Source organism: Myxine glutinosa, chromosome 3 (genome assembly GCF_964187855.1).
Source record: "Myxine glutinosa chromosome 3, kmMyxGlut1.1, whole genome shotgun sequence".
Classification (NCBI taxonomy): Eukaryota; Metazoa; Chordata; class Myxini; order Myxiniformes; family Myxinidae; genus Myxine; species Myxine glutinosa.
Genome location: NC_136263.1, coordinates 29,772,999 through 30,028,494, shown reverse-complemented (window position 1 = coordinate 30,028,494; position 255,496 = coordinate 29,772,999). Strand labels below are relative to the sequence as shown.

The following is a 255,496-nucleotide window of genomic DNA, read 5'->3' as shown; positions in this document are numbered from 1 at the left end:
GGCACATCGGAGCGCGTGAGTGGGTATGTGCTGGAATGCACACCTGTGGTGAGTGGTACGGAGTACGTACCGGGAGAGTGTGCGCAAGAAGGTGCGTGAGAGGAGTGGTGTGTAACAGGGTGTGCGAATGGTGGAATGGATGCGCAAGAATGTGCGCGAGAGTGTGTGGTGAGCGTTATGAGTAGACTGGAGTATGGAGCGAAAGAGAACGCACGAGCGAGTACAGTGGTAGAATGCGTGGGATGTACGAGAGGCGCTGAGACACCTGGATCTGTGAGTGTAAAAGGGGTCGCGTATGCATGTGAGCATGCGAGTAAAGCATCCACGTTGACAGGGTTAGCGTCTAGCCCAACGTTTAGCCGACGCGAGCTCCCGGTCCATGCCGGGCGGTGTGGGCTACGGGAGCCGGCGGGGATCGGTGTCGCGTCGCTCCTGTTCGGAGCGTCGTGCACGATTCGGGCCGGGCCCTGCCCCGCACGGTCGAGTCCGCGCTTTGCCGGGCAAGGCGACCGGCCCGGTTCGAGGGAAGGTAGGAGGGGTCGGAACGGCGCCCCCTTGTGGTGGCGGCGTTCCACCCGGGCAAGGTTGGCCCACCGCACATGGGAGCGAAAGGCCCCGCGCCGGGATGGTGCTTTAAACTTGGCCCAACCAAACCTCCTCCCCTGAACCGAATGCCGGACGGACCCAACCTGCAGGCGACCAAACCACCCGTATGCATTGCGCGACTTTGCGAAGCAGAGTTTGCGAAGCTCCCAGAGCCCACCTGCGGCCTCACCTGGCCGACATCCTCACAGTGGCGGAGTGTCCAATCAACCACACATACTAACAGGCTACACGCCCAGCCATTTCCACAACACTAATGCACCCATTCAACCATCATTCTTCCACCACGCACCACAGATGCCAATATCCAACCACAATTTACCTATACCCTCTACCTAACACGTACACTACCCTCCCCGGGTATTCGTGATGGGGTCCATCCTCCTTTCCCCCATCCACACCTTCGCACCATCCACTCGACTCCACTGTTTCCACCATACTCACTCCACGACCATCCATTCCATACTCCATGTATTCCACACAACCATTCTCCATACCTCCTGTAGTTGCACACCTGTGCAATCTCACCTGGTGCCACCTGCACCCTCCTTCCTCCCTGGACCATTTGGTCAACACAACACACATCACCATCACTCACTCATACACTGCTCCATACACCTGCAGTTGCACACCTGTGCAATCACCTGGTGCCACCTGCACCCCCCTTCCTGGACCATTTGGTCAACACCACACACATCACCATCTCTCACTCATACACTGCTCCATACACCTGTTCAGTTGCACACCTGTGCAATCTCACTTGTTCTTTACTCACTGCTCCATACACTTCCATGCTCAATACAATTCACAATCACCTTCTCACAATACACTCCTGAGTACACCTCCAACACTCACACGGCATCATCTGAACTACCTGGTGCCCTGCTAACTTAGTGCTCCCTGTCTTCCCTTTAAACTAAGCACATACCACGTCATTATCATCCAAACTAATCTACCTGCGTCCCCACTACAGGTATAATGTTGCTACCTAACCTTAACGTTACCTATGGTCATCTCTAGGTCCCGACACACTATATCCTAACCCTCCCGGGCTAGTTTTCACTGCCAACCCCATAACTAGTGCTCCTTTGCCCCCTTATGTGAGGGATGGCAGAGTTGCCACTCCTCTACATCGGGCATCTCCCACTACCAATTTGGCACATCAAATTTCAGCCAATTAAAAATTTGCCAATCACTACCAATCATCTGCCAATCACTCTGCCAATCCTTGCCAATCACTCTGCCAATCCTTGCCAATCATCAAATTTTGTTTTTCAATTTCGAGTCCAAAACACTATCCTCATCACACGTCTACTCACTTGAGCCTCTCGGTGTGCCAATTCATTTCCAAAGCTCGGCTTCGCAAAGCCGAGCAATGAATGCGGGTGGTTTGGTGCCGGCGGTTGGATGCGTCCGGCACTCGGTGCAGGGAAGGATGCTTACCCGGGCCGAGATCCCACGCACCATCTCGGCACGGAGCCGTCCAATGGCCCGATCTCGCCCTGCCGGAACGCCTCAACAAAAAGGGGTCACCATGACGACCCTTCTTACCGGGCCGCCCGTTCCGCCTGGCGGAGCACGGACGCGGCCGTTCAGAGCGCGGCCCGGCGTGGATCGCGTACGGCGGTTCTTTTGAAACCGCCGCGGTCACGATCCCCGCGGGTCCCCGGGGCACACGAAGCTGCCCGGCACGAACCGAGGGCCCGCTTCGGCTATAAGTCGATCTAACCGCTAACCCGGTTAGCGTCGATGCTCCACTTGCATGCTCACACCCCGCGTTCCGTCCCTTGCTCATACATCCAGCCGCTCCCATGCTCCTCGTCATTGCACCTTCTCTTACACACCCAGGTACACTCATTCCGCTCACAGACTTTGTCACACACCTGACCACAGCACACCTTGGCACACACTCGTCGTTCGCACACCTCACCAACACACCTCTTCGCGCCCCCTCCTCGGTCACCTCCTCTGTGACAACCACAGGTGTGCTCTCCTCCCTCCGTACACCCAACCACGTGCCTCACTACCAACACGAGTGTGCAATCCCATACGCGCTCTACCATTCCAGGTGTGCATCCTTCCATTTCAGGTGTACATCCTCTCTCACCTGCCACAACCAACTCACGCTCCGTGTCACTCTTACTACTTTTACCACCACACTCGGTCGCGCATTCACCCTTACTCTCGACCACGCACTCTGTCCGCATGCACTCCGCTGTTACACACCTTTCTCGCGCACACTCTCCCGTTACACCCTCCGTAACACTCAGCAGAGGTGTGCATGCTTCCGTCACATCCCCTGTAACACTCCCCATCCCGCGCTTCCATGTGCCCCCTCGCACATGCGCTACGACCAACTCACTCTCGACAGCACACTCACTCCTCGGCGCGCACTTTTTCCTCACACACCCCAGAGTCGGACATTCTCGCACCCCTCCTCCTTCACACTCTGCACCTGTCGGACACTTTACCAGCGGCCTCTCACGAACACCCGGGTCCAAACCAACCCCCAAGCCGACTGAAGCTCCCCTCACACCATATACATTTCCGCGTATATCGCCACTCACCTCGGCACCTCGTCTCCGCACCTCCTTCGCCACCTGCAAACTCTTTATTTGGTTAGCAAGCACACCATCACGATTTGAGCACCGACCTTGCGCATATTCCATCACCTCCTCCTTTATCTCCCTCTTAGTTTCCCTCCATCTCTTCTTAATTTCACTCACCCCCTCTTCCACTTCCTCTAATTTCTGCTTCACCTCTTTTATTTCCCGGTGCGTCTCCTCAATTTCGTCCTCTAAGGCTACCTTGACCGTTTCTATATGCGTCCTCACCTCCCGGTCCTTTGTCTCCATTGCCTCTGTCACCTCGTCCAACCTCGTTGTCAGTCCCTCTCGTACCATCTGACATTCCCTCTTCGTCGCTATTAAGTCATTTTTTATTTATTTTTGTGTCGCTTTCAACCCTCCTAGTACCGCAGTGTTCTTTTCCACTTGGTCCACTAATTCCCTTTGTCCCACCGTCAGCTGTTCCACCTCCTGCGTCAGATCTTCTATGCCCCCCTGTAACCTAGCCGTACTATTTCTCACCTCTTTCTCCATATGCTTTCTCACCTCGCTTTACCTCCTCGCGTACCCCCGAGACCTCCTCGCGTACCCCCGAGACCTCCTCCACTTACACCTCGTCTTATTTCCTCCCCCATCTCCTCCATTTCTTTAGTAGATGCCGCCCTCATCTGTCCCAATTCATCCCTCTGAGCATCCAGTTTACCTTCCAACCCGATTTTCACCTCCTCTATCTGGTTCCCCATCCGTTTGATTTCCCGGGCGGATTGCTCCCCTATCTCCCGCAATTTGCCTTCCATCTTATCTTCTAGCCCCGTTAACCCATTCTTTACCTCTTTTATCCCGTTGTCTAACCCCTCAAATTTATTGTCCAACCCCTCAAATTTACCCTCAAATTTCCTGTCTAACCCCTCAAATTTATTTCCCATATTGTTTAACCCGTCTCTTAATTGCTCACTAGCACCCCTCGCTTCGTCCCTCATTGCTCCCAATTGCTCACTAGTACCCCTCGCTTCGTCCCTCATTGCTCCCAATTGCTCACTATCAGCCCTCATTCTGTTTTCCATTCGTTCCATACTGTCGTTCTTTTTCTGCATTTCCACCATGAATTGGGCCATGAAGACTTGCATTTGGACCACGCCCATTGGTGCCGTGGGCGTGGCCCCCGCAACCACGTGCGAGCCGCCATTTTGTGTCCCTTCAACCACGTGCGCGAGGGCGTCATTTTGTGCACCTGACACCTCCTCAACCACCTCCTCATTGCTCTCTTCCATTTCTTACCTATGGTCCTGGGTTACCCCTAACCCCTCTTCTAGTTCCCCCACCAGCATCCCGTCGCCTTGACCATCCATGGCACGATTTTAAATTTCAGATGTTATAAAATACAAGTTTTTTTTTTTTTTTTTTTTTTTGGGGCCACTCGTAATTTGAGCGCGCTAAGCGCTTCAGGTCCGTATCCCACTCCTGGCACCAATTGTTACGGAACCAGACGTCGGCCTATGGTTCCCCTTCGAGGGGGGATTAGTCCCCTCTTCTATAACTGACCGACGTGGTCCCTGGCGCTGTACCGCGACCCCCGGAAAGGCCGGTGCACAGCCCCGTTCGTGCCGCGGACAGATGTTAATGGATTGCCGAGCGGTGTTTAGCAACCGCAGCACGAACCGTTAACAAAGACTAACCCGATTCTGAACGTTTGGCAAATCGTGCCACAGGTATTCAATTTGGAAAAGACAAAGACGACGGATGTGAAGAAGAAGAAGACAAGAGGTAGGAAATACGAATATGATTTATTACTATTTACAACCAAAAGAAACCAAGGAGAAGGAAGGATAATAAACTAAAGGCAGAAAGAGGGACGGACCAGAAGGACACAGTGAAACTCTAGCTTACCTATTCAGTCTTAATTAATACCCCAGGACAAGACACACAAAACAGACTACGAGCAAACTCACACGAATGGGGAAATTGCAGGCAGGAATGGAAGGACTGGAAGGAGAGGAACGCTCCGCTCGAACCGGAGCACGGTCGGCCCGGGAGTCAGCAGCCGCCGCCCTTCCTTGATCGGCACGTTCAGCAGTCGCCGTCAACGCCCTAGCTGCGGTCATGCGGGCTGCCGCGATACGAGCACCCTGGCAGAGTCAAAGCTGCGTGGCTCCAAGCTGGTGGTGGTGGATTTCAAAGCTGCGGTGGTTCAAAGCTGCTTCTCTGGCTCACCTCAGGACGTGTCTCCCGTCTCTCTCTGAAGGCTCGTCTCTTACCATCGGGCGTTTACCAAGCTCGTCTGGACTCATCTCTCGTGGGGAGCGTCCCGCTGCGGGTTATATAGGCCCCGCCCTTCAACCTTGTTGAACCTCCCCGATCGTTCTTTCTCCGCCGCTCAAGCCAAACCCCTTTAGCTGGGTTGGTTGAGCGGGGCCGACTCACTCCTCCCCTCTATTACGAGGTGGAGACACGCCTTTCTTCTCCGAGCCGGAGCACATGGCAATGGCGGCGAATGCAGTTGGCAATCGAGGCTTTGGGAATGGGGCTTTGGGAATGAAAGGGGATCTATTCTATTTGAATTCGGTGCAATGGAGAATGTCAACTAGTGAGAACAGAGCCTTAACCTACATAGAATAAGGAAATAAACTACCAACAAGCAGGAAATCTATGATTGGCTAACGCGATTGTATATGACCTAACTAAGGGATGCCCTTTTGACCTTTATACACAACTGGAGGAAGGAGGGTGATATTTTACCATTTACTACACAATAAAAAAACACAATTCTCATATCCACAACACTATATATATATATATATATATATATATATATATATATATATATATATATATATATATATTGTTACAGACGCGGTTTAGATGTTACTTTGGGCCGAGCGGATGGTCCACCGCGACCGTTACAGGATCCCCAATTGGCCCGACTCCCCCAACGTTGACCAGATCACACCACAGATATTCAATCGGGAAACCTCTAAAGCGACCGAAAGAGAAGGAAGAGAGAAGAAGACAGAGTACGGAGGAATAACAGGATTTATTATGTATTTTCACAAGCCAGAGCAACGAGAGCAATCGGTTATATTCAGCGAATGGAAGGAGCAGATACACAGTGCATCGTTAGCTTATACTAGTCTATTTACTTAACCCCAGGACAACGATTAGGACAGACGACGTTCACACTTACACGGGGGATATTGCAGGCAGGTATGGCTTGAGGATGGATGGTTGTTTTTGGGAGGCAATGGAGGGTCCAGCGTCGATTGCTGCCTGGCGCGTCCTTTCCGTGGCCTGCGGCCCCTTAGCTGCAGCGCAGCTGGTCGCACGATGGCTCGCACACACCTGCTCGTTCAGGCGTCTTCCTTCTCCCCAGCAACAACGAGGGACAGCAAGCAAGAGGACGGGGTCAAAGCAAGAGCTTGGAGGACGCAAGAGCAAGAGGAGCAAGAGAGAGGAGTGCGTCCCGCGGCGACTTATATTGGTTTCCTCACCGAACCTTCGCACACTTTCTCGGGGGTTCCCACTCCGCCCTCTCTTAGCCAAACCCCTTGTTCTGGGTTGGATGAGCGGGGCCGCCTTACTCCTCCCCCCTATGACGAGGGGGGCGACCCGTCTTCTCTAGCCACTCCCCTTGTTCGTAATGGCCGCAAATGGCGAAAACCGGTCAGCAGCTGCAGGTAAGGCGCCGTCACTTTGCTCATCAGTTCAGTACTGCAATAAACGTTTGCTGTGAAAGCTCAAGTGGGGGAATCCCTGGCACTTGAGCTGCCATGGATCATCGGAGGGGCCTACGCTTTATTTCGTTTGATGCAATGCAGAGTCAATCTAGTGGGAAACACATATTTAGCCTACATAGAATAAGGAAATAAACTATTTAAAAAGATATATCGTGGCCTGTGTGTAAGTTTCATGGAATTAACTAGGAGGACGGCTGCGACCATTATTTACATTACGAGGGTGTTACACACAACAAAACCATACTTTTCACATTCGTTACACTTTCTCCAAAATTGTTACACTTCTCAAAAACCGTTACACTTCTCAAATTCGTTACAATATATATATATATATATATATATATATATATATATATATATATATATATATATATATATATATATATATATATATATATACAAATACAAATATGTACAAGTATATTTCATTGCGAATATATATATATACAAACACACACAAGTATTGGAAGAGCTGTTTGTGAAGGTGTCAGTTGGTCGTTCGTGATCTCTGCTGTTGACACGGTCAATGCTCGTTCTGGTTCGTTGGTTGCTTGATCATGATTACAAGGCCCGGCCGTACAATGGCCGATTTCCAAACCCAAGGGTGAAAACAACCTCAATGGATAGCACATGTCGAGGCAAAGGTATGTGGGCACATTATTCAGTGTCATGAATCAGAGGGAGCTTATTTCTCTTTTTACGTCGTTGCTAACGTCAAGAAGAAAAAGGGGAAATATGTCAGAGCGGAAAACCATCCTGCCTGCAATGAAAACTTTGCAGCCTCCATAATGTGGCAAGTTTGTAAGTATTTTGCACGACATTCTGCTGCAATGGTGCCTGACGAGAAGCCTGGATCCAGGACATGAAGATAATGACAAATAGTCTGTCATGGTCTCAGAGCATCACATACACGACAAGAAATAGATTTTCAGAGGAGCAATGTTCCTCCAGTCCGTGTTTGTTGCCTCGAATATTGAAATGGTCGGACCAGCATTTGGAGAACGTTTGTAAAAGGTCTGATTAAAGTTGGGAGTGTGCACACACATACATACATATTCATACATACATACACACACACACATACATATACATACATACATACACATACATACATATATATACATACACACAACACACACACACACACACACACACCATGTGTGTGTGTGTTTATGTGTATGTGTATGTGTATGTGTATGTGTGTACATATATATATATATATATATATATATATATATATATATATATATATATATATATATATATATTGTTACGGTCCGCGGATTAGGATGTTATTTTTACCGAGCGGAGGTATAACCGCGGCCGAACAGTTGTTCCCCGACTAAACCCGATTCACCCGATTCACCCAAAACGTTGGCCGTATCGCGCCACCGCTATTCAATCGGGAAAAGACTAAGACGACACGGATGTGAAGAAAAAGAAGACGAAGGCAAAGAAAGGTTTGAAATACGATTACTATTTATTACTATTTACAGGCTCAAAGTAACCAAGGAGAAGGAAAGATAATAAAATAATATACAGAAGCTTTTAGAGACACAGGGAAAATACTAGCTTACCTAACAGGCTTAATTACTACCCAGGACAGAACAAACGAAGACACAGACTCACGCGGGGAATTGCTGAGTGGATTGGCTGGAAGGAGGTGTGTGGCTGGAGGGGGAGGACGGCACGGAGCTGGCTGGAGCTTGATCCCGCATGGGACGTCGGGCTGGACCTCGACGGCCGCTGATGCCACCGAGCCTGTCGTGTGCGCGGGATCACGGGTTGGAGCTGCTTGGTGGAGCCGACGCGATGGTGGGGGGTCTGGCGTGACGGGTTCTCTCCTCTCTCTTCCTTCGTCCAACCACTCTTTCTCCACCGACAACTCAACGCAACCACTGACCACCCCTGACGACCAACTCAGCTCTTGTCATGGACCTCTCTACGCGCTCAGCTCAGCCTTTCAGCTCATCTCTTCGACTCATCTCTCCTCTTGTCTCATCTGTAAAAGCTTATCTCTCGTGGGGGTGTCTCTCATGGGTTATATATAGCCCCACCCTTGAACCTTTGCGAACCTCCCCGATCGCTCTTCCTCCGCCCTCTCAAACCAAACCCCTCGTGCTTGGTTGGTTGTTCGGGGCCGGGCCACTCCTCCCCTCTCTGACGAGGTGGGGACCCACCTTTCTTCCCCAACCCTGCCTCGTGGCCAATGGTGGTTGAAGAAAACCACCCAAAATGCAGTTGGCCATTGAAATGAAATGAAAGGGGATCTACTCTTATTTCACTTGGTGCAATGGAGTATTTAAATTAATGGGAGACACAGCCTTACCCTAAGACACATAATAATTAATAAGATATAAGCTACTGAACAAGGGTTTTATCGGGTCCTGCAATGTGGTGTTTATGGAATAACTACCGAGACGCCCTTTGACCTTTACACTACGGAGGTATTTACAAGGATCATGACATTTACAAAGGGTGATCTTTACAACAATTTACACTACAACAACAACAAAAAAAAAAACATTCTCATATCCACAACAATATATATATATATATATATATATATATATATATATATATATTGTTACGGAACCCGACGTCGGCCTATGGTTCCCCTTTGAGGGGGGATGAGTCCCCTCGTTTGTTGCTGACTGACGTGGTCCCTGAAGCTGCACCGCGACCTCCGGAAAGGCTGGTGAGCAGCTTCGTTCGTGACCGCGGATAAGATGTTGATTTGCCGAGCGGATGGCAGCCGCGGCCCGAACCGTTAACAAGTACTAACCCGATCCTGAAACGTTGGCCGAATCAGGCCACGTACACTCAATATTGAAACCACTAAAGCGACCGAACGAGAATGAAGAAGAAGAAGAAGTACGGAGGAATAACAGGATTTATTAATTATTTCCACAAGCCAAAGCAAAAAGAGCAGTCAAGGTTATATACAGGGAAATGGAAGGAGCAGGAGACACAGTGAAATCATTAGCTTACCTATACAAGCTTAATTAATAAACCCCAGGACAACGTGGAAGACGGACGAACATTCACACTTACATGGGGAAATGCAGCCAGGAATGAATGGCTTGGAGATGGATGGCTTTGAGAGGCAAGGAAGGTTCAGCGGGGACTGGGCACGGTCGGGCCAGAAGGCACCGCCGTCAAGAAACCAAGCCGCGGTCGTGCGAACTCCCGCGGTCCCAAACTGCGCGGGCGAAGTTCCTTTCTCCGCACTGCTGCCTCGCGCACTCCTTGCGTTGCCTCGGTCCGTTTTTCCTGCAGCGCAGCACGTATCACGGCGGCTTGGTCACACCTGCTCATCTCCAGCGCATCTCTTGGACTCAGAACTCATCTGCATGGGGAGCGTCCCGCTGCGGGTTATATAGGCCCTGCCCTTCAACCTTTGCGAACCTCCCCGATCGTTCTCTCTCCACCCTCTCAAGCCAAACCCCTCGTTCTGGGTTGGATGAGCGGGGCCGACTCACTCCTCCCCTCTATGACGAGGTGGAGACACGCCTTTCTTCTTCGTGGTTACCTCGTGCGTAATGGAGTCAATTGCAGCAAAGTGGACGGGAGATGCAGCAAAGTGGCTAAAGGAGTCAATTGCAGCAAACCTGGCAAACCTGGCAAACCTGGCAAACCTGGCACTTGGAAGATGCCATGGGGCGTCGGAGGGACCTACTCTTATTTAATTCGGTGCAATGAAGAGTCAAACTATTGGGAAACACATCCTTAAACTACATAGAATAAGGGACTCACTATTTTAAAGGATATATGGTGCCCTGTGTGTAGGTTTATGGAATTAACTAAGAGGACGAGCTTCGACCTTTCTTTACATTACGGAGGGTGACAGTTACACACAACAAAACCATAATTCTCACATTCTTTACACTTTCTCAAATTCGTTACAATATATATATTGTTGCAGATTTGAGAATCATGTTTGTAAATATCACCCTGAGTAGTGTAATGAGTCCTTGTAAATATCTCTGTTTTGTGTGTAAAGGTCAAAGGTCATCCTCTTAGTTAGTCCATATACATGCACGTAGGCCACCATATACCCTTCGATAGTTATTTCCTTATTATGTGTATTAGTTTAAGGCTGTGTCTCCCATTAATTGACTCTGCATTGCACCAAATTGAGATAAGATAGATTCCCCTTTCATTCCCATTGCCAACCGCATTTGCCAACTGCATTCGCCGCCATTGCCATGTGCTCTAACTCGGAGAAGAAAGGCGTGTCTCCACCTCATCATCAGAGGGTGGAGCCAGGAAAGCCCTTGCCGACCAACCAAGGATGAGTGGGTATGGCTCAAGAGGGTGGGGTTATAAAACCCATTGCATCAGCCCCCACCAGGAGATGCCTCAGAGGAGAGAAGGGATGAGTTCACCCAAAGGAGTCCACCGCAGCTTTTAACCACCGCAGCTTTGAGCGTCGACAGCGGTGACAGCAGTTGCGGCCACGAAGCAACGTCGCCGTGCGGAGACGATTGGGGAGAGTCGGCGGCTGCTCAACTTGAGCCGGGATCACACCAACCACCCGCATCCTTCCCGCCTTGTGATCCCACCTCCTCGTCCGTCCAGCCATCCACCTCCAGCTGAACCTTCCTCCCCTTCCAGCCACTCGTTCCTGCCTTCATTCCCCATTTGTGTAAGTCTGATTGTCATCTGTTTTGTGTGTCTTGTCCTGGGGTATAAGTAAGTTTGCATAGGTAAGCTAGTGTTGCACTGTGTCTTCTGGTCCTTCCATCTTTCTGTCATTATTTTCGTATCATTCCTTCTCCTCGGTTCTTTTGATTGTGTAAATAGTAGTAATAAATTCCTGTTCCTCCTTACTCTGCTTTCTTTTCTTCACATCCGTTCGTTTTAGAGGTTTCCATCATTGAACACCTGTAGCACGATTTGGCCAACGTTAAGAATCGGGTCAGTTACTTGCTAATGGTTCGTGCCGCGGCTGCTAATCCGCTCGGCAATTAACATCTTGTCCGTGGTCTCGAACGGGGTTGCTCACCTGCCTCTCCAGAGGGAGCTGGGCAACTTCAGGACTCACGTCGGTCAGTCATAAACAAGGGGATTAATCCCCCCTTCTTAGAGGGGAAAAAGGCCGACGGAGAGATCCGTAACAATATATATATATATATATATATATATATATATATATATATATATATATATATATATATTGTTGTGGTTTTGAGAATAAAGGCAACCCCCCTTATAGTTAGTTGCACCACAACATGTAGCCTCGCTTTAGCCAGTTATTTCTTATTAAATGTGAAGTAGTCTCCTTCCCAGTGTTAGTATGCGTTGAGACAGGTAAGTAAGGGTAGACCTCATTGGGCCTGGAATGCCATGTGCTGGGCCTAGGGCAAGTCAAGGAGGCCCGAGGGAGGAGCCGGAGTGAGTGGCTGGTAAGCAGCAACAGCCAATGGGAGCCAAAGGGGAGTGGCCAACAACGGCAGCCAATGGGAGCTAATGGGGAGTGGCCAGCAACGGCGGCCAGGGGAGGCCCATGAAACATTCTGGTGGGACTCGGGGGGGGGGGGGGCTATAAAACCCGGCCCGGATCCCTGGACTGGCTCTCTCTAGCCCAGGACTCTGAACGAGAAACGCTCTCTGCTGCCCTGTTCTCCCTGGCTTTCTCTCTCATTTGCTCTCGCTCTCTTGGGAAACGCTCTCGCAGGACGATCTCTCTCGTTAGCCCTGTGCTCTAACGATCCCTGCCTGGATGCCTTGCATGTGCGCTTTTGCCTCGCCGACTTCGGGACACGCTGGGCGGACTCCCATACGCGCACGACTGGAGGCCGACGTCCTTGCCGCGAACATCCTCGAGGAACACGCCCAACGGGCCGTCTGGGGCGAACTGCACTGAGCGGACGCGCTTTTAGCGTGTCCTCTTCTTCCTCCCTTCTCCCCGCGTGAGTCAGAGGGCCCTTGTCTGGGTATTAAGTAAGAACGGTTAAGCTTCTCTCCTGTGTCTCTTCTCTCTGGCCATTGTAAAATTGTGACTAAACCTGTGTTTTGCTTCTAACTTGGCCGTTTACGTCGTTTCACCATTGGCCTCGCATTGCACGAGATAAAACCGCTCGATCGGGTTCATAGTGATTAACGGCATGAGTCACGTGACACGCAAACCGCTCGGGCATATGAGACCAGCGTGACTCGTGTGAGGTTCAGCCCCCATCCTCGCAGGGCCGTGTGTATCGAAGGTACTCGGGTATTTGACCGGAAACCCTTCCGCGCGCTTGCTGCGGGTTTGGCGGCTGGAATTGCTCAGCAATCCGCCCCCACGAGTGTAAAGTGGGTAGCGGCCTCGTGGACTCGAAGCTCGAGGGGGAGAAGAGCTTAATCCCCCCTCAGTACGCCGACGGGCTCAAGATCCGCAACAAATCATATATGGCTATTTCCACAATAAATGGTCATTTTGACGGACCCTACTTTGAAGTGTATTCTTGACTGGATATGTTGGTCGAAGAATGTGAGCTAAATTCTGTTTGAGAGCACATGTAATAAAGTTATAATGGAAATAAAATCGTCGCCGAGTAGTGCCTCGTTTCATTTGTGTGGGAGTGTAAATACTAATGAATAAAATGTTACTAATTCGTAAGTGTGTTGTCCGTCAAATTGTTACATAGGTAATATCATGTCATTCCCAAATCGGTAAGCATGGTGAGCACCGCTGCACAATCAATTGAAACACGGTTTCTTAGCAGACCTCGCTTACCCACTACCAGCATCACAAAACAATCGCTAGTTCCATGGGAATCTCAGCACTATGATCTGTCCAATGTGTTACATGGGTAAGCAATTACGTGAGTAATGTTACTGAGTTTTATTGATGGCCTAAATTAAAATGGGAAGTGGTAAAAACAGCCAAAAACATTGCTCGCGTTTCATACCAGTCCTCTTCAACCACGATAAATATGCTGCATTCCCAAATTCACTACATCTCATTTAAAAAATCCCTACCCATACTACGAAAAGAGATGGTTTCCATCCTCACCGCATCGGTAATCTCGCCACGTAACGGACGACGGAACAGGCGATTTACAAAGTAGGCCTTATTTGACATTTGTGAACGGAAGGTATAAGCACCCCTGCATATTTTGTTGCAAGCATAAAATGTTCTGACTATTTCTGACTTTTTTACAATCTTCTGACTTCTGATCTTCTGATGACAATGAATCTTCTGACTATTTTACAACTATGCTGTCTTACTCATGCAATATTTTGACGGACATGCGTTACGTGGGTAATGAAGATTTGCGGTCTCTCCAAAAAAAACTATGAAACAGAAATAGATTGAATTCTAACTGAATTGAAAGAACTGACCGTAGTGTTCAACAATAACTAAAATAATTATCACCCAGATTTCAAACAGGGCCAACCTGAGAGACATGAACATGATGTACAATACAACAGTACACAAAAAGTGCTTTCTGTATTACACTCTTTCATACAATACACTCCCACACAAATGAAACGAGGCACTACTCGGCGATGATTTTATTTCCATTATAACTTTATTACATGTGCTCTCAAACAGAATTTAGCTCACATTCTTCGACCAACATATCCAGTCAAGAATACACTTCAAAGTAGGGTCCGTCAAAACGACCATTTATTGTGGAAATAGCCATATAAAGGAAGATATATATATAAAGATATATATACAAAGGAAGATGGAAGAGATATATGGAAATACTGTTGAATGCAGAGAATGAATGGGATGGCAACCTAGAGAGTAACCCGGTTTTAGGACCGGCAGAGAAGATAACCGAGGAGGAAGTTGAGGAAGCGATAAAAGCAATGAAGAGTAGAAAAGCGGGAGGGCCGACGGGAGTTGTGGGAGATATGTTGAAGGCAGCGGGAAATTGGGGTGTGAAGAGAATGACAGAGATCTGCAATCTGGTGGTGAAAGAAGGCCGCATTCCAGTGGGTTGGGAACTGAGTACCCTCGTCCCTCTATACAAGGGGAAAGGTGACCCTCTGGACTGTGGCTCGTATCGAGCGATAAAGTTATTGGAGCATGGAATGAAGGTATTGGAAAGGGTGTTGGAGAGGAGGATAAGGAAGAAGGTGAAGATTGACGAAATGCAGTTTGGATTTATGCCAGGAAGAGGAACGACAGACGCGCTTTTTATTGTGAGGCAGTTGCAGGAGAAGTATATGGAGAAGAGGAAGAAGTTGTTTCTTGGGTTTGTTGATCTGGAGAAAGCATTCGACAGGGTTCCACATGAAGTAGTGACATGGGCATTGAGGAAGTTAGGAGTGGAGGAATGGTTGATCAGAGTCGTGATGGCAATGTACAAAAGAGCGTGCACAGCTGTAAGGATGAAGGACAGGAACAGTGGTGAGTTTGAGGTGAAGGTGGGAGTGCATCAAGGGTCGGTACTAAGTCCACAACTATTTGTCGCTGTGATGGAGGTGCTGGCTCAGAATGTAAAGGAGGGTTTACCGTGGGAGTTGTTGTATGCAGATGATCTGGTGTTGATTGCAGAAAGTATGGATGGACTGAAGGAGAAGATGAACAAGTGGAAGGAATGTGTGGAGACAAAAGGTCTGAAGGTGAATATCGGAAAAACGAAGGTGATGGCAAGTGGTAAAGCATGTGGTGAGGTGGAAAGAACTGGGAATTGGCCGTGTACTGTGTGCAGGAAGGGTGTCGGAGTGAACTCCATTCAATGTACAATGTGCGCTGAGTGGGTTCATCAAAAATGTAGTGGTTTGAGAGGGTCATTAACCAGTGTGGCAGCTACATTCATGTGTAAGGTGTGCACAGAGGGAGCTGCAGATGGAGGAAATGTTGAGTTGGATCTTGGAGATGGCGTGAAGCTGGAAGGTGTGAAAACATTTTGTTACCTTGGAGACATGCTGAATGGAGAAGGTGGATGAGACTCGGCAACGGTTGCTCGAGTGAGATGTGCATGGAAGAAGTTTCGGGAACTGAGTGGCGTGCTGACGAGGAGGGGAGTGTCATTGAAGCTGAAGGGAAAGGTGTACGCTGCATGTGTGAGAAGTGTTATGATTTATGGGAGCGAGACATGGGTAATGAATGTCGAGCAGCAACGAACGCTGGAAAGGGTGGAAATGCGAATGGTTCGGTGGATGTGCGGAGTATCGTTGAGAGAGAGGAAGACAAATGATGAATTGCGAAAGATGATGGGAATAGAGCCTGTGATTGATGCTGTGAAGAGAAACAGGTTGAGATGGTTTGGTCATGTGTTGAGGAAGGATGAAAGTGACTGGTTGAGAAGAGTGATGGAAATGAATGTAGAAGGAAGTAGAGGAAGGGGAAGACCGAGAAAGACTTGGCCAAAGATGGTCGAAGAAGAAATGCGGGCAAGGGGGTTAGCAAGGAGAGATGCAGAAAATAGGGCAAAATGGAGAAGATTGTCATGGGGACCGCAAGGCTAACCCCCGCTCCAGCAGGGAAAATGGCCTTAAAATGCATGTTGTTGTGTTGTTATATATATATATATATATATATATATATGTGTGAAGAAGCAGCTCTTCGTTTGCAAAAGAAGTCCACAAATAGCCTGAAATGACGCAGCTTTATTAAAAACCAACTTATACAGATCCGGAAGAAGTCAGACATCTACAGCAAGAACCACCATCATGCCACGTCTAGTCTTCCTGGAAACGCATTGATTCTCATTCACTTATATATGAATACGATTATCAGAAAATCTCCGAGAGAACAAAGCGACTGGCGAGAGTCCCTCCCACCGTTATCCCTGTCATTCGGGGGAGTCAGCCCTTCCTTATCATTCGGACCAAATGTTTCTCTGGGCTCCGAGAAAACAGAAATGTAACTCACAGAGAGAAGAGTGCATGCTTGGCCAAACAAACCCATAAAATATATGGGTTTGTTTACATGAGTAATTCAAAGCATGTTTATACAGAGTCATGCGTCGCTGTGATTAATACAAAATATATATGTTTATGTCTGCAATCTAAACATTCTACTAGCGTTACACAAAATCACGCGCGTGAGCGTGATTTTACGACCGGCCTTATCTAGCCTCGAAAAAAGCACACGTATACAATTTGTCCAGCACGACCGAAGCGAGCCTTTCCTCATCCAAAACTAAAACGAAGCAAAAACCCTTTATTAACTTTATGAAAATAGCATTTTTAAACAACATTTAAATCATAACACATTAGCAACCAACGTCTATAACTGAACTTTAGGCAATAACAAATCTACAACTTGACATTCCTTCCTCTTGTCTCGTCGAGACAAAGTATCTTAAGAGACAACGTGCCACATCGGGCTTTATTGAAAAATAATTGTGTAATGCGGGTATTGAAAAAATAATTGTGTAATGCGGGTATCTCCCAAGGGCATATCGTGCGCCCAAAGCGCCTCGCCCGTGCATTTGGCGAACGTGTCGTGTGGTGCGTGCTTGGAGCCTGAGGGCTCAGAACATGAAAGTCCATTAACGTTTCGGATCCACAACGAAGGTGTCTGGTCCAGATGAGGTTCTGCTCCGCCAGAGGGCCCATCACCTCCCCTGCGGAACTTGCTCCCCCCACCCTTTGCAGACTCAGTCCTTGCAGATCTTCGAAGTTAATCAACGATCATGCCCATGAGGTCCCTCACGTGCTGCTGTTCTGGGGAATACATAATATTGTCAGTATCTTGTGTCTCAATTTCCTGGTCAGGGTACAGAGCGTAAAAATCCGATTCACTTGAAGCATTTGAACTTAATACATATGAAGCAAAGAGAGGGACTTCCTTTATGTCAAAGTCTCCCATGGGCGCCTGGTTGGCTTGCGGGTCTAGGACATCCGCGTCGGGTCCCTCGACCGCCAGACCCAGTGTCGCAATCAGATCCATAGTTGGGTCGGAAGGGGGCGTGCAGCTGTCAGCTTGTAATACATAAGCAGCGTTAGCCAGTACACGCAAGGGGTTTATAGCACAAGTATCACAGTCATCACATACACCGTTACAGGCAGCAGCCAGTTCCCACATGGGATCCGCACAAGTATCACAGTCATTACAAAATTCAATGCAATTTTCTGGAGCGCCGGTCGCAACTGCCTTGTTGAAGGACCCGTTCAGGTCGACGGCCTCTGTGGTCAGAGCCATAGTCGTTGTCGGCGGCTTCTTCACTTTCCATCCTGTAAAATACTTTCTCATACAGAGGAGGACTAGAGATTTCATTAGTGCCCCCCAAATTACTACCCCGATTATCACGGCCAGTGCGGTCAATAACCACTTCACTATGGTGCCCGTCCATCCCTGGAACCAGTCAGTGAGCCAGCTAAATGTATAAGAATTTTCGCGCGCGATCCGATCGATCGTCAGGGCGTGGCTAGTTTCCCTTAGTCTCACTTCTGCATCACCATTGTACGCATGTGAATTACCGTGTCCAATAGTATGTCATGAGCCGTAGCGGTGTCGTTTGCCACCTTTTCTAGGGCCAAAGCCAATTTATCTATCCGGAAACTATCCATGACTGTGCCCGCTCCTGGGAAGAAGAAACCAAACACCTTTTCCCATAGACTCCCGTGTAGTTTAGTGGTTCCATCTTCGTTCATGACTGACCTCTTATAACGCCTGTCCAAGGACTTTGGGTCTAGCTCATCCAGTATCTCAACGTCAGGAAGGACTGAACCCAGATAACATGTGCCCCCCCAATTATTTGGTAAATAGGGGTAAGCCTTGTCGCCGCATATAAACATTGTCCCATGGGGTGGGACCAGGTGGGTGGATAAGCACTGGAGTCCCTTTACCACCCCATTAATCCTACTAACCCCCCTAGAGAATGTTATAGCCGTTATGTTGTGGTTGTGTTTATCTTGCAGTACTATTCGTAATGTAATCCCCGAGCTCCCTTGTCCCAGCTTCCCGGGGAGAGTGTAGGCGCATTCTGATTCTCCCATACGCAAGTGGCCGGAACCCTGGAGGCAGACCCTCCCTTTCTGTGGTTGCTGTGGTGTAGTGTCTGGTGCTTGTATGGCCAACTTACAGTGCGTGGCGTGGATCCACGAAGTCTTGCCCTCGCAAAAGACTGCCGTTGGTGTAGTCAGCAACACCTGGACTGGTCCCTTCCACCTTGGTTCCAAGGCGTTCTTGCGGGTGAAGTGTTTTACGAGCACCTGGTCTTTTTCCTCTGGTGGAACACCTGGTCCACAAGTCTCCTGGGAACGCCTGGTCTACAGGTCTCCAATTCATAGATTCAATTCATTCAATTCATAGTTTCATAGAACACCTTTTCTCCAATTTCCTAATCCACTTTTTTCAAGTGGATCCAATTTTATCCAATATTCAATTTTTAAATTTAATCCCATTTAATCCAGTCCAATTCAAATTAAATTCAATCCTTCTCTCAGCATCCCATTACCTGTTTCCAACATCAATAAAAATAAAATTATAAAATTAATAAAAATCAATCATCTCAAGTCTCAAATCAAATCAAAAAATCAATAAAATAATAAAAATAAACGAAAATTACTTCAGCTAGAGTTTCAACTAGAATTAACACAAAAAAACCACCATTAACCTCCATTAACACAAACAAACCACCATTAACCTCCATTAACACAAACAAACCACCATTAACCTCCATTAACCTCCCCCTATTATTTATTTATTTTCACGAATAAACAAATAATAGAAATAACCTGGTCTACTTCCAATTTCAATTCTGGTCAGTTCTGGTGTCTGGTCACACACAATGTTTTCCTCACCCACTGTGATTCGCTCAAAATAGATTCTCACTGTTATGTCTGAAATTCGTCTCATGAAAACCCATTCAAGAGTCCGGTGTGACAGACAGCCAAACACATAGACACGCCGAAGACCCCAGGGTACCCATCAAACTAGCTTGTCCCCAGATCCACAACACAGCGAAACATGTAACTTTACTAAAACTAGAACGGGCACTCGGTAGAGCGCATACCTTCGCCGCAGCTACTTTTGTTGCCAAAATAAAAGACTACAAGATCTGTGTAGCAAAGCCACACCTACGTTGTTATGCGGGAAGATTTGTTTCAAATTAAACCATTCTATCCCGCCAAAAGTTTGATATTGTAATCACATCCATGACCTTTTCATGACCTTGACCTTTGACCCGATCGATTCCAAAATCTAATCAAATGGTTCCCGGATAATAACCTATCATCCCACCAAATTTCATGCGAATCGGTTGAATACTTTTTGAGTTATGCGAATAACATACACATACACACACACACACACACAGACATACAAATAAATACACAGCGATCAAACATAACCTTCCGCTTACTCATAACTAATACTCATAATAACTCATAATTACTTATGTAATTACTCATGCCAATACTTACTTAAAATAATGTAATATCCCAATCTTCACCCCCTATGCAAATCGAAGCACCCCGGACAATCCACAACCAATATCAACCACTGTAGCCGCCTTCCCGATTCCAGGCAGCCACACGCAGCCACATACATCTCCCTCCACGTCACACAAGACAACAGCCAACGAGTGTGTCCACCACACAGAAACCTTTGGCAATGCAACAACCGAACTCCCAGACAACCAACAACAAAACCCAATCCATCTCCATGGCTCATCAAGCAGTTCCAACTTAATCCAGCTTCACATACCGATTTCCCCAAAAACTCGTGAAACTTCACCCCCATTCTGGAAAAACCCTGGACTAAACCCTGACACCCTAAATAACTTCAGACCCATCTCCAACCTACCCTTTCTGTCAAAAGTTTTGGAACGTGCTGTGGCCACTCAACTCAAACATCACCACTCTGCCAATAACCTGTATGAAACATCCCAATCCGGATTCTGCTCCAGCCACAGTACTGAAACTGCTCTCCTCAAAATCACCAGCGACCTTTTCTCTCCTCTGGCGCCGGCAACCTCAACATTTTCATCCTCCTCACCTCAACGCCTCCTTTGACATCATCAATCACACCATCCTCCTCACCCTGTTTAGACCAGCTTGTGCCTATTAAACCCAAATTAGTTCACCCCCAAGCCTACAAGGACCACCTACTACTCTCAAATTATCCACTCTGGCTCCGGAATCCCAAAAGCACTCTTCTCTACAATAAACAAACTAAATAAACAAATAAATAAACAAACTTTACAACGTGAACAAAACTCCTCAGCGCCCTGGATACCACCACCTGTCATTCAGAGTAGACAACAGCATCTCCTTTCTGGCTTTCAGCATCTCCTTTCTCCTTTCTGGCATCCAAATAAAATTCTGGCTTCAAATCAACTTCCTCGAACTTAACTATGATAAATCTAAATTAATCTTCGTTTGCCCCAAAACCACTCACCAAATCCACCCATAACTTTGCCCCCAACATCGATGGTCATTTGAACACAAATTGAACAAAATTAATCGAACAAAACACTTCCATTAACTCGACATTCTTTTCACAGCACAAAGTTCACTTGAACATCCTTTTCCTGGATACTCCCTCTTTATTTTTATACCATACCATGCTTCTCCACTTGCAACCCAAATATTTTCCATGAAATAAATAAAATGAATTTTATGAATCTTCTCATTATTTGAAAGTTTACAAAATGTCCCAAATCTGTATATTATTTTCTACTGTGGTTATATTAAACCATTATTTTACAAAATCCAACTTTCAATAAACTGGAAAATGCTTCGCCATGGAATAGTCCACCACTCATATAAATAATCATAAGAGTTCTGCGAAACATCTCCATCTTTAAAACTTAGCCAACCAATTTTAAACCACATGTTTTCCCCCCAAAAAACAAGTCACATTCTTTGTATATTGCCAACATTGTTCATCGTTTAAGTATCATCCAGAACTAAATTTTTATAAACCATCAACTTGTAGATGCATTTATTTATATCCCATTAACCCAAGAACTCTCAATTGCTTGGTTATATTTTAGTAATGTCATATATCCATATTTCTTTTCCAAAATGTTCCTGATATACACATTAATCCCATCTGTCTTTGTTTCCAGATCAACTCGAATCAGGAAATCAACACAAATCCTTATTACCTCCAATCAATCACACTGCACATCATTCCCCGTCCTTGATGGATAATTTTACATCCAGATGGGCACAGCATCCCATTTTTGGTGACCCAGCCCTGAAACAAGCCCCTGGACTCCTTGCAGGCTGGACCAAAACCCCTGGACGAGGTTGCATCCCAGTACTGACTCTGCTGCCTTCTTGCAAACCACTTCAACTCCATGAATTTTACATGTTTCGTGAACAGAACAAAGCCCTCTGTAATCGTCAGATTGAACCTGCCCCAAACCCGTCCATATAAACTCCATTGTTGTCCTGTCCATCTCTCTGTTTGTGGATCCGGTGCAAAGTTACACAAAGTTCCCGTTTACATTTTGTGACTCACAGCTCCTGCCTCCATGGAACAATGACGCCTAAGCACTCAATTAGCCCTCCCAGTACCAAAGACTTACAATCAGACCGACAGACAGACAAATAACAGAGGCATGTCGCCAGCCCCAGCACAGGACATCACCTTTCCGGGCAGGCACAATATAATCCACAGCATCGAAATGCCAATTTCTATCCGGAGCCTCGCAAAGCCAAATCGGGCATGTTCACTGCATTTCACTGCATTTCACTGACCATGACTATCCCCATTGCTCGATCACGCACGTCACTGTGCTCGGCCCGGTTAAATTAAACTCAAGCGTACTGTACCTGACGCTTCCGGTCGGCACCGGAAGTCTGTTTATTTCTTGAGACCCCTGAATCGGGACCTCAACGACAATTACAACGACAAACAGAACTCGATATTCTCTGTTCATTAATTACGTACATGATTTCAGTTTTACCCATAATATAATGTCCCGATATTCTCCCCAGATTTAAGTTCTATATCCTGTCGTTAAAGCAACACCCTGTAGACTGACTCCGCCTGTCGTTCTTCCAAGGTTAGTGAATTGCCTCTGACCTCTTACCCTTACATATCTCGAACAAAGGTCAAATAAACTTCGAAAGGTCAAACTTCAAATTGGGGTAACCAGCGCTTTATTATCCCACAAGTAATGCAAGTCCGGCGACAATGGACAAATGACCATTAATGTGGCTCTACATAGCATAATGCTAACTTCTACGAATCCAACAACCGTCACAATCCGCCCAGGAACTTCCAGGCGTGCTCTACAATGCAGCACCTCTCTACCTGGTGCACACCTTTCGCACATCCCTCCTCGTTCGCACAACGCTTCATCAACACACCTCCTCGCGCCCACACAACTGCAACCCCCGTGTCCACCCAGAGTGCCCAATCTGCGACCCACAATCTTCTCGGGGCACACACTTCCTCCTTGAAATCCATGCCTCAGAAATATAACTCCACAGAACAGACAGCAATGAAACCACAACCTCCGACAACCATTCGACGTACCTTATTCGTACATCTAGGTGTCTCCTTGCCCCCCGTCATTGCAAGAGCATCTTGTCTTGTACCTGGAACAATATCCTCCCAAGTACACTCATTCCGCTCCCATCCCACTCCTGACACTGGACAAATGGCTTCGTTACACACCTGACCACCGCACACCTTGGCACCAGCCACACCACATACCGACAGTTGAAACCTCGATATTCCTCTTTCCTCGGATAAGCGTTCTGTTGAAAACGTGACATTTCTGCTCAAATTATTGAATTTTAATAACTTAACCTTACCAGCATCGCTCGCCAGCAAACCCTTTGTCCGGCGCATCGATCAACACACATGCATCGATGCATCTTCCAGCCGCCACTCCGCACTGTACCTCACTTACTGTTACTGTATGAACAAGACTTCCTGTTGGAACTTGTCACCGGAAATTAATTACTCTGTCTTGAAATCGTTTATTTTAGCGTTTAGAAAATCATTCTAGAAATCGAATTTAGTTTAGAAATCGTTTCTTCCCCTTATATAAATCCATTTTAAATAACGTATTCCTTTTGTGACATTGCATGGCATGTATGTCGCAGGTGCCCACTATTCTGACATGGCTCATGACTCATGTCTAATTCTGACATGAAGATGAAGGACAAGAAGATGAAGGATGAAGGACATGACATGAAGAAGAAGATTCTGACAAGATACTGACATGAACGTCCGACATCCAGCAAAGTCGAAATGACCCACAATGCATTTGGGCACACATCCTCCTCTGAGAGTGGGCGAGTTATCGCCGGCACTCTGAGCAAATCTCATACAGCACACCCGTGACTCGCGGCTCGCTCGGCTCCTGCCCGAACGCACAATATCCCTCTACCCAAACTTCCACGGAGCCGCACGGCGGAAACACAGGTTTGTACCACACTTTAATTAAACGAACATCGCCAGGATTCTCGGATAGACGTTTATTTCACAACACACATGACAAAAATCCGATTTAAATTCAGAGATCGCCGATCGACCTGGCACAACCATCTCAACGCGACGACGCCACGCCGCCCCCCGTCCTGGCGCGCACCCTCGTGCCTCCACACGAATCCCAACACTCCCTGCACGCCGCTCTATTCGCGTTCACGGCGGGGTTTACCTCACGTTGGGACATGCAGTCGGCTGTCATAACATAGAGCTGTCATAACAAATCTACGACCTGACATGTAGTGAGCTGTCAGAACATTGAGCTGTCAGAACTCATCCCTAGCTCGTAAACATCGCAAAAAAACAGGATCTCCGACGCTTGACCTCTCTGACCCAAAATGCACTATATGACACCAATTCCAAAGGTGAGCTGCCTCAGCGATACATCCCACACATACAATCCACAATATCTGCCATTGAATGAACTCTTCAATTCAAGTAAAACACACATATTGATTCGAATTCTGAATTTAGTTCAACAAATTCCAAATCTCCGTCCGACTGCCGCTCGAAAGACAAAGCAGCCCATCCTGCAACCATCTCCAAGAAACCGCTTCATATCAACAGTAGGTCGACAAGGGCACTCCGAGTGCTTTCCTGACCCGATTTATATCAATTCGCTTCCCAAACAACTCCCAAACAGATGAAAATCCGGACTCAGTTCAGGACCTCGCCTGTTCTCTCGGATAGACGCTAAAATGGACATTCCCGGCCTGAATTTTCCCCATGTCGAGCAGACCACTTACAAAGCTTCACACCGAAACCCTCTGCTTTGCATATGTCATACAGACAGATACATTGGCCAGATACACACGTCAATTAACATCCCAATATACATTCATTCCTCATTCATATACTCATATAAGTCTCCCAGACTTTGCGCGAAACTCAGATCGACTCAAATCATGCCTTTCTCCAGCCACTCTCATGTACAATCTTTGCTCATTCATGTTACGTCTCTCATTCAAGGAAAAGGATTTTTTTTTTTGGGACGGGTTGGACGGGGGTGGGTTGAGGTGAAAAAGGGAAGGCAGGGCGGGGGGTGTTGGGGTGTTGCCTAGAGCCCCGGGACTGAGCTCAGGTCTTGGGGGGGTGGGGGCATGGTGGCTACCTCCCCTTTCGCGGGGTCTTGGTCTGGATCCTGGACCAGCGGCATCAACCGCTGATTTACTTGCTTAATTGCCTCCCTGATTGTTTTATCCTGAACTTTGCTTCCTGAACTTGCTTCCTTTGGCTCTGAAGCTTCAAATTCCTACAATGCAGCTCCTGCTTCAATTTTCAATATTTCAAAACCTACTTCCGTTCTTTCTACCTGGATTTCTGCTGCTTATTTCCTCTGTCCCTAAAGTTTTAGCTCCTTTCCTGCCCTCCTGTCTAGAACTTGGTCTAGAGCTTCCTGGCTTGACCTCGTAGTTGTCACTACCTTCTTGTCAAACCTACCTGGTACCTGCACATTTCACCCTTCCTGGCCATGTCCTTATGGCCCTCTTAAGTTAACCACAGCCCCCTTTCCCTGGCATGCAATGGCATACCCCATCTTGTCTCTGGGCTGTTCCTTCCTGGAAAGTTCTCGGCCTGGCTCAACCTATATGGCTGTCCGACCTCACTTTCCCCTCCCTTGTTAACTTATAACGTTACCCTTATCGAACGTTATCTTTACCGATATCCTGCGCAAATCCTTTTACTGGCCATGTTTTTTTTTTTTGGCCCTCCTAAGTTAGCCACAGCCCTTCGTTCCCTGGCATGCAATGGCATACCCCATCTTGTCTCTGGGCTGTTCCTTCCTGGAAAAATCTTGGCCACCTGGCTCCAGCCTATATGGCTGTCCGACCTCATTTTCCCCTCCTGGTGCTAACTGTAACTTTAAGCTTACTGTTAAGTCCTTACTGGTATCCTTACTTGTTTATCCTGGCTTTAACAAAGCCACGTCATTCTGAGGCCTAAAATGAGCCTTTACTTACAATTTCTGTTCGAGTGCAGGCAGCGCGGAAGACAAGGAGACTGAACCGCTCGAGGGAGGAAGGTACGAATTTGGAATAATAGCCCTCTGATATAAAACAACTCCCACCTTTAATCAAATCCGCGTGCCGGCGCCGGCCTCAGGCAGCCTTCCTCCTGTCCCTCGGGCTCCGTTTCCCGTCGTCCGGTGCTGACCCCACTCCTGGTACCATCTGTGAAGAAGCAGCTCTTCGTTTGCAAAAGAAGTCCACAAATAGCCTGAAATGACGCAGCTTTATTAAAAACCAACTTATACAGATCCGGAAGAAGTCAGACATCTACAGCAAGAACCACCATCATGCCACGTCTAGTCTTCCTGGAAACGCATTGATTCTCATTCACTTATATATGAATACGATTATCAGAAAATCTCCGAGAGAACAAAGCGACTGGCGAGAGTCCCTCCCACCGTTATCCCTGTCATTCGGGGGAGTCAGCCCTTCCTTATCATTCGGACCAAATGTTTCTCTGGGCTCCGAGAAAACAGAAATGTAACTCACAGAGAGAAGAGTGCATGCTTGGCCAAACAAACCCATAAAATATATGGGTTTGTTTACATGAGTAATTCAAAGCATGTTTATACAGAGTCATGCGTCGCTGTGATTAATACAAAATATATATGTTTATGTCTGCAATCTAAACATTCTACTAGCGTTACACAAAATCACGCGCGTGAGCGTGATTTTACGACCGGCCTTATCTAGCCTCGAAAAAAGCACACGTATACAATTTGTCCAGCACGACCGAAGCGAGCCTTTCCTCATCCAAAACTAAAACGAAGCAAAAACCCTTTATTAACTTTATGAAAATAGCATTTTTAAACAACATTTAAATCATAACACATTAGCAACCAACGTCTATAACTGAACTTTAGGCAATAACAAATCTACAACTTGACATATATACTAGCTTGGCTCGGCTCGCTGCGTTCGCATCACCACGCGTCGTTACTGAGGAACGGACTTATTTTAGCTGAGAATAATGACTGTACCTGAGTTGTTGTGTTGTGTGTTAAATACTTTACCTCACCACCAAGTAATTCAAAACACCTCACAGCACTAAATTAAAAACACCTCACAGCCACGAAACACGTGATTAAAAACACCTCACAGCCACGAAACACGTGATTATAAACACCTCACAGCCACGAAACACGTGATTAAAAACACCTCACAGCCACGAAACACGTGATTAAAAACACCTCACAGCCACGAAACACGTGATTATAAACACCTCACAGCCACGAAACACGTGATTATAAACACCTCACAGCCACGAAACACGTGATTAAAAACACCTCACAGCCACGAAACACGTGATTAAAAACACCTCACAGCCACGAAACACGTGATTATAAACACCTCACAGCCACGAAACACGTGATTATAAACACCTCGCAGCCATGAAACACGTGATTATAAACACCTCGCAGCCATGAAACACGTGATTATAAACACCTCGCAGCCATGAAACACGTGATTATAAACACCTCACAGCCACGAAATTAAAAACATCTCACAGCCACGAAATTAAAAACACCTCACCACCACGAAATTAATAACACCTCACAGCCATGAAACACTAAATAAAAACACCTCACAGCCACGAAATTAAAAACACCTCACCACCACGAAATTAATAACACCTCACAGCCATGAAACACTAAATAAAAACACCTCACAGCCACGAAATTAAAAACACCTCACAGCCACGAAATTAAAAACACCTCACAGCCACGAAATTAAAAACACCTCACAGCCACGAAATTAAAAACACCTCACAGCCACGAAATTAAAAACACCTCACAGCCACGAAATTAAAAACACCTCACCACCACGAAATTAATAACACCTCACAGCCACGAAATTAAAAACACCTCACAGCCACAAAATTAAAAACACCTCACAGCCACGAAATTAAAAACACCTCACAGCCACGAAATTAAAAACACCTCACAGCCACGAAATTAAAAACACCTCACCACCACGAAATTAAAAACACCTCACAGCCACGAAATTAAAAACACCTCACAGCCACGAAATTAAAAACACCTCACAGCCACAAAATTAAAAACACCTCACAGCCACAAAATTAAAAACACCTCACAGCCACAAAATTAAAAACACCTCACAGCCACGAAAATAAAAACACCTCACAGCCACAAAATTAAAAACACCTCACAGCCACAAAATTAAAAACACCTCACAGCGACGAAAATAAAAACACCTCACAGCCACAAAATTAAAAACACCTCACAGCCACAAAATTAAAAACACCTCACAGCCACGAAATTAAAAACACCTCACAGCCACGAAATTAAAAACACCTCACAGCCACGAAAATAAAAACACCTCACAGCCACAAAATTAAAAACACCTCACAGCCACAAAATTAAAAACACCTCACAGCCACAAAATTAAAAACACCTCACAGCCACAAAATTATAAACACCTCAGAGCCACAAAATTAAAAACACCTCACAGCCACGAAATTAAAAACACCTCACAGCCACGAAATTAAAAACACCTCGCAGCCACAAAATTAAAAACACCTCACAGCCATGAAATTAAAAACACCCCACAGCCACAAAATTAAAAACACCTCACAGCCACAAAATTAAAAACACCTCACAGCCACAAAATTAAAAACACGTCACAGCCACGAAATTAAAAACACCTCACAGCCACAAAATTAAAAACACCTCACAGCCACGAAATTAAAAACACCTCACAGTCACGAAATTAAAAACACCTCACAGCCACGAAATTAAAAACACCTCACAGCCACGAAATTAAAAACACCTCACAGCCATAAAATTAAAAACACCTCACAGCCACAAAATTAAAAACACCTCACAGCCACGAAATTAAAAACACCTCACAGCCACAAAATTAAAAACACCTCACAGCCATGAAATTAAAAACACCTCACAGCCACAAAATTAGAAACACCTCACAGCCACGAAATTAAAAACACCTCACAGCCACAAAATTAAAAACACCTCACAGCCACAAAATTAAAAACACCTCACAGCCATGAAATTAAAAACACCTCACAGCCAAAAAATTAAAAACACCTCACAGCCATGAAATTAAAAACACCTCACAGCGACGAAAATAAAAACACCTCATGGCCACGAAATTAAAAACACCTCACAGCCACAAAATTAAAAACACCTCACAGCCACGAAATTAATAACACCTCACAGCCATGAAACACTAAATAAAAACACCTCACAGCCACGAAATTAAAACACCTCACAGCCACGAAATTAAAAACACCTCACGGCCACGAAATTAAAAACACCTCACAGCCACAAAATTAAAAACACCTCACAGCCACGAAATTAAAAATACCTCACAGCCAAAAAATTAAAAACACCTCACAGCCATGAAATTAAAAACACCTCACAGCGACGAAAATAAAAACACCTCACAGCCACAAAATTAAAAACACCTCACCACCACGAAATTAATAACACCTCACAGCCATGAAACACTAAATAAAAACACCTCACAGCCACGAAATTAAAACACCTCACAGCCACAAAATTAAAAACATCTCACAGCCACGAAATTAAAAACACCTCACAGCGATGAAAATAAAAAAACTTCACAGCCACAAAATTAGAAACACCTCACAGCCACGAAATTAAAAACACCTCACAGCGACGAAAATAAAAACACCTCACAGCCACAAAATTAAAAACCCCTCACAGCCACGAAATTAAAACACCTCACAGCCACAAAATTAAAAACACCTCACAGCCACGAAATTAAAAACACCTCACAGCGACGAAAATAAAAACACCTCACAGCCACGAAATTAAAAACACCTCACAGCCACAAAATTAAAAACACCCCACAGCCACGAAATTAAAAACACCTCACAGCCACAAAATTAGAAACACCTCACAGCCACAAAATGAGAAACACCTCACAGCCACGAAATTAAGAACACCTCACAGCCACAAAATTAAAAACACCTCACCACCACAAAATTAATAACACTGCACAGCCATGAAACACTAAATAAAAACACCTCACAGCCACGAAATTAAAACACCTCACAGCCACGAAATTAAAAACACCTCACAGCCACAAAATTAGAAACACCTCACAGCCACGAAATTAAAAACACCTCACAGTCACGAAATTAAAAACGCCTCACAGCGACGAAAATAAAAACACCTCACAGCCACAAAATTAAAAACACCTCACAGCCACAAAATTAAAAACACCTCACAACCACAAAATTAAAAACACCTCACCACCACAAAATTAATAACACCTCACAGCCATGAAACACTAAATAAAAACACCTCACAGCCACGAAATTAAAAACACCTCACAGCCACGAAATTAAAAACACCTCACAGCCATGAAACACGTAATGAAAACACCTCACAGCCACGAAATTAAAAACACCTCACAGCCACAAAATTAAAAAGACCTCACAGCCACGAAATTAAAAACACCTCACAGCCACGAAATTAAAAACACCTCACAGCCACAAAATTAGAAACACCTCACAGCCACGAAATTAAAAACACGTCACAGCCACAAAATTAAAAACACCTCACAGCCACGAAATTAAAAAGACCTCACAGCCACGAAATTAAAAACACCTCACAGCCATGAAACACGTAATAAAAACACCTCACAGCCATGAAACACGTAAAAAAAACACATCACAGCCACGAAATTAAAAACACCTCACAGCCACGAAATTAAAAACACCTCACAGCCACGAAAATAAAAACACCTCACAGCCACGAAATTAAAAAGACCTCACAGCCACGAAATTAAAAACACCTCACAGCCATGAAACACGTTATAAAAACACCTCACAGCCATGAAACATGTAATAAAAACACCTCACAGCCACGAAATTAAAACACCTCACAGCCACGAAATTAAAAAGACCTCACAGCCACGAAATTAAAAACACCTCACAGCCATGAAACACGTAATAAAAAACCTCACAGCCATGAAACACGTAATAAAAACACCTCACAGCCACGAAATTAAAAACACCTCACAGCCACAAAATTAAAAACACCTCACAGCCACGAAATTAATAACACCTCACAGCCACAAAATTAGAAACACCTCACAGCCACGAAATTAAAAACACCTCACAGCCACAAAATTAAAAACACCTCACCACCACAAAATTAATAACACCTCACAGCCATGAAACACTAAATAAAAACACCTCACAGCCACGAAATTAAAACACCTCACAGCCACGAAATTAAAAACACCTCACAGCCACGAAATTAAAAACACCTCACAGCCATGAAACACGTAATAAAAACACCTCACAGCCACGATATTAAAAACACCTCACAGCCACAAAATTAAAAAGACCTCACAGCCACGAAATTAAAAACACCTCACAGCCACGAAATTAAAAACACCTCACAGCCACAAAATTAGAAACACCTCACAGCCACGAAATTAAAAACACGTCACAGCCACAAAATTAAAAACACCTCACAGCCACAAAATTAGAAACACCTCACAGCCACGAAATTAAAAACACGTCACAGCCACAAATTTAAAAACACCTCACAGCCACGAAATTAAAAACACGTCACAGCCACAAAATCAAAAACACCTCACAGCCACGAAATTAAAAAGACCTCACAGCCACGAAATTAAAAACACCTCACAGCCATGAAACATGTAATAAAAACACCGCACAGCCATGAAACACTAAATAAAAACACCTCACAGCCACGAAATTAAAACACCTCACAGCCACGAAATTAAAAACACCTCACAGCCACAAAATTAGAAACACCTCACAGCCACGAAATTAAAAACACCTCACAGTCACGAAATTAAAAACGCCTCACAGCGACGAAAATAAAAACACCTCACAGCCACAAAATTAAAAACACCTCACAGCCACAAAATGAAAAACACCTCACAACCACAAAATTAAAAAAAACCTCACAGCCATGAAATTAAAAACACCTCACAGCCACGAAACACGTGATTAAAAACACCTCACAGCCACGAAACACGTGATTATAAACACCTCACAGCCACGAAACACGTGATTAAAAACACCTCACAGCCACGAAACACGTGATTAAAAACACCTCACAGCCACGAAACACGTGATTATAAACACCTCACAGCCACGAAACACGTGATTATAAACACCTCACAGCCACGAAACACGTGATTAAAAACACCTCACAGCCACGAAACACGTGATTAAAAACACCTCACAGCCACGAAACACGTGATTATAAACACCTCACAGCCACGAAACACGTGATTATAAACACCTCGCAGCCATGAAACACGTGATTATAAACACCTCGCAGCCATGAAACACGTGATTATAAACACCTCGCAGCCATGAAACACGTGATTATAAACACCTCACAGCCACGAAATTAAAAACATCTCACAGCCACGAAATTAAAAACACCTCACCACCACGAAATTAATAACACCTCACAGCCATGAAACACTAAATAAAAACACCTCACAGCCACGAAATTAAAAACACCTCACCACCACGAAATTAATAACACCTCACAGCCATGAAACACTAAATAAAAACACCTCACAGCCACGAAATTAAAAACACCTCACAGCCACGAAATTAAAAACACCTCACAGCCACGAAATTAAAAACACCTCACAGCCACGAAATTAAAAACACCTCACAGCCACGAAATTAAAAACACCTCACAGCCACGAAATTAAAAACACCTCACCACCACGAAATTAATAACACCTCACAGCCACGAAATTAAAAACACCTCACAGCCACAAAATTAAAAACACCTCACAGCCACGAAATTAAAAACACCTCACAGCCACGAAATTAAAAACACCTCACAGCCACGAAATTAAAAACACCTCACCACCACGAAATTAAAAACACCTCACAGCCACGAAATTAAAAACACCTCACAGCCACGAAATTAAAAACACCTCACAGCCACAAAATTAAAAACACCTCACAGCCACAAAATTAAAAACACCTCACAGCCACAAAATTAAAAACACCTCACAGCCACGAAAATAAAAACACCTCACAGCCACAAAATTAAAAACACCTCACAGCCACAAAATTAAAAACACCTCACAGCGACGAAAATAAAAACACCTCACAGCCACAAAATTAAAAACACCTCACAGCCACAAAATTAAAAACACCTCACAGCCACGAAATTAAAAACACCTCACAGCCACGAAATTAAAAACACCTCACAGCCACGAAAATAAAAACACCTCACAGCCACAAAATTAAAAACACCTCACAGCCACAAAATTAAAAACACCTCACAGCCACAAAATTAAAAACACCTCACAGCCACAAAATTATAAACACCTCAGAGCCACAAAATTAAAAACACCTCACAGCCACGAAATTAAAAACACCTCACAGCCACGAAATTAAAAACACCTCGCAGCCACAAAATTAAAAACACCTCACAGCCATGAAATTAAAAACACCCCACAGCCACAAAATTAAAAACACCTCACAGCCACAAAATTAAAAACACCTCACAGCCACAAAATTAAAAACACGTCACAGCCACGAAATTAAAAACACCTCACAGCCACAAAATTAAAAACACCTCACAGCCACGAAATTAAAAACACCTCACAGTCACGAAATTAAAAACACCTCACAGCCACGAAATTAAAAACACCTCACAGCCACGAAATTAAAAACACCTCACAGCCATAAAATTAAAAACACCTCACAGCCACAAAATTAAAAACACCTCACAGCCACGAAATTAAAAACACCTCACAGCCACAAAATTAAAAACACCTCACAGCCATGAAATTAAAAACACCTCACAGCCACAAAATTAGAAACACCTCACAGCCACGAAATTAAAAACACCTCACAGCCACAAAATTAAAAACACCTCACAGCCACAAAATTAAAAACACCTCACAGCCATGAAATTAAAAACACCTCACAGCCAAAAAATTAAAAACACCTCACAGCCATGAAATTAAAAACACCTCACAGCGACGAAAATAAAAACACCTCATGGCCACGAAATTAAAAACACCTCACAGCCACAAAATTAAAAACACCTCACAGCCACGAAATTAATAACACCTCACAGCCATGAAACACTAAATAAAAACACCTCACAGCCACGAAATTAAAACACCTCACAGCCACGAAATTAAAAACACCTCACGGCCACGAAATTAAAAACACCTCACAGCCACAAAATTAAAAACACCTCACAGCCACGAAATTAAAAATACCTCACAGCCAAAAAATTAAAAACACCTCACAGCCATGAAATTAAAAACACCTCACAGCGACGAAAATAAAAACACCTCACAGCCACAAAATTAAAAACACCTCACCACCACGAAATTAATAACACCTCACAGCCATGAAACACTAAATAAAAACACCTCACAGCCACGAAATTAAAACACCTCACAGCCACAAAATTAAAAACATCTCACAGCCACGAAATTAAAAACACCTCACAGCGATGAAAATAAAAAAACTTCACAGCCACAAAATTAGAAACACCTCACAGCCACGAAATTAAAAACACCTCACAGCGACGAAAATAAAAACACCTCACAGCCACAAAATTAAAAACCCCTCACAGCCACGAAATTAAAACACCTCACAGCCACAAAATTAAAAACACCTCACAGCCACGAAATTAAAAACACCTCACAGCGACGAAAATAAAAACACCTCACAGCCACGAAATTAAAAACACCTCACAGCCACAAAATTAAAAACACCCCACAGCCACGAAATTAAAAACACCTCACAGCCACAAAATTAGAAACACCTCACAGCCACAAAATGAGAAACACCTCACAGCCACGAAATTAAGAACACCTCACAGCCACAAAATTAAAAACACCTCACCACCACAAAATTAATAACACTGCACAGCCATGAAACACTAAATAAAAACACCTCACAGCCACGAAATTAAAACACCTCACAGCCACGAAATTAAAAACACCTCACAGCCACAAAATTAGAAACACCTCACAGCCACGAAATTAAAAACACCTCACAGTCACGAAATTAAAAACGCCTCACAGCGACGAAAATAAAAACACCTCACAGCCACAAAATTAAAAACACCTCACAGCCACAAAATTAAAAACACCTCACAACCACAAAATTAAAAACACCTCACCACCACAAAATTAATAACACCTCACAGCCATGAAACACTAAATAAAAACACCTCACAGCCACGAAATTAAAAACACCTCACAGCCACGAAATTAAAAACACCTCACAGCCATGAAACACGTAATGAAAACACCTCACAGCCACGAAATTAAAAACACCTCACAGCCACAAAATTAAAAAGACCTCACAGCCACGAAATTAAAAACACCTCACAGCCACGAAATTAAAAACACCTCACAGCCACAAAATTAGAAACACCTCACAGCCACGAAATTAAAAACACGTCACAGCCACAAAATTAAAAACACCTCACAGCCACGAAATTAAAAAGACCTCACAGCCACGAAATTAAAAACACCTCACAGCCATGAAACACGTAATAAAAACACCTCACAGCCATGAAACACGTAAAAAAAACACATCACAGCCACGAAATTAAAAACACCTCACAGCCACGAAATTAAAAACACCTCACAGCCACGAAAATAAAAACACCTCACAGCCACGAAATTAAAAAGACCTCACAGCCACGAAATTAAAAACACCTCACAGCCATGAAACACGTTATAAAAACACCTCACAGCCATGAAACATGTAATAAAAACACCTCACAGCCACGAAATTAAAACACCTCACAGCCACGAAATTAAAAAGACCTCACAGCCACGAAATTAAAAACACCTCACAGCCATGAAACACGTAATAAAAAACCTCACAGCCATGAAACACGTAATAAAAACACCTCACAGCCACGAAATTAAAAACACCTCACAGCCACAAAATTAAAAACACCTCACAGCCACGAAATTAATAACACCTCACAGCCACAAAATTAGAAACACCTCACAGCCACGAAATTAAAAACACCTCACAGCCACAAAATTAAAAACACCTCACCACCACAAAATTAATAACACCTCACAGCCATGAAACACTAAATAAAAACACCTCACAGCCACGAAATTAAAACACCTCACAGCCACGAAATTAAAAACACCTCACAGCCACGAAATTAAAAACACCTCACAGCCATGAAACACGTAATAAAAACACCTCACAGCCACGATATTAAAAACACCTCACAGCCACAAAATTAAAAAGACCTCACAGCCACGAAATTAAAAACACCTCACAGCCACGAAATTAAAAACACCTCACAGCCACAAAATTAGAAACACCTCACAGCCACGAAATTAAAAACACGTCACAGCCACAAAATTAAAAACACCTCACAGCCACAAAATTAGAAACACCTCACAGCCACGAAATTAAAAACACGTCACAGCCACAAATTTAAAAACACCTCACAGCCACGAAATTAAAAACACGTCACAGCCACAAAATCAAAAACACCTCACAGCCACGAAATTAAAAAGACCTCACAGCCACGAAATTAAAAACACCTCACAGCCATGAAACATGTAATAAAAACACCGCACAGCCATGAAACACTAAATAAAAACACCTCACAGCCACGAAATTAAAACACCTCACAGCCACGAAATTAAAAACACCTCACAGCCACAAAATTAGAAACACCTCACAGCCACGAAATTAAAAACACCTCACAGTCACGAAATTAAAAACGCCTCACAGCGACGAAAATAAAAACACCTCACAGCCACAAAATTAAAAACACCTCACAGCCACAAAATGAAAAACACCTCACAACCACAAAATTAAAAAAAACCTCACAGCCATGAAATTAAAAACACCTCACAGCGACGAACATAAAAACACCTCACAGCCACGAAATTAAAAACACCTCACAGCCATGAAATTAAAAACACCTCACAGCCACGAAATTAAAAACACCTCACAGCCACGAAATTAAAAACACCTCACAGCCACGAAAATAAAAACACCTCACAGCCACGAAATTAAAAAGACCTCACAGCCACGAAATTAAAAACACCTCACAGCCATGAAACACGTAATAAAAACACCTCACAGCCATTAAACACGTAATAAAAACACCTCACAGCCACGAAATTAAAACACCTCACAGCCACGAAATTAAAAACACCTCACAGCCATGAAACACGTAATAAAAACACCTCACAGCCATGAAACACGTCATAAAAACAACTCACAGCCACGAAACACGTCATAAAAACACCTCACAGCCATGAAACACGTCATAAAAACAACTCACAGCCACGAAATTAAAACACCTCACAACCACAAAATTAAAAACACCTCACAGCCATGAAACACGTCATAAAAACACCTCACCGCCACGAAATTAAAGACACCTCACAGCCACAAAATTAAAAACACCCCACAGCCACGAAATTAAAAACACCTCACAGCCACAAAATTAGAAACACCTCACAGCCACGAAATTAAAAACACCTCACAGCCACGAAATTAAAAACACCTCACAGCCACGAAATTAAAAACACCTCACAGCCACAAAATTAAAAACACCTCACAGCCACAAAATTAAAAACACCTCACAGCCTCGAAATTAAAAACACCTCACAGCGATGAAAATAAAAACACCTCACAGCCACAAAATTAAAAACACCTCACAGCCACGAAATTAAAAACACCTCACAGCCATGAAACACTAAATAAAAACACCTCACAGCCACGAAATTAAAACACCTCACAGCCACGAAATTAAAAACACCTCACGGCCACGAAATTAAAAACACCTCACAGCCACGAAATTAAAAAGACCTCACAGCCACGAAATTAAAAACACCTCACAGCCACGAAATTAAAAACACCTCACGGCCACGAAATTAAAAACACCTCACAGCCACGAAATTAAAAATACCTCACAGCCACGAAATTAAAAACACCTCACAGCCACAAAATTAGAAACACCTCACAGCCACGAAATTAAAAACACCTCACAGCCATGAAACACTAAATAAAAACACCTCACAGCCACGAAATTAAAAACACCTCACAGCCACAAAATTAAAAACACCTCACAGCCACGAAATTAAAAACACCTCACAGCCACAAAATTAAAAACACCTCACAGCCACGAAATTAAAAACACCTCACAGCCACGAAATTAAAAACACCTCACAGCCACGAAATTAAAAACACCTCACAGCCACGAAATTAAAAACACCTCACCACCACGAAATTAATAACACCTCACAGCCACGAAATTAAAAACACCTCACAGCCACAAAATTAAAAACACCTCACGGCCACGAAATTAAAAACACCTCACAGCCACGAAATTAAAAACACCTCACAGCCACGAAATTAAAAACACCTCACCACCACGAAATTAAAAACACCTCACAGCCACGAAATTAAAAACACCTCACAGCCACGAAATTAAAAACACCTCACAGCCACAAAATTAAAAACACCTCACAGCCACAAAATTAAAAACACCTCACAGCCACAAAATTAAAAACACCTCACAGCCACGAAAATAAAAACACCTCACAGCCACAAAATTAAAAACACCTCACAGCCACAAAATTAAAAACACCTCACAGCGACGAAAATAAAAACACCTCACAGCCACAAAATTAAAAACACCTCACAGCCACGAAATTAAAAACACCTCACAGCCATGAAATTAAAAACACCTCACAGCCACGAAATTAAAAACACCTCACAGCCACGAAAATAAAAACACCTCACAGCCACAAAATTAAAAACACCTCACAGCCACAAAATTAAAAACACCTCACAGCCACAAAATTAAAAACACCTCACAGCCACAAAATTAAAAACACCTCAGAGCCACAAAATTAAAAACACCTCACAGCCACGAAATTAAAAACACCTCACAGCCACGAAATTAAAAACACCTCACAGCCACAAAATTAAAAACACCTCACAGCCATGAAATTAAAAACACCCCACAGCCACAAAATTAAAAACACCTCACAGCCACAAAATTAAAAACACCTCACAGCCACAAAATTAAAAACACGTCACAGCCACGAAATTAAAAACACCTCACAGCCAAAAAATTAAAAACACCTCACAGCCACGAAATTAAAAACACCTCACAGTCACGAAATTAAAAACACCTCACAGCCACGAAATTAAAAACACCTCACAGCCACGAAATTAAAAACACCTCACAGCCATAAAATTAAAAACACCTCACAGCCACAAAATTAAAAACACCTCACAGCCACGAAATTAAAAACACCTCACAGCCACAAAATTAAAAACACCTCACAGCCATGAAATTAAAAACACCTCACAGCCACAAAATTAGAAACACCTCACAGCCACGAAATTAAAAACACCTCACAGCCACAAAATTAAAAACACCTCACAGCCACAAAATTAAAAACACCTCACAGCCATGAAATTAAAAACACCTCACAGCCAAAAAATTAAAAACACCTCACAGCCATGAAATTAAAAACACCTCACAGCGACGAAAATAAAAACACCTCATGGCCACGAAATTAAAAACACCTCACAGCCACAAAATTAAAAACACCTCACAGCCACGAAATTAATAACACCTCACAGCCATGAAACACTAAATAAAAACACCTCACAGCCACGAAATTAAAACACCTCACAGCCACGAAATTAAAAACACCTCACGGCCACGAAATTAAAAACACCTCACAGCCACAAAATTAAAAACACCTCACAGCCACGAAATTAAAAATACCTCACAGCCAAAAAATTAAAAACACCTCACAGCCATGAAATTAAAAACACCTCACAGCGACAAAAATAAAAACACCTCACAGCCACAAAATTAAAAACACCTCACCACCACGAAATTAATAACACCTCACAGCCATGAAACACTAAATAAAAACACCTCACAGCCACGAAATTAAAACACCTCACAGCCACAAAATTAAAAACATCTCACAGCCACGAAATTAAAAACACCTCACAGCGATGAAAATAAAAAAACTTCACAGCCACAAAATTAGAAACACCTCACAGCCACGAAATTAAAAACACCTCACAGCGACGAAAATAAAAACACCTCACAGCCACAAAATTAAAAACCCTTCACAGCCACGAAATTAAAACGCCTCACAGCCACAAAATTAAAAACACCTCACAGCCACGAAATTAAAAACACCTCACAGCGACGAAAATAAAAACACCTCACAGCCACGAAATTAAAAACACCTCACAGCCACAAAATTAAAAACACCCCACAGCCACGAAATTAAAAACACCTCACAGCCACAAAATTAGAAACACCTCACAGCCACAAAATGAGAAACACCTCACAGCCACGAAATTAAAAACACCTCACAGCCACAAAATTAAAAACACCTCACCACCACAAAATTAATAACACTGCACAGCCATGAAACACTAAATAAAAACACCTCACAGCCACGAAATTAAAACACCTCACAGCCACGAAATTAAAAACACCTCACAGCCACAAAATTAGAAACACCTCACAGCCACGAAATTAAAAACACCTCACAGTCACGAAATTAAAAACGCCCCACAGCGACGAAAATAAAAACACCTCACAGCCACAAAATTAAAAACACCTCACAGCCACAAAATTAAAAACAGCTCACAACCACAAAATTAAAAACACCTCACCACCACAAAATTAATAACACCTCACAGCCATGAAACACTAAATAAAAACACCTCACAGCCACGAAATTAAAAACACCTCACAGCCACGAAATTAAAAACACCTCACAGCCATGAAACACGTAATGAAAACACCTCACAGCCACGAAATTAAAAACACCTCACAGCCACAAAATTAAAAAGACCTCACAGCCACGAAATTAAAAACACCTCACAGCCACGAAATTAAAAACACCTCACAGCCACAAAATTAGAAACACCTCACAGCCACGAAATTAAAAACACGTCACAGCCACAAAATTAAAAACACCTCACAGCCACGAAATTAAAAAGACCTCACAGCCACGAAATTAAAAACACCTCACAGCCATGAAACACGTAATAAAAACACCTCACAGCCATGAAACACGTAAAAAAAAACACCTCACAGCCACGAAATTAAAAACACCTCACAGCCACGAAATTAAAAACACCTCACAGCCACGAAAATAAAAACACCTCACAGCCACGAAATTAAAAAGACCTCACAGCCACGAAATTAAAAACACCTCACAGCCATGAAACACGTTATAAAAACACCTCACAGCCATGAAACATGTAATAAAAACACCTCACAGCCACGAAATTAAAACACCTCACAGCCACGAAATTAAAAAGACCTCACAGCCACGAAATTAAAAACACCTCACAGCCATGAAACACGTAATAAAAACACCTCACAGCCATGAAACACGTAATAAAAACACCTCACAGCCACGAAATTAAAAACACCTCACAGCCACGAAATTAAAAACACCTCACAGCCACAAAATTAAAAACACCTCACCACCACAAAATTAATAACACCTCACAGCCATGAAACACTAAATAAAAACACCTCACAGCCACGAAATTAAAACACCTCACAGCCACGAAATTAAAAACACCTCACAGCCACGAAATTAAAAACACCTCACAGCCATGAAACACGCAATAAAAACACCTCACAGCCACGAAATTAAAAACACCTCACAGCCACAAAATTAAAAAGACCTCACAGCCACGAAATTAAAAACACCTCACAGCCACGAAATTAAAAACACCTCACAGCCACAAAATTAGAAACACCTCACAGCCACGAAATTAAAAACACGTCACAGCCACAAAATTAAAAACACCTCACAGCCACAAAATTAGAAACACCTCACAGCCACGAAATTAAAAACACGTCACAGCCACAAAATTAAAAACACCTCACAGCCACGAAATTAAAAACACGTCACAGCCACAAAATCAAAAACACCTCACAGCCACGAAATTAAAAAGACCTCACAGCCACGAAATTAAAAACACCTCACAGCCATGAAACATGTAATAAAAACACCGCACAGCCATGAAACACTAAATAAAAACACCTCACAGCCACGAAATTAAAACACCTCACAGCCACGAAATTAAAAACACCTCACAGTCACGAAATTAAAAACGCCTCACAGCGACGAAAATAAAAACACCTCACAGCCACAAAATTAAAAACACCTCACAGCCACAAAATGAAAAACACCTCACAACCACATAATAAAAAAAAACCTCACAGCCACGAAATTAAAAACACCTCACAGCGACGAACATAAAAACACCTCACAGCCACGAAATTAAAAACACCTCACAGCCATGAAATTAAAAACACCTCACAGCCACGAAATTAAAAACACCTCACAGCCACGAAATTAAAAACACCTCACAGCCACGAAAATAAAAACACCTCACAGCCACGAAATTAAAAAGACCTCACAGCCACGAAATTAAAAACACCTCACAGCCATGAAACACGTAATAAAAACACCTCACAGCCATTAAACACGTAATAAAAACACCTCACAGCCACGAAATTAAAACACCTCACAGCCACGAAATTAAAAACACCCCACAGCCATGAAACACGTAATAAAAACACCTCACAGCCATGAAACACGTCATAAAAACAACTTACAGCCACGAAATTAAAACACCTCACAGCCACAAAATTAAAAACACCTCACAGCCATGAAACACGTCATAAAAACACCTCACAGCCACGAAATTAAAGACACCTCACAGCCACAAAATTAAAAACACCCCACAGCCACGAAATTAAAAACACCTCACAGCCACAAAATTAGAAACACCTCACAGCCACGAAATTAAAAACACCTCACAGCCACGAAATTAAAAACACCTCACAGCCACGAAATTAAAAACACCTCACAGCCACAAAATTAAAAACACCTCACAGCCACAAAATTAAAAACACCTCACAGCCTCGAAATTAAAAACACCTCACAGCGATGAAAATAAAAACACCTCACAGCCACAAAATTAAAAACACCTCACAGCCACAAAATTAAAAACACCTCACAGCCACGAAATTAAAAACACCTCACAGCCATGAAACACTAAATAAAAACACCTCACAGCCACGAAATTAAAACACCTCACAGCCACGAAATTAAAAACACCTCACGGCCACGAAATTAAAAACACCTCACAGCCACGAAATTAAAAAGACCTCACAGCCACGAAATTAAAAACACCTCACAGCCATGAAACACGTAATAAAAACACCTCACAGCCATGAAACACGTAAAAAAAACACCTCACAGCCACGAAATTAAAAACACCTCACAGCCACGAAATTAAAAACACCTCACAGCCACGAAAATAAAAACACCTCACAGCCACGAAATTAAAAAGACCTCACAGCCACGAAATTAAAAACACCTCACAGCCATGAAACACGTTATAAAAACACCTCACAGCCATGAAACATGTAATAAAAACACCTCACAGCCACGAAATTAAAACACCTCACAGCCACGAAATTAAAAAGACCTCACAGCCACGAAATTAAAAACACCTCACAGCCATGAAACACGTAATAAAAACACCTCACAGCCATGAAACACGTAATAAAAACACCTCACAGCCACGAAATTAAAAACACCTCACAGCCACAAAATTAAAAACACCTCACAGCCACGAAATTAATAACACCTCACAGCCACAAAATTAGAAACACCTCACAGCCACGAAATTAAAAACACCTCACAGCCACAAAATTAAAAACACCTCACCACCACAAAATTAATAACACCTCACAGCCATGAAACACTAAATAAAAACACCTCACAGCCACGAAATTAAAACACCTCACAGCCACGAAATTAAAAACACCTCACAGCCACGAAATTAAAAACACCTCACAGCCATGAAACACGTAATAAAAACACCTCACAGCCACGAAATTAAAAACACCTCACAGCCACAAAATTAAAAAGACCTCACAGCCACGAAATTAAAAACACCTCACAGCCACGAAATTAAAAACACCTCACAGCCACAAAATTAGAAACACCTCACAGCCACGAAATTAAAAACACGTCACAGCCACAAAATTAAAAACACCTCACAGCCACAAAATTAGAAACACCTCACAGCCACGAAATTAAAAACACGTCACAGCCACAAAATTAAAAACACCTCACAGCCACGAAATTAAAAACACGTCACAGCCACAAAATCAAAAACACCTCACAGCCACGAAATTAAAAAGACCTCACAGCCACGAAATTAAAAACACCTCACAGCCATGAAACATGTAATAAAAACACCGCACAGCCATGAAACACTAAATAAAAACACCTCACAGCCACGAAATTAAAACACCTCACAGCCACGAAATTAAAAACACCTCACAGCCACAAAATTAGAAACACCTCACAGCCACGAAATTAAAAACACCTCACAGTCACGAAATTAAAAACGCCTCACAGCCACGAAATTAAAAACACCTCACAGCCATGAAATTAAAAACACCTCACAGCCACGAAATTAAAAACACCTCACAGCCACGAAATTAAAAACACCTCACAGCCACGAAAATAAAAACACCTCACAGCCACGAAATTAAAAAGACCTCACAGCCACGAAATTAAAAACACCTCACAGCCATGAAACACGTAATAAAAACACCTCACAGCCATTAAACACGTAATAAAAACACCTCACAGCCACGAAATTAAAACACCTCACAGCCACGAAATTAAAAACACCTCACAGCCATGAAACACGTATAGTGCAGCGGCATAGCAAACCAATTGTGCATTTTGTGATGGAAGCACCAAATTTGGCAGAATGATAGAATATTATATGGAGAACGTTTTCAGATATGGAACCACTTTGGAATTCACCCCAATGTGGCCGCCATATTGGATTTCAAAATGGCGGCTTAAAAATCTTTAATTACAAATATTTCTGGTTCTATACCAGCTACAGCCTTGATTTTAGTGTCTGGATGTACAAACTTGAGGTCAAGGAATTGAATGGTTCTACTTAGAAGTTGATTTACTGACGCCATATTGGATTCCAAGATGGCGGCTTCCGAAAATCTGCTGACCGATATCTCTGGTTCTATGCCAGCTAGATACTTGATTCTGGTGTCTAGATGTACATTTCTGAGGTCAATGAATTGAATGGTTGTATTGAAATATGTTTTAATGCACATAAGCAACTGATAATCCCATATTACGTACATTGTATACACACGTTCAGCAAGAGAACTAGCGAGCGTATTGCATCGTCATGCCAAGTGTCACAGTTCCAACTCAATGTGAGCAGTCACCATCACAGGCACACAGTGCTGTGCATTTCAGAGCCGCTTTCTTGCACTTGCATCTCCCACTGCAACCGTTTTCGCACCCACAACAGATGAGTTCATAGCAGGATTTGGCAGCTTCTGGTAGTGTTGTCCACAGAGGATCGAACTGTCCGTCATTGTCCACCCACCCCCAGTCGCATGGTGATGGGAGATAGCAGTGTGGGACAAGAGACTGTCCCCAACAATGTCCACCCTGGTAAGTTGCTCTCTTCACGTGTTGTACTAGGGCGGCCTGTGTTGGAGGTATTGCTTCAATGGATCGAGATTTCTTTGCAAAGAGTTTCTTTCTTGCCAGATTCACCTCAGAACATGTGCATGTGCGGTCGTACAGAAGCACTACGTATCTCTCCAGGGTTGCCAGTGTATCCTCAGAGATCTCACTTGGTGCAGATGCCAGGTCCAGGAATGCATTGGTCACTTCTGGAAAAGTTTCCCATACTGCCCATGCTGTTTTCTTGCCACGACCTGCAAAGCTCGAGACGGTATCACACCCTGTGATTGCATGGAAGATTGGCAGTGCCTTGGCTTTGTCTGGTCCCAGGGTAGCAGACAGCTCATGTGCTGCTATGTAGCGGAAGTTCTTTCCGGTTCCAAGCGCTAACCAGAGTTCGTCCACTACCTCATTAAGCTCCTGGGCCATCCACACAGCGAGAACCACCACATCTGTGTCCACGGTGCGGATGAGTACTCTGCGGTGTCCAGATTTCATAGCAGCTGCTGCGTGGAGCATCATGCGCGTGTCTGCTTCCTCGTGATTGCACGGGGCCAAAGCGGCTGTGTCTGCACATGGTGGTACAGCAATGACCTGTTGGTGTAAGCATGAACAATACCGTGATGTAAATTAAATGTGAATTCCTTTGGTGTAGGTGGTCACGAATAAAACCTGACATGAATCTGCATAACATTTATTAATTTATTTCAGTACATTATTTCAAGTACATAAATACAGGGCAATTATTATTATTATTATTATTATTATTGTTATTTACTTGGCATCAAACACATGAAATCATACAATATGACATTGCACATATAACAGTAGCCTGTTCGTGTACACTCCCCCAAGATGCCAGGAAAGAAAAAAGCAATTCAAGAACACTATGGCCAATAGGCCTTTCTTAACAATTTGAGGGAGTGTACCGTGGACAGCTAAAGATTATATATACAATACAAAATATTATTCCGAATAGATAATACAAATCGGGATTATATAATCAAAATTAAATTATATGAAAAGAATACACATATGTGGGTAAGAATTTACTCTACAACAGCATAAATCAATAATACATTGTATAATATGTACTGAAACCACAGAAGATTGTACACACACTCTCAAACACACAAGCAGGCACGCACCCACTCTCACCACCCAGACACATACACACACTTTCACTAACACACACTAACATACATCATGCACATTACCTGTTCACCGTCAGTAGCAATCAGCTGTTTGTCTGGCACATCGATGGACTCCGTGACCTGCTTAGACAGAAAGCTGAAGAGTTCCTCCTTGTTCTCGTCGACACGGAGGAAACTGTGCCAGTTGCCTGGTAGGAGGGCAGAGCCAGTGACACGTCTGCGTATTCCCTTGCCTCTGTTGGTCCTTGCAGTTGCCTTCAGGCTGCCTGACTTTGCATAGCGGTCCCACACTAGATCGAGACGAGATCGATGTTGAAGCTGTGACATAATGTATGGAACGAATACTTTTGTGGCATAGTCAAGAAATGTTTTGGTCTGGCCTGGGCTCAGCATTTGAACTATTACAGCTCCATCGAGGATCACAGAAGATACTTGTGGTGGGTCCGACTTTGTTTCGACAAGCTGTTCTAAGGGCTGCAACAAGTCAGCTTTGGAACCAAAGCGGAGCTGTCCATTTTGCGAGAGTGCTGGCGGATGTGCGCTGTTCTCATGTTTGAAGAACTGCTCGAGACCCCCATCTCTGGTTTGGCATGCGATGTATAGTCTGGAGAAGAGCTCTGAATCACTCTTTGCAGAGGCTACTTGTTGTTTGCTCTTCTGGGCAGCTTTGACCTTGATGGATGAAAACAACAGGAGTTTGTTGCGTTTGATGACATCATTGAGTGGCTTGGATCTGTCTGCCAGACGTTCCTTCTCAAATGAATGGAACTGATCTCTCCCAATCTGTACAGCTGTACGCACAGTATCTACAACAGCTGGGCCCAAGATCTCCAGTGTGCCCAGGACCAGCAAATCTGTGCTTTCTTCTTCAAAGGGGCTGCCCATCTCTTCGATGACTGTTGTCAGTGCACGGACATCTTGGACGAACTTCTTCTGCACACTGTCGGTTTGCTCATGGTGGTGGGTGTGCTCTCCCCTTTGGCGCAGTTGCTGTGAGGTCTCAAATTCTGTGATGACCCGAGCAACTTCGGGGCCAGCCACCATCCACCGTCGAAGGGCACTTGGATTTTCAGTTAGGCCCACTGCCCCGCCATCGCCTTTGACCGTGGCATTGTTTTGTTCATGAGCCTGGTCTAGGGAGATGGTGGAGAAAGCATGCCTAGTCTTCTTGGATGTGAAGTGCCCCGCATGGAACTTGGCAGCAACATCTGGGTGTTTCTCTGCAATGCCAACCATGTCCCTGATGTGGACTGGTAACCAGCGAGCATAGTGGATATGGTCCAATGCAGCGAACCATGCAGCTAGCTCTGGTAGGGTGTCCATGTACAGCGTGAAGTTGGACTCTCTCAGTGAACGTATGTAGAGGAGTATACAGAGCTCCAGGTTAAGTACAGTGGCCCAGTACTGAAACTGTGGACATGCCGCTGCTCTCTGGTCACACCATGCCTCGAACTCCAATGGTTCCTCATCTCTTGCAGTTGCTCTTTCGTTGTATATGTCATATGCACGATGCTGCAGTATGTGTAGGGCAGCAACAGTTACTTGGTGGGCGCGTCTTGTACGGCTGACGTGAGCTGCACGCAAGAAGGAGTCTGCTGTGCCAGCTGTTGCTATCTCTGCCTGAACCAATGCCTGTGTCCAACCGCTGTCTTGCAGCCAGTCTCCTGCTGTCTTCAAAGCTGCCATCTCTGTGTGTAGACCACCCAGTATGACCACAAAGAGATCTTCACCATGTGTGTCTGGCCAGTTCCATTGCACCTGCTTGGCGATCGCATAAAGTGGTTGGTCCAGTGTGACGACAGGTATCTGTCCAGGGTTTAGCTCATTGATCGCTGCTTTCACGACATCCATGGCATGGCGGATCATTGGCACTGAGTGGGCTTGGTCATGGAAGAGGGGAAGCAAGGCAGTGGGTGTGACTGTGATACTAGTATCCTTGGCCGATTGGTTCTCTGCGTGATGTGCAGCCCAAGAAATGTTTCCTGGATTCTGTGTGTCACCACTGTCACATGCATCCTTCACAGTCTGGAGCCACCTCTTCTCTTTATCCAGTTCAGCTTGTGCAGGATTCCTCTGCAGCGACGCCTGGGTTCCAGCTGGTACAGGGTGGCTTTTGGCAAGTGAACTAACTGGTTGTACATCTGTGTAATACCGTGGAAGGTCCTCCACAGTCTTGACATTTGAGACACCCCCGATGATGACAATACCTCGGTCTGTGCCTTGATTGTCATAGTCTGGATGTTGTATCAATGAAATACCAGTTCCGTGGAAGGAGTCGTGTGCTGTCGTGGAACTGGGATTGTGGTCTATATTATCCACAGCTGATGTGGTGAACACTCCACCGCGGAGCTTTGGGGGACAGACCACCTTCTCCGCCCGAAAGCGCTGACAGACCCCGTTCCCCAGCTCTGCAGAGATCCGTAGCACTCTATCATAGGCAATGCTGATCCCTAGTCCAGATAATGTGTCAACCAGTTCCCTCTTTCTCGTATGGGCTTGAAGCATCAAGCCAAGATATATTGGCAAAGGAGTCTCTTGACTAATGCTGTGTCGTACGTCTGTGCCTGCACCTCTCCTCTCATGCTTCACACTGTTGTATTTGAGAAGTTGAGCTATTGTCACAGACGCCGATGCCGATGACTGACATGCCTGATCTTTGATGCCTGCGCCCTCTAAAATCATGGAGACCATTGTCAGCAGCAGTTGTGGCACAGACTCTTCTTGACATTTGTTTGAGAAGGACCCATTGAAAGGCTGAGATGACTGGAACATATCCTTCCTTATAATCCCTGCAGCTCGTGCCAGGTGCACAACATCACTGTCAATATCATGTTGACATGCCTTGGCTAATGCACTGCCAATGTCTTCCTGAAACACCAGCAGGACATCTCTTCCCTGCCTGTGCTCCTGCAGATCAGGGAAGTGTGCCAGGATACGCTCCTTGAGTCTGGTTGTATGGACTCGTGTTTCCAGCACAACTCCGAACTGTTCCATTCTCATTGTGTAGAGCTTGGTGAGGTCTGCCATCTTGAATACAGGAGCAGTGTCTTCTTCTTTAGCAGTTTCCTCTATGTACGTTACCAGTTCAGCAAGGACTATTGCTGAAATGACATCTACCGTGCTCTGGCTTTGCTCAGCAAGCTTTTTTGCTGCCCTCATGCGGTTGTATAGGGATGTCAAACATTTCTTATGGTACTTGGCCTCTCTTGCGACCATGTCCCCAGCACTCAGTTGGGCTAACAAAGTGGTATCCTGAAGAAACTCTGCAGCCTTGCGAACGTGTTTATCTAGTTCCAATGCCGCTGCTTGATGAAACTCCAAACCAAGCTCTTGCTGGCAGAAGAAGCACAAATTGTCGCATATGCTATCAACACAAGCTGCCTGAGACCTAGTAAGCTTGTACTTATCTGTGATTGTACTGGGGATAGGGCTTCCCTCTGGATGACTTCTCTTCTGTACCCGCTGTAGCTTGGTAGTGTTATATTTCACCCTGCATGACTTGTGCCACTTGGCTTGGTGGGCAGCTAGAGTGGCAGCTATCCCTTGGCCTTCATCCAGTCGTTGCAAGTCCACGTCTTGTGGCAGCTTGCCTAGTTTATTGAATGCTGATAGATTGTCTTCAAGTGTCTTGTATCCAGCACCTGCATCAGTTCTTTTCGTGACAGCAGGACACTGTAGGGACTCTCCTATATCAACTTGACACAGAACACAGAGTTCCCAGTCCAGTGGCGTCTTTGGCGTTGAAGTTACATGCTTGGTAACATGAACTAACTTGAACTGCTTCGACATGATTGAAACCTGGATGGAGCAAACAAACAAAAAAGTCGTTTAATTAGGGGTTAATCAACGGACCAGCATGTTTTATCTACAGGACAATACACGACTCCCCCTGAAATTTGACACCAAATGACCTCTTTTAGGGGTATTTTTGGCCGAAATTTTCAAATTTTTCACTCCCCAGACCCTTAGATGTTCCCTTGAGCTCAGAATCGCCGCTGTAATGTGTCTACTGATGTTAGAAAAGATATAGGGCGAATGGGGCAATAATTGTGCCTGTAGGATTTGTTTCCGCCACCCCCCCTAAGGGTTACAGATTTTTTAAGCCGCCATTTTGAAATCCAATATGGCGGCGACCTTGGGTGAATTTCAAAGTGGTTCCATATCTGAAAATGTTCTAAATATAACATTCTATCATTGTGCCAAATTTGGTGCTTCCATCACAAAATGCACAATTCTTCTTAAATTTTTGCTATGCCGCTGCACTAGTAATAAAAACACCTCACAGCCATGAAACACGTCATAAAAACAACTCACAGCCACGAAATTAAAACACCTCACAACCACAAAATTAAAAACACCTCACAGCCATGAAACACGTCATAAAAACACCTCACCGCCACGAAATTAAAGACACCTCACAGCCACAAAATTAAAAACACCCCACAGCCACGAAATTAAAAACACCTCACAGCCACAAAATTAGAAACACCTCACAGCCACGAAATTAAAAACACCTCACAGCCACGAAATTAAAAACACCTCACAGCCACGAAATTAAAAACACCTCACAGCCACAAAATTAAAAACACCTCACAGCCACAAAATTAAAAACACCTCACAGCCTCGAAATTAAAAACACCTCACAGCGATGAAAATAAAAACACCTCACAGCCACAAAATTAAAAACACCTCACAGCCACGAAATTAAAAACACCTCACAGCCATGAAACACTAAATAAAAACACCTCACAGCCACGAAATTAAAACACCTCACAGCCACGAAATTAAAAACACCTCACGGCCACGAAATTAAAAACACCTCACAGCCACGAAATTAAAAAGACCTCACAGCCACGAAATTAAAAACACCTCACAGCCACGAAATTAAAAACACCTCACGGCCACGAAATTAAAAACACCTCACAGCCACGAAATTAAAAAGACCTCACAGCCACGAAATTAAAAACACCTCACAGCCACAAAATTAGAAACACCTCACAGCCACGAAATTAAAAACACCTCACAGCCATGAAACACTAAATAAAAACACCTCACAGCCACGAAATTAAAAACACCTCACAGCCACGAAATTAAAAACACCTCACAGCCACGAAATTAAAAACACCTCACAGCCACAAAATTAAAAACACCTCACAGCCACGAAATTAAAAACACCTCACAGCCACGAAATTAAAAACACCTCACAGCCACGAAATTAAAAACACCTCACAGCCACGAAATTAAAAACACCTCACCACCACGAAATTAATAACACCTCACAGCCACGAAATTAAAAACACCTCACAGCCACAAAATTAAAAACACCTCACAGCCACGAAATTAAAAACACCTCACAGCCACGAAATTAAAAACACCTCACAGCCACGAAATTAAAAACACCTCACAACCACGAAATTAAAAACACCTCACAGCCACGAAATTAAAAACACCTCACAGCCACGAAATTAAAAACACCTCACAGCCACAATATTAAAAACACCTCACAGCCACAAAATTAAAAACACCTCACAGCCACAAAATTAAAAACACCTCACAGCCACGAAAATAAAAACACCTCACAGCCACAAAATTAAAAACACCTCACAGCCACAAAATTAAAAACACCTCACAGCGACGAAAATAAAAACACCTCACAGCCACAAAATTAAAAACACCTCACAGCCACGAAATTAAAAACACCTCACAGCCATGAAATTAAAAACACCTCACAGCCACGAAATTAAAAACACCTCACAGCCACGAAAATAAAAACACCTCACAGCCACAAAATTAAAAACACCTCACAGCCACAAAATTAAAAACACCTCACAGCCACAAAATTAAAAACACCTCACAGCCACAAAATTAAAAACACCTCAGAGCCACAAAATTAAAAACACCTCACAGCCACGAAATTAAAAACACCTCACAGCCACGAAATTAAAAACACCTCACAGCCACAAAATTAAAAACACCTCACAGCCATGAAATTAAAAACACCCCACAGCCACAAAATTAAAAACACCTCACAGCCACAAAATTAAAAACACGTCACAGCCACAAAATTAAAAACACCTCACAGCCACAAAATTAAAAACACCTCACAGCCACGAAATTAAAAACACCTCACAGTCACGAAATTAAAAACACCTCACAGCCACGAAATTAAAAACACCTCACAGCCACGAAATTAAAAACACCTCACAGCCATAAAATTAAAAACACCTCACAGCCACAAAATTAAAAACACCTCACAGCCACGAAATTAAAAACACCTCACAGCCACAAAATTAAAAACACCTCTCAGCCATGAAATTAAAAACACCTCACAGCCACAAAATTAGAAACACCTCACAGCCACGAAATTAAAAACACCTCACAGCCACAAAATTAAAAACACCTCACAGCCACAAAATTAAAAACACCTCACAGCCATGAAATTAAAAACACCTCACAGCCAAAAAATTAAAAACACCTCACAGCCATGAAATTAAAAACACCTCACAGCGACGAAAATAAAAACACCTCATGGCCACGAAATTAAAAACACCTCACAGCCACAAAATTAAAAACACCTCACAGCCACGAAATTAATAACACCTCACAGCCATGAAACACTAAATAAAAACACCTCACAGCCACGAAATTAAAACACCTCACAGCCACGAAATTAAAAACACCTCACGGCCACGAAATTAAAAACACCTCACAGCCACAAAATTAAAAACACCTCACAGCCACGAAATTAAAAATACCTCACAGCCAAAAAATTAAAAACACCTCACAGCCATGAAATTAAAAACACCTCACAGCGACGAAAATAAAAACACCTCACAGCCACAAAATTAAAAACACCTCACCACCACGAAATTAATAACACCTCACAGCCATGAAACACTAAATAAAAACACCTCACAGCCACGAAATTAAAACACCTCACAGCCACAAAATTAAAAACATCTCACAGCCACGAAATTAAAAACACCTCACAGCGATGAAAATAAAAAAACTTCACAGCCACAAAATTAGAAACACCTCACAGCCACGAAATTAAAAACACCTCACAGCGACGAAAATAAAAACACCTCACAGCCACAAAATTAAAAACCCCTCACAGCCACGAAATTAAAACACCTCACAGCCACAAAATTAAAAACACCTCACAGCCACGAAATTAAAAACACCTCACAGCGACGAAAATAAAAACACCTCACAGCCACGAAATTAAAAACACCTCACAGCCACAAAATTAAAAACACCCCACAGCCACGAAATTAAAAACACCTCACAGCCACAAAATTAGAAACACCTCACAGCCACAAAATGAGAAACACCTCACAGCCACGAAATTAAAAACACCTCACAGCCACAAAATTAAAAACACCTCACCACCACAAAATTAATAACACTGCACAGCCATGAAACACTAAATAAAAACACCTCACAGCCACGAAATTAAAACACCTCACAGCCACGAAATTAAAAACACCTCACAGCCACAAAATTAGAAACACCTCACAGCCACGAAATTAAAAACACCTCACAGTCACGAAATTAAAAACGCCCCACAGCGACGAAAATAAAAACACCTCACAGCCACAAAATTAAAAACACCTCACAGCCACAAAATTAAAAACAGCTCACAACCACAAAATTAAAAACACCTCACCACCACAAAATTAATAACACCTCACAGCCATGAAACACTAAATAAAAACACCTCACAGCCACGAAATTAAAAACACCTCACAGCCACGAAATTAAAAACACCTCACAGCCATGAAACACGTAATGAAAACACCTCACAGCCACGAAATTAAAAACACCTCACAGCCACAAAATTAAAAAGACCTCACAGCCACGAAATTAAAAACACCTCACAGCCACGAAATTAAAAACACCTCACAGCCACAAAATTAGAAACACCTCACAGCCACGAAATTAAAAACACGTCACAGCCACAAAATTAAAAACACCTCACAGCCACGAAATTAAAAAGACCTCACAGCCACGAAATTAAAAACACCTCACAGCCATGAAACACGTAATAAAAACACCTCACAGCCATGAAACACGTAAAAAAAAACACCTCACAGCCACGAAATTAAAAACACCTCACAGCCACGAAATTAAAAACACCTCACAGCCACGAAAATAAAAACACCTCACAGCCACTAAATTAAAAAGACCTCACAGCCACGAAATTAAAAACACCTCACAGCCATGAAACACGTTATAAAAACACCTCACAGCCATGAAACATGTAATAAAAACACCTCACAGCCACGAAATTAAAACACCTCACAGCCACGAAATTAAAAAGACCTCACAGCCACGAAATTAAAAACACCTCACAGCCATGAAACACGTAATAAAAACACCTCACAGCCATGAAACACGTAATAAAAACACCTCACAGCCACGAAATTAAAAACACCTCACAGCCACAAAATTAAAAACACCTCACAGCCACGAAATTAATAACACCTCACAGCCACAAAATTAGAAACACCTCACAGCCACGAAATTAAAAACACCTCACAGCCACAAAATTAAAAACACCTCACCACCACAAAATTAATAACACCTCACAGCCATGAAACACTAAATAAAAACACCTCACAGCCACGAAATTAAAACACCTCACAGCCACGAAATTAAAAACACCTCACAGCCACGAAATTAAAAACACCTCACAGCCATGAAACACGCAATAAAAACACCTCACAGCCACGAAATTAAAAACACCTCACAGCCACAAAATTAAAAAGACCTCACAGCCACGAAATTAAAAACACCTCACAGCCACGAAATTAAAAACACCTCACAGCCACAAAATTAGAAACACCTCACAGCCACGAAATTAAAAACACGTCACAGCCACAAAATTAAAAACACCTCACAGCCACAAAATTAGAAACACCTCACAGCCACGAAATTAAAAACACGTCACAGCCACAAAATTAAAAACACCTCACAGCCACGAAATTAAAAACACGTCACAGCCACAAAATCAAAAACACCTCACAGCCACGAAATTAAAAAGACCTCACAGCCACGAAATTAAAAACACCTCACAGCCATGAAACATGTAATAAAAACACCGCACAGCCATGAAACACTAAATAAAAACACCTCACAGCCACGAAATTAAAACACCTCACAGCCACGAAATTAAAAACACCTCACAGCCACAAAATTAGAAACACCTCACAGCCACGAAATTAAAAACACCTCACAGTCACGAAATTAAAAACGCCTCACAGCGACGAAAATAAAAACACCTCACAGCCACAAAATTAAAAACACCTCACAGCCACAAAATGAAAAACACCTCACAACCACATAATAAAAAAAAACCTCACAGCCACGAAATTAAAAACACCTCACAGCGACGAACATAAAAACACCTCACAGCCACGAAATTAAAAACACCTCACAGCCATGAAATTAAAAACACCTCACAGCCACGAAATTAAAAACACCTCACAGCCACGAAATTAAAAACACCTCACAGCCACGAAAATAAAAACACCTCACAGCCACGAAATTAAAAAGACCTCACAGCCACGAAATTAAAAACACCTCACAGCCATGAAACACGTAATAAAAACACCTCACAGCCATTAAACACGTAATAAAAACACCTCACAGCCACGAAATTAAAACACCTCACAGCCACGAAATTAAAAACACCCCACAGCCATGAAACACGTAATAAAAACACCTCACAGCCATGAAACACGTCATAAAAACAACTCACAGCCACGAAATTAAAACACCTCACAGCCACAAAATTAAAAACACCTCACAGCCATGAAACACGTCATAAAAACACCTCACAGCCACGAAATTAAAGACACCTCACAGCCACAAAATTAAAAACACCCCACAGCCACGAAATTAAAAACACCTCACAGCCACAAAATTAGAAACACCTCACAGCCACGAAATTAAAAACACCTCACAGCCACGAAATTAAAAACACCTCACAGCCACGAAATTAAAAACACCTCACAGCCACAAAATTAAAAACACCTCACAGCCACAAAATTAAAAACACCTCACAGCCTCGAAATTAAAAACACCTCACAGCGATGAAAATAAAAACACCTCACAGCCACAAAATTAAAAACACCTCACAGCCACAAAATTAAAAACACCTCACAGCCACGAAATTAAAAACACCTCACAGCCATGAAACACTAAATAAAAACACCTCACAGCCACGAAATTAAAACACCTCACAGCCACGAAATTAAAAACACCTCACGGCCACGAAATTAAAAACACCTCACAGCCACGAAATTAAAAAGACCTCACAGCCACGAAATTAAAAACACCTCACAGCCGTGAAACACGTAATAAAAACACCTCACAGCCATGAAACACGTAAAAAAAACACCTCACAGCCACGAAATTAAAAACACCTCACAGCCACGAAATTAAAAACACCTCACAGCCACGAAAATAAAAACACCTCACAGCCACGAAATTAAAAAGACCTCACAGCCACGAAATTAAAAACACCTCACAGCCATGAAACACGTTATAAAAACACCTCACAGCCATGAAACATGTAATAAAAACACCTCACAGCCACGAAATTAAAACACCTCACAGCCACGAAATTAAAAAGACCTCACAGCCACGAAATTAAAAACACCTCACAGCCATGAAACACGTAATAAAAACACCTCACAGCCATGAAACACGTAATAAAAACACCTCACAGCCACGAAATTAAAAACACCTCACAGCCACAAAATTAAAAACACCTCACAGCCACGAAATTAATAACACCTCACAGCCACAAAATTAGAAACACCTCACAGCCACGAAATTAAAAACACCTCACAGCCACAAAATTAAAAACACCTCACCACCACAAAATTAATAACACCTCACAGCCATGAAACACTAAATAAAAACACCTCACAGCCACGAAATTAAAACACCTCACAGCCACGAAATTAAAAACACCTCACAGCCACGAAATTAAAAACACCTCACAGCCATGAAACACGTAATAAAAACACCTCACAGCCACGAAATTAAAAACACCTCACAGCCACAAAATTAAAAAGACCTCACAGCCACGAAATTAAAAACACCTCACAGCCACGAAATTAAAAACACCTCACAGCCACAAAATTAGAAACACCTCACAGCCACGAAATTAAAAACACGTCACAGCCACAAAATTAAAAACACCTCACAGCCACAAAATTAGAAACACCTCACAGCCACGAAATTAAAAACACGTCACAGCCACAAAATTAAAAACACCTCACAGCCACGAAATTAAAAACACGTCACAGCCACAAAATCAAAAACACCTCACAGCCACGAAATTAAAAAGACCTCACAGCCACGAAATTAAAAACACCTCACAGCCATGAAACATGTAATAAAAACACCGCACAGCCATGAAACACTAAATAAAAACACCTCACAGCCACGAAATTAAAACACCTCACAGCCACGAAATTAAAAACACCTCACAGCCACAAAATTAGAAACACCTCACAGCCACGAAATTAAAAACACCTCACAGTCACGAAATTAAAAACGCCTCACAGCGACGAAAATAAAAACACCTCACAGCCACAAAATTAAAAACACCTCACAGCCACAAAATGAAAAACACCTCACAACCACAAAATTAAAAAAAACCTCACAGCCACGAAATTAAAAACACCTCACAGCGACGAACATAAAAACACCTCACAGCCACGAAATTAAAAACACCTCACAGCCATGAAATTAAAAACACCTCACAGCCACGAAATTAAAAACACCTCACAGCCACGAAATTAAAAACACCTCACAGCCACGAAAATAAAAACACCTCACAGCCACGAAATTAAAAAGACCTCACAGCCACGAAATTAAAAACACCTCACAGCCATGAAACACGTAATAAAAACACCTCACAGCCATTAAACACGTAATAAAAACACCTCACAGCCACGAAATTAAAACACCTCACAGCCACGAAATTAAAAACACCTCACAGCCATGAAACACGTAATAAAAACACCTCACAGCCATGAAACACGTCATAAAAACAACTCACAGCCACGAAATTAAAACACCTCACAGCCACAAAATTAAAAACACCTCACAGCCATGAAACACGTCATAAAAACACCTCACAGCCACGAAATTAAAGACACCTCACAGCCACAAAATTAAAAACACCCCACAGCCACGAAATTAAAAACACCTCACAGCCACAAAATTAGAAACACCTCACAGCCACGAAATTAAAAACACCTCACAGCCACGAAATTAAAAACACCTCACAGCCACAAAATTAAAAACACCTCACAGCCACAAAATTAAAAACACCTCACAGCCTCGAAATTAAAAACACCTCACAGCGATGAAAATAAAAACACCTCACAGCCACAAAATTAAAAACACCTCACAGCCACAAAATTAAAAACACCTCACAGCCACGAAATTAAAAACACCTCACAGCCATGAAACACTAAATAAAAACACCTCACAGCCACGAAATTAAAACACCTCACAGCCACGAAATTAAAAACACCTCACGGCCACGAAATTAAAAACACCTCACAGCCACGAAATTAAAAAGACCTCACAGCCACGAAATTAAAAACACCTCACAGCCACAAAATTAGAAACACCTCACAGCCACGAAATTAAAAACACCTCACAGCCATGAAACACGTAATAAAAACACATCACAGCCACGAAATTAAAAACACCTCACAGCCACGAAATTAAAAAGACCTCACAGCCACAAAATTAAAAACACCTCACAGCCACAAAATTAAAAACACATCACAGCCACGAAATTAAAAACACCTCACAGCCATGAAACACGTAATAAAAACACCTCACAGCCATGAAATACGTAATAAAAACACCTCACAGCCACGAAATTAAAACACCTCACAGCCACGAAATTAAAAAGACCTCACAGCCATGAAATTAAAACACCTCACAGCCATGAAACACGTAATAAAAACACCTCACAGCCACCAAATTAAAAAGACCTCACAGCCATGAAATTAAAACACCTCACAGCCATGAAACACGTAATAAAAACACCTCACAGCCACCAAATTAAAAACACCTCACAGCCATGAAACACGTAATAAAAACACCTCACAGCGACGAAAAGAAAAACACCTCACCACCACGAAATTAATAACACCTCACAGCCATGAAACACTAAATAAAAACACCTCACAGCCACGAAATTAAAACACCTCACAGCCACGAAATTAAAACACCTCACAGCCATGAAACACGTAATAAAAACACCTCACAGCCACCAAATTAAAAACACCTCACAGCCATGAAACACGTAATAAAAACACCTCACAGCGACGAAAATAAAAACACCTCACCACCACGAAATTAATAACACCTCACAGCCATGAAACACTAAATAAAAACACCTCACAGCCACGAAATTAAAACACCTCACAGCCACAAAATTTGAAACACCTCACAGCCACGAAAATAAAAACACCTCACAGCCACGAAATTAAAAAGACCTCACAGCCACGAAATTAAAAACACCTCACAGCCATGAAACACGTAATAAAAACACCTCACAGCCATGAAACACGTAATAAAAACACCTCACAGCCACGAAATTAAAAACACCTCACCACCACGAAATTAATAACACCTCACAGCCATGAAACACTAAATAAAAACACCTCACAGCCACGAAATTAAAAACACCTCACAGCCACGAAATTAAAAACACCTCACAGCCACGAAATTAAAAACACCTCACAGCCACAAAATTAAAAACACCTCACAGCCACGAAATTAAAAACACCTCACAGCCACGAAATTAAAAACACCTCACAGCCACGAAATTAAAAACACCTCACAGCCACGAAATTAAAAACACCTCACCACCACGAAATTAATAACACCTCACAGCCACGAAATTAAAAACACCTCACAGCCACAAAATTAAAAACACCTCACGGCCACGAAATTAAAAACACCTCACAGCCACGAAATTAAAAACACCTCACAGCCACGAAATTAAAAACACCTCACCACCACGAAATTAAAAACACCTCACAGCCACGAAATTAAAAACACCTCACAGCCACGAAATTAAAAACACCTCACAGCCACAAAATTAAAAACACCTCACAGCCACAAAATTAAAAACACCTCACAGCCACAAAATTAAAAACACCTCACAGCCACGAAAATAAAAACACCTCACAGCCACAAAATTAAAAACACCTCACAGCCACAAAATTAAAAACACCTCACAGCGACGAAAATAAAAACACCTCACAGCCACAAAATTAAAAACACCTCACAGCCACGAAATTAAAAACACCTCACAGCCATGAGATTAAAAACACCTCACAGCCACGAAATTAAAAACACCTCACAGCCACGAAAATAAAAACACCTCACAGCCACAAAATTAAAAACACCTCACAGCCACAAAATTAAAAACACCTCACAGCCACAAAATTAAAAACACCTCACAGCCACAAAATTAAAAACACCTCAGAGCCACAAAATTAAAAACACCTCACAGCCACGAAATTAAAAACACCTCACAGCCACGAAATTAAAAACACCTCACAGCCACAAAATTAAAAACACCTCACAGCCATGAAATTAAAAACACCCCACAGCCACAAAATTAAAAACACCTCACAGCCACAAAATTAAAAACACCTCACAGCCACAAAATTAAAAACACGTCACAGCCACGAAATTAAAAACACCTCACAGCCACAAAATTAAAAACACCTCACAGCCACGAAATTAAAAACACCTCACAGTCACGAAATTAAAAACACCTCACAGCCACGAAATTAAAAACACCTCACAGCCACGAAATTAAAAACACCTCACAGCCATAAAATTAAAAACACCTCACAGCCACAAAATTAAAAACACCTCACAGCCACGAAATTAAAAACACCTCACAGCCACAAAATTAAAAACACCTCACAGCCATGAAATTAAAAACACCTCACAGCCACAAAATTAGAAACACCTCACAGCCACGAAATTAAAAACACCTCACAGCCACAAAATTAAAAACACCTCACAGCCACAAAATTAAAAACACCTCACAGCCATGAAATTAAAAACACCTCACAGCCAAAAAATTAAAAACACCTCACAGCCATGAAATTAAAAACACCTCACAGCGACGAAAATAAAAACACCTCATGGCCACGAAATTAAAAACACCTCACAGCCACAAAATTAAAAACACCTCACAGCCACGAAATTAATAACACCTCACAGCCATGAAACACTAAATAAAAACACCTCACAGCCACGAAATTAAAACACCTCACAGCCACGAAATTAAAAACACCTCACGGCCACGAAATTAAAAACACCTCACAGCCACAAAATTAAAAACACCTCACAGCCACGAAATTAAAAATACCTCACAGCCAAAAAATTAAAAACACCTCACAGCCATGAAATTAAAAACACCTCACAGCGACGAAAATAAAAACACCTCACAGCCACAAAATTAAAAACACCTCACCACCACGAAATTAATAACACCTCACAGCCATGAAACACTAAATAAAAACACCTCACAGCCACGAAATTAAAACACCTCACAGCCACAAAATTAAAAACATCTCACAGCCACGAAATTAAAAACACCTCACAGCGATGAAAATAAAAAAACTTCACAGCCACAAAATTAGAAACACCTCACAGCCACGAAATTAAAAACACCTCACAGCGACGAAAATAAAAACACCTCACAGCCACAAAATTAAAAACCCCTCACAGCCAGGAAATTAAAACACCTCACAGCCACAAAATTAAAAACACCTCACAGCCACGAAATTAAAAACACCTCACAGCGACGAAAATAAAAACACCTCACAGCCACGAAATTAAAAACACCTCACAGCCACAAAATTAAAAACACCCCACAGCCACGAAATTAAAAACACCTCACAGCCACAAAATTAGAAACACCTCACAGCCACAAAATGAGAAACACCTCACAGCCACGAAATTAAAAACACCTCACAGCCACAAAATTAAAAACACCTCACCACCACAAAATTAATAACACTGCACAGCCATGAAACACTAAATAAAAACACCTCACAGCCACGAAATTAAAACACCTCACAGCCACGAAATTAAAAACACCTCACAGCCACAAAATTAGAAACACCTCACAGCCACGAAATTAAAAACACCTCACAGTCACGAAATTAAAAACGCCCCACAGCGACGAAAATAAAAACACCTCACAGCCACAAAATTAAAAACACCTCACAGCCACAAAATTAAAAACAGCTCACAACCACAAAATTAAAAACACCTCACCACCACAAAATTAATAACACCTCACAGCCATGAAACACTAAATAAAAACACCTCACAGCCACGAAATTAAAAACACCTCACAGCCACGAAATTAAAAACACCTCACAGCCATGAAACACGTAATGAAAACACCTCACAGCCACGAAATTAAAAACACCTCACAGCCACAAAATTAAAAAGACCTCACAGCCACGAAATTAAAAACACCTCACAGCCACGAAATTAAAAACACCTCACAGCCACAAAATTAGAAACACCTCACAGCCACGAAATTAAAAACACGTCACAGCCACAAAATTAAAAACACCTCACAGCCACGAAATTAAAAAGACCTCACAGCCACGAAATTAAAAACACCTCACAGCCATGAAACACGTAATAAAAACACCTCACAGCCATGAAACACGTAAAAAAAAACACCTCACAGCCATGAAATTAAAAACACCTCACAGCCACGAAATTAAAAACACCTCACAGCCACGAAAATAAAAACACCTCACAGCCACGAAATTAAAAAGACCTCACAGCCACGAAATTAAAAACACCTCACAGCCATGAAACACGTTATAAAAACACCTCACAGCCATGAAACATGTAATAAAAACACCTCACAGCCACGAAATTAAAACACCTCACAGCCACGAAATTAAAAAGACCTCACAGCCACGAAATTAAAAACACCTCACAGCCATGAAACACGTAATAAAAACACCTCACAGCCATGAAACACGTAATAAAAACACCTCACAGCCACGAAATTAAAAACACCTCACAGCCACAAAATTAAAAACACCTCACAGCCACGAAATTAATAACACCTCACAGCCACAAAATTAGAAACACCTCACAGCCACGAAATTAAAAACACCTCACAGCCACAAAATTAAAAACACCTCACCACCACAAAATTAATAACACCTCACAGCCATGAAACACTAAATAAAAACACCTCACAGCCACGAAATTAAAACACCTCACAGCCACGAAATTAAAAACACCTCACAGCCACGAAATTAAAAACACCTCACAGCCATGAAACACGCAATAAAAACACCTCACAGCCACGAAATTAAAAACACCTCACAGCCACAAAATTAAAAAGACCTCACAGCCACGAAATTAAAAACACCTCACAGCCACGAAATTAAAAACACCTCACAGCCACAAAATTAGAAACACCTCACAGCCACGAAATTAAAAACACGTCACAGCCACAAAATTAAAAACACCTCACAGCCACAAAATTAGAAACACCTCACAGCCACGAAATTAAAAACACCTCACAGCCACGAAATTAAAAACACCTCACAGCCATGAAACATGTAATAAAAACACCGCACAGCCATGAAACACTAAATAAAAACACCTCACAGCCACGAAATTAAAACACCTCACAGCCACGAAATTAAAAACACCTCACAGCCACAAAATTAGAAACACCTCACAGCCACGAAATTAAAAACACCTCACAGCCACAAAATGAAAAACACCTCACAACCACATAATAAAAAAAAACCTCACAGCCACGAAATTAAAAACACCTCACAGCGACGAACATAAAAACACCTCACAGCCACGAAATTAAAAACACCTCACAGCCATGAAATTAAAAACACCTCACAGCCACGAAATTAAAAACACCTCACAGCCACGAAATTAAAAACACCTCACAGCCACGAAAATAAAAACACCTCACAGCCACGAAATTAAAAAGACCTCACAGCCACGAAATTAAAAACACCTCACAGCCATGAAACACGTAATAAAAACACCTCACAGCCATTAAACACGTAATAAAAACACCTCACAGCCACGAAATTAAAACACCTCACAGCCACGAAATTAAAAACACCCCACAGCCATGAAACACGTAATAAAAACACCTCACAGCCATGAAACACGTCATAAAAACAACTCACAGCCACGAAATTAAAACACCTCACAGCCACAAAATTAAAAACACCTCACAGCCATGAAACACGTCATAAAAACACCTCACAGCCACGAAATTAAAGACACCTCACAGCCACAAAATTAAAAACACCCCACAGCCACGAAATTAAAAACACCTCACAGCCACAAAATTAGAAACACCTCACAGCCACGAAATTAAAAACACCTCACAGCCACGAAATTAAAAACACCTCACAGCCACGAAATTAAAAACACCTCACAGCCACAAAATTAAAAACACCTCACAGCCACAAAATTAAAAAGACCTCACAGCCACGAAATTAAAACACCTCACAGCCACAAAATTAAAAACACCTCACAGCCATGAAACACGTCATAAAAACACCTCACAGCCACGAAATTAAAGACACCTCACAGCCACAAAATTAAAAACACCCCACAGCCACGAAATTAAAAACACCTCACAGCCACAAAATTAGAAACACCTCACAGCCACGAAATTAAAAACACCTCACAGCCACGAAATTAAAAACACCTCACAGCCACGAAATTAAAAACACCTCACAGCCTCGAAATTAAAAACACCTCACAGCGATGAAAATAAAAACACCTCACAGCCACAAAATTAAAAACACCTCACAGCCACAAAATTAAAAACACCTCACAGCCACGAAATTAAAAACACCTCACAGCCATGAAACACTAAATAAAAACACCTCACAGCCACGAAATTAAAACACCTCACAGCCACGAAATTAAAAACACCTCACGGCCACGAAATTAAAAACACCTCACAGCCACGAAATTAAAAAGACCTCACAGCCACGAAATTAAAAACACCTCACAGCCATGAAACACGTAATAAAAACACCTCACAGCCATGAAACACGTAAAAAAAACACCTCACAGCCACGAAATTAAAAACACCTCACAGCCACGAAATTAAAAACACCTCACAGCCACGAAAATAAAAACACCTCACAGCCACGAAATTAAAAAGACCTCACAGCCACGAAATTAAAAACACCTCACAGCCATGAAACACGTTATAAAAACACCTCACAGCCATGAAACATGTAATAAAAACACCTCACAGCCACGAAATTAAAACACCTCACAGCCACGAAATTAAAAAGACCTCACAGCCACGAAATTAAAAACACCTCACAGCCATGAAACACGTAATAAAAACACCTCACAGCCATGAAACACGTAATAAAAACACCTCACAGCCACGAAATTAAAAACACCTCACAGCCACAAAATTAAAAACACCTCACAGCCACGAAATTAATAACACCTCACAGCCACAAAATTAGAAACACCTCACAGCCACGAAATTAAAAACACCTCACAGCCACAAAATTAAAAACACCTCACCACCACAAAATTAATAACACCTCACAGCCATGAAACACTAAATAAAAACACCTCACAGCCACGAAATTAAAACACCTCACAGCCACGAAATTAAAAACACCTCACAGCCACGAAATTAAAAACACCTCACAGCCATGAAACACGTAATAAAAACACCTCACAGCCACGAAATTAAAAACACCTCACAGCCACAAAATTAAAAAGACCTCACAGCCACGAAATTAAAAACACCTCACAGCCACGAAATTAAAAACACCTCACAGCCACAAAATTAGAAACACCTCACAGCCACGAAATTAAAAACACGTCACAGCCACAAAATTAAAAACACCTCACAGCCACAAAATTAGAAACACCTCACAGCCACGAAATTAAAAACACGTCACAGCCACAAAATTAAAAACACCTCACAGCCACGAAATTAAAAACACGTCACAGCCACAAAATCAAAAACACCTCACAGCCACGAAATTAAAAAGACCTCACAGCCACGAAATTAAAAACACCTCATAGCCATGAAACATGTAATAAAAACACCGCACAGCCATGAAACACTAAATAAAAACACCTCACAGCCACGAAATTAAAACACCTCACAGCCACGAAATTAAAAACACCTCACAGCCACAAAATTAGAAACACCTCACAGCCACGAAATTAAAAACACCTCACAGTCACGAAATTAAAAACGCCTCACAGCCACGAAATTAAAAACACCTCACAGCCATGAAATTAAAAACACCTCACAGCCACGAAATTAAAAACACCTCACAGCCACGAAATTAAAAACACCTCACAGCCACGAAAATAAAAACACCTCACAGCCACGAAATTAAAAACACCTCACAGCCATGAAACACGTAATAAAAACACCTCACAGCCATTAAACACGTAATAAAAACACCTCACAGCCACGAAATTAAAACACCTCACAGCCACGAAATTAAAAACACCTCACAGCCATGAAACACGTAATAAAAACACCTCACAGCCATGAAACACGTCATAAAAACAACTCACAGCCACGAAATTAAAACACCTCACAACCACAAAATTAAAAACACCTCACAGCCATGAAACACGTCATAAAAACACCTCACCGCCACGAAATTAAAGACACCTCACAGCCACAAAATTAAAAACACCCCACAGCCACGAAATTAAAAACACCTCACAGCCACAAAATTAGAAACACCTCACAGCCACGAAATTAAAAACACCTCACAGCCACGAAATTAAAAACACCTCACAGCCACGAAATTAAAAACACCTCACAGCCACAAAATTAAAAACACCTCACAGCCACAAAATTAAAAACACCTCACAGCCTCGAAATTAAAAACACCTCACAGCGATGAAAATAAAAACACCTCACAGCCACAAAATTAAAAACACCTCACAGCCACGAAATTAAAAACACCTCACAGCCATGAAACACTAAATAAAAACACCTCACAGCCACGAAATTAAAACACCTCACAGCCACGAAATTAAAAACACCTCACGGCCACGAAATTAAAAACACCTCACAGCCACGAAATTAAAAAGACCTCACAGCCACGAAATTAAAAACACCTCACAGCCACGAAATTAAAAACACCTCACGGCCACGAAATTAAAAACACCTCACAGCCACGAAATTAAAAAGACCTCACAGCCACGAAATTAAAAACACCTCACAGCCACAAAATTAGAAACACCTCACAGCCACGAAATTAAAAACACCTCACAGCCATGAAACACTAAATAAAAACACCTCACAGCCACGAAATTAAAAACACCTCACAGCCACGAAATTAAAAACACCTCACAGCCACGAAATTAAAAACACCTCACAGCCACAAAATTAAAAACACCTCACAGCCACGAAATTAAAAACACCTCACAGCCACGAAATTAAAAACACCTCACAGCCACGAAATTAAAAACACCTCACAGCCACGAAATTAAAAACACCTCACCACCACGAAATTAATAACACCTCACAGCCACGAAATTAAAAACACCTCACAGCCACAAAATTAAAAACACCTCACAGCCACGAAATTAAAAACACCTCACAGCCACGAAATTAAAAACACCTCACAGCCACGAAATTAAAAACACCTCACAACCACGAAATTAAAAACACCTCACAGCCACGAAATTAAAAACACCTCACAGCCACGAAATTAAAAACACCTCACAGCCACAATATTAAAAACACCTCACAGCCACAAAATTAAAAACACCTCACAGCCACAAAATTAAAAACACCTCACAGCCACGAAAATAAAAACACCTCACAGCCACAAAATTAAAAACACCTCACAGCCACAAAATTAAAAACACCTCACAGCGACGAAAATAAAAACACCTCACAGCCACAAAATTAAAAACACCTCACAGCCACGAAATTAAAAACACCTCACAGCCATGAAATTAAAAACACCTCACAGCCACGAAATTAAAAACACCTCACAGCCACGAAAATAAAAACACCTCACAGCCACAAAATTAAAAACACCTCACAGCCACAAAATTAAAAACACCTCACAGCCACAAAATTAAAAACACCTCACAGCCACAAAATTAAAAACACCTCAGAGCCACAAAATTAAAAACACCTCACAGCCACGAAATTAAAAACACCTCACAGCCACGAAATTAAAAACACCTCACAGCCACAAAATTAAAAACACCTCACAGCCATGAAATTAAAAACACCCCACAGCCACAAAATTAAAAACACCTCACAGCCACAAAATTAAAAACACCTCACAGCCACAAAATTAAAAACACGTCACAGCCACGAAATTAAAAACACCTCACAGCCACAAAATTAAAAACACCTCACAGCCACGAAATTAAAAACACCTCACAGTCACGAAATTAAAAACACCTCACAGCCACGAAATTAAAAACACCTCACAGCCACGAAATTAAAAACACCTCACAGCCATAAAATTAAAAACACCTCACAGCCACAAAATTAAAAACACCTCACAGCCACGAAATTAAAAACACCTCACAGCCACAAAATTAAAAACACCTCTCAGCCATGAAATTAAAAACACCTCACAGCCACAAAATTAGAAACACCTCACAGCCACGAAATTAAAAACACCTCACAGCCACAAAATTAAAAACACCTCACAGCCACAAAATTAAAAACACCTCACAGCCATGAAATTAAAAACACCTCACAGCCAAAAAATTAAAAACACCTCACAGCCATGAAATTAAAAACACCTCACAGCGACGAAAATAAAAACACCTCATGGCCACGAAATTAAAAACACCTCACAGCCACAAAATTAAAAACACCTCACAGCCACGAAATTAATAACACCTCACAGCCATGAAACACTAAATAAAAACACCTCACAGCCACGAAATTAAAACACCTCACAGCCACGAAATTAAAAACACCTCACGGCCACGAAATTAAAAACACCTCACAGCCACAAAATTAAAAACACCTCACAGCCACGAAATTAAAAATACCTCACAGCCAAAAAATTAAAAACACCTCACAGCCATGAAATTAAAAACACCTCACAGCGACGAAAATAAAAACACCTCACAGCCACAAAATTAAAAACACCTCACCACCACGAAATTAATAACACCTCACAGCCATGAAACACTAAATAAAAACACCTCACAGCCACGAAATTAAAACACCTCACAGCCACAAAATTAAAAACATCTCACAGCCACGAAATTAAAAACACCTCACAGCGATGAAAATAAAAAAACTTCACAGCCACAAAATTAGAAACACCTCACAGCCACGAAATTAAAAACACCTCACAGCGACGAAAATAAAAACACCTCACAGCCACAAAATTAAAAACCCCTCACAGCCACGAAATTAAAACACCTCACAGCCACAAAATTAAAAACACCTCACAGCCACGAAATTAAAAACACCTCACAGCGACGAAAATAAAAACACCTCACAGCCACGAAATTAAAAACACCTCACAGCCACAAAATTAAAAACACCCCACAGCCACGAAATTAAAAACACCTCACAGCCACAAAATTAGAAACACCTCACAGCCACAAAATGAGAAACACCTCACAGCCACGAAATTAAAAACACCTCACAGCCACAAAATTAAAAACACCTCACCACCACAAAATTAATAACACTGCACAGCCATGAAACACTAAATAAAAACACCTCACAGCCACGAAATTAAAACACCTCACAGCCACGAAATTAAAAACACCTCACAGCCACAAAATTAGAAACACCTCACAGCCACGAAATTAAAAACACCTCACAGTCACGAAATTAAAAACGCCCCACAGCGACGAAAATAAAAACACCTCACAGCCACAAAATTAAAAACACCTCACAGCCACAAAATTAAAAACAGCTCACAACCACAAAATTAAAAACACCTCACCACCACAAAATTAATAACACCTCACAGCCATGAAACACTAAATAAAAACACCTCACAGCCACGAAATTAAAAACACCTCACAGCCACGAAATTAAAAACACCTCACAGCCATGAAACACGTAATGAAAACACCTCACAGCCACGAAATTAAAAACACCTCACAGCCACAAAATTAAAAAGACCTCACAGCCACGAAATTAAAAACACCTCACAGCCACGAAATTAAAAACACCTCACAGCCACAAAATTAGAAACACCTCACAGCCACGAAATTAAAAACACGTCACAGCCACAAAATTAAAAACACCTCACAGCCACGAAATTAAAAAGACCTCACAGCCACGAAATTAAAAACACCTCACAGCCATGAAACACGTAATAAAAACACCTCACAGCCATGAAACACGTAAAAAAAACACCTCACAGCCACGAAATTAAAAACACCTCACAGCCACGAAATTAAAAACACCTCACAGCCACGAAAATAAAAACACCTCACAGCCACGAAATTAAAAAGACCTCACAGCCACGAAATTAAAAACACCTCACAGCCATGAAACACGTTATAAAAACACCTCACAGCCATGAAACATGTAATAAAAACACCTCACAGCCACGAAATTAAAACACCTCACAGCCACGAAATTAAAAAGACCTCACAGCCACGAAATTAAAAACACCTCACAGCCATGAAACACGTAATAAAAACACCTCACAGCCATGAAACACGTAATAAAAACACCTCACAGCCACGAAATTAAAAACACCTCACAGCCACAAAATTAAAAACACCTCACAGCCACGAAATTAATAACACCTCACAGCCACAAAATTAGAAACACCTCACAGCCACGAAATTAAAAACACCTCACAGCCACAAAATTAAAAACACCTCACCACCACAAAATTAATAACACCTCACAGCCATGAAACACTAAATAAAAACACCTCACAGCCACGAAATTAAAACACCTCACAGCCACGAAATTAAAAACACCTCACAGCCACGAAATTAAAAACACCTCACAGCCATGAAACACGCAATAAAAACACCTCACAGCCACGAAATTAAAAACACCTCACAGCCACAAAATTAAAAAGACCTCAAAGCCACGAAATTAAAAACACCTCACAGCCACGAAATTAAAAACACCTCACAGCCACAAAATTAGAAACACCTCACAGCCACGAAATTAAAAACACGTCACAGCCACAAAATTAAAAACACCTCACAGCCACAAAATTAGAAACACCTCACAGCCACGAAATTAAAAACACGTCACAGCCACAAAATTAAAAACACCTCACAGCCACGAAATTAAAAACACGTCACAGCCACAAAATCAAAAACACCTCACAGCCACGAAATTAAAAAGACCTCACAGCCACGAAATTAAAAACACCTCACAGCCATGAAACATGTAATAAAAACACCGCACAGCCATGAAACACTAAATAAAAACACCTCACAGCCACGAAATTAAAACACCTCACAGCCACGAAATTAAAAACACCTCACAGCCACAAAATTAGAAACACCTCACAGCCACGAAATTAAAAACACCTCACAGTCACGAAATTAAAAACGCCTCACAGCGACGAAAATAAAAACACCTCACAGCCACAAAATTAAAAACACCTCACAGCCACAAAATGAAAAACACCTCACAACCACATAATAAAAAAAAACCTCACAGCCACGAAATTAAAAACACCTCACAGCGACGAACATAAAAACACCTCACAGCCACGAAATTAAAAACACCTCACAGCCATGAAATTAAAAACACCTCACAGCCACGAAATTAAAAACACCTCACAGCCACGAAATTAAAAACACCTCACAGCCACGAAAATAAAAACACCTCACAGCCACGAAATTAAAAAGACCTCACAGCCACGAAATTAAAAACACCTCACAGCCATGAAACACGTAATAAAAACACCTCACAGCCATTAAACACGTAATAAAAACACCTCACAGCCACGAAATTAAAACACCTCACAGCCACGAAATTAAAAACACCCCACAGCCATGAAACACGTAATAAAAACACCTCACAGCCATGAAACACGTCATAAAAACAACTCACAGCCACGAAATTAAAACACCTCACAGCCACAAAATTAAAAACACCTCACAGCCATGAAACACGTCATAAAAACACCTCACAGCCACGAAATTAAAGACACCTCACAGCCACAAAATTAAAAACACCCCACAGCCACGAAATTAAAAACACCTCACAGCCACAAAATTAGAAACACCTCACAGCCACGAAATTAAAAACACCTCACAGCCACGAAATTAAAAACACCTCACAGCCACGAAATTAAAAACACCTCACAGCCACAAAATTAAAAACACCTCACAGCCACAAAATTAAAAAGACCTCACAGCCACGAAATTAAAACACCTCACAGCCACAAAATTAAAAACACCTCACAGCCATGAAACACGTCATAAAAACACCTCACAGCCACGAAATTAAAGACACCTCACAGCCACAAAATTAAAAACACCCCACAGCCACGAAATTAAAAACACCTCACAGCCACAAAATTAGAAACACCTCACAGCCACGAAATTAAAAACACCTCACAGCCACGAAATTAAAAACACCTCACAGCCACGAAATTAAAAACACCTCACAGCCTCGAAATTAAAAACACCTCACAGCGATGAAAATAAAAACACCTCACAGCCACAAAATTAAAAACACCTCACAGCCACAAAATTAAAAACACCTCACAGCCACGAAATTAAAAACACCTCACAGCCATGAAACACTAAATAAAAACACCTCACAGCCACGAAATTAAAACACCTCACAGCCACGAAATTAAAAACACCTCACGGCCACGAAATTAAAAACACCTCACAGCCACGAAATTAAAAAGACCTCACAGCCACGAAATTAAAAACACCTCACAGCCATGAAACACGTAATAAAAACACCTCACAGCCATGAAACACGTAAAAAAAACACCTCACAGCCACGAAATTAAAAACACCTCACAGCCACGAAATTAAAAACACCTCACAGCCACGAAAATAAAAACACCTCACAGCCACGAAATTAAAAAGACCTCACAGCCACGAAATTAAAAACACCTCACAGCCATGAAACACGTTATAAAAACACCTCACAGCCATGAAACATGTAATAAAAACACCTCACAGCCACGAAATTAAAACACCTCACAGCCACGAAATTAAAAAGACCTCACAGCCACGAAATTAAAAACACCTCACAGCCATGAAACACGTAATAAAAACACCTCACAGCCATGAAACACGTAATAAAAACACCTCACAGCCACGAAATTAAAAACACCTCACAGCCACAAAATTAAAAACACCTCACAGCCACGAAATTAATAACACCTCACAGCCACAAAATTAGAAACACCTCACAGCCACGAAATTAAAAACACCTCACAGCCACAAAATTAAAAACACCTCACCACCACAAAATTAATAACACCTCACAGCCATGAAACACTAAATAAAAACACCTCACAGCCACGAAATTAAAACACCTCACAGCCACGAAATTAAAAACACCTCACAGCCACGAAATTAAAAACACCTCACAGCCATGAAACACGTAATAAAAACACCTCACAGCCACGAAATTAAAAACACCTCACAGCCACAAAATTAAAAAGACCTCACAGCCACGAAATTAAAAACACCTCACAGCCACGAAATTAAAAACACCTCACAGCCACAAAATTAGAAACACCTCACAGCCACGAAATTAAAAACACGTCACAGCCACAAAATTAAAAACACCTCACAGCCACAAAATTAGAAACACCTCACAGCCACGAAATTAAAAACACGTCACAGCCACAAAATTAAAAACACCTCACAGCCACGAAATTAAAAACACGTCACAGCCACAAAATCAAAAACACCTCACAGCCACGAAATTAAAAAGACCTCACAGCCACGAAATTAAAAACACCTCATAGCCATGAAACATGTAATAAAAACACCGCACAGCCATGAAACACTAAATAAAAACACCTCACAGCCACGAAATTAAAACACCTCACAGCCACGAAATTAAAAACACCTCACAGCCACAAAATTAGAAACACCTCACAGCCACGAAATTAAAAACACCTCACAGTCACGAAATTAAAAACGCCTCACAGCCACGAAATTAAAAACACCTCACAGCCATGAAATTAAAAACACCTCACAGCCACGAAATTAAAAACACCTCACAGCCACGAAATTAAAAACACCTCACAGCCACGAAAATAAAAACACCTCACAGCCACGAAATTAAAAACACCTCACAGCCATGAAACACGTAATAAAAACACCTCACAGCCATTAAACACGTAATAAAAACACCTCACAGCCACGAAATTAAAACACCTCACAGCCACGAAATTAAAAACACCTCACAGCCATGAAACACGTAATAAAAACACCTCACAGCCATGAAACACGTCATAAAAACAACTCACAGCCACGAAATTAAAACACCTCACAACCACAAAATTAAAAACACCTCACAGCCATGAAACACGTCATAAAAACACCTCACCGCCACGAAATTAAAGACACCTCACAGCCACAAAATTAAAAACACCCCACAGCCACGAAATTAAAAACACCTCACAGCCACAAAATTAGAAACACCTCACAGCCACGAAATTAAAAACACCTCACAGCCACGAAATTAAAAACACCTCACAGCCACGAAATTAAAAACACCTCACAGCCACAAAATTAAAAACACCTCACAGCCACAAAATTAAAAACACCTCACAGCCTCGAAATTAAAAACACCTCACAGCGATGAAAATAAAAACACCTCACAGCCACAAAATTAAAAACACCTCACAGCCACGAAATTAAAAACACCTCACAGCCATGAAACACTAAATAAAAACACCTCACAGCCACGAAATTAAAACACCTCACAGCCACGAAATTAAAAACACCTCACGGCCACGAAATTAAAAACACCTCACAGCCACGAAATTAAAAAGACCTCACAGCCACGAAATTAAAAACACCTCACAGCCACGAAATTAAAAACACCTCACGGCCACGAAATTAAAAACACCTCACAGCCACGAAATTAAAAAGACCTCACAGCCACGAAATTAAAAACACCTCACAGCCACAAAATTAGAAACACCTCACAGCCACGAAATTAAAAACACCTCACAGCCATGAAACACTAAATAAAAACACCTCACAGCCACGAAATTAAAAACACCTCACAGCCACGAAATTAAAAACACCTCACAGCCACGAAATTAAAAACACCTCACAGCCACAAAATTAAAAACACCTCACAGCCACGAAATTAAAAACACCTCACAGCCACGAAATTAAAAACACCTCACAGCCACGAAATTAAAAACACCTCACAGCCACGAAATTAAAAACACCTCACCACCACGAAATTAATAACACCTCACAGCCACGAAATTAAAAACACCTCACAGCCACAAAATTAAAAACACCTCACAGCCACGAAATTAAAAACACCTCACAGCCACGAAATTAAAAACACCTCACAGCCACGAAATTAAAAACACCTCACAACCACGAAATTAAAAACACCTCACAGCCACGAAATTAAAAACACCTCACAGCCACGAAATTAAAAACACCTCACAGCCACAATATTAAAAACACCTCACAGCCACAAAATTAAAAACACCTCACAGCCACAAAATTAAAAACACCTCACAGCCACGAAAATAAAAACACCTCACAGCCACAAAATTAAAAACACCTCACAGCCACAAAATTAAAAACACCTCACAGCGACGAAAATAAAAACACCTCACAGCCACAAAATTAAAAACACCTCACAGCCACGAAATTAAAAACACCTCACAGCCATGAAATTAAAAACACCTCACAGCCACGAAATTAAAAACACCTCACAGCCACGAAAATAAAAACACCTCACAGCCACAAAATTAAAAACACCTCACAGCCACAAAATTAAAAACACCTCACAGCCACAAAATTAAAAACACCTCACAGCCACAAAATTAAAAACACCTCAGAGCCACAAAATTAAAAACACCTCACAGCCACGAAATTAAAAACACCTCACAGCCACGAAATTAAAAACACCTCACAGCCACAAAATTAAAAACACCTCACAGCCATGAAATTAAAAACACCCCACAGCCACAAAATTAAAAACACCTCACAGCCACAAAATTAAAAACACCTCACAGCCACAAAATTAAAAACACGTCACAGCCACGAAATTAAAAACACCTCACAGCCACAAAATTAAAAACACCTCACAGCCACGAAATTAAAAACACCTCACAGTCACGAAATTAAAAACACCTCACAGCCACGAAATTAAAAACACCTCACAGCCACGAAATTAAAAACACCTCACAGCCATAAAATTAAAAACACCTCACAGCCACAAAATTAAAAACACCTCACAGCCACGAAATTAAAAACACCTCACAGCCACAAAATTAAAAACACCTCTCAGCCATGAAATTAAAAACACCTCACAGCCACAAAATTAGAAACACCTCACAGCCACGAAATTAAAAACACCTCACAGCCACAAAATTAAAAACACCTCACAGCCACAAAATTAAAAACACCTCACAGCCATGAAATTAAAAACACCTCACAGCCAAAAAATTAAAAACACCTCACAGCCATGAAATTAAAAACACCTCACAGCGACGAAAATAAAAACACCTCATGGCCACGAAATTAAAAACACCTCACAGCCACAAAATTAAAAACACCTCACAGCCACGAAATTAATAACACCTCACAGCCATGAAACACTAAATAAAAACACCTCACAGCCACGAAATTAAAACACCTCACAGCCACGAAATTAAAAACACCTCACGGCCACGAAATTAAAAACACCTCACAGCCACAAAATTAAAAACACCTCACAGCCACGAAATTAAAAATACCTCACAGCCAAAAAATTAAAAACACCTCACAGCCATGAAATTAAAAACACCTCACAGCGACGAAAATAAAAACACCTCACAGCCACAAAATTAAAAACACCTCACCACCACGAAATTAATAACACCTCACAGCCATGAAACACTAAATAAAAACACCTCACAGCCACGAAATTAAAACACCTCACAGCCACAAAATTAAAAACATCTCACAGCCACGAAATTAAAAACACCTCACAGCGATGAAAATAAAAAAACTTCACAGCCACAAAATTAGAAACACCTCACAGCCACGAAATTAAAAACACCTCACAGCGACGAAAATAAAAACACCTCACAGCCACAAAATTAAAAACCCCTCACAGCCACGAAATTAAAACACCTCACAGCCACAAAATTAAAAACACCTCACAGCCACGAAATTAAAAACACCTCACAGCGACGAAAATAAAAACACCTCACAGCCACGAAATTAAAAACACCTCACAGCCACAAAATTAAAAACACCCCACAGCCACGAAATTAAAAACACCTCACAGCCACAAAATTAGAAACACCTCACAGCCACAAAATGAGAAACACCTCACAGCCACGAAATTAAAAACACCTCACAGCCACAAAATTAAAAACACCTCACCACCACAAAATTAATAACACTGCACAGCCATGAAACACTAAATAAAAACACCTCACAGCCACGAAATTAAAACACCTCACAGCCACGAAATTAAAAACACCTCACAGCCACAAAATTAGAAACACCTCACAGCCACGAAATTAAAAACACCTCACAGTCACGAAATTAAAAACGCCCCACAGCGACGAAAATAAAAACACCTCACAGCCACAAAATTAAAAACACCTCACAGCCACAAAATTAAAAACAGCTCACAACCACAAAATTAAAAACACCTCACCACCACAAAATTAATAACACCTCACAGCCATGAAACACTAAATAAAAACACCTCACAGCCACGAAATTAAAAACACCTCACAGCCACGAAATTAAAAACACCTCACAGCCATGAAACACGTAATGAAAACACCTCACAGCCACGAAATTAAAAACACCTCACAGCCACAAAATTAAAAAGACCTCACAGCCACGAAATTAAAAACACCTCACAGCCACGAAATTAAAAACACCTCACAGCCACAAAATTAGAAACACCTCACAGCCACGAAATTAAAAACACGTCACAGCCACAAAATTAAAAACACCTCACAGCCACGAAATTAAAAAGACCTCACAGCCACGAAATTAAAAACACCTCACAGCCATGAAACACGTAATAAAAACACCTCACAGCCATGAAACACGTAAAAAAAACACCTCACAGCCACGAAATTAAAAACACCTCACAGCCACGAAATTAAAAACACCTCACAGCCACGAAAATAAAAACACCTCACAGCCACGAAATTAAAAAGACCTCACAGCCACGAAATTAAAAACACCTCACAGCCATGAAACACGTTATAAAAACACCTCACAGCCATGAAACATGTAATAAAAACACCTCACAGCCACGAAATTAAAACACCTCACAGCCACGAAATTAAAAAGACCTCACAGCCACGAAATTAAAAACACCTCACAGCCATGAAACACGTAATAAAAACACCTCACAGCCATGAAACACGTAATAAAAACACCTCACAGCCACGAAATTAAAAACACCTCACAGCCACAAAATTAAAAACACCTCACAGCCACGAAATTAATAACACCTCACAGCCACAAAATTAGAAACACCTCACAGCCACGAAATTAAAAACACCTCACAGCCACAAAATTAAAAACACCTCACCACCACAAAATTAATAACACCTCACAGCCATGAAACACTAAATAAAAACACCTCACAGCCACGAAATTAAAACACCTCACAGCCACGAAATTAAAAACACCTCACAGCCACGAAATTAAAAACACCTCACAGCCATGAAACACGCAATAAAAACACCTCACAGCCACGAAATTAAAAACACCTCACAGCCACAAAATTAAAAAGACCTCAAAGCCACGAAATTAAAAACACCTCACAGCCACGAAATTAAAAACACCTCACAGCCACAAAATTAGAAACACCTCACAGCCACGAAATTAAAAACACGTCACAGCCACAAAATTAAAAACACCTCACAGCCACAAAATTAGAAACACCTCACAGCCACGAAATTAAAAACACGTCACAGCCACAAAATTAAAAACACCTCACAGCCACGAAATTAAAAACACGTCACAGCCACAAAATCAAAAACACCTCACAGCCACGAAATTAAAAAGACCTCACAGCCACGAAATTAAAAACACCTCACAGCCATGAAACATGTAATAAAAACACCGCACAGCCATGAAACACTAAATAAAAACACCTCACAGCCACGAAATTAAAACACCTCACAGCCACGAAATTAAAAACACCTCACAGCCACAAAATTAGAAACACCTCACAGCCACGAAATTAAAAACACCTCACAGTCACGAAATTAAAAACGCCTCACAGCGACGAAAATAAAAACACCTCACAGCCACAAAATTAAAAACACCTCACAGCCACAAAATGAAAAACACCTCACAACCACATAATAAAAAAAAACCTCACAGCCACGAAATTAAAAACACCTCACAGCGACGAACATAAAAACACCTCACAGCCACGAAATTAAAAACACCTCACAGCCATGAAATTAAAAACACCTCACAGCCACGAAATTAAAAACACCTCACAGCCACGAAATTAAAAACACCTCACAGCCACGAAAATAAAAACACCTCACAGCCACGAAATTAAAAAGACCTCACAGCCACGAAATTAAAAACACCTCACAGCCATGAAACACGTAATAAAAACACCTCACAGCCATTAAACACGTAATAAAAACACCTCACAGCCACGAAATTAAAACACCTCACAGCCACGAAATTAAAAACACCCCACAGCCATGAAACACGTAATAAAAACACCTCACAGCCATGAAACACGTCATAAAAACAACTCACAGCCACGAAATTAAAACACCTCACAGCCACAAAATTAAAAACACCTCACAGCCATGAAACACGTCATAAAAACACCTCACAGCCACGAAATTAAAGACACCTCACAGCCACAAAATTAAAAACACCCCACAGCCACGAAATTAAAAACACCTCACAGCCACAAAATTAGAAACACCTCACAGCCACGAAATTAAAAACACCTCACAGCCACGAAATTAAAAACACCTCACAGCCACGAAATTAAAAACACCTCACAGCCACAAAATTAAAAACACCTCACAGCCACAAAATTAAAAACACCTCACAGCCTCGAAATTAAAAACACCTCACAGCGATGAAAATAAAAACACCTCACAGCCACAAAATTAAAAACACCTCACAGCCACAAAATTAAAAACACCTCACAGCCACGAAATTAAAAACACCTCACAGCCACGAAATTAAAACACCTCACAGCCACGAAATTAAAAACACCTCACGGCCACGAAATTAAAAACACCTCACAGCCACGAAATTAAAAAGACCTCACAGCCACGAAATTAAAAACACCTCACAGCCATGAAACACGTAATAAAAACACCTCACAGCCATGAAACACGTAAAAAAAACACCTCACAGCCACGAAATTAAAAACACCTCACAGCCACGAAATTAAAAACACCTCACAGCCACGAAAATAAAAACACCTCACAGCCACGAAATTAAAAAGACCTCACAGCCACGAAATTAAAAACACCTCACAGCCATGAAACACGTTATAAAAACACCTCACAGCCATGAAACATGTAATAAAAACACCTCACAGCCACGAAATTAAAACACCTCACAGCCACGAAATTAAAAAGACCTCACAGCCACGAAATTAAAAACACCTCACAGCCATGAAACACGTAATAAAAACACCTCACAGCCATGAAACACGTAATAAAAACACCTCACAGCCACGAAATTAAAAACACCTCACAGCCACAAAATTAAAAACACCTCACAGCCACGAAATTAATAACACCTCACAGCCACAAAATTAGAAACACCTCACAGCCACGAAATTAAAAACACCTCACAGCCACAAAATTAAAAACACCTCACCACCACAAAATTAATAACACCTCACAGCCATGAAACACTAAATAAAAACACCTCACAGCCACGAAATTAAAACACCTCACAGCCACGAAATTAAAAACACCTCACAGCCACGAAATTAAAAACACCTCACAGCCATGAAACACGTAATAAAAACACCTCACAGCCACGAAATTAAAAACACCTCACAGCCACAAAATTAAAAAGACCTCACAGCCACGAAATTAAAAACACCTCACAGCCACGAAATTAAAAACACCTCACAGCCACAAAATTAGAAACACCTCACAGCCACGAAATTAAAAACACGTCACAGCCACAAAATTAAAAACACCTCACAGCCACAAAATTAGAAACACCTCACAGCCACGAAATTAAAAACACGTCACAGCCACAAAATTAAAAACACCTCACAGCCACGAAATTAAAAACACGTCACAGCCACAAAATCAAAAACACCTCACAGCCACGAAATTAAAAAGACCTCACAGCCACGAAATTAAAAACACCTCACAGCCATGAAACATGTAATAAAAACACCGCACAGCCATGAAACACTAAATAAAAACACCTCACAGCCACGAAATTAAAACACCTCACAGCCACGAAATTAAAAACACCTCACAGCCACAAAATTAGAAACACCTCACAGCCACGAAATTAAAAACACCTCACAGTCACGAAATTAAAAACGCCTCACAGCGACGAAAATAAAAACACCTCACAGCCACAAAATTAAAAACACCTCACAGCCACAAAATGAAAAACACCTCACAACCACAAAATTAAAAAAAACCTCACAGCCACGAAATTAAAAACACCTCACAGCGACGAACATAAAAACACCTCACAGCCACGAAATTAAAAACACCTCACAGCCATGAAATTAAAAACACCTCACAGCCACGAAATTAAAAACACCTCACAGCCACGAAATTAAAAACACCTCACAGCCACGAAAATAAAAACACCTCACAGCCACGAAATTAAAAAGACCTCACAGCCACGAAATTAAAAACACCTCACAGCCATGAAACACGTAATAAAAACACCTCACAGCCATTAAACACGTAATAAAAACACCTCACAGCCACGAAATTAAAACACCTCACAGCCACGAAATTAAAAACACCTCACAGCCATGAAACACGTAATAAAAACACCTCACAGCCATGAAACACGTCATAAAAACAACTCACAGCCACGAAATTAAAACACCTCACAGCCACAAAATTAAAAACACCTCACAGCCATGAAACACGTCATAAAAACACCTCACAGCCACGAAATTAAAGACACCTCACAGCCACAAAATTAAAAACACCCCACAGCCACGAAATTAAAAACACCTCACAGCCACAAAATTAGAAACACCTCACAGCCACGAAATTAAAAACACCTCACAGCCACGAAATTAAAAACACCTCACAGCCACGAAATTAAAAACACCTCACAGCCACAAAATTAAAAACACCTCACAGCCACAAAATTAAAAACACCTCACAGCCTCGAAATTAAAAACACCTCACAGCGATGAAAATAAAAACACCTCACAGCCACAAAATTAAAAACACCTCACAGCCACAAAATTAAAAACACCTCACAGCCACGAAATTAAAAACACCTCACAGCCATGAAACACTAAATAAAAACACCTCACAGCCACAAAATTAAAACACCTCACAGCCACGAAATTAAAAACACCTCACGGCCACGAAATTAAAAACACCTCACAGCCACGAAATTAAAAAGACCTCACAGCCACGAAATTAAAAACACCTCACAGCCACAAAATTAGAAACACCTCACAGCCACGAAATTAAAAACACCTCACAGCCATGAAACACGTAATAAAAACACATCACAGCCACGAAATTAAAAACACCTCACAGCCACGAAATTAAAAAGACCTCACAGCCACAAAATTAAAAACACCTCACAGCCACAAAATTAAAAACACATCACAGCCACGAAATTAAAAACACCTCACAGCCATGAAACACGTAATAAAAACACCTCACAGCCATGAAATACGTAATAAAAACACCTCACAGCCACGAAATTAAAACACCTCACAGCCACGAAATTAAAAAGACCTCACAGCCATGAAATTAAAACACCTCACAGCCATGAAACACGTAATAAAAACACCTCACAGCCACCAAATTAAAAAGACCTCACAGCCATGAAATTAAAACACCTCACAGCCATGAAACACGTAATAAAAACACCTCACAGCCACCAAATTAAAAACACCTCACAGCCATGAAACACGTAATAAAAACACCTCACAGCGACGAAAAGAAAAACACCTCACCACCACGAAATTAATAACACCTCACAGCCATGAAACACTAAATAAAAACACCTCACAGCCACGAAATTAAAACACCTCACAGCCACGAAATTAAAACACCTCACAGCCATGAAACACGTAATAAAAACACCTCACAGCCACCAAATTAAAAACACCTCACAGCCATGAAACACGTAATAAAAACACCTCACAGCGACGAAAATAAAAACACCTCACCACCACGAAATTAATAACACCTCACAGCCATGAAACACTAAATAAAAACACCTCACAGCCACGAAATTAAAACACCTCACAGCCACAAAATTTGAAACACCTCACAGCCACGAAAATAAAAACACCTCACAGCCACGAAATTAAAAAGACCTCACAGCCACGAAATTAAAAACACCTCACAGCCATGAAACACGTAATAAAAACACCTCACAGCCATGAAACACGTAATAAAAACACCTCACAGCCACGAAATTAAAACACCTCACAGCCACGAAATTAAAAACACCTCACAGCCATGAAACACGTAATAAAAACACCTCACAGCCATGAAACACGTCATAAAAACACCTCACAGCCACGAAATTAAAGACACCTCACAGCCACGAAATTAAAAACACCTCACAGCCACGAAATTAAAAACACCTCACAGCCACGAAATTAAAAACACCTCACCACCACGAAATTAATAACACCTCACAGCCACGAAATTAAAAACACCTCACAGCCACAAAATTAAAAACACCTCACAGCCACAAAATTAAAAACACCTCACAGCCACGAAATTAAAAACACCTCACAGCCACGAAATTAAAAACACCTCACCACCACGAAATTAAAAACACCTCACAGCCACGAAATTAAAAACACCTCACAGCCACGAAATTAAAAACACCTCACAGCCACAAAATTAAAAACACCTCACAGCCACAAAATTAAAAACACCTCACAGCCACAAAATTAAAAACACCTCACAGCCACGAAAATAAAAACACCTCACAGCCACAAAATTAAAAACACCTCACAGCCACAAAATTAAAAACACCTCACAGCGACGAAAATAAAAACACCTCACAGCCACAAAATTAAAAACACCTCACAGCCACGAAATTAAAAACACCTCACAGCCACGAAATTAAAAACACCTCACAGCCACGAAATTAAAAACACCTCACAGCCACGAAAATAAAAACACCTCACAGCCACAAAATTAAAAACACCTCACAGCCACAAAATTAAAAACACCTCACAGCCACAAAATTAAAAACACCTCACAGCCACAAAATTAAAAACACCTCAGAGCCACAAAATTAAAAACACCTCACAGCCACGAAATTAAAAACACCTCACAGCCACGAAATTAAAAACACCTCACAGCCACAAAATTAAAAACACCTCACAGCCATGAAATTAAAAACACCCCACAGCCACAAAATTAAAAACACCTCACAGCCACAAAATTAAAAACACCTCACAGCCACAAAATTAAAAACACGTCACAGCCACGAAATTAAAAACACCTCACAGCCACAAAATTAAAAACACCTCACAGCCACGAAATTAAAAACACCTCACAGTCACGAAATTAAAAACACCTCACAGCCACGAAATTAAAAACACCTCACAGCCACGAAATTAAAAACACCTCACAGCCATAAAATTAAAAACACCTCACAGCCACAAAATTAAAAACACCTCACAGCCATGAAATTAAAAACACCTCACAGCCACAAAATTAGAAACACCTCACAGCCACGAAATTAAAAACACCTCACATCCACAAAATTAAAAACACCTCACAGCCACAAAATTAAAAACACCTCACAGCCATGAAATTAAAAACACCTCACAGCCAAAAAATTAAAAACACCTCACAGCCATGAAATTAAAAACACCTCACAGCGACGAAAATAAAAACACCTCATGGCCACGAAATTAAAAACACCTCACAGCCACAAAATTAAAAACACCTCACAGCCACGAAATTAATAACACCTCACAGCCATGAAACACTAAATAAAAACACCTCACAGCCACGAAATTAAAACACCTCACAGCCACGAAATTAAAAACACCTCACGGCCACGAAATTAAAAACACCTCACAGCCACAAAATTAAAAACACCTCACAGCCACGAAATTAAAAATACCTCACAGCCAAAAAATTAAAAACACCTCACAGCCATGAAATTAAAAACACCTCACAGTGACGAAAATAAAAACACCTCACAGCCACAAAATTAAAAACACCTCACCACCACGAAATTAATAACACCTCACAGCCATGAAACACTAAATAAAAACACCTCACAGCCACGAAATTAAAACACCTCACAGCCACAAAATTAAAAACATCTCACAGCCACGAAATTAAAAACACCTCACAGCGATGAAAATAAAAAAACTTCACAGCCACAAAATTAGAAACACCTCACAGCCACGAAATTAAAAACACCTCACAGCGACGAAAATAAAAACACCTCACAGCCACAAAATTAAAAACCCCTCACAGCCACGAAATTAAAACACCTCACAGCCACAAAATTAAAAACACCTCACAGCCACGAAATTAAAAACACCTCACAGCGACGAAAATAAAAACACCTCACAGCCACGAAATTAAAAACACCTCACAGCCACAAAATTAAAAACACCCCACAGCCACGAAATTAAAAACACCTCACAGCCACAAAATTAGAAACACCTCACAGCCACAAAATGAGAAACACCTCACAGCCACGAAATTAAAAACACCTCACAGCCACAAAATTAAAAACACCTCACCACCACAAAATTAATAACACTGCACAGCCATGAAACACTAAATAAAAACACCTCACAGCCACGAAATTAAAACACCTCACAGCCACGAAATTAAAAACACCTCACAGCCACAAAATTAGAAACACCTCACAGCCACGAAATTAAAAACACCTCACAGTCACGAAATTAAAAACGCCTCACAGCGACGAAAATAAAAACACCTCACAGCCACAAAATTAAAAACACCTCACAGCCACAAAATTAAAAACACCTCACAACCACAAAATTAAAAACACCTCACCACCACAAAATTAATAACACCTCACAGCCATGAAACACTAAATAAAAACACCTCACAGCCACGAAATTAAAAACACCTCACAGCCACGAAATTAAAAACACCTCACAGCCATGAAACACGTAATGAAAACACCTCACAGCCACGAAATTAAAAACACCTCACAGCCACAAAATTAAAAAGACCTCACAGCCACGAAATTAAAAACACCTCACAGCCACGAAATTAAAAACACCTCACAGCCACGAAATTAAAAACACCTCACAGCCACAAAATTAAAAAGACCTCACAGCCACGAAATTAAAAACACCTCACAGCCACGAAATTAAAAACACCTCACAGCCACGAAATTAAAAACACCTCACAGCCACAAAATTAGAAACACCTCACAGCCACAAAATTAAAAAGACCTCACAGCCACGAAATTAAAAACACCTCACAGCCATGAAACACGTAATGAAAACACCTCACAGCCACGAAATTAAAAACACCTCACAGCCACAAAATTAAAAAGACCTCACAGCCACAAAATTAAAAACACCTCACAACCACAAAATTAAAAACACCTCACCACCACAAAATTAATAACACCTCACAGCCATGAAACACTAAATAAAAACACCTCACAGCCACGAAATTAAAAACACCTCACAGCCACGAAATTAAAAACACCTCACAGCCATGAAACACGTAATGAAAACACCTCACAGCCACGAAATTAAAAACACCTCACAGCCACAAAATTAAAAAGACCTCACAGCCACGAAATTAAAAACACCTCACAGCCACGAAATTAAAAACACCTCACAGCCACGAAATTAAAAACACCTCACAGCCACAAAATTAAAAAGACCTCACAGCCACGAAATTAAAAACACCTCACAGCCACGAAATTAAAAACACCTCACAGCCACGAAATTAAAAACACCTCACAGCCACAAAATTAGAAACACCTCACAGCCACAAAATTAAAAAGACCTCACAGCCACGAAATTAAAAACACCTCACAGCCATGAAACACGTAATAAAAACACCTCACAGCCATGAAACACGTATAAAAAACACCTCACAGCCACGAAATTAAAAACACCTCACAGCCACGAAATTAAAAACACCTCACAGCCACGAAAATAAAAACACCTCACAGCCACGAAATTAAAAAGACCTCACAGCCGCGAAATTAAAAACACCTCACAGCCATGAAACACGTTATAAAAACACCTCACAGCCATGAAACATGTAATAAAAACACCTCACAGCCACGAAATTAAAACACCTCACAGCCACGAAATTAAAAAGACCTCACAGCCACGAAATTAAAAACACCTCACAGCCATGAAACACGTAATAAAAACACCTCACAGCCATGAAACACGTAATAAAAACACCTCACAGCCACGAAATTAAAAACACCTCACAGCCACAAAATTAAAAACACCTCACAGCCACGAAATTAATAACACCTCACAGCCACAAAATTAGAAACACCTCACAGCCACGAAATTAAAAACACCTCACAGCCACAAAATTAAAAACACCTCACCACCACAAAATTAATAACACCTCACAGCCATGAAACACTAAATAAAAACACCTCACAGCCACGAAATTAAAACACCTCACAGCCACGAAATTAAAAACACCTCACAGCCACGAAATTAAAAACACCTCACAGCCATGAAACACGTAATAAAAACACCTCACAGCCACGAAATTAAAAACACCTCACAGCCACAAAATTAAAAAGACCTCACAGCCACGAAATTAAAAACACCTCACAGCCACGAAATTAAAAACACCTCACAGCCACAAAATTAGAAACACCTCACAGCCACGAAATTAAAAACACGTCACAGCCACAAAATTAAAAACACCTCACAGCCACAAAATTAGAAACACCTCACAGCCACGAAATTAAAAACACGTCACAGCCACAAAATTAAAAACACCTCACAGCCACGAAATTAAAAACACGTCACAGCCACAAAATCAAAAACACCTCACAGCCACGAAATTAAAAAGACCTCACAGCCACGAAATTAAAAACACCTCACAGCCATGAAACATGTAATAAAAACACCGCACAGCCATGAAACACTAAATAAAAACACCTCACAGCCACGAAATTAAAACACCTCACAGCCACGAAATTAAAAACACCTCACAGCCACAAAATTAGAAACACCTCACAGCCACGAAATTAAAAACACCTCACAGTCACGAAATTAAAAACGCCTCACAGCGACGAAAATAAAAACACCTCACAGCCACAAAATTAAAAACACCTCACAGCCACAAAATGAAAAACACCTCACAACCACAAAATTAAAAAAAACCTCACAGCCACGAAATTAAAAACACCTCACAGCCATGAAATTAAAAACACCTCACAGCCACGAAATTAAAAACACCTCACAGCCACGAAATTAAAAACACCTCACAGCCACGAAAATAAAAACACCTCACAGCCACGAAATTAAAAAGACCTCACAGCCACGAAATTAAAAACACCTCACAGCCATGAAACACGTAATAAAAACACCTCACAGCCATTAAACACGTAATAAAAACACCTCACAGCCACGAAATTAAAACACCTCACAGCCACGAAGTTAAAAACACCTCACAGCCATGAAACACGTAATAAAAACACCTCACAGCCATGAAACACGTCATAAAAACAACTCACAGCCACGAAATTAAAACACCTCACAGCCACAAAATTAAAAACACCTCACAGCCATGAAACACGTCATAAAAACACCTCACAGCCACGAAATTAAAGACACCTCACAGCCACAAAATTAAAAACACCCCACAGCCACGAAATTAAAAACACCTCACAGCCACAAAATTAGAAACACCTCACAGCCACGAAATTAAAAACACCTCACAGCCACGAAATTAAAAACACCTCACAGCCACGAAATTAAAAACACCTCACAGCCACAAAATTAAAAACACCTCACAGCCACAAAATTAAAAACACCTCACAGCCTCGAAATTAAAAACACCTCACAGCGATGAAAATAAAAACACCTCACAGCCACAAAATTAAAAACACCTCACAGCCACGAAATTAAAAACACCTCACAGCCATGAAACACTAAATAAAAACACCTCACAGCCACGAAATTAAAACACCTCACAGCCACGAAATTAAAAACACCTCACGGCCACGAAATTAAAAACACCTCACAGCCACGAAATTAAAAAGACCTCACAGCCACGAAATTAAAAACACCTCACAGCCACAAAATTAGAAACACCTCACAGCCACGAAATTAAAAACACCTCACAGCCATGAAACACGTAATAAAAACACATCACAGCCACGAAATTAAAAACACCTCACAGCCACGAAATTAAAAACACCTCACAGCCACAAAATTAAAAACACATCACAGCCACGAAATTAAAAACACCTCACAGCCATGAAACACGTAATAAAAACACCTCACAGCCATGAAACACGTAATAAAAACACCTCACAGCCACCAAATTAAAAAGACCTCACAGCCATGAAATTAAAACACCTCACAGCCATGAAACACGTAATAAAAACACCTCACAGCCACCAAATTAAAAAGACCTCACAGCCATGAAATTAAAACACCTCACAGCCATGAAACGCGTAATAAAAACACCTCACAGCGACGAAAATAAAAACACCTCACCACCACGAAATTAATAACACCTCACAGCCATGAAACACTAAATAAAAACACCTCACAGCCACGAAATTAAAACACCTCACAGCCACGAAATTAAAACACCTCACAGCCATGAAACACGTAATAAAAACACCTCACAGCCACCAAATTAAAAACACCTCACAGCCATGAAACACGTAATAAAAACACCTCACAGCGACGAAAATAAAAACACCTCACCACCACGAAATTAATAACACCTCACAGCCATGAAACACTAAATAAAAACACCTCACAGCCACGAAATTAAAACACCTCACAGCCACAAAATTTGAAACACCTCACAGCCACGAAAATAAAAACACCTCACAGCCACGAAATTAAAAAGACCTCACAGCCACGAAATTAAAAACACCTCACAGCCATGAAACACGTAATAAAAACACCTCACAGCCATGAAACACGTAATAAAAACACCTCACAGCCACGAAATTAAAACACCTCACAGCCACGAAATTAAAAACACCTCACAGCCATGAAACACGTAATAAAAACACCTCACAGCCATGAAACACGTCATAAAAACACCTCACAGCCACGAAATTAAAGACACCTCACAGCCACAAAATTAAAAACACCTCACAGCCACGAAATTAAAAACACCTCACAGCCACGAAATTAAAAACACCTCACAGCCACGAAATTAAAAACACCTCACAGCCACAAAATTAGAAACACCTCACAGCCACGAAATTAAAAAGACCTCACAGCCATGAAATTAAAACACCTCACAGCCACGAAATTAATAACACCTCACCACCACGAAATTAATAACACCTCACAGCCATGAAACACTGAATAAAAACACCTCACAGCCACGAAATTAAAACACCTCACAGCCACGAAATTAAAAACACCTCATGGCCACGAAATTAAAAACACCTCACAGCCATGAAATTAAAACACCTCACAGCCACGAAATTAAAAACACCTCACGGCCACGAAATTAAAAACACCTCACAGCCATGAAATTAAAAACACCTCACAGCCACGAAATTAAAAAGTTCTCACAGCCACGAAATTAAAAACACCTCACAGCCACGAAATTAAAAACACCTCACAGCCACAAAATTAGAAACACCTCACAGCCACGAAATTAAAAACACCTCACAGCCATGAAACATGTAATAAAAACACATCACAGCCACGAAATTAAAAACACCTCACAGCCACGAAATTAAAAACACCTCACAGCCACGAAATTAAAAACACCTCACAGCCATGAAACACGTAATAAAAACCCCTCACAGCCATGAAACACGTAATAAAAACACCTCACAGCCATGAAACACGTAATAAAAACACCTCACAGCCACGAAATTAAAACACCTCACAGCCACGAAATTAAAAACACCTCACAGCCATGAAACACGTAATAAAAACACCTCACAGCCACGAAATTAAAACACCTCACAGCCACGAAATTAAAAACACCTCACAGCCATGAAACACATAATAAAAACACCTCACAGCCACGAAATTAAAAAGACCTCACAGCCACATCATTAAAAACACCTCACAGCCATGAAACACGTAATAAAAACACCTCACAGCCACGAAATTAAAACACCTCACAGCCACAAAATTAGAAACACCTCACAGCCACGAAATTAAGAACACCTCACAGCCACGAAATTAAAAACACCTCACAGCCACGAAATTAAAAACACCTCACAGCCACGAAATTAAAAACACCTCACAGCCACGAAATTAAAAACACCTCACAGCCACGAAATTAAAAACACCTCACAGCCACGAAATTAAAAACACCTCACAGCCACGAAATTAAAAACACCTCACAGCCACAAAATTAGAAACACCTCACAGCCACGAAATTAAAAAGACCTCACAGCCACAAAATTAGAAACACCTCACAGCCACGAAATTAAAACACCTCACAGCCACGAAATTAATAACACCTCACCACCACGAAATTAATAACACCTCACAGCCATGAAACACTGAATAAAAACACCTCACAGCCACGAAATTAAAACACCTCACAGCCACGAAATTAAAAACACCTCACGGCCACGAAATTAAAAACACCTCACAGCCATGAAATTAAAACACCTCACAGCCACGAAATTAAAAACACCTCACGGCCACGAAATTAAAAACACCTCACAGCCACGAAATTATAAAGATCTCACAGCCACGAAATTAAAAACACCTCACAGCCACGAAATTAAAAACACCTCACGGCCACGAAATTAAAAACACCTCACAGCCACGAAATTAAAAAGATCTCACAGCCACGAAATTAAAAACACCTCACAGCCACGAAATTAAAAACACCTCACAGCCATGAAACACGTAATAAAAACACATCACAGCGACGAAATTAAAAACACCTCACGGCCACGAAATTAAAAACACCTCACAGCCACGAAATTAAAAAGTTCTCACAGCCACGAAATTAAAAACACCTCACAGCCACGAAATTAAAAACACCTCACAGCCACAAAATTAGAAACACCTCACAGCCACGAAATTAAAAACACCTCACAGCCACAAAATTAAAAAAAACCTCACAGCCACGAAATTAAAAACACCTCACAGCGACGAACATAAAAACACCTCACAGCCACGAAATTAAAAACACCTCACAGCCATGAAATTAAAAACACCTCACAGCCACGAAACACGTGATTAAAAACACCTCACAGCCACGAAACACGTGATTATAAACACCTCACAGCCACGAAACACGTGATTAAAAACACCTCACAGCCACGAAACACGTGATTAAAAACACCTCACAGCCACGAAACACGTGATTATAAACACCTCACAGCCACGAAACACGTGATTATAAACACCTCACAGCCACGAAACACGTGATTAAAAACACCTCACAGCCACGAAACACGTGATTAAAAACACCTCACAGCCACGAAACACGTGATTATAAACACCTCACAGCCACGAAACACGTGATTATAAACACCTCACAGCCACGAAACACGTGATTATAAACACCTCGCAGCCATGAAACACGTGATTTTAAACACCTCGCAGCCATGAAACACGTGATTATAAACACCTCGCAGCCATGAAACACGTGATTATAAACACCTCACAGCCACGAAATTAAAAACATCTCACAGCCACGAAATTAAAAACACCTCACCACCACGAAATTAATAACACCTCACAGCCATGAAACACTAAATAAAAACACCTCACAGCCACGAAATTAAAAACACCTCACCACCACGAAATTAATAACACCTCACAGCCATGAAACACTAAATAAAAACACCTCACAGCCACGAAATTAAAAACACCTCACAGCCACGAAATTAAAAACACCTCACAGCCACGAAATTAAAAACACCTCACAGCCACGAAATTAAAAACACCTCACAGCCACGAAATTAAAAACACCTCACAGCCACGAAATTAAAAACACCTCACCACCACGAAATTTATAACACCTCACAGCCACGAAATTAAAAACACCTCACAGCCACAAAATTAAAAACACCTCACAGCCACGAAATTAAAAACACCTCACAGCCACGAAATTAAAAACACCTCACAGCCACGAAATTAAAAACACCTCACCACCACGAAATTAAAAACACCTCACAGCCACGAAATTAAAAACACCTCACAGCCACAAAATTAAAAACACCTCACAGCCACAAAATTAAAAACACCTCACAGCCACAAAATTAAAAACACCTCACAGCCACGAAAATAAAAACACCTCACAGCCACAAAATTAAAAACACCTCACAGCCACAAAATTAAAAACACCTCACAGCGACGAAAATAAAAACACCTCACAGCCACAAAATTAAAAACACCTCACAGCCACGAAATTAAAAACACCTCACAGCCACGAAATTAAAAACACCTCACAGCCACGAAATTAAAAACACCTCACAGCCACGAAAATAAAAACACCTCACAGCCACAAAATTAAAAACACCTCACAGCCACAAAATTAAAAACACCTCACAGCCACAAAATTAAAAACACCTCACAGCCACAAAATTATAAACACCTCAGAGCCACAAAATTAAAAACACCTCACAGCCACGAAATTAAAAACACCTCACAGCCACGAAATTAAAAACACCTCACAGCCACAAAATTAAAAACACCTCACAGCCATGAAATTAAAAACACCCCACAGCCACAAAATTAAAAACACCTCACAGCCACAAAATTAAAAACACCTCACAGCCACAAAATTAAAAACACGTCACAGCCACGAAATTAAAAACACCTCACAGCCACAAAATTAAAAACACCTCACAGCCACGAAATTAAAAACACCTCACAGTCACGAAATTAAAAACACCTCACAGCCACGAAATTAAAAACACCTCACAGCCACGAAATTAAAAACACCTCACAGCCATAAAATTAAAAACACCTCACAGCCACAAAATTAAAAACACCTCACAGCCACGAAATTAAAAACACCTCACAGCCACAAAATTAAAAACACCTCACAGCCATGAAATTAAAAACACCTCACAGCCACGAAATTAAAAAGACCTCACAGCCACGAAATTAAAAACACCTCACAGCCACGAAATTAAAAACACCTCACGGCCACGAAATTAAAAACACCTCACAGCCATGAAATTAAAAACACCTCACAGCCAAAAAATTAAAAACACCTCACAGCCATGAAATTAAAAACACCTCACAGCGACGAAAATAAAAACACCTCATGGCCACGAAATTAAAAACACCTCACAGCCACAAAATTAAAAACACCTCACAGCCACGAAATTAATAACACCTCACAGCCATGAAACACTAAATAAAAACACCTCACAGCCACGAAATTAAAACACCTCACAGCCACGAAATTAAAAACACCTCATGGCCACGAAATTAAAAACACCTCACAGCCACAAAATTAAAAACACCTCACAGCCACGAAATTAAAAATACCTCACAGCCAAAAAATTAAAAACACCTCACAGCCATGAAATTAAAAACACCTCACAGCGACGAAAATAAAAACACCTCACAGCCACAAAATTAAAAACACCTCACCACCACGAAATTAATAACACCTCACAGCCATGAAACACTAAATAAAAACACCTCACAGCCACGAAATTAAAACACCTCACAGCCACAAAATTAAAAACATCTCACAGCCACGAAATTAAAAACACCTCACAGCGATGAAAATAAAAAAACTTCACAGCCACAAAATTAGAAACACCTCACAGCCACGAAATTAAAAACACCTCACAGCGACGAAAATAAAAACACCTCACAGCCACAAAATTAAAAACCCCTCACAGCCACGAAATTAAAACACCTCACAGCCACAAAATTAAAAACACCTCACAGCCACGAAATTAAAAACACCTCACAGCGACGAAAATAAAAACACCTCACAGCCACGAAATTAAAAACACCTCACAGCCACAAAATTAAAAACGCCCCACAGCCACGAAATTAAAAACACCTCACAGCCACAAAATTAGAAACACCTCACAGCCACAAAATGAGAAACACCTCACAGCCACGAAATTAAGAACACCTCACAGCCACAAAATTAAAAACACCTCACCACCACAAAATTAATAACACTGCACAGCCATGAAACACTAAATAAAAACACCTCACAGCCACGAAATTAAAACACCTCACAGCCACGAAATTAAAAACACCTCACAGCCACAAAATTAGAAACACCTCACAGCCACGAAATTAAAAACACCTCACAGTCACGAAATTAAAAACGCCTCACAGCGACGAAAATAAAAACACCTCACAGCCACAAAATTAAAAACACCTCACAGCCACAAAATTAAAAACACCTCACAACCACAAAATTAAAAACACCTCACCACCACAAAATTAATAACACCTCACAGCCATGAAACACTAAATAAAAACACCTCACAGCCACGAAATTAAAAACACCTCACAGCCACGAAATTAAAAACACCTCACAGCCATGAAACACGTAATGAAAACACCTCACAGCCACGAAATTAAAAACACCTCACAGCCACAAAATTAAAAAGACCTCACAGCCACGAAATTAAAAACACCTCACAGCCACGAAATTAAAAACACCTCACAGCCACAAAATTAGAAACACCTCACAGCCACGAAATTAAAAACACGTCACAGCCACAAAATTAAAAACACCTCACAGCCACGAAATTAAAAAGACCTCACAGCCACGAAATTAAAAACACCTCACAGCCATGAAACACGTAATAAAAACACCTCACAGCCATGAAACACGTAAAAAAAACACATCACAGCCACGAAATTAAAAACACCTCACAGCCACGAAATTAAAAACACCTCACAGCCACGAAAATAAAAACACCTCACAGCCACGAAATTAAAAAGACCTCACAGCCACGAAATTAAAAACACCTCACAGCCATGAAACACGTTATAAAAACACCTCACAGCCATGAAACATGTAATAAAAACACCTCACAGCCACGAAATTAAAACACCTCACAGCCACGAAATTAAAAAGACCTCACAGCCACGAAATTAAAAACACCTCACAGCCACGAAATTAAAAACACCTCACAGCCACAAAATTAAAAACACCTCACAGCCACGAAATTAATAACACCTCACAGCCACAAAATTAGAAACACCTCACAGCCACGAAATTAAAAACACCTCACAGCCACAAAATTAAAAACACCTCACCACCACAAAATTAATAACACCTCACAGCCATGAAACACTAAATAAAAACACCTCACAGCCACGAAATTAAAACACCTCACAGCCACGATATTAAAAACACCTCACAGCCACGAAATTAAAAACACCTCACAGCCATGAAACACGTAATAAAAACACCTCACAGCCACGATATTAAAAACACCTCACAGCCACAAAATTAAAAAGACCTCACAGCCACGAAATTAAAAACACCTCACAGCCACGAAATTAAAAACACCTCACAGCCACAAAATTAGAAACACCTCACAGCCACGAAATTAAAAACACGTCACAGCCACAAAATTAAAAACACCTCACAGCCACAAAATTAGAAACACCTCACAGCCACGAAATTAAAAACACGTCACAGCCACAAATTTAAAAACACCTCACAGCCACGAAATTAAAAACACGTCACAGCCACAAAATCAAAAACACCTCACAGCCACGAAATTAAAAAGACCTCACAGCCACGAAATTAAAAACACCTCACAGCCATGAAACATGTAATAAAAACACCGCACAGCCATGAAACACTAAATAAAAACACCTCACAGCCACGAAATTAAAACACCTCACAGCTACGAAATTAAAAACACCTCACAGCCACAAAATTAGAAACACCTCACAGCCACGAAATTAAAAACACCTCACAGTCACGAAATTAAAAACGCCTCACAGCGACGAAAATAAAAACACCTCACAGCCACAAAATTAAAAACACCTCACAGCCACAAAATGAAAAACACCTCACAACCACAAAATTAAAAAAAACCTCACAGCCATGAAATTAAAAACACCTCACAGCGACGAACATAAAAACACCTCACAGCCACGAAATTAAAAACACCTCACAGCCATGAAATTAAAAACACCTCACAGCCACGAAATTAAAAACACCTCACAGCCACGAAATTAAAAACACCTCACAGCCACGAAAATAAAAACACCTCACAGCCACGAAATTAAAAAGACCTCACAGCCACGAAATTAAAAACACCTCACAGCCATGAAACACGTAATAAAAACACCTCACAGCCATTAAACACGTAATAAAAACACCTCACAGCCACGAAATTAAAACACCTCACAGCCACGAAATTAAAAACACCTCACAGCCATGAAACACGTAATAAAAACACCTCACAGCCATGAAACACGTCATAAAAACAACTCACAGCCACGAAATTAAAACACCTCACAACCACAAAATTAAAAACACCTCACAGCCATGAAACACGTCATAAAAACACCTCACCGCCACGAAATTAAAGACACCTCACAGCCACAAAATTAAAAACACCCCACAGCCACGAAATTAAAAACACCTCACAGCCACAAAATTAGAAACACCTCACAGCCACGAAATTAAAAACACCTCACAGCCACGAAATTAAAAACACCTCACAGCCACGAAATTAAAAACACCTCACAGCCACAAAATTAAAAACACCTCACAGCCACAAAATTAAAAACACCTCACAGCCTCGAAATTAAAAACACCTCACAGCGATGAAAATAAAAACACCTCACAGCCACAAAATTAAAAACACCTCACAGCCACGAAATTAAAAACACCTCACAGCCATGAAACACTAAATAAAAACACCTCACAGCCACGAAATTAAAACACCTCACAGCCACGAAATTAAAAACACCTCACGGCCACGAAATTAAAAACACCTCACAGCCACGAAATTAAAAAGACCTCACAGCCACGAAATTAAAAACACCTCACAGCCACGAAATTAAAAACACCTCACGGCCACGAAATTAAAAACACCTCACAGCCACGAAATTAAAAAGACCTCACAGCCACGAAATTAAAAACACCTCACAGCCACAAAATTAGAAACACCTCACAGCCACGAAATTAAAAACACCTCACAGCCATGAAACACTAAATAAAAACACCTCACAGCCACGAAATTAAAAACACCTCACAGCCACGAAATTAAAAACACCTCACAGCCACGAAATTAAAAACACCTCACAGCCATGAAACACGTTATAAAAACACCTCACAGCCATGAAACATGTAATAAAAACACCTCACAGCCACGAAATTAAAACACCTCACAGCCACGAAATTAAAAAGACCTCACAGCCACGAAATTAAAAACACCTCACAGCCATGAAACACGTAATAAAAACACCTCACAGCCATGAAACACGTAATAAAAACACCTCACAGCCACAAAATTAAAAACACCTCACAGCCACAAAATTAAAAACACCTCACAGCCACGAAATTAATAACACCTCACAGCCACAAAATTAGAAACACCTCACAGCCACGAAATTAAAAACACCTCACAGCCACAAAATTAAAAACACCTCACCACCACAAAATTAATAACACCTCACAGCCATGAAACACTAAATAAAAACACCTCACAGCCACGAAATTAAAACACCTCACAGCCACGAAATTAAAAACACCTCACAGCCACGAAATTAAAAACACCTCACAGCCATGAAACACGTAATAAAAACACCTCACAGCCACGATATTAAAAACACCTCACAGCCACAAAATTAAAAAGACCTCACAGCCACGAAATTAAAAACACCTCACAGCCACGAAATTAAAAACACCTCACAGCCACAAAATTAGAAACACCTCACAGCCACGAAATTAAAAACACGTCACAGCCACAAAATTAAAAACACCTCACAGCCACAAAATTAGAAACACCTCACAGCCACGAAATTAAAAACACGTCACAGCCACAAATTTAAAAACACCTCACAGCCACGAAATTAAAAACACGTCACAGCCACAAAATCAAAAACACCTCACAGCCACGAAATTAAAAAGACCTCACAGCCACGAAATTAAAAACACCTCACAGCCATGAAACATGTAATAAAAACACCGCACAGCCATGAAACACTAAATAAAAACACCTCACAGCCACGAAATTAAAACACCTCACAGCTACGAAATTAAAAACACCTCACAGCCACAAAATTAGAAACACCTCACAGCCACGAAATTAAAAACACCTCACAGTCACGAAATTAAAAACGCCTCACAGCGACGAAAATAAAAACACCTCACAGCCACAAAATTAAAAACACCTCACAGCCACAAAATGAAAAACACCTCACAACCACAAAATTAAAAAAACCTCACAGCCATGAAATTAAAAACACCTCACAGCGACGAACATAAAAACACCTCACAGCCACGAAATTAAAAACACCTCACAGCCATGAAATTAAAAACACCTCACAGCCACGAAATTAAAAACACCTCACAGCCACGAAATTAAAAACACCTCACAGCCACGAAAATAAAAACACCTCACAGCCACGAAATTAAAAAGACCTCACAGCCACGAAATTAAAAACACCTCACAGCCATGAAACACGTAATAAAAACACCTCACAGCCATTAAACATGTAAGAAAAACACCTCACAGCCACGAAATTAAAACACCTCACAGCCACGAAATTAAAAACACCTCACAGCCATGAAACACGTAATAAAAACACCTCACAGCCATGAAACACGTCATAAAAACAACTCACAGCCACGAAATTAAAACACCTCACAACCACAAAATTAAAAACACCTCACAGCCATGAAACACGTCATAAAAACACCTCACCGCCACGAAATTAAAGACACCTCACAGCCACAAAATTAAAAACACCCCACAGCCACGAAATTAAAAACACCTCACAGCCACAAAATTAGAAACACCTCACAGCCACGAAATTAAAAACACCTCACAGCCACGAAATTAAAAACACCTCACAGCCACGAAATTAAAAACACCTCACAGCCACAAAATTAAAAACACCTCACAGCCACAAAATTAAAAACACCTCACAGCCTCGAAATTAAAAACACCTCACAGCGATGAAAATAATAACACCTCACAGCCACAAAATTAAAAACACCTCACAGCCACGAAATTAAAAACACCTCACAGCCATGAAACACTAAATAAAAACACCTCACAGCCACGAAATTAAAACACCTCACAGCCACGAAATTAAAAACACCTCACGGCCACGAAATTAAAAACACCTCACAGCCACGAAATTAAAAAGACCTCACAGCCACGAAATTAAAAACACCTCACAGCCACGAAATTAAAAACACCTCACGGCCACGAAATTAAAAACACCTCACAGCCACGAAATTAAAAAGACCTCACAGCCACGAAATTAAAAACACCTCACAGCCACAAAATTAGAAACACCTCACAGCCACGAAATTAAAAACACCTCACAGCCATGAAACACTAAATAAAAACACCTCACAGCCACGAAATTAAAAACACCTCACAGCCACGAAATTAAAAACACCTCACAGCCACGAAATTAAAAACACCTCACAGCCACAAAATTAAAAACACCTCACAGCCACGAAATTAAAAACACCTCACAGCCACGAAATTAAAAACACCTCACAGCCACGAAATTAAAAACACCTCACCACCACGAAATTAATAACACCTCACAGCCACGAAATTAAAAACACCTCACAGCCACAAAATTAAAAACACCTCACAGCCACGAAATTAAAAACACCTCACAGCCACGAAATTAAAAACACCTCACAGCCACGAAATTAAAAACACCTCACCACCACGAAATTAAAAACACCTCACAGCCACGAAATTAAAAACACCTCACAGCCACGAAATTAAAAACACCTCACAGCCACAAAATTAAAAACACCTCACAGCCACAAAATTAAAAACACCTCACAGCCACAAAATTAAAAACACCTCACAGCCACGAAAATAAAAACACCTCACAGCCACAAAATTAAAAACACCTCACAGCCACAAAATTAAAAACACCTCACAGCGACGAAAATAAAAACACCTCACAGCCACAAAATTAAAAACACCTCACAGCCACGAAATTAAAAACACCTCACAGCCATGAAATTAAAAACACCTCACAGCCACGAAATTAAAAACACCTCACAGCCACGAAAATAAAAACACCTCACAGCCACAAAATTAAAAACACCTCACAGCCACAAAATTAAAAACACCTCACAGCCACAAAATTAAAAACACCTCACAGCCACAAAATTAAAAACACCTCAGAGCCACAAAATTAAAAACACCTCACAGCCACGAAATTAAAAACACCTCACAGCCACGAAATTAAAAACACCTCACAGCCACAAAATTAAAAACACCTCACAGCCATGAAATTAAAAACACCCCACAGCCACAAAATTAAAAACACCTCACAGCCACAAAATTAAAAACACCTCACAGCCACAAAATTAAAAACACGTCACAGCCACGAAATTAAAAACACCTCACAGCCACAAAATTAAAAACACCTCACAGCCACGAAATTAAAAACACCTCACAGTCACGAAATTAAAAACACCTCACAGCCACGAAATTAAAAACACCTCACAGCCACGAAATTAAAAACACCTCACAGCCATAAAATTAAAAACACCTCACAGCCACAAAATTAAAAACACCTCACAGCCACGAAATTAAAAACACCTCACAGCCACAAAATTAAAAACACCTCACAGCCATGAAATTAAAAACACCTCACAGCCACAAAATTAGAAACACCTCACAGCCACGAAATTAAAAACACCTCACAGCCACAAAATTAAAAACACCTCACAGCCACAAAATTAAAAACACCTCACAGCCATGAAATTAAAAACACCTCACAGCCAAAAAATTAAAAACACCTCACAGCCATGAAATTAAAAACACCTCACAGCGACGAAAATAAAAACACCTCATGGCCACGAAATTAAAAACACCTCACAGCCACAAAATTAAAAACACCTCACAGCCACGAAATTAATAACACCTCACAGCCATGAAACACTAAATAAAAACACCTCACAGCCACGAAATTAAAACACCTCACAGCCACGAAATTAAAAACACCTCACGGCCACGAAATTAAAAACACCTCACAGCCACAAAATTAAAAACACCTCACAGCCACGAAATTAAAAATACCTCACAGCCAAAAAATTAAAAACACCTCACAGCCATGAAATTAAAAACACCTCACAGCGACGAAAATAAAAACACCTCACAGCCACAAAATTAAAGACACCTCACCACCACGAAATTAATAACACCTCACAGCCATGAAACACTAAATAAAAACACCTCACAGCCACGAAATTAAAACACCTCACAGCCACAAAATTAAAAACATCTCACAGCCACGAAATTAAAAACACCTCACAGCGATGAAAATAAAAAAACTTCACAGCCACAAAATTAGAAACACCTCACAGCCACGAAATTAAAAACACCTCACAGCGACGAAAATAAAAACACCTCACAGCCACAAAATTAAAAACCCCTCACAGCCACGAAATTAAAACACCTCACAGCCACAAAATTAAAAACACCTCACAGCCACGAAATTAAAAACACCTCACAGCGACGAAAATAAAAACACCTCACAGCCACGAAATTAAAAACACCTCACAGCCACAAAATTAAAAACACCCCACAGCCACGAAATTAAAAACACCTCACAGCCACAAAATTAGAAACACCTCACAGCCACAAAATGAGAAACACCTCACAGCCACGAAATTAAAAACACCTCACAGCCACAAAATTAAAAACACCTCACCACCACAAAATTAATAACACTGCACAGCCATGAAACACTAAATAAAAACACCTCACAGCCACGAAATTAAAACACCTCACAGCCACGAAATTAAAAACACCTCACATCCACAAAATTAGAAACACCTCACAGCCACGAAATTAAAAACACCTCACAGTCACGAAATTAAAAACGCCCCACAGCGACGAAAATAAAAACACCTCACAGCCACAAAATTAAAAACACCTCACAGCCACAAAATTAAAAACAGCTCACAACCACAAAATTAAAAACACCTCACCACCACAAAATTAATAACACCTCACAGCCATGAAACACTAAATAAAAACACCTCACAGCCACGAAATTAAAAACACCTCACAGCCACGAAATTAAAAACACCTCACAGCCATGAAACACGTAATGAAAACACCTCACAGCCACGAAATTAAAAACACCTCACAGCCACAAAATTAAAAAGACCTCACAGCCACGAAATTAAAAACACCTCACAGCCACGAAATTAAAAACACCTCACAGCCACAAAATTAGAAACACCTCACAGCCACGAAATTAAAAACACGTCACAGCCACAAAATTAAAAACACCTCACAGCCACGAAATTAAAAAGACCTCACAGCCACGAAATTAAAAACACCTCACAGCCATGAAACACGTAATAAAAACACCTCACAGCCATGAAACACGTAAAAAAAAACACCTCACAGCCACGAAATTAAAAACACCTCACAGCCACGAAATTAAAAACACCTCACAGCCACGAAAATAAAAACACCTCACAGCCACGAAATTAAAAAGACCTCACAGCCACGAAATTAAAAACACCTCACAGCCATGAAACACGTTATAAAAACACCTCACAGCCATGAAACATGTAATAAAAACACCTCACAGCCACGAAATTAAAACACCTCACAGCCACGAAATTAAAAATACCTCACAGCCACGAAATTAAAAACACCTCACAGCCATGAAACACGTAATAAAAACACCTCACAGCCATGAAACACGTAATAAAAACACCTCACAGCCACGAAATTAAAAACACCTCACAGCCACAAAATTAAAAACACCTCACAGCCACGAAATTAATAACACCTCACAGCCACAAAATTAGAAACACCTCACAGCCACGAAATTAAAAACACTTCACAGCCACAAAATTAAAAACACCTCCCCACCACAAAATTAATAACACCTCACAGCCATGAAACACTAAATAAAAACACCTCACAGCCACGAAATTAAAACACCTCACAGCCACGAAATTAAAAACACCTCACAGCCACGAAATTAAAAACACCTCACAGCCATGAAACACGCAATAAAAACACCTCACAGCCACGAAATTAAAAACACCTCACAGCCACAAAATTAAAAAGACCTCACAGCCACGAAATTAAAAACACCTCACAGCCACGAAATTAAAAACACCTCACAGCCACAAAATTAGAAACACCTCACAGCCACGAAATTAAAAACACGTCACAGCCACAAAATTAAAAACACCTCACAGCCACAAAATTAGAAACACCTCACAGCCACGAAATTAAAAACACGTCACAGCCACAAAATTAAAAACACCTCACAGCCACGAAATTAAAAACACGTCACAGCCACAAAATCAAAAACACCTCACAGCCACGAAATTAAAAAGACCTCACAGCCACGAAATTAAAAACACCTCACAGCCATGAAACATGTAATAAAAACACCGCACAGCCATGAAACACTAAATAAAAACACCTCACAGCCACGAAATTAAAACACCTCACAGCCACGAAATTAAAAACACCTCACAGCCACAAAATTAGAAACACCTCACAGCCACGAAATTAAAAACACCTCACAGTCACGAAATTAAAAACGCCTCACAGCGACGAAAATAAAAACACCTCACAGCCACAAAATTAAAAACACCTCACAGCCACAAAATGAAAAACACCTCACAACCACAAAATAAAAAAAAACCTCACAGCCACGAAATTAAAAACACCTCACAGCGACGAACATAAAAACACCTCACAGCCACGAAATTAAAAACACCTCACAGCCATGAAATTAAAAACACCTCACAGCCACGAAATTAAAAACACCTCACAGCCACGAAATTAAAAACACCTCACAGCCACGAAAATAAAAACACCTCACAGCCACGAAATTAAAAAGACCTCACAGCCACGAAATTAAAAACACCTCACAGCCATGAAACACGTAATAAAAACACCTCACAGCCATTAAACACGTAATAAAAACACCTCACAGCCACGAAATTAAAACACCTCACAGCCACGAAATTAAAAACACCTCACAGCCATGAAACACGTAATAAAAACACCTCACAGCCATGAAACACGTCATAAAAACAACTCACAGCCACGAAATTAAAACACCTCACAGCCACAAAATTAAAAACACCTCACAGCCATGAAACACGTCATAAAAACACCTCACAGCCACGAAATTAAAGACACCTCACAGCCACAAAATTAAAAACACCCCACAGCCACGAAATTAAAAACACCTCACAGCCACAAAATTAGAAACACCTCACAGCCACGAAATTAAAAACACCTCACAGCCACGAAATTAAAAACACCTCACAGCCACGAAATTAAAAACACCTCACAGCCACAAAATTAAAAACACCTCACAGCCACAAAATTAAAAACACCTCACAGCCTCGAAATTAAAAACACCTCACAGCGATGAAAATAAAAACACCTCACAGCCACAAAATTAAAAACACCTCACAGCCACAAAATTAAAAACACCTCACAGCCACGAAATTAACAACACCTCACAGCCATGAAACACTAAATAAAAACACCTCACAGCCACGAAATTAAAACACCTCACAGCCACGAAATTAAAAACACCTCACGGCCACGAAATTAAAAACACCTCACAGCCACGAAATTAAAAAGACCTCACAGCCACGAAATTAAAAACACCTCACAGCCATGAAACACGTAATAAAAACACCTCACAGCCATGAAACACGTAAAAAAAACACCTCACAGCCACGAAATTAAAAACACCTCACAGCCACGAAATTAAAAACACCTCACAGCCACGAAAATAAAAACACCTCACAGCCACGAAATTAAAAAGACCTCACAGCCACGAAATTAAAAACACCTCACAGCCATGAAACACGTTATAAAAACACCTCACAGCCATGAAACATGTAATAAAAACACCTCACAGCCACGAAATTAAAACACCTCACAGCCACGAAATTAAAAAGACCTCACAGCCACGAAATTAAAAACACCTCACAGCCATGAAACACGTAATAAAAACACCTCACAGCCATGAAACACGTAATAAAAACACCTCACAGCCACGAAATTAAAAACACCTCACAGCCACAAAATTAAAAACACCTCACAGCCACGAAATTAATAACACCTCACAGCCACAAAATTAGAAACACCTCACAGCCACGAAATTAAAAACACCTCACAGCCACAAAATTAAAAACACCTCACCACCACAAAATTAATAACACCTCACAGCCATGAAACACTAAATAAAAACACCTCACAGCCACGAAATTAAAACACCTCACAGCCACGAAATTAAAAACACCTCACAGCCACGAAATTAAAAACACCTCACAGCCATGAAACACGTAATAAAAACACCTCACAGCCACGAAATTAAAAACACCTCACAGCCACAAAATTAAAAAGACCTCACAGCCACGAAATTAAAAACACCTCACAGCCACGAAATTAAAAACACCTCACAGCCACAAAATTAGAAACACCTCACAGCCACGAAATTAAAAACACGTCACAGCCACAAAATTAAAAACACCTCACAGCCACAAAATTAGAAACACCTCACAGCCACGAAATTAAAAACACGTCACAGCCACAAAATTAAAAACACCTCACAGCCACGAAATTAAAAACACGTCACAGCCACAAAATCAAAAACACCTCACAGCCACGAAATTAAAAAGACCTCACAGCCACGAAATTAAAAACACCTCACAGCCATGAAACATGTAATAAAAACACCGCACAGCCATGAAACACTAAATAAAAACACCTCACAGCCACGAAATTAAAACACCTCACAGCCACGAAATTAAAAACACCTCACAGCCACAAAATTAGAAACACCTCACAGCCACGAAATTAAAAACACCTCACAGTCACGAAATTAAAAACGCCTCACAGCGACGAAAATAAAAACACCTCACAGCCACAAAATTAAAAACACCTCACAGCCACAAAATGAAAAACACCTCACAACCACAAAATTAAAAAAAACCTCACAGCCACGAAATTAAAAACACCTCACAGCGACGAACATAAAAACACCTCACAGCCACGAAATTAAAAACACCTCACAGCCATGAAATTAAAAACACCTCACAGCCACGAAATTAAAAACACCTCACAGCCACGAAATTAAAAACACCTCACAGCCACGAAAATAAAAACACCTCACAGCCACGAAATTAAAAAGACCTCACAGCCACGAAATTAAAAACACCTCACAGCCATGAAACACGTAATAAAAACACCTCACAGCCATTAAACACGTAATAAAAACACCTCACAGCCACGAAATTAAAACACCTCACAGCCACGAAATTAAAAACACCTCACAGCCATGAAACACGTAATAAAAACACCTCACAGCCATGAAACACGTCATAAAAACAACTCACAGCCACGAAATTAAAACACCTCACAGCCACAAAACTAAAAACACCTCACAGCCATGAAACACGTCATAAAAACACCTCACAGCCACGAAATTAAAGACACCTCACAGCCACAAAATTAAAAACACCCCACAGCCACGAAACTAAAAACACCTCACAGCCACAAAATTAGAAACACCTCACAGCCACGAAATTAAAAACACCTCACAGCCACGAAATTAAAAACACCTCACAGCCACGAAATTAAAAACACCTCACAGCCACAAAATTAAAAACACCTCACAGCCACAAAATTAAAAACACCTCACAGCCTCGAAATTAAAAACACCTCACAGCGATGAAAATAAAAACACCTCACAGCCACAAAATTAAAAACACCTCACAGCCACAAAATTAAAAACACCTCACAGCCACGAAATTAAAAACACCTCACAGCCATGAAACACTAAATAAAAACACCTCACAGCCACGAAATTAAAACACCTCACAGCCACGAAATTAAAAACACCTCACGGCCACGAAATTAAAAACACCTCACAGCCACGAAATTAAAAAGACCTCACAGCCACGAAATTAAAAACACCTCACAGCCACAAAATTAGAAACACCTCACAGCCACGAAATTAAAAACACCTCACAGCCACAAAATTAAAAACACCTCACCACCACAAAATTAATAACACCTCACAGCCATGAAACACTAAATAAAAACACCTCACAGCCACGAAATTAAAACACCTCACAGCCACGAAATTAAAAACACCTCACAGCCACGAAATTAAAAACACCTCACAGCCATGAAACACGTAATAAAAACACCTCACAGCCACGAAATTAAAAACACCTCACAGCCACAAAATTAAAAAGACCTCACAGCCACGAAATTAAAAACACCTCACAGCCACGAAATTAAAAACACCTCACAGCCACAAAATTAGAAACACCTCACAGCCACGAAATTAAAAACACGTCACAGCCACAAAATTAAAAACACCTCACAGCCACAAAATTAGAAACACCTCACAGCCACGAAATTAAAAACACGTCACAGCCACAAAATTAAAAACACCTCACAGCCACGAAATTAAAAACACGTCACAGCCACAAAATCAAAAACACCTCACAGCCACGAAATTAAAAAGACCTCACAGCCACGAAATTAAAAACACCTCACAGCCATGAAACATGTAATAAAAACACCGCACAGCCATGAAACACTAAATAAAAACACCTCACAGCCACGAAATTAAAACACCTCACAGCCACGAAATTAAAAACACCTCACAGCCACAAAATTAGAAACACCTCACAGCCACGAAATTAAAAACACCTCACAGTCACGAAATTAAAAACGCCTCACAGCGACGAAAATAAAAACACCTCACAGCCACAAAATTAAAAACACCTCACAGCCACAAAATGAAAAACACCTCACAACCACAAAATTAAAAAAAACCTCACAGCCACGAAATTAAAAACACCTCACAGCGACGAACATAAAAACACCTCACAGCCACGAAATTAAAAACACCTCACAGCCATGAAATTAAAAACACCTCACAGCCACGAAATTAAAAACACCTCACAGCCACGAAATTAAAAACACCTCACAGCCACGAAATTAAAAACACCTCACAGCCACGAAATTAAAAAGACCTCACAGCCACGAAATTAAAAACACCTCACAGCCATGAAACACGTAATAAAAACACCTCACAGCCATTAAACACGTAATAAAAACACCTCACAGCCACGAAATTAAAACACCTCACAGCCACGAAATTAAAAACACCTCACAGCCATGAAACACGTAATAAAAACACCTCACAGCCATGAAACACGTCATAAAAACAACTCACAGCCACGAAATTAAAACACCTCACAGCCACAAAATTAAAAACACCTCACAGCCATGAAACACGTCATAAAAACACCTCACAGCCACGAAATTAAAGACACCTCACAGCCACAAAATTAAAAACACCCCACAGCCACGAAATTAAAAACACCTCACAGCCACAAAATTAGAAACACCTCACAGCCACGAAATTAAAAACACCTCACAGCCACGAAATTAAAAACACCTCACAGCCACGAAATTAAAAACACCTCACAGCCACAAAATTAAAAACACCTCACAGCCACAAAATTAAAAACACCTCACAGCCTCAAAATTAAAAACACCTCACAGCGATGAAAATAAAAACACCTCACAGCCACAAAATTAAAAACACCTCACAGCCACAAAATTAAAAACACCTCACAGCCACGAAATTAAAAACACCTCACAGCCATGAAACACTAAATAAAAACACCTCACAGCCACGAAATTAAAACACCTCACAGCCACGAAATTAAAAACACCTCACGGCCACGAAATTAAAAACACCTCACAGCCACGAAATTAAAAAGACCTCACAGCCACGAAATTAAAAACACCTCACAGCCACAAAATTAGAAACACCTCACAGCCACGAAATTAAAAACACCTCACAGCCATGAAACACGTAATAAAAACACATCACAGCCACGAAATTAAAAACACCTCACAGCCACGAAATTAAAAAGACCTCACAGCCACAAAATTAAAAACACCTCACAGCCACAAAATTAAAAACACATCACAGCCACGAAATTAAAAACACCTCACAGCCATGAAACACGTAATAAAAACACCTCACAGCCATGAAATACGTAATAAAAACACCTCACAGCCACGAAATTAAAACACCTCACAGCCACGAAATTAAAAAGACCTCACAGCCATGAAATTAAAACACCTCACAGCCATGAAACACGTAATAAAAACACCTCACAGCCACCAAATTAAAAAGACCTCACAGCCATGAAATTAAAACACCTCACAGCCATGAAACACGTAATAAAAACACCTCACAGCCACCAAATTAAAAACACCTCACAGCCATGAAACACGTAATAAAAACACCTCACGGCGACGAAAAGAAAAACACCTCACCACCACGAAATTAATAACACCTCACAGCCATGAAACACTAAATAAAAACACCTCACAGCCACGAAATTAAAACACCTCACAGCCACGAAATTAAAACACCTCACAGCCATGAAACACGTAATAAAAACACCTCACAGCCACCAAATTAAAAACACCTCACAGCCATGAAACACGTAATAAAAACCCCTCACAGCGACGAAAATAAAAACACCTCACCACCACGAAATTAATAACACCTCACAGCCATGAAACACTAAATAAAAACACCTCACAGCCACGAAATTAAAACACCTCACAGCCACAAAATTTGAAACACCTCACAGCCACGAAAATAAAAACACCTCACAGCCACGAAATTAAAAAGACCTCACAGCCACGAAATTAAAAACACCTCACAGCCATGAAACACGTAATAAAAACACCTCACAGCCATGAAACACGTAATAAAAACACCTCACAGCCACGAAATTAAAACACCTCACAGCCACGAAATTAAAAACACCTCACAGCCATGAAACACGTAATAAAAACACCTCACAGCCATGAAACACGTCATAAAAACACCTCACAGCCACGAAATTAAAGACACCTCACAGCCACGAAATTAAAAACACCTCACAGCCACGAAATTAAAAACACCTCACAGCCACGAAATTAAAAACACCTCACCACCACGAAATTAATAACACCTCACAGCCACGAAATTAAAAACACCTCACAGCCACAAAATTAAAAACACCTCACAGCCACGAAATTAAAAACACCTCACAGCCACGAAATTAAAAACACCTCACAGCCACGAAATTAAAAACACCTCACCACCACGAAATTAAAAACACCTCACAGCCACGAAATTAAAAACACCTCACAGCCACGAAATTAAAAACACCTCACAGCCACAAAATTAAAAACACCTCACCACCACAAAATTAATAACACCTCACAGCCATGAAACACTAAATAAAAACACCTCACAGCCACGAAATTAAAACACCTCACAGCCACGAAATTAAAAACACCTCACAGCCACGAAATTAAAAACACCTCACAGCCATGAAACACGTAATAAAAACACCTCACAGCCACGAAATTAAAAACACCTCACAGCCACAAAATTAAAAAGACCTCACAGCCACGAAATTAAAAACACCTCACAGCCACGAAATTAAAAACACCTCACAGCCACAAAATTAGAAACACCTCACAGCCACGAAATTAAAAACACGTCACAGCCACAAAATTAAAAACACCTCACAGCCACAAAATTAGAAACACCTCACAGCCACGAAATTAAAAACACGTCACAGCCACAAAATTAAAAACACCTCACAGCCACGAAATTAAAAACACGTCACAGCCACAAAATCAAAAACACCTCACAGCCACGAAATTAAAAAGACCTCACAGCCACGAAATTAAAAACACCTCACAGCCATGAAACATGTAATAAAAACACCGCACAGCCATGAAACACTAAATAAAAACACCTCACAGCCACGAAATTAAAACACCTCACAGCCACGAAATTAAAAACACCTCACAGCCACAAAATTAGAAACACCTCACAGCCACGAAATTAAAAACACCTCACAGTCACGAAATTAAAAACGCCTCACAGCGACGAAAATAAAAACACCTCACAGCCACAAAATTAAAAACACCTCACAGCCACAAAATGAAAAACACCTCACAACCACAAAATTAAAAAAAACCTCACAGCCACGAAATTAAAAACACCTCACAGCGACGAACATAAAAACACCTCACAGCCACGAAATTAAAAACACCTCACAGCCATGAAATTAAAAACACCTCACAGCCACGAAATTAAAAACACCTCACAGCCACGAAATTAAAAACACCTCACAGCCACGAAATTAAAAACACCTCACAGCCACGAAATTAAAAAGACCTCACAGCCACGAAATTAAAAACACCTCACAGCCATGAAACACGTAATAAAAACACCTCACAGCCATTAAACACGTAATAAAAACACCTCACAGCCACGAAATTAAAACACCTCACAGCCACGAAATTAAAAACACCTCACAGCCATGAAACACGTAATAAAAACACCTCACAGCCATGAAACACGTCATAAAAACAACTCACAGCCACGAAATTAAAACACCTCACAGCCACAAAATTAAAAACACCTCACAGCCATGAAACACGTCATAAAAACACCTCACAGCCACGAAATTAAAGACACCTCACAGCCACAAAATTAAAAACACCCCACAGCCACGAAATTAAAAACACCTCACAGCCACAAAATTAGAAACACCTCACAGCCACGAAATTAAAAACACCTCACAGCCACGAAATTAAAAACACCTCACAGCCACGAAATTAAAAACACCTCACAGCCACAAAATTAAAAACACCTCACAGCCACAAAATTAAAAACACCTCACAGCCTCGAAATTAAAAACACCTCACAGCGATGAAAATAAAAACACCTCACAGCCACAAAATTAAAAACACCTCACAGCCACAAAATTAAAAACACCTCACAGCCACGAAATTAAAAACACCTCACAGCCATGAAACACTAAATAAAAACACCTCACAGCCACGAAATTAAAACACCTCACAGCCACGAAATTAAAAACACCTCACGGCCACGAAATTAAAAACACCTCACAGCCACGAAATTAAAAAGACCTCACAGCCACGAAATTAAAAACACCTCACAGCCACAAAATTAGAAACACCTCACAGCCACGAAATTAAAAACACCTCACAGCCATGAAACACGTAATAAAAACACATCACAGCCACGAAATTAAAAACACCTCACAGCCACGAAATTAAAAAGACCTCACAGCCACAAAATTAAAAACACCTCACAGCCACAAAATTAAAAACACATCACAGCCACGAAATTAAAAACACCTCACAGCCATGAAACACGTAATAAAAACACCTCACAGCCATGAAATACGTAATAAAAACACCTCACAGCCACGAAATTAAAACACCTCACAGCCACGAAATTAAAAAGACCTCACAGCCATGAAATTAAAACACCTCACAGCCATGAAACACGTAATAAAAACACCTCACAGCCACCAAATTAAAAAGACCTCACAGCCATGAAATTAAAACACCTCACAGCCATGAAACACGTAATAAAAACACCTCACAGCCACCAAATTAAAAACACCTCACAGCCATGAAACACGTAATAAAAACACCTCACGGCGACGAAAAGAAAAACACCTCACCACCACGAAATTAATAACACCTCACAGCCATGAAACACTAAATAAAAACACCTCACAGCCACGAAATTAAAACACCTCACAGCCACGAAATTAAAACACCTCACAGCCATGAAACACGTAATAAAAACACCTCACAGCCACCAAATTAAAAACACCTCACAGCCATGAAACACGTAATAAAAACACCTCACAGCGACGAAAATAAAAACACCTCACCACCACGAAATTAATAACACCTCACAGCCATGAAACACTAAATAAAAACACCTCACAGCCACGAAATTAAAACACCTCACAGCCACAAAATTTGAAACACCTCACAGCCACGAAAATAAAAACACCTCACAGCCACGAAATTAAAAAGACCTCACAGCCACGAAATTAAAAACACCTCACAGCCATGAAACACGTAATAAAAACACCTCACAGCCATGAAACACGTAATAAAAACACCTCACAGCCACGAAATTAAAACACCTCACAGCCACGAAATTAAAAACACCTCACAGCCATGAAACACGTAATAAAAACACCTCACAGCCATGAAACACGTCATAAAAACACCTCACAGCCACGAAATTAAAGACACCTCACAGCCACGAAATTAAAAACACCTCACAGCCACGAAATTAAAAACACCTCACAGCCACGAAATTAAAAACACCTCACCACCACGAAATTAATAACACCTCACAGCCACGAAATTAAAAACACCTCACAGCCACAAAATTAAAAACACCTCACAGCCACGAAATTAAAAACACCTCACAGCCACGAAATTAAAAACACCTCACAGCCACGAAATTAAAAACACCTCACCACCACGAAATTAAAAACACCTCACAGCCACGAAATTAAAAACACCTCACAGCCACGAAATTAAAAACACCTCACAGCCACAAAATTAAAAACACCTCACAGCCACAAAATTAAAAACACCTCACAGCCATGAAATTAAAAACACCTCACAGCCACGAAATTAAAAACACCTCACAGCCACGAAAATAAAAACACCTCACAGCCACAAAATTAAAAACACCTCACAGCCACAAAATTAAAAACACCTCACAGCCACAAAATTAAAAACACCTCACAGCCACAAAATTAAAAACACCTCAGAGCCACAAAATTAAAAACACCTCACAGCCACGAAATTAAAAACACCTCACAGCCACGAAATTAAAAACACCTCACAGCCACAAAATTAAAAACACCTCACAGCCATGAAATTAAAAACACCCCACAGCCACAAAATTAAAAACACCTCACAGCCACAAAATTAAAAACACCTCACAGCCACAAAATTAAAAACACGTCACAGCCACGAAATTAAAAACACCTCACAGCCACAAAATTAAAAACACCTCACAGCCACGAAATTAAAAACACCTCACAGTCACGAAATTAAAAACACCTCACAGCCACGAAATTAAAAACACCTCACAGCCACGAAATTAAAAACACCTCACAGCCATAAAATTAAAAACACCTCACAGCCACAAAATTAAAAACACCTCACAGCCACGAAATTAAAAACACCTCACAGCCACAAAATTAAAAACACCTCACAGCCATGAAATTAAAAACACCTCACAGCCACAAAATTAGAAACACCTCACAGCCACGAAATTAAAAACACCTCACAGCCACAAAATTAAAAACACCTCACAGCCACAAAATTAAAAACACCTCACAGCCATGAAATTAAAAACACCTCACAGCCAAAAAATTAAAAACACCTCACAGCCATGAAATTAAAAACACCTCACAGCGACGAAAATAAAAACACCTCATGGCCACGAAATTAAAAACACCTCACAGCCACAAAATTAAAAACACCTCACAGCCACGAAATTAATAACACCTCACAGCCATGAAACACTAAATAAAAACACCTCACAGCCACGAAATTAAAACACCTCACAGCCACGAAATTAAAAACACCTCACGGCCACGAAATTAAAAACACCTCACAGCCACAAAATTAAAAACACCTCACAGCCACGAAATTAAAAATACCTCACAGCCAAAAAATTAAAAACACCTCACAGCCATGAAATTAAAAACACCTCACAGCGACGAAAATAAAAACACCTCACAGCCACAAAATTAAAAACACCTCACCACCACGAAATTAATAACACCTCACAGCCATGAAACACTAAATAAAAACACCTCACAGCCACGAAATTAAAACACCTCACAGCCACAAAATTAAAAACATCTCACAGCCACGAAATTAAAAACACCTCACAGCGATGAAAATAAAAAAACTTCACAGCCACAAAATTAGAAACACCTCACAGCCACGAAATTAAAAACACCTCACAGCCACGAAATTAAAAACACCTCACAGCGACGAAAATAAAAACACCTCACAGCCACAAAATTAAAAACCCCTCACAGCCACGAAATTAAAACACCTCACAGCCACAAAATTAAAAACACCTCACAGCCACGAAATTAAAAACACCTCACAGCGACGAAAATAAAAACACCTCAAAGCCACGAAATTAAAAACACCTCACAGCCACAAAATTAAAAACACCCCACAGCCACGAAATTAAAAACACCTCACAGCCACAAAATTAGAAACACCTCACAGCCACAAAATGAGAAACACCTCACAGCCACGAAATTAAAAACACCTCACAGCCACAAAATTAAAAACACCTCACCACCACAAAATTAATAACACTGCACAGCCATGAAACACTAAATAAAAACACCTCACAGCCACGAAATTAAAACACCTCACAGCCACGAAATTAAAAACACCTCACAGCCACAAAATTAGAAACACCTCACAGCCACGAAATTAAAAACACCTCACAGTCACGAAATTAAAAACGCCCCACAGCGACGAAAATAAAAACACCTCACAGCCACAAAATTAAAAACACCTCACAGCCACAAAATTAAAAACAGCTCACAACCACAAAATTAAAAACACCTCACCACCACAAAATTAATAACACCTCACAGCCATGAAACACTAAATAAAAACACCTCACAGCCACGAAATTAAAAACACCTCACAGCCACGAAATTAAAAACACCTCACAGCCATGAAACACGTAATGAAAACACCTCACAGCCACGAAATTAAAAACACCTCACAGCCACAAAATTAAAAAGACCTCACAGCCACGAAATTAAAAACACCTCACAGCCACGAAATTAAAAACACCTCACAGCCACAAAATTAGAAACACCTCACAGCCACGAAATTAAAAACACGTCACAGCCACAAAATTAAAAACACCTCACAGCCACGAAATTAAAAAGACCTCACAGCCACGAAATTAAAAACACCTCACAGCCATGAAACACGTAATAAAAACACCTCACAGCCATGAAACACGTAAAAAAAAACACCTCACAGCCACGAAATTAAAAACACCTCACAGCCACGAAATTAAAAACACCTCAGCCACGAAAATAAAAACACCTCACAGCCACGAAATTAAAAAGACCTCACAGCCACGAAATTAAAAACACCTCACAGCCATGAAACACGTTATAAAAACACCTCACAGCCATGAAACATGTAATAAAAACACCTCACAGCCACGAAATTAAAACACCTCACAGCCACGAAATTAAAAATACCTCACAGCCACGAAATTAAAAACACCTCACAGCCATGAAACACGTAATAAAAACACCTCACAGCCATGAAACACGTAATAAAAACACCTCACAGCCACGAAATTAAAAACACCTCACAGCCACAAAATTAAAAACACCTCACAGCCACGAAATTAATAACACCTCACAGCCACAAAATTAGAAACACCTCACAGCCACGAAATTAAAAACACCTCACAGCCACAAAATTAAAAACACCTCACCACCACAAAATTAATAACACCTCACAGCCATGAAACACTAAATAAAAACACCTCACAGCCACGAAATTAAAACACCTCACAGCCACGAAATTAAAAACACCTCACAGCCACGAAATTAAAAACACCTCACAGCCATGAAACACGCAATAAAAACACCTCACAGCCACGAAATTAAAAACACCTCACAGCCACAAAATTAAAAAGACCTCACAGCCACGAAATTAAAAACACCTCACAGCCACGAAATTAAAAACACCTCACAGCCACAAAATTAGAAACACCTCACAGCCACGAAATTAAAACACCTCACAGCCACGAAATTAAAAACACCTCACAGCCACGAAATTAAAAACACCTCACAGCCATGAAACACGTAATAAAAACACCTCACAGCCACGAAATTAAAAACACCTCACAGCCACAAAATTAAAAAGACCTCACAGCCACGAAATTAAAAACACCTCACAGCCACGAAATTAAAAACACCTCACAGCCACAAAATTAGAAACACCTCACAGCCACGAAATTAAAAACACGTCACAGCCACAAAATTAAAAACACCTCACAGCCACAAAATTAGAAACACCTCACAGCCACGAAATTAAAAACACGTCACAGCCACAAAATTAAAAACACCTCACAGCCACGAAATTAAAAACACGTCACAGCCACAAAATCAAAAACACCTCACAGCCACGAAATTAAAAAGACCTCACAGCCACGAAATTAAAAACACCTCACAGCCATGAAACATGAAATAAAAACACCGCACAGCCATGAAACACTAAATAAAAACACCTCACAGCCACGAAATTAAAACACCTCACAGCCACGAAATTAAAAACACCTCACAGCCACAAAATTAGAAACACCTCACAGCCACGAAATTAAAAACACCTCACAGTCACGAAATTAAAAACGCCTCACAGCGACGAAAATAAAAACACCTCACAGCCACAAAATTAAAAACACCTCACAGCCACAAAATGAAAAACACCTCACAACCACAAAATTAAAAAAAACCTCACAGCCACGAAATTAAAAACACCTCACAGCGACGAACATAAAAACACCTCACAGCCACGAAATTAAAAACACCTCACAGCCATGAAATTAAAAACACCTCACAGCCACGAAATTAAAAACACCTCACAGCCACGAAATTAAAAACACCTCACAGCCACGAAAATAAAAACACCTCACAGCCACGAAATTAAAAAGACCTCACAGCCACGAAATTAAAAACACCTCACAGCCATGAAACACGTAATAAAAACACCTCACAGCCATTAAACACGTAATAAAAACACCTCACAGCCACGAAATTAAAACACCTCACAGCCACGAAATTAAAAACACCTCACAGCCATGAAACACGTAATAAAAACACCTCACAGCCATGAAACACGTCATAAAAACAACTCACAGCCACGAAATTAAAACACCTCACAGCCACAAAATTAAAAACACCTCACAGCCATGAAACACGTCATAAAAACACCTCACAGCCACGAAATTAAAGACACCTCACAGCCACAAAATTAAAAACACCCCACAGCCACGAAATTAAAAACACCTCACAGCCACAAAATTAGAAACACCTCACAGCCACGAAATTAAAAACACCTCACAGCCACGAAATTAAAAACACCTCACAGCCACGAAATTAAAAACACCTCACAGCCACAAAATTAAAAACACCTCACAGCCACAAAATTAAAAACACCTCACAGCCTCGAAATTAAAAACACCTCACAGCGATGAAAATAAAAACACCTCACAGCCACAAAATTAAAAACACCTCACAGCCACAAAATTAAAAACACCTCACAGCCACGAAATTAAAAACACCTCACAGCCATGAAACACTAAATAAAAACACCTCACAGCCACGAAATTAAAACACCTCACAGCCACGAAATTAAAAACACCTCACGGCCACGAAATTAAAAACACCTCACAGCCACGAAATTAAAAAGACCTCACAGCCACGAAATTAAAAACACCTCACAGCCACAAAATTAGAAACACCTCACAGCCACGAAATTAAAAACACCTCACAGCCATGAAACACGTAATAAAAACACATCACAGCCACGAAATTAAAAACACCTCACAGCCACGAAATTAAAAAGACCTCACAGCCACAAAATTAAAAACACCTCACAGCCACAAAATTAAAAACACATCACAGCCACGAAATTAAAAACACCTCACAGCCATGAAACACGTAATAAAAACACCTCACAGCCATGAAATACGTAATAAAAACACCTCACAGCCACGAAATTAAAACACCTCACAGCCACGAAATTAAAAAGACCTCACAGCCATGAAATTAAAACACCTCACAGCCATGAAACACGTAATAAAAACACCTCACAGCCACCAAATTAAAAAGACCTCACAGCCATGAAATTAAAACACCTCACAGCCATGAAACACGTAATAAAAACACCTCACAGCCACCAAATTAAAAACACCTCACAGCCATGAAACACGTAATAAAAACACCTCACGGCGACGAAAAGAAAAACACCTCACCACCACGAAATTAATAACACCTCACAGCCATGAAACACTAAATAAAAACACCTCACAGCCACGAAATTAAAACACCTCACAGCCACGAAATTAAAACCCCTCACAGCCATGAAACACGTAATAAAAACACCTCACAGCCACCAAATTAAAAACACCTCACAGCCATGAAACACGTAATAAAAACACCTCACAGCGACGAAAATAAAAACACCTCACCACCACGAAATTAATAACACCTCACAGCCATGAAACACTAAATAAAAACACCTCACAGCCACGAAATTAAAACACCTCACAGCCACAAAATTTGAAACACCTCACAGCCACGAAAATAAAAACACCTCACAGCCACGAAATTAAAAAGACCTCACAGCCACGAAATTAAAAACACCTCACAGCCATGAAACACGTAATAAAAACACCTCACAGCCATGAAACACGTAATAAAAACACCTCACAGCCACGAAATTAAAACACCTCACAGCCACGAAATTAAAAACACCTCACAGCCATGAAACACGTAATAAAAACACCTCACAGCCATGAAACACGTCATAAAAACACCTCACAGCCACGAAATTAAAGACACCTCACAGCCACGAAATTAAAAACACCTCACAGCCACGAAATTAAAAACACCTCACAGCCACGAAATTAAAAACACCTCACCACCACGAAATTAATAACACCTCACAGCCACGAAATTAAAAACACCTCACAGCCACAAAATTAAAAACACCTCACAGCCACGAAATTAAAAACACCTCACAGCCACGAAATTAAAAACACCTCACAGCCACGAAATTAAAAACACCTCACCACCACGAAATTAAAAACACCTCACAGCCACGAAATTAAAAACACCTCACAGCCACGAAATTAAAAACACCTCACAGCCACAAAATTAAAAACACCTCACAGCCACAAAATTAAAAACACCTCACAGCCATGAAATTAAAAACACCTCACAGCCACGAAATTAAAAACACCTCACAGCCACGAAAATAAAAACACCTCACAGCCACAAAATTAAAAACACCTCACAGCCACAAAATTAAAAACACCTCACAGCCACAAAATTAAAAACACCTCACAGCCACAAAATTAAAAACACCTCAGAGCCACAAAATTAAAAACACCTCACAGCCACGAAATTAAAAACACCTCACAGCCACGAAATTAAAAACACCTCACAGCCACAAAATTAAAAACACCTCACAGCCATGAAATTAAAAACACCCCACAGCCACAAAATTAAAAACACCTCACAGCCACAAAATTAAAAACACCTCACAGCCACAAAATTAAAAACACGTCACAGCCACGAAATTAAAAACACCTCACAGCCACAAAATTAAAAACACCTCACAGCCACGAAATTAAAAACACCTCACAGTCACGAAATTAAAAACACCTCACAGCCACGAAATTAAAAACACCTCACAGCCACGAAATTAAAAACACCTCACAGCCATAAAATTAAAAACACCTCACAGCCACAAAATTAAAAACACCTCACAGCCACGAAATTAAAAACACCTCACAGCCACAAAATTAAAAACACCTCACAGCCATGAAATTAAAAACACCTCACAGCCACAAAATTAGAAACACCTCACAGCCACGAAATTAAAAACACCTCACAGCCACAAAATTAAAAACACCTCACAGCCACAAAATTAAAAACACCTCACAGCCATGAAATTAAAAACACCTCACAGCCAAAAAATTAAAAACACCTCACAGCCATGAAATTAAAAACACCTCACAGCGACGAAAATAAAAACACCTCATGGCCACGAAATTAAAAACACCTCACAGCCACAAAATTAAAAACACCTCACAGCCACGAAATTAATAACACCTCACAGCCATGAAACACTAAATAAAAACACCTCACAGCCACGAAATTAAAACACCTCACAGCCACGAAATTAAAAACACCTCACGGCCACGAAATTAAAAACACCTCACAGCCACAAAATTAAAAACACCTCACAGCCACGAAATTAAAAATACCTCACAGCCAAAAAATTAAAAACACCTCACAGCCATGAAATTAAAAACACCTCACAGCGACGAAAATAAAAACACCTCACAGCCACAAAATTAAAAACACCTCACCACCACGAAATTAATAACACCTCACAGCCATGAAACACTAAATAAAAACACCTCACAGCCACGAAATTAAAACACCTCACAGCCACAAAATTAAAAACATCTCACAGCCACGAAATTAAAAACACCTCACAGCGATGAAAATAAAAAAACTTCACAGCCACAAAATTAGAAACACCTCACAGCCACGAAATTAAAAACACCTCACAGCGACGAAAATAAAAACACCTCACAGCCACAAAATTAAAAACCCCTCACAGCCACGAAATTAAAACACCTCACAGCCACAAAATTAAAAACACCTCACAGCCACGAAATTAAAAACACCTCACAGCGACGAAAATAAAAACACCTCACAGCCACGAAATTAAAAACACCTCACAGCCACAAAATTAAAAACACCCCACAGCCACGAAATTAAAAACACCTCACAGCCACAAAATTAGAAACACCTCACAGCCACAAAATGAGAAGCACCTCACAGCCACGAAATTAAAAACACCTCACAGCCACAAAATTAAAAACACCTCACCACCACAAAATTAATAACACTGCACAGCCATGAAACACTAAATAAAAACACCTCACAGCCACGAAATTAAAACACCTCACAGCCACGAAATTAAAAACACCTCACAGCCACAAAATTAGAAACACCTCACAGCCACGAAATTAAAAACACCTCACAGTCACGAAATTAAAAACGCCCCACAGCGACGAAAATAAAAACACCTCACAGCCACAAAATTAAAAACACCTCACAGCCACAAAATTAAAAACAGCTCACAACCACAAAATTAAAAACACCTCACCACCACAAAATTAATAACACCTCACAGCCATGAAACACTAAATAAAAACACCTCACAGCCACGAAATTAAAAACACCTCACAGCCACGAAATTAAAAACACCTCACAGCCATGAAACACGTAATGAAAACACCTCACAGCCACGAAATTAAAAACACCTCACAGCCACAAAATTAAAAAGACCTCACAGCCACGAAATTAAAAACACCTCACAGCCACGAAATTAAAAACACCTCACAGCCACAAAATTAGAAACACCTCACAGCCACGAAATTAAAAACACGTCACAGCCACAAAATTAAAAACACCTCACAGCCACGAAATTAAAAAGACCTCACAGCCACGAAATTAAAAACACCTCACAGCCATGAAACACGTAATAAAAACACCTCACAGCCATGAAACACGTAAAAAAAAAACACCTCACAGCCACGAAATTAAAAACACCTCACAGCCACGAAATTAAAAACACCTCACAGCCACGAAAATAAAAACACCTCACAGCCACGAAATTAAAAAGACCTCACAGCCACGAAATTAAAAACACCTCACAGCCATGAAACACGTTATAAAAACACCTCACAGCCATGAAACATGTAATAAAAACACCTCACAGCCACGAAATTAAAACACCTCACAGCCACGAAATTAAAAATACCTCACAGCCACGAAATTAAAAACACCTCACAGCCATGAAACACGTAATAAAAACACCTCACAGCCATGAAACACGTAATAAAAACACCTCACAGCCACGAAATTAAAAACACCTCACAGCCACAAAATTAAAAACACCTCACAGCCACGAAATTAATAACACCTCACAGCCACAAAATTAGAAACACCTCACAGCCACGAAATTAAAAACACCTCACAGCCACAAAATTAAAAACACCTCACCACCACAAAATTAATAACACCTCACAGCCATGAAACACTAAATAAAAACACCTCACAGCCACGAAATTAAAACACCTCACAGCCACGAAATTAAAAACACCTCACAGCCACGAAATTAAAAACACCTCACAGCCATGAAACACGCAATAAAAACACCTCACAGCCACGAAATTAAAAACACCTCACAGCCACAAAATTAAAAAGACCTCACAGCCACGAAATTAAAAACACCTCACAGCCACGAAATTAAAAACACCTCACAGCCACAAAATTAGAAACACCTCACAGCCACGAAATTAAAAACACGTCACAGCCACAAAATTAAAAACACCTCACAGCCACAAAATTAGAAACACCTCACAGCCACGAAATTAAAAACACGTCACAGCCACAAAATTAAAAACACCTCACAGCCACGAAATTAAAAACACGTCACAGCCACAAAATCAAAAACACCTCACAGCCACGAAATTAAAAAGACCTCACAGCCACGAAATTAAAAACACCTCACAGCCATGAAACATGTAATAAAAACACCGCACAGCCATGAAACACTAAATAAAAACACCTCACAGCCACGAAATTAAAACACCTCACAGCCACGAAATTAAAAACACCTCACAGCCACAAAATTAGAAACACCTCACAGCCACGAAATTAAAAACACCTCACAGTCACGAAATTAAAAACGCCTCACAGCGACGAAAATAAAAACACCTCACAGCCACAAAATTAAAAACACCTCACAGCCACAAAATGAAAAACACCTCACAACCACAAAATAAAAAAAAACCTCACAGCCACGAAATTAAAAACACCTCACAGCGACGAACATAAAAACACCTCACAGCCACGAAATTAAAAACACCTCACAGCCATGAAATTAAAAACACCTCACAGCCACGAAATTAAAAACACCTCACAGCCACGAAATTAAAAACACCTCACAGCCACGAAAATAAAAACACCTCACAGCCACGAAATTAAAAAGACCTCACAGCCACGAAATTAAAAACACCTCACAGCCATGAAACACGTAATAAAAACACCTCACAGCCATTAAACACGTAATAAAAACACCTCACAGCCACGAAATTAAAACACCTCACAGCCACGAAATTAAAAACACCTCACAGCCATGAAACACGTAATAAAAACACCTCACAGCCATGAAACACGTCATAAAAACAACTCACAGCCACGAAATTAAAACACCTCACAGCCACAAAATTAAAAACACCTCACAGCCATGAAACACGTCATAAAAACACCTCACAGCCACGAAATTAAAGACACCTCACAGCCACAAAATTAAAAACACCTCACAGCCACAAAATTAGAAACACCTCACAGCCACGAAATTAAAAACACCTCACAGCCACGAAATTAAAAACACCTCACAGCCACGAAATTAAAAACACCTCACAGCCACAAAATTAAAAACACCTCACAGCCACAAAATTAAAAACACCTCACAGCTTCGAAATTAAAAACACCTCACAGCGATGAAAATAAAAACACCTCACAGCCACAAAATTAAAAACACCTCACAGCCACAAAATTAAAAACACCTCACAGCCATGAAACACTAAATAAAAACACCTCACAGCCACGAAATTAAAACACCTCACAGCCACGAAATTAAAAACACCTCACGGCCACGAAATTAAAAACACCTCACAGCCACGAAATTAAAAAGACCTCACAGCCACGAAATTAAAAACACCTCACAGCCATGAAACACGTAATAAAAACACCTCACAGCCATGAAACACGTAAAAAAAACACCTCACAGCCACGAAATTAAAAACACCTCACAGCCACGAAATTAAAAACACCTCACAGCCACGAAAATAAAAACACCTCACAGCCACGAAATTAAAAAGACCTCACAGCCACGAAATTAAAAACACCTCACAGCCATGAAACACGTTATAAAAACACCTCACAGCCATGAAACATGTAATAAAAACACCTCACAGCCACGAAATTAAAACACCTCACAGCCACGAAATTAAAAAGACCTCACAGCCACGAAATTAAAAACACCTCACAGCCATGAAACACGTAATAAAAACACCTCACAGCCATGAAACACGTAATAAAAACACCTCACAGCCACGAAATTAAAAACACCTCACAGCCACAAAATTAAAAACACCTCACAGCCACGAAATTAATAACACCTCACAGCCACAAAATTAGAAACACCTCACAGCCACGAAATTAAAAACACCTCACAGCCACAAAATTAAAAACACCTCACCACCACAAAATTAATAACACCTCACAGCCACGAAATTAAAAACACGTCACAGCCACAAAATCAAAAACACCTCACAGCCACGAAATTAAAAAGACCTCACAGCCACGAAATTAAAAACACCTCACAGCCATGAAACATGTAATAAAAACACCGCACAGCCATGAAACACTAAATAAAAACACCTCACAGCCACGAAATTAAAACACCTCACAGCCACGAAATTAAAAACACCTCACAGCCACAAAATTAGAAACACCTCACAGCCACGAAATTAAAAACACCTCACAGTCACGAAATTAAAAACGCCTCACAGCGACGAAAATAAAAACACCTCACAGCCACAAAATTAAAAACACCTCACAGCCACAAAATGAAAAACACCTCACAACCACAAAATTAAAAAAAACCTCACAGCCACGAAATTAAAAACACCTCACAGCGACGAACATAAAAACACCTCACAGCCACGAAATTAAAAACACCTCACAGCCATGAAATTAAAAACACCTCACAGCCACGAAATTAAAAACACCTCACAGCCACGAAATTAAAAACACCTCACAGCCACGAAAATAAAAACACCTCACAGCCACGAAATTAAAAAGACCTCACAGCCACGAAATTAAAAACACCTCACAGCCATGAAACACGTAATAAAAACACCTCACAGCCATTAAACACATAATAAAAACACCTCACAGCCACGAAATTAAAACACCTCACAGCCACGAAATTAAAAACACCTCACAGCCATGAAACACGTAATAAAAACACCTCACAGCCATGAAACACGTCATAAAAACAACTCACAGCCACGAAATTAAAACACCTCACAGCCACAAAATTAAAAACACCTCACAGCCATGAAACACGTCATAAAAACACCTCACAGCCACGAAATTAAAGACACCTCACAGCCACAAAATTAAAAACACCCCACAGCCACGAAACTAAAAACACCTCACAGCCACAAAATTAGAAACACCTCACAGCCACGAAATTAAAAACACCTCACAGCCACGAAATTAAAAACACCTCACAGCCACGAAATTAAAAACACCTCACAGCCACAAAATTAAAAACACCTCACAGCCACAAAATTAAAAACACCTCACAGCCTCGAAATTAAAAACACCTCACAGCGATGAAAATAAAAACACCTCACAGCCACAAAATTAAAAACACCTCACAGCCACAAAATTAAAAACACCTCACAGCCACGAAATTAAAAACACCTCACAGCCATGAAACACTAAATAAAAACACCTCACAGCCACGAAATTAAAACACCTCACAGCCACGAAATTAAAAACACCTCACGGCCACGAAATTAAAAACACCTCACAGCCACGAAATTAAAAAGACCTCACAGCCACGAAATTAAAAACACCTCACAGCCACAAAATTAGAAACACCTCACAGCCACGAAATTAAAAACACCTCACAGCCACAAAATTAAAAACACCTCACCACCACAAAATTAATAACACCTCACAGCCATGAAACACTAAATAAAAACACCTCACAGCCACGAAATTAAAACACCTCACAGCCACGAAATTAAAAACACCTCACAGCCACGAAATTAAAAACACCTCACAGCCATGAAACACGTAATAAAAACACCTCACAGCCACGAAATTAAAAACACCTCACAGCCACAAAATTAAAAAGACCTCACAGCCACGAAATTAAAAACACCTCACAGCCACGAAATTAAAAACACCTCACAGCCACAAAATTAGAAACACCTCACAGCCACGAAATTAAAAACACGTCACAGCCACAAAATTAAAAACACCTCACAGCCACAAAATTAGAAACACCTCACAGCCACGAAATTAAAAACACGTCACAGCCACAAAATTAAAAACACCTCACAGCCACGAAATTAAAAACACGTCACAGCCACAAAATCAAAAACACCTCACAGCCACGAAATTAAAAAGACCTCACAGCCACGAAATTAAAAACACCTCACAGCCATGAAACATGTAATAAAAACACCGCACAGCCATGAAACACTAAATAAAAACACCTCACAGCCACGAAATTAAAACACCTCACAGCCACGAAATTAAAAACACCTCACAGCCACAAAATTAGAAACACCTCACAGCCACGAAATTAAAAACACCTCACAGTCACGAAATTAAAAACGCCTCACAGCGACGAAAATAAAAACACCTCACAGCCACAAAATTAAAAACACCTCACAGCCACAAAATGAAAAACACCTCACAACCACAAAATTAAAAAAAACCTCACAGCCACGAAATTAAAAACACCTCACAGCGACGAACATAAAAACACCTCACAGCCACGAAATTAAAAACACCTCACAGCCATGAAATTAAAAACACCTCACAGCCACGAAATTAAAAACACCTCACAGCCACGAAATTAAAAACACCTCACAGCCACGAAAATAAAAACACCTCACAGCCACGAAATTAAAAAGACCTCACAGCCACGAAATTAAAAACACCTCACAGCCATGAAACACGTAATAAAAACACCTCACAGCCATTAAACACGTAATAAAAACACCTCACAGCCACGAAATTAAAACACCTCACAGCCACGAAATTAAAAACACCTCACAGCCATGAAACACGTAATAAAAACACCTCACAGCCATGAAACACGTCATAAAAACAACTCACAGCCACGAAATTAAAACACCTCACAGCCACAAAATTAAAAACACCTCACAGCCATGAAACACGTCATAAAAACACCTCACAGCCACGAAATTAAAGACACCTCACAGCCACAAAATTAAAAACACCCCACAGCCACGAAATTAAAAACACCTCACAGCCACAAAATTAGAAACACCTCACAGCCACGAAATTAAAAACACCTCACAGCCACGAAATTAAAAACACCTCACAGCCACGAAATTAAAAACACCTCACAGCCACAAAATTAAAAACACCTCACAGCCACAAAATTAAAAACACCTCACAGCCTCGAAATTAAAAACACCTCACAGCGATGAAAATAAAAACACCTCACAGCCACAAAATTAAAAACACCTCACAGCCACAAAATTAAAAACACCTCACAGCCACGAAATTAAAAACACCTCACAGCCATGAAACACTAAATAAAAACACCTCACAGCCACGAAATTAAAACACCTCACAGCCACGAAATTAAAAACACCTCACGGCCACGAAATTAAAAACACCTCACAGCCACGAAATTAAAAAGACCTCACAGCCACGAAATTAAAAACACCTCACAGCCACGAAATTAAAAACACCTCACAGCCATGAAACACGTAATAAAAACACATCACAGCCACGAAATTAAAAAGACCTCACAGCCACAAAATTAAAAACACCTCACAGCCACAAAATTAAAAACACATCACAGCCACGAAATTAAAAACACCTCACAGCCATGAAACACGTAATAAAAACACCTCACAGCCATGAAATACGTAATAAAAACACCTCACAGCCACGAAATTAAAACACCTCACAGCCACGAAATTAAAAAGACCTCACAGCCATGAAATTAAAACACCTCACAGCCATGAAACACGTAATAAAAACACCTCACAGCCACCAAATTAAAAAGACCTCACAGCCATGAAATTAAAACACCTCACAGCCATGAAACACGTAATAAAAACACCTCACAGCCACCAAATTAAAAACACCTCACAGCCATGAAACACGTAATAAAAACACCTCACGGCGACGAAAAGAAAAACACCTCACCACCACGAAATTAATAACACCTCACAGCCATGAAACACTAAATAAAAACACCTCACAGCCACGAAATTAAAACACCTCACAGCCACGAAATTAAAACACCTCACAGCCATGAAACACGTAATAAAAACACCTCACAGCCACCAAATTAAAAACACCTCACAGCCATGAAACACGTAATAAAAACACCTCACAGCGACGAAAATAAAAACACCTCACCACCACGAAATTAATAACACCTCACAGCCATGAAACACTAAATAAAAACACCTCACAGCCACGAAATTAAAACACCTCACAGCCACAAAATTTGAAACACCTCACAGCCACGAAAATAAAAACACCTCACAGCCACGAAATTAAAAAGACCTCACAGCCACGAAATTAAAAACACCTCACAGCCATGAAACACGTAATAAAAACACCTCACAGCCATGAAACACGTAATAAAAACACCTCACAGCCACGAAATTAAAACACCTCACAGCCACGAAATTAAAAACACCTCACAGCCATGAAACACGTAATAAAAACACCTCACAGCCATGAAACACGTCATAAAAACACCTCACAGCCACGAAATTAAAGACACCTCACAGCCACGAAATTAAAAACACCTCACAGCCACGAAATTAAAAACACCTCACAGCCACGAAATTAAAAACACCTCACCACCACGAAATTAATAACACCTCACAGCCACGAAATTAAAAACACCTCACAGCCACAAAATTAAAAACACCTCACAGCCACGAAATTAAAAACACCTCACAGCCACGAAATTAAAAACCCCTCACAGCCACGAAATTAAAAACACCTCACCACCACGAAATTAAAAACACCTCACAGCCACGAAATTAAAAACACCTCACAGCCACGAAATTAAAAACACCTCACAGCCACAAAATTAAAAACACCTCACAGCCACAAAATTAAAAACACCTCACAGCCACAAAATTAAAAACACCTCACAGCCACGAAAATAAAAACACCTCACAGCCACAAAATTAAAAACACCTCACAGCCACAAAATTAAAAACACCTCACAGCGACGAAAATAAAAACACCTCACAGCCACAAAATTAAAAACACCTCACAGCCACGAAATTAAAAACACCTCACAGCCACGAAATTAAAAACACCTCACAGCCACGAAATTAAAAACACCTCACAGCCACGAAAATAAAAACACCTCACAGCCACAAAATTAAAAACACCTCACAGCCACAAAATTAAAAACACCTCACAGCCACAAAATTAAAAACACCTCACAGCCACAAAATTAAAAACACCTCAGAGCCACAAAATTAAAAACACCTCACAGCCACGAAATTAAAAACACCTCACAGCCACGAAATTAAAAACACCTCACAGCCACAAAATTAAAAACACCTCACAGCCATGAAATTAAAAACACCCCACAGCCACAAAATTAAAAACACCTCACAGCCACAAAATTAAAAACACCTCACAGCCACAAAATTAAAAACACGTCACAGCCACGAAATTAAAAACACCTCACAGCCACAAAATTAAAAACACCTCACAGCCACAAAATTAAAAACACCTCACAGTCACGAAATTAAAAACACCTCACAGCCACGAAATTAAAAACACCTCACAGCCACGAAATTAAAAACACCTCACAGCCATAAAATTAAAAACACCTCACAGCCACAAAATTAAAAACACCTCACAGCCATGAAATTAAAAACACCTCACAGCCACAAAATTAGAAACACCTCACAGCCACGAAATTAAAAACACCTCACAGCCACAAAATTAAAAACACCTCACAGCCACAAAATTAAAAACACCTCACAGCCATGAAATTAAAAACACCTCACAGCCAAAAAATTAAAAACACCTCACAGCCATGAAATTAAAAACACCTCACAGCGACGAAAATAAAAACACCTCATGGCCACGAAATTAAAAACACCTCACAGCCACAAAATTAAAAACACCTCACAGCCACGAAATTAATAACACCTCACAGCCATGAAACACTAAATAAAAACACCTCACAGCCACGAAATTAAAACACCTCACAGCCACGAAATGAAAAACACCTCACGGCCACGAAATTAAAAACACCTCACAGCCACAAAATTAAAAACACCTCACAGCCACGAAATTAAAAATACCTCACAGCCAAAAAATTAAAAACACCTCACAGCCATGAAATTAAAAACACCTCACAGCGACGAAAATAAAAACACCTCACAGCCACAAAATTAAAAACACCTCACCACCACGAAATTAATAACACCTCACAGCCATGAAACACTAAATAAAAACACCTCACAGCCACGAAATTAAAACACCTCACAGCCACAAAATTAAAAACATCTCACAGCCACGAAATTAAAAACACCTCACAGCGATGAAAATAAAAAAACTTCACAGCCACAAAATTAGAAACACCTCACAGCCACGAAATTAAAAACACCTCACAGCGACGAAAATAAAAACACCTCACAGCCACAAAATTAAAAACCCCTCACAGCCACGAAATTAAAACACCTCACAGCCACGAAATTAAAAACACCTCACAGCCACAAAATTAAAAACACCCCACAGCCACGAAATTAAAAACACCTCACAGCCACAAAATTAGAAACACCTCACAGCCACAAAATGAGAAACACCTCACAGCCACGAAATTAAAAACACCTCACAGCCACAAAATTAAAAACACCTCACCACCACAAAATTAATAACACTGCACAGCCATGAAACACTAAATAAAAACACCTCACAGCCACGAAATTAAAAACACCTCACAGCGACGAAAATAAAAACACCTCACAGCCACGAAATTCAAAACACCTCACAGCCACAAAATTAAAAACACCCCACAGCCACGAAATTAAAAACACCTCACAGCCACAAAATTAGAAACACCTCACAGCCACAAAATGAGAAACACCTCACAGCCACGAAATTAAAAACACCTCACAGCCACAAAATTAAAAACACCTCACCACCACAAAATTAATAACACTGCACAGCCATGAAACACTAAATAAAAACACCTCACAGCCACGAAATTAAAACACCTCACAGCCACGAAATTAAAAACACCTCACAGCCACAAAATTAGAAACACCTCACAGCCACGAAATTAAAAACACCTCACAGTCACGAAATTAAAAACGCCTCACAGCGACGAAAATAAAAACACCTCACAGCCACAAAATTAAAAACACCTCACAGCCACAAAATTAAAAACACCTCACAACCACAAAATTAAAAACACCTCACCACCACAAAATTAATAACACCTCACAGCCATGAAACACTAAATAAAAACACCTCACAGCCACAAAATTAAAAACACCTCACAGCCACGAAATTAAAAACACCTCACAGCCATGAAACACGTAATGAAAACACCTCACAGCCACGAAATTAAAAACACCTCACAGCCACAAAATTAAAAAGACCTCACAGCCACGAAATTAAAAACACCTCACAGCCACGAAATTAAAAACACCTCACAGCCACGAAATTAAAAACACCTCACAGCCACAAAATTAAAAAGACCTCACAGCCACGAAATTAAAAACACCTCACAGCCACGAAATTAAAAACACCTCACAGCCACGAAATTAAAAACACCTCACAGCCACAAAATTAGAAACACCTCACAGCCACAAAATTAAAAAGACCTCACAGCCACGAAATTAAAAACACCTCACAGCCACAAAATTAAAAAGACCTCACAGCCACAAAATTAAAAACACCTCACAACCACAAAATTAAAAACACCTCACCACCACAAAATTAATAACACCTCACAGCCATGAAACACTAAATAAAAACACCTCACAGCCACGAAATTAAAAACACCTCACAGCCACGAAATTAAAAACACCTCACAGCCATGAAACACGTAATGAAAACACCTCACAGCCACGAAATTAAAAACACCTCACAGCCACAAAATTAAAAAGACCTCACAGCCACAAAATTAAAAACACCTCACAACCACAAAATTAAAAACACCTCACCACCACAAAATTAATAACACCTCACAGCCATGAAACACTAAATAAAAACACCTCACAGCCACGAAATTAAAAACACCTCACAGCCACGAAATTAAAAACACCTCACAGCCATGAAACACGTAATGAAAACACCTCACAGCCACGAAATTAAAAACACCTCACAGCCACAAAATTAAAAAGACCTCACAGCCACGAAATTAAAAACACCTCACAGCCACGAAATTAAAAACACCTCACAGCCACGAAATTAAAAACACCTCACAGCCACAAAATTAAAAAGACCTCACAGCCACGAAATTAAAAACACCTCACAGCCACGAAATTAAAAACACCTCACAGCCACGAAATTAAAAACACCTCACAGCCACAAAATTAGAAACACCTCACAGCCACAAAATTAAAAAGACCTCACAGCCACGAAATTAAAAACACCTCACAGCCATGAAACACGTAATAAAAACACCTCACAGCCATGAAACACGTAAAAAAAACACCTCACAGCCACGAAATTAAAAACACCTCACAGCCACAAAATTAAAAACACCTCACAGCCACGAAAATAAAAACACCTCACAGCCACGAAATTAAAAAGACCTCACAGCCACGAAATTAAAAACACCTCACAGCCATGAAACACGTTATAAAAACACCTCACAGCCATGAAACATGTAATAAAAACACCTCACAGCCACGAAATTAAAACACCTCACAGCCACGAAATTAAAAAGACCTCACAGCCACGAAATTAAAAACACCTCACAGCCATGAAACACGTAATAAAAACACCTCACAGCCATGAAACACGTAATAAAAACACCTCACAGCCACGAAATTAAAAACACCTCACAGCCACAAAATTAAAAACACCTCACAGCCACGAAATTAATAACACCTCACAGCCACAAAATTAGAAACACCTCACAGCCACGAAATTAAAAACACCTCACAGCCACAAAATTAAAAACACCTCACCACCACAAAATTAATAACACCTCACAGCCATGAAACACTAAATAAAAACACCTCACAGCCACGAAATTAAAACACCTCACAGCCACGAAATTAAAAACACCTCACAGCCACGAAATTAAAAACACCTCACAGCCACGAAATTAAAAACACGTCACAGCCACAAAATTAGAAACACCTCACAGCCACGAAATTAAAAACACGTCACAGCCACAAAATCAAAAACACCTCACAGCCACGAAATTAAAAAGACCTCACAGCCACGAAATTAAAAACACCTCACAGCCATGAAACATGTAATAAAAACACCGCACAGCCATGAAACACTAAATAAAAACACCTCACAGCCACGAAATTAAAACACCTCACAGCCACGAAATTAAAAACACCTCACAGCCACAAAATTAGAAACACCTCACAGCCACGAAATTAAAAACACCTCACAGTCACGAAATTAAAAACGCCTCACAGCGACGAAAATAAAAACACCTCACAGCCACAAAATTAAAAACACCTCACAGCCACAAAATGAAAAACACCTCACAACCACAAAATTAAAAAAAACCTCACAGCCACGAAATTAAAAACACCTCACAGCGACGAACATAAAAACACCTCACAGCCACGAAATTAAAAACACCTCACAGCCATGAAATTAAAAACACCTCACAGCCACGAAATTAAAAACACCTCACAGCCACGAAATTAAAAACACCTCACAGCCACGAAAATAAAAACACCTCACAGCCACGAAATTAAAAAGACCTCACAGCCACGAAATTAAAAACACCTCACAGCCATGAAACACGTAATAAAAACACCTCACAGCCATTAAACACGTAATAAAAACACCTCACAGCCACGAAATTAAAACACCTCACAGCCACGAAGTTAAAAACACCTCACAGCCATGAAACACGTAATAAAAACACCTCACAGCCATGAAACACGTCATAAAAACAACTCACAGCCACGAAATTAAAACACCTCACAGCCACAAAATTAAAAACACCTCACAGCCATGAAACACGTCATAAAAACACCTCACAGCCACGAAATTAAAGACACCTCACAGCCACAAAATTAAAAACACCCCACAGCCACGAAATTAAAAACACCTCACAGCCACAAAATTAGAAACACCTCACAGCCACGAAATTAAAAACACCTCACAGCCACGAAATTAAAAACACCTCACAGCCACGAAATTAAAAACACCTCACAGCCACAAAATTAAAAACACCTCACAGCCACAAAATTAAAAACACCTCACAGCCTCGAAATTAAAAACACCTCACAGCGATGAAAATAAAAACACCTCACAGCCACAAAATTAAAAACACCTCACAGCCACGAAATTAAAAACACCTCACAGCCATGAAACACTAAATAAAAACACCTCACAGCCACGAAATTAAAACACCTCACAGCCACGAAATTAAAAACACCTCATGGCCACGAAATTAAAAACACCTCACAGCCACGAAATTAAAAAGACCTCACAGCCACGAAATTAAAAACACCTCACAGCCACAAAATTAGAAACACCTCACAGCCACGAAATTAAAAACACCTCACAGCCATGAAACACGTAATAAAAACACATCACAGCCACGAAATTAAAAACACCTCACAGCCACGAAATTAAAAAGACCTCACAGCCACAAAATTAAAAACACCTCACAGCCACAAAATTAAAAACACATCACAGCCACGAAATTAAAAACACCTCACAGCCATGAAACACGTAATAAAAACACCTCACAGCCATGAAACACGTAATAAAAACACCTCACAGCCACCAAATTAAAAAGACCTCACAGCCATGAAATACGTAATAAAAACACCTCACAGCCACAAAATTAAAACACCTCACAGCCACGAAATTAAAAAGACCTCACAGCCATGAAATTAAAACACCTCACAGCCATGAAACACGTAATAAAAACACCTCACAGCCACCAAATTAAAAAGACCTCACAGCCATGAAATTAAAACACCTCACAGCCATGAAACACGTAATAAAAACACCTCACAGCCACCAAATTAAAAACACCTCACAGCCATGAAACACGTAATAAAAACACCTCACAGCGACGAAAATAAAAACACCTCACCACCACGAAATTAATAACACCTCACAGCCATGAAACACTAAATAAAAACACCTCACAGCCACGAAATTAAAACACCTCACAGCCACGAAATTAAAACACCTCACAGCCATGAAACACGTAATAAAAACACCTCACAGCCACCAAATTAAAAACACCTCACAGCCATGAAACACGTAATAAAAACACCTCACAGCGACGAAAATAAAAACACCTCACCACCACGAAATTAATAACACCTCACAGCCATGAAACACTAAATAAAAACACCTCACAGCCACGAAATTAAAACACCTCACAGCCACAAAATTTGAAACACCTCACAGCCACGAAATTAAAAAGACCTCACAGCCACGAAATTAAAAACACCTCACAGCCATGAAACACGTAATAAAAACACCTCACAGCCATGAAACACGTAATAAAAACACCTCACAGCCACGAAATTAAAACACCTCACAGCCACGAAATTAAAAACACCTCACAGCCATGAAACACGTAATAAAAACACCTCACAGCCATGAAACACGTCATAAAAACACCTCACAGCCACGAAATTAAAGACACCTCACAGCCACAAAATTAAAAACACCTCACAGCCACGAAATTAAAAACACCTCACAGCCACGAAATTAAAAACACCTCACAGCCACGAAATTAAAAACACCTCACAGCCACAAAATTAGAAACACCTCACAGCCACGAAATTAAAAAGACCTCACAGCCATGAAATTAAAACACCTCACAGCCACGAAATTAATAACACCTCACCACCACGAAATTAATAACACCTCACAGCCATGAAACACTGAATAAAAACACCTCACAGCCACGAAATTAAAACACCTCACAGCCACGAAATTAAAAACACCTCACGGCCACGAAATTAAAAACACCTCACAGCCATGAAATTAAAACACCTCACAGCCACGAAATTAAAAACACCTCACGGCCACGAAATTAAAAACACCTCACAGCCATGAAATTAAAAACACCTCACAGCCACGAAATTAAAAAGTTCTCACAGCCACGAAATTAAAAACACCTCACAGCCACGAAATTAAAAACACCTCACAGCCACAAAATTAGAAACACCTCACAGCCACGAAATTAAAAACACCTCACAGCCACAAAATTAGAAACACCTCACAGCCACGAAATTAAAAACACCTCACAGCCATGAAACACGTAATAAAAACACCTCACAGCCATTAAACACGTAATAAAAACACCTCACAGCCACGAAATTAAAACACCTCACAGCCACGAAGTTAAAAACACCTCACAGCCATGAAACACGTAATAAAAACACCTCACAGCCATGAAACACGTCATAAAAACAACTCACAGCCACGAAATTAAAACACCTCACAGCCACAAAATTAAAAACACCTCACAGCCATGAAACACGTCATAAAAACACCTCACAGCCACGAAATTAAAGACACCTCACAGCCACAAAATTAAAAACACCCCACAGCCACGAAATTAAAAACACCTCACAGCCACAAAATTAGAAACACCTCACAGCCACGAAATTAAAAACACCTCACAGCCACGAAATTAAAAACACCTCACAGCCACGAAATTAAAAACACCTCACAGCCACAAAATTAAAAACACCTCACAGCCACAAAATTAAAAACACCTCACAGCCTCGAAATTAAAAACACCTCACAGCGATGAAAATAAAAACACCTCACAGCCACAAAATTAAAAACACCTCACAGCCACGAAATTAAAAACACCTCACAGCCATGAAACACTAAATAAAAACACCTCACAGCCATGAAATTAAAACACCTCACAGCCACGAAATTAAAAACACCTCATGGCCACGAAATTAAAAACACCTCACAGCCACGAAATTAAAAAGACCTCACAGCCACGAAATTAAAAACACCTCACAGCCACAAAATTAGAAACACCTCACAGCCACGAAATTAAAAACACCTCACAGCCATGAAACACGTAATAAAAACACATCACAGCCACGAAATTAAAAACACCTCACAGCCACGAAATTAAAAAGACCTCACAGCCACAAAATTAAAAACACCTCACAGCCACAAAATTAAAAACACATCACAGCCACGAAATTAAAAACACCTCACAGCCATGAAACACGTAATAAAAACACCTCACAGCCATGAAACACGTAATAAAAACACCTCACAGCCACCAAATTAAAAAGACCTCACAGCCATGAAATACGTAATAAAAACACCTCACAGCCACGAAATTAAAACACCTCACAGCCACGAAATTAAAAAGACCTCACAGCCATGAAATTAAAACACCTCACAGCCATGAAACACGTAATAAAAACACCTCACAGCCACCAAATTAAAAAGACCTCACAGCCATGAAATTAAAACACCTCACAGCCATGAAACACGTAATAAAAACACCTCACAGCCACCAAATTAAAAACACCTCACAGCCATGAAACACGTAATAAAAACACCTCACAGCGACGAAAATAAAAACACCTCACCACCACGAAATTAATAACACCTCACAGCCATGAAACACTAAATAAAAACACCTCACAGCCACGAAATTAAAACACCTCACAGCCATGAAACACGTAATAAAAACACCTCACAGCCACCAAATTAAAAACACCTCACAGCCATGAAACACGTAATAAAAACACCTCACAGCGACGAAAATAAAAACACCTCACCACCACGAAATTAATAACACCTCACAGCCATGAAACACTAAATAAAAACACCTCACAGCCACGAAATTAAAACACCTCACAGCCACAAAATTTGAAACACCTCACAGCCACGAAAATAAAAACACCTCACAGCCACGAAATTAAAAAGACCTCACAGCCACGAAATTAAAAACACCTCACAGCCATGAAACACGTAATAAAAACACCTCACAGCCATGAAACACGTAATAAAAACACCTCACAGCCACGAAATTAAAACACCTCACAGCCACGAAATTAAAAACACCTCACAGCCATGAAACACGTAATAAAAACACCTCACAGCCATGAAACACGTCATAAAAACACCTCACAGCCACGAAATTAAAGACACCTCACAGCCACAAAATTAAAAACACCTCACAGCCACGAAATTAAAAACACCTCACAGCCACGAAATTAAAAACACCTCACAGCCACGAAATTAAAAACACCTCACAGCCACAAAATTAGAAACACCTCACAGCCACGAAATTAAAAAGACCTCACAGCCATGAAATTAAAACACCTCACAGCCACGAAATTAATAACACCTCACCACCACGAAATTAATAACACCTCACAGCCATGAAACACTGAATAAAAACACCTCACAGCCACGAAATTAAAACACCTCACAGCCACGAAATTAAAAACACCTCACGGCCACGAAATTAAAAACACCTCACAGCCATGAAATTAAAACACCTCACAGCCACGAAATTAAAAACACCTCACGGCCACGAAATTAAAAACACCTCACAGCCATGAAATTAAAAACACCTCACAGCCACGAAATTAAAAAGTTCTCACAGCCACGAAATTAAAAACACCTCACAGCCACGAAATTAAAAACACCTCACAGCCACGAAATTAAAAACACCTCACAGCCATGAAACACGTAATAAAAACACATCACAGCCACGAAATTAAAAACACCTCACAGCCACGAAATTAAAAACACCTCACAGCCACGAAATTAAAAACACCTCACAGCCATGAAACACGTAATAAAAACCCCTCACAGCCATGAAACACGTAATAAAAACACCTCACAGCCATGAAACACGTAATAAAAACACCTCACAGCCACGAAATTAAAACACCTCACAGCCACGAAATTAAAAACACCTCACAGCCATGAAACACGTAATAAAAACACCTCACAGCCACGAAATTAAAACACCTCACAGCCACGAAATTAAAAACACCTCACAGCCATGAAACACATAATAAAAACACCTCACAGCCACGAAATTAAAAAGACCTCACAGCCACATCATTAAAAACACCTCACAGCCATGAAACACGTAATAAAAACACCTCACAGCCACGAAATTAAAACACCTCACAGCCACAAAATTAGAAACACCTCACAGCCACGAAATTAAGAACACCTCACAGCCACGAAATTAAAAACACCTCACAGCCACGAAATTAAAAACACCTCACAGCCACGAAATTAAAAACACCTCACAGCCACGAAATTAAAAACACCTCACAGCCACGAAATTAAAAACACCTCACAGCCACGAAATTAAAAACACCTCACAGCCACGAAATTAAAAACACCTCACAGCCACAAAATTAGAAACACCTCACAGCCACGAAATTAAAAAGACCTCACAGCCACAAAATTAGAAACACCTCACAGCCACGAAATTAAAACACCTCACAGCCACGAAATTAATAACACCTCACCACCACGAAATTAATAACACCTCACAGCCATGAAACACTGAATAAAAACACCTCACAGCCACGAAATTAAAACACCTCACAGCCACGAAATTAAAAACACCTCACGGCCACGAAATTAAAAACACCTCACAGCCATGAAATTAAAACACCTCACAGCCACGAAATTAAAAACACCTCACGGCCACGAAATTAAAAACACCTCACAGCCACGAAATTAAAAAGATCTCACAGCCACGAAATTAAAAAGATCTCACAGCCACGAAATTAAAAACACCTCACAGCCACGAAATTAAAAACACCTCACGGCCACGAAATTAAAAACACCTCACGGCCACGAAATTAAAAACACCTCACAGCCACGAAATTAAAAAGATCTCACAGCCACGAAATTAAAAACACCTCACAGCCACGAAATTAAAAACACCTCACAGCCATGAAACACGTAATAAAAACACATCACAGCGACGAAATTAAAAACACCTCACGGCCACGAAATTAAAAACACCTCACAGCCACGAAATTAAAAAGTTCTCACAGCCACGAAATTAAAAACACCTCACAGCCACGAAATTAAAAACACCTCACAGCCACGAAATTAAAAACACCTCACAGCCATGAAACACGTAATAAAAACACCTCACAGCCACGAAATTAAAAACACCTCACAGCCATGAAACACGTAATAAAAACACCTCACAGCCACGAAATTAAAAACACCTCACAGCCACGAAATTAAAAACACCTCACAGCCACGAAATTAAAAACACCTCACAGCCACGAAATTAAAAACACCTCACAGCCATGAAACACGTAATAAAAACCCCTCACAGCCATGAAACACGTAATAAAAACACCTCACAGCCATGAAACACGTAATAAAAACACCTCACAGCCACGAAATTAAAACACCTCACAGCCACGAAATTAAAAACACCTCACAGCCACGAAATTAAAAACACCTCACAGCCACGAAATTAAAAACACCTCACAGCCACGAAATTAAAACACCTCACAGCCACGAAATTAAAAACACCTCACAGCCACGAAATTAAAAACACCTCACAGCCACGAAATTAAAAACACCTCACAGCCATGAAACACTAAATAAAAACACGTCACAGCCACGAAATTAAAAACACCTCACCACCACGAAATTAAAAACACCTCACAGGCACGAAACACGTAAATATAAACACCTCACAGCCACGAAACACGAAATTGAAAACACCTCACAGCCACGAAACACGTAATTATAACCACCACACAGCCACGAAACACGTAATTATGAACACCTCACAGCCACGGAACACGTAATTATAACCACCACACAGCCACGAAACACGTAATTATAAACACCTCACAGCCACAAAACACATAATTAAAAACACCTCACAGCCATAAAACACGCAATAAAAACACCTCACCACCACAAAATTAAAAACACCTCACCACCACAAAATTAAAAACACCTCACCACCACGAAATTGAAAAAACCTCACAGCCACGAAATTTAAAACACCTCACAGCCACGTAATTCAAAACATCTCACCACCACGTAATTCAAAACATCTCACCACCACGTAATTCAAAACATCTCACCACCAAGTAATTCAAAACACCTCATCACCAAACATATCAAACTTTTCAGTTTGTGAAGGATCTGTTGGAGCGGTCTCGATTTGGTGTACTGAAGGTACCAAAGGAAGAGTTGGAAGGTCACCTGCGTGCCACGTATGCAGACACAAGGAGGAACGAAGTGGTGGAGGACATCGAAGGATTGGTGAGACCGACAGAGCCAGGTGTCCCATTTGATTTGTCAGAGCCAAAGATGTCTGAGATTGAGGCAGTTTTGAGGAAGGCACGGGCTGCATCAGCTCCAGGACCAAGTGAAGTGCCATACAAGGTGTTTAAGAGTTGTGAAGGCATCAGGCAGTATCCGTGGAAGGCTCTGAAGGTGGTATGGTGGCAAGGAGTGGTGCCCAGTCAATGGACTAGGGCGGAAGGAGTTTATATTCCAAAGCAGGAGGAGGCTGTGACACTGGAGCAGTTTAGACCAATATCATTGCTCGATGTAGATGGGAAGATATTGATGAGTGTCTTTGCGGCATGGCTCTCAGGCTTCATCAGAGAGAATGGTTTTGTGGATGGTTCTGTGCAGAAGGCAAGAATACCAGGATCACCAGGATGCATTGAACACTCGGCAATGGTCTGGCAAGTATTACAGGAGGCAAAGAGGCAAAGGAAGGATGTTGCGGTGGTATGGCTGGATTTGGAGAATGCATATGGGTCAGTGCCGCATGCCTTGATCAGGTATGCCATGGATTTGTTTTGGGTGCCACGGAGATTTAGGGATTTTTTGATGGCATATTATGATCAGTTTTGGATGCGGTTTGCGACACAGTCCTATGTAACAGAGTGGCAGAAGTTGGAAGTGGGGATCCCGATGGGATGTACCATCTCCCCGATTTTGTTTGTGCTGGTTATGGAGTTGTCGATACGTGCAGTGAGTGGACATGGGAAAGAGGTTGAGCTAGCCCCTGGTCAGAGGTTGCCAGCAATATTTGCTTTCATGGATGAACTAACAGTTGTCCAACAGTCCGCTGATGCAGCAGTAGAGGTACTGGGACGACTGGAAAGGTTGATGCGGTGGGCAAGAATGGGATTTAAAGCAAGAAAGTCAAGGAGTGTGGTAGTGAAAGGAGGAGTGGTGGATAACATGCATAGGTTTGAGCTGGGAGGGGAGGTGTTTCCATCTTTGGTAGAGGCTCCTGTGAAGAGTTTGGGAAGATGGTATAAAGTGGAGTTAAATGATGTGGGAAGAGTGGAGGAGGTCAGAAACAAGCTTTTTTTTTTTGCTTTTTTTTTTGTATACTGAATCGAGGCTCGTGAAAGAGCTAATATTTATTTCACAAACAAATGAACCAGACAAACAAAATATATAAAAAGAGGGAGCGGAAGACAAGATGGGGAGAGAAGGGGAAGCACACAAACATAACATTTCAGAGCAGGGAGATGTGTGGGAGGGAGAGGGCTTGGGGGGAGGAGGCGTGGGAAGGGGGGGGGGGGGTGGGAGAAGTATAAAACACAAGGACACCAAGGACTTCCCAGACAGAAGTTGGTATTTCAAAAAAGTGGATTTGGGGTGAAATTAGCGGGGGTAGAAAAGATCAAGGTTTTGGATGGGGGAAGATAAGAGATGGTGGTGAACAGCAGTTTTAAAGACCTGGAGGGTGGAGTGGGATTGAAGAGAGTGAGGGAGTTTGTTCCAGAGGTGGGAGAAAGAGGAATGAAGGAGTGAAGGTGAGCAGAGAGTCTTGATTTTGGCAGTTTAACCATAAGAGGGTTGCAGGCAGATCTTGTGCGACTTGTAGGAATATTTGGGGGACAGAGCCCAGAGAGAGCTGTGGGGGGGGGGGGGGCAAGGCCAGAGAGGAGTCGCTAGAAGACGGAAAGACCACCAACCTGCCTGCGGTGAGTGAGTGAAAGGCCCTTGGAGTTAGCTTCATCGCGGGAGATTCCAATGATTCTGAACGCTTTGGTTTCAACAGCGTGAAGACGAGCTAGGTGTGAGGCAGGAGCACCAGCCCAGAGGGGAGAGCAGTATTCCATTGAGCTGTGGATGAAAGCCTTGTATGTGGTGAGGAGCTCAGGTGTGCCAAGGAAGGACTTCGCATGACGGAAGATGCCCAGTCGGCGACTGGCTTTGGAGGCCAGATTTGAAATGTGGTTTTCCCAGGAAAGATCATGGTAGATAGTGAGACCCAAAAGCTTGAGTGACAGAACTTCTTGGAGAGGATTATTCAGAAAGTGGATGGGAGGGTTGTCCAGTCGGTCTTTTCGGAGAGACATCGTAAGAGTGTGAGATTTGTCAGGATTGAAAGACATGTTTCACTTGTTTGCCCAGTCTGTGATTTTGTCCAGGTCTGCAGAGAGTGAGGAGGCTGCAGACTGCTGATCTGAGGGATGAGGAATGGAGCGACAGAGAGTAGAGTCAGCAGCAAAGAGAAAGAGAGGATTTTCAAGAGAGTCAGAGAGATCATTGATGAAGACCAGAAAAAGCACAGGGCCCAGAACACTGCCTTGGGGAACTCCAGCCTGAACAGGAAGAGGAGATGAGAGAAACCCATTCAGGGCCACACGTTGACTATGACTAGAGAGGAAGTCCGCCAGCCATGCATGGAGATTTCCATGGATACCAAAGGAGGAGGGTTTGGTGAGCAGAGCGGGGTGCCAGACCGTATCGAAGGCACGTGATATGTCAAGGGAGACAGCTCTAATTTCCTGTTTGGCATTGAGGACCTCCATCCATTGTTGAGAAAGCAGAAGCAGCATGTCCAGAGTAGAGTGACCAGGTCTGAAAGCAAATTGATGATCAGAGATCAAGCCATTGGAGAAGAGGAAAGATTTCATATCTGAAGCAATGATGGATTACATGACTTTGCTGATAATTGGGAGAAGGCTGATTGGTCTGTAGTTGCTAGGATCTGTTTTTGCACCTTTTTTGTGCAAAGCGGTGATGTTGGCTGATTTCCAAGCAGATGGCAGATGACCTTGAGCAAAAGAGAGGGTGAAGAGAACAGAGAGAGGGAGTGAAAGAGCGGGAGAACAGGCTTTAGGACCCGTGGGCTGATGCCGTCAGGTCCAGTTGCAGAATCAGAGTCGAGGGTTGACAGAAACTTTTCCACCTTGTCAGGAGGAAAGGACACAGAGTCCAGGAGCAGCTGGGTATGACTGGGTATGGTGGGTACAGAGAGGGATGGGTTTGGGACACAAGATTTAGAGGCAAACACAGAGTTGACGCATTCAGCTTTTTCACGTGCGGAGTCAGCCGTGTAGCCATTTGAGGTGAGGGAGGGGATGGAGGGGGAACAAACACCAGAAACATATTTGACCAGACGCCACCAGGATTTGGAAGAGGGAGACAGATAAGAGAGTTCGGTCTTGAGAACGGAGAGATATTGTTTCCTGGCTCTCCTGAGGGTGGATACACACTTGTTTCGGGCTTTGTGAAAGGAAATGAGATTTCCTTCCGTTGGATTTGCTTTCCAGGAGACGAAAGCAAGTTGTTTCTGGGCAACAGCCTCACCACAAGATTCCGTGTACCATGGATGGGAGGAAGGGTATGACAACTGAAGACGAGATGGGATAAATCTGTGCATGAGAGAGAGCAATTTACTTTGGAAAAATCTTCCTACTTTGGAAGAATTTGATGTCAGAGGCGGTAGAGATGGGAGACCAGTCCAGATGGCTGCTTGAAGACCGTGCCAGTTGGTCTGAGTGAAATGCCAGACTCGTCGATGCTCAGGAGGCTCTCTGAGAATGGTCAGAGATATGTCCACTTTAACAAGCACATGATCAGATGAGCCGATTGGAGCAGAAGAAGAGCAGCAGACATTTTCAGGGAAGTTAGTCATAACCAAGTCCAGAAGAGAAGATGCTCCGTTGACTGAGATCCAGGTCGGGAAATTGACAGATTGTGTCAGTCCCAGTGAGTCGCAGAAGTCCTTTTCTGATGAGCCATGGCTGGTGAGAGAGGTACCCACACCCAGCCAACTGGCATGGTGACAATTGAAATCACCACATATGAGGAAGAGAGAGTTGGGATGGGTAGATAGAGGTTGGTCCATATTATCAGACAGTGAGATGTAGATGGAGTCATCACTGTTTGGTGGACGGTACAACACACATATGAACAAAAGGTGGGAGCGAAGGGGCAGCCGTAGCCAAAGGTATTCCTGGGGGTGAGGTGGAGAGAGGGCAGTGCAGGGTGAGTGAGGAAGAGAGTTTTTTTAAATAAAGATAGCAACCCCACCTCCAGGACGAGGCTCAGGTCTATCATACCGGAGGAGGGAGTAACCTGGGAGAGATACCAAGGAATCAGAGACATCATGAAGGAGGAAAGTTTATGTTAAGCAGATCACGTCTGGTTTGTCAGAAGCAACCTGTATGGAGAGATCAGTCAAGTTTGAGCGAAGGCCCCGGATGTTTGAGGTCCATACCGTTAATGAAGAGGAAGGGGGAGCATCGGATACAGAACAGGGGGGGGGAGGGGTAGGGTAAGATGTGGAAGAGGAGGAGGAGGAAGAGGTAGGGAGAGCTGTTGAAGGTGTGTCAGAGATTTCAGAATAGCTTGGAGAAAGGGAAGAATGGGGTGGACAAAAGGTTTGATGGTGATTGGGTGAGGCACAGTGAGGTGTTATTTGAGGAGGGGGAAGAGCGAGGCAGAAGGTTGGGGGAGATGAAGGTGAAAGTTGGAAGGGGGAAGAAGCGGGGAGGACGCTTTGAGGAGGAGGGGTGAGAGGGGAGTCTAGGAGGGGAGGAGCGAGGGAGAGTCTCAGAGGGGAGGGGCATGGGGGGAGTTTAGGAGGGAAGGGGCAAGGGGGGAGATTTGAAAGGGATGGGTGATGGGGAAGATTTGGAGGGGAGGGGCAAGGGGGGAGATTTGAAAGAGATGGGTGATGGGGAAGATTTGGAGGGGAGGGGCAAGGGGATAGATTTGGAGGGGAGGGGTAATGGGGAAGTTTTGGAGGGGAGGGGTGATGGGGAAGTTTTGGAGGGAAGGGGTGATGGGGAAGATTTGGAGGAGAGGGGCAAGGGGGAAGATTTGAAAGGGATGGGTGATGGGGAAGATTTGGAGGGGAGGGGCAAGGGGGAATATTTGAAAGAGATGGGTGATGGGGAAGATTTGAAGGGGAGGGGCAAGGGGGTAGATTTGGTGGGGAGGGGTGATGGGGAAGTTTTGGAGGGAAGGGGTGATGGGGAAGATTTGGAGGAGAGGGGCAAGGGGGAAGATTTGAAAGGGATGGGTGATGGGGAAGATTTGGAGGGGAGGGGCAAGGGGGAATATTTGAAAGAGATGGGTGATGGGGAAGATTTGGAGGGGAGGGGCAAGGGGGTAGATTTGGTGGGGAGGGGTGATGGGGAAGTTTTGGAGGGGAGGGGTGATGGGGAGGTTTTGGAGGGAAGGGGTGATGGGGAAGATTTTGAGAGGTTTGAAGAGGATTGATGGATGTGGTTTGCCAGGTAAGTTGAAGGTATGGTGTTTGAAGTTTGGGTTCATGCCACGAGTATTGTGGCCATTGATGAAGTATGATATTGTAATTGGGCATGTGGAGAGGATGAAGGTTGTGGTGAGTGGGTTTGTGAGGAGGTGGTTGGGAGTGCCACGCTGTTTGACGAACATTGCCTTTTATGGTCAGGGTGGAAAACTCCAGTTTCCCTTGACATCATTAACTGAGGAGTTTAAGGTGGTGAGGGTGCGGGAGTTCATGATGTTGCGTGATTCAAGTGATGCAGTGGTAAAGAATGCTCTCCCAGAGAAGAAGGGAAGTCGGAAGTGGAATGCAAGAGCAGAGGTGGACGAGATGGAGGAGCGGTTGCAACAGGAGGAGGTCATGGGGATGGTACAGCATGGGAAGCATGGCTTGGGGTGGATGGAGCATGAGCGATGGGGAAAGGCATGTGTGAAAGAGAGGTGGAAGATGGTTGAGAGGGAGGTGAGAAGAAAGGAAGAGGAGGGGAGATATGTGAAAGCAGTCGGTCAGGCACAGCAAGGTGCTTGGACTAAGTGGGAAGGTGTGCAGGTGAGGATATTGAAGTGGCAAGAGATTTGGAGGATGGAGCCAATATTGTTGAATTTCCTGTTGCGGGCAACGTATGATGTGCTTCCGTCATCAGTAAACTTAAGATTGTGGAGGTTGTTGCAGGAGGAGAGATGTTATTTGTGTGGAGGTGTGGGAACGGTGCAGCATGCACTGAGTGCATGCTCAGTCGCATTGGAAGCAGGAAGATACAGGTGGCGACATGATCAGGTGCTGGCGGTGGTGGTGCAGATGGTGCAACAAGAGGTGCTGAGATCGAGAGAGAGAAGTGTGGAGAAGGAGACTGATGGGGGAGAGGTGTGGTTTGTCAAAGAGGGCCAAGTGGTAAGAGGTGGAAAGCAAGAGGGCTGTCAGATGCTTGTGATTGGCAGGTGGTGGCAGACCTAAAGCCACAATTGGTATTCGCAGAGGAGATCTGTGTGACAAGGTTGCGGCCTGACATTGTCATTTGGTCAAGTGCAACAAGACAGGTCATCTTAGGGGAGTTGTCGGTACCTTGGGAAGAGAACATGGAGGAGGTGCACGAGAGGAAGAGAGGAAAGTACAGTGAGCTGGAGGCAGAGTGCCGGGAGAAGGCTTGGTGAGTTTCGTGTCAGCCATTTGAGGTAGGGTGTAGAGGGTATATTGGCAATTCCTTTTCTGCATTTCTTGCTAGGCTGGGAGTGTGTGGGACAGAAAGAAGGAGGATGTGTGACAAGGTGGCCCAGGTTGCCTTGAAAGGCTCATTTTGGATATGGAGGAAGTTTATGGAGGCACGTCGAACGGTGTAGGTTGGTTGTGTTTTGTTTTTTTGTTTTTTCCTTGTTTTTTTTTGTTGCCATTATTATTTCTTATTTTGTGTATATGAGTGAGTGGGTGAGGGTGTGTTTTGGCATGAATTAATTTTTGCATGAGTGTGTGTTTTAGTGTGTTGAGTGGTGTATGATGCAAGGGTAGGTAGTTGGTTGGTTGGTGTTGTGTGTGTGTCTGTGTGTATGGGTGTGTATGTGTGTGTATGAATGATCTGGTGTGTTTTGTTGGTGAGTGGTGAAGGGTATAAAGGTGGGTGTTTGAGTGTTCCACCGTGTTTGTTTGGTGCTGTGGATTTTGGATGTGGAGGTGTTGTTGTTGTTGTTCGCACTGGCTGGGGGTGGGGGTATGGTGCAATTGCTGCATGTGGATGTGTATGTGCCCCTGCTGGCCCACCTTAGCTGACTGTATCGAGGTTGAAGGGCCGAAACGGGATGATGCTGAGGACCTCGACTGAGGACCCGGTCAGTGCGGCACACTTGTGACCAGGTGTGTTTTGAACTTATATATTTATATATATATAAATATGTATATTTATATATATATATATATAAATATAAATATACCAGTAGAAGCTGAGAAACGTATTTTCAGTCCCCATGTGAAAGCTGCATGGAGAGAAACGATCCCTTATATAAAGGGAGGGGCGCTTTTCGCCTCCCTTTGACGAAAGTGAAAAGTAGGGCAAAGTTGATCCGGCATTGTATCTTCTCGTGAGATATGTTTGTATAAACTATTTTACTCTTTTTAAACAACATGATAAAGGTGAGGTTTTGGCCAAAAGTGTAAAGATTATGAGCAAGGTTTTTTCCCAGATGACTGTGCATGTTATTATTCTGAAATCATTCAGAGCTCTTAGACCAAGAAACACATTGCTGTTGACTTTGTCTGTCTTTTCGACATTGAATACACGTTACGTAAGAGACATATGCGTTCAAATCACTTTCCATCAGATTTGGTGAGTTTCTGAGCCGTTAGAAAGAACCGGATCAACTTTCATCATGACAACACAAACTTTCATGGTTCAGGGATCCAAAAATGTGATGGAACCAACTACTTCATTTGTAAGAACCTCACAAACATGTTTACCTGCTGTAGAAATGAGAGATTGCTTCCATTCAAATGTATAATTTGGGGTTGAGGGCTCTGTTGGTTGCATCTCCATTCACAGAGACGTATAATGATTTATAAACTGTACTACTGTAAACGAAGAACCAAAGACACCCCCCCCTCCCCCCCACCACCACCCCACCCTCCCATATCCTCAATCTCAAGATAATTTTAGAGAACCATTTTGTAACTGACGCACATAACTTTGACTCGGTTAATAATTTTGAAGCCTGCTTCATTCACTCTCAGTTTCTAAGTATCCCTTGAAATATCCTTCAGGATGAATGAGCGTGTATTGTCAAATTGCCACAAAATAAGCATTCATTGAATCCACAGTTTTTTGATCCAATCATTTTGAGTGGAATGATTAATTCAGTCATTTCGAGTCAAAATCCCTGCCTCAAAAATAGGAAATCAGACAAAGTTACTCAATACCAACATCCATAATAACTTGGAAGAAAATCACGTTTTCATTGATTTATGTTTGGCCCTCTAAATTTGAATCATCATTCAAACAGCAATGCCAAGATTAGTATGAATCGGTCCACGTGCACTGATTTACTCGATGACATTGGAGGACTGCAGTGCGTGTTTTGATTTATTTATTTATTTATTTTTTACATTGATCCAAATCTCATGGAGGAGCTTATATATGAATCACATGCAGGACAAAGACGTTAACGGATACCATGTGGACTTAAATGTGAATCACAAGGGCATTGGTAGACATTGGACAAATATAGTTGCACCATGTATGTAGTCTGATGGGATTTGAGACTGGGGTCCAGTTTCATGACCATGAGCATGAATAGCTTTTATCTGTATTGTACACCGCTCCTTTCCTATTCCATCTCCAGGAGCTGCATGACGTCATCGCCGGGTACCAAAGGGGGCCCGGCGATGACGCGCTGAAAGGGAGTACTCAGTTTTCACTCCAGTTGCTTGTTTTCTCGCTCTCTTGTTTGTTTGGCTGCGCAATATCAATTATTTGAGCGAGGAACCTAAAATTTGGGCACAATAGTGAGCATGTGCTTTGGCAAAATCGTTATTTTTTATTTTTTGATTAATCGATTAATTAATTGATTAATTACTTAATTATTATGATTGATTCATTAAGTACTTATTTATTTTCTTTCTCATCTGGGCAATTTCTTAAGCAACTTTTGGGTATCTCAATATTTGGACACAACAATGACCAAGTGATTTGGCTGTAAAGGCTATTTTTGATTTATTGATTAATTAATTAATTGAATAATTATTTAATTATTCGATTAATTACTCAGTTAATTTTTTGGGGTTTTTTAAGTTACAGATTTGGATGAAACGGTGGTGGTTTAAGTATACTATTAGACAATTGATTAATAATTTAATTACTTTACCATTACTATTTATTTATTTTAATTATTAATCACTTATTTATTTTCTTTCTGAACTGGGCAATATCTCAGGCACCTTTTGAGCTAGGAAGCTGATGTTCGGACACGACAGTGACTGAGTGATTTGGCTATGAAGGATATTTTTTATTTATTACCCTGTGCTCACGAAGTGAAAAGCAGTGTTAGGCATTCGGTGGTGAAGGTCTGCATTTTAAAAATCCATTTTCTCGGCAACCGTTGGTCTGATTGACACAGAATTTTAGCATAGCTGTGCCTCGGTCTGTAGAATTGTTTATTGATAATTACGACGTCATAGGTCACGTGGTACGGATGCGATCTTGGAAAAACGTTACACCTCTATAATTCCGAAACCGCTCAATGGGGGAAAAAATAATAAACAAGGCTCATTGTCAAGTACTCCCCATTTGGGAATAAGGTTTGTTAATGATGATGCTATCGGCACCTTCATTATGACGTCATAATTCGACAAGTACAATGCTTGATCTGATAAGTATGAAAAAAATGTATCTGCAAGTGTTAGTCCGATGGACACGAAATTTTGACCATAGGAGCTCCTCCTCCTGTAGAATTTTTAAATGAAAATTATGACGTCGTATGTCACGTGGTATAGGCGCCATCTTGGAAAAAACGAAAAACATTGCACCTCCATATCTCCAAAACCGCTCCATGGAAAAAATAGAAACGTGGTTCATTGTAAAGAACTCTGCATGGGGAATAAGTGTTGTTACCGATGATGTTATTGATGCCTTAATTTTGACGTCATAATTCGACAGGGACAATGCTTAGTTTGATCAGTTTTTAATTTCTTGAGCATGATCTACACGACAATTATATTGGAGAATATAAATTTATGATGTCATCGCTTACATGGTCTGGCAGCCATATTGTATCAAACAAAAAAAACCCTTCAAAAACAGAATGGTTGGCTCGCACCAAGTTGACTGCGCAGGGTATAAGTATTCTATGAACACCATCTAGTTGATTAATCAATCAATTCATTAATTATTTATTGATTAATTAAGTAATCAATTAATTAATTGTTCGAGTAATAAATTATTTCATTACTTTTCTAAATGTTACAGCTTTTCTAAATGTTAATAAATCCCCCCCCCCCCCCCCCCCTCCACCAGCTCCACCCAATCCCAAGTCCTCAACCTGCCCTCCACCCCCAATATGAAGTCTTCAAATCCCGCCCCAATTACTCCCCACCAAGATCCTCAACCCCCTTCACCACAAGTCTCAAGCCTCCCCCTACCCTGGACACAAGTATTCAACCTCTCCCACACCCCACCCAACTCACTGGCCTCCTCGACCACTTTCTTCTCGTTCTTAAAAGCAAGAGGGCATTCTTACATCATTACATATTACTTATTCATAGCGCCAGCACTCTTATCTGGGAAAACCACAGGCATAGACATTATGACATTTGCACATGTTGAGTTGGCTGCTGCACATAGAGTTCTCCAAAATGGTGACTGGCCATTCTGCAGATCCAGAAATGATGTAATGAAAATAATTTATTTACTTCCCATAATATGGGATTTGCACGTCCATGTGAAATAAAGTTTATTTATAAATCCTATATTTGCACAATATTCAGCCTTGAAAACTCGGGCGAAAACCAAAAGATGTACAACAACCTTCCATTTTTGCCAATGGTTCCTATAAAAGGCCGTCAAGAGGACAGGTTGGCATTTTTTATTGACTGTTTGAGTGCTGTTGGCCACGATTTTGGCCTCACTGGAACGTGCTGTTGGCGATGATCTTGATCCGTGCGTCATTGTTCAACAATTTGTATTGTTTATTACCTCCGCCACAAAAGGTGGATGGAGGTTATGTTTTCACCACTGTCTGTCAGTTTGTCTGTTTGTTTGTGAACAAAATATCTCAAAACGTTTTGGACGGATTCGGACGAAACTTGGCAGAGATGTAGCGTATGTGACAAGGACGAAATTATTAGATTTTGGTGAAGATCCGGATTCGGATTCAACTAGTAGAATTCTTTCAGTGATTCTTCACCATTGGGAGATAGGGCCAAAAACGATACATAGCGGGATATCTCAAAAGGTTATCGACGGATTTGGACGAAACTTGGTGGACAGGTTGTGTGTCTGACAAGAAAGAATCGATTAGATTTTGGTACAGATCTGAAAATGGATTCGGATTTGAGAATTATTTAATTTTTGAAGTGATTCACCATCATTGAGAGATAGGGCCAAAAACGATACATAGCGGGATATCTCAAAAAGTTATCGACGGATTTGGACAAAACTTGGTGGGCAAGTTGTCTGTAAGACAAGGAAGAATCGATTCAATTTTGGTGAAGATCCGAATCCGGATAGTATAATTGTTTTAGTGATTCCTCACCATTGAGTGATATGGCCAACCAGGCGGAGTTATGCTCTCGACTGAGTGCCGTTCTAGTTGCTTTTTTTTTTTTTTTTTTGTATACAAGATCGAGGCTCGTGTAAGAGCTAACATTAGTGACAAAAAAACAATGTGCAAACAAACAATTACATGTAAACAATTAAATGCAAACAAACAAAACAATGACATGTAAACACACAAACAGGTAAACACAAACATGTACACACATACACACACAATTACATGTAAACACACACACACACACACACACACACACGTACACACATACACACACAATTACATGTAAACACACAAACATGTACACACACACACACACACAAACATGTACACACAGACACATAATTTCATGTAAACACACAAACATGAACACACAATTTTATTATGTTGTTTTGCACGTTGCTTTCTATGGTTGCTTAGAAACAATACAGGCGTTTTATTCAGATTGCCTGATAAAAATGCCATATTTTCGTATTTCATACTAGAAAAATTCAGCACTCAAACACTTAAAAATCTCAAATATTAATAATGACTATTTTTTTTACTCTGCATGGGTTTAAATCAAAATGTTCCTTTCTTTCATGATAGACGATGCGTTGTTCAGTTTTTAAATGTACATAAACTCAGCAGTCCTCTTGATTGTATAAAATTTTTATTTGGGCAGTGTATAGTAGACTGTTGCCTTGATCGCTCCTGAAAATAAACATGGCATTAGTTGGTGGACGCTAAAGATCCCACGGTGTCCTTCGGAAAGAGTACGAGAGCAATCGCCGGCACCCTGAACAAATTACAAATTCCTGCCCTGACTTCCTGAGTTGGAGTGGCGATCCTACCAGGATTTTAGCTTCCACAGCACCAATGCTCTGCATCGGGCATGGTACACAATGGTGATGAGTATGACAGATGAGCAAATAAGCAGTGGAAGGTTACAATATCTACTCCGTACTTGATAAACTTAATGTAGGCCCTGCATGTCAAAAACTTTGAAAAGGACAATTAAATGAAAAGAAAAGCTCGAATATTTACTCTTACAAAAACACCTACCTGCCCATCGTGCCTGCACATTAATCATGCCAATGTAGCGGCTACCGCTGGGTTTTCACAATCGCCTTGCACCTATCAAGGACGCTGAGCGATCACCATGCCGGGCTCGTCCAGGACGCCCGGGCAGGCTCGCCCTCAACTTGCCAGGCCGCAGCCAGGACGCTGGGCCACGCCCCCTCTCGCCTTTCCTGGGCAAACGCTCCGGGATAATATGTATATATATTGCTGCCCGATAAACGGGCTTTTCAGAGTGCCTGAGTGTTTGGTTTGATTAAAGCAACTCGGATGAATTCCAGCTTTTTGTCGCGTCCATTCTTCCGATCGACGTGGGAGCCCCAGCTCCTTCATTGGTGACCTACCGACATGGACACGGCAGTCGCCCTTAAACTGCCTACCTTCTGGGAGGCTCACGCGGCGGTTTGGTTCGCACAGGCGGATTCCCTGTTCGCCTTGCGAGGCATCACGGCCGACGACACCCGCTTCCACCATGTGGTAGCAGCGCTCGGTTCGGCCACCGCGGCCCGCGCCCTGAGCCTCCTCGAGAGCCCGCCAGCCACTGACAAATACGGCGCGATTAAGAAGCTTCTCCTCGACGCTTTCGCCCTCCCATCGGCGGAACGCGCACGGCGCCTGCTCGACCTGCCCGAGCTCGGCGACACGCGCCCTTCCGAGCGAATGGACTACATGCTTTCACTGCTCGGCGAGCACTCTCCGGCATTTCTGTTCCGGGAGCTGTTCCTCCGTCAGCTGCCTAACCCGGTACGCCTCGCCCTGGCAAGCACGACGATCACAGATCCCCGGGCCCTTGCCAGAGAAGCCGACAAGATCTCCGCCGCAGGACAGCGCATCGCAGCGGCGACATGGGACCCACCGCCGTCCGACGCAACACCCATGGCGCCCGAGCACCCGGCACGGTCGACGACCGAACTGCCGACGCAATTGGCGGCCGCTACACCGAGCCGACCACCTCCAGCACGACGACCAGGGCCTCCACCTGACCAAGCGTGGTGTTACTATCATGCCAGGTTCGGACAGAAGGCCTGGACATGCCGACCCCCGTGCACCTTCGGCAGGCCGGGAAACGGCCGGGCCGGCGTTCATTACCAGCCATGAGCGCCGGCCACACGGGCAACTTACTGTTCATCACGGATAAAGCATCCGGACGGCGCTTCCTGTGCGACACCGGCGCCCAACTGAGCGTCATACCCGCCTCTGACCAGGACAGGCAATCCGCGGTTTGCGGCCCCTCCTTGGTTGCGGCCAACGGATCGACCATCCGCACCTTCGGCCCGCGCAACGTCACCCTCTGCTTTGGCAGCCAACGCTTTGCTTGGACGTTTGTAACCGCAAACGTGCCCATGGCTCTGCTAGGCGCCGACTTCCTCTGCGCACACGGACTGCTGGTGGACGTCCAACGGCGTCGTTTAATCAACGCCGAAACCTTCAGCTCCCTGGTATGCACATTGAGCAGCTCCGCGCCGACCGAGCTGGCATGCGCCGTCCCGGAGGCGAACGAGTTTGCTCGCCTGCTCACGGAGTTCCCGGCCCTCACGCGGCCGACGTTTTCGGCCGTCGCAGTACGGCATGGGATCGAGCACCACATACCAACCACGGGCCCGCCGGTCTACGCCAGGGCCCGCCGCCTCGACCCAGCCAAGCTCGCCGTGGCGAAGGCCGAATTCGACGCGTTGGAGCACCTCGGCATCGTGCGGCGCTCCGATAGCGCGTGGGCCTCACCACTGCACATCGTGCCAAAGCCGGGGGGTGGATGGCGCCCGTGTGGCGACTACCGCCGTCTCAATGATGCTACCCCCCCGACAGGTACCCGATCCCGCATATCCAAGACTTCTCTGCCCGTCTGGCGGGACGGGTCATTTTTTCGAAAATTGATCTCATACGGGGATATCACCAGGTACCTGTCAGGGCGGCCGACGTCCCTAAAACGGCAGTCATCACGCCGTTCGGCTTATTCGAATTCTTGCGGATGCCGTTTGGTCTCAAGAATGCGGCTCAGGCGTTCCAGGGCTTGATGGACGGCGTGCTGCGTGACCTGCCGTTCCTTTTCGTTTACCTGGGCGACATCCTCGTCGCCAGCACGTCCCGGGCCGAGCACCTCCTCCACCTCCGAACACTGTTCGGGCGCCTCAGCGAGCACGGCCTCATTGTCAACCCGGCCAAATGCCACTTCGGCACGACGGCCGTTGATCTTTTGGGCCACCACATCACCAAGAACGGTGCCGTGCCGCTGCCAACCAAGGTCGAGGCCATCACCACGTTCCCGCGTCCCCGCACCATAAAGGCCCTGCAGGAATTCCTGGGAATGGTGAATTTTTATCACCGCTTCGTGCCACCGCGCTGCTCAACTCATGCGGCCCCTCTACGAAGCCCTCCGGGGCAAGCCGGCCAAGCACGACATCGCCTGGTCCGCAGCAATGGATGCGGCCTTCCAAAGCTCAAAGCGGGCCCTCGCCGACGCAACACTGCTCGCTCACCCGGTGCTCAACGCTCCCATCGCCCTCACCACGGATGCCTCCGACTACGCGGTGGGCGCCGTACATGAGCAATGGGTGAACGGGGTTTGGCAGCCACTCGCTTTTTTCAGCCGGCAGCTCTGGCCGAACGAGCTCAAATACAGCACGTTTGACCGGGAGCTCCTCGGTCTACACCTGGCCGTCCGCCATTTCCGCCACCTCCTGGAGGGCCGACCTTTCACGGCGTTCGTCGACCACAAGCCGTTGGTTTACGCCATGGCCAAGGTCACGGAGCCGTGGTCGGCCCGCCAACAGCGCCACCTCTCCGCCGTGTCGGAGTTTACCACAGACATCCGGCACATCGCCGGCAAAAACAACGCCGTGGCCGACTGTCTTTCCCGGGCCAGCGCGAACGCGGTCCACCTGGGCGTGGACTTTGCGCTTATGGCGGCGGCCCAAACCACCGACACCATGGTGCAAGCCCTCCGGGCGGCGGACACGGGCCTCCGCCTGGCCGACATCCCCTTCGCGGACACTGTCCTGCTCTGCGACGTCTCCCAAGGCCAGCCTCGCCCCATCGTGCCCGTCACCTGGCAACGCCGCATCTTCGCCTCCCTCCACGGCCTTTCCCACCTGGGCCGGAAAGCTTCCCAGAAGCTGGTGTCGGCGCGATTCGTCTGGCACGGCCTTCGTCGGGACGTCCGCGATTGGACCAGCACCTGCACGGCCTGCCAACGGGCCAAGGTCCACCGACACACCCAGGCCCCGCTGGCACCTTTCACCGTGCCTGAACGACATTTCGACCACGTCAACGTGGATCTGGTGGGCCCCCTCCCCCCATCATGGGGGTTCACACACCTGCTCACCATGGTGGACAGGACCACCAGGTGGCCGGAGGCCGTTCCCCTCGTCTCCACCACCACCGCCGACGTGGCGCAGGCTTTCATCGCCACCTGGGTCGCCCGCTTCGGCGCACCGGCGGACATCTCGTCAGACCGCGGACCACAGTTCACCTCCGAGCTGTGGGGCGCGGTCGCCCGCAACCTGGGGGTCAAGCTCCACCATACTACGGCCTACCACCCCCAAGCAAACGGGTTGTGCGAGCGATTCCACCGCTCCATGAAGGCCGTGCTCATGGCCGGCCTTCAAGACGGCGGTTGGGCCGACCGGCTGCCGTGGGTCCTTTTGGGCCTCCGCACGGCCCCCAAGGAGGACCTCCAGGCATCCACCGCCGAGCTTGTCTATGGCCAGGCGCTACGCATCCCGGGCGAATTCGTGCCCGACGCTACCAGTCCCTGGTCCGCAGCTCACCAGCGCTCGGACCTCCAGGAGGCCGCCCGACGGTTTGCCCCCGTGCCAACATCCCACCACGGTGACCCCCAGTCCTACCTCCCCCCAGCACTTCGCACAGCGGAGTATGTTTTTGTGCGTCACGACGCACATCGGGGGCCACTCCGGCCGCCGTACGACGGGCCCTTCCGGGTGCTGCGACGGGACGACAAGTCGTTCGTCATCGACATCGGCGGCAGGTCGGACCGGATTGCGGTGGACCGCCTCAAGCCGGCGCACGTGGACGTCGACCACCCACCACGGGTGGCCCTTCCGCCGCGGCGAGGCTGCCCCCCGTCCACGGTGCCCCCCACTCGACCGCCCACCACCACACCAGACCCCCTCCCACGACCCGCCAGGGGTCGCTTCGGCCGGGTCATCAGGACCCCCCTCAAATTGACCTTGCCGGTGCAAGTCGATTCTGGGGGGACGTGTGTAGCGGCTACCGCTGGGTTTTCACAATCGCCTTGCACCTATCAAGGACGCGGAGCGATCATCATGCCGGGCTCGTCCAGGACGCCCGGGCAGGCTCGCCCTCAACTTGCCAGGCCGCAGCCAGGACGCTGGGCCACGCCCCCTCTCGCCTTTCCTGGGCAAACGCTCCGGGATAATATGTATATATATTGCTGCCCGATAAACGGGCTTTTCAGAGTGCCTGAGTGTTTGGTTTGATTAAAGCAACTCGGATGAATTCCAGCTTTTTGTCGCGTCCATTCTTCCGATCGACGTGGGAGCCCCAGCTCCTTCACCAATTTCTAAATACCCCAATCAAATGTATTATCGCGTTCTATGTACCAAAACAAGCAGAATGACTGTCAAAGAACATCTCATTCATTACCCTGGGCTCGCAAAGCGAAAAGCGGGGTTAAGCATTCAGGTACGTATGTATGTGTCTGCATTTTAAAAATTCTATTTTCTCGGCAACCGTTGGTCCGATTGACATGAAATTTTCACCAAAGGAGCGCCTCCTCTTGTAGAATATTGTAATGTTTATTATGACGTCATATGTCACGTGGTACAGGCGCCATCTTGGAAAAACGTCGCACCTCCATATCTCTGAAACCATTCCATGGAAAAAATTGAGACCTGGCTCATTGTCAAGTACTCCCCATGGGGAATAAGATATATAAATGATGATGTCATCGGTGCCTTCGTTATGACGTCATAATTCGACAGGGACAACGCTTAGTCCGATCAGCTTGAAATGTATTGAGTGTGATCTATGCAACAATTCTATTGGAGAATATAAATGTATGATGTCATCGCTCACTTGGTCTGGCAGCCATATTGAATGAAAGAAAAAAATGTTCAAAAACAGAAGAGTTGGCTCGCAATAAGTTGACTGCACAGGGTAAGTATTCTATGAATACCATCTAGTTTTTTATTAACTGGCATATTCTTGACTTTGGTTTGGAGTATTTTCACCGAGAAGTGTAGGGGAGACAAACACAAGTAAATACTCGATGAAAAACATATTTTCTCATGGTATTTGATGCAAATTCAAATGGCGTGGTATATTAAATAAGTTCACTTATATTGATTTGATACAAAATCATTCTCTGGAATTGTGGGTAAAGATGAGAAGTCCCACATTAACACACAAGCTTTTTTGTGCAAGCAAAAGTGTCTCAAACATACAAAAGGAACATTTTATAACTAGATTTGCATTACAGTACAAGGATGTGGGAAAGATTAAAATGAGGAAAGCTCCAAGATTATAAGAAACTGGAACGGGAAGAGCTAAGACATGCGAATCCAAGGCCGTGCCTTGGAATGCTATTGCTGGATTATGAGATCGCCTGAGATCATGGTGAAGAGGAATCCTCCTTCATTCTTTCAAATCGCTTTAATAAATCCATCTCAACTAGTAAGATATCAGAACGGTACAAAAAACAACTTTTTATCTCTAAATCATTGCTTTTGTTGGAAAATGTTTATATTCTATTGTAATTATATGGGGCCTGCCAGGATAGCCTAGATATATGCACACCTCTGAGCTGTCTAGCCTAGGCTTGAATCCCGATTCAGCTGTAAACTACCACCCTAGTAGTGATTAAAGGCATGTCAAGGCTACTCCTGCTATCTATACTACAAAAGAGATCTGTCTGTCTGCCTGTCTGTCGCCAATTTGTCTCAGAGATGGCTGAACGGATCTTCGTCAAACTTTCAGAGGTCCATCAGTGAGTGCTGGGGAGTGTTTTAGGGAGAAATGGTTTTTGAAAATTTTGAAAAACAAAAGTTGGATTTAAATACAATTTTTTTTTTTGTGAATGGTAATATTAAATGATCCCTGGACCCCATCCCTTAGTGGGTGCAGTGAAGTGTTTTAGGCCCCCACAAAAAAATAAGAAAAAACTCAATATTGAATTTCTTCAAAATACCATGTTTTAGGCACGTACTACAAAAAAATAGAAAATTAAAACAAAATTTGATTTCTTCAAAATGCCATATTTAGGCCCACATAAAAAATAGAAAATTAAAACAAAATTTAATTTCTTCAAAATACCATGTTTTAGGCCCACACAAAAATATAGAAAATTAAAACAAAATTTGATTCCTTCAAAATGCCATGTTTAGGCCCACATAAAAAATAGAAAATTAAAACAAAATTTGATTCCTTCAAAATGCCATATTTAGGCCCACATAAAAAATAGAAAATTAAAACAAAATTTGATTCCTTCAAAATACCATGTTTTAGGCCCACACAAAAAAATAGAAAATTAAAACAAAATTTGATACCTTCAAAATGCCATGTTTTAGGCCCACACAAAAAAATAGAAAATTAAAACAAAATTTGATTCCTTCAAAATGCCATGTTTTAGGCCCACACAAAAAAATAGAAAATTAAAACAAAATTTGATTCCTTCAAAATGCCATATTTAGGCCCACATAAAAAATAGAAAATTAAAACAAAATTTGATTCCTTCAAAATGCCATATTTAGGCCCACACAAAAAAAATAGAAAATTAAAACAAAATTTGATTCCTTCAAAATGCCATATTTAGGCCCACACAAAAAAAATAGAAAATTAAAACAAAATTTGATTCCTTCAAAATGCCATGTTTTAGGCCCACACAAAAAAATAGAAAATTAAAACAAAATTTGATTCCTTCAAAATGCCATATTTAGGCACATACTAAAAACAAAATAGAAAATTAAAACAAAATTTGATTCCTTCAAAATGCCATATTTAGGCCCACATAAAAAATAGAAAATTAAAACAAAATTTGATTCCTTCAAAATGCCATGTTTTAGGCCCACACAAAAAAAATAGAAATTTTTTTTCCTGGTGTTGGGCTAGCGGCTAGGGTGCCGGCTTAGGATCCTAGGATCCTGGGTTCGAATCTCGGTCGATCGCCGAATTAATGCCAGGGGGGTTGACTCAGCCTGTCATCCTTCCGAGGTCGGCTAATTGAGTACCAGTTCACTGGTAATTCCCTGTTTGTCGTTGAAGGCGGCAAAAAGGGTTGGTGTCAGGAAGGGCATCCGGCCGTAAAACATTGCTTCAAAAAGGGGACCAAAAAAACAACAACTACCACGGTCCCCGAAAAGGCCAACCCCCGCTTTGCGGGGAAAAATGGCCTCTAAACGGTGTTTTTTTTTGTTTTTGTTTTTTGTTTTTTTTTACTCACTCCCAATTTCGTCTTAATGTGCTGCACTCCACCAGGCACCCTGGAAATGTCGCACCCTGAAGGATATGTTATTTATTTATTTGGCATGGGGGAATTGTAAAGGTGTGAGTGTGAAAGAGGATTGCCTAGAGTTATGAGAGAAAATTAGAGAGAAAATTAAAACAAAATTTGATTTCTTCAAAATGCCATATTTAGGCCCACAAAGAAAATAGAAAATTAAAACAAAATTTGATTCCTTCAAAATGCCATGTTTTAGGCCCACACAAAAGAAAATAGAAAATTAAAACAAAATTTGATTTCTTTAAAATGCCATGTTTTAGGCCCACACAAAAAAATAGAAAATTAAAACAAAATTTGAGTCCTTCAAAATGCCATGTTTTAGGCCCACACAAAAAAATAGAAAATTAAAACAAAATTTGATTCCTTCAAAATGCCATATTTAGGCCCACATAAAAAATAGAAAATTAAAACAAAATTTGATTCCTTCAAAATGCCATATTTAGGCCCACACAAAAGAAAATAGAAAATTAAAACACAATTTGATTCCTTCAAAATGCCATATTTAGGCCCACACAAAAGAAAATAGAAAATTAAAACAAAATTTGATTCCTTCAAAATGCCATGTTTTAGGCCCACACAAAAAAATAGAAAATTAAAACAAAATTTGATTCCTTCAAAATGCCATATTTAGGCCCACAAAAAAAATAGAAAATTAAAACAAAATTTGATTCCTTCAAAATGCCATATTTAGGCCCACATAAAAAATAGAAAATTAAAACAAAATTTGATTCCTTCAAAATGCCATGTTTTAGGCCCACACAAAAAAATAGAAAATTAAAACAAAATTTGATTCCTTCAAAATGCCATGTTTTAGGCCCACACAAAAGAAAATAGAAAATTAAAACAAAATTTGATTCCTTCAAAATGCCATGTTTTAGGCCCACACAAAAGAAAATAGAAAATTAAAACAAAATTTGATTCCTTCAAAATGCCATGTTTTAGGCCCACACAAAAGAAAATAGAAAATTAAAACAAAATTTGATTCCTTCAAAATGCCATATTTAGGCCCACATAAAAAATAGAAAATTAAAACAAAATTTGATTCCTTCAAAATGCCATATTTAGGCCCACACAAAAAAAATAGAAAATTAAAACAAAATTTGATTCCTTCAAAATGCCATGTTTTAGGCCCACACAAAAGAAAATAGAAAATTAAAACAAAATTTGATTTCTTTAAAATGCCATGTTTTAGGCCCACACAAAAAAATAGAAAATTAAAACAAAATTTGATTCCTTCAAAATGCCATATTTAGGCCCACAAAAAAAATAGAAAATTAAAACAAAATTTGATTCCTTCAAAATGCCATGTTTTAGGCCCACACAAAAGAAAATAGAAAATTAAAACAAAATTTGATTCCTTCAAAATGCCATGTTTTAGGCCCACACAAAAGAAAATAGAAAATTAAAACAAAATTTGATTCCTTCAAAATGCCATATTTAGGCCCACATAAAAAATAGAAAATTAAAACAAAATTTGATTCCTTCAAAATGCCATATTTAGGCCCACACAAAAAAAATAGAAAATTAAAACAAAATTTGATTCCTTCAAAATGCCATGTTTTAGGCCCACACAAAAGAAAATAGAAAATTAAAACAAAATTTGATTTCTTTAAAATGCCATATTTAGGCCCACAAAAAAAATAGAAAATTAAAACAAAATTTGATTCCTTCAAAATGCCATATTTAGGCCCACAAAAAAAATAGAAAATTAAAACAAAATTTGATTCCTTCAAAATGCCATGTTTTAGGCCCACACAAAAAAAATAGAAAATTAAAACAAAATTTGATTCCTTCAAAATGCCATGTTTTAGGCCCACACAAAAGAAAATAGAAAATTAAAACAAAATTTGATTCCTTCAAAATGCCATGTTTTAGGCACATACTAAAAAATAGAAAAATTAAAACAAAATTTGATTCCTTCAAAATGCCATGTTTTAGGCCCACACAAAAGAAAATAGAAAATTAAAACAAAATTTGATTCCTTCAAAATGCCATGTTTTAGGCCCACACAAAAGAAAATAGAAAATTAAAACAAAATTTGATTTCTTTAAAATGCCATGTTTTAGGCCCACACAAAAGAAAATAGAAAATTAAAACAAAATTTGATTTCTTTAAAATGCCATGTTTTAGGCCCACACAAAAAAAATAGAAAATTAAAACAAAATTTGATTCCTTCAAAATGCCATGTTTTAGGCACATACTAAAAAAAATAGAAAATTAAAACAAAATTTGATTCCTTCAAAATGCCATGTTTTAGGCCCACACAAAAGAAAATAGAAAATTAAAACAAAATTTGATTCCTTCAAAATGCCATGTTTTAGGCCCACACAAAAGAAAATAGAAAATTAAAACAAAATTTGATTCCTTCAAAATGCCATGTTTTAGGCCCACACAAAAAAAATAGAAAATTAAAACAAAATTTGATTTCTTTAAAATGCCATGTTTTAGGCCCACACAAAAAAAATAGAAAATTAAAACAAAATTTGATTCCTTCAAAATGCCATGTTTTAGGCCCACACAAAAGAAAATAGAAAATTAAAACAAAATTTGATTCCTTCAAAATGCCATGTTTTAGGCCCACACAAAAGAAAATAGAAAATTAAAACAAAATTTGATTTCTTTAAAATGCCATGTTTTAGGCCCACACAAAAGAAAATAGAAAATTAAAACAAAATTTGATTTCTTTAAAATGCCATGTTTTAGGCCCACACAAAAAAAATAGAAAATTAAAACAAAATTTGATTCCTTCAAAATGCCATGTTTTAGGCACATACTAAAAAAAATAGAAAATTAAAACAAAATTTGATTCCTTCAAAATGCCATGTTTTAGGCCCACACAAAAGAAAATAGAAAATTAAAACAAAATTTGATTCCTTCAAAATGCCATGTTTTAGGCCCACACAAAAGAAAATAGAAAATTAAAACAAAATTTGATTCCTTCAAAATGCCATGTTTTAGGCCCACACAAAAAAAATAGAAAATTAAAACAAAATTTGATTTCTTTAAAATGCCATGTTTTAGGCCCACACAAAAAAAATAGAAAATTAAAACAAAATTTGATTCCTTCAAAATGCCATGTTTTAGGCCCACACAAAAAAAATAGAAAATTAAAACAAAATTTGATTCCTTCAAAATGCCATGTTTTAGGCCCACACAAAAGAAAATAGAAAATTAAAACAAAATTTGATTCCTTCAAAATGCCATGTTTTAGGCCCACACAAAAAAAATAGAAAATTAAAACAAAATTTGATTTCTTTAAAATGCCATGTTTTAGGCCCACACAAAAAAAATAGAAAATTAAAACAAAATTTGATTCCTTCAAAATGCCATGTTTTAGGCCCACACAAAAAAAATAGAAAATTAAAACAAAATTTGATTCCTTCAAAATGCCATGTTTTAGGCCCACACATAAAAAATAGAAAATTAAAACAAAATTTGATTCCTTCAAAATGCCATATTTAGGCCCACACAAAAAAAATAGAAAATTAAAACAAAATTTGATTCCTTCAAAATGCCATGTTTTAGGCCCACACAAAAAAAATAGAAAATTAAAACAAAATTTGATTCCTTCAAAATGCCATATTTAGGCCCACATAAAAAATAGAAAATTAAAACAAAATTTGATTCCTTCAAAATGCCATGTTTTAGGCCCACACAAAAAAATAGAAAATTAAAACAAAATTTGATTCCTTCAAAATGCCATGTTTTAGGCCCACACAAAAAAATAGAAAATTAAAACAAAATTTGATTCCTTCAAAATGCCATGTTTTAGGCCCACACAAAAGAAAATAGAAAATTAAAACAAAATTTGATTCCTTCAAAATGCCATGTTTTAGGCCCACACAAAAGAAAATAGAAAATTAAAACAAAATTTGATTCCTTCAAAATGCCATGTTTTAGGCCCACACAAAAGAAAATAGAAAATTAAAACAAAATTTGATTCCTTCAAAATGCCATGTTTTAGGCCCACACAAAAAAATAGAAAATTAAAACAAAATTTGATTCCTTCAAAATGCCATATTTAGGCCCACACAAAAAAATAGAAAATTAAAACAAAATTTGATTCCTTCAAAATGCCATATTTAGGCCCACATAAAAAATAGAAAATTAAAACAAAATTTGATTCCTTCAAAATGCCATGTTTTAGGCCCACACAAAAGAAAATAGAAAATTAAAACAAAATTTGATTCCTTCAAAATGCCATGTTTTAGGCCCACATAAAAAATAGAAAATTAAAACAAAATTTGATTCCTTCAAAATGCCATATTTAGGCCCACATAAAAAATAGAAAATTAAAACAAAATTTGATTCCTTCAAAATGCCATGTTTTAGGCCCACACAAAAGAAAATAGAAAATTAAAACAAAATTTGATTCCTTCAAAATGCCATGTTTTAGGCCCACATAAAAAATAGAAAATTAAAACAAAATTTGATTCCTTCAAAATGCCATATTTAGGCCCACACAAAAAAAATAGAAAATTAAAACAAAATTTGATTCCTTCAAAATGCCATGTTTTAGGCCCACACAAAAGAAAATAGAAAATTAAAACAAAATTTGATTTCTTTAAAATGCCATATTTAGGCCCACACAAAAGAAAATAGAAAATTAAAACAAAATTTGATTCCTTCAAAATGCCATGTTTTAGGCCCACACAAAAAAATAGAAAATTAAAACAAAATTTGATTCCTTCAAAATGCCATGTTTTAGGCACATACTAAAAAATAGAAAAATTAAAACAAAATTTGATTTCTTTAAAATGCCATGTTTTAGGCCCACACAAAAAAAATAGAAAATTAAAACAAAATTTGATTCCTTCAAAATGCCATGTTTTAGGCCCACACAAAAGAAAATAGAAAATTAAAACAAAATTTGATTCCTTCAAAATGCCATGTTTTAGGCCCACACAAAAGAAAATAGAAAATTAAAACAAAATTTGATTCCTTCAAAATGCCATGTTTTAGGCCCACATAAAAAATAGAAAATTAAAACAAAATTTGATTCCTTCAAAATGCCATATTTAGGCCCACACAAAAAAAATAGAAAATTAAAACAAAATTTGATTCCTTCAAAATGCCATGTTTTAGGCCCACACAAAAGAAAATAGAAAATTAAAACAAAATTTGATTTCTTTAAAATGCCATATTTAGGCCCACACAAAAGAAAATAGAAAATTAAAACAAAATTTGATTCCTTCAAAATGCCATGTTTTAGGCCCACACAAAAAAATAGAAAATTAAAACAAAATTTGATTCCTTCAAAATGCCATATTTAGGCCCACACAAAAGAAAATAGAAAATTAAAACAAAATTTGATTTCTTTAAAATGCCATGTTTTAGGCCCACACAAAAAAAATAGAAAATTAAAACAAAATTTGATTCCTTCAAAATGCCATGTTTTAGGCCCACACAAAAGAAAATAGAAAATTAAAACAAAATTTGATTCCTTCAAAATGCCATGTTTTAGGCCCACACAAAAGAAAATAGAAAATTAAAACAAAATTTGATTCCTTCAAAATGCCATATTTAGGCCCACATAAAAAATAGAAAATTAAAACAAAATTTGATTCCTTCAAAATGCCATATTTAGGCCCACACAAAAGAAAATAGAAAATTAAAACAAAATTTGATTTCTTTAAAATGCCATGTTTTAGGCCCACACAAAAGAAAATAGAAAATTAAAACAAAATTTGATTCCTTCAAAATGCCATGTTTTAGGCCCACATAAAAAATAGAAAATTAAAACAAAATTTGATTCCTTCAAAATGCCATATTTAGGCCCACACAAAAAAAATAGAAAATTAAAACAAAATTTGATTCCTTCAAAATGCCATGTTTTAGGCCCACACAAAAGAAAATAGAAAATTAAAACAAAATTTGATTTCTTTAAAATGCCATGTTTTAGGCCCACACAAAAAAATAGAAAATTAAAACAAAATTTGATTCCTTCAAAATGCCATATTTAGGCCCACAAAAAAAATAGAAAATTAAAACAAAATTTGATTCCTTCAAAATGCCATGTTTTAGGCCCACACAAAAGAAAATAGAAAATTAAAACAAAATTTGATTCCTTCAAAATGCCATGTTTTAGGCCCACACAAAAGAAAATAGAAAATTAAAACAAAATTTGATTCCTTCAAAATGCCATGTTTTAGGCCCACACAAAAGAAAATAGAAAATTAAAACAAAATTTGATTCCTTCAAAATGCCATGTTTTAGGCACATACTAAAGAAAATAGAAAATTAAAACAAAATTTGATTCCTTCAAAATGCCATGTTTTAGGCCCACACAAAAGAAAATAGAAAATTAAAACAAAATTTGATTCCTTCAAAATGCCATATTTAGGCCCACATAAAAAATAGAAAATTAAAACAAAATTTGATTCCTTCAAAATGCCATATTTAGGCCCACAAAAAAAATAGAAAATTAAAACAAAATTTGATTCCTTCAAAATGCCATGTTTTAGGCCCACACAAAAAAAATAGAAAATTAAAACAAAATTTGATTCCTTCAAAATGCCATGTTTTAGGCCCACACAAAAGAAAATAGAAAATTAAAACAAAATTTGATTCCTTCAAAATGCCATATTTAGGCCCACATAAAAAATAGAAAATTAAAACAAAATTTGATTCCTTCAAAATGCCATATTTAGGCCCACAAAAAAAATAGAAAATTAAAACAAAATTTGATTCCTTCAAAATGCCATATTTAGGCCCACAAAAAAAATAGAAAATTAAAACAAAATTTGATTCCTTCAAAATGCCATGTTTTAGGCCCACACAAAAAAAATAGAAAATTAAAACAAAATTTGATTCCTTCAAAATGCCATGTTTTAGGCCCACACAAAAGAAAATAGAAAATTAAAACAAAATTTGATTCCTTCAAAATGCCATGTTTTAGGCCCACACAAAAGAAAATAGAAAATTAAAACAAAATTTGATTCCTTCAAAATGCCATGTTTTAGGCCCACACAAAAAAAATAGAAAATTAAAACAAAATTTGATTCCTTCAAAATGCCATGTTTTAGGCCCACACAAAAGAAAATAGAAAATTAAAACAAAATTTGATTTCTTTAAAATGCCATGTTTTAGGCCCACACAAAAAAATAGAAAATTAAAACAAAATTTGATTCCTTCAAAATGCCATATTTAGGCCCACAAAAAAAATAGAAAATTAAAACAAAATTTGATTCCTTCAAAATGCCATGTTTTAGGCCCACACAAAAAAAATAGAAAATTAAAACAAAATTTGATTCCTTCAAAATGCCATGTTTTAGGCCCACACAAAAGAAAATAGAAAATTAAAACAAAATTTGATTCCTTCAAAATGCCATGTTTTAGGCCCACACAAAAGAAAATAGAAAATTAAAACAAAATTTGATTTCTTTAAAATGCCATGTTTTAGGCCCACACAAAAGAAAATAGAAAATTAAAACAAAATTTGATTCCTTCAAAATGCCATGTTTTAGGCACATACTAAAGAAAATAGAAAATTAAAACAAAATTTGATTCCTTCAAAATGCCATGTTTTAGGCCCACACAAAAAAATAGAAAATTAAAACAAAATTTGATTCCTTCAAAATGCCATATTTAGGCCCACATAAAAAATAGAAAATTAAAACAAAATTTGATTCCTTCAAAATGCCATATTTAGGCCCACATAAAAAAAATAGAAAATTAAAACAAAATTTGATTCCTTTAAAATGCCATGTTTTAGGCCCACACAAAAGAAAATAGAAAATTAAAACAAAATTTGATTCCTTCAAAATGCCATGTTTTAGGCCCACACAAAAGAAAATAGAAAATTAAAACAAAATTTGATTCCTTCAAAATGCCATATTTAGGCCCACAAAAAAAATAGAAAATTAAAACAAAATTTGATTCCTTCAAAATGCCATGTTTTAGGCCCACACAAAAAAAATAGAAAATTAAAACAAAATTTGATTCCTTCAAAATGCCATGTTTTAGGCCCACACAAAAGAAAATAGAAAATTAAAACAAAATTTGATTCCTTCAAAATGCCATGTTTTAGGCCCACACAAAAGAAAATAGAAAATTAAAACAAAATTTGATTTCTTTAAAATGCCATGTTTTAGGCCCACACAAAAGAAAATAGAAAATTAAAACAAAATTTGATTCCTTCAAAATGCCATGTTTTAGGCACATACTAAAGAAAATAGAAAATTAAAACAAAATTTGATTCCTTCAAAATGCCATGTTTTAGGCCCACACAAAAAAATAGAAAATTAAAACAAAATTTGATTCCTTCAAAATGCCATGTTTTAGGCCCACACAAAAAAAATAGAAAAATTAAAACAAAATTTGATTCCTTCAAAATGCCATGTTTTAGGCACATACTAAAAAATAGAAAAATTAAAACAAAATTTGATTTCTTTAAAATGCCATGTTTTAGGCCCACACAACAAAATAGAATTTTTTTTTTTTCTTCAAAATGCCATGTTTTAGGCCCACGCCAAAAATAGATTTTTTGGGGGATTTCTTCAAAATGCCATATTTAGGCCCACGCCAAAAATAGATTTTTTTTTTTTGATTTCTTCAAAATGCCACCCATGTTTTAGGCCCACACAAAAAAAAAAGAAAAAAAAATTAATTTCTTCAAAATGCCAACATGATGAGAGCATCACCGGGCAATGCCAGGTACGCCCCTCCCGATAGTGTTTAATGTCTCTTTAAGTTCCATCAAACGCAGTTGCATACAATATGTCAAAACGGCTACCAAGTGGAAGTTCAAGTAAACGAGTCAACTAAATTATTCTGCTAATTCAAAGCCATAAGACAACCACCTGAACCACCAAACGAGCCGATGATTACAATGAGAGGTCAGAAACAGGTAGACAGGTCATTCGCCGATCATAAACTTACACTGATAATGGAGTTTTCAATCCGTCGATAAGCACAATCGATCGTAGTGGCATCATCAAGGTTGAAATCGTTACATGATCAATGAGTAATCACAATGCATGACTTACCTTAGAGGTATCACGCCAATGATGATCACGCCAATCACCATGCCTTCGCGAAACAGCGTAAAAGTTACTAAAAATACATTCGCATGAGATTCCTAGAGGCCTGAGCCAAGCACAGAGATTGTGAACGAGCTCCCTAAGTGGTGTTTATTTGTAGGCCGTGCACGTGGTTCAATCCCCGAGTGTGAGATTTCCGAAATCGTGTGATATTTATGGAGCAATGCTGGTAAAGAAGCTAAACAACTACATTCCCACAGTGTCTCTGAACCTACCTAATAGCTGTGATACGTAATTACGTATTATGGCAAAAATTGTCACCACCTAACAAACAACGTAACAAATTTTCAATCTACCTCTCTACTACTACTTCTTTAACGACCCCAATTATTCCCAACTTCTCGTGAGGTCAGTGGGGGTAGCAAGCCTTTAGCCCAAGTCTTTCACGAACCGGCTGGCCAGGCTTGGCATTATCTCGATCTGATTAGGGCAGGAATTTGAAATTTGTTCAGGGTGCCAGCGGTAAATCGCCTACTTTCACACATAAGGTGCTGTGGGGTCTTCAACGTCCACGAACTAATTCTAGCACAAAGGACACCCGGCTTAAGGTCAATCCGAGCGACAAAGTACTAGATCGGGCAAGTACTAGAGTAGGCAAGTCGGATCGGGAATCGAACCCAGACTAGACAAGGAAAAGGCAACTTCGCCAGCACTAGCCTTCACGAGCGAGAGTAGTTCTTCAATCAGAGCTAACACCTTAGAATCCCGTCGGAGTTTTGACAAAATATCAATGCGTTCAATAAATTCAGTTGATGTCGCAAACTTTGTTTCATAGAAGTGATGATGACAATAATATGAATATTAATTAAAACACAAAGCTGTTTTCGGTTTTTTTTTGTTTGTTTGTTTGTTTAATACAGAATCGAGGCCCATGTAAGAGCTAACACATTGAACATGAAAAGATGCACAGACACATAAAACATGCAATGAAGGGAGCGGGAGACAAGAGGGAGAGAGAAGGAAGCACACAAGTACAACAATAGCAGAGAACAGGGACGTCTGTAGATCTGTGGAAGGAGGAGGGAGGGGTACACGGTATAAAGCAAATGAACACTTCTAGGAATTTCAGGAAAGAAGTTGGGGATTTAAAGAGGCGGATTTGGGGTGTTTTAAAAGGGGTAGAAAAGGTCAAGGTTTTGGATGGTAGTGGGGCAACTTAGCATAACAATTGTGCATTTTGTGAGGAAAGCACCAAATTTGGCACACTGGTAGACGATCATATTATGAAAAGATCTGGATATTGGGCCATCTCAGATTCAGAGATTTGATTTTTGCAAGATTTCGATTCAATTGGGATCGAAGAGAACACCTTCTTCGTCTTCTGTACAGTGAAGTTGCCAGCCCTGAATTCTCTGGCTACATCTGGGTGCTTCATTGGGAGTGCAACCGTGTCCCTCAGGTGAACAGGGACCCACCTGGCATAGTGTGTGTGGTCTAAGGCATGGAACCATGGGACCAGTTCCGTCAGGGCATCAAGGTACATCGTGAATGAAGCCTGCCGCAGAGAACGCACGTAGATCAGTACCAACATCTCTAGTTCCAGCACAGTTGCCCAGTACTGAAAGTTGGGAATGTCTTCTCCTCTCTGGTGACACAAGTCTTCGAACTCAGGCAGGTCTTCTGCATCATCAGCATATGCCATACAGTGGCGTTCATACGCACGGTGTTGCAGGATGTGCAGTGCCGGTGCAGTGATTTGATGAGCTCTTCTTGTGCGGGTGACGTGGGCAGCTCGCAGGAAGGAGTCGGCCGTCCCTGGCGTTGCAATCTCAACTTGCAAATCTGCAAAATCTGCAAATCTTGCAAAAATCAAATCTCTGAATCTGAGATGGCCCAATATCCAGATCTTTTCATAATATGATAGTCTACTAGTGTGCCAAATTTGGTGCTTTCCTCACAAAATGCACAATTGTTATGCTATATTTAGCTTAGCTGCCGGACTATGGGGGAAGATAAGAGATGGTGGTGAACAGCTGTTTTAAAGATCTGGAGGGAGGAGAGGGATTGAAGAGAGTGTGGGAGTTTGTTGCACAGGTGGGAAAAAAGAGGAATGAAGGAGGGAAGGTGAGCAGAGAGTCTTGATTTTGGCAGTTTAACCATAAGAGGGTTGCTGGCAGATCTTGTGTGTCCTGCAGGAATATTTGGGGGACACAGAACAGACAGAGCATGGCGAGCAAGGCCGGAGAGGAGTCGGTAGAAGACAGAAAGACCACCAACCTGCCTGCTGTGAGAGAGAAAGGCCCTCAGAATCAGCTTCATCGCGGGAGATTCCAATGATTCTGAATGCTTTGGTTTCAACAGTGTGAAGCCAAGCTGGGTGTGAGGCAGGAGCACCAGCCCAGAGGGGAGAGCATTATTCCATTGAGCTGCGGATGAAAGCTTTGTATGTGGTGAGGAGCTCAGAAGTGCCCAGAAAGGACTTCGCACGACGGAGGATGCCCAGTCAGTGACTGGCTTTGGAGGCCACTTAAATGATAATGATAAATGATGGTGTCGCATTCCTTGCAATTAAAATCGTCTGAGGAAACGGATTACGGGACCAGCTTACACTCCGAGGCGTTCAGTCAAAGTTATAGCAGAGGATACGCTTGGGGGCAAGTGGGGAGAGGGGGAGGGGGGGACCGGAGCGCTTACCTTCATGGATCCCACCAACCATCTTCACCCTGTAATAAATACCTCAAACAAAACGGAATTTAAATGTACAAGAATAACAGGTTTAATGAAAGGAATGCCGGTGCAATGAAAGCATGATAACTGAAACTAAAATCCTAAATTGAGGGACCTCCTCCACACAGACTTGCACACAGACAAAGGGAACTATAAAGAACAAAAATAAATGTGTGTAATGTTAGTGGGGGACTAAGCTCACTATGTCTCCAAAATCTCGTCAGGATTCGTCCAAGATCGTCTGAGGCCTTGGCGACTTTGCGCGCGAAACACGCAAGTTCGCGCGGACCAGTCCTCCCACGCGAAGCAAACAAGCAGGCATGCAGCTCGTTCCTCCAGCCGTGCCTGTCTTCGCCATCCTCACGCGTGTAACTGCAGCCCTCAGTCCACAGGTCTGCCTCTTCATGACCACCAGCAAGATCTCAGAACACGGCCGGTCACGATGGTGTCCAAATCAGAAGGGGCGAGACGATGTTGGTACACAATCGTCCACCATTGGTGTCCAGAATGAGAAAACGTAAGAGGGAGCGAGACCAAAATGTCATCCAGAACGAGAAGGAAGCAAGAGAGAGAAAATGTCTGCCAGAGTGTTCTCTTATCACCCAGGCTCTGATATCAGTCATCTCGGGTGCTTCGCCAATCAGCGAGTCGCTTCTTACCAATCCTTCCTGTCAATCAAAACCCCGACCAATCACTGCTTTTTGGGATGTGGCTCTCGGCCTGCCCGTCCTGTGTCCTCTTACGAAGTCGGAGTAATCAGCAGCAGTGCTTGATGCATGGTTGCCGGTTAATTTTTTATTAATTAGTGTTTAATTAGTGTGTTGATTTCTGGCTAGGTGTCTAATGTGGTGTCATTAGGAACAAACGAGAAATTACAGAGGTATTACATACAGGGGATTAATATACCCATAATCCCTCACTAATTAACACAAGAGCCACCATCCGTATGGCCACACATAACACTTAATCCGAACACCCGAAGCTGACTTATTTACATCAAGATGGCTACACGACATTCGGAGCATATTACCTACACATTCTACCAGTACTAAAGTAATCACTGCCTACCCCCGACAAACGTAACAATAGTGAGATAGTAAGATAAGTGATAGTAAGTTATAGATAAATTAGTAGTAAGATTAAATGATAATGTAAGTGATAGTAAAATAGTAAGAAATGATAGTAAGGTGTTAAATTAAATAGTAAGATGTAAGTAAGATGATAATAGTTAAATGATAGTAAGATGTCGATAATTAACTAATTAACTCAAAATGTAATCTACGTTTGTATGCCCATCACATATCGTGAGATTCCGTCATCTCACGAGATTTTGAATTAAATAAATAAAAAGTAACCGATGTTTCGTCAGTATTTGATTTACAACCCTTTATGCCTCGTAATTTAACCTCTTAATTAAGGATAGGGGAAGGCTTATAGCTGTTGTATGGTTTGTCTCTCCAATTAGTGCCCCCGATTGTTAATGGTACCTCCGAGTTTCTTCGACCCCTTGAAGTTCTAAACCACCATTTTGGGGTTTTTTTCTTCCTCTTTTACTTGGCCAAAGTCCGAGCTGTATCTCTGAGCCGGCTTTGACTTTCGCAATGAAAAATTGCATCAATATAATATAATGGGGATACAAAGTATGCTGGGTTGACAATGTTTTTTGACCTTGACTTCATTTTTAAGGTCATGGCCCAATTAGAGAGATTTTAACATTTTTCACCAAAACCCGACTAAGGTTTGTCAGATCAGAACGAAATTGCCCTCTCTAGATAGCACAGAGCAAGGCAGATATATGTTTAATTTATGTCATAATCCTCCAAGTTAGAGGTTAAGGTCAAATGACGGTCTGGAAAAAAAATCTCACTTTTTTTGGTCATCGCTCAATTTTACCAAAGCAAAATTGGCCTTTCAAGATGTTCTTGCATCAAATGCCCTTTTGCTTTGAAGAACGGGAAAGAAAGGGGGAGGAGAGGACAGAGTTGGAAGCATCATGCTTTGCAAGTATCATGCTCAGCATGAAGTCTTCTTGTTTGTTTTCTTGTTTATTTTCTTTTTTTGTCCGGGTGACATTCTTTGAGTTGAGAAGCTGAAATTTGGGCAAAATAGTGAGCAGGTGCTTTGGCAAAAATCGTTATTTTTTCTTTTTTGATTAATCAATTAAATGATTACTTTCTTAATTATTATCGATTTATTAAGCACTTATTTATTTTCTTTCTCATTTGAGCAATATCTCAGGCACTTTTTGAGCTAGGAAGCTGATATTCTTAAACCACAATGACCAAGTGATTTGGCTGAAAATCATGATTCATCTTGATTCAACTTTTGATTTATTGATTAATCGATTAATTTTTCAATTTTTCGATTAATTAATTAATTTTCAAAAAGTTACAAATTCAGATGAATGGTTTAGGTATGCTATGAACCAATTTATTACGAAATAAAATATTTTACGCTTATTCTTTATTTATTTTAATTACACAGTAAATTAATCAATTATTGTACACCACTCACTCCCAATTTCGTCTTAATGTGCTGCACTCCACCAGGCACCCTGGAAATGTCGCACCCTGAAGGATATGTTATTTATTTATTTGGCATGGGGGAATTGTAAAGGTGTGAGTGTGAAAGAGGATTGCCTAGAGTTATGCACACTCTCTAACCAACATAGTACATGTTTCCAATTATGGTAGAACGTGTACTCGATATGGTACATATTTCCGATTATGGTAGCATGTGTACCCAAGATGGTACATGTCACATGTTTCCGAATATGGTAGGACGTGTACCCGATACGGTACATGTTTCCCATTATGGTAGGACGTGTACCCGATATGGTACATGTTTCCGATTATGGTAGGACGTGTACCCGACCCGGTACATATTTCCCATTATGGTAGGATGTGTACCCGATATGGTACATATTTCCGATTATGGTAGCACGTGTAACCGACCTGGTGCATGTCACATGTTTCCGATTATGGTAGGACGTGTACCCAACATGATACATGTTTCCGATTATGGTAGGACGTGTACCCGATATGGTACATGTCACATGTTTCCGATTATGGGACGACGTGTACCTGACATGGTATATGTTTCTGATTATGGTAGAAAGTGTACCCGACATGGTACATCTTTCCGATTATGGTAGGACGTGTACCGGACCTTGTGCATTTCACATGTTTCCGAATATGGTAGGACGTGTACCCAACATGGTACATGTTTCCCATTATGGTAGGACGTGTACCTGACATGGTATATGTTTCTGATTATGGTAGCACGTGTACCCGATATGGTACATGTTTCCGAATATGGTAGGACGTGTACCCGACACGGTACATGTTTCCCATTATGGTACGACGTGTACCGGACCTTGTGCATTTCACATGTTTCCGATTATGGTAGCACGTGTACCCGATATGGTACATGTTTCCGAATGTGGTAGGGCGTGTACCTGACATGGTATGTGTTTCCGATTATGGTAGGACGTGTACCCGATATGGTACATGTTTCCGAATGTGGTAGGGCGTGTACCTGACATGGTATGTGTTTCCGATTATGGTAGGACCTGTACCTGATATGGTAGCACGTGTACCCGACACGGTCCATGTTCCCGAATATGGTAGGACGTGCACCCGACACGGTACATGTTTCCCATTATGGTAGGACGTGTACCCGACACGGTACATGTTTCTCAGCAGCTGTGCGGTGTAATAAATACTGTTCACCATTTTGCCAAAAGCCATGCGGCGAGACATGAGTTTCATGGTGCTTTGCGCAGCGAGGGAACTCAGAGCCATTTCGCCATGAGCAACACTCACTCTCTTTCATCGAACATGCATTCCGCCGTGTGACGGTGAAACCTTCACTTATATTTGCTGCCCATGTGAACATATGCGAGCGTGTGTAATGCATTGCTATAGCTTCTTACAAAGCAACCCCTATATGTTTGAACGGGTCCCCTATGATGTTACAACAGAAATGGATGCTCATCTTGTTCACCTCGTGAGATCTTTCATTTGGTTTTGGTTGTAGCACGATGCTATCGATGTTGCTGTTGGACACACCTGTAGACAGGTGGTCGTGATGACTTGGCTGCTTGATTATATCATCAATACGTTATTTTCTATTATTTTTATAAATCTAAGATTAAGAATACCGGCATTATCAGCCAATCAACGTTGCCTCACCACACCAACGACACGCAACCTCAGCTAGCAGTAAGACATCCGGTGTGTTATACAAGGGAGACCTGATGCTTTGGGTAATACCTGTCTTATAATGGGAACAAATGGACAATTTGAAGCAAACATCAGCACAAAAACATACTCAGTACGGACTGTACAGTACATTATTGGTGCAGCGCATGCTCAGTGTGGCGCGTGCTCGGTGTGGCATGTGCTCGATGTGGCCCGTGCTCAGTGTGGCGCGTGCTCGGTGCGGCCCGTGCTCAGTGTGGCGCGTGCTCGGTGCGGCCCGTGCTCAGTGTAGCGCGTGCTCGGTGTGGCGCATGCTCGGTGTGGCCTGTGCTCAGTGTGGCGCATGCTCGGTGTAGCGCGTGCTCGGTGTGGCACGTGCTCGATGTGGCCCGTGCTCAGTGTGGCGCATGCTCGGTGTGGCCTGTGCTCAGTGTGGCGCATGCTCGGTGTAGCGCGTGCTCAGTGTGGCGCATGCTCGGTGTGGCCTGTGCTTAGTGTGGCGCATGCTCGGTGTAGCACGTGCTCAGTGTGGCACGTGCTCGGTGCGGCCCGTGCTCAGTGTAGCGCGTGCTCGGTGTGGCCCGTGCTCAGTGTGGCGCGTGCTCGGTGTGGCGCGTGCTCGGTGTGGCCCGTGCTCAGTGTAGCGCGTGCTCGGTGTGGTGCAAGCTCGGTGTAGCGCGTGCTCGGTGTGGCACGTGCTCGATGTGGCCCGTGCTCGATGTGGCCCGTGCTCGGTGTGGCGCGTGCTCGGTGTGGCCCGTGCTCAGTGTAGCGCGTGCTCGGTGTGGCGCATGCTCGGTGTGGCCTGTGCTCAGTGTGGCGCGTGCTCGGTGTGGCGCGTGCTCGGTGTGGCCCGTGCTCAGTGTAGCACGTGCTCGGTGTGGCGCATGCTCGGTGTAGCGCGTGCTCAGTGTGGCGCGTGCTCGGTGCGGCCCGTGCTCAGTGTAGCGCGTGCTCGGTGTGGCCCGTGCTCAGTGTAGCGCGTGCTCGGTGTGGCGCATGCTCGGTGTGGCGCATGCTCGGTGTGGCCTGCGCTCAGTGGGGCATGTGCTCGGTGCCGGGCTTGCTCAGTGTGGCACGTGCTCAGTGTGGCGCGTGCTCAGTGTGGGGCTTGCTCAGTGTGGCGCATGCTCAGTGTGAAGTGTGCTCTGTGCGGGGCTTGCTCAGTGTGGCACTTGCTCAGTGTGGCGCGTGCTCAGCGTGGCGTTAGTTCGGTGCGGCCCGTGCTCAGTGTGGAGTGTGCTCTGTGCGGGGCTTGCTCAGTGTGGCGCTTGCTCGGTGCGGGGCTTGCTCAGTGTGGAGTGTGCTCTGTGCGGGGTTTGCTCAGTGTGGCACTTGCCCAGTGTGGCGCATGCTCAGCGTGGCGTTAGATCGGTGCGGCCCGTGCTCAGTGTGGAGTGTGCTCTGTGCGGGGCTTGCTCAGTGTGGCGCTTGCTCAGTGTGGCGTGTGCTCAGCGTGGCGTTAGATCGGTGCGGCCCCTGCTCAGGGTGGAGTGTGCTCTGTGCGAGGCTTGCTCAGTGTGGCACTTGCTCTGTGCGGGGCTTGCTCGGTGCGGCGCGTGCTCGGTGTGGCGCGTGCTCAGTGTGGCGCGTGCTCGGTGCGGTGCTTGAATATCTACTCACACCATCCATTGATCTATTAATCTATTAATGGATGGCAAGCTCAGTGTGCAGAGGCTTTGCTTCAGGAATATTTGATTAAGATTCCATAATGGGACAGTTTTGTTCATCAGATTTATTCTTCAACATCGTTAATCTTTAACGAAGCCAATAATCGTGTTCTAATTACCTAATTACCGAAGGTGGATGGAAGTTGTTTTCACCTCTGTCAGGCAGTCCTCGCAGGGTTTTCACCCCTGTCCTCAATAAGAAAGTACCAAAAGCACCAGAGGACTGTCTGTCCCAACCTGGCAATTGCAGTCCGAATTTTGATCACTCTGGCAATCTCTATTGCATCCTGTGAGAGAAGCTTCTCAAAACTGAAAATGATTAAAACCTACCTGCGGAGCACCATGGCCGAAGACAGGCTCAACAGCTTGGTTCTGATGTCGGTCGAGTCAGACTTATTTGATAAAATTGATATCAACTAGGGCATGCCCGTACTATATCTATATCTAAAATTATATCCCCCCCTCTATTTACATGAAATGGTTTGGTTCATGAAATGTTTTGGTCCATTCGCAACGCCAAAGCGAACGGCGAACGCTTTACATGAAATGGTTTGGTGCATGAAATGTTTTGGTTCATTCGCAACGCCAAAGCGAACGGCGAACGGCTTGCGAGTACAGTGACAATCCCCCCGGGGTTTTTATTAGTTTTAAAACATAGTTTAACGCCAACATAGCGCCAACATAGTTTGCAAACGTGAAATAAATGAATACGCTCTCAAATGTGCCATCCGAGGCAGAGTGTGTCCGCCACGTTCGGCACACGCGATAGCTCGCTGCTCTCTGATTGGTTGAATCGTTTTTTGGACATAGCTCGGTAAGTAATTGTCCGATTAATATGAAACCTTGAAAAGGCACATCCTCGGGTCCCCAGCAATATACCTGGCAAGTTTAAAGTATATCGGACCCGTGGTTGTCGAGAAACAGCGGTCACAGACAAACAAACGTACAAACGTACAAACAAACACACAGAGATTACTGGAATTATAGATAGACTAGGGCATGCCCGTACTATATATATGCCCGTACTATATATCTATCTAAAATTATATCCCCCCCCTCTATTTACATGAAATGGTTTGGTCCATTCGCAACGCCAAAGCGAACGGCGAACGGCTTGCGAGTACAGTGACAATCCACCCCCCTCTATTTACATGAAATGGTTTCGTCCATTCGCAACGACCACAGAACCCCCCCCCCCCCCCCTCTATTTACATGGAATGGTTTGGTCCATTCGCAACGCCGGCACACGCGATCGTTCGCTGCTCTCTGATTGGTTGAATCGTTTTTTGGACATAGCTCGGTAAGTAATTGTCCGATTAATATGAAACCTTGAAAAGGCACATCCTCGGGTCCCCAGCAATATACCTGGCAAGTTAAAAGTATATCGGACCCGTGGTTGTCGAGAAACAGCGGTCACAGACAGACAAACGTACAAACGTACAAACGTACAGACAGAGATTACTGGAATTATAGATAGATGATGTGATAGATGATTTTGCTGCAAAGAAAGCACGACGGGAGGCAATATGCAGATGAAATGATATACTCATTGTAACTCTTTGCTGTTATGTAGTTTTCCAAAAAAGTGTACAACTGATGTTTTTTACTTGTGCTATTATTTGATTTTGTCTTGTTTTGGTGGCATGAGGAAACTACCGTATTTTCAAATTTTCAGTTCAAATTGAAATTCAAATAAAAAACATTTATTGTTGCAATTTTTCCCATTTTTCATCAAACCTCACCAAATGTTGGAGGGGGCCCCTCAAGGAGTTAAGCTCCCCGGGCTCCCACATCTCTAGCTACGCCTCTGCCCTGTCTGTTTGTTACTTGGCAAAAATTTTTTACGGCGTAGCATGATTAGTTCTTTGTGCCTGTTATTTGTGTCCTTTATAACATCTTTAAAAACTAAGTTTCCTGTTTGGAATGATTTTTTATTTTGTTTGTCTGGCAGGCAGACAGAGTAAATATATTGTTACGTTTGTGGGGGGTAGGGATACCTTAGTCCAGGTAGTGTATAGATTAGTGTGCTCCGGCAGTCGTGAAGAAGAAGAAACCTTGATGTATCATAAGTAGGGAATTTGGGTAGACCGGATGTCAGTTAAGCGTGTATCTACATCCCCATCAGAGGGGTGGGGCTTGTTAATTAGCGAGGGATTATGGGTAATTGATTCCCTGTTTGTATTTGCCTCTGTAATTTATTCCTCTGTTCCTTATGACACCGCACTAGACACCTAGCCAGAAATCGGCCATTAAACACACTAATTAAAAACCAACCGGAAACCAGGCATGAGGCACTACCGTAGATAACACCGACTTGGTGAGCGCATAGGCTCAAAAGCTCCATGGAGACATGCCCAAAGAGCAGTGATTGGACAGGGATTTGATTGGCACGGAGGACTGGTAAGAAGGGACTAGGGGATTGTTGAAGCAGGCACGGATGACGTCAAAGCTGCGCATACAAAATACTTGGAACGGCGGACATTTTTCCTTCTCGGCTTGGGTCTGGTGGTGGACGGTCGTGTGCCGACAGATTCTCGTTTATTCTCGTTCTGGACTTTGTTAGTGAACGGTCACATTTTGGCTCTCTCAGCATCGACGTCCTCTCGCCCTTCACGTTTTGGAACTGGTGGTGAACGGTTGCATTTTGCACTCTTGCGCAAAGAGGATTCATCATGAACGGCCGTGTTCAGAGATCTTACTAGTGGTCGTGAGGAGGACATCTTTCTAGTGGTTGTGAGGAGGACATCTTGCTAGTGGTCGTGAGGAGGACATCTTGCTAGTGGTCATGAGGAGAAAGAGCCGCGGTCCGAGAGCTGCGGCTTCCCGCGCGAGGACGATGAAATAAGCACGGCTGGAAGAGCGAACTGTGCATGGAGGCCTGTTTTTTCCACCCACATGCTGCACACCAACGAAGGTGCATTTCCTGCCAAGGCCTCAGACGATCTTTGACGATTCCTGACGAGATACACGAGCCAATTTGAAATAAGTGCCATAAAATAACACATTTATTTTCAATTATTATTTTATCCTTTGTTTGTATTCGAGTCTGTATGTGGGAGTGCTCCAATTAGGAATTTAGTTTATCGTGCATTTACTTTGTTACCGGCATTTCTTTCATTAAACCTGTTTATTTTTGTACATTTTAAACCTGTGTTGTTTGAGTTAATTTATCCAGGTGTGAAGACTGCCGGTGGGCTCCATGAAGGTAAGCGCTTACGGCTTTACCCCCACTCCCTCCCCGAGCATATAACGAATATCGTCATATTGAATTGAACGCCTCGGAGTGTTAAGCTTGTTTGGTTATCTGTGGCACCCTGCGGTGTTCACTACAGGGTAGACACACGACAATATTATCTCGCTCCTTTTTGCGCATGTGCTATCGGGCCAACTTCATAGACAAAGTACAGCAAAACGGCAAGCATGTCTTCCTATTCATGTTCCAATTCATGTTCAAAATATAACATTCAATTCAAATAAGCTGTTCTTCGATCATAAACTGATCAGACGGACAGACATGAACCAATCGCTTAACTCCGCTTTTCGTTTTGCGTGCTTGGGTAAAAACTTCACCACGACCACCATGTTTGTGTATCACGTGATGCACTCATCAAATGGGGTTTACCCTCCAAGGTCATTCAAACCTCATCATGAACAACATTTCTTCACAGCTGCACAATGCTAAAAACTGAAGAGGAAGAAGAAGAATGCCAAGAAGAAGAAAATTTATACTGGCCTGATAACCTGCAACTCAATCTGATGAGATCAACCTAATAGTGTCCGAGTAAGGTCGATTGGTATGAATAGAGTGAACTTGTACATGTCCAGTCCTCCTTGTACATACCCAGTCCTTCCTGTCCATAAACTTTTCAGATTTGTACTTGTATTATTATTCACCATTTTGTAGTAAGAAAACATTTTCTCTCTGATTATATGAAAAATAAACTAAAACCTTGGATCGTCTTGGACTATTTGAGCAACTCATCCGTTCGGACAACACGTCCTTTATAATAACAAAATAAAAACGTTTGTCTGTAAATTCCACGTTGTCGAAAGCAATCGTTTGTTCCTATTTGGTCCGAACAACTAAAATTGGATTTTAATTAATACACCTAACATTGGTGACAGAAGTGGATAAAAAACAAATGAGTTTCAGATAATCATAACAAGGTATTGTAAACATCTGTCTGAAATCCGCAGTGATAGATTGTATGTCTGAAATGTGCAAACGAAAGCAACCACGAATGAATCATTTCTACTCCTTATAAAGGAGATGTACGTGCGTCTGTGCTTGTCTACCTGTGTGTCGCAAACTCAAGACACCGATCAACATAGAGACGCATGCAATAACTTAGTCTCGCAGCTGGGAATGACCAGTAAAAATAAGAAATTCCCAGGGGGTAAGGGGAATATTGGGGGTCTCGTTATAAAGATGTAGTTAGTGCTCAGAGCCTCGATCTTGTATACAAAAAAAAAAAAAAAAAAAAAAAAAAAAAAAAAAAAAAAAAAAAAAAAAAAAAATTCCCCGATTTGAGTATTACGGTGCCTTCAAAAGTATTCGCACCCCTTGGATTTTTTTTTACATTTTGTTGTTACAGCCTGAATTTAAAATGGATTAAATTGAGATTTTTCTTAGACTGATCTGCACATAATACCCCATAATGTCAAAAGTGGAACTTATTTTTTTAGAAATTTGTTCATTTTGTTTTCATTGTACAAAATAATAAAAAATGAAAAGCTGAAATGTCTTGAGTCAATATAAGTATTCAACCCCATTGCTATGATACTCCAAATTGGGCTCAGGTTCATCCAATTTCCGTTGATCATTCTTGAGATGTCTCTATAACTTGATTGGAGGCCACCTGTGGCCAATTCAATTGATTGGACATGATTTAGAACGAAACACACCTTTCTATATAAGGTCCCACAGATGACAGTGCATGTCAGAGCAGAAACTCTACCGTGAAATCCAAGGAACTGTTCATATAACTTCGAGATAGAAATGTGAGGAGGCAAAGATCTGGGGAGAAGTATAAAACAATTTCTAGTGTTTAAAGTTCCCAAGAACACAGTGAGCTCCATCATTCAGAAATGGAAAGAATACGGAACTCTTCCTAGAGCTGGCCGTCCGATCAAACTGAGAAACTGAACAAGAGGGACCTCGGTCAGAGAAGTGACCAAGAACCCAATGACCACTCTCACAGAACTACAGAGTTTCTTGGCTGAAATGGGAGAACCTGCCGGAAGGACAACAGTCTCTACAGCCCTTCACAAATCTACACTTTATGGGTTAGTGTCCTGATGGAAGGCACTCCTGAGAAAAAGGCACATAACAGCACACCTGGAGTTTGCAAAAAGGCAAATGAAAGAGTCTTAGACCGTGAGGCAAAAGATTCTGTGGTTTAATGAGACAAAAATTGAACTCTTTGGCCTGAATGCAACGTGCTACATCTGACGGGAATCGTGCACAGCCCATCACCCATCTTGCGCCATACCTACCGTAAAGTATGGTGGTGGCAGTATCATGCTATGGGGATGCTTTTCAGCAGCAGGGACTGTGAGACTTGTAACGATAGAGGGAGCAATGAATGGAGCCAAATACAGGCAAATTATTGAGGAGAACTTGCTTCAGAGTGCAAAACACCTCAGACTGCGGTGAAGAGTTGCATTCCAACAGGACAATGACCCCAAGCATACAGCCAAAGCAACACTGGAATGGCTTCAGAACAAGAATGTGAAAGTCATTGAGTGGCCCAGACAAAGCCCAGACTTAAATCCCATTGAGAATCTGTGGAAAGACTTGAAGATTGCTGTTCACCGACGCTCCCCATCCAATCTGACAGAGCTTGAGCAAATCTGCAAGGAAGAATGGGAGAATCTCCACAAATCCAGATGTGCAAAGCTGATACAGACATACCCAAGAAGACTTGAAGAAGCTGTAATCACTGCCAAAGGTGCTTATACAAAGTTTTGACTCAGGGGGGTTGAATACTTATTTAAATTAGATATTTCTGTATTTCATTTTTAATTATTACCTCCACTACTGAAAGTGTATGGAGATTATGTTTTCACCCCTGTCTGTCTGTCTGTCTGTCTGTGAACAATATGTCCAAAAAAGTTGTGGACAGATTCGGACGAAATTTGGCAGAGAGGCGTATGTTACAAGGACGAAATGATTAGGTTTTGGTGAAGATCCGGATTCGGATCCAGCTACTTGAATTGTTTAAGTGATTCTTCACCATTAGGAGATAGGGCCAAAAAGGATACATAGCAGGATATCTCAAAGTTATGGACAGATTTAAACGAAACTTGGTGGACACGTTGTCTGTGTGACAAGGAAGAATCGATTCAATTTGGATGAAGATCTGGATCTAGATAGAAGAATTTAAGTGATTCTTCACCATTAAAAGAGATGGGGTCAAAAACGATATATAGCAGGATGTCTCAAAAAGTTATGGACGAGTTATGACAAAACTAGGTGCTGCATAATTTGGTTCGGTGACGAGAACAAGCTGATTAGATTTTGGTTCAGGTCCGAATCCAGATACGACCTATCAGTGGGATACAAAACGTAAACTGTTCACCTGGCAGAGGTATGCTCTCAACTGAGTGCCGTTCTAGTTTTGTAAAGATTTGTAAAAAAAACATTCCACTTTGACATTATGGGGTATTATGTGTAGATCAGTGACAAAAAAACCTAAATGCAATGCATTTTTCAAGGGGGGGGGGGGTGAATACTTTCTGAAGGCAGTGTATCAAAGGAAATAGCTTTCAAGCACCTCTTCAAAATACTTCACTACCATGATGTCAAATCCTCTCCACTGGAATGAGTGACCACCGGGTCCGCCAGGCACCTCATGGAGAATGTTTCATTGCTTGGAAATTGGAGGAAATTTGTAAGGAGTTCAAGGTGCCAGTGATAACTCGCCGACTCTTCATAAAGGGTACCTTGGGATATTTAATGTTCACCTAGTAGATGAGACAGCCAGCTTAACGTCCTCTCCAAAGGATGGTGCACTGTGTGATTTAAAATCCTCATTCCTGCCAAACACCAATCGGATATAACTTGTCGTCATCATATACATCATATAATAATTGATATACATCGTTTTTTGCCCGATCAGATGTGGTGAAGAATCACGTAATAATTAAATAATTCTCCCATCCAGATCCGGATCTTCATCAAAATCAGACCAATTCGTCCTTGTCAAACACCCAACGTGTCCACCAAGTTTGGTTTAAATCCGTCCATAACTTTGAGATATGCTGCTCACAGACAGACAGATAGACAGGAGTGAAAACATAACATTCGTCCACCTTAGGTGGTGGAGGTGATTATAGAGACAATAACTAATGGGGTAACACAGGTGGTAGTATTGGGTTCATTACCGTTCCTAATCTTTTAAAAGGATCCAGGGGAGTGAAGAAAAGGATGTGTCGATATGCAATCGCTGACGATTCGAACGATACAGGTTTCATCTACACTGAAGGGTGCTGACTGCGGTGGGAGGCAAAGTGAAGCCGCTCCTACGAGAAATGCTAATGCCAGAAATGTCAGCTTCACGTTGCTTCCAGTGGTGGTTAGAATTCCTAGACATTACCTAAAGTGGTGGTTAGAATTCCTAGACATTCTCTCCAGTGGGGGTTAGAATTCCCAGACATTACCTCTAGTGGTGGTTAGAATTCCTAGACATTCTCTCCAGTGGGGGTTAGAAATTCCTAGACATTACCTCAAGTGGTGGTTAGAATTCCTAGACATTCTCTCCAGTGGGGGTTAGAATTCCCAGACATTATCTCCAGTGGGGGTTAGAATTCCCAGACATTATCTCCAGTGGGGGTTAGAATTCCTAGACATTACCTCCAGTGGTGGTTAGAATTCCTAGACATTCTCTCCAGTGGGGGTTAGAATTCCCAGACATTATCTCCAGTGGGGGTTAGAATTCCCAGACATTATCTCCAGTGGGGGTTAGAATTCCTAGACATTATCTCCAGTGGTGGTTAGAATTCCTAGACATTCTCTCCAATGGTGGTTAGAAATCCCAGACATTATCTCCAGTGGGGGTTAGAATTCCTAGACATTATCTCCAGTGGGGGTTAGAATTCCTAGACATTACCTCCAGTGGTGGTTAGAATTCCTAGACATTCTCTCCAGTGGGGGTTAGAATTCCCAGACATTATCTCCAGTGGTGGTTAGAATTCCTAGACATTCTCTCCAGTGGGGGTTAGAATTCCCAGACATTATCTCCAGTGGGGGTTAGAATTCCCAGACATTATCTCCAGTGGGGGTTAGAATTCCTAGACATTCTCTCCAGTGGGGGTTAGAATTCCCAGACATTATCTCCAGTGGGGGTTAGAAATCCCAGACATTATCTCCAGTGGTGGTTAGAATTTGCAGACATTATCTCCAGTGGTGGTTAGAATTCCTAGATATTACCTCCAATGGTGGTTAGAAATCCCAGACATTATCTCCAGTGGTGGTTAGAATTTGCAGACATTATCTCCAGTGGTGGTTAGAATTCCCAGACATTATCTCCAGTGGTGGTTAGAAATCCCAGACATTATCTCCAGTGGTGGTTAGAATTTGCAGACATTATCTCCAGTGGTGGTTAGAATTCCTAGATATTACCTCCAATGGTGGTTAGAATTCCCAGACATTATCTCCAGTGGTGGTTAGAAAATTCCCAGACATTATCTCCAGTGGTGGTTAGAATTCCTAGACATTATCTCCAGTGGTGGTTGGAATTCCCAGACATTATCTCCAGTGGTGGTTGGAATGCCCAGACATTATCTCCAGTGGTGGTTAGAATTCGTAGACATTACCTCCAATGGGGGTTACAATTCCTAGACATTACCTCCAGTGGTGGTTAGAATTCCTAGACATTACCTACAGTGGTGGTTAGAATACCCAGACATTATCTCCAATGGGGGTTACAATTCCTAGACATTACCTCCAGTGGTGGTTAGAATTCCGAGACATTATCTCCAATGGTGGTTACAATTCCTAGACATTACCTCCAGTGGTGGTTACAATTCCTAGACATTACCTCCAGTGGTGGTTAGAATACCCAGACATTATCTCCAATGGGGGTTACAATTCCTAGACATTACCTCCAATGGTGGTTAGAAATCCCAGACATTATCTCCAGTGGTGGTTAGAATTTGCAGACATTATCTCCAGTGGTGGTTAGAATTCCTAGATATTACCTCCAATGGTGGTTAGAAATCCCAGACATTATCTCCAGTGGTGGTTAGAATTTGCAGACATTATCTCCAGTGGTGGTTAGAATTCCCAGACATTATCTCCAGTGGTGGTTAGAATTCCCAGACATTATCTCCAGTGGTGGTTAGAATTTGCAGACATTATCTCCAGTGGTGGTTAGAATTCCTAGATATTACCTCCAATGGTGGTTAGAATTCCCAGACATTATCTCCAGTGGTGGTTAGAAAATTCCCAGACATTATCTCCAGTGGTGGTTAGAATTCCTAGACATTATCTCCAGTGGTGGTTGGAATTCCCAGACATTATCTCCAGTGGTGGTTGGAATGCCCAGACATTGGAGATATCCAGTGGTGGTTAGAATTCGTAGACATTACCTCCAATGGTGGTTAAAATTCCTAGACATTATCTCTAGTGGTGGTTAGAATTTGCAGACATTATCTCCAGTGGTGGTTAGAATTCCTAGATATTACCTCCAATGGTGGTTAGAATTCCCAGACATTATCTCCAGTGGTGGTTAGAAAATTCCCAGACATTATCTCCAGTGGTGGTTAGAATTCCTAGACATTATCTCCAGTGGTGGTTGGAATTCCCAGACATTATCTCCGGTGGTGGTTGGAATGCCCAGACATTATCTCCAGTGGTGGTTAGAATTCGTAGACATTACCTCCAATGGTGGTTAAAATTCCTAGACATTATCTCTAGTGGTGGTTGGAATTCCAAGACATTACCTCCAGTGGTGGTTAGAATTCCCAGACATTATCTCCAGTGGTGGTTAGAAAATTCCCAGACATTATCTCCAGTGGTGGTTGGAATTCCGAGACATTATCTCTAGTGGTGGTTGGAATTCCCAGACATTATCTCCGGTGGTGGTTGGAATGCCCAGACATTATCTCCAGTGGTGGTTGGAATGCCTTTGTCAACTTTAGGTTAATAAAATCAATCGTTCAGTGAAATCGATAACTTGGACGTAGTGGAACAGATTTTGATGTCTTGGAGATAAGGGCAAGGAAGTGGAAAACAGATGCAATTCGTAGAACAAGAATGGAAGATGAATGATCAAATCCTGTATCGATCTTTGATTTCATTTCTTTTGCCTTCCTAACTCCAGTGATTCCCACGAAGAACCCAGCCTCGGCCGTCGGATCGATCCTTCTGGTTAAGCAATGGGAAAGAGAGAGATGCTGAAAGAAAATGATCAGAAAAATATTTTTAACCAACAAGGGGAATTATGGATTGATATCGGATTGGCTCGGTTTGATGCTGGACCAACTTTGGCCTCCAGTCAATCTGCAATTTGAATCCATTTGCCCAAACTATTCCTAATGTAAAACGCCGGACTCGTTTTTCGAAGGTAACTGTGGTGAGTTGCCAAGGTTTTGTCAGAATCGTGCAAATGTTGGTAGGAAATGCGATTCATCAATGTTGAAGCATTTATTGGCAAACCTCTCTGTTCTGGTCACATGGAGAAACAATGGGAGAGTCAGACCACAATGACCTCCTTGAGGCCTGTAGTTTAGACGAGGATTTCCAGTGGTTCAAAACGGAAGGTGTCAAACGCATTATAAGAGCATCAGAAATACGAATGGATGTTTGTGGACATCAGCAGGTACAGGTTGTGGACATCAGCAGGTACAGGTTGTGGCCAAGGTGTTTGAGATGATAAAGCGAATGTGAAATTATTTTCTGAAAGAGGAATAAATTGCAGTGAACAGGACACCGAGTTCACACACCAGAACAATGAGATTCTCATTTAGTATGTAGCCTGTGGCTGCTGGTTGCATCATTTTCTGGCATCGCAGCTGTGCCGCTGATGCAGTGCCCCTTGGTATGAGAAAGCTGGTACTCATTTTTGCCGACCTCGCAAGGATGACCGGCTGAGTCAACCCACTTGGTGTTATGTAACGGCATGACAGGGGCTCAAATTCAAGACCCTGTAGATCTTAATCCGGCCACCTTAACCGTTAAGCCATTACCTGGCTTAACAGTTAAGGTTTTTAAAAAACAAACGTTTAAAAAAATTAATTACTTGCGAAATCGAAGAATTTTCAAGTATATTGGTTGGTCTTGTGCATTATTCTGTCTGTCTGTTTGTTTGTCTGTCAATCGCCTACAGGTCACAATTTTAAACCGATCTTCACGAAACTTCACCAGGTGGTAGAGTTGGTCGTAAGGAAGAAGCCTATTGATTTTGAGGTGAAAGGTCATGTTGAGGTCAAATTTTAAAAATTGTCATTTTTCATCTGATCAACTTGAAAATTGAATAGCATTTGCATACGGTCTGGCACCCCGCTTTGCCCTCCAAACTCTCCTCCTATGGTATCCATGGAAATCTCCACGCATGGCTGGCGGACTTCCTCTCTGGTCGTAGTCAACGTGTGGCCCTGAATGGGTTTCTCTCATCTCCTCTTCCTGTTCTGGCTGGAGTTCCCCAAGGCAGTGTTCTGGGCCCTGTGCTTTTTCTGGTCTTCATCAATGATCTCTCCGACTCTTTTGAAAATCCTCTCTATCTCTTTGCTGATGACTCTACTCTCTGTCGCTCCATTCTTCATCCCTCAGATCGGCAGTCTGCAGCCTCCTCACTCTCTGCAGACCTGGACAAAATCAGACTGGGCAAACAAGTGGAACATGTCTTTCAATCCTGACAAATCTCACACTCTTACGATGTCTCTCCGAAAAGACCGACTGGACAACCCTCCCATCTACTTTCTCAACAATCCTCTCCAAGAAGTTTGGTCACTCAAGCTTTTGGGTCTCACTATCTGCCATGATCTTTCCTGGGAAATCCACATTTCCAAGCTGGCCTCCAAAGCCAGTCGCCGACTGGGCATCCTCCGTCGTGCGAAGTCCTTCCTTGGCACACCTGGGCTCCTCACCACATACAAGGCTTTCATCCGCAGCTCAATGGAGTACTGCTCTCCCCTCTGGGCTGGTGCTCCTGCCTCACACCTAGCTCGGCTTCACGCTGTTGAAACCAAAGCATTCAGAATCATTGGAATCTCCCGCGATGAATCTCCCGCGATGAAGCTAAATCCGCGGGCCTTTCACTCACTCACCGCAGGCAGGTTGGTTGTCTTTCCGTCTTCTACCGACTCCTCTCTGGCCTAGCTCCCCCAGCTCTGTCTGTGCTCTGTCCCCAAAATACTCTTACAGGTCGCACAAGATTTGTCTGCAACCCTCTTCTGGTGAAATTGCCAAAATCAAGACTCTCTGCTCACCTTCACTCTTTCATTCCTGTTTTCTTCCGCCTCTGGAACAAACTCCCTCACTCTCTTCAATCCAACTCATCCGTCCAGGTCTTTAAAACAGCTGTTCACCACCATCTCTTATCTTCCCCCATCCAAAACCTTGATCTTTTCTACCCCCGTTAATTCACCCCAGATCTACTTTTCTGAAATACCGACTTATTTCCTGGAAGTCCTTGCAGTGTCCATGTGTTTTTTTGTTTTTTTTAATCTCTCCCACCCCCTCCCCACTTCCCACGCCTCTTCCCCCCAAGCCCTCTCCCTCCCACAGATCTCCTGATGTCCCTGCTCTCAAATGTTGTGTTTGTGTGTTTCCCCCTCTCTCCCCATCTTGTCTCCCGCTCCCTTTATCTTATGTTTTATGTGTCTGTTTGTTTTTTTTGTCATTAATGTTAGCTTTCACGAGCCTGGATCTTGTATACAAAAAAATTTTTTTTTTAAATAATATTGAGTCACATAATTGGGAAAACAACTATTTTTGTGGTCAAAAGGTGAAAGGTCAACCTAAGGTCAAACTTCCAAAATCATCAATTTTCATCCGATTGACTTGCAAGTTAAACAGCAGTTGTATTGTAGATGATGGAATTGGAAAATCAACTATTTTTAAGGTCAAAAGGTCAAAGGTCAACCCAAGGTCAAACTTCTCATATCAACGTACATCTGAAAAATCATCAATTCTAATCCGAGCTTTGATGAAGATCGTCAATTTTAATATTAATGAAATGGACAATTTGATGTATCCATGACAACCTTTTATTTTGGGGAGGGATGGATTTTGCAAGTATCGTGTTCTGCATGACGTCTTCTTGTTTATTTAATTTATTTTTAATACTTGGGCTAAGGTTCGTAATCGAGCTGACACACACAAACACACACGGATATACTGACGAGACAAACACTTAACACAGCGACTGAGCTTGGGGGAAGTGTCGTCACTACCGTAACTTCCCTGGATACTTTGGGTAGCAATGACGTCATAACAATGGCGCCGCTTTTCTCACCGTTTTTCCTCAAGAGGAATTTTCTCCTCCCCATGGATGCCAACCGATGGGGATTGTCCGTGCTCTATCCTTTTCAAGCAAGGAAGCAGCACGTACCATTTTTTACGTATTTGGTATGATTTGAACCGGTACAAACCAGATGGGTGTTTTTTAGGAGAGACCATTTCCTTACTGGAGCTCATCCACCCTTTAAAGAGGTTTTGTTGTTATTAAATTGTGATTAAATAGCATGGATTCCTGCAATCCAAAAGAGGTTTTGTTGGTAATATGCAAGGCCTTTAAACACATCTCAAGACACTTCACAATGGAGGAGGAGGAGGAAAGAAAAAGCAAATGTATAAAATTATGGTCATTGATGAAAACCAGTGAGACAAGAAATGTGGCCCTGGATTGGTTATCTTCTCAAGGGGTGAGCTGGCATTGCCAAAAATGGTTTCTAAAGCCATGCAGATTAACTAGTACTATTGGTAGCAGTGTAGCTGCTGATACTACATTTACTAGAGGGCAGTTCTGTGTCTTTCACACAATGCAACCAAATCCAGAAGATTTTTTAACACACACACACACACACACACACACACTCACACTCACCCAATCAAGATTGGGTTATTTAGACTTCAGTGATATATCAAGAAGATCAATGTTTAAAGTTGTAGCAAAAATTAACTTGGGGTGCACCATGGCAGTGTTGGGCCAAATTGTCGAATTTGGAAGGCGAGAGGCACAGGTGGGAAGCCAAAAGCAAACAAAATTCAGAAACTACGAATGCTAAACCATCAACCAATAAATTACACATTCCTGCACCACCTTCAGTCAAACGTCAGGCATGGACAGCGGGTTCGTGAAAGACTTGGATTTAAAAAACGTACCTAGTAGTCTGAATGGTTTCACACCCAGTCAATGGAGAAACCGCAAATGTCATGGGTGGAAACACTCACATCATTTCCTCATTCATTTAAACTCAATATCTCTATATTTTCACTCCAAACAGCATAATTCAAATCACAAATTAATACTATGGTATTAATATGACAAATTATAATGTAAAACGGCAATGTTATCAAACCAGCGAATCGTCGTAATCTGTTCACTTCTGGATTCGGGAGCAAAGTCAGTATCGAGGCAATTTCAAAATCATTATTTTATTGAGGAACTTATGAAACCTCATACCTACCTTACAACATCCGCAGGGACCCCAAAACGTTCCACAGAAGGCTTGGCAGGGCTAGCCCCAAAGCTGAGGGGGTAGTTTTGGGACAGACGGACAGACACTCCTGCTTTATAATACAGATGTAGTGTGACAATTAATTCATGAACACATTTTAATCACGAACAACTCTTCATAATAAATATTTGGGTTTTTTTCAGGTGATGTGAAGGACTAAGTTTGGAAAATTGAACCGTGAATGCATTCGATTCAACGGAAGTTGTCTGACATCAGTCATTTTCAAGAAATGAAGAAGTTTGAATGTCACCAATATTTCCATACTATGTTCTTTTCTATATCCGGTATCCATAAGTTATGCTGTTTAAATAAAACAATTTATCAACAAAACAAATGTCTTCATGAATTAATCGTCACCATATATATTGTTACAGATTCGCCTCCTTGAATTGAATTGAAAAGCAAATGGAATTCTTGAATCCACTTCCTGATAGCGCCTGAAGCCGACAGCTCTGCAGATAATTCCGCAGTGTGACGGGTTGTTAAACAACCACAGAGGCTGTCTGAGACATTTAATTTAGGTAGGGTCCAGTGCCTAAATCCTGCGTTACCTCTCTGGGAAATTAAACCCACTACGTTGAGTACTGTGCTTCCCAACGTGCAACCGATCCAGGATACGTACGGCCGAGCTTTACCGTAGGTTACGCGCTGGCTTCTTACTATGGGTTATGAAACACAAGGGTTAACTCCCTGATAGAGCTCACTATGTGTAATAAAGGGAAACTGACAACTGGACTGTTTGAAAGGGAATATAATTACCTCTGTCGCCGAATGTGGATGGAGGTTATCTTTCATCCCTGTCTGTTTGTCTTTGTCTGTCTGTAAACAGGATATCTCAAAAATCTGTGGAAGGATTCGGACGAAATTTGGTGGAGAGGTTGGGTATGTTTCACGGACAAAATGATTATATTTTGGTGAAGATCTGGTCTGGACCTGAGAATTTTTAAAAGTGATTCTTCACCATTGACAAAAAGGGTAAAAAAAAAAACTATGTATAGCGCGATATCTCAAAAAGTTATGGACAGATTTGGACGAAACTTGATGGACAAGTTGGGTGTGTGACATGGACGAATCAATTTGATTTTTGGGAAAGATCCAAATCCAGATCCACATACGAGAATTTTTAAATGATTCTTCACCATTGAATGATAAGACCAAAACGATACATAGCATGATATTTCAAAAAAGTTGCGGATGACTTTTGACAAAACTTGGTGAATGAGTTGGGTAGGTGACAATAACAAGTGGATTCTCTTTTGGTTTAGGTCCAGACCCAGATTCGACCAATCAGTGGGATACAAAACGTACACTGTTCAGCCTGGCGGAAGTACAGTATGCTCTCTACTGAGTGCCGTTCTAGTTCAGGAATGCAATTATTTGCAAGTCACAAAAAGTCACACATGAAAAAGCCTTGTCTATGCACAGAAAAACCCCTTCGACAATGACTAAACACTTAAATTTAGATGCCACATTCAATCTGGGAAAAGAAGAAGAGTAAGGACAGACAGATGAGTGATTAAAGCAGGGTGTTGGTTCAACTCTGCCCTTACCTGAACGTGAACCAGCTGGCTATGAACACCTAGGGCCCTAGGCAAAGACCAGCACTTCTGGAACAATGTGCTCTCGACAGATGAGTCAGAGGTAGGCGATTTGGCCACAGCACCAGAAGACATGTTTGGTGAAAACCAAAGACAGCATTTGACGACAAGAACCTGATACCAACTGTAAAGCATGGTGGTGGAAATATTATGGTTTGGGGCAGCTTTGCTGCATCAGGGCCTGGGCAGCTCACCATCATAGAATCCACTATGAATTCTTCATTGTACCAGAGGGTGCTTGAGGATAATGTGAGGCCATCTGTCGTAGGGTTGAAGCTCAACCGAAGGTGGATCTTGCAACATGACAATGACCCTAAACATACCAGTAAATCCACCAAGGAATGGCTGAAAAGAAAGAAATGGAGGGTTCTGGAATGGCCAAGTCAAAGCCTGGATCTAAATCCCAGCGAGATATTATGGGGGGATTTGAAACGAGCTGTGCATGCAAGAAACCCCTCAAACATCGCACAGCTGAAAGAATTCTGCATGGAGGAGTGGGCAAAAATTTCTCCCAGTCAATGTCAGAGACTGGTAGACAGTTATAAGAAACGCCTACTTGAGGTTGTTTCTGCCAAAGGGGGCAATACCACCTATTAGAGCCAAGGGTGTACTTACTTTTTCCACATGCGAAATTTGCATTTATGTTTATTTAAATTATACAATGGACTACAAAATGTAAATGTTTCATGATATTTGTTATATTATATCACCTTTATCTATCAGTATTGTTGAAATGAAGATCAAATAGCTGTATGTTGAAATATGTTGAAAAAGTCAAAACTTTACATGGGGTGTACTTACTTTTTCACGTGACTGTACATAAATACAACTGGACTGTTTGTTTCATGGGGTAACCATCTATATAATAATAGCGTAAGGACTCGACTTTGTTATCCCTTTTACGCCGCACCCAGTGACCCAATGCCCACGGCACTAATGGATTTACGATCTACGAACCGTGCTCTTTGTTTATCACATACAGCCATACCTGAAAAATCTGAATTAGCCGATGTTGGGGCCCAAAAGCATCCGATCAACTGCCGATACGACGCCATCTTACGACGCCATCGTATTGGTGTCTGCTGGGTGAAGGCGAAAGCAAGCCGTCCGCTGATTGGACACTCGAAGGCGAAAGCAAGCCGTTCACTGAGTGGACAATCCAGAGCATGCATTTGTGCCGGTGTCGTCGATCGCGGTGTACGCTACCTCATCAGGTGGGTTTACCATAATTTCAGCGAACTCAGTTTCCTGTTCGCCTGGCATATTCAATGACCATAAATAAAGCCCAGGGCCAAACATTCTGTAAACTGGGTATGTATTTGCCTGCTCCTGTCTTCTCCCACAGCCAGTTATATGTGGCATGTTCAAGAGCACGGTCGTTCAAAGATGTGTATATCAAGGTTGATATAATACGAGTACGCAAGGAGTCGTCAGAGGCTTGACTATTACCTCAAACATTGTTTATCCAGAAGTTTTAAAATAATTTGAACCTCTGATACTGCGTTCATTGTATTATATTCCTACTGCTGTTCCTTTCCATTGACACATACCACTGCGCCAGTGTGGCCAGAGTGGTGCTATGCCGATTCCTATTACGAATCCATTCATTTTTCAAAAGTATATCGTAGCGTTGTCATTTAAGTAGATTGCAATAAATACGTTGTTCATATACGCACTCTTCATTCTCATCTTTCTTCCTAACTCTTACTCGGACAAGCAAATCCCCTATGCCATCCATAATGGTACACTCTATCCATACACCACATCCTCCCTTCCGTGGATGTTCCACCGGTTTCGGCTAGTCTATATAATAATAGCGTAAGGACTCGACTTTGTTATCCCTTTTACACTGCACCCAGTGACCCGATGCCCACGGCACTAATGGATTTACGATCTACGAACCGCGCTCTTTGTTTATCACGTACAGCCATACTCGAAAAATCTGAATTAGCCGAAGTTGGGGCCCAAAAGCATCCGATTAACTGCCGATACGACGCCATCTTACGACGCCATCGTATTGGCATCTGCTGGGCGAAGGCAAAGCAAGCCGTCCGCTGATTGGACAGGCGAAGGCAAAAGCAAGCCGTCCACTGAGTGGACAATCCAGAGCATGCATTTGTGCCGGTGTCGGTGATCGTTGTTCATATATGCACTCTTCATTCTCATCTTTCTTCTTAACTCTTACTCGGACAAGCAAATCCCCTATGCCATCCATAATGGTACACTCTATCCATACACCACATCCTCCCTTCCGTGGATGTTCCACGGGTTTCGGCTAGTTCATATGAACCCCAGTGTAGAGGAGGTTTTAATTGGCAGATGGCATATAGTACAAACTCCAAATCATAAGTAAATAAATAAGCAAAGAAAAATAATTCTCACCAATTCATATTTGCAAAAAAAAAATCGAATTCTCTTTGTGCCATTCGAGTGATTGAAAGTCGACAGTATTTAATGTCCAAATATGGGACATCTGTCACAAACCTGCTGATTGATTCGGAAGATGCATCTGGCCATTAGGCCTAGCATGAGGTGTTATGTGCATCACAGATGCAAATTACAGTCAGAAAGAATACAGATTCATCCGGGCACACAGTGGTGGATGCGTCCTGCTGTGAGCAGAGATCACACCGTTTAGCCATTTACTGGGTCTCCAGGGGCCCTAATGAGAGCCTTGAAAGGCGCTGCACATAAAGTTTCTGTGATGAGTGGCAATGTTACACACACCTGCTGGGAATTATGCTTTTTTTTCACCTGCTAGGTGTGGACCTTACCAACACATGTGGAGAGCCCAGGGCTGCAGCAGCTCGACCTGAAAGGCACAATTGAGCCGCTCAGTTTGAGTGGCATTCGGCCATCAAATATCTTCCTTGCATAACGAGGACAGAGCTGTTCTGGCTTCCAGGTGCAGAGCTTCAATAGACTCTTGTTAAATGTCCTTCCCCCTCTCTCCCCATCTTGTCTACCGCTCCCCATGTTATATGTTTTATGTGTCGGTTTGTCTTTCTGTGTGATTAATGTTAGCTCTTTCACGAGCCTCGATCTTCTAAAAAAAAAAACAAACAAAAAAAAACACACCACAGCAGAACACCTACAACAATGGTGTCCATTTATCGACCTCATGAGGTCAGTTGGCTCAAGCGGTGAAAGAGAGGCCACGAAGTTGCTCACACATATATTACATACATGTATTTGAATGAAATTTCAAGTTATTTCGATGTTTTCGGAGCAATTGTGACGGCACACTTTTACAATTTTTTGCCTTCTCCACAATTTTGAGCGAGGTAACTCACACGAAATTGTTATTCCACTATTGCAAGGGAATTTTTTGTGGTTTAATCGATTTGCATGGATTCAAAGCATTTCCTCCTTTTCTCCTGTATCCAATACCATGGCACTGAAGAGGTCATAATCTTTTGACAGTTTCCTTCTGTTTAATCCCCATCTTTGCTTTGGATCCTTTAAACTCTGCCTACTATTCTTTCCCACGGTTTTCCACGGTTTCTAACAAATTCCCAAATCCTCCAGTCGCTCGATCCTCCACTCGATCGATCAACAATTCCCACATCCTCAAATTGTCAAATCGCCGATCCAATGGATGGAGCACATAACACATGGATGCCTCGTCCTTCAAGTGGAACATCAGGATGGTAGTTTATAGCCGGGTCAGGATTCGAACCCAGGCCAGACAGCTCAGTTTGAGTGGCAATCGGCCAAACCATAGGTCTAGGTCATCCTGCCAGCCCATTTACAATCAGTAAACTAGAAAGAGCAATCAGAGATTGCAAACCCTCGCCAGAAGGTGTTTTCAGTGGTTTTTAAGGCTTTTGTGTTAAAACAAATATGGCGGCCGAACCACGTGACCGATGACGTCATCATTATTTTTTTCTCACCAATTTATCCCTAAATTATGCTCAAGAAATTTCATCTTGATTGGATGAAGTTTTGTACTTGTCGAATTATGACGTCATAATTGAGGTACCTATGACATCATCATTAACAGATGTTATTCCACATGGAGAGTTCTTTACAATGAGCCATGTCTCAATTTTTTCTGCGCAGTGCTTTCGGAGATATAGAGGTGTAAATGTTTTCGGTTTTTTCAAGATGGCGGCCGAACCACGTGCCCGATGACGTCATAATAATTATTATAAAATTCTACAGGTGGAGTTGCACCTATGGTGAAAATTTCCTGTCAATCGGACCAATGGTTGCAGAGAAAATCATATTTATTCTGTGCGGACAAACAGACAAACAAACAAACAAAGAGACTCAAATGCAATACCCTCTTCTCTGGCGAGGGTAATGAGTCCTTTGATTTGTACAATGGTGGTTCAATTTAACCTTGACCTTTGATTAGATGAGGTGATGTTTGCAGATAAATATTTTTTGCCGAAGATTTGTTACCCTGCGCTCACGAAGCGAAAAGCAGGGTTAGACATTCGATTGCGTACGTGTGGCGTGTCTGCATTTTTAAAATTCTTTTTCTCTGTAACCATTGGTCCGATTGACACGAAATTTTAACATAGGAGCAATCACCTGTATAATTGTATAATTCAATTGTACGATTGTATAATATTATTGTATAATGTAGAATTCAAGTCCACCTCGTATAATTTTTGTATTCATAATTAATTAGACGTCATCGGTCACGTGAAAAACGTTGCACCTCTATAATCTCCCAAACCGTTTAATGGAAAAGTTTAAACAAGGCTCATTGTCAAAGTACTCCCCATGGGGAATAAGATATCTTAATGAGGATGTCATCGGTACCTTCATTATGACGTCATAATTCGACAAGTACAAAACTTCATCCGATCAAGATGAAATTTCTTGAGCATCATCTAGGGATAAATTGGTGGAGAAAAAATAATAATGATGACGTCATCTGTTACGTGGTCGCCATATTTGTTTTAACACAAAAGCCTTAAAAACCACTGAAAACACGTCCTGGCGAGGGTCTGCAATCTCTGATTGCTCTTTCTAGTTTAGACTGTAGATGTTATTACCCTTGCCAGAGGAGAGGGTATTGCATTTGAGTCCGTTTGTTTGTCTGTTTGTCTGTCTGTCTGTCTGTCTGTTTGTCCGCACAGAATAAATATGATTTTCTCTGCAACCATTGGTCTGATTGACAGGAAATTTTCACCACAGGTGCAACTCTACCTGTATAATTTTACAATGATAATTATAACGTCATAGGTCACATGGTTCGGCCGCAATCTTGGAAAAACCGAAAAACTTTGCACCTCTGTATCTCCAAAAGCGCTGAATAGAAAATATTGAGACGGCTCATTGTAAAGAACTCTCCATGGGAAATAAAATATGTTAATGATGATGATATGAAATCTCTCCCCGGCATCAAAGTTTGAGTGTTTTCCCGTTCGTTTCTTTGTCAAATTTCCGCTGCGTATTTTGTTGTGTATGTGTTATTGTGTGTTTCTATTTGGTTTTGGTTTTGTAGTTGTTGCAAATTTGTGTGTAATTAGTCGTTTCTTTGTTCTCGCCTCGTGCGCCTTGTGCGGCCTGGTGTCTCGTGCGGCCTCCTCGTCTCGACTTGTGCCCCGCCCCCTATATCTCGTTTGTTCTTTCACCTCTGCTCCTGCTTTCTCAAATCCACGTTCTCACTTAGAGACTTTTCCCAGATTGTTTTTCATGGTTTTGTTTAAATATTTATTTAAATATGTTTAAACCGCAGCCGTGATGCTGACGCCGCCCCCCCCCCCCCACTCCCCCCCCCCTGCCCCACCCCCCAGAATTTTCATGTTTTAAACGTTTCCCAGTGTGTACCCTGGATTAGAATAGGTACGCCGTATCCCTGCGTGTCGAAAGAGACGACTAAGAGGGTTGGCGTCAGGAAGGGCATCCGGCCATAAAAACATTGCCTCAAAAAGAGAACCATGACAATTACAACTACATGTGGGCAGGGTACAGCCCGAAGTGGAGATCGGTTCCTGAGGTTTGGGACATGGAATGTAGGGACAATGACAGGGAGATCAGGAGAAGTGGTGGAAGTATTGGTCAGAAGAAGAGTGGACATATGTTGTGTGCAAGAGACGAGATGGAAGGGAAGTGGTGTGAGAATGGTGAAGGGTAGGCAGGGACAGAAATACAAGTTTGTGTGGCAAGGGTGCCCGGAGGGCGTGAATGGTGTTGGTGTCCTGTTTTCTGAGGAGTTTGTTGACTGTGTGGTGAGTGTGACTAGAGTGAGTGATAGGTTGATGATGGTGAAAATGATGATTGGAAAGCTCTTGGTGAACGTCATCTCGGGATATGCTCCGCAGGTTGGTCGAAGCGATGAAGAGAAGGACAAGTTCTGGTATGCGATAGAGAAGCTGATGGAAAACGTGAAAGATGATGAAGTTGTTGTGGTAGGAGGAGACCTAAATGGACATGTGGGAAGGAGTATGGATGGTTTTGACGGAGTTCATGGGGGTTACGGATATGGTGTGAGAAATGGAGAAGGTGAAAGGATTTTGGAGTTTGCTGATGGAGCTGATTTGTTGATTTGTAATACTCAGTTCCAGAAAGAGGATAATAAGCTTGTTACATACACGTCAGGTGGGTCGACGACAACCGTTGACTACCTGATGGTGCGTAGGCGAGATAGGGGGCATCTCTGGGACACAAAGGTGATCCCGGGGGGAGGAGGCTGTTTCACAGCACCACTTGGTTGTCTGCGACGTAAGGGTGAAAGGTGCGAGGAGAGCTCGGCGGGTGAAGTACCAACCGAGAATGAAGGTGTGGAGGTTGAAAGAGGTGACAGTAAGGGGGGCATTAAAAGAGAGGCTGAGTAGGGTCGAGGCTGATGTGGTTGAGCTTGAAAGTGGTTAGATGTCAATGAAATCTAGTCTGTTGGGAGACGTTGGTGAGGTATGTGGAAGGACAAAAGGACCACCGAGGCACTCGGAAACATGGTGGTGGGATGATGAAGTTGGAAAGAGGATTGACGAGAAGAGGAAGAAGTTCAAGGAGTGGCAGAAGGCGAAGGGTACGGGAGCAGAAACAGCAGAGCATGAAAGTTATAAGGCAGCCAGGAAGGCTGCAAAGAAAGAGGTAGCAAAGGCGCAGGAGGCATGTAGGAAAATGTTCGGAGAACGCTAGGATTCGGAAGAGGGTCAGAAAGCAGTATTCAGGATTGCAAAGCAGATAGCGAAAGAGAGGTGTGATGTGATGGGGGTGAGTTGCTTGAAGGATGAAGTGGGACAAATCGTTGTCGACCCAGATGGAATTAAAGGAAGATGGAAAAGATATATGGAAATGCTGTTGAATACAGAGAATGAATGGGATGGCAACATAGAGAGTAACCCAGTTTTAGGACCGGCAGAGAAGATAACTGAGAAGGAAGTTGAGGAAGCGATAAAAGCAATGAAGAGTAGAAAAGCGGGAGGGCCAACGGGAGTTGTGGGAGATATGTTGAAGGCAGCAGGAAGTTGGGGTGTGAAGAGAATGACAGAGATCTGTAATCTGGTGGTGAAAGAAGGCCGCATTCCAGTGGCTTGGGAACTGAGTACCCTCGTCCCTCTATACAAGGGGAAAGGTGACCCTCTGGAGTGTGGCTCGTACCGAGCGATAAAGTTATTGGAGCATGGAATGAAGGTATTGGAAAGGGTGTTGGAGAGGAGGATAAGGAAGAAAGTGAAGATCGACGAAATGCCGTTTGGATTCATGCCAGGAAGAGGAACGACAGACGCGCTTTTCATTGTGAGGCAGTTGCAGGAGAAGTACATGGAGAAGAGGAAGAAGTTGTTTCTTGGGTTTGTTGATCTGGAGAAAGCATTCGATCGGGTTCCACGCAAAGTATTGACATGGGCATTGAGGAATTTAGGAGTGGAGGAATGGTTGATCAGAGTAGTGATGGCAATGTACAAAAGAGCACGCACAGCTCTAAGGACGAAGGACGGGAACAGTGGTGAGTTTGAGGTGAAGGTGGGAGTGCATCAGGGGTCGGTACTAAGTCCACTACTATTTGTAGCTGTGATGGAGGTGCTGGCTCAGAACGTAAAGGAGGGTTTACCGTGGGAGTTGTTGTATGCAGATGATCTGGTGTTGATTGCGGAAAGTATGGATGGACTGAAGGAAAAGATGAACACGTGGAAGGAATGTATGGAGACAAAAGGTCTGAAGGTGAATATCGGAAAGACGAAGGTGATGGCAAGTGGTAAAGCATGTGGTGAGGTGGAAAGAACTGGGAAGTGGCCCTGTGCTGTGTGTCGGAAGGGTGTCTGTGAAGGTTGAATGCTGTGAAGAGGAACAGGTTGAGATGGTTTGGTCATGTGTTGAGGAAGGATGAAAGTGACTGGTTGAGAAGAGTGATGGAAATGAATGTAGAAGGAAGTAGAAGACGGGGAAGACCGAGAAAGACTAGGCTAAAGATGGTGGAAGAAGAAATGCGGGCAAGGAGGTTAACAAGGAGAGATGCAGAAAATAGGGCAAAATGGAGAAGATTGTCATGGGGACCGCAAGGCTAACCCCCGCTCTAGCAGGGAAAATGGCCTTTAAAATGCATGTTGTGTTGTTGTTGTAATGATGATGATGATGTCATGATGATGTCATAGGTGCTTCCATTATGACGTCATAATTCGACAAGTATAAAAATTCATCCGATCAAGATTAAATTTCTTGAGCATAATCTAGGAATAAATTAGTTTAGAAAAAAAAAATGATGACGTCATCGGTCACGTGGTTCGGCCGCTATATTTGTTTTAACACAAAAGCCTTAAAAAAAAAACACTGAACATACATCCTGGTGAGGGTTTGCAATCCCTGATTGCTATTTCTTGTTACTCTTGCCAGAGGAGAGGGTATTGCATTTGAGTCCGTTTGTCTGTCTGTCTGTTTATCCGCACAGAATAAATATGATTTTCTCTGCAACCGTTGGTTCGATTGACGGTGAATTTTCACTATAGGTGCACCAACTCCTGTAGAATTTTCTAATGATGATTATGACATCACAGATCACGTGTTAAAGGTGCCATCTTGTAAAAACCGAAAAACTTTGCACCTCTATATCAACGAAACCGCTGCATAGAAAAATTGAGACATGGCTCATTTTAAAGAACTTTCCATGGGAAATAACATATGTTAATGTGGATGTCATAGGTGCCTCCATTATGACGTCATAATTCAACAAGTAAAAACTTCATCCGATCAGGATTAAATTTATTGAGCGTCATCTCGGGATAAATTGGTGGAGAAAAAAAAATCATGACGTCACCGGTCACGTGGTTTGGCCGCCATATTTGTTTCAACACAAAAGCCGTAAAAACCACTAAAACACGTCCTGGCGAGGGTCTGCAATCTTTGATTACTCTTTCTAGTTTATGAAAGAGTGGTGGAAGAGGAAGCTCATATCCACGAAGGTCTTTTTGTAACACTTTTTGACAGACCCCATCAAGGATGTTTATTAATGTAATTAAGTTTTATCAACCGATGCCGAGAGTATAACGGTTAAAAGCACAACATATTAACACTCTAATAATTCCTAATAATACAATAAGAGAATGGGTTTTTAAGTTACAATTCTCTCGTGAATTAGATTCTAATTTATTCTAAAGGTAGGCATCTTACTATAATTCACCAAATGTCCGTCTGTCTGTTCGAAGGTACCGTAAAAACTGCTGAACCGATCCAAAGATATTTTGTGTGGGTAATCCTGGGACCCCTGGGAGTAAAATAGGCTATTTAGTTTTCCCAATTTCAGCTTTGGTCTCCAGCATTCCAGGTTTGGACTCCCGCATAACATTCGTGTTCGCATAACGTTCATTGTGACGATGTTGTGATGATGTATGTGTTCACGGTAGTGTTTGACGTGACGGTGTGAATGTAATTTCGTTATGTTTTTCGTTTCGTAATCCTTTAATGAACGTTTCATGTTTAATGAACGTTTAATGCCCTTCTATGTCCGGGGCCGCACTCGCGCTACACTGGACGGGCCAGCGTGTACCTTCCCCTTCGCCGTCATGCTCGGCTAAACCGCTGAGCACCATCCGTGATGGGGACTGGGGCTTGAGACAGTGTCCCACGAACGAGGAATTCCCAGGAAGCGCGAGTCATCAGCTCGCGTTGATTAAGTCCCTGCCCTTTGTACACACCGCCCGTCGCCGCACAAACATCACAATGAAACACAATCACAATTCACATATTCGTGCAATTCGAATAAATACGAATAAATAAATTCGAATTCGAATATTCGAATAATAATTCGAATATTTTCGTCACAATGAAAACATCATCACAAACGGGTACTGGAGACAATGTGACAAACGTCACAAACGGGTTATTTTCCCTAAAGAAAAGCGTACAGTTGATATCACGATTTGAAACGCGATGGAATAATATTTACCGATATGAACAGTGATGTGGCTTTTATTGAAATTCTAAAGATACTGTTTAGATTTTGATGATTTACATGTGATATGATTTGAAGGATGTTTATATGAATCGTTTAAAATAAAAAATTTCTGCCTTCAATTTCTGAAATTTTGCCTTTTCATTTCGGCTTCCCAATTGAAGCCCCACCCGTAGGGCGGGTACCGTTGCTAGTTGTATATAATTTTAGAACAAATAAATACAATTTGTAGAGCAATGTGGAGCAAGATGCCCTTTCGAGCGTTATTGCTTTTGTCCCTATCACTCAAAAGTGAAAAATCACTTTAAAAAGTTAAAAATTCTCTTATCCAGATCCGGATTCGAATCTTCACCAACAATGAATCGATTCGTCCTTGTCACATACACAACATGTCCACCAAGTTTCTTCCGAATCCGTCCACAACTTTTTGAGATGTCCAGTTCGCAAACAGACATACAGACAAATCGACAGAGGTAAAAACATAACCTCCATCCACCTTTCGAGGTGGAGCTAACAATGGATGTGGGGATGAATGAGGGGTCGGGCAGGACGAATGGGGTGGACAAGATGCTTACAGAAGCAAACTCTCAGGAAGGAAAACCTGAAATTTGGAAGGAGAGAGGGAAAATATACTGAATACCAACAGACAGAGACCTTCTGGTGAGGTATTCAAGGTACTGACCATGTAACCAGTACCGAGCAGGTTGAACATGTTAGGAGTGTTGGGGGGAGCTTGCCCCAACGTTAAGTTGCCAACTGAATCTTTAACCCTTTCTGGACAGTTGATGAGGTCTGCGCAGCCCGAGGCAAGCGTTTCTGGCTTGCTATAAGCTATAAAGCCACTTCATGGCTGCAGTAACCAAATCTTATTGACTCAAGGACAACAAGGACTGTTCTGTCAGCAGTCTGCTTCCTTGGAGCCTGGTGTTGCAAAGCGTTGTGTTGCCCACATGCTTACTTGAATCTTGGCAGGCAAAGCTCGCCGATGGATGAGGGAGATTTTCGCAAATCCTTAAATCTCCGTGGTTAAAATTACCTGACAAAACACCTGATCCCATAGGCTGTCTGGTTCGGTCACAACAATGATTATTTTGTATGAAATAAGGTCATGCGGCCTTAATAAGCTGTCATCGCCATGCCACAAGGTAGACTTGGGAGGTTTACCTAGTAAAGATGAACGGATTTCTCCTCTGTGCTTTGGTAATATTGGCATTGACACGTTGGGATCATCTACTTATTTATTCATGGCATTATCCCAAATCTAATTTTCTTTCCTGAAACTCAGCAGAAAATGAATTCGTCCAATAGGATGACATTATAGGGACTGGCAGGTTGGCTTCCTGCCCCGTTTTCAGAACAAGAAGCATAATAGTTAGGCTTCACAGTTTCGGGTCTAAAATTAATTGCACTACTTGCTTTGGAATGATATGTCAAACTCTGGGCCAATGAACACAAAAAGGCCTCATTTTAAAAGCTTCACATTTTACCTTTAATATTAGCAACCTGCCACTTGGAAGATTGACTAAGATGGTAATGATGCCCAAATTAAGATTAAAATGATGCGTTGATTAGCCCCCATTGGATTTAGTCCGAAACTGGGACTTATGGATTGGGTCTCGTCTGTGCGTCCGTCTGTGCGTGCGTACGTCCGCAACCATTTCTCGGACATGTATGGACAGATTTTATTCATACTTGGCACAAAGCCAATAAATGATGGTATACATGTGTACATCATTTAGTTTCCCAATGCGATCAAAGATGGCTGACTACATGATGGCATTCGCAAGCACCTCACTTTATTTTGTGATCTGATCAAAGATGGCCGACTGGTTGACTGGCGGCCATTTTCGTTGTAAAAACTCCCATATTGAACACGTCTCCAACCATTTCTCGGACATGCATTTACCGATCTTGTTCGAACTTGGCACACAGATAATGAATGATGAGTAACATAAGTATGTCATTACCCTGCGCTTGCGAAGCGAAAGTCAGGGTTAAGCATTCGGGTACGTACGTACGTGCGAGCCTGCATTTTAAAAATTAATTTTCTCAGCAACTGTTGGTTGACAGTGAAATTGACATGAAATTAGATTGACATGAAATTGTCAGGTCTTAGATTGACATGAAATTTTCACCATAGAAGGGCCTCCTCCTGTAGAATATTTTATTGAATATTATGACGTCACAGGTTACGTGGTACGGGCGCCATCTTGGAAAAACCAAAAAACTTTGCACCTCTACATCTCAAAAACCGCTGCACATAAATAATTGAGACGGGTCGCATTGCAAAGAACTCTCCATGCTGAATAACAAATGTGAATGATGACGTCATAGGTGCGGCCGTTATGACGTCATAATTCGACAAGTAAAAAACTGTATCCGATCAGGATGAAATTTCTTGAGCATCTTCTCGGTATAAATTGATGCAGAAATAAAATTATAATGTCGTCGGTCACGTGGTTCGGCCACCATATTATTTTGAGTGAAAAGGCTGAGGCAGGCTGAGGCAGGAGGCTGAGGCAGGCTGAGGCCACCACTAAAATCTAATTTTCTCCAAAACGACTGATCAGATCGAGGCCAAACTTTGCAGTCAGACTCGCATACCCATGACGAACAAAAAAAAGTCAGCGAGCATGACGTCATGCATCACATGGTTTCGGAGTTATGACGTTTTTAGGCATAAACTTTAAAAACCTAGCTCCTTCCTCATTTTTGATCCTATCGAGGAGAAACTTCACAGATGTGTTAAGCATATCACTCTACAAAAATGACCTTTTGGAATTTGTGATAGGTGATGTGGTTTGGCAGAGGTAAATAATTAAACGAAAATATTAAAAAATGTATAACCCTTGAACCGCTTCATTAATCGACGTGAAACTTTATATTATAGTAGAGGTAATGAAGTGTAACAAGTGTGCAAAATTTTAAGATGATTGGATGTGCGGTCTGGAAGCTAGAAGTTGTTATTGCGTGAAGAGAAAGAGTCTTCTGGTGTGGGCATGGAATTAATTATCACACTGCACATCATGAGCAGGCAAAGTACGGAGCGACCTCACGGGGTCATTTTGACCTCAAATAAAATTCTGATTTCAGATTTGTCAATCGCTGAGGTATATTAACACACGCCCAAAACAGATTTGGTGAAATTCCAACGATTTTTGACGAAAATATAACATTTGTGTCTGCATTTCAGTAAAGTAAAGTGTGTGCCGTGTCACAATTTTTAAAATTGAAACGTGGCTCATTGTAAATAACTCCATATGGGGAATAGGTGTTGTTAATGATGACGTCATTGGTGCCATAATTATGACGTCATAATTCGACAGGGACAACACTTAGTCTGATGAGTTTTAAATTTATTGAGCATGATCTATGCAACAATTATTGAGAGAATATAAATTTATGATGTCATCGCTCACGTGGTCTGGCAGCCATATTGGATCAAAAAAAATGAAACGTTCAAAAATAGAAGAGTTGGCTCGCACCAAGTTGACTGCGCAGTGCGCAGGGTAAGTATTCTATGAATACCATCTGGTTTTTTTTCAAGATCAGATCCAAGATGGCCCACTGGCAACCAGTTTATTACTTCAACATGTCCCACACCATTTCTTGTACATGCACAGACCGATTTTATTCAAACTTGGCAAAAAGACAATACATGCGAGGTTACATATGCAGAAGATTTTTGTTTTGTAATCCAACCAAAGATGGCAAACTGGCGGCCTTTAACTCCACACAGCAGAATTACTAAAACCACGGGGGTATGACATTTTATGTCCTTTTCTCCTTGTTATCCATTACACAGTCGTGGCCAAAAATATTGGCACCCTTGCACGTTTTTCAAATACCTCACAAATTTCCTAAAATATATGTTGAAATTGACAAAAGAATTTGGTCTCCACAATTATTTATTTCACTGTTAATATTACAGAACCTTTGTTTTTGATTCCGAACTTAATAGTATATTGTTATGAATTTTGGGTAGAGTGATATATAGATCAGGTAGATCTGTATAGGTATCATGCTCCAATTATCGTGATGGGGAACCCCACATGTAATAAGTTTGTTTAGGCCGATTGTTCGCGTAAGTGTATCTTTGTGATCATATGAGGATGGCCTTGTGCTAACTAGAATAGGAATTATGCAAATTCCCCTGTGTGTGAGACCTTGTGATTTATCCATTGTCCCTTATGGCACTACACCAATAGACACTGGGCAGGCCCAATAGCAGCACACACACTAATTAAATCCCCCCAAACAATAAAACTAACCAGAACCCAGATGACGTACTTGGGCTGACAACCCCGACTTGGCAGACACACATTGCTCAGGCAGGCTGAGGCCATGCCCACCTCGTGACGGATTGGTCGAAGGGTTTGATGGGGAGATCACACCATTGGTAGGGAGGGCCAATCGACATGCAGCTGAAGCCCAGAGACAAGAAGGAGCCAGCTGATTGGCCAAGGGGAGATTATAAAAAGGTGAAGAGAAACAGACATTTCTCTCTCCCTTCTGCTCTCTGGTTCTGGATCCCTTCGTGCCCGGACGTCCTGCTCCTCACTTTGGACTCTCTTCCCTTCTTCTCCTGCTGCCCCTTACGCCTTCCTCTGCCATCGACTCTCTCCTTTGGTTCCGGACATCGCGAGTGAGAGTGTGTAAGTGAGAGTGTAAGTGTAAGTTAGTGTAAGTTTGAAGGCTTCCTCGCATGGACGAGGGCGGCTTGCCGCTGGAACACCACAAGGCCGGGGTGAGCGGGACGCCTGGTGAGGCCTAGCAGCACGCGAATGAGGCGGATTGAGGCCTACTTCCCGCCAACACCGGAGCCACGTCCGGAGTGCGTTCTCGGACTAGACGATCGCTAGCAAGGTGCCAATTGAGCTGAGTGCACGATAACTTACACTTATTTTCAATCCTTTTATTTCCCCTTCGTTTGTGTGATAGGTCTGCTGTGGGAGCGCTCCAAATAGGACAATATTTATTACGGCGCATTTCACTGTTCTCGGGTTCCCTTGAATAAACCTGTTCTTTTTTGTACATTATAATTCCGTTTTCGGTTGAGTTACTTTCCTGCAGGATTGAAGGCTGCCGCGCGGGACCATCAGGTAAAAGCTTCCCGCTTATTCTTCTCTCTTCCCCCCATGCTCTCATAGTGAAATCCACTATTGAATAACGCCTCAAAGTATCGCTCGATTTGCTATCTATGACGGTCCCGGTATTAACTGAGAGCAGTCACATGACAATATCCTTTTAAATCATAAAATAAAAAGAAATGGCATTGTTGTCAAAATGATTGGCAATCAAAATGATTGACACCCTAGACTTAATATTTGGTAGCACAGCCTTTGGACAAAATAACTGCAGTCACGTGCTTCCTGTAGCCATGAATGAGCTTCCTACACCTCTCTACAGGCAGTTTGGCCCACTCATCTTGTGCAAACTGCTCCAGTTCTCCCAGATTTGAGGGGTGATTTCTCCCAACTGCTGTTTTCAGATCTCCCCACAGGTGTTCAATGGGATTTAGATCTGAACTCATTGCTGGCCACTTCAGAACAGTCCAGCGTTTTGTCGTGAACCATCCCTGGGCTTTTTGAAGTGTGTTTGGGGTCATTGTACTACTGCAAGACCCATGACCTTCAACGAAGACCCAGCTTTCTGACACTGCGTTGAACATTGTGCTCCAAAATGCCTTGGTTTCTCCTGATTTCATGATGAAATGCACACATTTAAGGCACCCAGTGCCAGAGGCAGCACAGCAACCCCGAAACATCACTGAACCTCCTCTATATTTGACTAGGGAAGGTGTTCTTTTCTTTGAAGGCTTCATTTTGTTTTCTGTAAACAGAGAGATGATGTGCTTTACCAAATAGCTCTAATTTGCTCTCATCTGTCCACAGGACATACTCCCATTTTGGCTTGTTCAGGTGTGTTTTCGCAAACTCCAGTGAGGCTTTTTCAGCAGTGGGGTCCTCCTGGGTCTCCTATCATAGAACCCCCTTTCATTGAGTTGGCGACGGATGGTGCGAGTTGAAACTGTCGTAGCTTGTGTCTGAAGGTCAGCTTGAATCTGTTTGGCAGTTGATCGAGTTACATTCTCCACCATTCGAACAATCCTTCGCTGCAATCTTCGATCAAGTTTTCTCTTGCAGCCACGTCCAGGAGGTTGGCTACAGTGCCATGGGCCTTAAACTTCATGATAACATTGCGTACGGTGGACACAGGAACATCAAGGTCTCTGGAGATGGCCTTTTAGCTTTGTGATTGTCCACGCTTCGCCACAATCTTGTGTCTGACCTCCTCAGACAATTCTCTGGTTTTCTTTCTTTTCTCCATCCTCATTGCAGAACACACAGTGACACAAAACAGCGGAATGACTCCTTTTCTCTATTCAAACTGGTTGAATGAGTGATTTTTATTTTGCAGGCATCTGCAACTCACCACAGGTGAGTTCAATTCCAAAGTAAAGGAGAATCACCTGCTTGAAATCTAATTATTTCTAACAACTTCTAAAAGGTGCCAATAATATTGTCCTGGCCATTTTAGGATTTGTGTGTGGAATAAGCTAAGATGTAGTAATTTTATCAGCTTTTTTGTTTTGTTCCACTGCAAACCAAAGAAATAAAAATGTGGATACCAAAATATTTTTTAATTTCAACAATTTTCTGGAATAAATGGTGCATTATTTGAAAAAAGCGCAAGGGTGTCAATATTTTTGGCCACGACTGTATCAGTGTGGTTTTGACACGTCTTTAGATACATGGTGCACAGGAATTCAAGTGGAATTAATGAATCGCATTTCAAGTTCAATTGATTCAAATTCAAGTTAAATTGATTTCATTCCTTTGTTATTTGTTTTGAAATGCACTCCTTTGTTACATCATTGGTGTGAATGCGACAGTGCCACTGATGTCCCGTCTGCTGGCATTAGTTGTTGGACGTTAAAGATCGTGTGTGTGGTGTGTGTGTGTGTGTGTGTGTGTGTGTGTGTGTGTGTGTGTGTGTGTGTGTGTGTGTGTGTGTGTGTGTGTGTGTGTGTGTGTGATTCAATGGATGAACAGACTATCATGCACGATAACACTAAATATCGGGCTTTTAACAGCCTCTGCCACGTTTAGCATCAAGGATTACAGGAAGAAGAAACTACAAAACTGTGAATGCGTTTTACCTAATTGGCTTCAAATAACTTCACTTGAATTCAAAACAAAACGAACATAATAGTTTTTTTTTTTAATTACTGCAATTATACAACAAAAGGTTTTATAAATAGTAGTCAGAATCTAACGATTTCCCGACTGCCTTTGCAATTTAGCCAATTGGCTGCTTGTGTTACCACGTGTTTGTTTTAATTTGTGAATAAATGTCCGCAATCGGACACAGGTTTGTCTCACTCCGAACTAGATCAGCACTCAGTAGAGCACATACCTACGCCAGGCTGAACACATTACGTTTTGTATCCCAATGATAGGCCGGATCTGAATTCAGACCTGAACCAAAATCGAATCGGCTTGTTCTTGTCACCGAACCAACACGTCCACCTAGTTTATAGTGGGGCGGCTTAGCCCAAATATTCAAAAGAATTGTGCATTTTGTGATACAAGCACCAAATTTGGCACAAATGTACATTAATATGTTGCGAACATTTTCAGATATTGGGCCACTTGAAATTCCGTAATTTTTCTTTTCAAATTTTTTCAAATTTCGTAATTTCAAATTTTTCGGGTGACACCGTCACAATTTCGGTCTTCGAGGCCGGCCGATAGGCAAAGTGTGACCGGAAGGGACGAGGTTCTCCTGACCACGTGGCCCTCGATCTGGGAAGCGAGAGGCGTTCCATTAGTGGACGCGCCCCTCACGCCCGACTTTTGGGCGGCCCTGGCAGGCCGTTTGTTTTGACGTTCCGTGACAGGCCCCGCACCCCCACCTCCAGGCCGACCGGAAGCTTGTGCTGAGTACATCATACCTGAACAACTCAGTGAGGCAGAACACAGCAGTGCACACCAGGGTGACCCCTTCAGTGCATAAACCAATTAACCTGTCCACTGCAGGGCATATAGAAATGAAGTTATTTTCTGCATATAATAATAATATAAGTTCAGTTCTATATAACAATTTCTGTTATCACCACTACCACTACAACTACCACTACTACAAGCTTTGTCTGGAATTTTGTGGACTAACAGACAAACAGACATACAGACAAGCTGGGATCAAAACATTACCTCCTTCCACCATTGAGTGTAGAGGTAAACATCATGGAAATTATATCATGCCCTAGATTTAATTCATGCTTACCCGTGTATTTGCTTCACTGGTTCACAAGGTCTTTTGCATACATGTAATTCAGACTCTCGTCTTCATTGCTGACCACACAATGTTCGCAACATATTAATGTACATTTGTGCCAAATTTGGTGCTTGTATCACAAAATGCACAATTCTTTTGAATATTTGGGCTAAGCCGCCCCACTATATCGGCCGGCCTCGAAGACCGAAATTGTGACGGTGTCACCCGAAAAATTTGAAATTACGAAATTTGAAAAAATTTGAAAAAAAAAATTACGGAATTTCAAGTGGCCCAATATCTGAAAATGTTCGCAACACATTAATGTACATTTGTGCCAAATTTGGTGCTTGTATCACAAAATGCACAACAGGTTTGCTATGCTGCTACACTATTAGTCATAATCCAACCATAACTTTTTGAGATATCCCACTATGTATCGTTTTTAGTCCCATCACTCAATGGTGAAGAATCACTTAAGAAATGAAATAATTTTAATATCCGAATCCATATTCAGATCTTCACCAAAATCTAATCGATTTTTCCTCGTCAGACACCCAACCTGTCCAACAAGTTTCGTCCAAATCCATCCATAACTTTTTGAGATATCCTGCTATGTGTCGTTTTTGGCCCGATCTCCCAATGGTGAAGAATCACTTTAAAATTCTAGAAGTCGGATCCGGATTCGAATCTTCACCAAAATCTAATCATTTCGTCCTCGTCACATACGCTACATGTCTGCCAAATTTCATCCGAATCCGTCCTCAACTTTTTTTTTAGATGTTTTGTTCACAGACAGACAGAGGTAAAAACATAACTTCCATCCACCTTTGGTGGCAGAGGTAATAAAAGGTGAATAAATGTATAAAATGTGTTTTTTTAAAATGGAATTAGTTTTTTTAATCTTCCACAAATAAATATAGTACTGTGTATAATAAAATCATATACGTGCTTACTAATAATTTTGAAAATTAAATAAACATTGGTTTGTCTTTGACTATGGTGAGTACCTTTATGTTCGGAGACCTTTATGATCTCTCAAAGTGTATATATCTGGGCCTGGTCACGGTGAATGTATCGGATTCCATGCAGGTGTGTTTGTAACGAAACCTGAAACTGAAAAGGTCATTTTAGCAATGAATTGACATTCTTGGGTTTTTTTTTTCCTGGAAAACAAACACCTGTAGATTATGAATTGCACGTTGAAGATGTCAAATAAATAGTCGTATACAGTACTCGCACACTGAGTACCTCTGTGGGTGAATGCAATATGTTTTAGTTAAGGTACATTATATCACAATGTTGCTTTAAGGACATTCATTGTGCCATAGTGCCCCCTTCTGTTGAATCCACACTGCCGAATATGTAAAAAGAGTCTCACCTTCCCATAGTTAAGCAAAACTTGTAGTTTGATCGGTTATGTTGATCGTAAGAGGATACCTGTTGCAATTTGATGTCGAAAATGTCTTTCCCTGGTGATGTTTGGTAACTATTTTCAGAACCAAAGTGATTGAATATATCCATCCTCGCTGCGGATCTCAGACATTGTCTCTTGTATCAGCAAAACATTGTGTACATTACTTATTTACATTAACAATACATTGTGTACAATGCTTAGTACCCCACGCACACGAAGCGAAAGGCAGGGTTAAGCAATTGGTTCATGTCCGTCCGTCCGTCTGTCCAGTTTATGATCGAGGAACAGCTTATGTAAATCGAATGTTATATTTTGAACACGAATCAGAATATGAATAAGACAAGTTTGCCATTTTACAGTATTTAGGCTCTGAATTCAGCGCATGTGCAGAGATGATGAGATCATGCGATCATACTCTGTCTACCTGTCTGGCAGTCCAACAAAATTGAAAATCATTGTAAACAGGAAACTTACTGTTTTTAAGGACATTATAAAGGATAGAAACAACAGGAACAAAGACCTAATGTAAAGTGTTAAGATAGTGCGATGTAACAGACACTGGGTAACATGGCGGTAAAACCTGGCATTATTTTATTTATACACCTTTAAACCTCTTTCAAAATTTATTCAAATTGAATGATACATTTGAACACTCGCCTTCGTAATATTTCCAAGACCCATGCTATATATCGATATATAGCGTGAGGGTACTGTATCATGGTGAAGAAGAGGCCGTCGATATATAGCGTGAGAGGGTACAGTATCATGGTGAAGAAGAGGCCATCGATATATAGCGTGAGAGGGTACAGTATCATGGTGAAGAAGAGGCCATCAATATATAGCGTGAGAGGGTACAGTATTGAAGTGTGGTGCTGCGCACACACAACTTGCTTGCCAAAGAGGTAGGCCACAACGCGTTTGTTAAAACAAAAGTCTTTATTTCGAAAGCTCGAACTGCAGCACTGAGCGGGATCGAGCTTAGAGCCCGCATATATGTGCCGAGGCCACGCCTAGTCCCCGGGCGTGGCCGATCAGTCGAAGGGCGGGGCATGTGCCATCGGTCCCCGCCTGGGTGCTCACGCCACCCACTGGTGCGCGGAATTATTGCCCCTTGTGCCCGCCACACGCGCCCCCCCCCCCCCCCCCCCCAGAATTCCCGCGCACCTGAAGGGTGAGTTTGCGGGGAAGCCGGATGACCCAGCCGATGACCCGTTCACTGGTGACCCCAATTGGTTCAGCCGTTGCTGACCACCGAACGCGCCATGGCCACCAACGCCGTCGCAGTAAAACTCCCAGAGTTTTGGGAAGCACAGGCCGATGTGTGGTTCGTGCAGGCCGAAGCGCAATTTCAGCTTTGAGGCATAACGGCGGACGAGACCCGTTACTACCACGTGGTCGCCGCCCGAGTCGTGTCCATCCTGCGGCACCCGCCGGTCGACCACAAGTACGAGGCACTCAAACGTCTCCTCATCGCCACGTTCGGCCTCACGGAGATCGAACGGGCCGACCGCCTCCTGGACCTTCCCAAACTCGGCGACACACGACCATCCGTGCGGATGGATTTTATGCTGTCGCTGCTGGGTGACCAAGCCCCGGATTTCTTATTCCGGGCGCTTTTCCTACGCCAGCTACCTCTACAGGTACGCCTCGTGCTGGCCGGTTCCAAAATAAGGGAACCCTGCGCCCTGGCCGTAGAGGCCGACAAGTTTTTCACGGCTTGCGACAGGCGGTCGAGTTACGGTGCTGCCATCGTGGATCCCGGGGCAGAGGCTACAGCACCCCTCGTGGCCGCTGCCGCGCCCCGCCCACCACCACTGCCGCCGCGGCCGCCGCCGCAAGCCTGGTGCTATTTCCACGCCAGGTTCGGCCACAAGGCTAGGACGTGTCGCCCGCCATGCTCGTTTGACAAGTCGGGAAACGACCGGGCCGGCGCTCATTAGCGGCCCTGAGCGTCGGCCATTCCGGCAGCCTCCTATTCATCATGGACACCTTGTCCGGGCGCCGTTTCCTCTGCGATACAGGAGCGCAGGTAAGCGTCATCCCCGCCTCCCCATCCGGCAAGCGAACCGCGGGCCGGGGCCCCGCGTTGCTTGCCGCCAACGGTACACCCATCCGCACGTTCGGGAAGCGCTGCCTCTCCCTGCGGTTCGGAGGGCAGCACTTTCAATGGTCATTCGTGACCGCCAGCATGCCAATGGCATTGCTTGGTGCAGACTTCCTATGTGCGAATGGGTTGTTGGTCGACGTGAAGCGCAGACGGCTCGTCTAGGCCGCAACCTTTAGCTCGCTCGCTTGTTCGCTGAGTGGCTCGTTGAGCGGCTCATTGAGCGGCTCACTGAGTGGCTCACCGAGCGGCTTGCCAAGCGGCTTGCTGGAAGGTTCCGTCCCGGCGAGTTTAGTTTGCACGCTTCCGGCAGCGGACGACTTTACCCGCCTCCTCGCCAGTTTCCCGGCCCTCACGCGGCCCACCTTCTCAGCGGTGGCCGTTAAACATGGGGTGGAGCACCACATCCCCACGGTCGGGCCGCCGGTCTATGCCCGGGCACGCCGACTCAAGCCCACGAAGCTCACCGTGGCGAAAGCGGAGTTCGCCACGCTGGAGCGGCTGGGGATCGTACGGCGCTCCAACAGCGCTTGGGCTTCTCCGCTGCACATTGTGCCGAAGCCCGGTGGGGGATGGCGGCCGTGCGGGGACTACCGCCGGCTCAATGATGCCACCACCACCGACCGCTACCCGGTCCCACACATTCAGGACTTTTCCACCCGGTTGGCCAACACGGCCGTGTTTTCTAAGGTGGACCTCATCCGGGGCTACCATCAGGTCCCCGTCCAACCGGACGATGTCCCGAAGACGGCCGTCATCACCCCTTTCGACCTCTTCGAATTCCTAAGGATGCCCTTCGGGTTGAAGAATGCGGCCCAGGCGTTCCAGCGGCTTATGCATAGCGTCTTGCGCGACTTACCTTTCCTGCTTGTCTACCTGGACGACATCCTAGTCGCGAGCGCGTCCCGGGAGGAGCACCTGCTCCACCTCCGCACGCTTTTCGAATGCCTGGGCCAGCATGGCCTAATCATCAACCCTGCCAAGTGCCGTTTCGGCGTCGCCACCATCGACTTCTTGGGGCACCGCATCACCGAGCACGGGGCCGTCCCTTTACCGGCCAAGGTGGAGGCGGTCAGGGATTTCCCACGGCCCCGCACGATCAAGGGGCTCCAGGAGTTCCTGGGCATGGTAAACTTTTACCACCGCTTCGTGCCCCACGTCGCCCGGCTCCTCCGCCCCTTGCACGAGGCCCTTCGGGGCAAGCCGGGCAAAGGTGACATCACATCGGGGTCACCAGTGAAGTGTGGTGCTGCGCACACACAACTTGCTTGCCAAAGAGGTAGGCCACAACGCGTTTGTTAAAACAAAAGAGTCTTTATTTCGAAAGCTCGAACTGCAGCACTGAGCGGGCTCGAGCTTAGAGCCCGCATATATGTGAGTAGGTGATAAATGTTGCTTCTGGGACACCTCCGTTTAACATGGGAAATCCCTATCTAATGTCATTTACCCCCCTGTTTTAAAAAAAATCATAAACACCTCTATTTCTCCCTCTATGAACCTATAATCCTTCTCGCCTTATGAACCTATAATCCTTCTCGCCTTATGAACCTATAATCCTTCTCACCTTATGAACCTATAATCCTTCTCGCCTTATGAACCTATGATTTTCTTCCTTTATGAACCTATAATCCTTCTAGCCTTATGAACCTATGATCATTCTCACTTCCATGTAAATTTTACCCTATTCCCCCCACTACCCCCTTAATGTAGTTCCTTAGACCACTCTGCTAATGAGCCTATAAATATATTATCTCTTTCTAACTTTTTTAAGAGTTCCATTCTCCTATAGAACTCATCCCCATCAAGTATATTTATAAAGTATACAGGTTCCTTAACCTTTTGTTGTGAAAGTATAAAGTGGTATGTTTCACGGAGGGTTCTTGTTTGACCTCCTCCTCTCCCACATACTATTTTAAAATTATAATATTTATTATCCGATTGATAACCATTAAAGTTCTCACTCCACTCTAATATATTTTTCTTCCCACCCTCCATTACCCCACTTAACAAATGAATACGTTTATCCGTCTTGAGAACCTTCTGACCAGTGATTCTCTCAACCTCTTGAATCTGATATTTTTCACATTCGTTATGTTTTCCATTTATATACCAAGGTTGATTACACCTCCACTCTTTAGTCTGGTTGATACTTGGTTCTATCATTTATATAATAGTAAAAAAGGTGGCGGTAGCCCGTTAAAATCCCTAACCCCCCTTTTTAACTTATCACTTATATATATATATATCTTATATACTTATATAACCATAAGGGAGACGATCAATTCCATTTTCTAAAATAAACCTCTTATCATCAAAAGCCCCCAATGCTTTCTTATTCACCTCTTCTGAATATAATTGATGTTTATAACTTCTTATTCCATTAATCTTTCTAAACTCTTCTTTCTTTGTTGTTAAACAGTTATAATAATCCTTAAAGTTTATTGTTTCTTTAATAACATTTTTCTTTATACCTTTTAACTTCTTATCAGTCTTTTCAACGTTATTCACAATGTATTTATAAGCATAAGCCTTCGACCTCAATCCCACAAATTCACTCATAACATTTCCTCCCAATTCATCCTTGAACTTTCCAATCACCTTTTTATTTTTAGAAGAGAACAACTCACTCTCTGGACTGTAATTACTTGTATCATAGATATTAATGTCCTTTTTCATATCTGAATAAACATCATCAGTATTAATTTTCAAAATAAAACTATCAGTATCCATATACAACAATGACACATTATCCTTATACTTTGATTTTAGATTAATATAAAAGTAATCATACATTAATGACTTTGACAAGTCAAGAATTGATGTTCCAATGTAAATAGGTTTGTCCATTTCAATACTCTCTTTAACCAAATGGATCGCACAAAAGTTCTCAGTAAAGACCTCAGCTCTAGTAAAACTCGGTCTATTAATTAATTTTGATGCTTGTTCCCAAGATGTTGCTAGTCTGATATTTTGTCTTTTCCTCACATTCTCCATGGTCTTACCAAAGACCGCATTATTCATCAATTTATAAAAGTCTTTCTCAAAATCTGTTTTTGACTCTGTTCTTCTTTGTGTATTAAAATCAATGTACCCCTTTAACCAATGACTTTGATTGAACTTTAGAACCCTGTGGATCTTCTCTACTCTTAGACCTTTTGATAAATATTGTCGCAAATTTCTTTGGTGTAGTACATAATTTTTCTTGTTATATAATGTAGTAAGTAATTTTTCTGTTGATTCACCTATATCAAACGATCGTTGATAATCACTCAACCATTCTTTCTTTGGACTTTCTTTCTCACAAGCAAATGGAAGATCTTTATGTTTGATATGAAGTTCTTCAGGATATTTTAAATCAACCTCAAAATAATAACCAACCTTTGAATCATCCAATTGTTTTTGTGTAGAGATACATACATCTTGTAAAACCTTTGTGTAGTCTTTTTCCTTTACCCATCTTAGTTTCCCATAAGGAAGAGCTTGAGACATTGCCCAGCCATACAAGTTGTTTGCGTCATAGTACATCAAGTAAGAACTCTCTTTCGTTGAATCATAATTTGGAAGATATTTGTTATTTGCTTTTGCGTAGCTGCTCGAGCATACTTGTGAAATTCCACCTCTTTTTGCCTTTTCAATCATCAAAAGCATATCGACATCGGTTATCAAATCCAAATCTTGTTTTGTCATTTTCAACATCGCGCTCCAAGCCAATCCAGGTGCTGTGTAGTAGTGAGCAGGATCCAATCCATATCCAGTGCGACAAACAGATCTAAAGGCTTCAAATACATCGGCCAATAAAAGCACATCAGTTTTGAGATACAAATCGTGATACTCACCAAGATTCTTGATGTTATATTTTTCCCAAACATTTTGTGCGTGTACATAATCTTTATCAGATATATGACTGTTGTTTAATTTGTTATCGAAATTTTCTTTTAAAGGAAGTTGTGTTTCATTGAATCTCTCAAATGAGTCCATATAGTCATAGGGGTAAATTCCCTTTTGTGTTAGAAAATCTTTATCTGAAAAATACTCTGAAAGACATGGAAACTCTTTTAGATTTTGAACCAAGTTAGCCAATGGACTTGCCATGAATTTAAATGTATCAAGAAATCTGATATGAGTAATAGGAGATGTGTGAATTGTTTTTGTGAATGAAATGTATTTCTGATCTGTGTTAGGAATTGCTGAAATGTGTCCAGATGTCTTTGAAAGTTCATTAATAAATAGATGCGTATCATAATGAGCATTGTTATGAAGAAAGACAGGAATGAAAGAGGGGAGTTGATAATTAATATTACAACTTTGATGAGCTGGACCTCTATATTTACCAGTGAGATGACAATGATCTCTAACCTTTAGACCTTCACCAATTTTTTCCTCACAAATATGACAAACATTGTTTTTTCTAAATTCCCTTTTCTGTTCACTCGTCAAAGACATTGGTTTATTAGTTTCTCTCATTATCTTGGTTAATCGGACACAGTCTTTTTCTAGTCGTTTCACAAACTCCTCTGGGGTATTTGAGCCTCTATACTCCTCTAACTTGTTATATTTATCACCAACGGATGATTTGATATAATAACAAAAACCGCAAGGAGTATGTTTTTGATATTTATTTGTGTATGAATCTTTTGGATCTGGAGAAGCAGTATCTATTTTTTCTAGAATACTTTCAAAATCAGCATATATAACAAATGGATGTTTGATCTTTTTCTTTTCATCTTTGAATGTGATATTTGAGCCTTCTTTAGGCATATTGATTACCGTTGATTTATGTTCACCACAATAATTTGAATGTTTATCTAATCTTTCTTGTGTATGGAAGAAGTTAAGACAACGCAAACAAATATATATTTTATTTGTTCTTTTACATACTTGTGGTTTTATTAATTTAGCAATATCTTTAATGTATGTATAATGTGAATTTTCCTCTGAATTAAAATATAGAAGATTAATATGAGTTTGTTTACAATTGTCAGAAAGCTTTAAAACCTGAATGCTGTTTGTTTCTGTTAGACCATAAACATTAACTGATAAATTATTTATCTTTTCAAATTTAGGAATATCATTTAAAGCCATCGGAAACTTTAGATCTTTCGTATTTAATGTATTCTCATATTTTTTATAATGAGATACTCTTTCATCATGAAAATGTGGAGGATGTAAGTGTGCTAGAATAGACCAGAGAAAACATTTATTGTCTTTATTTTTGATATTGATAACTGCTTTTCTATTTTTGATAACACTGGGTAAATCAATGTAGGAAGAAGCTTTTAGAGGATCTGATTTAAGAATATGAATGTCTATGTAAATAATTTTTCCTATATTGAATCCACTTCCTACGATTGAATTATCCACATCTTGCTCTTGTTTAATAAGTTCATCATAGACTCCTGATGTTTTAAAATCTTGATATGAAGATATAAAGTGTGGCTCAGTTCTCATGTATGGTGTATCTATAACTCCTTCATCCTTTGTCATTTCTAATTTTACTCCCATATAAAATTTAAGTGGTTTCATTTCTTTTAGTGTTTTTTCAATCAACGTTTGAACAACAGGTTTAACTCTTTCTACAGCATCAACTATAGACTCTGGTTCAGGAGGTTTGAAGTTAAAGACTCTTATTTTAATATGTTCTTTGAATGCGCCATCAGAGTTTTTAGTTGTGATAAAATTTGATAAATGTAGAATTGTTTTAAGATGTATTTCGAAGCCTTTCTTGAGGATATTTTTATTACATGCAGAACAGTGTTTTGTTTCCTTCTGAATAGGAGATAGTAGGTGAAGTAGATTAAATGTGTGTTTGTTAGTTTTAAGGTGTCTTTTGTATTGTTTATATTCTTGTTCACAAACATCGCAATACGTTGCTTTGATCATATTTATTTATATAGTAAAATTATACTTAAAACAAAGTGCCTTTTTTAGAGGCTTTTTAAAAGATGAAACTGTGCTTAAAGTAAACACCTTTGAGCTTTTCAACTCGTTTTATGTATATAACTTTACTTAAAGTAAAACACCTTTGAGCTTTTCAACTCGTTTTATGTATATAACTTTACTTAAAGTAAAACACCTTTGAGCTTTTCAACTCGTTTTATGCATATAACTTTACTTAAAGTAAAACACCTTTGAGCTTTTCAACTCGTTTTATGTATATAACTTTACTTAAAGTAAAACACCTTTTTTTTTTTTTTTTTTTAATATATATATATTTTTTTTTTTTTTTATTTTTTTTTTTTTTTTTTTTTTTTTTTTTTTTTTTTTTTTGTATACAAGATCGAGGCTCGTGAAAGAGCTAACAATAATCACAAAAAAGACAAACCAACTCCTCTCTGGGGGAGCAAGGCCAGAGAGGAGTCGGTAGAAGACAGAAAGACCACCAACCTGCCTGCGGTGAGTGAGTGAAAGGCCCTCGGAGTTGACTACATCGCAGGAGATTCCAATGATTCTGAAAGCTTTGGCCTCAACAGCGTGAAGCCGAGCAAGGTGTGAGGCAGGAGCACCAGCCCAGAGGGGGGAACAGTATTCCATTGAGCTGTGGATGAAAGCCTTGTATGTGGTGAGGAGCTCAGGTGTGCCAAGGAAGGACTTCGCACGACGGAGGATGCCCAGTCGGCGACTGGCTTTGGAGGCGAGCTTGGAAATGTGGTTTTCCCAAGAAAGATCATGGCAGATAGTGAGACCCAAAAGCTTGAGCGACAGAACTTCTTGGAGAGGATTGTTGAGAAAGTAGATGGGAGGGTTGTCCAGTCGGTCCTTTCGGAGAGACATCGTAAGAGTGTGAGATTTATCAGGATTGAAAGACATGTTCCATTTGTTTGCCCAGTCTGTGATTTTGTCCAGGTCTGCAGAGAGTGAGGAGGCTGCAGACTGCTGATCTGAGGGATGAGGAATGGAGCGACATAGAGTAGAGTCATCAGCAAAGAGATAGAGAGGATTTTCAAGAGAGTCAGAGAGATCATTGATGAAGACCAGAAATAGCACAGGGCCCAGAAAGCCAGAAAATAGCACCTTTGAGCTTTTCAACACGTTTTATGTATATAACTTTACTTAAAGTAAAGCGTCTATGTATTAGCCAGAAAGTTTAGATACTCTAGTTCATCAATTTCAATTTCACTATCTGAGTCATCAATAAAGCTACTCTCATAACTATCATTTGAACACAAACTATTAGTATCATAACTATCTTCAGATCCTAGACTCTCAGTATAATAACTCTCAGAGTATTGACTGTTAATATCACTCATTTACATACCATTAAACTTCCATCAATATCTATATATTTTCTTTCATTAGAACTAATAACCACAATATTTTTTACATTAAATGTTATTTTCAAATAATCTCTAATAATCAGAGTACGGAATGATAGTTCACCACTAATATTCATATTATTAATTTCACCCACATCTTTGGGTCTATTAAAGAATATACAAATGTTTCCTCTAGAATCGTTGATGGTTTTATCATTCATTTTCAAAGCTTCTTTATCAATGATCTTTTCAAGCTTTGAGTAAATTGTTAGTAGTAGTGGAGAAACTTTTGTCAAATTTACTTTAATAGAGTTATTAATTAACATAGCTTGTCCTGTAAATTTAATAAAAGGACACATGTTATTCTCCATTATGGGTTTAATCCAAAAATTTCCATATTTATCTTTGTTCAATTTAACATCTTTGACATATTTTTCTATATCTTCCACCGAAGTAGAGATTGATTGAAATTTGTCTTTTGTGTTTTGAAACATTGTATTTATTAGCTAATAAATTTGCGTTTAGTTTAAGTAAAGTTATATACATAAAACGAGTTGAAAAGCTCAAAGGTGTTTTACTTTAAGCACAGTTTCATCTTTAAAAAAGCCTCTAAAAAAGGCACTTTGTTTTAAGTATAATTTTACTATATAAATATGATAAATTCTGAAGGATATTTAGAATTTCCAGACTCTCCATATGATAAATTAGAGAATTGTCCGGCTTGTGGTAGAGTGGGGCTTAATACAGAATCAGAAGCATATAAACAATGTATTTTCTGTGATTATCTTCTAATTAATGATAATAAAAAATATAGAAAAATATATAACTCTTTTAAATTAGAACCAAAAATGAATTACTTTACAAGATTAATAAGAGAGATGAATGTTAAGTATTATGGGGATAATACACCATTTCTTACAAGGGAAGAGACTATTTGTATTGAGGAAATGTATAAGGGTTTAATGATATTTATTATTCAAAATAATTTTAATGGAAATGTTAATACAAGATACTATATAAACAAAATAATGGATTATTTTGAAATTAAACCTGAACTCAGGATAAAATATAGAGTTTCTCAAAAAACTCAAAAAAAGTTAGATGACTTGTTTTCCAAATATATAAATGAATGATTTTTTACCTGTTTGGGAAAATAAGATAAAATTTAATAACCATAAAAATCTTCCAAATTCATTGAGATGTCTAATAGTCGGTTCAAGCGGATGTGGAAAAACCTGTTTACTTTTAAAGATGCTCCTTAGTCCTAATTTTTTAGATTATGATAATTTAATAATTTTTACAAAGTCAAGTTTTCAACCTGAGTATCAACTACTCTCACAGGGTTTTAATGCGGGTCTTAAAAAGGAAGACATTATCGGTTTATTTAAACTTCAAAACAAACTAAATGATTATAATATTGATGATATAATACAATTATTTTGTGATACACAGAAATCAAAATCAAAACTAAAACCCATAACTTGTATTCTCAGTGATAATACGGATGATATACCTTCACCTCAAGATTTAGATAAATCAAAAAAGAACCTCGTTATCTTTGATGATTGTGTTAATGAGAGAAACCAAACAGTAATGGATAGCTACTATACAAGAGGGAGACATTCTTCTTGTAATTGTATTTATCTTAGTCAGTCATATTTTCAACTCCCTCGGCGCTCAATAAGAAACAATGCTAATACTTTTATTTTATTTAAGTTAAATTCAATAGATACAAATAATTTTTGGAGAGATAATTGTTCTACATTACGTAGTAAGAAGGAATTTGAAAATAATATGAAACACACGATCGGAAAATATAAATATATTGTTGTGAAACAAGATGAGATACTAAATGATATTTTTCAATAAATAAATACAGAAAATGAATACCGAAGAAAGAGTAAGAAAGTTTAAAGAACATCAAGAGTTGCTTTCAAAAGTTGTAAAGCAACAGGAAGACATAAAGAAGAAAAGGAGACAGAAACTAACTGGTGAAGAAGCCTTTGAAAGAAAACAAGAGAAATTTTTTAAACCACTTTTAAAAACTCAACAAACGATTTCACCTACAGTTCCCATGGTAGAATTTACTCCAAAAAAATTTCAAATGCTCAAAGATTTTAGTCAAATGACAGAGCAAGAACTTGGAGAATTAGAATATGATGATGAAGGATTATTTCGGCATCTTGAGAAGGTAAATAAACTTTCCAATTATATTGTAGAAGCTCTTCAAAACAATGAATATTTGAAGGGTTCAAAAACCAGAGCAGGTCTCATTCCAACAGAAGAACCAGCACAGTTCCATCTTGTGAAAGAAAAGTTATTGATATTTAATGATAAATTGGTGTTCTTAAGTTCTGACCAACCAAATGTTGAATTAACCCCAAGATTAATGTTTCTTCTAACAAAAGATGGACATTCTAATTCACCTTATTTTGATGAACCGCTTGAAATGGAAAGAGAGGAAGATAGAGAGTATATTGAGTTGCTAAACACACTTGATTATGGAGTTTCTGTTGCTGGTAAAAGTAAGAAGAATGAGAAGGAGAAACATATTATTGATGCTTTAAGTAAGCTTGGTTCGGGTGTTAGTTTTCTTCCAAATGACCCATCACAATTAGTTAATAGGTTATTATTGTTGTTAGGTAGTAAGAAGGCTGGAAACAACAATTGTTTTAATGAAGCATCCGCCATTTTAGATCAGTTGATGAATATGAAAATAATTAATAAATGTCAATACAAAGATATTTTATTAGATATTAAATAAGATGAGAAGCACAATTCTTAGTTTTAATTTCACAACGAGTGATTACACAGCTTCATTCCCTTACCCACTACAACTTGACCCCAAAAAAGAATATGAGGCTTCTTTGTTGTCAATGGAGACTTACAATACCCTTTTTAATATCACAGAGAAAAACAACAAGTTTAGTTATAATCCAGGAAGTGGATATAAAACTATAACCGTTTCACCCGGTGCTTACGAGATTTCTCAAATATCTTCAGAAGTCTCTCGCCTTATGAAAGAAAAAGGTGATGAACCAAAAAATATTGTAATAGATATTCAAAAACACACTTCAAAATCAACTATTAAACTTAAAAATAATTATAAAGTTGATTTCACGATTGAAAATTCGTTCAGAGAGCTATTGGGGTTCTCTTCTAAAAAGATTGAAACTAACGGGACGTTTTACAGTGATAATGTCATTCAAATATCCTCCGGTATAAATTCAGTATTAATTCATTGTGATTTGATTGATGGTGCTTATAACGATGGAATAAGAACAAATACAATATTTTCATTCAGCGCATACTCAACCCCGATTGGTTATAAATTTAATATGGAACCAAAAAATCTTGTCTATTTACCTGTGTCAGGAAAAACCATATACAGAGTAAATTTTAGGATAACCGACCAAGATAATCGTATGATATCCTTTAATGATGAAATTATATCCATCAGAATTCACCTACGTGAAGTTTTTCAATAAATAAATAATGGTTATTGTGAGAAAACACGAGTTGGGAAAATATAAAATAATTACAGGGGATGGGATGTTCCTTTCACCATACTATAAGGGTGAAGGTATGTTTCTTGGGAGAGGATACTATAAACCAAAGAGACAACGGGGTGTGGGACATCAATTTAGAAATAAAGGAGATGGGATAATTGATACTCTAATGGGTATTGGTTCAACCATCCTTAAACATAAAGACCTAATTGGTTCAACTGCTTCAGCCGTGGGCTCAGTTGCGGGTGCTATAAAGAGTATAAAAGATGCTCAAAAGGAGTCTCATAAATTACAAGCAATCAAAGAAATTAAAAAAGGTAAAACTCAACTATCTTCACAAGAACGACAAAAAATCATTAAAATACTTGGGTCAGGGTTTCAACGATTTTAATGCTATATAAATACAAGTATGGAAGCGATTGATAGTATCTATGATTTGGATGATACGATTATCATTTCAAACTCTACTAAAAAGGAAGACTATTTTAAGGTAAATGCTATAACAGGAACAGACTGGAATTCAAACGGAACAAAAAGTTTTGAAATAAATAATCAACAAACTTACTTGAATATAGCTGATAGTTTCTTGCTGTGTAAATTTAAATTCACTAAGGCTGCGAATAATACTAATGCTACACTCGTAAATGATTTCTTCTGGAAAATGTTTGATAGTGTCCGCCTGTATATTGGAACACAAGAGGTTGAAGCGGTTGATTATGTCTCTGCTATATCTGAAATGATGAAATTTACACTATATTCGTTTAGTGATAGAATGGGTAAGGGAGCTGTTGAAGGTTTTATTCCTGATATGTCAACGGGAACAAATGCTGACCCTGGTTATAGTCAAAGGAAGTCAATGTATAATGATGATACAAAAGCAGAGAATAGTTTTACGGTAGCAGTACCTCTGAAAGGTATATTTGGATTTTGTGATTATGATAAAGTTTTGTATGGCCTTAAAATTAGATTTCAACTACAAAGGAATGATAATGTAAATAGGTTGCTTTTTGGGGATGAAAATGCTTTTGGAGAAAATAATAAATTTGTTATTAATGATTTGTGTTGGTATATCAGTGAATATACTCCTAATCTTAAAACGGAAGAGATGTTAAATAGAAGACTTAACTCAAAGAAACCGCTAAATGTATCATACCTTAAAAGAAGATGTCAACACGTTAAACTGGAACACACTACCTACACTTGGAATTTGGGTGTTCTTGAAGGAAAGCCACGATACCTCTGGCTCATTTTTAAAAAACCAGATGGAGAGGAGGGTACTAATAAGAATAATGCGCTGAGTGATAATGCTAAGGTGAAACAACTTCGGGTTTCTCTTGATGGAACATTTTATCCGCGAGATAGATTGGAAATTGATTGGGAAAAAAATGATTATGCGGAAGCCTACAAGTCCTACCAAAAGGTGTGTGAAAGTAATGGTAATAATGAACCTATTTTGGATATGGTTGCGTTTCAAAAACTTTATACAATCTACACAATTGACCTGAGTTCTCAAAAGGAAACTATAAAGTCTAATAGAGTGGATACTTCTCTATACATTGAAAGAGGAGAGAATGAAGAAGTTGATGCTTATTGTTTGCTTTTGGAGGAAACAGAATTACAGATTAATACAGATAATGGTGTTATGATTAATATCACATAGGTTTTTTCTCATAAATAAATGGTAGGGGTATATGTTAATCAAATCAATCTTGATAAATTAACATCTTGTATTCAAAATCAAAAGCCTTGTATTATTAATGTTAATACATTTCAAAGAAAAGGAGCTGTAAGAATTGATGTTTTACTCACAAGAGAGCAGGTGAAAACACTAAATGATGTTGGATCACTTAAAATTAAAATGACAAAACCTATGTTAAAGAAATATTCAATAGACGAGTCAAGAGGAGGATTTCTCCCATTTCTAATTCCTTTATTTGCTGGTTTAAGTGCGGCGGGAGCATTGACTGGTGGTATTTCAGCAGCGATAAAAACTGCTAACGAAAGGAAGGCACAACTAAAAGCTCAAAAAGAATTGGAAAGACATAACAAGGAGTTGGAGAAACAAATTAGTGGAAGTGGTGTAATTGTAGATTTTGCTCAAAAACTTGAAAGTCTACCTGATAAAGCTAGATTGTTAGTTGGAGATATGCTTTCCTCTATCGCTCAAGCGGGTGTTAAACTAACTAAACGGGGTAATGGATTGTATCTTTCTCATAAATAAATGGATAAATGGTTTAAACAATTTGGAAAGAATACAACGTCAAATATAGAACTCGCTAAGTATTGTAAAACACTAAAAATTGATAATGTGGTTATTTGTATGAGAGATGAATTAATACATATAAATAAGAATACAAAGAATATTATTATGAATTTAGACACACAGAATGGTTCTCATTGGGTTTGTATTCATAATAGTCAGGATAAATATTATTTTGATAGTTATGGTATGCCACCACCTGTTGAAGTAATACAATTCTTACAGAATGGTGTTTATCAAACATTTCAAGTTCAAGAAATTAATTCTAAATGTTGTGGTCAATTATGTTTATATGTATTATTTAAACTCAACAATAATGAAAATTTTTATGATATCATTTTTAATCTAATATAAATGACTTATGTTGGAAAAGATGGTTCTATCTTTGGAAAATCCTCTCAGGATATTGATTTATCAAATTATTATACAAAGGCACAGGCTGAACGACAAAAATATAGTGTAAGTAAAAATATTAATATGAAGAATACTTATAAATTAATCAATTATCCAAACCCTACAGATGCGAATGACTTAATTAGATTAAGTGATTTATCACAATATATATTTTTAAAGAAAACAGCACGTTTTGTTAAACAAGTAAAATTTACAACCACAACACCTGGTTATACTGACCATACACCTTTCCTCATTGAATTTAACTACCTGCTTACAATTGAATTTTATAAAGAAGGACATTTAGTTAATATGCGAATTAATAAATGGGGGTATGATATGCCTGATTTAGGGTATAATTGGTCTTTTTCAATAAACATAGAAGACCTACATGATTTAAATCAGTCTCGTAAAGAAGAATATTATCCACTTGGTGAAGATAAGGATTTATGTGGAAGTACAATTAGCAAACAACAAATACGTGATTTTAAGAAAAGAAAAATATATGATAGTATAGCGATGGTTCGCATGACAAAGAAGGAAGGTAATGAGATAAGGATAGAAAGCCGAGGAATACAAACCGATTTGGTAGTGGGAAGATGGGGTGGTATTACCTGTCATAATATTAATCTCACATATATTTCTGATACATAAATGGCAGGAAGAAGACTACAAGAGAATTATAATTTTTGTATTCAAGGATACCTACAAGAAAAGGGTGCTCGGTATTACATACCTTATGATTTGGAGCATATACATGGGAATTTTGTCATTAAAAACTGGCCTTATACTGATATTGTTAAACCCACAAATAGAGACTTGTTTAAAATATTAAATAAAAATGAACTTCTCAAAGTTATGAAATATAAAACTCTTTTAGAAATCGTCAACAAATCTTATTGGTATCCTATTATGAGAAAAATAATTATAGATACAAGAATATCTCAAAATCCAGATGAGTATATGTATAATATTCTTTGGGGTTCAAACTCAAGGGTAGCAAGGGATGAGGAAGGAGTTGAAGAAGAGAAGGAGGAAGGAGTTGAAGAAGAGAAGGAGGAAAGAGAGAAGGAGGAGAAGGGGGAAAGGGAGAAGGAGGAGAGGGAGGAAAAGGAGAAGGAGGAGAAGGATGAAAGGGAGAAAAAGGAGAAGGAGGAGAGGGAGGAAAGGGAGAAAAAGGAGGAGGAGGAGAGGGAGGAAAAATATAAAAATATGACCATTCCTGAGATTAATGAAAGATTGAAGGTATTACGACAAATAAATAAATCTCAACGCACTGAAGAGGAAAATAAAGAATTAATGACTCTTCCGAACTTATTGGTTTTTAAATTTGCTATAATGAATTCAGAGCGCAGATATACAACATATAGTTGATGATGTTGGTGTTATTGACTTTAGTTAGTTTTATTTGTAAATAAATGGAGGAGAGAGTGAAGTCATTTCTAAGGATTCTTTATGTTTTAAAAATCAAGATAGAAATGTATATGTTGAAAACCAAAAAGGTTTTGGCACTATGTAGAACTTTTTCTCATAAATAAATATGAGTTATTGTCTCAAATGTAAAAAGAAAACTAAATCTAAAAATATCTCTTATGTTAAAGCTAAAAATAATAGAGTTTATCAAAAAGGAATATGTCAAGTGTGTGGTTCTAAAAAGTGTCAATTCATCTCTCCTAAAAGTGGAGGAGACATACAAAAGTTTTTGTCAGGTAGCAAATTTACAACAACTGGAATTCCAGGGGAATTACACCTTCCAGGGTATTCTTTCTGTGGCCCAGGAACAAACTTGGATAAAAGATTAGATGAGGCTGACAATCCTAAACCTTGGTCTAAACCTACAAATAGGGTTGATGAAGTGTGTATGAAGCATGATATTGCTTATGGGAAAACCACTACATTGACTGAAAAACATAAAGCCGACAGAGAAATGTTGTATAATTTGTCTTTGATACAAAATCCAACGTTGAGAGAGAAAGTTGATAGGTTTATTGTGAGAAATTTGATAAATGCTAAATTGAAACTTGGCCTTGGTTATTCACCCTCAAAAAACTATTAGGCTCTCATGATGTCATCAAGACTGAGGAGCTTTTGGCTGATGAATTACATAAACCTATAATCACAAAGTTTAAAAGAAGGAAAGTTTATTCTAAATACACCGACCACATATGGTCCGCTGATTTAATCGAACTAAAAAATGATAAGGGATACAAGTATGCTTTAACCGTTATTGATTTGAGGAGTAGATTTGCTTGGGTTGTTCCTTTGAAAAACAAGAGAGGTTATACTCTGAAGTTAGCCTTCCAACAGATATTTAATAAAAGTAAAAGAAAACCAAAGAAACTGTGGACCGATGAGGGAACAGAGTTCTATAACAAAATATTTATGAAATTTCTTAAGGGGGAGGGTATTAAATTATACAGCACCTTTAATGAAGGAAAAGCAGTTGTTATTGAGCGTTTTAATCGTACTTTAAAAGAGAAATTATATAAAAAATTCACACAACTCGGTTCCCAAAAATGGGTGTATTTTATTCAGGATATTGTAGATAATTACAATAATACAGTTCATTCATCAACAAAATCAAAACCATCAGAAACATTTACAAAATTAGAATATGAAAAGGAGATTAATTTGAGAAAGCCCAAGTTCAAAGTTGGTGATATTGTAAGAATATACAGATGGAAAAGTCATTTTGAGAAAGGTTATACAAAGAGATGGACTAATGAATTATTCAAAATCGTTGATGTAATGGATACTATGCCTTGGACTTACAAATTATATGATATGAATTGGGAAGAAATCTTGGGTTCATTTTACTCACAAGAATTACAAAAAACAAAACTGATAATTCATTAAACAACAACCATCCATACTTTCATCCACCCAGATTAGCTAATTTAATTAGTAGTAATAAAAATAAAAAAAAATCATAAGCCACACCCACACAGACCCCACCCACAAACCCCACCCACACAGACCCCACCCACACAGACCACACCCACACAGACCACACCCACACCGACCACACCCACACAGACCCCGCCCACACATAAGAAAGCATTGGGGGCTTTTGATGATAAGAGGTTTATTTTAGAAAATGGAATTGATCGTCTCCCTTATGGTTATATAAGTATATAAGATATATATATATATAAGTGATAAGTTAAAAAGGGGGGTTAGGGATTTTAACGGGCTACCGCCACCTTTTTTACTATTATATAAATGATAGAACCAAGTATCAACCAGACTAAAGAGTGGAGGTGTAATCAACCTTGGTATATAAATGGAAAACATAACGAATGTGAAAAATATCAGATTCAAGAGGTTGAGAGAATCACTGGTCAGAAGGTTCTCAAGACGGATAAACGTATTCATTTGTTAAGTGGGGTAATGGAGGGTGGGAAGAAAAATATATTAGAGTGGAGTGAGAACTTTAATGGTTATCAATCGGATAATAAATATTATAATTTTAAAATAGTATGTGGGAGAGGAGGAGGTCAAACAAGAACCCTCCGTGAAACATACCACTTTATACTTTCACAACAAAAGGTTAAGGAACCTGTATACTTTATAAATATACTTGATGGGGATGAGTTCTATAGGAGAATGGAACTCTTAAAAAAGTTAGAAAGAGATAATATATTTATAGGCTCATTAGCAGAGTGGTCTAAGGAACTACATTAAGGGGGTAGTGGGGGGAATAGGGTAAAATTTACATGGAAGTGAGAATGATCATAGGTTCATAAGGCTAGAAGGATTATAGGTTCATAAGGTGAGAAGGATTATAGGTTCATAAGGCGAGAAGGATTATAGGTTCATAAGGTGAGAAGGATTATAGGTTCATAAGGCGAGAAGGATTATAGGTTCATAAGGCGAGAAGGATTATAGGTTCATAGAGGGAGAAATAGAGGTGTTTATGATTTTTTTTAAAACAGGGGGGTAAATGACATTAGATAGGGATTTCCCATGTTAAACGGAGGTGTCCCAGAAGCAACATTTATCACCTACTTATGTGCCGAGGCCACGCCTAGTCCCCGGGCATGGCCGATCGGTCGAAGGGTGGGGCATGTGCCATCGGTCCCCGCCTGGGCGCTCGTGCCACCCACTGGTGCGCGGAATTATTGCCCCTTGTGCCCGCCACAGTATCATGGTGAAGAAGAGGCCGCCACTATGGCGATGTACGCTGCCGATTGATGCTGCATTCAATAGTGATCAATAAAGCCTTCATCTCCCAAACTGTGAATCAATGTCGCCTTATTACAGTGTATAGAGTGGTGTATAAGTCTGCTTCAGTAGCGTTAAACTTCTGGATTTTAAACGATCATTAAAAATAAAATCATTATTTTATTAAAATTGAAGTACAGTAAACCTTTCAATATTCATATTGCGGAGGTTACGTTCTTGGAAAATGCCGCGATATTCAAAACCACAATAGTCAAAACCAATTTCCTATCGGAATAACAGGTTCCTGGGCTTTGAGAGAATATAGAGGAATGTCAACGACAGACAAAAATAAACATCACAATTTAAACTATAAAGTCCGGCAATCATTTGTCCGGCAACTGTTGTCATCTTGGCCTGGAATTGGCATCAAAGCACAATCCAAGCCAGCTCTCATCGCATTGCAACACTCTCCACGTGCTCCCCTCCGGAGAAGGTGAATTAGTCTAGTAGGAAGACTAGGTCCCCCTGCACCCCCCGGAGATATACTTCTAATCAGTGTTTCTAGATTGGAAAAAATGTGTAGAAAATGACTAGCTATGGCCCCAAGCTGAAAAAATGTCCCACATACCATTTTTATGCAAATTACTGCTGCAAATTTTATGCAAAATTATGCAAATTTTATGCAAATTTTTGATGAGTAGAGTTGAGGGGTCTTTGAGGGCTTCATCGAGGTGCTCTCGGTTGCAAGACTGGGTCATTCTGAGAAGCACAGCAGGGTCAGAGATCATGATGTTCTCCTCCTCAGTGAATCTCTCCATCAACAGCCTCTCCATTGCCTCACACACTGTTTTGAGGCAAAAGAGGGACTTTGCGTAGGCCTTTCCACTGAGAACACCTTTGAGAGATCCACTTGTTACTAGTTGTGCCTCAAAGAGAATCTCTGCATATCCAGAACCACGCATCTTGTGTCCAGTGAGCATCCCGATGTAGTTCATGGATGTGTGGAAGGGTCCAATCGTTACTACATGACTAGCAAATTCATTTGGCCAGCGCCAGATGATGGGAAGGGCTTTCATGCAGACACCCAGATCAAATGTATTCAGGACCCATCTCTGACCCACCTCAGCAGTTGCTGCCTCGGAACGCTTCAGTAGCTCACGAACAACTGCGTTGTCTGTGATCGGTCTGTGCCTGGTGCCTGCATGGCATGGCAATGGCCTGCAGCCTGTGCCTGGGCTAGGGGGTTTCACCTCTGCAACTGGTTCTCCCCCACCCAGCAAATCAACAGTCGACTACTGCACGCCTATCCACCAACCGATCACAGACAACGCAGTTGTTCGTGAGCTACTGAAGCGTTCCGAGGCAGCAACTGCTGAGGTGGGTCAGAGATGGGTCCTGAATACATTTGATCTGGGTGTCTGCATGAAAGCCCTTCCCATCATCTGGCGCTGGCCAAATGAATTTGCTAGTCATGTAGTAACGATTGGACCCTTCCACACATCCATGAACTACATCGGGATGCTCACTGGACACAAGATGCGTGGTTCTGGATATGCAGAGATTCTCTTTGAGGCACAACTAGTAACAAGTGGATCTCTCAAAGGTGTTCTCAGTGGAAAGGCCTACGCAAAGTCCCTCTTTTGCCTCAAAACAGTGTGTGAGGCAATGGAGAGGCTGTTGATGGAGAGATTCACTGAGGAGGAGAACATCATGATCTCTGACCCTGCTGTGCTTCTCAGAATGACCCAGTCTTGCAACCGAGAGCACCTCGATGAAGCCCTCAAAGACCCCTCAACTCTACTCCTCATCAAAAATTTGCATAAAATTTGCATAATTTTGCATAAAATTTGCAGCAGTAATTTGCATAAAAATGGTATGTGGGACATTTTTTCAGCTTGGGGCCATAGCTAGTCATTTTCTACACATTTTTTCCAATCTAGAAACACTGATTAGAACTATATCTCCGGGGGGTGCAGGGGGACCTAGTCTTCCTACTAGACTAAATGGCTTGCGCTCTTCATAGGAGCTTACAAAGTATTGGCCCACGTGATGGTGAAATGTGCGTCACTCCTTGCACCATTAGATGACGCAACTGCTGGTCACCCATCTCAAGAAAGGATAGAGTGGTCAGATGATCCCCGCAGTGCATTTCACACAGCCCAGTCTGCACTGGCGTCCAACCGCATCATCATGATTCCTCATCCCAATGATCAACGATGTGTTATAACAGATGGTGCGGTGAAGAAACGCGGCATAGGTGCTACTCTCTATGTCTTGCGCATGGATAAACTCCATCTTGCAGGCTTCTTCAGTGCTAAAATACGCAGATGACAAGTCACATAGCTTCCGCCTGAAGTGGAAGCTCTCTCCAACGCAGTCACCACCAGGCATTTCAACCCATTTATCATCCAGTCCAAATATAGAGCCTGCTTCCTCACCGACAGTAAGCCTTGCGTACGGACATATACTACATGGCCAAAAGTATGTGGACACCCGAACATCACACCCGTATGTGCTCGTCGAACATCTCATTCCAAAATCATGGGCATTAATATGGAGTCGGTCCCCCCCTTTGCTGCTATAACAGCCTCCACTCTTCTGGGAAGGCTTTCCACGAGATGTTGGAACATTGCTGCAGGGATTTGCTTCCATTCGGCCACAAGAGCATTAGCGAGGTTGGGCACTGATGTTGGGTGATTCAGCCTGGCTCGCAGTCAGCATTCCAATTAATCCAAAAGGTATTCAAATGGGGTTGTGGTCAGGGCTCTGTGCAGGCTAGTCAAGTTCTTCCACACTGATCTTGACAAACCATTTCTGTATGGAGTTCGCTTTGTGCATGGGGACATTATCATGCTGAACCAGGAAAGGGCCTTCCCCAAACTGTTGCCACAAGGTGTGAAGCACACAATCGTCTAGAATGTCATTGTATGATATTGAGTTAAGATTTCCCTTCACTGGAACTAAAGGCATTTGGCCAGGTAGCGTTCTCCTGGCATCCGCCAAACCCAGATAAGTCCGTCGGACTGCCAGATGGTGAAGCATGATTCATCACTCCAGAGAACACGTTTCCACTGCTCCAGAGTTCAATGGCGGCAAGCTTTACACCACTCCAGCCGACGCTTGGCATTGCGCATGGTGATCTTAGGCTTGTGTGCGGCTGCTCAGCCATAGAAACCCATTTCATGAAACTCCCGACTAACAGTTGTTGTGCTGACGTTGCTTCCAGAGGCAGTTTGGAACTCGGTAGTGAGTGTTGCAACCGAGGACAGACGATTTTTACGCGCTACGTGCTTAGCACTCGCGGTCCCCTTCTGTGAGCTTGTGTGGCCTACCACTTCACGGCTGAGCTGTAGTTGCTCCTACACGTTTCCACTTCACAATAACAGCACTTACAGTTGACCGGGGCACCTCTAGCAGGGCAGAAATTTGACAAACTGACTTGTTGGAAAGGTGGCATCCCATTGACGGTGCCATGTTGAAAGTCACTGAGCTCTTCAGTGTAGCCCATTCTACTGCCAATGTTTGTCTGTGGAGATTGCATGGCTGTGTGCTTGATTACATATACCTGTCAGCAATGGGTGTGGCTGAAACAGCCGAATCCATTAATTAGAAGTGGTGTCCACATACTTTTGGCCATGTAGTGAGACGTTGTGCCATGGAGAATTTTCCGCTAACCCACGCGTGTCAAATTTGTTGTCCATTGTCAGTTGCTACCAAATGTCTGTCTGACACCTTGCTTTTTCTGTCAATGTACCATCTGACTTCGCCAGTCACAATGGCCCTGATTGTGACAATCCTTCATGCCAGTTTTGCATGGACAGAGGACTCCGTTGTTAGGGGGTTGTCTATTTACGATTATAGTTGTTGGCAATACGAAACTCCCCTTCACCAACAGAACACTTGGCTCTCCATAGTTAGAATGCCCCGACTACGCCGCATCCATGCTCATCTTGTCCAAGGAACATGGCCTTTGAAGAAGCTACCAACATCAACAATGTGAAACGTTACCTCAATGCTGCGACAATCGCTAGGGATGGTTTACTGGTTGGTCATTGTAACGACCCATTTGTTCCCATATGTGAGTGTATCGTTGTTCCTCATCAGGTCCTAGATGGTCTTCTGACCACCTTACATATGCATCTGGATCACCCCTCGTGTCACCAGCTTAAACTGGCTGTCCACCGGTATTTCTTCTCCCTCGACATGGGCAGGTCGATCAAACATATCGCTACTGGATGTAACCATTGTGCCTCTCAACAAATTTCCACATACCAGTGAGCAGACCACGTCTGATCCACCATAGTCCATTGGCGTGTCATTCGCAATGGACATCATGAAACGTAATCGACAGCTTATTCTTGAACTTAGAGTGTCATGTCTTATACTGTAGCCTGTTTGGTGGACAATGAACACCGTGACATGCAGTGGTTAGACTGGTTAGACTGTGTATTGGTCGTCAACCTCTGGATAGACCAGCCCATCGACCTCTTCGACCTCTGGATATATTGTCTCTCTCGTGGACGAAGATCTTCTCCGATGATATTGGATAAACTTAGAAATTGGACGTGTGAAGAATCATAACAAATATCCGGTCGCCGACGCGGCCATTCGAGAACTGGAGGGCGAGCTCTACCTCAGGGCCCTTCATGTGGCACAATTACACCATTGTCACTTTCCCTCGCTCCTGCTCGTTTGAACTCCAACATCTGTACAAGGGGCTTATCTGCACGTGAGATGTGGACCCAGCTGGATCAATTTACCAACAATCAGTTATCTCTAACCGACCAAAAATTGATTATAGAACAATGCGATCAACACACTTCAAACAACCGTTGCAGTGAGAAGTCGAAGGCCACTATTGGTTGGGCTCCTCAACCCACACAGCTAGAGGTTGGTGATTTAGTCTATCCCCACGCTGACCATAACAAGGCTCAAGGCCATTATCGGTATCTTGTTCTGGTGGATGGGTCATGGTGTAACATTCGCACGTTTACCGGTTCTCAACACAGGAGCACTTCCTATCGTGTTAAGAAGTCAGAATGCTATACGGTGCCACCTTGCTCAGACAGTGTTTGCCCATACTCATGGAAGAGGACAGGCAAGAAATCCTCCAATGAGAGTGACCTGCAGCACCAACAACCACCTCGACCTCCGAACCCACTCCATATTCCTTGGGAACTATCAGCACCCATAAACATGGATGAGTCGACCACACGTGCCTCTAATCAAATTCTGGCTGACATTGCTATGACCCTCCCTACATGTGATGACCAGGCTCAAGCACCGACCCAGCCTTGTGGGTCAGAGAAGATATATCTTGCTGCGGCCCACAGATACTCAACAATACTACGTCCTCCACCCAGGTGGTTTAGCGATTACCATTTGGACTTTTGAAGTAATGCATAAATGGCTTCCGTGATGTGTACACGTTTACACGTGGGGCAGAATAATCCCCTTGTTTGTTTTGGGGTTTGCCTGCAGTAGTCTTATCACCAGTCCTGGTTTTTGTCATGATAAAGACTAAATTCGGAATTGACTGAGTTAATTTATCATTCAGAACGGTTATGTTGCAAACTGGTTGGTTTCCATTATTTGTATTCTTGTTCAATTTCGCCTAGACATGCATTTTTCTTCATAACGACATGTTGTTATATGTTTCCTTAACCCTATATATATATATAGAATAAAATTGTGGATTCAGTTATATGCAGTATCGTGATCTGTGAAAGAAGAAAATCAGTCATGCCATTATATTGTTGTAGGTGACGGGTCGCGCCTCCCGGCACGGCCGTCCCACGGGTGCAACGCCGGCTGGTTCGACACAGATCTCGGGTTACGCGCCTCTATCGCGATACCAAATTACACCTGTGCCTTGTCAGTTGGGGAGACACCCGTCGCTACAGGTTGGGTTTGTCAGAGACCGAGCGAAGTCTGCCGCAACCTGTAGCCAGCTTGGTTTTAATTACAAATCGAGCGGATTGCTCTTCAATGCGACACAGATGAATGCAGTGCGGCAACTTCCATACGAATCAACCAGATTTAATGGGGGAACATTAGGGTACACAAAACAAGCAAGGCGTTCATGATAACATTATAATTCAACTATGAGTAATAACCCGCTCTTATCTAGGGAGCTACAATTAAGGGTTTCGCGGGGTGACCCTAACGAGATAAACCTTAGGCCTGGACAACATTCATACAAGACAGGGGGGTACTTGGTGGTGTTGATGGACGAGAGGTGAAGATGTGAAAAGGGCGAATGCAGCTCGTAACAAGCCGATGTCGCCGGATTCAAAGGCCCCGCTTGGGCCTGCAGTCTGCCAAATGGCGGCCCGCCCTCTTATCGGCCACGCATCAAGCGTCGCGAAATGGCGGCCACCCGCTCTCCTTATCGGCCACGCGATCAGCACGATTTTCCGTTTCTCCCGCTCAACCACGCGCGGAGAGAGCTCTCCGGCGGGAACCCGCCGCGAAGGCCTGTCCACACGCCATCCGCGCATGCGTCTTTTTCCACCTCCTCCCTCGCACGTCCTCCGCGACCCCTCGAAGCGCTGCTTCCGGTTTTTGACGGCGCTTGTCGTTTTTGCCCGCTCAATCGCGCTTGCTCACGTCAATCCATTGCCTCGATCATGGCATTGCAACCGAGGCCGGTCTTAATGGAACTTGCACCTTGTTTGATTGTCAAGATGTAATTAAAAGGGAACCGTCTCTTGTACACCACCAATGCACCACACAAAACAGCCTGCTACACCTTCCGACACAAAACTACCATCCCAGTACAGACGATCTATGGTAAACATACATCTAAGAGGGGACCTGAACTAATTCTATATTTAATAAACCACTAAGGGCCATTTCCGCAACAATATGTTAGTGTTGTCCTTAAAGTGACCTAGGCATGCGTGGGTGGTCTGTATGCGCATGCGTGGTTCCGCATTTCCCGTGTTTCGGCCATCTTGGAACCGATGCTGTATTGACATCCGAAAGTGTGGTGATTAAAGCGAATACTTCAACAAAGCCTGAACGGGTTTTGGTTGGACATTTGCTCCGAAGAAAGGAGAGGCATTTACCTTAACTGGTAGTCTTGTGTTACATGTAGGTAGGAAGAAGGGGTCCCCATGTTGATATATTTTTGTAACTTACATTTTTGGAATCCTCAAGGTGTCCAGTAAACGAATTTTCATGTTCCCAAGACGAAATATTTAGTGCGGGAGCCCAGAAACATTTGTTTCACATCTCGAGTACAAAAGGTTTGAGGCCTGGAATATATGCATCTATGATAGGAGACCCCAAAAAGGCAATTCTTAAGTTCTGCAATTCTGCACAGCAACCAGGGGGCGCCACCAAAGACCCCTAAATGTGACTCTTAATTCACAATTTGAGTACATCTTTCAAACTTGTCTTAAAATGTTCTCTATAGGAGTGGAAATCAGAATTCCCAATTCTTAAGTTTTCAATTTGTGTATTAGGTCGCTTAAGAACGACCTAATTAATGCTAATTAACGCTAATTAGCATTTTTAATTCACAATTTGAGTACATCCATGAAACATATGGCAATGTATTCCTTAGGTCATCCTAAATCAAGATCAGTCATTCTTAAGTATCCATTTCATGTATTAACCCACTTAAGAACGCAAAATGTACTCATTGACCCCGTCCCTGGCAAGGTGAGTGTTAATTCACAATTTGAGTACATCTTTCAAATTGGTCCCAAACTGTTCAGTAGATCATCGTGAATCAAGAACAGCAATTCTTATGTGTCCATTTCATGCATCAACCCACTTAAGAATGCAGTCAGTATTGTAACGGAATTTGGGTTGTCACTGGCTGCTATCCCCCCTCCACTCCCTGGCTGGCCCTCCCTTATATGCAAGGGAGGGGCTGGAGTGCTGACCTGAGGGCAGGCCCCAAGTAGACACCCACACCAGTGCTGAGCATGCACACACCTGTCTGGCTGGCCGGATCGAGGGTGTTCAGTTTTGGTTAAGGAAGGAGTTTTGGCCTCCCAGCCAATGGGGAGGCTTCTTCCCTAACTTGAGCCAATTACACCCTAAACAGGAAGTGCCTCTCTACAGAAATGACTGTCCTGCAGTGAATAACTGGGACCAATATACAACATTGTTTGGGGAATAATAACCAGTGACTTAAAGGGAAATATTAACACATTATCAATCCAGGTTTGTGACACTATCTTGAGGGACGAACTTTCTGGGACACCCTGTAGAGGGAGTTGTCGGTTTATCATAGGACCTAATCATGGGGAATCTCCTGCTCTTTCCCTCCATAGATTCTCTGAATCGGCTGCAGAATGTCTGATGTTGCCTGCAATGCCTAGATCACTGCTTAGGTAAGTCAACAAATAGGGTTAGGGTTTGGGGTTAGGTGGCAAAACCCCGGCAGAGGTTGTAGAAGGTGACGACTCCTTGGATGGACATAAATGTGGGGCATTGCTATGGTGAACATCACTGGCGGCTTTAACAGGTGGCGTTTGGGATGAGATGGCGGTAAAGTTCTTGTAACAAGAAACATGGTAACCCTAACCCTAACCCTAACCCAACCCTAACCCTAACCCTAACCCAACCCTAACCCTAACCCAACAAACAATACTATGCTGTAGGCCTAATAAGCATTCGGGGCCGATACAGAATTATGTAGCCCTAGGCCTAGGTGGCGCGCAGGAAATGTCCAGGCAGATGAGGGTATCCAAAGTTCTGTATGCATACCAATTTCAGGTTCGAACCACAGCTGAGTAGAAAATAATGACTTATTGCCTCAAAATTTGAAATAACTTCTTTTGGATTTCACTGACCAAAACTGACTGACTCGCCATGCTCACTGACCACCCGCTGTGATTTTATTTTTCAGACAATGATTTGAAACATGCAACCATGGAATCGGCCACCAATACTACGCCTACTGTCCAGCCTACTGTCCAGCCTACTGTTTCATCATTGGAACGCAGATGTATTCTTCACATCCAACGCAGTGCAGACAAGAAAGCTCGTCCAGACGTTCTACCTTTCAAGGATACGCAATGGGAAGCAGTAGAAACAGCAGCAGCTAATAGACGGCAAAAGCAACATTTCCAGGACTCTGTCTATTGTGGTGTAGTTCAGAGATTGCCTACGTCTCCTGCTGAAATGGATGGTTACCATGTTTCTTGTTACAAGAACTTTACCGCCATCTCATCCCAAACGCCGCCTGTTAAAGCCGCCAGTGATGTTCACCGTAGCAATGCCCCACATTTACGTCCATCCAAGGAGTCGGCACCTTCTACATCATCTGCCGGGATTTTGCCACCTGTTTGTCTATTCTGTGAGAAAAATATAAAACGACTCAAAGGTGGAAGCGTCGAACTGTTGGGAAGATGTGAAACCATTGAAGCCGGTGTATCGATCCAAAATGCAGCAAAGACATTAAATGACAGTAAGGTTATTCCAAAAGTAGTTGATACGGATTTAATTGCCAAGGAGGCCCACTACCATCATTCATGTAAAAGTGCGTATTTGTTGTCAGCCAATCGAGTTTCCCAAAAGGACACACGTGAAACAAAAACGCCTTCTGAGACCAGTGTGTTGGACATTTTTGCATACATTGAGCAATCTGTAATAATAGACAACAGACCTGAACTTCTTAATTCTGTATATGAACGTTATCTTGATATTTGTTCGGCATCCGCAGAAACGCCCAGGGGAAGCGCCTTCAGCCTCTCTAGGACATTGATGAGTCACTTCAAAGCGCGCATAAAGATACAGAGTTCACTTGGGAAAAGGCTTGGAAACATCTTATATAATGCAGAAACCGCAGATGATGCAATTCGTGTTGTATATGATTACACATCTACTGATGAGAGAACAATCGCCAAAGCAGCATTGCTTTTGCGCAACCAGTTGCTCAAGGTTGAAAAGGTCGACCTTCCTGAATGTCCGACATTGGAGGATTTAAGAAACGGGGACTCGTCACCCCCAAAACTTGTAGTAGATTTTTTCAATATTTTGTACGGAGGGCTAAAACCAGAGCGATATACAGAGTCAGTAAAGCGCCGCGCAAATTCGTCTAGTCAGGATGCCTTGTTCATTGTACAACGGGGTCGTGCAAAACCTGCAAAACATGTAGCTCTTGGTATGAGTGTTAAGTCGGTCACTGGCAGTAAAAAAATGGTTCAAGTCCTGAACAGGTTTGGTCACTGTTTAAGCTACAACACATTGGAAGAAGTTGAAACTGCCACAGCTGAATCCATTCAAGAACAGAAGCTTGCTTGTCCAAAAGGAACAGTCGTAGGTAAACCAGTCGGATTAGCCTTCGACAATTTCGATGAGATGACTCAAACCATGTCTGGAGCCAATTCGCTGCACGATACCATGGGTATTCTGTACCAAAATGTGCCAGCACCTGATGAAGAACGTGAAGCATCTGCTGTCATGGCAGTTTCAACCTCAACTAGTGCTCGGCAAGTAAAGACAGGCAAAAGGAAGAGAACCCTTGAGAGTACAGATACTGCACTCCAGCCATATAGGAAGATACCAAAGATGACGAAGTTCAGTTACAAAAACACTGCAGTCTACAGCCTTCCAGATGTTAGCAACAAGGCTCGCCACCTGGACCTCGTGTGGATGATGAGCCATGCCATTGGCAATGATGTATTGCCTATTATGTGGGTTGGGTTTAATGCAAGCATTTGCAGTGACCACCTTCCAAAACAAGAGGTTCTATATATGCCAAACTTACGCCAGCCTATCACCAGCCTAGAGGTCGTGCAGGAGACTCTCCTCATCACGCAGAGGTGTGCTAATGAGACGGGACAGAAATACGGAATAGTCAGTTATGATCTGGGCGCAGCCAAGCCGGCACTTCAAATACAAGTGACTGAGAAACCGAAATTTGATAACATTTTCATAATGTTAGGCCCATTCCACATCGAAATGGCTTTCTTCAAGGCTATTGGGAAACTCCTGTCCAACTCTGGAGGACCAGAAATGCTGACTGAATCTGAGGTACTTGCAACCGGATCCTTAAACGGATTTTTGACGGGGAAACATTTCAACAGGTGCAAGAGATTGCACCCCATACTAGCCCTTGCTCTTGAGATGCTACACTTCTCATCCTTCTTAGACTCTTACCCACACAGAGAAGAAACAGAAGCATTGATAAGCAGCATTCAACTGACCACGTGGGAGCAGCTTCAGTCTGCTCTAGACTCGGACGTCTTCAAAGCATGCACAGCCGCGTATGAAGCATATACCCAAGTGACAAGATCTGGAGGCCATGGTGCAACCGCCCAGTTTTGGAGAATGTATATAGATTACATTCATAAATACCACGAGCTCGAACGGGCGATTCGAACGAATGATATCGATCTCTATACATACTCACTGACCGGACTCATTGGACTGTTCTTTGCTACAAACCATGTAAATTACAGTCGGTGGCTGACAAAGTTCCAACTCGATTTGATGAACATGGAAGACAGCCATCCTGGCCTACGTCAAATACTGGAAGCAGGCGTCTTTACTGTACGACGAACAGAACATCCATTCAGTAGATGCCCGGTCGACTTGACTCTAGAACAGACGATTAACGCGGATGCAGCTTCGAGAAGAACTGGATTCACTTCTTCAACGAATAATTATGCGGCACGACTTCGCTGGATGCTTACGAAATCCACTAGAGCTTCATTCGTTAGTCTACTCCACGAAATGGCTGGGCTGATAGTCAAAGAAGACACAACTGCTGAACTGAGACCTGCACGAATAAAACGTGACGATAGAGATGTGAAAACCATGGTGAAACAAATCCAGGATAGTTGCAATCCGTTTGGGAACGAAACAGATGCAGATACCATGTTGTACAACATCCATACAGGAAGGGCAACTAGTGAAACAGTCCGCGAAAGTTTACTGAATGTGCCAGCAAGTGGAAGGACATTACACCAGGCATTCATCACAGCATGCGAGGCCGATGACAGTAGGTTTGAACAACCCATAAAGAAAGCTCCTCTCAAAACATTCGTAGACGAATGTGCCAGAAATAGACGAACACCGGATAAGAAAGTGGCAGTTCTGAAGTGTACTCGTGATTTGATGGGCCGCCTAATAATCCTTGCATCAAAGCGTGATGTTGACCTGCAGCATATATTCCAATATCCCCTTACACCAGTACCACTCACGATGTGCAATCCTGATGAGAGCATGGTCAAGACAGATAAAAGTAAGTTGCTTAACTTACTGGAGAGCAAGGAGATCAAAGGAGACGGACCTCAACAGATCAATGCATACGTAGTAGATGGACAATATCTTCTGCACACCCTACCTCCAAACTTACCACCCACATATGGAGGTCTAGCGAGGAGCATACTCTACCAAGTATTGTCATTGTCCAAAGTCCGGGTACACGTAGCCTTTGATGATTACCCTCAACCGTCACTGAAGGATGCAGAAAGAGCCAGACGGGGGACAACAGCCGAGGACAGCAGATCCTACATTATTACTGGTCCAGCACAAAGAAGGCCCAACGATATCAGCAAAGCGCTAACGTCCAGGTCATTCAAACGGGAACTTCCTGATTTTCTTGCAAGAGAATGGCAGGATCAAGCATACGCTCATATACTTGGGACCTGTGATGTCTTCCTAGATGTTCCGTCAGGCCAGTGCTTCCATTTCCACGTAAGCGAAGGAGAGGTCAAGCGAGATACCGTAGACATGCTCAGTAACAACCATGAAGAAGCGGATACCAAGATCTGCATGCATGCAAAGGCAGCAGACACCTCGAATGGAAATGTAGTAATACGCGCCTCAGACACGGACATAGCTGTTATTCTGCTCTATCATTGTGAGAAATTCAGCAGCCACATCTGGATGGATGTCGGTACTACATCCAAGCGTAATCGGAGGCTCATTGACCTAACAGCGATATCCAAGTCACTGGGACCACAACTGTGCAGTTCCCTCCCTGCCTTCCATGCCTTTACCGGCTCGGATTACACCGCAGCATTTGTAAGAAAGGGCAAGGTTCAGCCCTTTAATAAGCTGGAAAAGATGCCCGATGTACAGCAAGCTTTCAAAGCTTTGTCAACAGATGGACTGCCAAGCGAGAAATGCAAGGACACACTCTTGAAATTCACTGCTATAATGTATGGAGCCAAAGAGAAGTCGAAGGAAACGTTAAACGCCTACAGGTTCAAGACCTTTGAAAGAATTTACAAGCCCAAGTTAAGAGGAAAGAACCCACTTGAAAAGCTGAAGGGAGCTGATGCCAGTAGTATTCCTCCATGCGAAAGAGAGGTTGCTGCCCACATAAAGCGTGTATCGCTTGTTTCAAGAATGTGGGCCAATGCTGACCAGCCAATCATCCAGCAACACCCATCAGAGGATGACGGATGGGAACTAGTGGGAGATCAATATAAACCCATCTGGTTTGAGGGAGACCAACTTCCGGAGTCGCTCGTTCCAGATGATGAAGAATTAGCTGATGCTGACGATGATGAGGTCCTAGCGCAGTCATCTTCTGATGAAGAGGACGTTGAAGGAGATGGTGATGATGGTGATGTGTAGGTTTACAATCGACCAAACCTGTTCATACGATTATATTCAGTACGGTACATATCCAAAGCATCCTGACAGGGAATTTGTAATGTTTTTGAAATTTTAAGCAAAATAATGTTAGGAATGTTGGATAAAACAACATATTGTTGTGGATATGAGAATGTTTTTTTATTTTGTTGTTGTGGTAAAATGTTGTTGTAAAAGGTTGTTGTAAAATATCACCCCTCCTCCCTCCGTTTGTGGTTGTATAAAGGTCAAAGGGCGTTTCCGTAGTTAGTCCATAAAACATACATGCAGGACACGATATATCCTTTCTTTTGACAGTTATATCCTTATTATGTGTATTAGCGTAAGGCTGTGTCTTCCATTAATTGAAATACTCCATTGCACCAGTGAAAGAGAATAGATCCCCTTTCCTTCCCATCCCCAAAATCTCCATCCCATATTACATCCCCTCTCGTCACCGCTGAGCCCTCGATTGCCCATATTACCTCCGATCCAATTGCCGCCATTGACCACGAGGCAGGGTTGGGGGAAGGAAGGCGTTTCCCCACCTCGTCAGAGAGGGGAGGAGTGAACCAGCCCCGCTCGACCAACCATGAGCCAGGGGTTTGGCTACAGAGGGCGGAGGAAGAGCGGCCGGGGAGGTTCGCAAAGGTTGAGGGGCGGGGGCCTATATAACCCAAGGCAGGGGTGTGGCCAGGAGAGATGCGTTTTTACAGAGGAGAGCAGAAGACAGAAAGGCCTGGAGTTGGACTTTGAGTTGGTCTGAGTTGGTTGGGAGTCGGTCGTCAAGTGCAGAGTGGTGAAGAGTCAGTCAGTAGAGGTGGTGGTCAAGTGGTTGCGTTGGTTGCGGTGAGGAGTCGGTGGTAAAGAGTGAGGGACCAAGAAAGAAAGAGAAAGAGTCCTGAAGCACGAGAGGAAGTTGTTGGACTGGGTGGGACTAAGGAAGGAGAGAGAACCCGTCACACCAATCCCCCAAGCTCCGCGTTGGCTCCACCAAGCTCCGCGTTGGCTCCACCAAGCGTTCAGCTCCACCAAGCTCCGCATTGGCTCCACCAAGCGTTCAGCTCCACCAAGCTCCGCGTTGGCTCCACCAAGCGTTCAGCTCCACCAAGCTCCGCGTTGGCTCCACCAAGCGTTCACCTCCAGCCATCCACCTCCTGCAATTCCCCGCGTGAGTCCGTCTTTTGTTTGTTCTGTCCTGGGTTAATTAAGTCTGTATAAGCTAGTATTTTCCCTGTGTCACCTGCGTCTTATGTGTTGTAAATAAACCTTGATTGCTTTCTTTTTGCTTGTGTGTAAATAGCCAATAAATTCAGTCGTATTTCCAAACCTTTCTTTGCCTTCTTTTTCCTCTTTGCATTCGTCGCCTTTGTCTTTTCCCCATTGGGCAGCTACGGTGCGATACGGCCAAAGTTCGGGTGGAATCGGGTGAGTTTTGTTAGGTCGCGGTCTTACACCACCGCTCGGTCTATAACATCTAACCGCGATCTATAACAATTGGTAGTCAGGAGATGGGATTCGAACCTGGGACTAAATTTATTTAGCCCAAATTTTGGACACCAATTGTGTTAGTACTATAACAATTGGTGTCGAGGAGTGAGATCGGACCCGGAGCGCGTTTACGCGCTCGAAATTATAAAGCCGAAATTTGTTTGTTGTATAAAAATCCGAATTTTGAAATCGCGCCATGGCTGTTCAAGGCGACGGGATGCCGGTGGGAGAGATAGACGGGGTAGAATCGACCCAGGACCTCGGGGAAATGTATGTGGAGGAAAGGGTGGAGGAGAGTAAAGAAGGTGTGGTTGCGGGGGTATCAGGTGCACAAAATGGCAGCCTCCCGTACGTGACGGCGATAGCCGGACCCGCAGTGCCAATGGACTGGGGTGTTTGTATGATGCATTTCAGTGCCGCTCTGAGGGGTGACAGTAAGGGATTTGATGCAATGATGGCTACCCAGGGAATAGACGCGGAAAAAGCGAGGCACGAAGCAAGGTACAACCCGGTTGGATTTCAGGAGCAAATAAACGCCACGGTAAAAAGAATACAGGAAGACATTGACCGCAGGTTGGGCGAGCAGGTCCCACGGGTGCACGGGGAGGTAACGCGTGTCGAAAAGCGCTGGTTGAGCGAAGCGGAAGAAAGCACGGGTACAATGACGGGGGTAGAAATCGCGACACGGGGTTTTGAAAAGCCGGCGACCGATGAGGTAGAGGGAATTTTATTAAAGCCAGCGGTCGTCGAGGTGAATAAAGAAAAAGCAGTAGCGGGAATTAAAATTGAAGAGATGACGGAGGTAACCCGGGAATTGCAGGGAGAAATGGATTATGTACAAAGTCCCTGCTCACATCACGATGCTGTGCTTAACCCGAATGGAAGTTTGCAGGTTCGCGTGGAGAAAAGGATCCCCCAGGTGAGTCGTGCTGTATATTGTGCGGGTAGATTTTGCAGGAGGATGTTTAGCGACAAAAGAATTTTCGCGCGCTTGGGATCGAGGAAGCACCCGGGCGTTGGTGAAGGGTCCCGTGTGAGTGGAAATGGCACGCGTGTGAGGAAAAAGTGTGCGTCGGCGAGTGGGTGTGTTATAAAGTGTGGGAGTGAAACCGAGTGCGAGCGAGAATGCACGTCGGTGTGTACGGGGTGTGACACAGGGAGTGAGAGCAATGCGGAGTGCACGCCCATGGTGAGTGTTACGGAGGACGTAACGGAGGAGAGGTGTGGACCGAAGTGTGCGCAAGAGGTGTGGTGTGTAACAGGGAGAGCGTTGGTGGAATGTACGGACGGCGTTGGAACGCCAGGTTTTGTGAGGGTGAAAGAGGTAGCGTATGCTTGTAAGCATGCAAGTGAAGCATCGATGGTAACCGGTTTAGTGGTTAGAGCGACGGATAGCCGATGCGAGCACTCGGTGCGAGGGGTGCTTGGTTGGGTGCGAGGCCCGGCGTCGATCGAAGCTGCGTCGTTTCTCTTCGAAGCGTCGTTGCCGATTCGGGCTTGGCCCCGCCCCACACGGTCGAGTCCGGGCTTTGTCGGGCGAGGCGACCGGTCCGGTTCGAGGGCGAGTGGGAGGAAGCGGAACGGTGCCCCCTCGTGGGGACGGGGTTCCGACCGGGGGAGATGGAGCCATCGGGCCCGGGACCGCAAGGTGCCGCGCCGAGATGGTGCGTGGAATCTCGGTCCAACCAAACCACCTCCCTTGAACCGAAAGCCGGACGGATTCAACCTGCAGGCAACCAAACCACCCGAATTCATTGCTCGGCTTTACGAAGCCGAGTTTAATGATGTCATGACGCACCGAGGCTAGGATATAGCGGACTGTGATGATGGTGATCGTGATAGTAATAGTGTTTTGGGCCCAAAATTAGAGAAAAACAAAATTTGATGATTGGCAAAGGATTGGCAGTAATGATTGGCAGATGATGAGTAGTGATTGGCAAATTT

The 255,496-nt window shown here is 41.4% G+C and overlaps 2 protein-coding genes across 2 annotated transcripts in view; one reads left to right on the top strand and one right to left on the bottom strand.

Moving 5' to 3' along the window:
• Positions 1 to 14,116: 14,116 nt before the first annotated feature.
• LOC137423956 (uncharacterized) lies at positions 14,117 to 152,518 on the bottom strand. Its single transcript, XM_078773557.1, has 7 exons — positions 152,483 to 152,518; positions 152,240 to 152,333; positions 47,065 to 47,189; positions 45,682 to 46,441; positions 23,292 to 23,407; positions 14,278 to 14,286; positions 14,117 to 14,182 (listed from the first exon to the last, which is right to left on the bottom strand). Exons 1-7 carry the CDS (start codon positions 152,516 to 152,518, stop codon positions 14,117 to 14,119), a joined length of 1,206 nt encoding a protein of 401 aa, XP_078629683.1.
• A 47,297-nt stretch (positions 152,519 to 199,815) lies between these two features.
• The window catches only part of LOC137423713 (uncharacterized), a 268,296-nt gene continuing 212,615 nt past the window's right edge, over positions 199,816 to 255,496 (top strand). The window contains exon 1 of the mRNA XM_078773556.1: positions 199,816 to 200,002. The gene's annotated coding sequence lies outside the window, so the exon portion shown is untranslated. The remainder of the gene's footprint in view (positions 200,003 to 255,496) is intronic.

Excerpts from the sequence above, each read along its gene's own strand:
- LOC137423956 (XM_078773557.1), bottom strand. The coding sequence starts at position 152,518 with ATGAAAGTTTGTGTTGTCATGATGAAAGTTGATCCG. Across the intron at positions 47,190-152,239 it reads TATCATGTTGTTTAAAAAGA|GCAACTGGCACAGTTTCCTC; the intron begins GTAAAATAGTTT and ends CCCTCCTACCAG. Across the intron at positions 46,442-47,064 it reads TTGCTACTGACGGTGAACAG|GTCATTGCTGTACCACCATG; the intron begins GTAATGTGCATG and ends TTACACCAACAG.